The sequence below is a fragment of the Heteronotia binoei genome, chromosome 4, assembly GCF_032191835.1.
Source record: "Heteronotia binoei isolate CCM8104 ecotype False Entrance Well chromosome 4, APGP_CSIRO_Hbin_v1, whole genome shotgun sequence".
Taxonomy (NCBI): domain Eukaryota; kingdom Metazoa; phylum Chordata; class Lepidosauria; order Squamata; family Gekkonidae; genus Heteronotia; species Heteronotia binoei.
This window is the reverse complement of record NC_083226.1, coordinates 8,526,744-8,751,007: the sequence shown is the minus strand read 5'-3', so window position 1 is coordinate 8,751,007 and position 224,264 is coordinate 8,526,744. Positions and strand designations below refer to the sequence as shown.

General features: G+C 47.1%; 3 protein-coding genes and 3 non-coding genes across 6 annotated transcripts; 4 read left to right on the top strand and 2 right to left on the bottom strand.

Annotated features, from left to right (window-relative positions):
* The first annotated feature begins 20,536 nt into the window (after positions 1-20,536).
* NSD2 (nuclear receptor binding SET domain protein 2) lies at positions 20,537-139,416 on the top strand. The gene is made up of 23 exons (XM_060236754.1): positions 20,537-20,646; positions 45,298-45,918; positions 62,461-62,626; positions 69,534-69,700; positions 70,000-70,476; positions 77,382-77,526; positions 78,493-78,570; positions 80,814-80,932; positions 94,404-94,485; positions 96,103-96,218; positions 100,472-100,603; positions 105,723-105,846; positions 108,827-109,027; positions 119,110-119,289; positions 122,715-122,871; positions 123,917-124,122; positions 127,748-127,851; positions 129,119-129,388; positions 130,287-130,403; positions 133,548-133,689; positions 134,449-134,555; positions 137,347-137,551; positions 138,420-139,416. Exons 2-23 carry the CDS (start codon positions 45,325-45,327, stop codon positions 138,680-138,682), a joined length of 4,152 nt encoding a protein of 1,383 aa, XP_060092737.1. The 5' UTR covers positions 20,537-20,646; positions 45,298-45,324; the 3' UTR covers positions 138,683-139,416.
* TRNAT-GGU (transfer RNA threonine (anticodon GGU)) lies at positions 106,474-106,548 on the top strand. The gene has a single exon. It is a non-coding gene; the product is annotated as a tRNA-Thr (tRNA).
* A 7,268-nt stretch (positions 139,417-146,684) lies between the features above and the next one.
* Positions 146,685-200,471, bottom strand: NELFA (negative elongation factor complex member A). Its single transcript, XM_060236753.1, has 11 exons — positions 200,170-200,471; positions 181,877-182,048; positions 176,791-176,952; positions 175,689-175,778; positions 169,741-169,871; positions 163,389-163,458; positions 162,535-162,623; positions 159,764-159,875; positions 157,797-158,029; positions 152,624-152,723; positions 146,685-150,741 (listed from the first exon to the last, which is right to left on the bottom strand). The coding sequence occupies exons 1-11, from the start codon at positions 200,419-200,421 to the stop codon at positions 150,557-150,559; spliced, it is 1,596 nt and encodes a 531-aa protein (XP_060092736.1). The 5' UTR covers positions 200,422-200,471; the 3' UTR covers positions 146,685-150,556.
* TRNAN-GUU (transfer RNA asparagine (anticodon GUU)) lies at positions 182,725-182,799 on the bottom strand. The gene has a single exon. It is a non-coding gene; the product is annotated as a tRNA-Asn (tRNA).
* TRNAN-GUU (transfer RNA asparagine (anticodon GUU)) lies at positions 194,714-194,780 on the top strand. Its single transcript has one exon. It is a non-coding gene; the product is annotated as a tRNA-Asn (tRNA).
* An 11,149-nt stretch (positions 200,472-211,620) lies between the features above and the next one.
* NICOL1 (NELL2 interacting cell ontogeny regulator 1) lies at positions 211,621-223,954 on the top strand. The gene is made up of 4 exons (XM_060236751.1): positions 211,621-211,808; positions 212,872-213,013; positions 220,605-220,693; positions 223,613-223,954. The coding sequence occupies exons 2-4, from the start codon at positions 212,893-212,895 to the stop codon at positions 223,682-223,684; spliced, it is 282 nt and encodes a 93-aa protein (XP_060092734.1). The 5' UTR covers positions 211,621-211,808; positions 212,872-212,892; the 3' UTR covers positions 223,685-223,954.
* The last annotated feature ends 310 nt before the right edge of the window (positions 223,955-224,264 follow it).

The following is a 224,264-nucleotide window of genomic DNA, read 5'->3' as shown; positions in this document are numbered from 1 at the left end:
TCGAACACCCCTTCTCAATGCCTAATGTGCAAGTCATTATACATTCAATAGTCATTACTCATTATTCACTGTAACATTCACATCAACTAGATTCATCATTTCACATAAACGTTCAAATCTAGCACACGGTAATGGCTTTGCAAGTATATCAGCTACCAAAGCTTCTGTATAACAATATTCTATCTTAATCAGCCCCTTCTGGTGTAAATCTTTCACTAGCTCACATTTAATGCCAAAAGATCTACTTCTGGCTGTTCTACTTTCTCCTTTACATATAGCAATGCAAGCTTGATTATCTTCAAACATTACAATAGGTACAGGTTCTTTTATCTTGAAGTCTTTCAGCAGATGAAAAATCTATTCATGTTCACTGCAGGCACTGGCTGCTGACACACACTCAACTTCTGCTGTAGATTGTGCCACTATAGTCTGTTTTCTGCTAGTCCATTCTACAAGTCCGTTTCCATAGAAGAACAAGTATCCGCTGGTTGATCTGTAATTGCACGATTTTTCTGCATAGTTGGCATCCATGTATCCAACTGGTCTGGGATTCTCAGAAGGTTCAATGATCAGTCTTAAGTCCATAGTCCCTTTTAAGTATCTGGCAAGTTTCTCTACTGCATTCCAATCGTGGTGATTAGGTGAACTTACTTCTCTGCTCAGTATTCCAACAGCAGCTGTTATATCAGGTCTGGTAGTTTTACTCAGGTACAGGAGTTTTCCTATAGCTTCTCTGTACTCTTCAATGTCTTTGAGTGATTGACCACCCTGAGCTCTCAGGTATGCAGGTTCAAGAGTTATCTTAGATTCTTTACAGTCTCTCATGCCAAGAGATTCTATAAAGTCCATAATCTTTTATTTTGGCACAGTTGAAAGGTTCCATCCTCGAGTCTCTCAATCTGTATTCCTAGATAGCGTTTAATATCTCCAGGTCTTTTGACTTCAACCTCTTTGTTCGGCTTTTCAACAATGTCTTTAATGTCCTCTTTGTTCTTGCAGCTCACGACCAAATCGTCAACGTAAGCCAGAATGTATTGATATTCTCCATCTTTAATTCTAGTGTACATGCAGGGTTCAGCTTTCCCTTGCTCAAATCCTTGTTGCTGAAGTAGTCCACTTATTTTGTCATACCAGCTTTTTGCAGCCTGTTTCAAACCATACAGTCCTTTGTTGAGTTTGAAAACATCGTTCTCTTTGCCAGGGACTTGAAAACCTTCAGGTATTTCCATATAGATTTCCTCTGATAACTCACCATTAAGAAACGCTATCGTAATGTCTAGGTGCTTTACAAGCATTTCTCTAGATGCTGCCACACTCAGTAGCGTTTTAAGTGTAGCACTATTGATAACTTGTGCAAAAGTCTCTGAATAATCAGTTCCAAATTCTTGTGCATAGCCTTTGGCTACTAGCCTTGCTTTGTACAAGTCCATAGTTCCATCATCTTTGTGCTTTATTTTGTAGACCCATTTGCATCCAATTTGCTTTCTGCCTGCATGTAGCTTTGTAAGAGTCCATACATCTTTTTCATAAATGGATAGTATCTCTTGTCCCATTGCTTGAATCCATTTCTCCTTTTCTTCATTAGGAAAATCACACACTTGTTTCCAGTTCTTGGGTTCCTCTTTAGGTTTCACAGTCTCTATAGATCTCACAGTGTCACAGTATCCATATTTCTGTGGTGTTTGCCCTTTTGTGCTCCTTTCTGATTGTCTTAAAATGAGCGGAGGTTCTGTCACTCTCTGCGGTGCGGTCCCCGTTTCCCCTTCTAGTTCAGTAGAGTCTTCAGAAGGTAGACCTGCCGGTTCACTGATGGTCACTACAGGTAACCAACTATACCAATCTTCAGAAGCATCATCAGTAACCTCAGGATCAGATTCAGGTACACAGGGTGCTCTAGGCAAATCACTGTCATCCACAAACACAACATTACAATGTTTGGTCTTATTCAGCTTTGGATCATAGACTCTGTAGCCTTTTCCCACTGAGGGATATCCTACTATGAACCCAATCTCAGTCCTTGCATTAAGCTTCCCTCTATTTTCTCTAGGAACATATGCATAGGCTTTTGCTCCAAAAGTTTTGATAAGTTTAAGTCCTGGCTTTTTGCCAAACCAAGCCTAGAATGGAGTAATTCCTGTTACTTTTGAAGGTATTCTCTTGTGGATATACACTGCTGTATTTACAGCTTCAGCCCACAGACCTTTAGGTAATCCAGAATGCATGAGCATTGCTCTGGTCATTTCCTGTAACACACAATTAAGTCTCTCTGCACTCCCATTCTGCTGTGGAGTGTATGGGATAGTCACTTTGTGTTCCAAGAGATACTATCCCTTCTGCGTTCAGAAACTTCTTAAACTCAGTATTGCAATATTCACCACCTCCATCTGTCAGCAAGCTTTGAGGTGCACACCCAAATCTGCTTTTAACCATGGCAGCATATTCTTTAAATTTATCAAGAGTCTCATCCTTTGATTTGAGCATATAGACAGTCCTATATTTTGTCTTTGCCTCTGTGAATACTGAGAAAAAATTATTTCTCCCAATCGAAGCTTTTATAGACCCAACAACATCACTGAATATTGTTTCTCAGGATTTATGACAATGCACTACATCAAGTCCACAATCCTTTAGCAATTTCTCAACACTCTGCATGCTTCTGTGTGCTAACTTTACATGCCAAGCATATAGTCACACTTTCTGCCTTCAGTTTGGCAAACAGTCTTTTCCACAACATCAACAGCATCTGACCTTTCACTTAAGTCCATAATATAATGAGCTTCATTTCTTTTATCCAGTTTAAAACTAATTCCAGAATTTTTCTGAATAATTTCACCATCATCTCCTTTATCAAGATATGCAGCATAATTATTTCTTATAAGCACTTGGCTTGAAAGTAAATTCTCAATTGATTCAGGTGCATAAGCTACATTTTTCAGTCTTACTGGCATTAAATCTCCATCAGTGGTAAGCAATTTCATTTTGATCTCACCCACACCACAAACTTGTAAGGGTTTCTAGTTGGCACCTATCATTTCAGGTCTCTGACTTTCATCCAACTCTGAAAACATGCCCTTGTATCGACAAATATGCATAGACAATCCACTATCAATCAAAAATCTTCCTCTTTCACCAATAAAATTCACATTATTAACATGCATAGTACTTTCTCTGTTCTTTTCTTTGTTCCCACCTGGGCCTTGTGGCTTGGAAAATTTCCGCTTTAAACATTTCTAGCTGCTATTATTTCTATGGCCACAAGATGGCGCCCGTGTTCCCTCATTTGAAACATGTGCTTTAAAATTGCTATTCCTTTGTTCAGCAGCAGCATCACAATTATTGCAATATCTTGCGATATGGTTTTCCCCCCCACATCTATGGCATACTATAGCTCTTCTTGATTTATTCCTACGCTGTGGTTTCAGGCTTAAAGCAGACATAGAATCAGACAGTTCAGTGTCCTTGTCCCCAGATCTGGAGGCTGCTTCCTCCTTGATAGCATTTAACAGGCCTTCCAGACTCGAATCCTTTTGCAGTCTCAAAATCATTTTAATTGGCTTGTAATTGCTGGGTAGAGCTTTCAATATAGTTGAGATTAAGTCTCTTTCTGCAATAGCCTCACCAAACTCCTGTAGTCTGGATTGCACGCACATAAATTCCTTCAGACATTTAGTCACATTCTCCCCTTCTTGCACTTGAAAAGACAATATTTTGCCCTTTAAATCATGAATAGTGCTTATGGGAGTTTTGTTATATTAATCTTTAAGGCATTCAAGCATTTCTTTTGCAGTTTTAAGAGTGTGCAATTCAGGAATTTAATAAGCCTCAATAGACTCTAAATAAGAGTTTTTGCAAAACCATCTAGCCGTTTAAAATTTGATTTTTCTTGCTCATTCTCAGGGGGATTTTCACACAAAACTCTTTCAGCTCCATAAATCTCAACTCTTTGCATCAGGAGCAAGAGCCAGAATGAGAAATTATTCTTAGTTAACTTCAGGGTACTAAATCCTATTGCTGGTAGGTTACTCACGGTACCAAAACCAAGATTTGCAGTGGCTGTTCCTGAAGATGTGGAAACAGAAGATCCAGCGGCTCCTCTCTCTGGGTTCGACATTTTTCACAGCAATCAGACAGGGCAGGGTTAAAGATTCTTTCTTCTTCACTGGAGAGAAAAGGCGGCTGAATGTGCGTGCGTGGTTGCAGTAAGACTCTTCCAAGGTCTCCGACGTAATCTACAGAAAAAGGGTTAAAAAGCTCCAAAAATTTCCTTTCTAGCACATCTGAGGCTTTTAGACAAAAGTAGCAGCATTTCCTTTGGTAAGGTCGACAAAAGTCATATATAGACCCTTGTTCTGTTCCCTGCATTTCTCTTGGAGCTGCCTGAGAACAAATACCATGTCGGTGGTGCTCCTGTTAGCTCTGAAGCCGCACTGGCGAACTTTCCACCGGCCATCGAAATAGAGGGGCACCAAAGAAGAGGTACAAGGACTCCTTGAAGAAATCCCTTGGCACCTGTCGCATCAACCATCACCAGTGGTCTGACCTAGCCTCAGATCGCAAAGCATGGAGGCACATCATCCACCAGGCTGTCTCTTCCTTTGAGAACGCACGCATAGCTGGTCTTGAGGACAAAAGGAGATTGAGGAAGAATCGCACTGCTACAGCACCAACCCCAAATCAGACTTTTCCCTGCAGCCACTGTGGCCAGATCTGCCTGTCCCGCATTGGTCTTGTCAGCCACCAGCGAGCCTGCAGCAGACGTGGACTACTGCACCCTTCTTAAATCTTCATTCGCGAAGTCAAGCCGAGAGAGAGAGAGAGAGCAGCATTTCCAGATCGAGACAATCTGAATTCAAAGCTCATTTAAGTCAGAATACTCTCGGTAGTGGCCAGAGAAAAAAAAAGTCGTCTTAAAAAATAAGGCTTAACTGCACAGCATTGCAGCTTTTGCTTTCCAAATGCTTTTAAAGGCAATCCAGATTAAAATTATTTAGAGTTAAAAAAAAACCCGTCCATGCTACCAATTTTGTTAGGGAAATTCTGTTTGAAATTCTATTTCTTTATCTCAAACAGTGCGATGGATCACCTGGATCAAAAAATCATTGAGAGGCATTTAACATGAAAAAGCAAAAACATTTATTTCTACAGGGAAAGGGTACTCTGCCAACTCACACAAAGTGGCCACTACAGTTTTTGCTTTTTTTGTTTTGGTCGAGTTGCAGCCTCTGCCAACTCACACAAAGTGGCCACTACAGTTTTTGCTTTTTTTGTTTTGGTCGAGTTGCAGCTAACAAACACGAAACACTAATAACAAACATGCTTACACTAGAAGATCATGCTTAATGGAAGACCATTTCCTCCTTCTTCTTGACTTCTTTGCCTGAACAAAGGAAGTCACCCGACTAACTGACCAAACAAACAGAACAGGTTTTCCCGCTTCTAGACCTTAATTGACAACAGTCAGTATCTTCTTCCCAGGTCATGCAGACAATAGGGAATCAAGCACAGTGTTAACCCTATAATGACTGGAACTTTAGAACATTGAAAGGACATACAAAACAGATATATATTTTCAACAACCATAAGTCCATTATTATTATTAATAATAATAATAATAATTTATTTATTTATATTCCGCCCATTCCCCCATAGGGGCTCAGAGCGGAGTGCATCATAAATAATAAAATCACAACCAGCATCACAATAAAAACCAATTACAATATTTAGTACAACAGGATGGTCCAGCAAGACGGCATACTAAGATGGTATTGCAGGACAGCACAGCAGATCAGCGCAGTAGGATAGTACAGTAGGGAAGGCCAACCGATCTAATGGATAGAAACCCACCGCCTCACCCGAAAACCTGGTGGAACAGCTCTGTTTTACAGGCCCTACAAAAGGCTAACAAGCCAGGTAGGGCCCGGATCTCCATAGAGAGCTGATTCCACAAGGTTGGGGCCAGAACCAAAAAGGTCCTGGCCCTGGTAGAGGCAAGACAGGCATCCCTTGGGCTGGGGACAGGCAACCTATCTTGGGAGGCCGAATGAAGAGACCTCCAGGGCATATATGGGAAGAGACGATCCCACAGGTATGTTGGTCCCAGGCCGTGTAAGGCTTTAAAAGTCAAAACTAACACCTTGAATCGGATCCGGCACTCTATAGGCAGCCAGTGCAGGCCACGGAGCACCGGGCATATGCTCACCCATACAGGTGATGCAGTCAGCAGGTGAGCTGCTGCATTGCACCTGCTGAAGTTCCCGGATCAGTTTCAAGGGGAAGCCAGTGTAGAGTGAGTGTGCAATGTGCAATGGCTGGAGAGCCATTGCCTGCCAATACTGACCTCGATGGACCAAGGGTCTGAGTAAGCATAGGGCAGCTTCATATATTCAGTCAGCAGATGCCAAGATACCTCAAACAGGTGATCTGCAGGCACCACCTGGAGGCTGACAGTTCTAGGACTAGGGCAGACAGGAATTTGTCCCCCACATGAGTATTTGCCCCCCAAGACAATACATCTAGATATCCCAGTGCCTCTGCCAACTCACACAAAGTGGCCACTACAGTTTTTGCTTTTTTTGTTTTGGTCGAGTTGCAGCTGACATATGGCATTCTTGCAAGGTCTTCAAGTGCCCGTCTTTGTGTAGCAACCCTGGACTTCCCATCCAGATACTGACCAGCAGCAAACCTGCTTATCTTATGAGTTCATGAGATCAGGCTAGCCTGGGCCATCTGGGGAACTAGGTGCCCAGTAAACAAGCAGGATGTCTAACACAGGGTTAGTGGCCCCTCCTCCCCAGAATTTCCTTTGGTCCCTATGGAGCTTTTTAGGAAGTGGGTGAGGCCACTGAAAGGCAGGCCTCCTTCCTGCATACCCTCATTCCAACGAGTTGTCCACTGAAGCATCAGTATAACTGATAAGCAGGTGAACTTTTCTTAGCCATTGGATTGCCAGCTCCATATTGGGAAATACCTAGAGATCTGGAGGGTGGAGTCCAGAGATAGGGATGCCAGCCTCAAGGCATGGCCCCAAGAAGTACAGCTCATTGCCAGACTACAGAGATCAGTTTGCCTAGAGTAAATGGCTGCTTGAGAGGGTGGACTCTATGGCATTGTATCCCCCTAAGGCCCTTGTTGTCTCCAAATCTGCAGGAGTTCCTCAGCCTGGATCTAGCAAACCTACCCCACCCCCATCCTGGTGGCTGGGAAAGCATGGCAACCGTTAGCACCAGGAGAGTGGGGTTTGGGGAGGGATCTCATCAGGGTGTAAATGCCACAGAGCCCCCTCCCAAAAGCAGCCACTTTCTTCAGGGGAATTGATCTTTGTTGTCTGAAGATCAGTCGTCGTTCCAGATCAGGCCTAGTCAGCCTGTGGATGCATCCCCTGTTCAGGGTTTCTGTTCTTCCCAGAAGCCATTTTTGGGGTGGGACTCAGTCTCAAAACCCCCAATGCGCCCACAGGCTAAAAAGGGTTGGGGATCCATACCCCACTGTAATGAACACCCGTAAGCAACACCAGGGATCTTTTGCAGCGAGAGTCTGAGCAAACGCACCGCTCCTCCGCGTCTAGACTGGGTAGGGTTGCCAACCCCCAGGTGGGGGCAGGGGATCCCCCAGTTTGGAGGCCCTCCTACCGCTTCAGGGGGAGGGAAGGGAAATGTCTGCTGAGAATCCCATTATTCCGTATGGAGATTTATTCCCATAGAGAATAATGGAGAATTGATCTGCGGGTATCTGGGGCACTGGGAGAGCTGTTTTTTGAGGCAGAGGCACCGGATTTTCAGTATATCATCTAGTGCCTCTCCAAGTTTCAAAAAGATTGGACAAGGGGGTCCAATTCTATGAGCCCCCAAAGAAGGTGCCCCTATCCTTCATGATTTCCTATGGAAGGAAGGCATTCCAAAGGTGCGCGGTCCCCCTCAATGTGATGGCCAGAACTCCCTTTGGAGTTCAATTGTGGTTGTCTCAACCTTGCTCCTGGCTTCACCCCCAAAGTCCCCAGATATTTCTTGAATTGGACTTGGCAACCCTAAGACCAGGCTACACATAAGAACATAAGAGAAGCCCTGTTGGATCAGGCCAATGGCCCATCCAGTCCAACACTCTGTGTCACATAAGAACATAATAGAAGCCCTGTTGGATCAGGCCAATGGCCCATCCAGTCCAACACTCTGTGTCACATAAGAACATAAGAGAAGCCATGTTGGATCAGGCCAATGGCCCATCCAGTCCAACACTCTGTGTAACATAAGAACATAAGAGAAGCCATGTTGGATCAGGCCAGTGGCCCATCCAGTCCAACACTCTGTGTCACATAAGAACATAAGAAAAGCCATGTTGGACCAGGCCAATGGCCCATCAAGTCCAACACTCTGTGTCACATAAGAATATAAGAGAAGCCATGTTGGATCAGGCCAATGGCCCATCCAGTCCAACACTCTGTGTCACAGAAGAACATAAGAGAAGCCCTGTTGGATCAGGCCAGTGGCCCCTCCAGTGCAACACTCTGTGTCACATAAGAACATAAGAGAAGGCCTGTTGGATCAGGCCACTGGCCCATCCAGTCCAACACTCTGTGTCACAGAAGAACATAAGAGAAGCCCTGTTGGATCAGGCCAGTGGCCCCTCCAGTGCAACACTCTGTGTTTCACAGAAGAACATAACAGAAGCCCTGTTGGATCAGGCCAGTGGCCCATCCAGTCCAACACTCTGTGTCACATAAGAACATAAGAGAAGCCCTGTTGGATCAGGCCAGTGGCCCCTCCAGTGCAACACTCTGTGTCACAGAAGAACATAAGAGAAGCCCTGTTGGATCAGGCCAGTGGCCCCTCCAGTCCAACACTCTGTGTCACATAAGAACAGAAGAGAAGCCCTGTTGGATCAGGCCAATGGCCCATCCAGTCCAACACTCTGTGTCACAGAAGAACATAAGAGAAGCCCTGTTGGATCAGGCCAATGGCCCATCCATTTCAACACTCTGTGTCACAGAAGAACATAAGAGAAGCCCTATTGGATCAGGCCAGTGGCCCCTCCAGTCCAACACTCTGTGTCACATAAGAACATAAGAGAAGCCCTGTTGGATCAGGCCAATGGCCCATCCATTTCAACACTCTGTGTCACAGAAGAACATAAGAGAAGCCCTGTTGGATCAGGCCAGTGGCCCCTCCAGTGCAACACTCTGTGTCACAGAAGAACATAAGAGAAGCCCTGTTGGATCAGGCCAGTGGCCCCTCCAGTCCAACACTCTGTGTCACATAAGAACAGAAGAGAAGCCCTGTTGGATCAGGCCAATGGCCCATCCAGTCCAACACTCTGTGTCACAGAAGAACATAAGAGAAGCCATGCTGGATCAGGCCAATGGCCCATCCATTTCAACACTCTGTGTCACAGAAGAACATAAGAGAAGCCCTGTTGGATCAGGCCAGTGGCCCCTCCAGTGCAACACTCTGTGTCACAGAAGAACATAAGAGAAGCCCTGTTGGATCAGGCCAGTGGCCCCTCCAGTCCAACACTCTGTGTCACATAAGAACAGAAGAGAAGCCCTGTTGGATCAGGCCAATGGCCCATCCAGTCCAACACTCTGTGTCACAGAAGAACATAAGAGAAGCCCTGTTGGATCAGGCCAATGGCCCATCCATTTCAACACTCTGTGTCACAGAAGAACATAAGAGAAGCCCTGTTGGATCAGGCCAATGGCCCATCCATTTCAACACTCTGTGTCACAGAAGAACATAAGAGAAGCCCTGTTGGATCAGGCCAGTGGCCCATCCAGTCGAACACTCTGGGTCACATAAGAACATAAGAGAAGATTTGTTGGATCAGGCCAATGGCCCTCCCGTCCAGCACTCTGTGTCACATAACTAAATAAGTGAAGCCATGTTGGATCAGGCCAATGGCCCATCCAGTCCAACACTCTGTGTCACATAAGAGAAGCCATGTTGGATCAGGCCAATGGCTCATCCAGTCCAACGCTCTGTGACAGAAGAACATAAGAGAAGCCATGTTGGATCAGGCCAGTGGCCCATCCAGTCCAACACTCTGTGTCACAGAAGAACATAAGAGAAGCCCTGTTGGATCAGGCCAATGGCCCATCCAGTCCAACACTCTGCGTCACATAAGAACATAAGAGAAGCCATGTTGGATCAGGCCAATGGCCCCTCCAGTCCAACACTCTGTGTCACAGAAGAACATAAGAGAAGCCCTGTTGGATCAGGCCAATGGCCCATCCATTTCAACACTCTATGTCACAGAAGAACATAAGAGAAGCCATGTTGGATCAGGCCAATGGCCCATCCAGTCCAACACTCTGTGTCACATAAGAACATAAGAGAAGCCATGTTGGATCAGGCCAGTGGCCCATCCAGTCGAACACTCTGGGTCACATAAGAACATAAGAGAAGATTTGTTGGATCAGGCCAATGGCCCTCCAGTCCAGCACTCTGTGTCACATAACTACATAAGTGAAGCCATGTTGGATCAGGCCAATGGCCCATCCAGTCCAACACTCTGTGTCACATAAGAGAAGCCATGTTGGATCAGGCCAATGGCTCATCCAGTCCAACGCTCTGTGACAGAAGAACATAAGAGAAGCCATGTTGGATCAGGCCAGTGGCCCATCCAGTCCAACACTCTGTGTCACAGAAGAACATAAGAAAAGCCCTGTTGGATCAGGCCAATGGCCCATCCAGTCCAACACTCTGCGTCACATAAGAACATAAGAGAAGCCATGTTGGATCAGGCCAATGGCCCCTCCAGTCCAACACTCTGTGTCACAGAAGAACATAAGAGAAGCCCTGTTGGATCAGGCCAATGGCCCATCCATTTCAACACTCTGTGTCACAGAAGAACATAAGAGAAGCCATGTTGGATCAGGCCAATGGCCCATCCAGTCCAACACTCTGTGTCACAGAAGAACATAAGAGAAGCCCTGTTGGATCAGGCCAATGGCCCATCCAGTCCAACACTCTGTGTCACAGAAGAACATAAGAGAAGCCCTGTTGGATCAGGCCAATGGCCCATCCATTTCAACACTCTGTGTCACAGAAGAACATAAGAGAAGCCATGTTGGATCAGGCCAATGGCCCATCCAGTCCAACACTCTGTGTCACAGAAGAACATAAGAGAAGCCCTGTTGGATCAGGCCAATGGCCCATCCAGTCCAACACTCTGTGTCACAGAAGAACATAAGAGAAGCCCTGTTGGATCAGGCCAATGGCCCATCCATTTCAACACTCTGTGTCACAGAAGAACATAAGAGAAGCCCTGTTGGATCAGGCCAATGGCCCCTCCAGTCCAACACTCTGAGTCACATAAGAACATAAGAGAAGCCATGTTGGATCAGGCCAATGGCCCCTCCAGTCCAACACTCTGTGTCACATAAGAACAGAAGAGAAGCCCTGTTGGATCAGGCCAATAGCCCATCCAGTCCAACACTCTGTGTCACATAAGAACAGAAGAGAAGCCCTGTTGGATCAGGCCAATGGCCCATCCAGTCCAACACTCTGTGTCACAGAAGAACATAAGAGAAGCCCTGTTGGATCAGGCCAATGGCCCATCCAGTCCAACACTCTGTGTCACATAAGAACATAAGAGAAGCCCTGTTGGATCAGGCCACTGGCCCCTCCAGTGCAACACTCTGTGTCACAGAAGAACATAAGAGAAGCCCTGTTGGATCAGGCCAATGGCCCATCCATTTCAACACTCTGTGTCACAGAAGAACATAAGAGAAGCCCTGTTGGATCAGGCCAATGGCCCATCCATTTCAACACTCTGTGTCACAGAAGAACATAAGAGAAGCCCTGTTGGATCAGGCCAATGGCCCATCCAGTCCAACACTCTGTGTCACATAAGAACAGAAGAGAAGCCCTGTTGGATCAGGCCAATGGCCCATCCAGTCCAACACTCTGTGTCACAGAAGAACATAAGAGAAGCCCTGTTGGATCAGGCCAATGGCCCATCCAGTCCAACACTCTGTGTCACATAAGAACATAAGAGAAGCCATGTTGGATCAGGCCAATGGCCCATCCAGTCCAACACTCTGTGTCACAGAAGAACATAAGAGAAGCCCTGTTGGATCAGGCCAATGGCCCATCCAGTCCAACACTCTGTGTCACAGAAGAACATAAGAGAAGCCCTGTTGGATCAGGCCAATGGCCCATCCAGTCCAACACTCTGTGTCACAGAAGAACATAAGAGAAGCCCTGTTGGATCAGGCCAGTGGCCCATCCAGTCCAACACTCTGTGTCACATAAGAACATAAGAGAAGCCATGTTGGATCAGGCCAATGGCCCATCTAGTCCAACACTCTGTGTCACATAAGAACATAAGAGAAGCCCTGTTGGATCAGGCCAGTGGCCCATCCAGTCCAACACTCTGTGTCACATAAGAACATAAGAGAAGCCATGTTGGATCAGGCCAGTGGCCCCTCCAGTCCAACACTCTGTGTCACATAAGAACATAAGAGAAGCCCTGTTGGATCAGGCCAATGGCCCATCCAGTCGAACACTCTGTGTCACATAAGAACATAAGAGAAGCCCTGTTGGATCAGGCCAATGGCCCATCCAGTCCAACACTCTGTGTCACATAAGAACATAATAGAAGCCCTGTTGGATCAGGCCAATGGCCCATCCAGTCCAACACTCTGTGTCACATAAGAACATAAGAGAAGCCATGTTGGATCAGGCCAATGGCCCATCCAGTCCAACACTCTGTGTAACATAAGAACATAAGAGAAGCCATGTTGGATCAGGCCAGTGGCCCATCCAGTCCAACACTCTGTGTCACATAAGAACATAAGAAAAGCCATGTTGGATCAGGCCAATGGCCCATCAAGTCCAACACTCTGTGTCACATAAGAATATAAGAGAAGCCATGTTGGATCAGGCCAATGGCCCATCCAGTCCAACACTCTGTGTCACAGAAGAACATAAGAGAAGCCCTGTTGGATCAGGCCAGTGGCCCCTCCAGTGCAACACTCTGTGTCACATAAGAACATAAGAGAAGGCCTGTTGGATCAGGCCACTGGCCCATCCAGTCCAACACTCTGTGTCACAGAAGAACATAAGAGAAGCCCTGTTGGATCACGCCAGTGGCCCCTCCAGTGCAACACTCTGTGTCACAGAAGAACATAAAAGAAGCCCTGTTGGATCAGGCCAGTGGCCCATCCAGTCCAACACTCTGTGTCACATAAGAACATAAGAGAAGCCCTGTTGGATCAGGCCAGTGGCCCCTCCAGTGCAACACTCTGTGTCACAGAAGAACATAATAGAAGCCCTGTTGGATCAGGCCAGTGGCCCCTCCAGTCCAACACTCTGTGTCACATAAGAACAGAAGAGAAGCCCTGTTGGATCAGGCCAATGGCCCATCCAGTCCAACACTCTGTGTCACAGAAGAACATAAGAGAAGCCCTGTTGGATCAGGCCAATGGCCCATCCATTTCAACACTCTGTGTCACAGAAGAACATAAGAGAAGCCCTGTTGGATCAGGCCAGTGGCCCCTCCAGTGCAACACTCTGTGTCACAGAAGAACATAAGAGAAGCCCTGTTGGATCAGGCCAGTGGCCCCTCCAGTCCAACACTCTGTGTCACATAAGAACAGAAGAGAAGCCCTGTTGGATCAGGCCAGTGGCCCATCCAGTCCAACACTCTGTGTCACAGAAGAACATAAGAGAAGCCATGCTGGATCAGGCCAATGGCCCATCCATTTCAACACTCTGTGTCACAGAAGAACATAAGAGAAGCCCTGTTGGATCAGGCCAGTGGCCCCTCCAGTGCAACACTCTGTGTCACAGAAGAACATAAGAGAAGCCCTGTTGGATCAGGCCAGTGGCCCCTCCAGTCCAACACTCTGTGTCACATAAGAACAGAAGAGAAGCCCTGTTGGATCAGGCCAATGGCCCATCCAGTCCAACACTCTGTGTCACAGAAGAACATAAGAGAAGCCCTGTTGGATCAGGCCAATGGCCCATCCATTTCAACACTCTGCGTCACAGAAGAACATAAGAGAAGCCCTGTTGGATCAGGCCAATGGCCCATCCATTTCAACACTCTGTGTCACAGAAGAACATAAGAGAAGCCCTGTTGGATCAGGCCACTGGCCCATCCAGTCCAACACTCTGTGTCACATAAGAACATAAGAGAAGCCATGTTGGATCAGGTCAATGGCCCATCCAGTCCAACACTCTGTGTCACATAAGAACATAAGAGAAGCCCTGTTGGATCAGGCCACTGGCCCATCCAGTCCAACACTCTGTGTCACAGAAGAACATAAGAGAAGCCCTGTTGGATCAGGCCACTGGCCCATCCAGTCCAACACTCTGTGTCACATAAGAACATAAGAGAAGCCCTGTTGGATCAGGCCACTGGCCCATCCAGTCCAACACTCTGTGTCACATAAGAACATAAGAGAAGCCCTGTTGGATCAGGCCACTGGCCCATCCAGTCCAACACTCTGTGTCACATAAGCACATAAGAGAAGCCCTGTTGGATCAGGCCACTGGCCCATCCAGTCCAACACTCTGTGTCACATAAGAACATAAGAGAAGCCCTGTTGGATCAGGCCACTGGCCCATCCAGTCCAACACTCTGTGTCACATAAGAACATAAGAGAAGCCCTGTTGGATCAGGCCAGTGGCCCATCCAGTCCAACACTCTGTGTCACATAAGAACATAAGAGAAGCCCTGTTGGATCAGACCAGAGGCCCCTCCAGTCCAACACTCTGTGTCACATAAGAACAGAAGAGAAGCCCTGTTGGATCAGGCCAATGGCCCATCCAGTCCAACACTCTGTGTCACAGAAGAACATAAGAGAAGGCATGCTGGATCAGGCCACTGGCCCATCCAGTCCAACACTCTGTGTCACATAAGAACATAAGAGAAGCCCTGTTGGATCAGGCCACTGGCCCATCCAGTCCAACACTCTGTGTCACATAAGAACATAAGAGAAGCCCTGTTGGATCAGGCCAGAGGCCCCTCCAGTCCAACACTCTGTGTCACATAAGAACATAAGAGAAGCCCTGTTGGATCAGGCCACTGGCCCATCCAGTCCAACACTCTGTGTCACATAAGAACAGAAGAGAAGCCCTGTTGGATCAGGCCAATGGCCCATCCAGTCCAACACTCTGTGTCACAGAAGAACATAAGAGAAGCCCTGTTGGATCAGGCCAATGGCCCATCCATTTCAACACTCTGCGTCACAGAAGAACATAAGAGAAGCCCTGTTGGATCAGGCCAATGGCCCATCCATTTCAACACTCTGTGTCACAGAAGAACATAAGAGAAGCCCTGTTGGATCAGGCCACTGGCCCATCCAGTCCAACACTCTGTGTCACATAAGAACATAAGAGAAGCCATGTTGGATCAGGTCAATGGCCCATCCAGTCCAACACTCTGTGTCACATAAGAACATAAGAGAAGCCCTGTTGGATCAGGCCACTGGCCCATCCAGTCCAACACTCTGTGTCACAGAAGAACATAAGAGAAGCCCTGTTGGATCAGGCCACTGGCCCATCCAGTCCAACACTCTGTGTCACATAAGAACATAAGAGAAGCCCTGTTGGATCAGGCCACTGGCCCATCCAGTCCAACACTCTGTGTCACATAAGAACATAAGAGAAGCCCTGTTGGATCAGGCCACTGGCCCATCCAGTCCAACACTCTGTGTCACATAAGCACATAAGAGAAGCCCTGTTGGATCAGGCCACTGGCCCATCCAGTCCAACACTCTGTGTCACATAAGAACATAAGAGAAGCCCTGTTGGATCAGGCCACTGGCCCATCCAGTCCAACACTCTGTGTCACATAAGAACATAAGAGAAGCCCTGTTGGATCAGGCCAGAGGCCCCTCCAGTCCAACACTCTGTGTCACATAAGAACATAAGAGAAGCCCTGTTGGATCAGGCCACTGGCCCATCCAGTCCAACACTCTGTGTCACATAAGAACATAAGAGAAGCCCTGTTGGATCAGGCCAGAGGCCCCTCCAGTCCAACACTCTGTGTCACATAAGAACATAAGAGAAGCCCTGTTGGATCAGGCCACTGGCCCATCCAGTCCAACACTCTGTGTCACATAAGAACAGAAGAGAAGCCCTGTTGGATCAGGCCAATGGCCCATCCAGTCCAACACTCTGTGTCACAGAAGAACATAAGAGAAGGCATGCTGGATCAGGCCACTGGCCCATCCAGTCCAACACTCTGTGTCACATAAGAACATAAGAGAAGCCCTGTTGGATCAGGCCACTGGCCCATCCAGTCCAACACTCTGTGTCACATAAGAACATAAGAGAAGCCCTGTTGGATCAGGCCACTGGCCCATCCAGTCCAACACTCTGTGTCACATAAGAACATAAGAGAAGCCCTGTTGGATCAGGCCAGAGGCCCCTCCAGTCCAACACTCTGTGTCACATAAGAACATAAGAGAAGCCCTGTTGGATCAGGCCACTGGCCCATCCAGTCCAACACTCTGAGTCACATAAGAACATAAGAGAAGCCCTGTTGGATCAGGCCACTGGCCCATCCAGTCCAACACTCTGAGTCACATAAGAACATAAGAGAAGCCCTGTTGGATCAGGCCACTGGCCCATCCAGTCCAACACTCTGTGTCACATAAGAACATAAGAGAAGCCCTGTTGGATCAGGCCACTGGCCCATCCAGTCCAACACTCTGTGTCACATAAGAGCATAAGAGAAGCCCTGTTGGATCAGGCCAATGGCCCATCCAGTCCAACACTCTGTGTGACAGAAGAACATAAGAGAAGCCCTGTTGGATCAGGCCAGTGGCCCATCCAGTCCAACACTCTGTGTCACATAAGAACATAAGAGAAGCCCTGTTGGATCAGGCCAGTGGCCCCTCCAGTCCAACACTCTGTGTCACAGAAGAACATAAGAGAAGCCCTGTTGGATCAGGCCAATGGCCCATCCATTTCAACACTCTGTGTCACAGAAGAACATAAGAGAAGCCCTGTTGGATCAGGCCAATGGCCCATCCATTTCAACACTCTGTGTCACAGAAGAACATAAGAGAAGCCCTGTTGGATCAGGCCAATGGCCCATCCAGTCCAACACTCTGTGTCACATAAGAACAGAAGAGAAGCCCTGTTGGATCAGGCCAATGGCCCATCCAGTCCAACACTCTGTGTCACAGAAGAACATAAGAGAAGCCCTGTTGGATCAGGCCACTGGCCCATCCAGTCCAACACTCTGTGTCACAGAAGAACATAAGAGAAGCCGTGTTGGATCAGGCCAGTGGCCCATCCATTTCAACACTCTGTGTCACATAAGAACATAAGAGAAGCCCTGTTGGATCAGGCCAATGGCCCATCCAGTCCAACACTCTGTGTCACAGAAGAACATAAGAGAAGCCCTGTTGGATCAGGCCAGTGGCCCATCCAGTCCAACACTCTGTGTCACATAAGCACATAAGAGAAGCCCTGTTGGATCAGGCCACTGGCCCATCCAGTCCAACACTCTGTGTCACATAAGAACATAAGAGAAGCCCTGTTGGATCAGGCCACTGGCCCATCCAGTCCAACACTCTGTGTCACATAAGAACATAAGAGAAGCCCTGTTGGATCAGGCCACTGGCCCATCCAGTCCAACACTCTGTGTCACATAAGAACATAAGAGAAGCCCTGTTGGATCAGGCCAGAGGCCCCTCCAGTCCAACACTCTGTGTCACATAAGAACATAAGAGAAGCCCTGTTGGATCAGGCCACTGGCCCATCCAGTCCAACACTCTGTGTCACATAAGAACATAAGAGAAGCCCTGTTGGATCAGGCCAGAGGCCCCTCCAGTCCAACACTCTGTGTCACATAAGAACATAAGAGAAGCCCTGTTGGATCAGGCCACTGGCCCATCCAGTCCAACACTCTGTGTCACATAAGAACAGAAGAGAAGCCCTGTTGGATCAGGCCAATGGCCCATCCAGTCCAACACTCTGTGTCACAGAAGAACATAAGAGAAGGCATGCTGGATCAGGCCACTGGCCCATCCAGTCCAACACTCTGTGTCACATAAGAACATAAGAGAAGCCCTGTTGGATCAGGCCACTGGCCCATCCAGTCCAACACTCTGTGTCACATAAGAACATAAGAGAAGCCCTGTTGGATCAGGCCACTGGCCCATCCAGTCCAACACTCTGTGTCACATAAGAACATAAGAGAAGCCCTGTTGGATCAGGCCAGAGGCCCCTCCAGTCCAACACTCTGTGTCACATAAGAACATAAGAGAAGCCCTGTTGGATCAGGCCACTGGCCCATCCAGTCCAACACTCTGAGTCACATAAGAACATAAGAGAAGCCCTGTTGGATCAGGCCACTGGCCCATCCAGTCCAACACTCTGAGTCATATAAGAACATAAGAGAAGCCCTGTTGGATCAGGCCACTGGCCCATCCAGTCCAACACTCTGTGTCACATAAGAACATAAGAGAAGCCCTGTTGGATCAGGCCACTGGCCCATCCAGTCCAACACTCTGTGTCACATAAGAGCATAAGAGAAGCCCTGTTGGATCAGGCCAATGGCCCATCCAGTCCAACACTCTGTGTCACATAAGAGCATAAGAGAAGCCCTGTTGGATCAGGCCACTGGCCCATCCAGTCCAACACTCTGTGTCACATAAGAACATAAGAGAAGCCCTGTTGGATCAGGCCACTGGCCCATCCAGTCCAACACTCTGTGTCACATAAGAGCATAAGAGAAGCCCTGTTGGATCAGGCCAATGGCCCCTCCAGTCCAACACTCTGTGTCACAGAAGAACATAAGAGAAGCCCTGTTGGATCAGGCCAGTGGCCCCTCCAGTCCAACACTCTGTGTCACAGAAGAACATAAGAGAAGCCCTGTTGGATCAGGCCAATGGCCCCTCCAGTCCAACACTCTGTGTCACATAAGAACAGAAGAGAAGCCCTGTTGGATCAGGCCAGTGGCCCCTCCAGTCCAACACTCTGTGTGACAGAAGAACATAAGAGAAGCCCTGTTGGATCAGGCCACTGGCCCATCCAGTCCAACACTCTGTGTCACATAAGAGCATAAGAGAAGCCCTGTTGGATCAGGCCAATGGCCCCTCCAGTCCAACACTCTGTGTCACAGAAGAACATAAGAGAAGCCCTGTTGGATCAGGCCAGTGGCCCCTCCAGTCCAACACTCTGTGTCACAGAAGAACATAAGAGAAGCCCTGTTGGATCAGGCCAATGGCCCCTCCAGTCCAACACTCTGTGTCACATAAGAACAGAAGAGAAGCCCTGTTGGATCAGGCCAGTGGCCCCTCCAGTCCAACACTCTGTGTCACATAAGAACAGAAGAGAAGCCCTGTTGGATCAGGCCAGTGGCCCCTCCAGTCCAACACTCTGTGTCACATAAGAACAGAAGAGAAGCCCTGTTGGATCAGGCCAGTGGCCCCTCCAGTCCAACACTCTGTGTCACAGAAGAACATAAGAGAAGCCATGTTGGATCAGGCCAGTGGCCCCTCCAGTCCAACACTCTGTGTCACAGAAGAACATAAGAGAAGCCCTGTTGGATCAGGCCAATGGCCCCTCCAGTCCAACACTCTGTGTCACATAAGAACAGAAGAGAAGCCCTGTTGGATCAGGCCAGTGGCCCCTCCAGTCCAACACTCTGTGTCACAGAAGAACATAAGAGAAGCCATGTTGGATCAGGCCAGTGGCCCCTCCAGTCGAACATTCTGTGTCACATAAGAACATAAGAGAGGCCATGTTGGATCAGGCCAGTGGCCCCTCCAGTCCAACACTCTGTGTCACAGAAGAACATAAGAGAAGCCCTGTTGGATCAGGCCAGTGGCCCATCCAGTCCAACACTCTGTGTCACAGAAGAACATAAGAGAAGCCATGTTGGATCAGGCCAGTGGCCCCTCCAGTCGAACATTCTGTGTCACATAAGAACATAAGAGAGGCCATGTTGGATCAGGCCAGTGGCCCCTCCAGTCCAACACTCTGTGTCACAGAAGAACATAAGACAAGCCCTGTTGGATCAGGCCAGTGGCCCATCCAGTGCAACACTCTGGGTCACATAAGAACATAAGAGAAGCATGCTGGATGAGGCCAATGGCCCATCCAGTCCAACACTCTGTGTCACAGAAGAACATAAGAGAAGCCATGCTGGATCAGGCCAATGGCCCATCCAGTCCAACACTCTGTGTCACAGAAGAACATAAGAGAAGCCATGTTGGATCAGGGCAATGGCCCCTCCAGTATCACACAGAGGCCAATATATATATATATATGGGGGGGGGGGAGGGCAGCGCCTGGCCTCCCCCGTGTCGGAGCCTCGCTATTCCTGAGCGGGCCGGGCGGGAAGGTTGTGGGCCGCGTCCCCAGAGCGGTCCCTGCCCGCGGGCGGTTGGAGGCGGCGGCGGCCTCCTCCTTTTTCGCCTCAGCGCGGCTGGTTTGAATGAGCCGCTGGAGGGCCGGCGGCGGCAGCCAATCAGCGGGCGGGATTTTTCGCGCTGGTTTTGGCTGGCGGAGGAGGCGGAGACGGCGGCTGCGGCTGAGGCTGAGGCTGAGGGGCGGCGGGCCGGGCGGGAGGGAGCGGAGCTGAGGCGAGGGCGCCGAGGAAGGAAGGAACGAAGGGGGCGAGCGAGCGCGGGAGGCCGCGGCTGGGCTGAAGCCGGGGATGCGCCAGGGCGGCGGCGGAGCGCAGCAGGTCAGTGCCGGGGCGGGGTGTGCCGGGGCCCTTGGCGAGGCTCCCCCGGCGGAGCGGCCCGCAGGGGAGGGGAGGCGAGGGCCAGGCTTCCTCTCACGCGCGCTTCTCGCAGGCCGCCTCCCCGGAGGGCCCGGGCGGAGGGCGGCTGCCGGAGTTTGAATGGGCGGCTGGCGAGAGGCTCGGCGGGCGGCTGAGGGGAAGCCATGTTTGATTCATTCTCCGCCAGGTCCCCGACGGGGATGCCGCCGCCGCCTTCGGAAGCGTGGAGCGGGCGAGGGAGGCAGGCCCGCCTCCGAGAGGAGGAAGCCGCGGCACTGGCGCCGGGCCGCATCCTCCGGCGAGCACGCCGCCCGGGCAGAGAAAGGACCGCCGGCCTTCGCCCTTAGGCTATAGCCCCGCCGCGGAGCGGGAAGGGCTCGGTGCAGAGCCTTGCAGCCGGCCAGGCCCAAACCTTGCAGCCGTTCGGGAGAGCCGGAATGCTACTTTTGGTTGCTTTATTTTATTTTATTTTGATTTATTTTTTAAAAAAATAAGCATCGTTTTGCATATGTGCATTTCCAGAATGCACGCGGTAGGGGGAGTTGGGAACAGAGGGATGGGTTTCGAAACTTGGGTTCTGGATCTCTCTGGTTGGGAAGGCTTCGAGGGAGGGGGGGTAGGATAGTCCAGCCTGTGTTTGTGTATATCCTGATTCAACGTTTGCAGGATGCACGTGAAGACTTAACAAGGAATTTATCCCGGCAGATCTTGGTTCGATAAGCTGAATAAATCCGAATGAAGGCCAGGGGCGCTTTTAAAACCAACACAAAGTTTCATTCTGGGTATAAGCTTGGGTTCTGGATCTCTCTGGGTGGAAAGGCTTCGAGGAAGGGAGGGAGGGAGGGGGGTAAGATAGCCGAGCCTGTGTTTGTGTATACCCTGATTCAAGGTTTGTAGGATGCACGTGAAGACCTAACAACAAATTTATTCCAGCAGATCTTGGTTCGATAAGCTGAATAAATCCGAATGAAGGCCAGGGGCGCTTTTAAAACCGACAAAAAGTTTCATTCTGGGTGTAAGCTTCAGAAGGGCACATGCACTCCGGAGTTAAACTCCATTGGCCTTAAAGGGGGGGCTGGACTCAGCCTTTGTTCGGGCATCTGAAGAAGCGTGCATGCACACGAAAGCTTAGACCCAGGATGAAACTTCCTTGGCCTTCAAGGTGCCGCTGGATTCAAACTGTGTTCCGTTCTGATGCTTCAACACGGGTTACCCGCCTGAATCTGAATAAATGACGTTATATGGTCTTGCCAACTGCCCATAAAGTAAGTCATGAATCAGCGGGGTGGGGTGGTGGTGGTGGAAGAGCTATGACAAAAGGCGGGTCATGGAATGGGTTAAAATAAGGTGAAGAGGATAACAAGACCAGGACACACAATTTGATGCCCTGACCTGGATAGTCCAGTGTTGCACCTCTTGGAAGCTAAGCGGGATTGGACCTGGGTAATACTTGGATGGGAGACCACCAAAGACGTTGAGGGTTGCTGCGCAGAGGAAGGCAATGGCAAGCCATCTTTGTTCCTTTTCTGCCCTTAGAATTCTATGAGGTCGCCATAAGTCATGTCACTTTTCACCACCGACACATGACTTGCTGCTTTGTTAGACGCCATTGTTGCATAGTGGAATAACAGTAGTTAGGGAAACTTGTGAAGAATGGAGGGCACCTATATGAGTGTTTTTGCGGATGCCATTTTATTCTTTTTGTTTCTGAGGCATGCAGTTGGTATGCATGCAGTGAACTCCATGATCCTTGTATTATGAAATAAGGGGGGGGGGTCTCTAAAGTAAGGTGAAGCTTTTCCTTCTAAACCATACATCTGTTTGAAGACCTTTGCAGCTAAAGCATAACTTTGAGCACACAATGTGCACATTCCCTATGGTATGCTTTTGTTTTGTTTTTCCACAGTAAACTATTCGGTATTTGAGAACTGAGAATTCAAATTTTGCTAGTTAACAGACTGACCCTGAACTTGCTTTAGTCACAAATCCAGTTGATTTCAGTGGGCCTTACCTATAGTCAAGATTGGCGTGGTATTTACTGGGGAGGGTTTAATTTATTCCAGCTGAACTCCGTGGAATCAGAATGGTGAACAAAAGCAAGAAAAGATTTGCAAAAACCTGTGCAATATATAAAAGCTCACCTGCAAAATAAAAAAAACAAACACAATATACAGAATACAGCCAGATCTATCAGGACAGGTTACCTTCCATCAATTGCCCCATTTAATATGCTTTTCTAAATGTTGACAGCCACAAACAAGGCTTTGAGAGGGGTCAGATGGATTCATGGAAGATTCATCAGTGTTTACCAGACATAGTGACTAAAAAGGAATATCCATATTCAAAGGTAGTACATCTCTGAATAGCAGTGCCAGGAGAGCATTAGGTGAAGGATTTGGCTTTTATACCCTGTTCATTAGCTCTCCAGGGCAAACTGGTTGACTACTGTATAAAACAGGATGTTGGATTAGGCCACTGTTCTTATGCACAGCCCAACAAAGAACATGTTGCGGTAGTCCAGCCTGGAGGTTTCCATAGCATGGATCAGTCTGTTTCGGTTGATAGAGTTTAAGGAGTCAGCTTGTGAGCTAGAGTCAGTTGAAAGATGGTGAGCCTAGCAACAGCACTGACTTGTTCATCCACTGACACAGTCGTGTCTAAGGGGCACCCTTAAATTCTAAGTTGATCTAGGAGAAAGATTAAGCCCATCTAAGACAGCTTAACACTTGGTCTTCCCCACCTAGCATCACTTCTGTCTCACCTGAATTAAGTTTCAGTTTGTTTACCCCTCAGCCTAGCCACTTGGCTGTAAATAAAATGTTTTGTTTCCTATACAAAAATATAAATTTTAATTATTTAATATAAATTATTTTAATTAAAAATCTGTATCATAAAGGACACATCAACACATGGGTCCAAGTAGATAAAAATGGGTCCAAGTAGAGCTGTGATCCTTCCCAGTTTATAGTCTGCAGGCATTTTAAAGGGAAGAAACAATTACCTGGAGAGCCAGTTTGGTGTAGTGGTTAAGTGTGCGGACTCTTATCTGGGAGAACCGAGTTTGATTCCCCACTCCTCCACTTGCACCTGCTGGAATGGCCTTGGGTCAGCCATAGCCCTGGCAGAGGTTGTCCTTGAAAGGGCAGCTGCTGTGAGAGCCCTCTCAGCCTTACCCACCTCACAGGGTGTCTGTTGTGGGGGAGGAAGGGAAAGGAGATTGTAGGCTGCTCTGAGACTCTGTCCTTGAAAGGGCAGCTGCTGTGAGAGCCCTCTCAACCCCACCCACCTCACAGGGTGTCTGTTGTGGGGGAGGAAGGTAAAGGAGATTGTAGGCCATTCTGAGACTCTGTCCTTGAAAGAGCAGCTGCTGTGAGAGCCCTCTCAGCCCCACCCACCTCACAGGGTGTCTGTTGTGGGGGAGGAAGGGAAAGGAGATTGTAGGCCGCTTTGAGGCTCTGTCCTTGAAAGAGCAGCTGCTGTGAGAGCCCTCTCAGCCCCACCCACCTCACAGGGTGTCTGTTGTGGGGGAGGAAGGGAAAGGAGATTGTAGGCCGCTTTGAGGCTCTGTCCTTGAAGGGGCAGCTGCTGGGAGAGCCCTCTCAGCCCCACCCACCTCACAGGGTGTCTGTTGTGGGGGAGGAAGGGAAAGGAGATTGTGAGCCGCTCTGAGACTCTTCGGAGTGGAGGGCGGGATATAAATCCAATATCTTCTTCTTCTACCTGTATGCAGATATGCTCTGATGTGATGTATGGCAGTAATAGTCACTGGTTCTTCTGGCACCATTTCCCAGTGTTGCGTTCCCCTCATGTTCCAAGTGGGCAGGGTCACTGCCTGGTCGGGCTTGTGGTTGGCAGGGTGGTTTGCACCATGAGGCCTGGAGGACAGGTAAGCTGTGAACCTGCCTGAGTTTTATGCCATGTGCCACAGATCCTTTCAACAGCCTCACCCCCCCTCACCGTCTGTATCCTCAACTCAGCATGAAGATGGCTGCTGGAAGAAGAGAAAGCTAGCCACAGAGAACAGAGAGAAAAAACCCCACCACTACAACAGCCGTCCAGGAAAAGCTGGCTGCAGTGGCATGGGGGTAGGTTCTGCTCTTCTCCGCAGCAAGTAGGCCCTCATTCAGGAGCTTTGGTAATCTCATTCTCATACTGAGGAGAAAGCAGGCAGGTAGATAAAGAAGCCTCATGCCAGATACCCAAGGTTCAACAGTTGTGGGGATTAAAAAGGAAACACTTGTATTAATGCTTGTTGTATGCGTATTTGGTGGTGTGATGATTGTGGCATACAGTAGTCATGTGGCTCTTTTGGTTGATGATAATTGCAGCTGTGGCTCTGAGTTGTGGCAAGCTTGCAACACATATAATATCTTGTATGTTGGGGTGGTCAAACAGCGGTTTGGGAGCGACATGTTGCTCTTTCACACATGTCGTTTGGCTTTCAAAGCCTCCACTGCTCCGTTTGGCCGGCTAGGATAATTCATTTAAAGTTGCTTTCTTTCCACCTCTCCCATCTATTTGCCTCCCTCCCGCCAACATCTGACGTTTATTCTATGTAGCTCTTACATTAAGCAAGTTTGGCCACCCTTGGTGTATGTTTTGAGAGCTGGTATTATTAACTTATTTAAGATAGATCCAAGTGTTCGTCTGAAGCAGCATAATGAAATTTGAGTCCAGTGGCACTTTTAAAACCAACAAATTTAAAGCAGAGATTCTCTATTTATTTTATTCAACTTATAGCCCACCCTTCCCATAAAACAGACTTCATAAAATTAGACAGTCAAACAATTAAAACCAGATTAAAATTATATAAAGAGCTGAAATTACAGAAGCTAAAAGTAACAGATTCACCTTCAACAGGCACAGCCTATCAGTCCAGGTCTATCAGGTCCTACAGCACTAGAGGGGGAGGCCAATCACAGGTAATGTCTGCCGCCTCAATTGAAGGCCTGGTGGAAGAGCTCTGTTTGACGTGCCCTGTGGAATTGTAGTGGGCCCCACAGGGCCTCGCTCTCCAGTGGGAGCTCATTCCACCAGGCCATGCAGTGCTTGTGGGTACCATGGCACCTGCTAATACCTTCCTAGCACCTGTCAAGTGTTTTCAGAAAGTAGGTGGGGTTATTTCCCAGCAAAGCTTCTGATTTGCTATTGGAGATTTTATTGGTTCTGCAGATTTTTAAAAGTGAATTTGGCAGCAGCTTCTACCACAGTACAAGGATCTTCATAGTGTGCTAAAAGTAAACTGTGGTAGCTGTTTTATGGCTGTCTTCACCTTCTGTGTCGTCTCTCATGTAACAGTCATTTGATGGCTACACTCACCATGTTGTGTCATAATTCCAAAAGTGACCTGCAGTATCAGAGTGGTTAGGTACCCATGATCTAAGGCAGGGGAGTCAAATGTCTGGCCTGTGGGCCAGAACCAGTCTCCCTAGGGCTCCCCCCCTTCCTACCCATCCTGTCCTCACCATTTGAAGCTTCAAAACTGAGGAAGTTTAGTTACCTTTCAGTTCCCTGCCATTTCTGTCTTGTGTTTGCAGGCTGGAACAGGAAGCAAAGCTGCAAGGAAAACGTGGGATGGATTTTTCCATTAAGGTCTGTGCCCAAATAGATAAGGCCTAGAGACCTTAATGGTAAATCCATTCCACATTTTCCTTGCAACTTTTCTTTGCTGCAGTGTGTTTCAGTGTTCTTATACAGACTGAAGCTCATGCTTCCTGGAGTTGTGTACTTGTAGATATGGGGCTGAGGCTTTGAGCCAGCTTGTCTCTTTTCAGTGGACCTGACTTACGTACCGAGTACTCTAACCAGGGAACCCACAGCCAAAGGAGGCTATTACACTGGAGTGCCATTGCCAATCTGAGGGCAAGCTTACAATGCCATTTCATTGTTTTCCCAAACTCAGAGTATTTTATGTTTTTAGTTTCTGCTGTGATCTTTGTGCTTTTTCTTTAATATTTTTTTGAGATTTTATAGGATATAGAAAGAAAAAAGGGAAAAAGCGGGAATTAGGTAGACTCAAAGGAGACGGATATTAAAAACAGCTTATCCATAATCTCATTATCAAACAGCTCACAATTTAAAAGTATAAATATATTCAATATATTTCATTTCAACACCTATTTTCTAAAATTACACATATAATTGTTAAAGCCAAATTATTCCCATAATATAAAAAGCCAAATTATTCCCATCAAATTTTTCTTATCATATGCTCTTACCTTGTTCTCAATCAATAGCTATTAACCATTTACATAAAAAGAAAAAACATTAAAATTACACATAAAATAGTTAATAGTTATGTATAAACATAAAATAATTGAAATTACATTATCACGTTCAAGCAGAGTATTATAATACCCATTTTACATTTCCCCCCTTTTTACTTATAATTCTCAAAATAATTTGCCTATTTCCCCCCAAAGTCTTTAATTGACCTCTTATTTATTTTTGTTGTTCAGTCGCACAGTCGAGTCTGACTCTTTGCAACCCCATGGACAAAGTCACGCCAGGCCATCCTGTCTTCCACCATCCTCCGAAGTCTGCTCAAATTCATGTTTGTTACATCAGTAACACTGTCCAGCCATCTCATCTTTTGCCATCCCCTTCTTTTTTTGCCTTCTGTCTTTCCTGGCATCAGAATCTTCTCCAGGGAGTGCTCCCTTCTCCTTTGGTGGCCAAAGTATTGGAGCTTCAGCTTCAGCATCTGACCTTCCATTGAGTAGTCTAGGTTGATTTCCCTTAGGACTGACTGATTTGATCTTCTTGCAGTCCAAGGTACTCTCAAGATTCTTCTCTAGCACCACATCTCAATTTATACACCACATCTTATTTATATAATTAGTTAATTTGACTATAGTTTCATATTCTGTCATTCTTTCTTGCCATGTTCCTTTTCATTTGGCTTCCCATACTATTCTGGCAGCAGTAAACATATAACTGAATGCTTCCTGGAATGTTCATTCCATTGTGTATGGCAAAATTCCCAATAACATAGTCTCTGGCCTCATTTCAAAATTATCATTTAAAATTTTCTGCATCTCTTCATGGATTTCTTTTCAAAATTTCCTTGCTTTTGTGCAAGTCCACCACATATGATAGAAAGAACCTTTCATCTCTTTACGTTTTCAGCAAGTCCCTAAGTAATTCTTGCCGATCTTCATAATGTTTTTAGGCGTTATATTATAACAATGAAAAAACATTTTATACCAATTCTCTCTTAATGCCTGACAGGCAGTAAATTTAATGCCTTTCGTCCACAAATTTTCCTATTGAAATCTTATTTCTAGTCCTAGATTCTGGGACCAATTCAGCATACAGGATTTAACTTGCTGTTGTTTCTGTATCATACTGAAGTAAAAGTTTGTAAATTTTTCCCAGCAGATAATCTTTCCACTTGGTTATTATCGTTTTCACAATCAGTTAAAGCTCTCATTCTTCCTCTATAGCAAGGGTGTTAAACATGCGGCCCGGGGGCCAAATCAGACCCCCGGAGGACTCCTATCAGGCCCACAAGGAAATCTGCTTCCTTCTCCCTCTGTCTTGCTTCCTTCAGTTATCAGAAACTGTAAAATAAAATATTGTAAGACTGCTAATCCTTTAAGCATGCTTTAGAGATTTTTTTTTTTAAATTTAACTGTGTTTGTCACTGTCCTTTATAAAGTTTATGTCTCTGCTACCTGACATTACTATTTATGACACACATGGCCCAGTCTTATGTCAGATCCAGCCCTCGAAACAAATGAGTTCGACACTCCTGCTCTATAGTCTTGCATAGCTTCTTTGAGTCTTGAAGTTAGTTGTGTGTGTATATATATATCTATATCAGCCATTTAATTTTTTCCCGCTTTTTTATTTTAGCCACAATTTAATTTCCCCTTGATGTCAAGTCTGATGTTTCAATAACGAGTCCTTGTTGATAAAAGTAGCAAGTTTATTGTAACATATTGCAAGACTGGTCGACAGAGATTGAGAGAACTGGCGAGCATATACAGAGGGCAAACATTTAAGTTACAGATCAGAGGAATTCCTATGGGGGGGGGCCTCCTAAGCGAGCACATTCACACATCGTTGTTACTTTATCGTTCTCAGGCCTGGCTGGCCTTGGGCACTTCCTTGGTACCCATTATCTTTGAGAAGGCACAGTAATCTTTTTCTCATAGCTAGTTGCAGAGCTTGGCTACATAACAAAGGGGAAGGAGGGGGGGAAGGAGAGGTTGAGCTAGCAGCACTTGAATACAGTATGGCTTTTACCCAGGAGTCATTTCCTGAACCAAAGTTTGAACCAGAGTTGAAAATCTATGCTAGTAAAACATAACTCAGACTTGACATACTGCCCCCCCTAAGCCCCCTCCACGGCGAGGAGAGGGGTCCTAGCCTGGGGCAAGGGTTCCAGGGGTTCGGTAGTGGTGAGGCAGCGATCCGCCAGGGTGGAGAGGAGCTGCGAGGGGAGAGGATGCCAGCTGGACGGCCCCGGAACTCGCCGGATCAAGCTGCAATGAAACACAGGGTGGATTTTACCCAGGGCAGGTGGCAAGTCCAGTTCCACAGTCACTGCATTAATCACTCTTTTCACTTTGAAGGGCCCTAGGAACTTGTAAGCCAGCTTCTTAGAGGGCTGGGTTAAAGGAAAGTTTTTGGTTGATACAAACACCGAGTCCCCTACTTTAAACTCTTCCGCCGGGACATGGGATTTGTCATACTGCTTTTTGTAGGACTCTTTGGCCGCCTCCAGATTCTCTTTAATGATTGGCCAACTGTTGCTCGGCCCCTTCCACCACTGCTCGAAGGAGGTGGGCGTGTCTGTTACCCCCCCTTGCAACAGCGGAAGCAGCTTCCCCTTGTAGCCAAACACTGTGAAAAAGGGGGAGGCTTTGGTGGAACTTTGCATGGTGGTGTTGTAGCAGTATTCAGCGAAGGGGAGTAATTCTACCCAGTCTGATTGTCTTTGATTAATGAAGCACCTTAGGTATTGTTCAAGCACCCCGTTAACCCGCTCCGTCTGTCCGTCTGTGGGTGGTAGGCGGAGCTCAACCCCTGTTCCATTCCTATTAATTTACAGAACTCCCGCCAGAAGGTGGCAACGAACTGCGGCCCGCGGTCACTAATGACCTTATCGGGGAATGAGTGTAGTTTTATCACGTGATCGAAGAACAGGGCCGCCAGTTTCTTTGCAGTGGGCAGTTGTGCGCAGGGGATGAAGTGCGCTTGCTTAGAAAAAGTGTCCACCACCACCAAAATGACAGTCTTTCCCCGCGAGGGGGGGAGCTCCACTATGAAATCCATGGACACTATTGACCATGGCCGCTTGGCGGTCTCAAGTGGTTGTAGCAAGCCCGGCGGTTTCCCCCCCCTCTTTTTGGCCATTATACAAATGGGGCAGCTGGTGACAAAGTCAGATACGTCTTTGCGGAGGGAGGGCCACCAGAATTGTCTATTAATCAGGTGTAGTGTCTTGACATAGCCAAAGTGCCCAGCCAGTTTGGAAGAGTGGCAGAGCTGTAAGATTTCCCTTCTCAGGGGCTTGGGCACATATAGTTTTTCTCCTTTGTACCAGAGCCCGTCTTTGGCTTTCTGCACCCCCCCTGGCCTCTCGTTTCCCTCCCTCTCGGTCTCCAGGGCAATGAGCTCAGGGTTGATTCCCCCCAAATCCCTCTTCCTTTTCTGGGAGCGGGTAGTGACCATGGCGGCTATCTGGGAGGGAGAAATCAGTGAGTCCACTACCTCTTCCCTCTGGCTCTCGTGCTGCAGGAGCCGCGAGAGGGCGTCCGCCAGAAAGTTCTTTGCCCCCGGGATGTGCCTCAGAGTGAAGTCAAATTTCGAGAAAAACCCTGCCCACCGGATTTGTTTTTCACTCAGCTTTCTTTTACCCGTTAGAGCCTCTAAGTTCTTATGATCGGTCCATATTTCAAAGGGGAGTCTCGCCCCTTCCAGCCAAGACCTCCACGTTTTCAGGGCAAACATCACTGCGAACGCCTCCTTGTCCCAAACGGACCAGTTACGCTGGTCGGCTGAAAACTTTCGGGATATGTAGGCGCATGGTCTTAGCTTCCCCTCCCCGTCCCTCTGCATGAGAATGGCTCCTACGGCCACGTCGGAGGCGTCGCACTGGACCACGAAGGCCTTCTGCTCGTCCGGGTGGCTTAGGACCGGTTCACTTGTGAACAGGCGCTTCAGGTGCTCGAACGCGGATTGGCACTCTTCCGTCCAATTTAGCCTAGCTCCGGGCCGCTTGGCCTCGGGGCCCTTGCCCTTGGTCTTTAGGAGATCAGTCAGGGGCAGGGCTATCTGGGCGAACCCCTCAATGAATTGTCTGTAAAAATTTGCGAACCCGAGGAACGATTGGAGCTGTCTACGTGTCCTCGGGGGGGCCCATTCCAATACTGCCTGGACCTTTGCCGGGTCCATGGCCAGTCCGCGTTCTGACACTCGGAAGCCTAGGTAGTCTAGTTCCGTCCGATGGAACTCGCATTTAGACAATTTAGCATACAGTTGATTTTTCAGCAGGGTGCTGAGCACCTCTCGGACCAATTTCACATGTGATTTCTCGTCTTGCGAGTAAATAATGATGTCATCAAGGTACAGCACCACCCCCTTGTACAGGTAATCCCGCAGCACATCATTAATAAAGTTCATGAACACCCCCGGGGCCCCCTGCAGTCCGAACGGCATCACTAAGTATTCAAACTGTCCCATGGGAGTATTAAAGGCCGTTTTCCACTCGTCCCCCTCTTTAATGCGCACTCGGAAGTAGGCGTCTCGTAAGTCCAGTTTGGTGAATATTTCCCCCGCAACCGTGCTCAACAAGTCCCGGATGAGGGGGATGGGGTAAGCGTTGGACGTGGAAATCGCGTTTATCCCACGAAAATCAGTGCAAAGTCCCAACGAGTTGTCCTTCTTCTTCCTGAATAGGACTGGGGCCGCGTGGGGGGCCGTGGCCGGCCGGATGAACCCCCTTGCTAAGTTCTGATCTAGGAACTTGCGTAGCTCTTTCTTTTCTGCCCACCCCATCTGATAGAGTTTCGCCTTGGGTAAGGTTTCTCCCGGGATCAGTTCTATGGCACAGTCCGTGCTTCGGTGGGGGGGCAGTTGGTTGGCCTCCTTCTCGCTAAAGACTTCCATGAGGTCCCGGTAGGGCGCGGGGACCGAGTGTACTTCCTCCACGGTCACCCACGCCCTTTCCTTGGCCGCGGGAGCTTTTGGCCCCCACGCCTGGTCCCACCGATGGGATTCGCACCCCGGGTCCGGGAACCTGATGGTTTTGGCCCTCCACCTGATTAAGGGTTCATGCTTTTTCAGCCACCCCACCCCTAGCACTATCGGGTATGAGCACGAGGGAGCGATCACGAAAAGCTCTTGGTCCCAATGCTCCTCGATCCCTACCGGGCACGGTTGCGTCTCGTGCGTGCAAGGCTCTCCGCACATCACCGACCCATCCATTTGCTCGAATAGCATCGGGTGGGGTAGGAGTGAGCTTTCTAGTCCCAAGGCCTCCACCACCCTGGGGGACATCAGTTCCCTGTTACACCCCGAGTCTATTAGGGCCCTGATCTGCATGAACCTCCGTAGCTTGGGGTTCAGCAATTTCACAGTCACAAAGTACAGTTTCCCTGTCACGCTCACCGTCAGCGGCTCCCCGTCGCGATCGACCTGCTGTTGGGCAGCCTTCAGGGCAGCAGGTCGGCGTCGTTTCCTGCCGCTTCTTCGATCCAAGCCAGGTCCGCGAGCTCGGCGGAGAGGAGTACCTCCTCCTCCTGTAGCTCTTCTTGCACCGACGCTGCGCTGCTCCTCGCCGCCTCCTTAGGGCGGCCGGGTGGCTTCTTCGGGGTTTGGGCGACGACCTTCGGCGGGGTTGGGGCGGCCCTCGGCGGTGGGGGGTGCGGGCAGCTGGAGGCCATGTGATTGGGGTCGCCGCAGCGGAAGCACCTGCGCGGCCCCACCGGCACCGCCGGTTTCTTCCCCTTTTGCGGCTCCACTTTCGGGGTCCCCCCTTTCGTCTGGGTCTTCCCGGACTGGTGCTGCCGAAGCATGGCCACTCTCTTGAGGTTGTTCTCCACCTCTCCCGCTAACTGGATCCACCCCACCAGGGTGGCCGGACGGGCTTGGGTGAGGGCCCGGTCTAGGATGCTCGCATTCAGTCCATTCGTGAACTGCTCGATCTTCATTACTTCGTTCCAGCCCCGGACTCTGGCCACGTTGGCTTGGAAGTCGGCAGCGTATTCGCGAATGGGTCGGGGCCCCTGCTGCATGTCTCGTAAAGCCGCCAGCGCCCAGGTCTCTTGCAGTGGGTCCTCATATTGGGTCAGCAAGGCCTGCAGGAAAGTGTGCACGTCGTCCAGGATCGGGCTCCTGGTCTCACACAGGCCCACATACCATCGCTTGGCCGACCCCCTCAGCTTCGACCCCAGGTAGTCGACTCGGCTAAACTCATCCGGGAAGGAGTTCCCCCAGTAGTGCATGAAGCTGTTCGCTTGTATTGTGAAGTAGTTCACCTCCTCCGGGTCCCCATCGAAGGTGGCATCTAGTTCTCTCCCCACGTTCCGGAGGCCCACCGGAGCCCCGGCGGCTGGCGGCGCGGGCGCCGGTGCCTGGGGTGCCCCGACCCTCGCCGGGGGAGGGGTGGCCGCTGCCGCCGGTTGGCTGGGGCGGCCTCTGGCCGGGGCAGCTGGCCCCGCCGGGCGTCTGGAGGTCGCTCCCCCCATGGCTCTTCCGAGCTGGATCGTCAGGTCCCGGACCTCGTCCCGCAGTCCCCCGAGGGCGCCATCGATCTCCCTCCGGACCATAGAGCGGAACAATTGATAATCCTCCTCGTCTTGCCCCTTGAGTCGGGGTTCTTCACATTCGGCCTTCCTGGCCCCAGCTCCATCGTCCCCACTTTCGCCCACGTGGACGACGATGATGCTGTCTCCTTCTCCCGTCTCTCCGGAGCCCGGGTTGGCAGCCTCACCCATCTGGATCTGCCTAACGTGGCGGTTTAGGATGGCGTCTCTGCGCAGCGGGGCTTGGTCCATGATGGTGGTCGAGGTCCGCAGCTGATACTGCCTCGGGGACAGCACTAGTTGGAACTCGGGCGGAGACTCTGCGGCCCTCCTGGGGTCCAGTACGTGCCACGGGGTAGCCCCTTCCGAGCCCGCTTCGAGTGGGAGTTCTCCGTTGCCTGGAATCTGGTCAGCCATTTGGCTTTTCAAGTTGCCGGCACAGTCGAAACCCCCAAAAGGGAGTTCTCTCAAAATGTCAAGTCTGATGTTTCAATAACGAGTCGTTGATAAAAGTAGCAAGTTTATTGTAACATATTGCAAGACTGGTCGACAGAGATTGAGAGAACTGGCGAGCATATACAGAGGGCAAACATTTAAGGTACAGATCAGAGGAATTCCTACGGGGGGGGGCCTCCTAAGCGAGCACATTCACACATCGTTGTTACTTTATCGTTCTCAGGCCTGGCTGGCCTTGGGCACTTCCTTGGTACCCATTATCTTTGAGAAGGCACAGTAATCTTTTTCTCATAGCTAGTTGCAGAGCTTGGCTACATAACAAAGGGGAAGGAGGGGGGGAAGGAGAGATTGAGCTAGCAGCACTTGAATACAGTATGGCTTTTACCCAGGAGTCATTTCCTGAACCAAAGTTTGAACCAGAGTTGAAAATCTATGCTAGTAAAACATAACTCAGACTTGACACTTGAGTTCAGCATATCGTGATAAGTTAAAATCGTTAACTCTTCTCTTGTGCTTATCATAAAAGGCATTAATTGGTGACATCGTTGTTGAGGTCAATGGACTAATTCTTATTTTTTAAAGAGTTCCAAGTCCTGAGTAAACTGTCTGATAACATTGTCCTTAAGGACACATTTTCTCCTTTTAGTCCAAATGGCATTGTGTAACCGTTCTGTCAGATCTGTTGCTTCTAATTTAATAAATCTGTTCATTTGGGTTTTTAATCCAATCCACAATCCCAAGTCAGACATACTGCTTGATAATACAGCTTTAAATAAGGCCTCCTCTTTTCTTCTCATCTTGTAAAACTTTAAATCTAATTCTTCTTTTTTTGCCATTCCATATAAATATATTGATTTGCTTTTGCCAGTCTTTCAAAGTTTTCTCTTGCATATTAATTGGCATCATCTGGAATAAGAAGTTTATTTTTGGCAGTATATTCATCTTAAATGTAGAGATTCTTCCTAACCAGGATAGATTCCGTTTGGACCATCTTGCCGTGTCTCTTTGTATTTTCTTCCAAACTGTCTCATAATTGAGTTTAAATAATTTATCCTTTTGGCCAGTAGAGTTTATGCCCAAATATTTGACTGGAGTTGTTGTTACTTTACATCCTGTAATTTTCTTGATGTTGTCTTCTTGTTGCTTTGTTAAAAATCTAGAAATCATTCTAGTCTTATTAATTTTGAAAACGGCGAAGTGATTGAATTTCATTATTCTGTCACATGGTGAATCATTATTCGCAGGTTAATGATTGTCATAACAGCGTCAGCATAGCATTTCTGTTTGAATTTTTCTCCATCTGCTTTCAACCCTGTTATCAAAAAGTCTTGTCTCACTTTCGCGGCAAAAACTTCCATTGCGAAAATAAACAATAATGGAGATAATGGACAACCTTGTCTAGTTCCGTTTTCAATTGAATATCCATCTGTTTTAATATTCCATTAATTAGAATTTTTGCATTTTGTTTGGAATATATTCCAGGAATCCAATTTTTAAATTTGGGCCCAGAATCCAGGTATTGTAGAACTTTTTGTAAAAAATGGCAAGAAATGTTGTCAAATGCTTTTTCAGTGTCTAGGAAGATAAAAGTTGCTTTTTGACATTTCCATCAATTACAAAATGAATATTGTTTTTCATTAACTTTCTGCCATTATAGAGGTATAAAGTTTATATTCCACATTTAATAAAGAAATTGGTCTATAAGATTGAGGGTACAGTGGGTCATTTCCTTTGTAAATCAAAGTAATATGGGCTTCTTGCCAACTCTGTGTCAGTGTCTTGTCTTCAGATATATTCATTACCTTTTGCAGTGGTATTGCTATTTCTTCCAAGCACTTGTCCTTTTTCAATTTTGAAATTGCTTGAGAAATCTCTTGTACTGTAATGTTTTTATTTAAAATATCTTTGTCCTCTGAAGTGAATTTTGGCAAAGATGCATCTTTAATATGTTCTTTCAGTTCTTTTACAGTTAAGATTTCTGTCTTATAAAGTTGTGAGAAGAAAGAGAAACCGCTTTTGTATTTCACTTTCCATTGTGTAATGCCATGTTGGGTCTTAACACCTATTATGATTCTCCTTTCAGATTATTTTCTTAAGCAGTGTGCTGAAAAACGACCAGGTTTATTTGCACGGTCAAAGTACTTTAGTGTCATTAAGTTTAATTTCTTCTGCAAGTCTAGTCTGAAGCATATTTAATTGTGCTTTTAATTGCTTAATTTCTGTTAGACTCTGTTTTCTTGGAGTTTTTTTTTATGCTGAGCTTCTAGACCAGGGGCGTTGAGCTCATTTGTTATGAGGGCTGTATCTGACATAAATGAGAGACCTTGTTGGGCCGGGCCATGTCGGACTTGGCCATGTGTGTACCTATTTAAGATTAGGTAGCAGAGATAGAGACTTTATAAAGCACACAGACAAATATATATATATTTAAAAAAATAAAACATTAGCACTCGTTGGTTTCAAAGGTGCTTTCTTTGTATTTGTTGCCTCCCCCCTTCCTCCCCAAGGGAGGAGCCTCAGCCAATGGAGAAAATAGAGGTTTTGCAAAGCAAGCTGTTACGAAAAAGAAAACAAGATATAGGGAGAAGGAAGCAGATGACAGCCAGTTGCTCGAGGGCCTGATAGGAGCCTTCCGGGGACCTGATTCAGCCCCTGAACCGCATGTTTGACACCCTGTTCTAGACTTTGAATCCCCTTCCAATAATTTTGCTATTTTTTCTCCCTTCTCCTTTTTCTTCCTAGAGACAATAGCTTTAACGTTTCCTTTAATGAAAGCTTTACTTGCTTCCCAAACTGTCATTAAGTCTCAGTAAAATTCAGTTTATTGAATTCCCTCAAATCTTTCTTGCAGCAATATATTGAACATATGAAGCTGCCTTATACTGAATCAGACCCTCGGTTCATCAAAGTCAGTATTGTCTTCTCAGACTGGCAGCGGCTCTCCAGGGTCTCAAGCTGAGGTTTTTCACACCTATTTGGCCTGGACCCTTTTTTGGAGATGCCAGGGATCGAACCTGGGTCCTTCTGCTTCCCAAGCAGATGCTCTACCACTGAGCCACCGTCCCTCCCCCCCCCCCCTATTGTCATCCATTCTCCATCTTCTCTTGTTAGTTTTTCTCCATGCCAAACCATTAACAAAGGATTATGGTCAGCAAAAATCCTTGGTAATATTTCAGCCTTCTTTAGATGCATAACTTGGGTTTTGGAGGTCCAGCACATATCAATCCTAGAATATGTTTGATACCTGTCAGAGAAAAAGGTATAGCCTTCGATACTTGGATTTAGAACTCTCCAGACATCAATTAAACAAAATGTGTCCATCTTTGTGGTTTTCCTTGATGTTTTATTTTAAAAATTGCATTTCCAAATCCTATTTTTCTCCTGCCTTGCCATTTTAAAACAAAACATTGCAAGAATTTTAAGCATGTTTGTATTTTAATTTTTAAAAATAATATATTTAATTGTGTTTGTGTCTTTTAGTTTATATCACTGCTACCTCACGTTACATGACACACATGGCCCAGCCCCACAAAGTCCCATTTGTGTCAGATTCAGCCTTCCTAATAAATGAATTTGACACCCAAGATCTAAGGTGTCCCCAAGCGAGCAGCCCTTGGGCTCCTGGCCTGTCTGTATCACTGATACTTAACCTTTAAAATACAATATGCAGTCTGATCGCTGAATAACCTCCCACAGCCACAAGTTAAAAAATAGTAAATAACAGCTGCTCTTGAGGTGAGGCACCTCTATGTAGGCATATATATGATATAGGCATAATTGTGAGACCCGTATTCCTGATGCTAGGTTTCATTTCTGTTTGCTGTGTGAAGTGGCACCCCATCCACATTTGATTCGCTGCATTAAGAACAGCTTTGTGAACTCTCTAGCAATGGTAATGGATTGGGTAATGGATTGCAAGCAGGCTCAGGGCTGTTTACAACATATAGTCCAACACTAAGATCATACAGATTATAAAGCGATTCATTAAAACATCAATTTGAACAATTAAAATTTAGTCAACTCATTCCAATATCTACTAATAGCGCATGAATAATCTCTCTTTTCAGTGTCTGTTGGGCTTATGCCAGCAATGGCGGGATACATTCTGCATAAACAGATCACTGAATTCAGGTGCCCAAGATGTAAATTAGAGCTATAGATGCTTGAGCAACTAAGTACACTTATTAAATTCAGTTGACGAGGCTGACTTAGTCCAGCAATCTTAACAGATGGGGAACTTGCTTAGATTGGTGATCCCCGGTGTGACATTTGCTTCTTTGACAAAGTATTTCTTTCCCAAAGCAAATAACCAGCCCTACTTATTGAACCCAAGAAGCATTGCTGGGTTTTGGGGGTTTTGTTCTTCTTTTTTTTTTTTTTTGAGATGCCATTCAGAAACAGATGCCGATCATAGTAGGATTCTTGGGTAGCAACCTCCCATCGTTTTGTGATTGGCTCCAGCATCCTGTGGCAGCCATTTTGTGATGGCACCAACTCTTTGCTTCCAAAATGCTGAAAAGTCAATACAGGCTCAAACAAGACTGACCTAGAATGTTGGGCTTGTAGATTCAGTTGATAGTCTTTATTTTCTTGGTCACTCCTAAATTGCAAATTGTTTCCTTCCTTATCATTAGTAAGCTAACGCAGATTGTTTTTGCAATGAGTATTGGGGAAAATTTTGCATAGCCCAGTAATTACTAAGGCTAAGAAGTTGTACTGTTTCCTTAATTCTATTATAAATAATTACAAATATCTTGCATGATAACAAAAAATCTCTTAATTTCTAGATGCCTGATTTGGCACTTGGTATTATCTGTTTAATTTATATTTTCAGTTTATCTTCTTTCTCTCTATGTATAAATACTGTCTCCGCTTTGTCTTCTGCAGATTTCTTTGACCCGCCGTTTTCTTCCTTGGGTTTTCCAAATAAACAGGTGGTCCAAATGAACAGATCATCTTTGTATAAATGATGTTCTTGTCTCTCATTGGATCCATTTTGTATTCTGAACTAGTATTATTGAATGCTTTACTGAAGTCCAGTGTACACATAAAAATGTATACCCTAAATAAAACCTTGTTAGTCTTAAAGGTGCCATGGGACTTGAACTATGTTCTGCTCCTTCAGACCAATATATCCATCTGAATGTGATGATCTATTAGATTTCCTAGTGAAACAGTCTTTTAAAAATCTGATTAGCATAATATGATCAGCTTCAGTGAACCCATGCTGCTTTGTATCCTTTCTTTCAAATCTCTGCTAAAGTCTCATACATAAGAATAAATAAATTACCAGTCCCAACTTTTACTAACCCTGGCTGCCCTTTCATGCTACACGAATGCCTCAAACAACAGATCCAGTTCTTTGTTGGAGGGTCTCAGAACATTTCTTGCCACAGACTGCCACTCAAGTAGATGTTGATTCAAAACCGCTTCGAACAAATAGAAAACAAGGGTATAAATATATTTTAAAACATTTAGAGACACTCTTGACTTTAATTGTGGTTTTAGGTTTTGTTTTTTTAATAATCATTTTATTTATATTGTTAGCTGCCTTGAGTTCCTCAAGGTAATAAGATGACCAATAAATAATAAAATTTAACCAGTGGCCTATGTAAGTGTTATATCCGTACTAGCAATAGATATTGGAACTGAAAAATTTGATAGGGGAAAAAAATCAACTGTGGTTTAAATGTTCAAACAAATTTAAGCTTTTGTACGGAAAGAATTTTTGTTGGGATAATATGAACAAAGTGGGTTGGATTCCACCAACTTTTCCTATCAATTTTGCCTTGTTTGCTTCCTTTCTGCAGCCTCCGTGCCCCCCCCCCATCATAGCCTTTTTCATGCACATGCCATTATGATCACCAAGCTTAGTTTTTTTGTGGTCAGAGGACCTCTACTGCTTTTTTCATAAGCTGAAAGAGTGATTTGATCCAGCCTTAAGATGTGCACTTTTTTACATTGTATCACAGAGCAATCCTACTACTCAAGTCAGCTCAGTGGGACTTATTCCCAAGATTGTTCTGTAATTGTAAGGAAAAACTGTTGGCACACTAATTTTAGCACACTCAAAGAGCTGCACAGTGTGCTGAGAGTGTGAGTGTCCAGTAATGTGCTTTGAAAGATTTTAACCATTCCACAGAGTACCTCAGTTTTTACTGTCAGCTCTCTGTGGCATCACTTGCATTATTTATTATCAGACGGGTGATTACAATTTCCACTCCCGCCATGTGAGAAGAGGAATAGAAATAAGAATTTTAATTGAGGTTTTGATTTGAGCAACCTTGCTCCATCAGGTGAATTCATAACTTTTTTATTGTTGTATTCTTTGCAAGTCAGTAAAGCATGCATGTGTACTCCCACAATCCCCAGGGATAGTGACCGGCAAAACATCGCAGTTTTGAAACAGCTAAGCTTGTTTGATATTATATTAGTCGTAACAGCCCGTCACTGGGAGAAGCCATGTTGGATCAGGCCAATGGCCCATCCAGTCCAACACTCTGTGTAACATAAGACTATAAGAGAAGCCATGTTGGATCAGGCCTATGGCCCATCCAGTCCAACACTCTGTGTCACATAAGAACATAAGAGAAGCCATGTTGGATCAGGCCAGTGGCCCCTCCAGTCCAACACTCTGTGTCACATAAGAACATAAGAGAAGCCATGTTGGATCAGGCCAGTGGCCCATCCAGTCCAACACTCTGTGTCACATAAGAACATAAGAGAAGCCATGTTGGGTCAGGCCAATTGCCCATCCAGTCCAACACTCTGTGTCACAGAAAAACATAAGAGAAGCCATGTTGGATCATGCCAGTGGCCCATCCAGTCCAACACTCTGTGTCACAGAAAAACATAAGAGAAGCCATGTTGGATCAGGCCAGTGGCCCCTCCAGTCCAACACTCTGTGTCACATAAGAACATAAGAGAAGCCATGTTGGATCAGGCCAATGGCCCATCCAGTCCAACACTCGGTGTCACAGAAGAACATAAGAGAAGCCATGTTGGATCAGGCCAATGGCCCATCCAGTCCAACACTGTGTGTCACATAAGAACATAAGAGAAGCCCTGTTGGATCAGGCCACTGGCCCATCCAGTCCAACACTCTGTGTCACATAAGAACATAAGAGAAGCCCTGTTGGATCAGGCCAATGGCCCATCCAGTCCAACACTCTGTGTCACACAGTGGCAAAAAATTTTATACATACACACACACTGTGGCTAAGTTGCAGCTGACCTGCGACCACACTGTAGCATTTCAAGGCAAGAGAGGCCCAGAGGTGGGTTGCTGTCGCCTACGGCTGCATCCCAATCCTGGACCTCCTTGCTGGTCTCCCATTCAAACCCTGACCGGAGCTGATTCTGCTCAGCTTCTAAGATCTGATGAGATTGGACTAGCTCACTGTCAGTTTTATAAAATAACAAAGCTTCATAATGAATGTTTTTTGCACAAAAGTAGTATGTTGGGGAAAAAGTTCCTTTCAAATACTTTCTTTCCCATATCCATGGCGGAAACACGTGTAGCTGTTAATCCCTTTCTTGAATTTTGCTACCTTAGCTGTTCCTTGAGTGTCATCCTCCGTATTAACAGATATACTGTAAAACCATTGCTAGTGAGCACATTATTTCTTGGGCCAGCTGCTCTTTGAATGGAGAGTGCTGGCTTGCTTTGCCTTTTCATCTGAGATGTAAGTCTCTGAATTTTTAATCCTGTACCCATATACCTCTACCCTCCTCAGGAAGAAATTTCTAAATTGAGTATTAGTATGGACTTACAATAGTTGCTGCCTAAATTATTAGAATCCTGAACACAGTTACTGCCCTGGAATGGCTCAGTTAGCTGTCATCAGGCCTTCTCAGTTGTGGCCCCTACCCTGTGGGTTTCACTCTTGGATGACTCCTGTGCCCTGCCAGATGTGTTTAGTTTCTGCATGGCCTGAAAGGCTGAATCCCCTTTGGAGGGGAACTGCATGTTTGGGCTGTTTCAATAATGGTACGGTGATATTTTAATGTTAATATTTAATATTTGTTATTTGCTTTTATGCTGTTTTTACCTTGCTGGTTTTAATGCTGTAAGTTGCCACGAGACCCTTTAGGGCAAGCAGTGACTAAAAAAACCTAATAAAATAAAATTCAGGTTGGATGGTACAAAATTCAAATGGGCTGTGGGAGCAGATCTTTCGCGTCATGATGTTATGACCTGATCTTGTAGGTGTTCTTGTATGCAAGGTAAATAGCTTTACTTTAGTGTTATTGTTAGGTTCGAGGTTATTCCTTAGGAAGAAGCAATCAGCAGTGGAGCAAATACAAAAAGCTCAGGTCAAAGCTCTCTGAGATGGATCAAAAGAGGTCACCATGTTAGTCTCTCTAGCAGTAGAAAAGAGCAAGAGTCCAGAAGCAGATTAAACAAAATTTGTGGCTCAGTATGAGCTTTCATGAGGCACTGCTTACTTTTCGGATACAGCTAGAATGTAGAGTTACACCTGCTGCTGTCATTTGGCATCTGAAATCGCACCTCTCTCCAAGATATAAGGACAGATGGACTCACATTCTAGCTGTACCTGAAGACAGCCGTGACTCATGAAAGCTCACCCCCTGCCACCAACATTGTTGGTCTTTAAGGACTCTTTAAGAGCTGCTGGACTCTTGTTCTTTTCTAAAGCTCCCTTCATCAGATATGAGTTGGAGTAGAAATCTCTTGATTCCTTATAAGCCAGTCAGAATGTGGGAGATGCGTTGTGAAGGAGGACTTGAGGATGCGCAGGGGCAGTGTGCATTTGGTAGTCTTTATATTAACAGTGTTTGAGATAAATTCGAGGCTACACAGCAAGATGTGGAGTCAGCAAATACCAAACTGGGTTGCTTGGCCATTGGGAGAAAGGGGGGGGGGCAGCCTTTGAATAAACCCTTTAGTGCGGTTGCTGCTTCTCATCCCATTGTGGCTGCATTCCCCAGTACTCACTATAAGTTTTAGGCAAATGAATGTGCTGCTAGAGCAGTGGCAAAGCTCCTTAGTTTTTTGTAAACGCGAGGTGAATATTTATATACAAAAAGTTAATGTGAAAATTGATATTGTGTTGTGATCAAGGACTACTGGCACCTTGCAGACTATTACATTCCACAGCAATGCGGTATGCATAATTTAAAATAGGCAGGGGCAGTCCAATCCAGACATAAGTGGCGGCGTGGCTGCCGCGCCGCTAGTAGACTTCCTGAGGGCTTCGGCACGCTGGAGCGTGGGGAGGGGAGAGGCATAGCTTGCCGTGAGGGGGATGGTTGCCATGGCAACACCACTGGCGTAGACACAAGGGAGGTGGAGGCAGCCAGAGGGGAGAGCCAGCCCCCTCGCATTGACCAGTCTTGGCGCATGCGCCGCGGCTCATGACTGTCAGGGATGGGGAGAGGCGGCCCCAGAGAGGCTGATAGCCATCCCCAACCCGCCCCCAAACAGAGAATGGAGGCAATGATGGGCAGACCATCACAGGCAAAGGAGAGGCATCCCACCAACACGGGGAGGGAACAGGAGTGAGGCTGGGCGTGCACGCACGAGAAGCCTGGCTTGGTGGTGAGGTGGGGGTGGGGGCGAGACAGGGCCGCATGGGACCACAGAGGTGTCAATCCCCTCACACCCTCCCGCTGTCAGAGACTCTGCCAATGGCAGGCAGACAAGCAGGAAGTACCAAGTGCAGGAGTTCGCTGTCATAGACAGCGACTGGAATGTGTGTCTGGGAGTGAGCAGCCCAGCAGCAGACACCCCCCCCCAGAGACCCCCTGTGTTGTGCTGATGCCCCCTGCCATGTGCACGGAACACCTCCCCTGGGGGCCGCGGAACCCAGAGTGTGAGTGCAGCAGCTGCAGAATCCACTTCATCAGCCCCCCCCCCCTTAGTACCCTGTGCACAACAGCCCTGTGGGGCCGGGTAGGCTGTCATCCCGGGCAGGCTGAGGGGTGGCACTCTCCTCCCCTGTCCAGCCACACGGGGGGGGTTATTGTGGCAGCTCATAGACCATTCCCCCCCAAAAAAATCAAGTATGCCCACCCTCCCAGGCATTCCCTCAGAGAGACCACTGACCGGGGGGGAATTGCCCAGGGAACATGCAAGAGATGCCAAGCAGGAGAGACAGCAGAGGGCACGGCTTAGACTTTATTTTTCTGGAACAGAGTGCGATAGTCTCCCTGGCAAGTCAAAGATACTGTCAGCGCAACTGCGAGGTGCAGAAGCCGTCACCAACATGCCTGCCTGTCCCTCACTCTAAGTCTGCATGGCTGGGAGCTCGCCGGCAGAGCTTCCTACCATGCGCTACTCTTCCTAACAACTGAGTTGTACGAGGCCAGAGTGGAAGGATTTCTAGGAGGGGGGAGACCGGATTGGGTGCTGGGGAGGGGTCTCGTCAGCCTGAGGCACGAGGGGATTGGCGAGGCAATCACGCCGCTCCCTAAGGGTTTGCGAGCTTCCGCAGCGGCGGAGGCGATCTTTTTTTTTGTTTGTTTCAATGAGTGCCTATGGGACATGGTGCTATTTTTCCCGGCGTACAGTTGCACCTCTCGGGGGGGGGGCATGTCATGCTCAGGAAGCTGCCTAAGCCTGGCCTTGCCCCCAACTCCACTCCCTCTGCCTGAACGCCGCGCTCCACCTCACTTCTGCCCACTCTTGGGCGCAGCCCTCAGGCACCGCTGCCCTCGGGCAGAGCGGCTCTCTGCCAACCCCCTGCCCACGTAACTCCCCCCCACTGTGGTGGCGCCGGTCGTACGTTGGTGCAAACTCTCCCTGCGCCCACGTAGCGGCTTGTCTGCTCCCAAAAGCTTTCCGCTCCCCCCCCCCCTTTCTGGATTGTGCTGCTAGTGCCTTAAACTAGGTTTAACTAGCTTTTTTCTATAATAGTAAACAGTTTATAGGAGCCCCGTGGCACAGAGTGGTAAGTTGCAGTACTGCAGTCCAAGCTCTGCTCATGACCTGAGTTTGATCCCAGTGGCTAACTCAGCCTTCCATCCTTCTGACGTCAGTAAAATGAGTACCCAGCTTGCTGGGGGTAAAGTGTAGATGGCTGGGGAAGGCAGTGGCAAAACACCCCATAAAAGTCTGCCATGAAAACGTCCGGATGTGACATCACCCCATGGGTCGGTAACGACCTGGTGCTTGCATGGGGGCTATCTTTACTTTTAAACAGTTTATAGCTTGGCAAAAACCTAGCAAACTTCAGATGTGGGACTTCTTTTCCCCCTCTGACTGTAGTGGAAATATTGCATATAGCTGGCCTGATCAACACCAAATGTTATTAACCTCCCAACTACCCTATTTCTGACTGTATATCTTAATTAGTAATATATCTTAATTAATGAAAAAACTTCCAGGATCAATGTTTCAGTTCTTTGTTTTTTTCGCTTTTTTGTTTTAACCTTGCAGTATAAAACTGGAAATTCCTTTGCCTGAATGGATTTCAAAAGTAGCTCTCTGCTGTTAACCAAAAAGAGTGTCAATCACATAAAAATGAAGCAAGTACCAGAAATCCTTGGAAGCCCTACAGGGAAAACACAGAACTGTGAAGTGAATCGTGAATGTTCAGTCTACTTGGGCAAAGCGCATCTTTCTGCCACACTACAGGAGGATGTTGTGCCGAAATACAATGGGCACGATGCTCTCCCATTTATCCCATCAGACAAGCTGAAAGACCTAACTTCCCGTGTGTTTAATGGAGAATCGGGAGCACAAGATACCAAGCTGCGTTTTGAGTCACAGGATATAAAAGAAGCTGGGACGCCACCTAACACTACTCCTGCCAAAAACGGCTCTCCAGAGATTAAACTGAAAATCACTAAGACTTACATGAATGGAAAGCCTCTCTTTGAGTCTTCAATCTGTGGCGACAATGGAATAGATCTATCTCCAGCAGAGGAGAACCAGCAAAAACCAGGGAACAAGGAGAGGAGGAACAGAAAAAGGAGCATCAAGTATGACTCTGTGCTTGAACAGAGCTTTGGCGGAGCAGCATTAATCTCAAAGACAAGAAGTCCCTCTGGCAAGAAGGTACCGCGTTTTGGTTTTTTTTTTGTTATTTACTAACTCTGCTGATAGGCTGATTGTGGTTTATGTGAATTAATGTTAAGGACGATGTTTAAAAAAAAAAGCAAGTTGCCTTCAAATTGGTCCTTGCTCAGATGCTAGTTGACAGCTGTAAAAATAAATGGAAGTGTGAATGCTGTTGGGATCGCTGCCCTGGAAGTTACTCTGCTTTGGTGGTGGTGTTGTATTTATAAATTGCCCGATCCCTACTACTGCAGGGCTCTGGGCAATGTACAATATATATAAAACCACAACAAAATAAAAATCAGTTAAAATCAATTTACAGAACCATTGTAACAGTCCAATGACGACTAATAGCCCCAATTTCAATGGCCGGCTCCATTCATAGTCAGGGAGGAAGAGAGCAAAATAGGTGGAAATAATAGAGAAGGGTGCCAGGCAGATGGAAACTGTCACTGTCTTTAGCCTGGTGGAACATCTCTGTTTTGCAGGCCCTGAAAAATTGCATTAGATCATGCAGGGCCCAGATGGTACTTGACAGAGAGTTCCAACCACGTTGGGGCCAGAGCCGAGAACACCGTAGCCCTGGTCGAGGACAGCCAGATGTCTTTAGGGCTGGGGACCACCAGCAAGTTGTTGTCTAAAAAGCACAATGCTCTCCTTGGGACATAATAGAGGAGACAATCCCATGGGTACGTTGGTCCCTGACTGCTCAGGGCCTTATAGGTCAATAACAAAACCTTGAACTTGGCTTGGTGTTCAACCGGGAGCCAATGTAGCAGGTTAGTGACCATCACACCAAGTTCTCCTATTTCCTCAGACTCAGTGCTAGGAGTTGGCTCTGCCTGTGGGTTGGTGTCTTAAGAAGAGGGTTGCAGGGGCAGCTCTTCCCATTGCTGTGGGATCAGGCTTTTCCTAGTTTCTTAGAACTTGTGTATGGGGAGAGTGTAAATGTGCTTTGCATATTGGTAGTGAACTTGAGAATTGTGGTAGATTTTGTTTGACGGTTATTAAGAGAACAGGGTAAATGGTGTTTAAAAAGAAGGTTGTTTCTAAGTTCTAGGCTTGGCAAGCATAAGATTTCTGTCCAGGATAGGGGTCTGAGAGGAGCATTACAGAGAGGGCAACCAAAGCTATTACGGGGTTAAAACATCTTCCCTATGAGGAAAGTCTGAAAAGTCTGGGACTTTGGAGTTAAGAAAAGAGACAATAAAATTATGCGTAGGGGAGGGGGAAGTTGACAGAACTTTTTCTTTCCCCAAATACTTGAACTTGAGAGCATCCAATGAAGCTGAGAGCCAGTAGGTTCAGGACAAAAATGCTACTTTATATAGAGAGCGATTGAAATGTTGAATTTGCTGCCAGAGGATATGTAGTGACAGCCACAGGAGTAAACAGCTTTAAAAAGGAGATCAGTTCATGGAGGATAGGTCTACCATTGGCTGCTAGCCACGGTGACTGAGGGGAACCTCCACATTCAGAGGAAGTAAACCTCTGAATCCCAGAGCCAGGAAGGAACGTCAGGGGGAAGGCCTGGGCCTCTATGCCCTGTTGTTGGTTGTCCAAAGGAATTGGTTGACTGCTATGTGAGAAAGGTTGCTGGACTAGATGGCCAACCAGTCTGATCCAGCAAGGCTCTTTTTATGTTCTATCAGTAGTTCCTAGCCATAGTGACTGAGGGAAACCTCCACATTTAGAGGAAGTAAACCTCTGAATCCCAGAGCCAGGAAGGAACGTCAGGGGGAAGGCCTGGGCCTCTTGTGTCCTGTCGTTGGCTGTCCAGAGGAACTGGTTGGCCACTGTGTGAGATAGGATGCTGGACTAGATGGACTGTTAGTCTAATCCAGCAGGGCTCTTCTTATGTTCGCTGGACTTGACACCCGATAAAGTTTCTCATTCTTTTCCAGCTGCTTTCTGGATGGAGCAGGGACCGTGACTAATAAAAAAAAGGAGAAGGGTGGGTTTCAACTTTTCCCATCTGGGTAGGTCAAAGCCAGTAAGATTTTTATCACTATCAGGAGGTGATTGCATTTAGCATTCCATGATAGTGCAAGAGTCGTTTGTCCATATAGTTTAACATCCCAGTGGGCTGGTCATCACAGAGCACCCCCCCCCCCCCACTGGGGATGTGGGGAGAAGATCAAAGGCCCTTCAGAGCAGTTTGCCAGCTCCGGAGTTGTGCAGCCGGTGTGAATTCCTCCACATTCTTTCAGGTGAGGGATGTGTGGCAGTGGGAAAGGGTTAAGATCTTTTCCAGGGTTGTTTTGGCCTTCCACTCGATGCCTTGAGCTCTTTGGGGAAAAGTTTGAAAAGGCATTGTTTGGGAGAGTGGGATTTTAAACTGTTGGCATTTCCCTTATAATGCCGCCGACAGTAGGTCTGCCGTGTTTTAAACAGGGCTGTCTGCGATTTCAAGTTTTTAGTGGTTTTTTTCCTTCATTCCAAGACTGGAAGGAAGACTCCATGTATGTTCAAGAACTGCTGGAGGGGGATAGGCAACTTCACCCCAAGCACTGAACTCTGTTTCTTGCACCTGACTGAAAACTTTTAGAGTCTAGACAGAAGGCAAGTGAAAAAAACTCTTTATTTCTAGGTTTGGATTTAGGTGCAATGGAAGCTGGCTCTCTGTACAGGCAGTACCATGTCAGTTGGAGGAGATGTCCTGTTTTTCAGTGATCACCGTAGACAGAGCTCCCTGGAAATGCTAGCATATTGGGGTGAGGGCTTATAGTAGCCCCCCCCCCCCGATTGATTATTTATTTATTTATTTGGTTCAATTTGTTGGCCACCCTTCCCTGGAAACGAGTCTGGGCAGCTTACATCAGAGACGAATACAATAGATAATGCAATTCTCTCTCTCTTGGCTTGACTTCGCAAACGAAGATTTAAGAAGGGTGCAGTAGTCACGTCTGCTGCAGGCTCGCTGGTGGCTGACAAGACCAATGCGGGACAGGCAGATCCGGCCGCAGCGGCTGCAGGGAAAAGTCTGATTTGGGGTTGGTGCTGTAGCAGTGCGATTCTTCCTCAATCTCCTTTTGTCCTCAAGACCAGCTATGCGTGCGTTCTCAAAGGAAGAGACAGCCTGGTGGATGGTGTGCCTCCATGCTTTGCGATCTGAGGCTAGGTCAGACCACTGGTGATGGTTGATACGACAGGTGCCAAGGGATTTCTTCAATGCAATTAAAACAACATTAAAATACTAAAAACATCTGCACTAGAACAATATAATATCCAGATGACAAAAGAATTTCAGTATCCATCAGTCCCCTGGGTAGAGGGTATGTGGGGGAGGTGGGGGGGGGCTATGTTAGACTGTCACTGTTCTCAACCAAATGCCTGGTGGAACAACTCTGCCTTGCAAGCCCTATGGAAACATAGTAAATCCTGTAGGGCACAGCTATTTTCCAACAGAGAGTTCCACCAGGCTGGCGACCAGGGCTCCAAAAGTCCTAGCCCTCATCAAAGACAGCTGGATCTCTCTCAGGCCAAAGGAAGGAAAGGAAAGGTCCCCTGTGCAAGTACCAGTCGATTCCGACTCTGGGGTGACACTGTTTTCACGGCAGTCCTTTTTATGGGGTGGGTTGCCATTGCCTTCCCCGGTCATTACACTTCCCCCCCAGCAAGCTGGGCACTCATTTTACTGACCTCGGAAGGATGGAAGGCTGAGTCACTTTCCCCCCAGCAAGCTGGGTACTCATTTTACTGACCTCGGAAGGATGGAAGGCTGAGTCAACCTCGAGCCAGCTACCTGAACCAGCTTCCGCTGGAATCGAACTCAGGTCATGAGCAGAGGGCTCCGACTGCAGTATCGCAGCTTTACCACTCTGCGCCACGGGGCTCATTAAAGGAAGGGGAGGCATTAAAACATGGCAGTGTATACTTGGTACATCTGGAGTTCTGCTGCCTCATTGTGTAAATAATCAAAACAGACATATTGGCCATTGATTTCCATTGGCCTTTAAAAAGCATGACATGTGTATGATAAAAAGCATGTGAGGTGTATGAAGCCTTGATTCTAAGTGGAGCCACATGGGAGAGGGGGGCTAACTGTGCAGCACCCCTTCCCACCTGTTTGTATTTTAAAGGAGTAATTGTTTAAAGAAATATTTCCCCACACCCGCCTCAAATGTTAGTAATGCACGGGTTTTGCTTAACAAAATGAGTGGCTAAACCCTTCCTCCTCTCCCCTTATAGGAATGCTCAGCCCTTTTAAGTGCTGATGGAGGTATAATGTTCTTTGTTACATCTTGCCGCTAGACTTCATCTAGTAACGTAGGAGCTGCTGCGGTGTGGTGCCTTCATATGATTCTAGAGTTATTATTATTCATGTCCATGTCGACATTCATTGCCCCAGTTTGAGCTGCTGAACTGTCAGTGTTAATCAGAGGAGCAGGGCTTTTTTTGCAAAAAAAAGTCCGGCTGGTTCTCATTTGCATATTAGGCCACACCGCCTGTCCTGGGAGCACGTGGCTGCTGCATAGTGGGTTGGGCCAGCTGGAGCCCTGGCCAGTCCAGGCAGAATTCCGCTCCTGTGGGCTCTGGCAGAAAAGAAGCTCTGCAGAGGAGGATGCTGAAGAGATTTGAGTACAGTGTGGGCTGTCTCCTGCTGCAGGTCTTAGAGGTACTAGACTAACCTGTTGGTCTACTTCAGGGGGCATGAATAAAATGAAGAACTGTCTCCTTGCTGAACAGTTTGCTTGTTAGAGCAACTGAGAAAGCTTGTCTCTAAAGAATAGTTGGAAAAGACCACTTATTTAGAACACTTAAATGCAGCCTGTACATAGAATCATAGAGTTGGAAAGGACCTCCAGAGTCATCCAGTCCAACCCCCTGCACAATGCAGGAAACTCACAAACACCTCTCTCTAAATTCACAGGATCCTCATTGCTGTCAGATGGCCAGCTAGCCTCTGTTTAAAACCTAGGAAGGAGAGCCCACTACCTCCTGAGGACGTCTGTTCCACTGAGGAACCGCTCTAGCAGTCAGGAAGTTCTTCATTAGTTCTTCCTAATGTTTAGATGGAAACTCTTTTGATTTAATTTCAAGCCCACAAAATATGCTCATCCCTATTTTTTTGGTCTACATTACATTACCTTACCCAAAATCTTCACCCACCCACCTCCGTATGTACGATCTTACCAGCCCACATTATTGCAGAGCTTTTTTTGCATGGCTGAACATTATACTCACAATGGTTTTGCAAGGGAGATTTTTGAATAGGCCCTACACTGATAGAATCTGCCCTTACGGCCTTAACAGGATGGATACATCCTTTCATGGACATGCTGGAATACAGTTTTTTGGGGGTTATGAGGGATATTAAGCTTTTATTCAACCAGTCACCCCCCCCCCCCCCAGTACTCCGTTCAGTTATAAGGATCCTAACATCATGCTAACAATCGCGAAATTTGTCTTAGTCCTAGCATCAAAAAAAGAAATAAATGTTTTCTGCTGCTCAAGATTCATAAATCAGTGAACTTCTAAGGGTACAAAAGGAAAGGATGCTATCACTTGGTGTGATTGGGACACTGTACCTCTATTGATACAGCCCCAAAATCGCATTTTCTTTTATAGCTACTGCATCACATTGCTGATTCACATTCAGAGTATAGTCCACTAAGACCTCTTGATCAGGGGTGGCCAAACCGTGACTCGGGAGCCACATGTGGCTCTTTCACATATATTGTATGGCTCTTGAAGCCGTCACTGCCCTGTCAGCCAGCTTGTCCTAGTCAAGCCAGCTGGCAAGTTGGAGAATGCATTTCTTTCTTGTTGCTTTCTTTCTTTCTTCCTCTCCCTCCCCAATCTATTTGCTTTCCTCCCTCCCTCCCTTTGTTCCTTCCTGTCCTGCAGCTCTCAAACATCTGATGTTCGTGTCTTGCAGCTCTCAGACATCTAATATTCGTGTCTTATGGCTCTCAGACATCTGGCATTTATTCTATCTGGCTCTTACATTAAGCAATTTTGCCCACCCCTTGGAATCATATCAGAAGCCTTACTGAAATCAAGATAAACAGTCTCTACAGCATTCCCCTAATCAGGCAAGGTAGTAACTTTTTCAAAAAAAGGATCAGGTTAGTCTGACATGACTTGTTCTTGAGAAACCCATGCTGGCTGTTAGTAATCACAGCTGTCCTTTCTCAGTACAAACTGACATGGGCATTTGCTCCATGTAAGGTCATCGTGCTAATCTATTCCCCTTTGTGTGCCTACCTGCTCAGAGACTGTGAAGAATAAGAAACCTGTTGGAGCTGATTCTCTACCCTCTCTCAACTGGGGTGGGATGGGAGGCGCTTCACTTCTAGTTTGCAGCAGAATTAGCTGAAGGACAAAGAAAGCTTCCCTCTTGCTTTGTTTTGCACTTGTTTTCAATTTTTTGTATATAACCCTTTCAAGATTTAATTCTGTAGCAAAGGGGAAATTAGTGAAGGATTTCACGAATTACAAACTAAGTTAATGAAGAATGGAACCAAACATCAAATAGGAACATTAGCAGTGTAAGTGTTGTTGTTTGATGCTATGTTTCATGCAGTTAGCTGCCCTGTGACGCAGAGTGGTAAAGCAGCAGTACTGCAGTACAGTGGTCTGAACTCTCTGCTTGCGACCTGAGTTCGATTCCGGCGGAAGCTGGATTCAGGTAGCCGGCTCAAAGTTGACTCAGCCTTCCATCCTTCCGAGGTCAGTAAAATGAGTACCCAGCTTGCTGGGAGGGAAGTGTAAAAGACTGGAGAAGGCAATGGCAAACCACCCCGTCAAAAGTCTGCCATGAAAACGTTGTGAAAGCAACGTCACCCCAGAGTCGGAAACGACTGGTGCTTGCACAGGGGACCTTCCCTTCCCTTCATGCAGTTATAGCTGCTTCCTCAAGGAGGTGCCACGATGCCACATGAAACAAAGAGAAGAATGGATGTTAACTTTTTAAAAGGTGGTATCTTTCTGTGGTTCTTCTGTGAAAGCCTGTCATGTCTGCTCTTAACACCTCACTTGAATTCTGGAGTGGTACTTCCAAGCAAATTGGCTTTGTCTCTTGGGTTTTTATCCATTACCCTAGTTTAACCACATTCATTTGTTTAACACAAACCTTGCTCAGGCAGTCATTGTGTAGAAGCTTGGTAAGATCTGATCCTCTCATTGAGTCTAGTCTAGGGATGTGCACTAATGGAAATACAAAATGAATTTTTCCTTGAACCAGGTTGGTTTGTGTATCGTACTGACCTGGGTCAGCTGATCACACCGTTTTGGAAAGGAAACAGCCATTTTATTTCGGTGGGTGGTTTGCTGCATTCCAGCGGTCTGGTCGCCCAGCACAGCCTAGTTCTGATCAATCAGTCTCTAGGCAATGCTGGAGGTGGACTTGAGGAGAGTCTGGAAACGCCCATAGGAGTTGCCCACGGCTTGATTGGCAGCTTTAGTTAACCAAGCACTGAGCTCCCATTATGCTGCCTGGGAGCAGATAACCACACACCATGACCTTGCAGTTTCACTTTTGCAGCAGCTGCAGAGAGATATACAGCCTTCGTTGTGAGAGAATTAGGAGCCTGCTGTGAAGAAGATTTTAGAAATCAAATTGAAATTGCTTACTTGCTTGCTGCTGGCTCTTGAGCTGGCTTAAGGGAGTACTTCCTTTCCCCTCACACAGTGCGACAATTTTTTAAGCACCTTCCTGGCTGCGAAGGTTTTTCTGTAGTCTCAGGGACCTGAGCTACACATGCTATTCCGTAGTAGTGCTGGCCGCCGTCTGCTCCGCTACTGCAGGGTGTTTGACTTTTCTTTTCTTGTTTTTATTTAAACAACATTGCTGGGGTCTTTCTTTACTTTATGGGAAAAAACACATCTCTTTCCAGCCACTCTCTACCATTTTTTGGTGGGGCGGGTTGCTTTTTCCTTTTCAGAAGAACACATCTTGCACGTTCTGCAGCTTCCCAAACTTCCAAAGCAAATGAACCGCAAATGGGTTCGGGAAACAAAACATTCATGACAAATCACAAACCACAGTTCATCCAATCCATCGAACCACTATTTTCTAGTTCATGCACATCTCTGGTCTGTTCTCATTCACTGATTCCACACCAGGGTGTGTGCCACCGTTGACGACCTTCTCGCTTTCTGCTTACATGTGTAATTCCTGAGATGGCAGTCAATATTATTGACCCCACATTTGTTCGCATTGGTGTGCCTGATATTGGGTTTCTTTTCTAGCATGTTATGTGTATAGAAAGGAGAAGGGGAGCTTTCCTTTTTTTTGAAAATATGTGAAACCATTGTATATGCTCTATTAAAACTGCCATGGGTACAAATTGAGGAGAAACAAAAAGACAGAATATAAATGAAGTGAATCAACACCAACCTTTCTTTGCGGCGAGAACCCAATGTGGCTTACATCCATCTTGATTTTTATCCTCTTCTTTTTTGCATAAATTGTGAAAGAATGCTTAACATATCCAGGCCCCACGTTGATGTAACATTCTCCTGTGATCTTGAAGCTCCAATCTCCTCCCCCCCCCCCTCACCATTCCAAAATGTCTTCTCTGACAGCAGATGGGATGAGAGCCAATGAAGGAGGACCCCTCCCCCCTGAAAGATGTGACTTACCCTCCAGTGGCTGAGGGTGGACAGCTGGGAGAAGGGGGTGAAGTGTAAAATCCTTTCCTGACATTCTTTTAAAATTACTTCCTGAGGTGGGAACTTGGGGGTTAAGGCGGTAAAGCAATGGGATTCAAGCAAGAATACATTATGTAATTGACAGTTTAATCCCATGCAAGTTTAGTATGCATGTTTGAGAGCCAGTGTGTTTGACTCCTCTCTCTACCTTGGAAGCTTTCTTGGTGACACACTTGCAGCCTAACCCTACCTCATGGGGTTGTTGTGAGGATGAAATAAAGGAGCGGAGAATGATGTATAAGTCTCTAGGTCCCCACTGAGGAGAAAGGCAGGGTGTAAATGAAGCGGATATTTTCAATCATTTTAATCAATCATTTTATTTATATCCCGCCCTCCCCGCCGAAGCAGGCTTATTTTAGAGTAAGCCTTACTGGACTCAGAGGGACTAATTCCTGAGTAAAAATTGAACAGATGCTCAGGCTGCTTGGTTGCAGTTCTGAGTATATTTACTGGAAATAAACCCATCAGCTGAGATCAGCTGGGAAACTGGAATTCCACCCACCTATCCAATTCAGATTTACCAAAGGCTCTGGGGTAAATTGTCATAGACTTACCAGTTCATTCAAGATTTTAAAGGTTATTTTAAAGGTGCATCCATTTCTACTCATTTCAGTTTTTCTTCTTATAGGGTTTTCTGGAAGGGCAGGGAAATTGGTCGAAATTCAAACTGTGATTGACATATTTGAGTAATGGATCTTTTTGAGATGCTGCTACAAGTCTGCACTTCTGTCAGACGATAACTGTAATGACATATACACTTTCCAGACTTTGATTATGTGTTTTGAAAATTTTCATTGGCTGCTTGTTAGATTCAGGGTGGCCCCCTGAGTCAACATGGCTTAGTTTGGGACTGTTCTAAGAGCACTAGGTATGGCATAGTACATTTACACAGTGGCAGGTCACCTGCAAATTATCTACTGGAATAGAAGATTCTGGTTAGTACTACACTTACCTTACATGCAAAGTTTAACGCTATTTGTGTTAAGCACATGGTACCGGAAAACTTCCTAGCTTCCCTTACAGATAGCACACAGCTCCAAGCATTGGGGTCATGCTTGTGAAATGAATGATAGCAGGAGGCAAATTCTTTGTCTCCTGGCTAAATCCAGGATCGAGTTAAATGAAAAGACTGGAAATGAGTTTTGCTGCTGTTGGATTTAACAATAAAGAAGCACTTTTCCGCCCTGCGCTATGCAAAGTGAAGTTTGCAAATGGGGTCCTGCAGGAGTTTACAGAGAATGAGCTCTCCCTCTTCTGCCTTACTGCTCCCGTACATGAAACATATAGATGTCTGTTTCTGCTAAGAAATGGTCTGCAAGCATTCAAGTTCCACCATCTGCCTTGCAACGGATCTGCACAATCAAAAACCCAGAAAGTTCCTGCTTGACAGACAAATAGCTGGAAACTCTTTTGATTTAATTTCAACCCACTGGTTCTGCTCCTACCTTCTGGGGCCACAGAAAATAATTCCACACCATCCTCTATATGACAGCCCTTCAAGTACTTGAAGATGGTGATCATATTACCTCTCAGCCGCCTCCTCTCCAGGTTAAACATGCCCAGCGCCTTCAACCTTTCTTCATAGGACCAGCTGAGGTCTTACCAGAGCAGAGTAAAGTGATACCATCACTTCACGTGATCTGGACACTATACTTCTGTTGATACAGCCCAAAATTGCATTTGCCTTTTTAGCCACCACATCACACTGTTGATTTATGTTCAGCGTATGGTCCACTAAGACCCCTGCTTTTCGCACATAGTACTGCTAGGACAAGTCTCCCCCATCCTATAACTGCATTGGATTTTTCCTACCTAAATGCAGAACTTTATATTTATCCCTGTTAAAATACATTTTATTGGCTTTAGCCCAGTTTTCCTGCCTGTCAAGGTCATCCTGTATCCTGTTTGTTTTCTACTGTATTTGCAACCCCTCCCAATTCAGTATCATCTGCAAACTTAATAAGCGTTCCCTCTATTCCTTCATCCAAATCATTGATAAAGATGTTGAACAAAACAGGTCCCAGGACAGATCCTTGAGGCACTCCACTTGTCACTCCTCTCCAAGAGGATGAGGAACCATTCACAAGCACTCTTTGGGTGCGATCTGTCAACCAGTTACAGACCTACCTAAAGGTAACGGGATCCAAACCACATTTTACTAACTTGTCAACAAGGATAGTATGTGGAAATCAAGATAAACGACATCTACAGCATTCCCCTGATGCAGCAAGGTAGTCACTTTCTCAAAAAAAGAGATCAGGTTAGTTTGACATGACTTGTTCTTGAGAAACCCATGCTGGCTCTTAGTAATCACATCCATTCTTTCTAAATGTTCCAGGACCGACTGTTTGATGATTTGTTCTAAAACTTTTCCAGGTATAGACGTCAAGCTGATGGGTCAGTAGTTAACTGGATCCTCTTTTTTCCCCTTCTTGAAGATGGGGACAACATTCACCCGCCTTCCAGCATCTCTCCTGTTCTCCAAGAATTCTCAAAAATAGTAGCCAGAGGCTCAGAAATTACACCCGCAAGCTCTTTTAGAACCCTTGGATGAAGTTCATCTGGCCCTGACGACTTAGTTTCATTTAAAGAAACTAAGTGTTTTATGTACTACCCCTATGCTGATCCTAGGTTGGAACTTCATACCCTCCTTATATGTTCTGTTTTTGCCATGTTGAGCACCGTTACCTTCAGAAGAGAAGACTGAGGAAAAGTAGGAATTGAGCAGTTCCGCCCTCTCTTCATAACCTGTTACAATTTCACCATGTCCTGGCTCTTTTTCTTACTCTGAACATAAGAAAAGAACCCTTTTTGTTGTTTTTAGCATCTTTGGCCAGCCTAAGCTCATACTGAGCTTTAACTTTCTTAACTTTTTCTCTACAAGCACTGGTGATTTGTTTGTATTCATCCTTGGTTATAAGGCCCTCCTTCCAATTCCTAAAGGAGTCTTTTTTATTTCTCAAGTCTTTAGAGAGCTGTTTATGGAGCCACTTCGGCCTCTTTAGGCTTTTTCCATTTTTTCTTATAGGAATCGTCTGCGATTGCGCTTTTAGTATTTCGCTTTTAAGAAACTCCCACCCCTCCTGAACCCCCTTCCTCCTAAGTATTTCTGACCATGGGGTTTTACCCAGCATAGTTCTAAGTTTATCAAAGTTTGCCTTTCTGAAGTCCAACCTATAAGCCTGATTACGTATAACTTTTCCCTTCCCTAAGACTGTAAATTCCAAAATCACATAGCCACTACTGCCCAGGGTGCCCACTATTTCCACTTCTTCAGTCAATTCTTCCTTGTTGGTGAGAATCAAATCCAAGATAGCAGATCCCCTTGTTTCCTTCTTCACTTTCTGGAAAAGGAAGTTGTCATCAACTTCAGGAATCAGGAATCTGTTTAGGTCAGGAATCTATTTGACTTTTCATTTTTAGCAGAGTTGGACTTCCAACAGATGTCCGGGTAATTGAAATCTCCCATGATCACTGTATCCCTTCTCTTGGAGAACTTTGCAATCTGCTGTAGAAGTATCTCACCCAAGTCCTCTGCCTGACTTGGTGGTCTATAGCAGACCCCCACAATAATATCACTGTTATTTCTTCCTCCTTTTATTTTTACCCAGAGACTCTCAACTGAGAGTCCATGGCTGTCAGCAGCTTCTGGAGATAAATACAGAACGTGTTTTAATATTGTGCCACAAAACTTTTGAATGCAGTAATATTTATGTACTATATAATCCACCTTTCTCACTGAGGCCCAAGGTAGATTACACAGTGTAAGTCAAGGTAGTCTGAGCTGTCTAATAAGCAATGTAATAGGAATAGGGTTACAGAAATCTGAAACAAAACATAGAATCTTACATATTGGACATATCACGATGGGATTAGAACTGTAGTGGCTCGTGGACAAGGACCATTATATCAGAAAAACCTGAAAACTAAATTGAGTCAGCAGTCCGTTGTAATACATTTTGGTTTAAACCATGAACGAGTGGGTAGTAAAAGCACAGAGGAGGGAGAGGGAGTCTCTAGAAAACATGTTTGGGATGATGAAGAGTAAAGAACTGCCTGCCAGTACAAACCTATATGGTTGCCAACATAACCAAAGACTTTGGTAGGAAAGTGGTGTGCCTGTGATGATGATGTCATTTAACTCTTGAAACAACATCACGGAGTTGTTCAAGCAAATGTCCACAGCCAGTCAAGTAGCCCAGTGGTTTCATCTGCAATGTATGGTTGTAATTTTTGGCTCAGCACAATATTTCTGGTATTCTACTGAAAACAGTACCAAAGATTTGTTAGCTGTTTAAATGAAGCTTTGAATAAGGTGATTACAAAGCGTCAGATTTAGTTAGTGGTTCATTTTTTAATACTGTTTGCACACAGTTCCTGATCAACACTCCCTCTAAGTTGTGGAGTCTTGTGAGCAATAATTCTGCTTTGTGAGCTACTGCCATTAAAGTTGTGAGCGTGCTGTTTGGCTATTGCATAAATTAGTTTGTTCTGGGGCCATTTTTTGTGAGCTAAGACAAAAATATGTGAACCAGAGGCTTAAAAAGTGTGAGCTAGCTCACACTAACTCAGCTTAGAGGCGACACTTCCTGGAATGTGGTGTGGTTTTTGTTTTCAAACTGCTGCTTCTTCAGAAGTTTTGAGAAAGCATTTAAAATTTAAAACAACCACAAGTCTCTTTGGATGGGCCAATTATATATCACTTTTTGCTGGGGAGAAACCTGAAAGAAGAAATGAAAGCCAGCCCTGACTGGAATGGAGGAACATTTAGCATTCTCACTGTACATGAGTCTTTTACAACAGGAATGCATGCCCTGAAATGGGACGAGTCTTGTTCATCATGTATTATTTGTTCAAATAGTCAAATATTCCCCAGCTTTGTAGATATCGTATATTGCATGGGTGGCCAACAGTAGCTCTCCAGATGTTTTTTTGCCTACAACTCCCATCAGCCCCAGCCATTGGCCATGCTGGCTGGGGCTGACTTGAGTTGTAGGCAAAAAACATCTGGAGAGCTACCGTTGGCCACCCCTGATATATTGCTATGACAGGAAACACACAATTTCCCCAGAAGTTTTGCTCCATTAGGTCAGATAAGGTTATGTCAAGATAGATTATATTAAGTGATTATATTAAGTATTAAGCCTTGAGTGTTTTTGAGAACATCAAGAAGTACGTGGAAGAAGCAAAACTTCCTAACAGTAAAAACAGGTTCTCAAACAATTCAATTGCTAAAAACTGCTAATAAAGTTTTGCAGCAGTTTACTAGTGTTCTGATTAGCTAATTAAGCTCATCATACCAAAAGAAGTCAATGGTTTTTGGTTTGGAGACCTTTGCAGAAATGACTCACAATCTCCAGAAACTGTTTTCATGAAGGCCATTTTATAATTCAGAACTGTATCTTGCATTTCAACTTTGATGCAACTTGCACATTCTCTAGAATGTCAAAACATTGGTAGTAGCAGTTGTTGAAAAGTTGATTGAGATATGTCCTTTGAGGTTCAAGATAGTTTGTGGCTTATCATTGATTTTGCTATCATTTTACATAAACCAAATGTTGAAATCCCCAAAATAGGGATTGTGCTTGACCTACATGTTGCAAATCTAATCAGTGATACAACAGCTGAAAAATCAAAGCAACAGTACTCTACTTTAACTACAGATTTTTTTTCAGTATATTGCAGGAGTCAGCAAAAATTGGCCAGCAAAAATTTCTCAGACCTGCAGAATGTTGAACTTAGACAGATCATGAGAAGGAGAGCAGGAAGGGTTGCATCAGTACTTAGTTTTCATTGCTCATCCAGGAAATGCTGTTTGCGGTAGAATTTTTCCAGGCCAGTTTTGCCAGGAATCCTTAAGAAGCTTCCCCCCTCCTCTCTTTTTTGCCATCTTCTGGGCTTGGAACAGGGGTCACTGAGTGTGTATGGAAGGGGAGGTATTTGTGAGTTTCCTTCATTGTTGCAGGGAGTTAGATTAGATGACCCTGGAGATCCCTTCCAACTCTATGATTCTGTGCTGTCATGGAGATGGAGTGTTTTGAGGTCCATCCTTCCAAGGTTGGTAAAATGATTACGCAGCTTGCTGGGGGGAAAGTGTAGATGACTGGGGAAAGCAATGGCAAACCACCCCATGAAAACATTGTGAGAGCAACATCACCCCAGAGTTGGAAACAACTGGTGCTTGCACAGGGGACCTTTCCTTTCCTTAGTACAACTAGGAAGCCCACTGCATTTAACATCCTGTCAACTCCAAAGAGTTCATGCAAACAGTCCAGAAGTTATTTCATGATGAGCCAAAGTGGATGGCATAGTCCAATCTTAGGTTAATGTTGGATTCTCTTTGTCTCCCATGTTGGTGACACTTCTTCCTAGCCACAATGTGAACCCCTGGGCACCAGAGCAAAGAGCTCTTTGGCTGTCTCCAGAGGCTTGCACCTGAAAGCTTTCCTAAAAGCAGACTGTTAAACACACTGAGTGTGACTTCATAGCTCCAGCACTCTCTCAAAGGCAAAGCAATCCCTGCTCATACCTTCCTTCTAGCATTACTGGGCCAGTTAAAAATGGATAAGCCTCCAGGTCCAGATGGCATGCACCCAGTTTTCTTAAGAATTTCAAAGGTGAAATTGTTGATTCACTAACTAGTAGATGTACGCTGATGCTAAAGTTGACAAAAGGGGCCCAGCAGGAATTTAGGAACTTACAGGCCAGACAGCCTAATGTGTTCCAGGTAAATTAAAAGAATTGTTGTTAGATCATTACTCCCTTGAGAGGTCAGGTGAATATTCTTCTCTGTGTAACATTTAATCTGTACCTGAATATGAAATAAAACACAGCCACGAAGAAAAACATACCAGGGATGTGTATGGTAAAAAAAAGTTCCATTTCTAAAGATTCATGTTATTAAAATTAATGCCGGTGAACAAATTCCCCTGCCAGTATGTATCTATCTTGACAGTAAGAATTTGTATTTTTCAGATGATTATCCATAGAAATTGCCTGAGGGCATCTGCCTCTGTGTTGTTGATTTTTAAACGGGTAGGGTGGTAAAATCACAAATAATGCCTAATAGTATCTATATATTTTTAAAAGTTATGCGTTCACCTGATTGGGCTGTGCAGGTCAAATCAAAGGCAAGGCTAAAATCCTAATGTGTATGCCTTTACCTACAAGGTGAAAAAGACCTGATCCCCAGTGTTGCAGAGACTGAAACTGAGGTGCCCTAGTGACCTCCCTTGATAGTGGTTACAGCAGATGCAGGGACAAATTCATCCAGGGCACATTATGCAGTGTCCGTTGGGGGTGCTGGAGCTGGTGTGTTAGCAGTTTTTACTGCTGCTGATTCTTTTATTAAATTTAAATGTTGTAATAGAGTACATACTGTCTTGAAATTTTTAGCACATTCTGGTAATAAAATAATTCTATGTAAGGGCTTGAATATACATAATTTAAACCACTCTTGATTATTTTGGTGCAAGTATTTTTGTTGGGACAAAATTAATATGAGCTGTTTTTAAAATATGCTTACTAAACATAAGCCAATATAAGCAGGCTAGAGTTTTGGTCTATGAACAGTAGTATATTTTCCAGTTATGTTGTATAAAACATTTTTTTCACATGCAGTCTTAACAGTCGACAGAAGAACTGTTACCATACCAAACCTTTAATGGCATAATAGATTCAGATAAAAATACACAGAATATAAAAATTTAAACATTGGAGATAAAATCAAAATAAAACTGAGCTTACAGATGCATTCAAACATGGTCAGAATTAAATTTAAGGATGTCAGCCAGAAATTTCGCCACAGCCTCACTAACCAGAAAAACTGTTGTTTGGGTTGCTACCATTTGTTAAACTCTGTCTTGTTTGCTTTTTTAAAAAAAGATTCCATCCAAGGACGATTCTGCTACTGTCACTGAAAAAGACGACAGAATTCAGGTGCTGAAGTACAATGTGGGAACCTTGGTGTGGTCCAAAGTATCTGGTTATCCATGGTGGCCGTGTATGGTGACAACAGATCCTCTCCTTCATAACTTCACAAAAATAAATGGTATGCCTGGTTTTTGGAGGGGTGGGGGTGGGGAGGGAGTAGTTTGAAAATGTCATTTGCTGTGCTGGGTCCAGAGACTATCAAGACAAAAAAGAACAAGTAAGCTGATGCCTCTTGTTGGACTGGATTCCGTTAGCTGAAGCATATAAAAAGATTATGCAAATTGTTGAATTATATTCAAGCATAGAGAAAACTACACTATGTGATGAGCAGGGTTTATGCGAATATTGTAGTAATTTGAGTGTATTTTAAGTGTAATTTAACCCTTGTAGCATTTCAGTTAATGGTGTACAAGTCTGGTGACCTTTGGTCTCCCAGCGTGTGGCAGTAACTAGAGATGAGCACCGACTGAACCACAAAACAAAATTCATCACAGATTTTGCTGTTTGAGGTTTGTGAACAGAAGTTTGTGGCAGTTCCTGGTGATCTGTGGATGGAGCAGAAAGCAGGGGATTAAAGGGACTCTTGAGTTCCCTGTGAAAGCTGCAAAACAGCTGAGTGGTGGGGAGCTCGGCTGTTTTTTGGGCTTTCTACAAACACTTTAAAGGGGATGTGATCCCTTTCAGTAGGGTTTGCAGAACCTCAAACCGGTTCAGTCCAAAAACAAACCTGGTTCAGTTTGGTTTGTGGTTTGGCCAAGAACCCCAAACAGAACCATGTTTCTCCAGTTTGTGCCCATCCCTAGTAGTGACTTAAAGAATATATTTCTCACTGTGCTAGATGTATTGCTTTTGCTTTACTGACTCTGTTGCTACACCTGAACATAGTTCATGACACTAGGTTATTTTAGGTTCAGAGGGCAGTCGTGTTGGTCTGCAGTGGAACAGCTAAATGCAAGCCCAGTAGCATCTTAAGAGACCAATAAGATTTCCAAGGTATGAGCCTTCGAAAGTGTTCCTCAGATACTGGAATTTGATGATACAGGTATCTGACAAAAGAAGCTTTGTCTCTTGAAAGCTTATACCTCAAAAGTTTTGTTAGTCTCTAAGGTGCTACTGGACTTCAATCTAGGTTATTTTAGATAGCTAATTTAAACCTTCATGGTGTAGTATAGGTGTACAGGGCATTCAGAATCACTTCCTCAATAGTGTTATCTCTGCGCACACATGTCTTGACGGGGACTGAGGAGTGTCTTTCTGTTGAGTACTTTTCTGACTGTCATACAGTCATATTGATTTATTTACTTCATTTGTGCCCCTATTTTATTTTATTTGCCCAGTGGGGGACCCAAAGCAGCTTACCTTGTTCTCTTTTGTTCATTTTATCGTTGCTGTGAGGTAGGTTAGGCTGAGGAGTGCGTGACGGACCCACAGTCACCCAGCAAGCTTCCAAAAGAGAGTGGGGATTCAAATTGGGTCTCCCAGATCCTATTCCACACTTAACCACTATGAAAAAGTTAGAGTCCAATAACACTTTTAATACCAACAAAGTTTTATTCAGGATGTGTGCCTTTGTGTACACACATACTTTGTCAAACAGGATGGAATCAGAGTATCAGACTTGCCCATCCATATATATTTATATCTATATCTGTCTGGTCTGTCTTATCTAATCTATCTATCTCAGAGGCTGAACAGCAAATCAGCACAAAAGCGTACAATATGTTGAAATGTTTTAACAGATGCAAACAGAAATAACAAGTTCATAAAGTCGTTATAGTTTAGATTTAATTCTGGGGGGAAACAGGCAAGCAAATGTCTCAGTGTTAAGACTGTGAAGAGTGATTATTGACCCTGTTGTCCCGTCTCCTCTCATGTATGGAGTTAACTGATGGTTGAAAGGAGGCATGACAACAGGGTCATATAATCACAGTCTTACCACTCTGAGACATTTATTTGCCTGTTTTCTCCAGAATTGAATCTACACTATAATGACCTTATGAACTTGTTATTTCTGTTTGCATGTGTTACAACATTTCAGTATATTGTATGATGATTTGCAGTTCAATCTCTGCCTTACATATATATTAGGGATAAGGCCTGTTGTGAAGAAAAATACAACGGGCTCTAGAAAGAGGCTCTGGGTAAGTGCCCCTCCCATCCTTGCTGTCTTCCCATCCACCCAAATAAAGGCATTCACTCCCCCTCACCTCAAGGAGAGTTGATCTGTGCCATCTGGAGAGCAGTTGTAATTCTGAGTGATCTCCAGTCCTTACTTGGAGACTGGCAACAGTGGTTCCCCAGGGGGAAATGGCAGTGTACCTGACTGAGGTTCCACCCCTGCTCAAACCCCACCCTCTCCAGACTGCACCCCTTAAATCTCCAGGTTTCCTAACCTGGAGTTGGCAACCCTATCTCCTTCCCTTTATCTGCCTCTCTGACTTCAGATTTCCATCACCTCTCCCCTCCCTGCAGCCTCCACCTAGGTAAGAACAGTCTCCACTGTGGGGGTGGGGGGGGGACCAAAGCAGCTTACATCATTCTCCTCTGCCTCCTTTCATCAGAACAACAACCCTGTGAAGCAGGAAGTCTGTGACTGGTCAGAAATTACCCAGTCAGCTTCCACAGCAAGAACTTGAGTCTGGCAGACCCCACTCTAAAGCCCTAACTCCAGTGCTGGCAGCCGTACTCAGGACTGGCCCCAATGAGTTCTGCCTCAGAGGCCTGTAATGAGACCTTCCAGAACAACAGTCTCTCTCTGACAGTGTTGTTGATCTTCAGTGCAGGACTTCAATCTCTCTCTCTCTCTGTATCTGGTCTGTTGGCACAGGACACCATTTCCCCCCCTTTCCAGAGGAAGATAGGGAGGAGTCCTCAGCCTATCAAGGGAAGCCTTTCTCTGGCTGTCTCCGTCCTCCTTCCTCCCTCAGCCAATTGAAGGAATGGTTTCTTTCTTCCCTCTGTGAATTAGTGCAACAGGCGGCTCAGCCAATGGGAGAGTAGGGAGAGCCAATAACTGCCAGAACTAAGGTTGTTTGCCTTTCACTGACAGAACCAGCTTTGCTGGGTAGCAACAGCCACTCAGACGGGAGAGAGGAGTGGACTCAACCAATGGCACACAAGTACTCTTGATTGATGATTTGATGGGCCAAAGGTTGATGAAGTGCAATCTCACCCAGTCCCAACCAATCAGTGTGCTTGGATTTGCCAACATGAAACCAGTTTTATGTCTATAGTATATATGTATATACTCTGATTCCATCCTGTCTGACAAAGTGTGCATGCATACAAAAACTCCTGAATAAAACTTTGTTGGTCTTAAAGGTGCTGTTGGACTCTTAACTTTGTCACATTGCTTCAGACCAACACGACTACCTACCTGGATCTGTCTTAACCGCTATGTCACTCCTCAGAAGCTCTGTGATGGTACTCCAGATAATTTGTCCTTATTTATGTTTCTTCTCAGCTTCTGCCTGCTAAACTGTTTAATTTTTTTCTTCACTTAGCCAGTTTTGCCTTTACGTCTTTTTACCTGGGACCAACAATCCCCCCCACTCTTGCTTCCCACCCCAACCAGCGTATGGAAAATTGACCAGGGTTTAAGAACACAGCAGTCATCTTAGAAAATAGGTGGCTGCTGTTGCTCAGAGTGCATTTGCACAGCTTCCACTGATGTGTGTGGAGTTCCCTGGAGTAGTTCTTGCTGGGTAAGGAGACTGGGTGAGTCTCCTTACCTCGTGATGGAGCTCTTTCCATTATCTTACTTGCAAAACGCACAGTCCTCTCCAGACAGTGTTCCGTGTACAGCATCTAATTGGTTTCATGGCATTCGCTGCCTTGGGGGGGGGGTCATACTTGTTTGACTTCACACATTCTTTCTTCAACCTTGCTTCATTCCCATTTGAGAGCATAAACACCCCGTTTCTCCCAGCACTGACTATCGTATCTCTACAGACAGACTGCTGCAGTGTGCCACACGATGTACCCTCTATTTCCAGCTATTACAGTCATTACCATATATTAGTAACTACAGGCATTGCTATGAAGCTGGGGGGAGCCCATTATGCAACTCTTGTAAGACACTAATTCTCAGATGCGCCTAGAAACGGAATATATACCAGTTGACTTTTTGAAGTATGCAATGCAGTAATGTTAATTCCTTCCGTGACATTGCAGTTGCACTGTTATAGTAGTTACAGAGAATGTGGCGGCAACGTCTGGTATAAACAAGTAAAGAGGCACTGATGTCTTTTGCAGCATAGCATAACAGTTGGCCTTGATGTGTTTATCCTAACACTCTGTCTTCAGCAGGACTTCTTCCAGGTGTACACATTGTTAAGGCAGATGCTCTCAGCAGAAGGAGGCACAGTGGCACACAAATGATCACTGAACATTGGCTATTTTAGTGCAGTTTTCCTCCAGTTTTTCCAGAGTTGTCTTCTTCAGTGCAGAACTTTTGTGAGTGACTGCATTCAGGTGCCTTCTTGAAGAATGCAGGTTGTAGGAAAGCCACTCATTTTACTTCTGTGGTATTAAAAAAAAAACCCAAAACCTCCTTGAGCCATGAGGAAAGGTTGAGATGTAAATATTTTGATTAAAAAAAATATAAGGACCAGATGACCAATTTAAACCCTTTGCGGGGAGAGGTGTACTACAAAGCAGTCGACTGTTTTGGGGTTGCTTTGTTCATTTTTGAGTTTTAGCGTAAAGCACGTGGCCTTTCCCTGTTTTTTCTCAATCTGTTCATTTACTTCATTAGTATCCAGTTTTTCTCCTCTCAACTTGCAGAGTTGTTCCCCTCTCCTCCATTTTATCCTCACAACAATCTTGTGAGGTAAGTCCAGCTTTAAGGTCACCCAGCAAGCTTCCATGCCCCGAGCAGTGATTACAGCGTAAATCTTCCAGATCCACCACACTGGGCAGCCATATTGGCCTGAAGCAATAGAACAAATTTAGAGTCGGGTGGCACCTTTAAGACCAGCAAAGTTTTATTCGCTTAGTTGATCTTCAAGGTGCTGCTGGACTCTAACTTAGTTTTTGGGGTTGCTTTGTTCATTTTTGAGTTTTAGTGTAAAGCACGTGGCCTTTCCCTGTTTTTTCTCAATCTGTTCATTTACTTCATTAGTATCCAGTTTTTCTCCTCTCAAAAGCAGCTTGCAGAGTTGTTCCCCTCTCCTCCATTTTATCCTCACAACAATCTTGTGAGGTAAGTCCAGCTTTGAAGTCACCCAGCAAGCTTCCATGCCCCGAGCAGTGATTACAGCGTAAATCTTCCAGATCCACCACACTGGGCAGCCATATTGGCCTGAAGCAATAGAACAAATTTAGAGTCGGGTGGCACCTTTAAGACCAACAAAGTTTTATTCGCTTCGTTGATCTTCAAGGTGCTGCTGGACTCTAACTTAGTTCTACCACATTGGACCATAAGCTCTGCCTTTTGTCACCAGGTAATATTGTCGCTTCGTAAATTGTGGGTGGGACTTCTGCCAGCAGCATTGTAGCCCGTTGATGTCCATTTCTTGGGAAAAGGAGGTCAGGTGTTCTGAGGTTTATAACTTTGTGTTGGGGCCACAACAGGAAGTGCTTTGAGCCCTTTGACTACTCCATTTTCCTTTAGAAAATGTTTTCTCCCCTGCAAGGCTTCTATGAGGCCCCCAAGCAACTGGCTGCCATCTGCTTCCTTCCCCCTTTCTCTTGCTTTCTTCTGCATTGCAGATTGCTTTGCCAGGCTTGCTCAAAAGTACAAGAGCTACAGAGCAAAACCTCTATTTTCTCTATTGGCTGAGACTCCTCCCTTGGGGAGGAAGGGGGAAGGGAAAGCTTGCTTTGCCAGGCTCTCTCAATCGCACAAGACAGCTACTGAGCCAAGCCTCTCTGCCTTCTATTGGCTGAGGCTCCTCTCCCTCCTAGTCCCCCAGGGAAGGAAGGAAAGCGCCAGAGCTTCCTTTGCCCAGTTCCCTGCATCACACAAGAGAGATACAAAGAAAGCACCTTTAAGACCAATGAGTGGTAATGTTTTAATAAGTTTTTGAAAATCTTTATCTCCATCACCTGGTACTACATTTTGTGGTGCTCATCACCCAGCCTGACAAGGTGTCTTATTTATGTCAAATCCGGCACTCATTACAAATGAATTTGATACCCCAATGTAGTTTTTTTTAAAGCTTATTTTTAAAAGTAAAATATGCTACGGAGGGAGTAGCCAGTTAGTCTGTGATAGCAGCAGTCTAGTGACTCCTTAAATTCTGGTGGGATTTTATTTTGGCATAAATTTTTGTGGACTAGAACTCACTTTGGTACCTCTGACAAAAGAGTGTTGGTCCTTGGAAACCACTGGAATAAAATCTCAGTCATTAAGGTGCCACTAGACTCCTATATTCTGAGTCCGGTACAAGGTGCTGGTCATTACCTTTAAAGCCCTATATGGCCTAGGACCTGCCTACCTTAGGGACCGTCTCTCCCCACACGTTCCCCAGAGAGTACTGAGATCGGGTTCGCAAAACCTGCTAGTAATCCGCGGGCCAAAGGAGGCCCGTCTGAAATCCACCAGGGATCGGGCCTTCTCGGTAACGGCGCCTTACTGGTGGAACCAGCTGCCGGAAGAGGTGAGGGCACTGCGGGACCTAGGGCAGTTCCGCAGGGCCTACAAGACAGTCCTCTTCCGGCTGGCCTATAACTGACACTGAGAATTTTTGGATGGAGCTAGAGTGCATTCTGACAGACCGCTGGTTTTTATGTCCTATGTTTTATTAATTTATTGTTTTAACTGTTGCCATGTAATTGTTTTTAAGCCAAACCTATGTAAGCTTTATATGTTGTAAGCCGCCCTGAGCCACCTCGGTGGGAAGGGCGGGATATAAATCAAAATGTAAATAAATAAATACATGTTAAAGAGCAAAAAAGAATGTTAGCCAAGAGAAGGTTAGCAATAATATAGTGCTCACCTATTAGTCTGAAAGCCAAACAAGAGGTCATCATGCTTGGATTATCATTTAGTTGTTGTTATTCGTGTCTACCGCATTTTTCAGGTCAAAAGAAGAGTTTTCGCCAGTATCATGTGCAGTTCTTTGGAGATGCCCCAGAACGAGCTTGGGTGTTTGAGAAGAGCCTTGTGCCATTCAAAGGAGAAGAGCAATATGAGCAGCTGTGCCAGGAAAGTGCAAAACATTCCCTTACCAGAGCAGAGAAAATTAAGGTACATTGTATTTATATCTGCTTGAGTATTCCCAGCACTCAGTGTTAATTCTGCACAGAAGTTTGCCCTTCTTTGACTTCTCCCCTTTGGATTCAAGGGATATGTAATCTTAATTATTCTTTCAATAGTGCCATGTTTCTTTACAAATCTTCATTTCATGCCTAGTTTATCTCCTTTAAAATGTTTTCTTTCTTAGTATAATGAATTCATGTTAATGCAGTGGCATTCGCTGTAATAATGGTAGGATTTTCTTTAACTCTTGGTCCTGTGTAACTGATTGGCTTTGTGTTCCCCCACAGATGTTAAAACCCGTTTCAGGAAAACTGCGTCCTCAGTGGGAAATGGGTATTAAACAAGCAAAAGATGCGTTATCTTTGACTGCGGAAGAACGGAAAGCCAAGTATACCTTCTTTTATATTAGGGGCAGACCTGTTCTTAATCCTCAAGTGGCAAAGGAAGCAGGTCTTGTGGTGAAGTCACTGGAAGAAATGGATAAAATTTACACAGATGAAGATATTTCCCAGTCTTTGAAATCAAGGAAAGAATCCGATGTCCCTACCAAGAGAAGGAGAACCAAAATGGCTGCAACTGATGAATCTCAAGAAGACATTAAACCTGTTAATGCCAGCCCCGATAAAACCCTTGAAGAGAAAGAAGCCAAAAGAGGCCCAGGCTCACCTCTTGGTAGGAAAAAGGCGGTTACATACACTCCGCGAAACAGGAAGGGAGATGCTGTGTCTCAGTTCTTGGTTTTTTGCCAGAAGCACAGAGATGAGGTTGGTATCTCTTGAACTCTTACTGTGAACCTTTGATTTGTCATGCAGCTCCCTGTTTAACTTGTTATAATGTCTGAAGGAACTAGACTTAACGACTTCACCACTGTTGACGCCAGGACCCCGTGGGTAACAGACCAAGAAAGCAGGGATGGGGGTGGTAGAGGAAACTCAAGACAAGGACTGGAGATGCACTATAGAGAGGGACATTCTAGCGCAGGCAGTTTAGGGAACTTGCATGAACTTCCCTTGAGAAAGCTCTCTCTTGACTTTGCTCTCTCCCCCTTCCACCATGACACCTCTCCCATCCCACCAGCCCAGTGCTGCACACTCAAGATAGTCTTTGGCAGGGGGTGGGTGCTTTTTCTCCTTTATCTCTTTGGAGTCAAAATGGCAAACAACACAGTGACTATGTTGCTGTGTCATTAATTGTAATACCGGAATTAACAAATTGAAATACAGATTAAAGAACACAAGTTACAAATGTAAAAGCTTTTAAGAATTAAAACACACAGGATCAACAAACACAAAGAATAAAATGAGCGCTGCCAAATATGCAGACTGAACTTATCCTACACCAAATGCTCTCTGAAATAAGGCTGCCGTACATGCCTTCCTAAATGTAGAAAGTGCCCTCCTCACCCACTCTGACAGGCCATTCAAAAAAACTGGGTCTACCATAGAAAAGGCTTGTGATGTTGCTGTGGCCATGTGGGAGTGCGCCTTGAGGAGGAGGCTCTCTGCAGAGTGTAACCAGTGAAGAGAAACTTACTGGGAAATACTGTTCAATAATTGCTGTCAGATGAACTGGGGAAGACCTAATGATGGAGCTGGAAAAGGTAGTAGCTCATGTAGGCCAGCCCATGCATGAAGACTTGGCTGAAATATGCGCTGGGTGGTGCCAAGAGATGCAAGACTTTCAGGAATGCATTCAGCAGATGGTGCAGCAGGCTAGCTCAGAGCGTGGTCCACAGACTCCCGTTCAAAAAACATTGTCACGGCAGACCCATTTCAACGAGGCCACCTGTTTGGAGACATGGTGAACAAAATCCTAGTGGAGACCAGAGCCAAAAAGAAGGCAATGCCAGTTTTTACACCATCAGGAAAGAAGGCCTTCGACCACTACTGCCTTTCATTCACAGCATGCTCTACTGTGCTTTTGACAGGACTCCAAAAGAAGATGATGATGGTATTGGATTTATATCCCACCCTTTACTGTGAATCTCAGAGTGGTCACAGTCTTCTTTACCTTCCTCCCCCACATCAAACACCCTGTGAGGTAGGTGGGGCTGAGAGAGCTCTCCCAGAAGCTGCCCTTTCAAGGACAACCTCTGATAGAGCTATGGTTCCAGGAAAAAAGCTCACAGAAAAAACCCCACAGTCATAAATGCTCATAGGAAAAAAGCCCCCATCGAAAAATTGCCCCCATGGAAACATAACATCTAAAGCACCATAGATATTTATAATTGTGGATAAGCGTTCATCTCCAGTTACGAAAATGAACAGGTATTACCTATATTTTATGTTATTGTAAGATTAAAATGTCATATTCACATGCAACAATTTTTGTTGATCAAGTATAATTAAATAATTTTGCTATGTTATTAGTCATTAACATTATTAACACTATGTTATTAGTCATTAACATTATCATCACTATACAAAACTGGCCTGTATGAAGAGGGTTTCAATGCTCCTGAGTGTAAAGGTTTGGAAGGAAAAATACAGGAAATAAAAGCTACCATTTTGTTATCAATGAACTTTATTAAGAAGGAAAAACAATAACAACAGAAATTCAACTCTACACAGAAATATTGTAAAACAAAATTTCCATTCATTTGTACTTTAACAAGTACCCTGTGGTACACCCAGAAATTTGGCTTCATAGTGAACCTACAAAAGAGCTAACTGTTGCCCTCGCGTTGCCTGGAACACCCGGGAGTGATCATGGACTCCAGCACACAGTGACTATATCTCCACTTGGAAGGCACTAAAGATCAGAGGTAGCATTAGTGATCACTTCAGGGGCTGATGGTCTCCACCATAGAGAGAATCCAGTGGAGGAGATTCCACATCAGGCAGTTGCAGAGTTTTCTACGTCCATACCAATTTTATATCTCCAGAAAGTCCAGCGTCATGCTCAAGGTGCCACTGCAAGTCAGGGTCAGTCTCCGCTGGTGGGTCGAGCTATCCAACTCCAAGGGAAATATTTTTCGACCCAGGAATAGCACCAGATTTTCATATATGCCAGCCTTTCAGGCTGGGAAACTACCTTTCAACAGACCCCAATTCAGGGGAGGTGATCCAGAGGGGACTTGAAATTGCCTATCAGCATCTTGGAACTCCAAGCAATCAGACTGGCTGTCCTTCACTTTGCTCCCAAGATCTACGATTGCCATGTTCTGATCCGGATGGACAACATCTCAGTATATTTAGTTAATCCCAAATTGGGGACTCGTGAAGATGCTTGCAAAGTTGGATGCAGGGTGCGGCCATGATTTAATCACTCCTGCAGTAGTTACAAAGTTGAGTCTGAACTTGACAGGACTTCCAGAGCCCTTCAGGTTTGAGCAGATGGATGGGACTCCCATGAGAGGAGACCCTTGCACTCTAGAGACTTGTGTCAGTACCCGTGGCGATGGGCCACCACTGGGAAGAGAGAACTTTTATTGTTACCCCGTCGGCCACTTTCCTAGTAGTGCTGGGGGTGAGGTGGTTGGCAGACCATGACCCGTACATTCAGTGGAGTGATCAAAGGCTATGTTTTCCTAACAAACTGTGAGATTCGTGCTTAGAATACCGACTGGGCCCCACCCCTCCTCCCATACCAGAAGCTATTTAACCATGGAAGACTTGGGCCAGATCTCCTCAGAGTACCAAGACCTGAGCCAGGTGTTTGAGGAGAGGGAAGCAGATGAACTGCCCCCCCCCTTAGGGCCGCTAACTGTGCCATTGAATTAATATCAGAAGAGCCTCTACCGAGGGCTAAGCTGTATTCAATGAGCCCTGGGGAGAAGGCAGAGTTTTAAAAGTTTATTCACAAGAACTTAGAGGATTCATTCAACCAGCAAATTCCCCCTGTGCCCCTGCACTGTTCTGAAAAAAGAAAGGTGGAGGCTTAAGACTTTGCACTGATTACAGGAGCATTAATGCAGTCTCCTCTACCCCATTCCCCTTGTCTGAGACTTAATAATAATAATAATAAAATTTTATTTATACCCCGCCCTCCTCGCCGAAGCAGGCTCAGGGCGGCTTACAGAATGTGGCAAGAGCCATGTTAAACAATAAAACAGTTATACATTTCTATAACATTTAAAATTTACCATTAAATTTACATAATATAAAAGTCTAAAATCAATCTAAAATAATCTCATCATATTGCTATCTCGATTACTGATGTTAGTGATGGCATGGTGTTCATTTCAGGTTCCATCTTGGAAGGCTAGCCGGAAGAGGGCGGTTTTGCACGCCCTACGGAATTGGTTAATGTCCCGTAGGGCCCGCACCTCTTCTGGCAGGGGACCTCTTCCGGCAGTTGGTTCCACCATTGGGGTGCTTTTATAGAGAAGGCCTGTTCTCTAGTTATTTTTAGTTTGGCCTCCTTTGGCCCAGGTACTTCCAGAAGGTTTTGTGAGCTGGATCGCAGTGCTCTATGGGGAACATATGGAGAGAGGCGGTCCCTAAGGTAAACAGGTCCTCTGCCATATAGGGCTTTAAAGGTAATAACCAGCACCTTGTAAGGAACTCGGTAAATAACTGGCAGCCAATGCAGCTCCCGCAGCCCAGCCTGCACATGTTCCCACCGAGGTAGGCCCAATAGCAGTCTAGCTGCTGCATTCTGCACTAGCTGCAGCTTCCGGGTTCGGCACAGGGGCAGCCCCATGTAGAGGGCATTACAGTGGTCTAGCCTTGAGGTGACCGTTGCATGGATCACTGTTGCCAGGTCATTGCGCTCCAGGAAGGGAGCCAACTGCCTCGCCCGCCTAAGGTGGAAAAAGGCGGATTTGGCAGTGGCTGCTATCTGGGCCTCCATTGTCAAGGAAGACTCCAGTAACACTCCCAAGCTCCTGACCCTGCGTACTGGTACTAGTGACGCACCGTCAAAAGCTGGAAGGGAGATCCCTCCCTCTGGACCACCACGCCCTAGACAAAGGACCTCTGTCTTCGCTGGATTCAGTTTCAGCCCACTCGACCTGATCCAGTCTGCCACGGCTTGCAGCGCCCGGTCCAAGTTTATAGGAACATCGGCGGCCCGGCCGTCCATCAATAGATAGAGCTGGGTGTCATCCGCATACTGGTGATAATCCAGCCCATATCTCTGGGCAATCTGGGCAAGGGGGCGCATGTAGATGTTAAATAACATCGGGGAGAGAACTGCTCCCTGAGGAACCCCACAGTTAAGTGAGTGTCTCTGGGACAGCTCCCCCCCAATTGCCACCCTTTGTCCCCGACCCTCCAGGAAAGAGGAAAGCCATTGCAAGGCTAACCCCTGAATCCCTGCGTCGGCGAGGCGGCGGGCCAGCAGCCAGTGGTTCGACCATATCGAACGCGGCTGAAAGGTCTAACAACAGCAATACTGCCACACCGCCTCGGTCCAGGTGTCGCCGGAGATCATCCATGAGGGCGACCAGAACCGTCTCTGTCCCATGGCCCGGGCGGAAGCTGGGAGAGATGGCCAAGGGGAAATAGTGACCAAGCTAGACCTGCATGGTGCTTATTTTAGAGTTTGCATCAAAGAGAGAGGCAAATGGAAAAGAGCATTCAAAACTCTCCTGGGACAGTTTGAACATCTGGTGATGCCATTTGGGCTACAGGGAGCCCCCAGTCTGCTTGTGAACTTAATCAATGAAGTGTTGCACAAATTTTTATACAAGGGAGTTGTCATTTATACTGATGATGTGCTGATTCATTCAAATTTCCTCCCCTCCCACATTAAACTGGTCTGGGAGGTCCTAAAGATGTTATATAAGCACCGGAAGCTGGGAGCTAAACAAATCCAGTGGGCGCAGTTCTTCTGTAGACTTAATTTCACACCAAAGAACCTCCCCGGAAACTCAAACTTCCTGGAAGCCCCTCCCCAGAAACTCAAACTTCCTGGAAGCCCCTCCCCAGAAACTCAAACTTCCTGGCAGAATGCTACATCATGAAAGCAAGTGGGAGGAAATCATTGACTCATTGTTTACTGAAGCACAGCGGGGGCGGGCGGGGGCGTGACCTCTTGCCGCTAAACAAAGAAATCAGAAAACAGTCCCACTCCTTCCCTTTGGAGCAGGAAAATGAAGGAGGCACAGGATGCAGAGGGGGACTTGGACTTTACAGCACACCTCATAAAGGGGGAGGATGGTTGCCTATACAGGGGAGACCAGTTGTATATACCAGATTCATTACGAGGAGAAATACTGCGTCACTATCATGATAATCAGCTGGCTGGACTTTTTGGGTTTCTAAAAACATTGCATCTCGTCAAGAGACAGTTTTGGTGGCCGAGCATTCAAAAGGATATATCGCAATACGTATCTTCAAGCCCAGTGTGTATCATGGGAAAAAGAACGGGAGGACCCCTGGATTGCTGAAACTAGAGACTCCCTCCCACCCCTGGGTGGTGATATCTATGGACTTTATTACTGACTTACCCCATAGTAAAGGGAAAACGATCATCCTGGTGGAGATGGACTCTTTTTCCAAACAGGCTCATTTCATCCCTTACTCTCAGGTGCCTCCAGCCAAGAAACTAGCTAAATTATTCAGCAACTTCTTCTCTATTAAGTTCATGACAGAGACAAGGTGCAAAACCTTTCCTGACCTCTATAGTCTGGTCTACAAACTTTGAACCAAGTAACATATTATATAGTTTCCTACCATTCAATTGCAAAATAGTGAAATGTATGGTGTTTATAACTTCCTTGCCATCTTCTCTTTGTGTGTTCCATAAGATATAACCTTGGAAAGTTTCAGTGGACTGGAGTAAATGCATAGGATTACACAGTTAATCTAGCATAGGGATCCTCAACATGTTGCCCATAGCACCCACTTATACTTTTCCTTGTGCTCACCAAATACTTTCAGAAGGTAGGTAGGGCTAGGTGGCACCTTTTGGCCACTGTTGGACAGGATGGGCCATTGGCCTGATCCAACATGGCTTCTCTTATGTTCTTATGTGACACAGAGTGTTGGACTGGATGGGCCATTGGTCTGATCCAACAGGGCTTCTCTTATGTGACACAGAGTGTTGGACTGGATGGGCCATTGGCCTGATCCAACAGGGCTTCTCTTATGTTCTTATGTGACACAGAGTGTTGGACTGGAGGGGCCACTGGCCTGATCCAACATGGCTTCTCTTACGTTCTTATGTGACTCAGAGTGTTGGACTGGAGGGGCCATTGGCCTGATCCAACATGGCTTCTCTTATGTTCTTTTGCCCAGCAAGGCTTCTGATTGGCTCTGCATATTCCTGTTAAACAGAGCTTCTGCCTGAATTGTTGAAGATGTATTCTTAGAGTTATATAATAGCTTTGCTCCCTGGTGTTTTGTGGTTAGCTCCGCCTGCTATAGCAGCCATTTTGTGATTGTGAGAGCTCTGTGTCAGGCATCTGCAGTCTGAAAAAGGTTGGGGGGCTCTGATCTAGGACTTGCCATGGCTCAGTTGCAGAGTGTATGTTTTGAAACACTCTACCCAGTTTCATCCTCAGCATCTCCTGTTAAGGTTATGGGGTCGCAAAGGTTAGGAAACACCTTTCTCTGCCTCAGTCAGTCATGAATACTGAGCTAGATGAACCTGTGATGTGACTCAGTATAAGGCAGCTGTATTATGTCCCCGGGTGTTCAATTTTAGAGGTAAAATAGTAGTTTGAAATAGCTATGCGTCTCTTTTAATGCCTGCTTTGAACAAGTATGTTGTGTTTGTTCAGGTGATTGCTGAGCATCAGGATGCTTCCAGTGACGAAATTGAAGAGCTGCTGGAATCACAGTGGAATATGCTTAGTGAAAAACAGAAAGCGCGCTATAACACAAAATTTGCCATAGTGACCTCTCCCAAATCTGAAGAAGACACCGGTAAACGTAAAACTGTGCTAGTATACTCTAACTAAGTTTAAGATATGTAGCGGTGTTGAACTAAGCACACAGTTTGAGACTTGTAGGGAGAACAGCTCTTGCTGCTCTCTGGCTCCTATTTTTTGGTGTGTTGTGCTGATAGTAGTGAATGCAGTTTTTACAATGAAGTCAATAACGTCTGCATTTCTTGGTCATTGTTCTGCAGAACTGCTCTGTGTAAACCTACTGTCTAGATATTGCTGGTTTCTCATTCCCTTCCTGCCTATAAGCAGCTGTCATTAAGTATCATTGTCTATGAAATTAAGGTGATGGAAATCTAGCATTTAAATATAAATGTTCTCGGGGGTTTTTTTTTAAAAAAAATCACAGAATGACAAACTGCACTATCAGTCTTATTTTCCTTTGTTTAAAATACATGAGATTGTTGAGATGTATTAGCACAGGAAGTATATGTTTCCAAATGATAAATATCTAATTGCATACTGCTGAGCTTCTAGAATATTATTATAGACTGCAAGGTATTTGTTTAGTTAGGTTCTTGATGAATACTTTGCTTGACATCCTGATATGGTTATATGAATTGGGGCGGGTGGGGAATAGTTCATTTACGTGAAGTAAAAATGGAGTATTATTTATGATCTGTCTTGGTTAACAACAGTAACAATGTGTGTTTGTGTGTGCGTGTGGGTGTGCAATATTACATTTAATTTCTTTAGATTATAAATTAATACAGATTTTTTTTAAACCAAGAGGCCGCTGCTTTGGGCAATGAAAGGAGTGAGATTGTGTTTAACGGGTTTGTCGGATTTGGAAAAAAAAAATGTATAAAAAGTGCAGTCAGTTTTGTTACCTGTGTGTGAAATACCCTGTGGGAAAGTTAACAGCTCTGTCTTAAATGTGTAAAAATATTTGGATGTCCATTTAAAACAAAACAACAACACTACACCACGTTCTGTATTTCTCAAGGTTCATCACAGAAGAGTATGGGAGAGGCCAAACGTAAAGTGTTTCAAGAATCACCTAAAAGGAGATCAAGATCCAGAAGTAATTGAAATGTGCTGTGTACTATTGAATCGTTATAATTACTATTGTTCCATATGTAATTGCTTAAAAATCATACTATTTTTTCTCTCTCTAGTGTTGTGCATATATTTGGCTTTAGAATTTTTATGGATCTGAGTGCTGTGTAGTGCCGCATTTTGTTCAACTTCCTGATAGTTTCATTCTACAACATAATTAAAATGAAAATTGCTTATTCCAAATCTCTGCAGTCTATACAAGATGTCTTTAATATTTGGGCCCCTTTTTTAAGCAGTCTGCAAATGGGCAGTGTTGTCTCCTAGTCTAGATTCCTTCAGTTTGTGTGAAGAAAATGTTTGCGTGTGTAATAAATGCTGGCTGTGGTATGTTTACACATCCTAGATCAGGGGTCCCCAACCTTTTTGAGCCTGCAGGCGCCTCTGGAATTTTGACATGGGTTGTTGGGCGCAACTACAAAATGGCTGCTGCAGGAGGTGGAGCCAGCCACAGAATGTCAGGGAGAGGGGTTATGCACAACTCTGAACAAAGCAGGAGTCAAGTGGCACCTTTAAGACTAACCAAGTTTTATTCAGAATAGAAGTTTTCGTGTGCTCTCTAAGCACACTAAATCAGACGACGAGGGGATCAGGTATTGTAAGCTGAAATACAAGCAGTTTGTTGATTAAGTATGCAGACTGATCACATGGTAAACCGGTGTGGCTTGGCCATTTGGTCTGGATAGCCATAAAAGGTAATAAAGTCCTCTGCCAGTTGACTTTATTACCTTTTATGGCTATCCAGACCAAATGGCCAAGCCACACCGGTTTACCATGTGATCAGTCTGCATACTTAATCAACAAACTGCTTGTTTTTCAGCCCACAATACCTGATCCCCTCGTCTGATGAAGTGTGCTTAGAGAGCGCACGAAAGCTTACGTTCTGAATAAAACTTGGTTGGTCTTAAAGGTGCGACTTGACTCCTGCTTTGTTCAACCACTTCAGACTAACACGGCTGCCCGCTTGAATCTATCTGCATGGAATGCATAACTCTGAGAGTAACTCTTCAGTTTTTCAGGCAGAAGCTCTGTTTAACAGAATGCTTTTTTAAAACGAACATACTGTTTTAAAATCTTTTCTTGCATATACACATCTTACTTTCAGTCACTCAGTGAAGATCCTTGTGCAGTGGTTGCTGCTGCTCCCAAAGCAACATCTTTTTTAAAAAAAAATCTATTCAACCAATCAGAGCCATAATAGCCCTAATGGCAAAAGTGTCATCTGACCCCACCCACTTTCTAAAAACATTTGGCGGGTGCCAGGAAAATGTGGGTGGGTACTATGGTATCCATGGGCGCCATGTTGGGGACCCCTGTCTTAGATGATACCTGACACCCCTGGAAAGCGTTCCTTCGTTTTTAAACAGCCTCTGTTTATGTGTTGTTTAAAATGTGCCCTGAGGATCGATATTCTAACTCAAAAAAGCAGCTGGTCCTGAAAGCACTTGACACTGCCTTTTAGCTACATTATAAACATCCTTTGTAGGACTAGGAAATGTGGTTGCAGAAATATACTATTATCTTTCATATAGAACCAGGCTGCAAGGTTCTCCTTGTTTTGAAGTAGAAGATTTTATGCCAGAATAACAAAAACGGTGTAACTTGAAGTAGACTGTGGTGGCTGAGCTGATGATCTTGGAGTCGCACTTGTGTAAGATGGAACTCGACTGTTTTAAAATGATTTCTACGCCATATTTAAATCTGTGAGGTGCTCAAAACTCTTCTCGACCGTCTTTAGTTGTCTAGGCATTGAGTGACACAGAACCTTTTAAATGGGTTTTCCTGGCTTATGTACAAAATACGTTTATGTACTATATATCTGCCAAACCCTGAGAGAAACGGTCTGTTGCATTAGTGATCTCACAGGCAAAGGTAATGTAACTCACACTGTATATAATAAAAGCTTAATGTAATCTTTATTCTTGAAAGAAATTTCTTCAGAAGAAGAGTGAGGGAAGAACAGGTGGATTAACTGATAACTTGAAATTTGGAATAAATGGTGATTTAAGTATATCTTTGTTTTGATCAGCTGAACCTTAGCGACGAGGGCTTTTGTTCTGTAAAACTAACCTTAGTAATAGAAGCTGTTTGCCAGTTTTATTAAAATTTATTGGAGCAATGATGTAACTAGATGAATTCTTCACCTTAACTTCTAAGTGAGCTTTAGCACTTTCTCATGTAAGTTTCCCCCATCCCACCCCCTACTCCAAGGTAACTTACATGGAAATAAAAGGCATCCAGTAAAGAGGACAAAGGAACCTACTGAAGAATTTGAAGTTCAGGAAGCACCTAGGAAAAGACTCAGGATGGATAAAAAGAATAATCAGAAGGTAACTGTCGTTGGCTTGTTCGGGAATGATCTCTCCCCCCTCACACTTGATGGTACAGTTCTCACTAGAGGCAGATTGCTGGCCTTCGCTGCAGCAAGCTGTTTAATTGTCAAGTGGTAACCTGAAATGCATTTCTTAAGAAAGTTAAAGCGTACTGTTGAAAGTGCCTTCTGTATAAGATCACATTTGTCTGCAAGTCCATACGTCTGCTTTGCCAGTGGATGGGAGGGAGGGCTGTTCTAAGAAAGGTAGGGTGAGGGGAGCATAGCCAGCTTCAAGAGGGGATTGGATCATCATATGGAGCAGAGGTCCATCAGTGGCTATTAGCCACAGTGTATTGTTGGAACTCTCTGTCTGGGGCAGTGATGCTCTGTATGCTTGGTGCTTGGGGTGGGGGGCACAGTGGGAGGGCTTCTAGTGTCCTGGCCCCACTGATGGGCCTCCTGATGGTGCCTGGTTTTTTTGGCCACTGTGTGATGCAGAGTGTTGGACTGGAGGGGCCACTGGCCTGATCCAACAGGGCTTCTCTTATGTTCTTATATGACACAGAGTGTTGGACTGGATGGACCATTGGCCTGATCCAACAGGGCTTCTCTTATGTGACACAGAGTGTTGGACTGGATGGGCCATTGGCCTGATCCAACAGGGCTTCTCTTATGTGACACAGAGTGTTGGACTGGGTGGGCAATTGGCCTGATCCAACAGGGCTTTTCTTATGTTCTAGCATGTTTTTAATCATCATCAATGCCTCGCCCTGTCTTTGATGGGAATCCACAGCAGCATAAAGTGCTCTTCCCTCTCCATTTTATCCTCACAAAGAACAAAGTTTGAATCCAGTGGCACTTTTAAGACCGTCAAAGTTTAATTCTGTTTAAACAACTGTGTTGGTCTTAAAGGTGCCACTGGACTCAGAGTTTGCTTCAGACTAATAAAACAACCTACCTGAATCTAACTTGTGAGTTAGAGTTAGGTTACAGTGAGAATGTATAACTGGCCCAGAATCACCCAGTGAGCTTCCATGGCAGAGTGGGGATTCAGACCTGGGTCCCCCAAATCCCAATCCAGTGTTCTAATCACTACACCATGATGTGTTTGGGAAATCTACGGCTTTTACCTGGAAAAGAGAGCCTGAGTCATATTTGGAGTTCTGTATGATGGCTTTCCTGTGCTTCAGCAGTCATCAGTGCTAATGAGTGTGCCAAAAGTCGTCTTTACATTAATCCTGTTTCATCTGAGATACATTTGTCTAGGGAGCAACCTACATGCCATACATAAACTAAGGAAAGGGACAAAAGTGCAGTGCTGAAAACAAATAGATTAACAATGAATGTGTATATTCAGGATAGTAGGCCATCGCTGGAAAAAAAACATGAGCATGGATTCTTAAAGCTGACCCTTAAAAGTTGCTGTGGAATTATGATATAATCTTCTTCGTGGTCTCTGTGCATCACACCAATGGGAGAGGCACCGGCGCCGATCACGATCGGTAACTTCAAAGCCGCGGATTTCCGCGCCCCCGCCCCGGTGCGCATGCGCAGGCACCCCTCCCCTGCGCATGCCCAACGGGGCAGGAGCGGACATCCCGCCAGTTCTCTTCTGACCGCCGCTGAGATCAGTCGATCTTTCCTACGGTCGGTGGATTACCTACTTCAGCCTTGCTGTTTTTTCTTTCCAGTGCGGACTCTTCTAGCGTTGTCGCTTCCTTCGTTTCGTGAGTGGGGTGGAGTGTTAATTTTGTTATTTTTCCTTGACTCTAGTATCCCCTTCCCTTCCCTTCCCTTTTCCCCCCCTCACCCTCCCCACGCTTTCGCGTATGGAAAGGCGCTGGGGCTTCTTCAAGCGGTGCAGGCGGTGTGGCAGTAAGATCGCCCCTCCGGACGGCCATACCCTTTGTTTGTTGTGTTTAGGAGAAACACATAAACCGGACTCCTGCACCCATTGCGCGAGGTTTTCCAGACAAACCCGCAAAAACCGAGCGGCTCGTCTCGCTGCAGCCTTGGTCGAACAGGCGCTGTCTCCGAGGAATATGGCGTCATCAGAAAGCGCGCCAAAATCCTCGACGTCGGTGGTCGATACCGACAAAACCTCCCTCGATACCGATCGCCCCCTGAAAAGAGCGGGCTCGGCTTCACTATCGGAGACCTCTACACCAGCGAAGAGGTCTAAGGAGGATAAAGGAGCTTCTGCGGGGTCGAAGAAGAAGTCCGACAAGCAGAAGCATAAGAAGGTTCCTGCGACTTCCTCACCGACATCGCCGCCCGATCTAACAACTCCAGTGTTACCGCCTTTAAAATTGCTGGCCTCCCCGGCCCGGCATCGGCCGACAGTGCCGCTCGAATCGATGTCGACGCAGATAGCGATCTCTTCCGACTCCGACCGAGACTTGGAATCGGCGCAACGTCTGGTGAGCGATGACAGCCCTTCGGACCTCACTCAGGAGGAGAAGGACAGCTCTCGAGATCGATCGGAGACGACTCCTCGGGATCGATCCCGTAGTGCGCAGAGAGTCTCCCCTCTAACACTGAAACGGGTGCCACATCCGGACCAGCTTAAGACATCCCAACAGGACCGATCCTGGAGTCCTCGGTATCGACGGGATCGTCGGTCATCGAAGGAGAGATCTCCGGAGGATCGATCTCCTAGGAGGCACTGAGAAGTTTCCCCACGACTGCGAACACCGCCACCGCTCTCATGGGACCAAAGGCAATGGCAATACCTCTACGGGTCCTGCCCGATGCCGTCCATGTTTCCCTGGTTCCCCCCTCGTCAGTCTGAATGGGACCAACGTTCGGAAGCATCTTACCGTTCGACGACCTATATGGCCTAGGACCTGTCTACCTTAGGGACCGTCTTTCCCCACACGTTCCCCAGAGAGTACTACGCTCGGGTTCACAAAACCTGTTGGTAGTCCCCGGGCCAAAGGAGGCCCGTCTAAAATCCACCAGGGATCGGGCCTTCTCAGTAATGGCACCTTATTGGTGGAACCAGCTGCCGGAGGAGGTGCGGGCCCTGCGGGACCTAGGGCAGTTCCGCAGGGCCTGTAAGACAGCCCTCTTCCGGCAGGCCTATAATACTGACTGACAAGGAAATCTTTTGGATGGAACAAAATGCATCTGTAGACCGCCGGTTTTTATCTATCTTGCTTTTATTAATTTATGGTTTTAATTTTACTTGTAAGTGTTTTAAATTGTAGTATTTGAATTATCATGTTGTAAGCCGCCCTGAGACACTTCGGTGCGAAGGGCGGGGTATAAATCCCAATATAAATAAATAAATAAATAAATAGACATCGTACCGCCCTCCGAAGCGCAAAGCGTCGGCATCGATGTCGAAGCCTCCGGCCGAGGAACCGGCAAAGAGGAAGAAGTCTCCTCCCACCGAAGAGACTGTGGCCCCGGAACCGATTCGCGATCGACCCGCTCAGTCAGACCAGTCGGAGTCCCCGGACTCACCGAGATCCTCCGAGGGCTCTATCCAGGAGGAGCAGCTGTCCTCAGAGGAGCTATCCCCCCCGAACAAGGTCGGAGAAGACCAGCCCATCTCCCCTTCGGAGGACTTAAAATCCTATGGGGAACTGATAAAGAGGATGGCTCAGTCCATATCTTTGTCGACCATTCAGCCTGTGCCTGTCGTTACCGATAGTGTATTCGACATCGTTCAGATGGATACATCGACAGCTGTAGCGCTTCCATTGACAACGGTGATGTTACACACTGCGAAAGCTTCATGGGACAAGCCTGCTTCCACCCCTATTACATCGCGCAGGCTTGATCACATGTACCGTATTCAAGAATCCTCAGCGGATTTTCTCTTCAATCATCCCCGAACCAATTCAATCGTAGTGGCTTCATCCTCCAAGGCCAGGAAAACCCACGCCACCCCTCCAGACAAGGAGGGTAAGAAGCTAGATGGTCTGGGGCGAAGATTTTACACGGCAGGAGCATTGGGCCTCAAGGTCGCCAATTATGCTGCTTGCATGGGGCGTTATCAACACGCCCTATGGGATCGTGTGTCCACCCTACTCCCAGGGCTTCCAGAACATTCCAAAAATGCCCTTAGGAAAATCCAGAGCGAGGGCATGGCATTGGCCAAGTAGCAGCTAAATTCTGCTAAACATGCTGGGGACATAGGTGCCAAGACTCTTACTTCGGCTGTGACTCTTCGGAGACACTCATGGCTGAGATCCACAGCCTTACAGGCCGACACCCAGGCCTACGTCGAGGACTTACCTTTCGACGGAAAGGGGCTATTCAGCGCCACCACCGATACGGTGCTCCAAGACATGGATAAAAGCATCCGTACCTCCAGAAATCTGGGGGTACCGGCGTCATCCAGGCAGCAAACCAAGCGTCCATGGTCCAAGACATGGAACAAGAAACCCTTCCAGAAGCAATCTGGGGACCAACAATGGCGGCCCAAGACCTCGGGCTCCTTCAGCAAGTCCCAGTATGGGGCTAAGGCCAAATACTCGCCTACCTCCTCCCAGTCCTCCAGGCAAAAGGGGAACAGGCCGGCCAAACAGGGCCTTTGACTCCCCCCCTTCCTTTACCACACCCCCACCAATTCCTCAGACCACCCCCGCCTGTGGCCCTTTTTCCGAGCGTGGTCATCCATAACAACAGACCACTGGGTGCTGTCGATAGTCCGGCTGGGCTATCTAATCGAATTTCTACAGGAGCCAAAGGCTCCAACATTCGTCTACACCACCCCGTCTTCCACCCTCCGAGAGGAGGTGAGGACTTTGCTCGAGAAGAAGGCCATAGAACCCGTTCCACCAGACCAAGTCCGGATGGGGTTCTACTCCCACTATTTTACCGTTCCCAAACGGGATGGGGGCCTGCGGCCCATAATGGACTTTCGGGGACTCAACGACTTTATACCACACCAAAAGTTTCGTATGACGTCCCTGTCCAACATACTTCCTCTGCTAAACCCTGGAGACTGGATGGCTACATTGGACCTCCAGGATGCTTATTTTCATATAAGCATCCATCCAGCTCACAGAAAATTTCTAAGGTTCGCCATTGGGACTTCGCATTTCCAATACCGTGCCCTTCCCTTTGGATTGTCAACAGCCCCAAGGGTGTTCACAAAGACTATGGTAGTGGTGGCGGCTCACCTCAGATTGCAGGGCATAGCAATATACCCGTACATCGACGATTGGCTTCTGGTGGCCGGATCCGAACTCGACCTCCTGAAGCATATCTCCACCACCCTGAACCTCCTTCAACAGTTGGGGTTACGAGTGAATATGAAGAAGTCCTTCCTCCATCCATCCCAAAGGATCCAATTCATTGGGGCGATTTTGGACACGCAACAGTGCAAGGCGTTTCTGCCGGAGAAAAGAGCGAAGGACATTGTGGACTTAATACACATCTTCCAGTCAAGCCAAACGGTAACTGCACTTCAGATTCTGCGATTGCTGGGACTAATGGCAGCCACTACGGCGGTGCTGACGTTCGCAAGGCTGCACATGAGAAGTCTTCAGTTGTGGTTCCTGAGACGATTCCGTTGTGGGATAGACCCTCCACTACGCAGGTTTTCCATTCCACAGGAGATCCTGGCGTCTCTGACGTGGTGGTGTCACAAGCAAAACTTGCTTCAAGGGGCGCCGTTCCACAGGCCGCAGCCGACAGTGACTCTGACCTCAGACGCATCCCTATGGGGATGGGGGGCACATGTCAACGGTCTTTGTGTGGGCAGCAGATGGCCCAGGGACCACCTGCAATATCATATCAACTTCCTGGAACTTCTGGCGATTCATCACGCTATCCTCTCCTTCAGGCCACTGCTGGCAAACCGAACTGTAGCAATACTGACGGACAACACCACGGCGCTGGCCTATATAAACAGGCAGGGCGGCACGGTGTCTCGCAAGTTGTGTTTTCTAGCATTGCAGGTATGGCAGATTTGCATCGAGATGAACACTTACCTCTTCGCAGCTCATCTCCCGGGCGAGCAAAATGTATGTGCGGACTTCCTCAGCAGGGGAGGAGCATCCCTGCACGAGTGGGAATTGAACTGGACCTTCCTACAGCCGGTCTTCCAGGAGTGGGGGACTCTGGAGATAGACGTCTTCGCCACTCGGGACAACAAAGTGCGAGAACTTTTGTTGCCGGGGAGGGAAAGATCCCTTGTCGCTGGGGGACGGTCTTCTGCTTCGCTGGTACCGCCTCCACCTCTATCTGTTTCCCCCGATCCCGCTCATCACACGGGTGGTGCAGAAACTATACTCAGAGCGCCCGAGGGGCATCCTGATCACCCCCTGGTGGCCCAGGCAACACTGGTTCGCCCCTGTGCTACAGTTGTCCAAGGGCAGGTTTCACCACTTCCCAGGGGAGCCGGACCTACTTTCCTCCCAGCAGGGCAGGATAGTTCACCACGACGTCCCGCATCTGAAATTGACGGCATGGAAGCTCGGCTGAGCGAGCTGTCAGAGAGGGTGCAACACGTCATCCTTAATTGTAGAAAGGAGTCAACGAGGAAGTCCTATGCCTACAAATGGACTCAATTTGTTAAATTTGCCTCTCAAAGGGGCAGTGACGCAAGGAGGGCGGGCCTTCCTAGCATCCTTGACTTTTTGGTCTCCCTGTTAGACAGGGGACTGACGGTCTCTTCCATCAGAGTGTACTTGGCAGCCATCTCAGCCAATCATGAGCAGGTTGAGGGCCGGTCGGTGTTCACTCACCCTACCACTAAGAGTTTCTTGAAGGGGCTGGTGCGGCTGTACCCCTCTGTCAGGGCTCCTTTGCCTTCCTGGGACCTACCCAGGGTTTTGGAGGGTCTCATGGGGAAACCCTTTGAGCCTATGGCTACGTGTTCCCTGCAGCTTCTTTCATGGAAAGCGGCTTTCCTGGTGGCCATTACCTCAGCACGTCGGGTGGGAGAACTGGCAGCTTTGCGATGTGACCACCCTTACCTGCAATTCAGCACGGAAGGGGTACGTTTGCGACCAGATGTGACCTTCCTGCCGAAGGTAGTGTCTGCCTTCCATTTAAACAAAGAAATTTACTTGCCTGTCTATTTCCCGAACCCTACTTCGGCTTCGGAAAGACGTTTTCACGCTCTTGACGTGAAGCGTGCACTCTCCTTTTATTTGCATAGGATCAGACCTGTGCGCAAGGACTCCAGGGTCTTCGTCTCGTATGCCTCGGCCTCTATGGGGCAGAGAATCTCCTCACAGAGACTATCCAAGTGGTTGACAGAGACAATTAAGCTGTGCTACTTGCTACGTAAGCGACCTCTGCCAGGGCCTATCAGAGCTCACTCCACTAGGGCAATGGCTACCTCAGCTGCGTTCATGAAAGGGGTGCCTTTGCCAGACATTTGCAAAGCAGCTACTTGGTCCTCCCCGCATACGTTCATCAAACACTATGCGCTGGACCTTCAGTGGAGACAGAGTTCGTCGGTGGGCAGTGCAGTTCTGCAGTCGCTCGCCTATTGACGGACCACGCAACCCTCCTCCAGGTATGTGGTGAGCTTGCTATTCTCCCATTGGTGTGATGCACAGAGACCACGAAGAAGATAAACAGGTTTCCTACCTGTAACTGATGATCTTCGAGTGGTCATCTGTGCAGTCACACTACCCGCCCACCTTCCCCACTGCTGCGGGTCCGTCTCCAGGGCTCCTGCAGCGGTCAGAAGGAACTGGCGGGATGTCCGCTCCTGCCCCGTTGGGCAGGGGAGGGGTGCCTGCGCATGCGCACTGGGGCGGGGGCGCGGAAATCCGCGGCTTTGAAGTTACCGATCGTGATCGACGCCGGCGCCTCTCCCATTGGTGTGACTGCACAGATGACCACTCGAAGATCATCAGTTACAGGTAGGAAACCTGTTTTTATCCAGTCATCTCATCTGAAATGGCAGCGCTTCCAGATGTTCGTCTAGAACCCTACCTCATCACCTATTTCAACTGGGCCAGGAGGCGATTTGCCTTAGTTTAATGTTAAAAAATGAGATCTGGAATCATGTGACTATTGTAGGCATGCAATATAATATTCAAACACATTGTCCAGTTAATAAGTTCAGCAGATGGGATGGGAAATGCGCCCCCCCCCCCTGGTGCATCCAGTGCATGATTCTGCCTCTGTTGTGCTCAGGGAGAGGTTAGCTGGCCCTGCATCAGCAACAGAGTTCAAAATGCCAGCAGCACCAGCGAAACGACATAGCCCCTTTAAGGAGCCATGCTTGTTATCATCATATGGCTGGGGCAATTCCCCAGCTATTGATAAAGCCACAGCCTCATCTGAAGTTTTATGAATTCTAGGAGTTCCTGGGTAGATGGGGCTCTAGCAGTTCCTTCAAAGGTAGAGTCAGCACAGGGCCAAGGGGGACATTTCCATGCTCTCTCTACTAGGCTGTGGAGAGGCCCAGCTTCTCCTTTACTCTCTCTCTGTCTCTCATACACACTCACTAGTATTGAGGCCACAAAGACTTCCTACAGAGGGCACCTAGATCCAGGAGTTTAATCCAGCAGCGCCTGCCTCTGACACGGAGCAGACAAGAATAAGATAGTTTTTTCTTGAAATGGAGCTTTATTGTGCCCGTTTTATAAAATATGAATTATGTTGTGGCTTGTTTTGCTATAAGCAACAGCAGACGTCTTGAAGAGGATGAACAATATACAAACTACAGTTCTTGAGTTTGCTGTGAAATGACATAATCCTAACCCTAACCCTTATAGCACCCTATAATATTTTCCAAATATTGAATTATACATCAAGAGGGGGAGCTGCCCCACAGGTATTGGCACGCCTGTCTGTGACACTGCTGATTTCACAGCATGACTTCGGAAGACATTTTGGACGTCTACTCCTTTGTGAGTCTATGACTGCCGCTTGCTTTCCTTTCTGCTCTTTTTGGTAACCGTGCTGGGCTCTATTCTCTTTTTGTGCAAATGTTGCTGTTCTTTCCCAAAGCAGCCCAGAATTTGCAGAAACATTGGCTGTGAACCTGTTGATTTTCAAAGAAGTTTATTTCACATGAATTGGATAATTCGTAAGTGAATGTTCAGAAGTCAGGTGCTCACAGACCGTTCTTTAGATTGAGTGTATTTTAAGGCTTATTTCAAACCTCCAGGATATGGAAGGTGGTGATGGGGAGTCTTCTGCACATGTGGAGCTACTATTCACCAGTGTTCTGAATCCGTGGCAATGCCAGGGAAGCTACATGGGCTGGCTGATATTCCATGTTCTCTTTGACCTGGGAGAAATAACCACAGAAAACCACCGTGGCATTTCGACACCCTGCTGGTTATTTGTTTATTTGTGGCAGCAGTTTCAACTGCTTCTTTAAAAGTCTCTTTTTGCTTCATTCCAGCGGCTTCTTCCTCCCATTTCTCCTGCTGTATTAGAATGCAGGAAAATCCTAATAAAATTTTCCTAAGTAAGCCCCACCAAATAGACTTGAGTAGGACTGAGCACACATGAAGCTTCCTCAAGCTGAATCAGAACAATCATCCGTGTAGGGCAGTTGTGTCTGCTCGGGTTGGGAGAGGGTCTGTTCAGAGTTCCATGGTCTTGGACGGAAGTCTTTCACATCTACTGCCTGGTTCTTTTGACTAGGGAATCAAACTTCTGCGTGCCAAGTAGCTGCTCTATTATTGAACCATGACCTCTGCTTTAGTAGAATGCCTTAAGATTCCTCTCTTAGCCTGTCAGTCTGGATGACCTCTTCAGCCCTGCTAGCTCTTTGGAGTGTTGATGGGAAGCCTTTCCCTCTCTCCAGCATCTGACACAACCAGAGCACAACTCTGGCTTTTCCTAGCCCTCCTTTCTGTTGTAGAAGAGAGAGTTCTTTGGAGCTTGTTCTTCCTGAACAGTAAGAGGTGATGGTTTCCGACATTGTTTTGTAGTTGGCTGCTGTTCAGAAGCAACATGCAAAACACGGTGCTCTCCTTAGCAGTGCAGCACTTTGGCCAGTACTGAGACAGATACTGAAACTTCTATTAGGCATTTGTTGATAGACATCCAGATAATAGGGAGGCAATACAATTATATTATAAAAGAAAATGGCATTTAAAACTATAAACATCAAAATTTAGTATAAAATCAAGGATAGACTTTTAAAAAAAAAAGATGCTGTCAGTACTTCATTTCTTCCGTAAGCCAATAAACCCATCCTATTCAGTTTGATTATTGCCCGACAGCGAAAATAAGCAAGGAAATAATAATATTCGTTGAGATGTGCCTACAAGTAGAGTAAAGGCATATTTGTTTAAAGTTCGATGAAATTGCTGAGCGGTTGGGTTAAAACGGATAAAAGGAAGTACTTCTTCACCCAAAGGGTGATTAACATGTGGAATTCACTGCCACAGGAGGTGGTGGCGGCTACAAGCATAGCCAGCTTCAAGAGGGGGTTAGATAAAAATTGGAGCAGAGGTCCATCAGTGGCTATTAGCTACAGTGTGTGTGTGTGTATTTTATATATAAATTTTTGGCCACTGTGTGACACAGAGTGTTGGATTGCATGAGCCATTGGCCTGATCCAACATGGCTTCTCTTATGTGACACAGAGTGTTGGACTGGATGGGCCACTGGCCTGTTCCAGCAGGGCTTCACTTATGTTCTTATGTGACACAGAGTGTTGGACTGGATGGGCCACTGGCCTGATCCAACAGGGCTTCTCTTCTGTTCTTATGTGACACAGAGTGTTGGACTGGATGGGCCACTGGCCTGACCCAACATGGCTTCTCTTATGTTCTTATGTGACACAGAATGTTGGACTGGAGGGGCCACTGGCCTGATCCAACAGGGCTTCTCTTATGTTCTTCTGTGACACAGAGTGTTGGACTGGATGGGCCATTGGCCTGATCCAACATGGCTTCACTTATGTTCTTATGTGACACAGAGTGTTGGACTGGATGGGCCACTGGCCTGATCCAACATGGCTTCTCTTATGTTCTTATGTGGCACAGAGTGTTGGACTGGATGGGCCACTGGCCTGATCCAACATGGCTTCTCTTATGTTCTTATGTGACACAGAGTGTTGGACTGGATGGGCCATTGGCCTGATCCAACATGGCTTCTCTTATGTTCTTCTGTGACACAGAGAGTTGGACTGGATGAGCCATTGGCCTGATCCAACATGGCTTCTCTTATGTTCTTATGTGACACAGAATGTTGGACTGGAGGGGCCACTGGCCTGATCCAACAGGGCTTCTCTTATGTTCTTCTGTGACACAGAATGTTGGACTGGATGGGCCATTGGCCTGATCCAACATGGCTTCATTTATGTTCTTATGTGACACAGAGTGTTGGACTGGATGGGCCATTGGCCTGATCCAACATGGCTTCTCTTATGTTTAAACAGCACAGATCTTACTTTCTGACTTTTCTGAGAATTCTCAGCCTTGGTTGGGGGAGGGGAAAATAAACTGTAAGGGATAAGATGGGATGGGATTGAAAAAGTGATACTAGAGAGGGAGGAACAGGTAAGGCAAAAAATATAAAAGCAAGGTAGAGGAGGGAAGGGTGTATCAGGGAGGTGAGGAAGAAACAGAGACTGCCAACCAGTACTGCTGGATGCTCTTGGTCCTTCCTCAGCCTTTGTTGGAAACCACCAAATGCCTGCTTCAGCCTCTGTTAGTTTCACTTCAGTGCTGCTCATAGGGTTGCCAACCTCCAGGGGAAACGTGGAGATCTCCTGGCATTACAGCTAAACTTCAAATGATAGAGGTCTGTCCTCTTAGAAAAAATGGCCACTTTGGTGGACTCTATGGCACTGTATTCATCTGAGACCTCTCCCCGCCTGAGACTCCACCACAAAACCTCCAGGAAATCCCCATCCTGGAACTGGCAACCCTAGCTGCTCATAATGATGGAAGATCTGGACCTGTTTCTGGTGATGTAAGCCCTGCGCCATGCTCTTGGGCCTCAGAAAACCGTGCATGTTGCAAGCGAAAACTTAATACATTGCAGGATACACACAGCATTCATTTAATGCAGTACAGTTTCAAGTAGGAGTTAGATATGCATACCTTGAGCAAAAATGCAGTACCTGGCTGTCACAGTCATAATAGAAAAAAATGTACTATACATATGCTGTTGGGTTCTGTTCTAAGATGCTGGTGCTACAGTTTTCTCTCCCCTCCTTCCCCAGTAAAAATCACCGCAGAGTGAATATTATGCTCTTCAAAGTAGTACAAGGAAGTTCTGACCAAATAGCATCTTTTGGAACAAGAACAATTTGAAATAAATGTTCTGTCCAGCCAAACCACTGAAGTATTATCTCTGTAATTTTATCTTGCCTTTCCTCTGAAGAGGAAGGTGCTTCTTCATCTGGCTTTAGGTTCATGACCTCCACCACCACCACCCCCCCCCGGTTGATTTCCGCTCTTAAATAGCTGAATGGGGGTAGGTTTCGCTCTAATATACTTTTTCAACTAATGCTGAATAATAAGCAGTGAATTTGGGAACCAACATTCAAAATTAATATGCAGTTTTGAACTACAAACTTGCAGGTGACTTTATAAATGTTTACGTGTCTGGTTTTAAAATGAAAAAAAAAATACAGATAATGGGATAAGTCCAGCACGTTTCCACAGCTGCAATCGCTTACACTCCTGAAGCAGCCAGAAACGTCCCCAGAAATCCTATTCCTGGGAGAGAGGGGATTAAGAAGTTGGAGATCACCTTTCTTAAGAGGAAACTTTATGGAGATTCTGAGAGTTTTTAGTTTGGAGAAACATAATAGAGGTTTGTCGTATTATGCAATAGTTAAACAAACTGGATAGAGAACTTTTTCTCCTTTCCCCATATAGAACTGGGGTGGGGGGGTAACCCGAAATTGATGGGCAATAGATTCAGGGCAGACAAAATAAATATTTGTTTACTAAACAAGTAATTAAATTGTGGAATTCATGGTTAGTGGACGTAGCAATGGCCATGGGCATTGATGAGTGGGAAAAGGGATGAGACGTACATGGAGAAGAGGTCTATCAATGGCTGTTAGCCATGGCGAGTTAAGGGGACCTTCATGTACAGAAGCAGCAAGCCAGTGTAAGGAGGTAGTTTCAGGGGAAGACCCGTTTGCTGGCCCTCCAGGGCAACCGGTTGGCTGCCATGTGAGACAGAATGCTAGATTAAGTGGACTGCTGGTCTGATCCAGCAGGGCTCTTATTAGATTCTGCTGCAAGAGGAGGACTGGATGGGCCATTGGAAGTCCTTGTGGAAGTGGAAGCCATTGGAAGTCCTTGTGGAAGTCAAGTGGAAGTCCTTGACCATGCAGAATCATTGTATCTGTTCTTACAAACCTATTGAGCTGATCCATATAAATAAGATAACTGGTACAGACCTGTGGTGTTGTTGTTTTTTTCCATATTCCACTGTAACTATTGAATCTATATTTTTAAATGATCAGTGTGACTTAACCAAAGGCATTTGTCTGCTAGCAGAAAACCCTTGAATTTCCGTATTTATCCAAAGTAGGAGTTTTTAATTTTTTCCATTTTATTTATTTATTTATTTTGTGACAGAGGGAGACAAGCAATGACAAAACCGCAAAAACAAACTCCACTAAGGCCACAGAAATCTCTTCTTCCCAAAAGAAGCAGTCAGGTAATGTGGTTAGAATAAGCTTGATGTAACATTTCTTAAGTTGAAATGATTATCCATTCCATTTGTTCAAGAGGGCCAGCTATTTTTTTTTTAATGAAATAATTGTGGCATAATTTTCCCATTTGAGTTGCTTTTTCCCTCTGTTCCTGTTATTGGGCAACATCTCTTTCTAATATTTCTGAAAGCTGCCATTCCTGTGCTCAATCGCTGCTTGTCGGCAATGTTTGAAACCCTGCATGAGCGTAGCAGAAAGCAGTTGTAGTTGCTGGAATGTTAAACTTCATTGGTCGAGGCTGCGGGTCCCCAACCTTTTTGAGCCTGCAGCCACCTTTGGAATTCTGACGTTGGGCGATTTTCCCACACAGCTTACCGAGGAGCGAAGTCCCTCCTCACCGCGCAGCGTCTGCTCGGATTTCCCACCAACTGCTCCGCGGAATCAGGAAGTGCTGGACCTTTTGCGTCTCAAATGGAAATCGCTAAAACCCTAGTTTACGTTAGCGACGCAAAAGGTCCGGCACTTCCTGATTCCGCGGAGCAGCTGGTGGGAAATCCGAACAGACGCTGCGCGGTGAGGAGCGACTTCGCTCCTCGGTCAGCTGTGTGGGAAATCGCCCTCAGTGTTGTGGGCACAGCTGCAAAATGGCTGCCATGGCTTCAGTCATATAGTTGAAGATCCTTGTGTTGCGCTGGCAGCTTCTGCCAAAGCAATTTAAAAAAAAAATTTGCACAGCCAATAAAATCTTCAGTGGCCAATCTGGGCAAAAATCTTCTCCTGGCACCGCCCACTTTCTAAAATGGGCTGCTGCCAGGAAAGGTATAGGCAGGCACCCTGGTGCCTTTGGGCACTGCGTTGGAGACCTCTGATCTAGAAGAAAACCAGAAAAGTAGCTGAACAGTAGTTGTCCTTAAAGAGCAACAAATTATAGCCAGTTCCTATGCTTGCTGGCTTAGAAGGAGGTCTCACTGACCTTAGATTTACTCCCAAGGAAGTTATATATAGGATTGCAACAGTATTTGCAGCATGAAACTTTAATAAATGAGAGTTAAATTAATCAAATTCTTCTGAGGAAATAAGCTCTGGTTTAGGAAAGCTTTTTACAGTAAGATGCCACAAAACTATTATGGTTTTTCATGCAGTTTGTTCATTTCGACAAAGAGGGGAGAGGAAGTAGGCAGTAAGTTTTTGAAGTTGGACTGAATGAGTTTCTGTCAGCGGGGACAGGCCTTATATGGGACATCTTGTCTTAAGAACAAGTCTCAATTTGTATTTCAAATGCCACCCTCCAATTATTATAGCTTCAAAAATATTGGGAAATCCATTGCCTATCAAAATGTGCGGGGGTGGGGGAACCCACATAGGCCATTTCAGGCTCCATGGTGGAAGAGTGGGATGTGAAGGTAATAAATGACACTCTGCAGATTTGTTTACTTGCCTTATTTCTTCCTATTAAAAATGACGGTTTCTGATGTTTGCCTTACAACAATATTGCAGATGTCTAAAAGGCTGCATAAATGACTCCCTGTGCGTTTGAGGGAACGTTTTCTACTGGCTTCAAGGAGCTACATTAATGTTCCAGGTTCATTTGATAAACAGAAATTATTTTACCACAATGACAGGTCTGTCAGATGCATGTAAACCACTGAAGAAGCGGAATCGGGCTTCAGCCACAGAATCTTCACAACTGGCTTATAGCAAAAGCTCATCTCCATCAGCTTCCTTTACTGAGAATGAGGTAAAGACACCGATGAATCATGGCATTCAGATAAGATACTGTAATTTTAAAAAAGAAACACATTTGGGAATCACTTCAAAAAACAGGGCAAAATTTAAACTGAGCTCCTTTGGAATTTTGATGGAGGGGAGTAAACACCAGCTCAAAATCCCTGCCTTTGGAGGGAGGTGGGGTGTAAATCACAAAATGGCTGCCATGGAGGGTGGTGTGAAAACCCTTGCAAACTCTGTTTGGGAGGTTCCAAGACCTTTAATGGATGCAGCTGCTTCCAAATGCCTGCTTCCTTTAGATACAAAGATGATGCCTCTGCCTTCTTTTGAACCACATCCTGCTCCAAAGAAGCAGAAGAAAGCTGAGACAGCCTCTCTGATCCAACATGGCTTCTCTTATGTTCTTATGTGACTCAGAGTGTTGGACTGGAGGGGCCACTGGCCTGATCCAACATGGCTTCTCTTATGTGACACAGAGTGTTGGACTGGATGGACCACTGGCCTGATCCAACATGCCTTCACTTGTGTTCTTATGTGACACAGAGTGTTGGACTGGATGGGCCATTGGCCTGATCCAACAGGGCTTCTCTTATGTTCTTATGTGACTCAGAGTGTTGGACTGGATGGGCCATTGGCCTGATCCAACAGGGCTTCTCTTATGTTCTTATGTGACACAGAGTGTTGGACTGGATGGGCCATTGGCCTGATCCAGCATGGCTTCTCTTATGTTCTTATGTGACGCAGAGTGTTGGACTGGATGGGCCGTTGGCCTGATCCAGCGTGGCTTCTCTTATGTTCTTAACGCATAGCTTTAAAAGAGGCTCTTATGAGACTGTCAAGCTTGCCTGGAAGTGGCATCCAATTCACTGTTGTTAATCATTAGAAATAGAAGAATTTCCATGAGGAAACAAAAGTGTGAAGAAATTTTTTCCCCCTCTGTCTGCTGATGGCCAAACTTCACATTATACACAGATACATTTAATGGTTCGCCAGTGTGGCCCCCTTTGAGGTACAGAATGAGGAGGCACTTGGTCTTGGGGAAGGCACAGAGTTCTGTCCTGCTTGGAAGTCTTCATTTTTCCTGAATCCCAAGACATCATCCCGTGGCAAATCAAATGCACAACAAAAACCCTTTTGAACCCAAGTAGAAACTACAGTTTGGAGGGGTGAGAGCATCCTCTAGGCCCTGGGGTTTCCTAGCCGTATCACCGGCTCCTGTCCTTGCATCGTTTTGTTTCCTAAGGACATCACCATGTGATCTGCACCATTATCCTAGGACAAGGAAGGAGTACACAAAAGGGGGGGGGGGAGCATTTAATGGTAGCAGTTGGTGGGGGAGGGCATTTAGTGCTGTCCTGCTTCAGCCAGCTGCCCCTCCAGAATTCCTCTGGGTTTATTTAACAGGAATACTTTTAACCCTGAAAGGGTGCTGAGTAGTAGGATTTTGTCTGTAGCAAGTTCTTCTTGGTGCAAGGGGTCAGGCAGGCATGGCAAGATCCCAGTAATGCCTACCAGGATTCTTCTTGATACAAGACATGAAGCTGCCTTACACTAAACCGCACCCCTTATTTTTATAAGGTGTTTTTAAGGTTCTAGATGACTAAAATGTTCTGGTCAATGACTGTAATAATAAACGGAACTGAACTACTCACCCCTGATTGAACCTTTGCATGCCATCCTTGCAACTGCATAATACGACTTTCCTGTTGGGTTATTGCACATGCTAGTGTGTTGCATGGGGCCATGCGGTTTAAAAAAAAAAAAAAAGAATTATGTGCCCAAATCTGTGAAATATAAGCCAAACATTTCAATGCACAAAATAAAACTTATAGTATAGAACAACCGGAAATAAAATAAAACCCAAATCCTTCCCCTGTTCCCTCTTAAAAGACGCCTGCTGTTCAAGCCCCTCGTGCCTTGCAGGGTCTGCTAGAAGATCTCCAAGGAGGAGGTCCCTCTCGTGTCTCCAGGGAGCCACAGAGCCAGGGGCGTCAAACTCATTCGTTATGAGGGCCAGATCTGACATAAATGAGACCTTGCTGGGCTGGGCCATGCGTGTACCTACCATGCTAGGTAGCAGAGTTATAAACTTTATAAAGGACATAGACAAAAAGATTTTTTTAAAAAACTGAAAATAAAACATACTTAAAACATTAGCACTTTTGAGTCTTAATGGTGCTTTCTTTTTATCTCTCCCATGCAATCTCGGCTCTCTCAATTGCACAGCAGAGCTACTGAGCCAACCCTCTCTTCCTTCTTTTGGCTGAGGCTTCTCCCCCTTCTTCCCCAAGGGAGGAGCCTCAGCCAATGGAGAAAATGTAGCTCTTGTGTGATTGAGCAAGCTTGGGAAAGCAAGCTGTGGTGCAGAAGGAAACGAGAGAAGGAAAAGGAAGCAGATGACAGCCAAGTTACACAGGGGCCTGATAGGAGCCCTCCAGGGGCCTGATTCAGCCCCAAGGCCACATGTTTGACACCCCTGGCCACAGCCATGATGGAAAAGGCCTGGCCTTTGGTCTTGACTAGATGGCCCACCCTAAGTGGTGGGATAGCCAAAAGAATGCTGCCTGATGACCGTAGCACAGGGCCATATGGAAGAAAATAATCTTTCCGTTTCGTGAATTGGATATTTAATTAAAATTTTCTTACCAGATATTTGGAAATGCACATTTTTAAAGGAAGCTTTCTGTAGGTTTGAGTCCAGTAGCGCCTTAGAAACCAACAAGATTTGGGGGGCATAAGCTTAAGGGAGTTTTGACTCTTGAAAGCATATATCCCCCAAATCTTGTTGGTCTATAAGGTGCTCCTAGACTTGAATCTGGCTGTTCTACTGCAAACCAACACAGCTACTTCCTGAAACTTTGCTGTAGTTGTCAGAGCCTGGTCAGCAGGTGGTTGGGCTGGTGCTTTAATATTTGTAGTGACCTTTTGTCACCCATCAAATTCTGTGACCCATAATGCATCAGCAGTAAGGTTAGCAGATGGTGCTGTCACTTCCAGCCAGGGGTCATTTCGTAGAAACGGAGATGCTGGAGCTCATTAGCACAACTCATTTGCATGTGCTGCACACCCCTTGACATCACTGCACTAAATTGCATCAGCTCAGCGTCTACTTTGAAATGCTTCTTGAATTTTAATCGTCATAATAAAACCTTTTTCTCATCATACTTTTAAAATTATTTTCTCCTGTGTGGCCACAGTGGCATGAAGATTTGCATCTGTCTTCTTTATATGTTTTGGCTATTTTCCCTTTTTTTTGTGCAGGGGAAAAGCATTAGAAAGTTTATCAAATCTTAGAGTTCAGCGAAATTCTCACAGCGGGTTTGAAGAACAGAGCCCAGAAGCAGGGAGGGGAGGGGGAGAAAGAATGAGCACAATATACACACACACACACACACACACACATATATATTGGCCACTGTGTGACAGAGTGTTGGGCTAGATGGGCCATTGGCCTGATCCAACAGGGCTTCTCTTATGTTCTTATGTGACACAGAGTGTTGGACTGGATGGGCCACTGGCCTGATCCAAGATGGCTTCTCTTATGTGACAGAGTGTTGGACTGGATGGGCCATTGGCCTGATCCAAGATGGCTTCTCTTATGTTCTTATGTGACACAGAGTGTTGGACTGGATGGGCCACTGGCCTGATCCAACATGGCTTCTCTTATGTGACAGAGTGTTGGACTGGATGGGCCATTGGCCTGATCCAAGATGGCTTCTCTTATGTTCTTATGTGACAAGGAGTGTTGGACTGGATGGGCCATTGGCCTGATCCAAGATGGCTTCTCTTATGTTCTTATGTGACACAGAGTGTTGGACTGGATGGGCCATTGGCCTGATCCAACATGGCTTCTCTTATGTTCTTCTGTGACACAGAATGTTGGACTGGATGGGCCACTGGCCTGATCCAACATGGCTTCTCTTATGTTCTTAAAATTTAGAGGTTCTGGAGCTCCGTTCCTGTGAGCTCCTGCCTAAAATGAGGCCTGCTTCCAGGGAAGACTCAAAAGTGAAATCAAGTTGAGTGATGCTGTCAGAATTCCTACAATCTGACCGCAGAAATTGGGGGAGTTCCTCTTGAAATGCTCAACATGGTGATGTCTCTTCTGCAAAATCATGTGTGAGTGACATCACTGTGTAGCATGATGTGACCCCCGTTTTCACATGCTGCTCCACTGAGTACAGGCTGGGGAGGGCAGGGATGGGCGTTTGCTAAGGACAGGTAATTGGTCAGTCTCTGTGTCAGGGACTTTGATGTGCTCAGATTTCAGATGGTCAAGGGGATGAGCGGCCAGAATCTCCCTACGAAAGTGCAGATGAGGTGCAAGCAGAACTGTCTCTGTTATCGAAAAAGGCTGACCGAGGATCTGCTGCAAGGAAGGAATACGTCTGCCAGGTAAGAGTAGGTTCCTGGTTCTAAGTTTGGAGACAGCAAAAGAAAATGTAAGAATGGACCAGCTTGTCTGAGGAATCTTTTAAAAATTCTCAGCTAAATGCTATTACTAGAGCATCAGGTGACACACCTTAGAATTAATTTTTGGCTCATTTCCTTTAAGCAGTTTTGTTCAGACGCTGTATCTTCCTGACATGTTAAGCGCACAGAATATCTGTTCATCTTTGGCCTTCTGTGCAGGCCAGCCACTGGAGAATTTTTCCAGCTTTTACATCTCTCTTTAGAAGCTAAGGGGGAGCACCGCCCCTTTTTCCCGCTCACCTAATCACATGCTGGGGGGCGGGGCTCTCTCTCAGTTCATTTCTTGCCATTGCTGTGCAAGGACGTGTTCCAGTGATCTCCAGTATTTTTCTCAATGGTTTCTACAAACTTCATTGCCCTTCCTGCCCTTTTGCAGAAGGTGCTATTTAAAAAATGATCGTAGTGTGGAACAAAAAGAGTGTGTTACTTAAAGGCTAGTCTTCGGGGGAAAGCCTTAACTTGCTCTGTCAGCCCGGCAGTAGAATCTTCTGCCTCATCAGAATGGCTGCAAAAAATTCCAGGTAAGTTGGATCAGCCATCAGGTCTCCCTTCAGTATTGCTGGGTCCAGGCTTGCTTCCAACTAGACGCCAATCTGAATCTCCTGGTGTGCCTCAGTTCCTCCCCACAAGAAGGCTAGCGGGACTTGAAGGGGATACAGTTCTGTAGAACAAGGCAGGTTTATCTTTCTGGTTGCTCCCTTTCTCACAATAGAAGAACTCGTGGGCATTCGATGAAATTGCTGAGCAGACAGGTTAAAACGGATAAGAGGAAGTACTTCTTCACCCAAAGGGTGATTAACATGTGGAATTCACTGCCACAGGAGGTGTTGGCGGCCACAAGCATAGCCACCTTCAAGAGGGGTTTAGATAAAAATATGGAGCAGAGGTCCATCATGGCTATTAGCCACAGTGTGTGTGTATGTATAAAAATTTTTGCCACTATGTGACACAGAGTGTTGGACTGGATGGGCCGTTGGCCTGATCCAACATGGCTTCTCTTCTGTTCTTATGTTCTCTATCATTGAATCATGCATCATGATGACTTTTCCATGGAGTGATGCACCTTTCATCAAGTAGTGCTGAATACCTTGTTTCAATGAAGCACACCTGCTCCCACCTTTAGCTAGGTTGCTTACCCGTAAGTGGTGTTCTTTTGAACAGTCTCACAACCCATTCACGTTACCCATAAATGCTGCTTTCTCCCCTGGATATGCCTTGGGAAGAATGGGTGGGGAGCCAGTACTACAAAGTCTTAGCTTACCTGTAGAAGTTTCTGTGGTTGGGCTCTGCACATACTCCAGTTCATGTTAGTGTGTGACCGTACAGATGATCCCTCAAAGAACACTGGTTGCTGGTAAGCAGCCTGTCCTTCCGTATGGTCATGCTCTCACAGCTGTATGTTTTTTTATAGGGTTAGCATGCAGCAATTTCCTGCCATTCATAGGTGTGAGGTTCTGCCAAGTAACGCTTATATAGACATCGTCTGTGAAGGAAAGTCTTATTGATGTGTTACAAGTGCGTACTTCTTCCTTAGGAGGATTTGCCTGAAGTGAGAGCAATAAGCATGGATAGCGTTAAGTAATTCTGAAACGTGCAGGCTTCCTACCCACCCCCCCCCAGCCCTTCCTTTGAAGGTCTAACTAATTACAACACAGTTTACAGATTACAGCCTGAGAAATGAAAGTCATTCTCAGCCAGAAGTTACAAAGAAGGCCCCCTGCATTTCCAGGCAGTCAGTAATGTCTCTACAGGCAAACCCTTGCACAAATTCTTCCTGTACTAAGAATTGTTGGATGGCAACCATTGACCTCCAAGATGCATACTCCCATGTGAGCATTCCATCTGACCACAGGCATTTTCTTTGTTTCACAGTAGGGGATCACCACTACCAATACACTGCTCTGCCCTTTGGAATCTCCACTGTCCCAAGTGTATTCAAAAAACGATGGTGGGTAGTGGCTGCCTACCTTCAACTTCGAGGCATAATTTTGTTCCCCTACATCGATGACTGGCTTTTGGTGGCCAACTCACAAACGCGGCTGACCTCAAACATACAGGAGACATTGACTCTGTTAAACCAGGGACAGTGGCTCAGTGGTAGAGCATGTGCTTGGGAAGCAGAAGGTCCCAGGTTCAATCCCTGGCATCTCCAAAAAGGGGTCCAGGCAAATAGGTGTGAGAAACCTCAGCTTGAGACCCTGGAGAGCCGCTGCCAGTCTGAGAAGACAATACTGACTTTGATGGACCAAGGGTCTGATTCATTATAAGGCAGCTTCATATGTTCATATGTTCAGTTGGGACTTTGTATCAACCTCAAAAAGTCAAACCTGCTGCCATCCCAAAGAGTGCAGTTCATAGGAGCAATCCTAGACCCTATGGTGGCCAGAGTGTTCCTCCCACTGGACCAAGCCAAGACAATCAAACTTCTCATCCAGGAGATACAGTTCAGGCATTTGGCATCTGCATTCCCCATCCAGCTTCTGCGCCTAATAGCAGCAATGATAGGAGTGATAGTATTTGCAAAATTCATGATGAGACCTTTACAACTTTGGTTCCTGAAGCACTACAACCACCAAAGCATGGTCCTCTCTCTACCACCCCAAATCCTTCTCTCCCTGGACTGGTGGACTGCAGAAAGCAACCTCATGGAAGGAGCCCTTTCAACATCCCATCCTGACAGAATCCATAACCACGGATGCTTCTCTGTGGTCCTCACCTCGGGCACTTCAGTGGGAGCAGCGTGGGAGGCTTACCACCACACCAACTTGAATTGCTTGCCATTCAGTTTGCCTTACAATCCTTTCTTCCCATCCTATAGGGCAGGGTAGTGACAGTTTTGACAAACGACACCGCAGTCCTCAGCTATATCAGTAGTTGGGGGCATGGTCTCCAGGACTCTGTGTCATTTTACTATTTCCCTGTGGCAATGGTGTATCCAGAACAGTATCACCCTTGTGACCACTCACCTCCTGGAGAAGCTAAAACGCTCAAGAAGACTTTTGAAGTTGAGGGGGAACAGTGTTACATGAGTGGGAACTCGGCAGCCGTTATCAGAACCCTGCCTTCCAAACTGGAGGCTCCCCATTCATAGATGTCTTTGCAAACAGGGTGAAAAAGAAATGTCACCTCTTCTGCTCCTGGAGTGGCAGGGGCCCAATGTCCCTACGGGACGAGCTGCTAATCCCCTGGTCGAATGCTTTCCTTTACATGTTCCTGCCAATACCTCTCATTACATAAGTGCTTCACAAAATCATGAGGGACAAACCTTCTTACATCCTAGGGCCCCAATCCTGCCTCCTCCCAGCCCTTTCCTCTTGCACTAAACCACAGAGGCACTGTCCTCTATCGCAATGTCCCCTGCCTGAAACTAACAGCATGGTGAATCCACTGAGGTTTTTCTCCCCAAGAGTGAGGGCAGTCATGGAGAACAGTAGAAAGCCTTCCACTAGGAAATCGTATGCACTCAATTGGAAGATGTTTCAGAACTTTATGGTGAGCTCAGGCATACTCGCTGAGAAAGCGCCGCTATCAGTGATTTTCAGCTTCTTGCTATCCTTACTTGACCAGGGGTTGAACCACTCTTCTCTCGAGAGTTTACCTCTCTACAGTTTCAGCTTACCATTGTGGAGTAGACAATGCAACAGTTTTCTCCCACCCTAACAGTAAGGGTCTACTCCATTTGTACCCTACTTCAAAAGGTCCTGTTCCAGCTTGGGACCTACCTATAGTCCTCAATATGCTCACATGGTGGTGCTTCGAACCATTGGCTAAGACTGACCTTAGACTCTTGTCATGGAAGACAGCTTTCCTCATTGCCGTCGCCTCAGCAGGGTGGGTCAGCGAACTGATAGCTCTTTGTTGCAGTCCCCCATTTCTTTAGTTTCGTGAGGGAGCAGTGGTCCTGACTCTAGCCATTCATTTTCTTCCCAAGATCATCTCTGAATTTCACTCTCACTCTGAGGTGGTTCTTCCCACGTTCTTTCCGAACCCATCTACGGAAGAGGAGCAGAGGTGGCACTCAGTGGATGTCCATAGGACACTCTTGTTCTACCTTGACAGAATATGTGTGCTCCGAAAAACATCTCATCTGTTCATCACTTAGGCAGACCAGAGACAAGGACATAAGTTACCTGAACGGAGACTCTCCAAATGGCTTGTGGAAACCACTAAACTATGTTACCTGGAAGCCAGAAGCCCTCTTCCACGACCTCTGAAGGCCCATTCTACACAGGCGATGGCCATGTCCACAGCTTTTCTGAAGGCGGTCCCTCTACATAAGATTTACCGAGCAGCTACCTGGGTCATGCCAAACACATTTGTGCAGCACCATGCACTTGATGTTCATGAGAGGCGGAGAGTGATGGTTGGGAGCTTAATTTTGCAGTCTACATGCAACTGATCTTGTAAGCACCCTCCACCAGGTACACCTAAGCTTGCTATTCTCCCATGGGAGTGAAGCACAGAGACCATGACAAAGATAAACAGGTTGCTTACCTGTAACCGATGGTCTTCGAGTGGTCATCTGTGCATTCACCTTTCCCCTCTGTTGTCAGCCTAGTTGCTTTTTCTCTGTATTGCTCAGTGGTCAGAAGGAACTGGCAGGATTCTAGCATCCTCCTCTGGACATGTGCAATGGAGTTCCCAAGCATGCCTAAAAGCAGGGCAAAAAAATTCTTGTATTGGAGCTTGCAGAGCACTATCAAAGTCAGTGCACATGCCGTGAATCTCATGGGCATAAATGCACAGATGGCCACTTGAAGATCATCAGTTACAGGTAAGCAACCTGTTTTTCCGGAAGGATGGATGTTCCCAAGTGCCCTCCAATCCACTTGGAAGACAAGAATTTGTGGTAAGGACTTCCCTGTTTTCTAATGCATTTCCAGGATAAACAGCCTACTTTTGGGTTATATTATGAGTTAACGCGGAATCGAAATGTAGTCTTTAGAGTGTCATAAAGAAAAAAAGACATTAAAGGTAACTGAGAAGCAGAAAGTAAACCACTGGCATTCTGTATTTCTAACTCTGAATTTTTCTCTTAAAGCGCTGTGAAAAACCTGGAGATTTGCTGTTGTGTGAAGGACGCTGTTGTGGTGCTTTCCATGCAAATTGCACTGGGCTCCCTGGGAAGTCCTCAGGACGCTTTGTTTGTAGCGAATGCTCTTCAGGCAAGTTGTCTTCAAGCTGACCAGCGGTATTTGTATGGTTTTTGTTTGCACACTTTTATCATTCAAGCACCACTTGAGTGTTCTCAGATTTACGTTAATTTTAGGAAAATTTAAAACTCAGGATTGGTTAGTGATACTGAGAAGCTTTATTCTTCTGCTATCGGCCTAGTTGCTTTTTTCTCTGTATTGCTCAGTGGTCAGAAGGAGCTGGCAGGATTCTAGCATCCTCCTCTGGACATGTGTAATGGAGTTCCCAAGCATGGCCAGAAGCAGGACAGTGTCATGAAGACAGAGTTGCATGACTTCATGACTAACCTGGAATTATCTGTGAACATATACTTGCCTTGCACCCATGGCTAGCTGCTATGGATTCTGTAAAAGTTTGTGGGGTGTGTGGATAAAATTGTCCTGTCTTTGGTCTTTCGATCCTGTTCTCTGTAGATATGAAGGACGATTGCCTGTGGGTTGAGGCTAGCTCAAAGTATAGTCCCATCTTAGGGTATATCACAAAGCATCAAGGCACTCCATATATCCAACTGTGGCACTCCAAAGGGAAAAAACGTGCACTTGATGGTTCACTTCGGTGTCATGATGACTGTTATCATCAAGGAACATCTCTTAAAACGGGGAGGGACTGTGGCTCAGTGGTAGAGCATCTGCTTGGTAAGCAGAAGGTCCCAGGTTCAATCCCTGGCATCTCCAAAAAAGGGTCCAGGCAAATAGGTGTGGAAAACCTCAGCTTGAGACCCTGGAGAGCCACTGCCAGTCAGGGGAGAGGTGGTGGCTCAGTGGTAGAGCATCTGCTTGGTAAGCAGAAGGTCCCAGGTTCAGTCCCCGGCATCTCCAACTAAAAAGGGTTCAGGCAAATAGGAGTGAGAAACGTCAGCTTGAGACCCTGGAGAGCCACTGCCAGTCAAGGGAGGGATGGTGGCTCAGTGGTAGAGCATCTGCTTGGGAAGCAGAAGGTCCCAGGTTCAATCCCCGGCATCTCCAACTAAAAATGGCCCAGGCAAATAGGCGTGAAAAACCTCCGCTTGAGACCTTGGAGAGCAGGGGAGGGACGGTGGCTCAGTGGCAGAGCATCTGCTTGGGAAGCAGAAGGTCCCAGGTTCAATCCCTGGCATCTCCAACTAAAAAGGGTCCAGGCAAATAGGCGTGAAAAACCTCAGCTTGAGACCCTGGAGAGCCGCTGCCAGTCTGAGAAGATAATACTGACTTTGATGGACCGAGGGTCAGATTCAGTATAAGGCAGCTTCATATGTTCATATGCTAATTTCTTGTTCATTAAAAAAAATAACTGATTTCTAGTTCATTAAAAAAGAAGATTTTCCTACACTATTTGGAAGGGCTTTTTCCCTCCCTTTTGCTGTTTGCTTTAGGAGAGGAAGAGAATGCTGATCTGGCAGCGTCTGATGATTAGGTCTGGCTCTGCTGGCCGGACTATAGTGCAGCCCAGATTTTAAGGGGTTATCTTTAACCTCCTGACTCTGTGCTGAAGATTCCCTGTGACTGATAGAGGCTGGGTGCCGCCAGGTGCATCCATCTCTTCCGCGGTTGCAGGAGGGGGTGTTCAGAAGTGCAAAGTCATCATGGAACTAGAGAAACAGCTTCTTCGTAGGTCTCTTACCATCCAGGGCTTTTAGTCTCTACAGGAAAAGTGGTTCCGCACAGATGAATTGGCTCTGAGGTCCAGGATCTTTGGCTCATTGCAGATTCTTAGATTTCGTCAAGTAGAAAATTTGACAGCATGGTTTAAGTTCATTGTGCAAATCAGCGAGGGACTAGGATAACTGATCAACTGTTCAAGTGGACGATCTGCTGTCATTTGACCTCAAGGACTTTTAAGATGAGAGGGTGCGCAACAATGAAGCAAACTGTTCCATTGTCAAGAGGTGGACGAGGTAGAGTTCAGTATAACTCTACACACTGGCCCAGATGCACATTGGCTAGTTGCATGGCATCCACCACAATAGCTTGGCTTTACAGAAACTTGATAATATTGTTGTGGTTGCTTCGCAACCTCCAAAAGGGCTCTTGAGAGTTCAGTGAGCATTCTTTAAGTTATAGGAGTTACTTCTGTTATTTTGGGGAGTTCTGACTCCCAGTTTCATTTGTTTTAAGATTTCGGATTTTTCTGCAAACTGTAGACTTCAAGACCCAAGTGTCCGAGGACTGGAATGCAATAAAGCCACAAGGCTTTGTCCAGTTCTGCATGATAAAAGGACTGGATAGGGGTAGGGCACACAGATGACCTCCCAAAATGTCAGGCTGCTGAGATTTGTAAGCTGTGCAAAAGAGCATATCCCAGTCTTCCTTTGAGTCATGCATGAATTTAAAAAGCTTGTGCTTCTAGTCCAGAAGGGTTACTTGGGCAGGTTTCAGTTGACCACTTTCCACTTCCATCTTGATGGCCAGAATGAGTCGTTGTCCTGGCTTGTTTAAGTCAGGAACTTCCTCTCCTTTCTAGCGCTGACTGCGTCTGCTCCCTCCTGCGTGTGGTGATTTCTGGTCCACGTTAGTCCCTTTCCAGCCTTGCTCAGTGCTCTGTGAACTCCCAGCTGAGCTGGAACCCGAAACTGCCCAGCAACATCCAACCAGTATGAATTAGAAACCTGTGTGCTAAGTATTTTGTACATTAGATGGTCCAAAAAAAAAAGTTAAGTCAATAGGGGTGGGGGTGAGTTGAAGAAGACAAGCCCCAGATCATTAGAGCGACCTTCTTGGGATAATTAAAATGGTAGCAACATTTATTACAGCGTGTTTGTGGGCTCTAGAATTCATAAGGTTCAAGAAATGAATCCTCAGGCAAAGGAGGGGAGAATGGACATAGAATGCACCATGAGGATGAAAGGTCTTGGAATGAACACCGTCGTCTAATTCCTGATAAGTGATTGTGTATCAGAAATCGCGTCGACTTTGTTCTAAGCTTTATAGAGAACAACATTCAACTTGGAGTTTTAATTTTTTTTTTTAAAACTAGGCATTCACAAGTGTTTTGTGTGTAAAGAAAAAAAATCGGAAGTAAAGCGCTGCATCGTATCCCACTGTGGGAAATTTTACCACGAAACCTGCGTGAAGAAATTCTGCCTGACGGTGTTCGAGAACAGAGGCTTCCGCTGCCCTCTCCATAGCTGTGCTAGTTGCCACGTTACTAATCCTTCAAATCCCAAAGTATTCAAAGGTATTTAGTTTGCTTCTTTAAAGTGCTTTCTTACAGGTATGCTTATTTTCTGCGGGGGCTTTTTCACTCCACCTAACAGGGAGGCTGCGTGTGTCATCTGTGGAGGCGCCTAGTGACATGGAGAGTTTACATCAGGGGTCCTCAACCTACGGCCCGCGGGACAGATGCGGCCCGCTGAGGACGTTTATGCGGCCCGCCAGGTCCCTCCCCTGGATTTGGCAGCGCCTCCCTCCTGCTCTGGCAAGTCCCAGGAACTTGAATCAAACTTTTATTTTTAACCTTGCGGATGCTCATTCCTTAACCCTCTGGGGAGCCGCGAGAGCCACCGCGGGCTCGGAAAGTACCAGCCCGCGGCTTTGGGCTGGGCTCTGACTGGAAACCGCCTCCTCCTTCTCCTCCCTGTGGCCCCGACCGAGAAGCCCAGCAGCCACAGCCGCCAGACCCTTCTACTCCACTCCTCCGGCGGCAGTTGGCGGAGGGGAGGTGGCAGGTCAAAGGCACCACGCCTCCCCGGGCGCCCTCCCTCCCCTCGCTCTCTCTGCCCCGCCTTTCTCCTCTCGCTGCTGCCTGGCGTGGTGCGGCGCGCACGGTCGGGGGAAGTTAGCGAGCCGCTGGAGGGACAGCACAGCATCACTGCGAGCCGGAGGCTCGGGCTGGAGCTCCCAGCGGCGGCGCTGGGCACGAAACTGCGCGGGGAGAGAGGCGGCGGCAGCAGCAGGCGAGGTGAGCGGAGGGGCTCGCACGAGGCAGGAGCCGTTGGGGCGAGGAGGAGGGCGAGGGAGGCGGGCAGGGCATGCGCTGACGGGCGAAGTGAAGTTGCAGGTGCTGAGGGAAGGAGAGAGGGAGGAAGGAAGCTGCCGCACTTGCCCCTGTATTGTTTCGGACCCGCAGCGTTAGGTGGCGGTCGGCTCAGGCGGAGCAGTCCAAGGTCAGAGGCTCCAGAGAGAGAGACGCGAGCAGGCGCGTCCGCACTGACCTGGAAAGGGGGAGGGGTTCTGCCTCGGCTCTCTTTCCCTCACTTTGGGAGAAGTTGTGCGGAGTCTGGGGCTGGGGGTGCGCAGGGAAGCAAGCGTCTCGGGCGCACACGCGGGCGAAGTGGGAGGGGGGCGTGCTCAGGCACTGCCCCCTTCGGAGCACGAGTGGCGCCACATGGAAGGGCCACTGAGGAAGCTCTGCGGGGTGGGGGGATATAGTTGTGTGTGGTGAAGAGTTGTTGAGAAAACAGGCATGCAGACAGGGATACCTCTATTGTGGCTGCCCCCAGCCTGGCTGGAAGCACACACAAGTGTAGGAGAACAACACCTGGGGGGAAAAAAAACCTTGGCCTGTGTTCCAGACTTTTGGTGGCATCGGCGGTGCCCATCCGTCAAAGTAAGCGGCGTGCCTGGAGCTCGCCTCCCCCTCCCCCAGCCCTTGGCTGACAGACAGTGACTTCTCCAAAGTGACTCCCATTGAAATACTGGCAAGTTTGTTGATTTAACTTTACTTCATTTTAAATATTGTATTTGTTCCCGTTTTGTTTCTTCACTTCAAAATAAGATATACGCAGCATGCATAGGAATTTGTTCATAGTTTTTGTTTTTACTATAGTCCGGCCCTCCAACAATCTGAGGGACAGTGAACTGGCCCCCTATTTAAAAAGGTTGAGGACCCCTGGTTTACATGTTAGTATTAGAAGCCTCCAAGAACATCTGGTCCAAGTAGGCATGCATTCACCACGTTATTGGGAGTTTCAGGATAATGGTGTAGAAAAAGAAGAAGAAGATATTGGATTTATATCCCGCCCTCCACTCCGAAGAGTCTCAGAGCGGCTCACAATCTCCTTTACCTTCCTCCCCCACAACAGACACCCTGTGAGGTGGGTGGGGCTGGAAAGGGCTCTTACAGCAGCTGCCCTTTCAAGGATGGAGTCTCAGCGGCTCACAATCTCCTTTCCCTTCCTCCCCCACAACAGACACCCTGTGAGGTGGGTGGGGCTGAGAGGGCTCTCACAGCAGCTGCCCTTTCAAGGACAACCTCTGCCAGAGCTATGGCTGACCCAAGGCCATTCCAGCAGGTGCAAGTGGAGGAGTGGAGAATCAAACCCGGTTCTCCCAGATAAGAGTCCACACACTTAACCACTACACCAAACTGGCTGTAGAGCAGGGGTGTCTCATTTGTTATGAGGTCTAGATCTGACATAAATGATATAAACTTTATAACGGACACAAACACAATTAAAGGGGTTTTTTTTTTAAACCACCTTAAAATAAAACATGCTGAAAATATTAGCACCCATTGATCTTAAAGGTGCTTTCTTTGTATTTCTCCCATAGGATCCAGGGAAGTGGGCAAAGGAAGCTATGGCTCTTCCTTACTCAGGGGACCAGGAGGGGGAGGAGCCTCAGCCAATAGAAGGGGGAGAGGCTTGGCTCTGTAGCTCTGCTGTGCGATTGAGCCAGCTTTCCATCTCCCCCCCCCCCTGCCAAAGGGAGGATCCTCAGCCAATGAAGAAAATAGAGATTTTGCTCTGTAGCTCCTGTGCGATTAAGCAGGCCTTGCAAAACAAGCTGTTATGCAGAAGAAAGAGAGAGAAGGAAGCAGATGACAGCCTTGCTTGGGGGCCTAATAGGAGCCCTTTGGGGTGTTTTGACACCCCTGAATAGAGGCAGTTAGCATCCTTTAATCTGCACTTCCCGGAAGATTGTTGGGAGTTGCTTCCCTTCCTTATTGGAAGTCTCTTTCTACATCATACTGCTTCTTAACTTATTATGTTCAAGTAGATTTCTAAAATATATGAAAAGCTAGAATCCATTTGAATGGCTGCGAAAATCTATCATAGATGCATAAAATTTTGCAGCTAAAAGAATGATAGGTCTGCTGTTATCTTCGTATTATCTATATGTCTGCTATTATCTTCATATGATCTATACGTTATAGCAGAGGAAGTATTGGAAGTTTGGTGTAGTGGTTATGTGTGCAGATTCTTATTTGGGAGAACCGGGTTTGATTCCCCACTTCTCCACTTGCACCTGCTGGAATGGCCTTGAGTCAGCCAGAGCTCTGGCAGAGGTTGTCCTTGAAAGGGCAGCTGCTGTGAGAGCCGTCTCAGCCCCGCCCACCTCCCAGAGTGTCTGTTGTGGGGGAGGAAGGTAAAGGAGATTGTAGGCCGTTCTGAGACTCTGTTCTTGAAAGGGCAGTTGCTGTGAGAGTCCTCTCCAGGCCCACCCACCTCACAGGGTGTCTGTTGTGGGGGAGGAAGGGAAAAGAGATTGTACGCCGCTCTGAGACTCTGTCCTTGAAAGGGCAGCTGCTGTGAAAGCCCTCTCAGCCCCACCCACCTCACAGGGTGTCTGTTGTGGGGGAGGAAGGGAAAAGAGATTGTACGCCGCTCTGAGACTCTGTCCTTGAAAGGGCAGCTGCTGTGAAAGCCCTCTCAGCCCCACCCACCTCACAGGGTGTCTGTTGTGCGGGAGGAAGGTAAAGGAGATTGTAGGCCGCTCTGAGACTCTGTCCTTGAAAGGGCAGCTGCTGTTAGAGCCCTCTCCAGCCCCACCCACCTCACAGGATGTCTGTTATTGAGGGAGGAAGGGAAAGGAGATTGTGAGCCACTTTGAGACTCTGAGATTCGGAGTGGAGGGTGGGGTATAAATCCAATATCATAATCATTTTAAAACTTCTGCCTGCCTTGGTGGAAACCTTCCCCCCCATCCAGAGTTAGGAATTGAATCCTCTCCCCTCTGCCTTGGGAGACACTCTAAGCTATGCCAATCCGGCCCTTTCAGCTTCTGCAAGAAAGGCAGACTGTAAGTCAAGACATTTATCTTCTCATTCCCATCTAGCTTGTTTTCACTTCAGGCAGAAACAATGGGTGACTGAGGCAGAAGGTGCAGGGGCAAGCAACTCAGCCCACCGTCCATGTTGCCCAAGAAAATCCCTTCCAAGCGGGCTCACCTGGCCTGTGTGCTCCTTTTCAATGTTGCTGTGCTCTCCACTCCGATATTCATGAAATGAGGAAGATAAAGGAGATTATGAGCCGCTCTGAGACTCTTCGGAGTGGAGGGCGGGATATAAATCCAATATCTTCATCTACCTCACAGGGTGTCTGTTGTGGGGGAGGAAGGGAAAGGAGATTGTGAGCCGCTCTGAGACTCTGTCCTTGAAAGGGCAGCTGCTGTGAGAGCCCTCTCAGCCCCACCCACCTCACAGGGTGTCTGTTGTGGGGGAGGAAGGGAAAGGAGATTATGAGCCGCTCTGAGACTCTTCGGAGTGGAGGGCGGGATATAAATCCAATATCTTCATCTACCTCACAGGGTGTCTGTTGTGGGGGAGGAAGGGAAAGGAGATTGTGAGCCACTCTGAGACTCTGTCCTTGAAAGGGCAGCTGCTGTGAGAGCCCTCTCAGCCCCACCCACCTCACAGGGTGTCTGTTGTGGGGGGGAAGGGAAAGGAGATTGTGAGCCGCTCTGAGACTCTTGAGTGGTGGGCGGAATATAAATCCAATATCTTCATCTACCTCACAGGGTGTCTGTTGTGGGGGGGGGGGAAGGGAACGGAGATTGTGAGCCGCTCTGAGACTCTGTTCTTGAAAGGGCAGCTGCTGTGAGAGCCCTCTCAGCCTCACCCACCTCACAGGGTGTCTGTTGTGGGGGAGGAGGGGAAAGGAGATTGTAGGCCGCTCTGAGACTCTGTTCTTGAAAGGGCAGCTGCTGTGAGAGCCCTCTGCAGCCCCACCCACCTCACAGGGTGTTTGTTGTGGGGGAGGAAGGGAAAGGAGATTGCGAGCCGCTCTGAGACTCTGAAATTCGGAGTGGAGGGCGGGATATAAATCCAATATCTTCTTCTTTAAAAAGTAGCATCTAATGGTGATTTGCAGTCGCCTCCTTCCATTTATCAGCACTTAAGTGTGGTAAAAAAGTCTTATATGTATTGTTCCTCTGTAGCGTTTAGGGTACTCCTGGGCTGTGTCCTTTGTTTTATTCCTTGAGTAAATACCATGACACCCTTTTATCCATTCTTCCTCCCCCACCCCCTTCTCCCTGAAGCCAGCTTGCCAGCATTATCCCTTGTTACAGGAATATTCACTACAACACTCTGAAAGGACGTGAGTCAAAACAGAGCAGGATGTGAGCTGAAGAGACTAATTTAACATAAAATGGCAGTGATTAAAATGCAAAAGCGGAGTTATCAAGTGTATTCAAGAAAAGCGAGACAGACGTTTAAAGCTGTGGAGTCCGGTAGCGCCTTTAAAGACCAACAAAATTATAATCTTTCGGCCCTGACCTGGATAGGCCCGGCAAGCCCAATCTCATTAGATTTCAGAAGCTAAGCAGGGTTGGCTGTGGTTATGCGTGGATGGAAGACTGTCCTTGAAATACCCAGTCAAGAGGACAGAGGCAGGGTTTCACCATCTCTCTGAATATCCTCCAGGAGGGGTCAATCAGCAGCGGTCAACATGACTTCCAGGTGCAGATACAACCCCCCCCCCTTAAAATACACAAAAATACAAAAAAAAAAATCTAAGCTTTCAGAGTCAAAACTCTCATTGTGTCAGATACAAATAGGATGGTGTTTCGTCAACCCAGGTCAGAAGGCAGGAGGCGTGTTTCAAAGGAGAGCCCCTTCGAGACGGGATGCAAATATATAATGTGAAATGCAATCGGCTTGATCAGAGCTGGGAGATAAGCATAGAGGCCGAAAATGTAGGGAATTAGCATCCAAAATGAGATGAGAATCCTTTGTCCTTATTGAGCCTTGATGGGGGTGGGACATTGTCCTGAATTTGTTAATGAATTCTGGTGTTGTAATCTCCCTCTGAAACTTCTCTGTAGGAGAACTGCCGCTCTTAGCAGGGCCGGTGCTAGGGTTTTTGGTGCCCTAGATGAGCTGCCCACTAGCCCCCCCTCCCCCCACCCCGAAATTTTAAAAACAGAGAATTGTAGGAGAAATGAAGAAACTATTTACATTTTTTATTTTAAATTTTAATTTTTTTTAAAAAAAATTGTGAGATTAAGCAATGAAAACTGTGAGAATACTAGTTGATCCTTTTAGCTGGAGGTGCATGTGAGAAGGATGCTCTACCACTGAGCTGCGGCTCCCACCCCATGGCTCTGTGAAAGCAGAGTAGGAGCCAAGTTTTATAAACTGTAATTGGCTCTCCTTCAGCTTTTATAATTGATCCCTGAATTAATAATTAATCAATTATCCCCGAATGGTACGTCAGCACATGACTCATTCCAGTCTGGGATGGAGATGGTGCTGGTCACCCTTAATTAATTATTTATAATTAATTTATCCCTCCTGGGCTCCAAGGAGCACACTGAGCAGGTGCTTTCCGTTTTCACATTTCCCGGGTCTGTAACCCGTGGCCAAATTTTGCAGGGTGGTGCTTGGCGGGGGGGGGGGGGGGGCAGGGGTGTCATCCAGTAATAGATATAGCTGGGTGTTGTCAGTATACTGATGACACCCCAGCCCAAAACACTGCACTAGCTGGGCAAGAGGACACATTTAGGTATTAAGTAACATTGGGGAGAGGATTGCCGCCTTGGGGACATCTGCTTGACACCCTACCTTCTAACGTGTACCTTCGGAGACACCCCCCTGTCTCCGAGCAAGGAGAAATGAGGAAAGCCATTTCAGGTCTACTCCCTGAACTCCCACGTCAGTGAGGCAGTGGGTCAGAAGACCATATATGACCATGTTGAATGCTGCTGTGAGATTGATCCAGCTGTCTGCGGAGATTGTCTGTAAGGGTGACCAGCACCATCTCCATCCCATGACTGAGGCAAAAACCAGACTGGAATGGGTCCAGTGCTGAGGTATCATTCAGAAAACTCTGAAGGTGTTCGACTATCACTCTCTCAATTCCAGAAAAGATAAGCTAAAAACCGGGCAGTAACTGTCTGGATCAAGAGTGGTACTACCACAGTCTCTTTCAGACCCTCTGACTAGACCCCTGTCTCCAGGGACAGATTGGTAATGTCTGTCAGTGGGCCCTGTGTCCTCCAATCACCTGCTTTCACCAGCCATGAGGGACACGGATCCAAGAGGCATGTGGTTGGCCTAACAGTACCCAGGATTCTGTTAACATCAGCAGAGGAGAGCAGGCTAAAGTTGTCAAAAACTGAAGCCATAGGCAGCCTGGCAGCCTCCACAAAGAAGCTCGCAAATGCCTTGCAACTAATGGCCAAATTACTAATTTTTTATTCCTCTCTGTGAAGAATGTCAGAAATCTAATTAGCCTAAACAATTGTGCTGGGTGTGAGCTAGTGGATGTGATGGAGGCTGAGTAGAATTTCTTCTTTGCAGCCTTCACCGCCACCTCATCGACCTTCATAAGCGCCCTATAAGATGCTTTCGTAGCCTCATCATGAGCATGCCGCCAAACTTGCTCAAGTTATCTGAGTTCATATGTCATCCCCCAGAGTTACATCGTATACCAGGGGGATGACCGTTGATAGGAACAGAGAGGACATCAGGGAGTGACTTCGACGGCGTCAAAAAGATGGGAATTCCAGTCTTCCATCAGCTCATTCAATGAGTTACCGGAAGGTACTGTATCCCGCAGAGAATTCTGGAACCCAATTGGGTCCATTAGTCTCCACGGGTGAACATAAATTAACTCCTTCCTGTCATATCGAAACATCCAACTGCACCTTCAAGACCATGTAATGTGACCATGACACTTCCACCTTTCAAGTCAGGTCCACCTCCATCCCCATACCAAAGATCAGATTCAGTGTGTGATACGTATAATGTATAACGTCAGAAGATGACCAAATGAATGAACCTACAATGGATGGCAGGTGTTGTTGGGTCCAATGATTGTGTTATTGAGAGTGTATAAGGGGACAAAGTTCACTGATGTTCCATATTTTAAAAAAATAAATCCAACTTCTACCTGGGAACAGTTTTTGAGCACAGTGCCCACGGAAAGGAAATGTCCCCAGATAGGAAGTACTAGGAAGTTCTCAAGTATAGGTCATTCAGCAACAGGTAAAGCTGCCTTCCAAGGACCAGGAAGGCATAAGAAGCCATTTGGGGAGGGACGGTGGCTCAGTGGTAGAGCATCTGCTTGGGAAGCAGAAGGTCCCAGGTTCAATCCCTGGCATCTCCAAGAAAGGGTCCAGGCAAATAGGTGTGAAAAACCTCAGCTTGAGACCCTGGAGAGCCACTGCCAGTCTGAGAAGACGATACTGACTTGGATGGACCAAGGGTCTGATTCAGTAGAAGACAGCTTCATATGTTCATAATCTTGGGGGAGGGACAGTGGCTCAGTGGCAGAGCATCTGCTTGGGAAGCAGAAGGCCCCAGGTTCAATCCCCGGCATCTCCAAAAAGGGGTCCAGGCAAATAGGTGTGAGAAACCTCAGCTTGAGACCCTGGAGAGCCGCTGCCAGTCTGAGAAGACGATACTGACTTGGATGGACCAAGGGTCTGATGCAGTATAAGGCAGCTTCATACGTTCATTTTCTAAGAGGCAGGATCTTCCACTAATTCCGGATTGTCTTCTTGCTTGGTCCTATAGAGCTTTTCAGGTGCTCCAAAGAAAATGACAAAAATGTCATGCAAGCGCACACACAACCACCTCCAGAGAACTGAACAAAGAAAAGCCGGGGGAGGGGGGGGCTGCAATAAGAACTTGGCACCAAGGAGGGGCTGTTGCTTAGTGATAGAGCATCTGGCCTGCAGAAGGCCCCAGGTTCACTCTGGCATCTCCAGTTAAAAAGGACGAGGTCCTTGGTGCTTTTGCATGTTTTACCTCCCGGTTTCAGAGAGGAGTCACAACTAGTTTTCAAAAAAGCGCTCTGCTGTTGTTAAAGCAATGCTGCAAGCTGAGAGCCCCCGTTGCCACCTCTTGTAGAGGATTTGGAAGCCCCTGTGGCTGCTGCAGGGCCGAACAGTGGGGTTGAAAGCTGTCACTTGGTTGGCTGGCGTCTGCCCTCTGTCATTTACAGCATCCAGGCAGTAGACCTATTGGCTGGAAAGGTTGAACATATGAACATATGGAGCTGCCTTATACTGAATCAGACCTTTGGTCCATCAAAGTCAGTATTGTCTTCTCAGACTGGCAGCGGCTCTCCAGGGTCTCAAGCTGAGGTTTTTCACACCTATTTGCCTGCACCCTTTTTTGGAGATGCCAGGGATTGAACCTGGGACCTTCTGCTTCCCAAGCAGATGCTCTACCACTGAGCCACCGTCCCTCCCCTAGTTACTTAGTCTGTCTGGAGTCTCTAATCCTGTGAGGGGGAGGAGTCTCTGGTCTGCCTCGCTGAGTAAGGTGTTGTTATTCTGCCACAGCAACAAGTTAATCTCAACACCCAGAGCTGTTGGAGCATCTGTTGCTAAGGAGGCCAAAACGGTAATTCTTCTCTGTACTAAAGTAGGATTAAGCTGTGTAGAACTGAAAAAAAAAATAAAATTTAAATATCAAATTCAGGTATTCATCAAGTAACAGATTCACAGCTGAATTTTTACGACTAAGATTTCACTTGTGTATTTCATATTGCAACTTATTGCTACTCAGTAGAACTGTAACAATAATTCAAACTTGTGATTCCCACTTCTGTTCCTTGAATAATCTTGCTGGTCTCAGTAGATGAGGAGTGGCCAACGGTAGCTCTCCAGATGTTTTTTTGCCTACAACTCCCATCAGCCCTCGCCAGCATGGCCACGCTGGCGGGGGCTGATGGGAGTTGTAGGCAAAAAACATCTGGAGAGCTACCATTGGCCACCTCTGCTGTAGATGAAAAGTAAGCACAGCATTATCCTAGGATGTGACCGTTTTCAAATTACCCAGCATGATAAATCAAGAGACCCATTAATAGATAATGCCTATCATGTTCTCAACGCTGAAGTGGTGAAGACAGGGACACGTCTGTCAGGACTGAATTGTTTCCAAATGCTTTCAACAGGAGACAGGATATAGAACATAGAACTGGGCAAGGCGAGCTCGTAGAACCCTTCTGCCTCCCCTGCTTTCCCCTCCAAACGGCCTTTTGGGGGGTCTTTAGCCATTTTTCTACAGCTATGACTTTGTGGCTTGCAGTTTTTCTGTCAGCATTCCTTAAAATAATCACACACGTTTTTTAAAATATCTGCCAGGCAAAATGATGCGCTGCATTCGCTGCCCAGTTGCCTACCACTCCGGAGACAACTGCATTGCTGCGGGATGTGAGGTGATCAATTCAAGCAACGTTATTTGCACCAACCACTTCACTGCCACCAAAGGGAAAAGCCACCATGCTCATGTGAATGTAAGCTGGTGTTTTGTGTGCTCAAAAGGTAAATAATTGGGAAGACTCTTTAAATTTCTTATTCTAAATACAGCTTTATTTTAATGGCATTTTGCTCTTAGGTTCAAGCTGCTATTCTGGGAGAGCCAGTGTGGTGTAGTGGTTAAGTGTGCGGACTCTTATCTGGGAGAACCGGGTTTGATTCCACACTCCTCCACTGCTAGCATGGCCTTGAGTCAGCCACAGCTCTGGCAGAGGTTGTCCTTGAAAGGGCAGCTGCTGTGAGAGCCCTCTCCAGCCCCACCCACCTCACAGGGTGTCTGTTGTGGGGGAGGAAGGGAAAGGAGATTGTAGGCCATTCTGAGACTCTGTCCTTGAAAGGGCAGCTGCTGTGAGAGCCCTCTCAGCCCCACCCACCTCACAGGGTGTCTGTTGTGGGGGAGGAAGGGAAAGGAGATTGTAGGCTGCTCTGAGACTCTGTCCTTGAAAGGGCAGCTGCTGTGAGAGCCCTCTCCAGCCCCACCCACCTCACAGGGTGTCTGTTGTGGGGGAGGAAGGTAAAGGAGATTGCAGGCCATTTTGAGACTCTGTCCTTGAAAGGGCAGCTGCTGTGAGAGCCCTCTCAGCCCCACCCATCTCACTGGGTGTCTGTTGTGGGGGAGGAAGGTAAAGGAGATTGTGAGCCGCTCTGAGACTCTTCGGAGTGGAGGGCGGGATATAAATCCAATATCTTCATCTACCTCACAGGGCGTCTGTTGTGGGGGAGGAAGGGAAAGGAGATTGTGAGCCGCTCTGAGACTCTTCGGAGTGGAGGGCGGCATATAAATCCAATATCATATTCTATTCTGAAAGCGGTACATTTCTTTCCTTGAGCATTCTTTCGTTATACTGAAATGCTTTTGATTTTCCACTTACGATTAAGAGGAGAGGAGAAGAATAGTATATTTAGAATCAAAGATTTCCATTTCTAACCCAATGAATGTGTTTATTTTTTTCTCTGTTTTACCAGTGTGCTATACTTTGTAGTTACTGTCCCAGTTTGAGCAATCAAAAACAAGGGAGTACAAAGCAAGCAGAATTGTGTCTTGTACTCTTTCCAGCCAGCGTAGTACAGTGGTTCAGGTGCTGGAGTCAAACCTGGGACAACCAGGTTCGAAGCCCCACTCTGCCAAAAAGGCTAGCTGGGTGACCTTGGAGATATTACAGTCTCTCAGCATAGCCTACCTCACAGGGGTGTGTTATCCCAAACGGGACCAACCCACACGCAAGCCAATACCAGGAGAGCCAGTTTGGTGTAGTGGTTAAGTGTGCGGACTCTTATCTGGGAGAACCGGGTTTGATTCCCCACTCCTCCACTTTCACCTGCTAGCATGGCCTTGGGTCAGCCAGAGCTCTGGCAGAGGTTGTTCTTGAAAGGGCAGCTGCTGTGAGAGCCCTCTCCAGCCCCACCCACCTCACAGGGTGTCTGTTGTGGGGGAGGAAGGGAAAGGAGATTGTGAGCCGCTCTGAGACTCTTCAGAGTGGAGGGCAGGATATAAATCCAATATCTTCATCTACCTCACAGGGTGTCTATTGTGGGGGAGAAAGGTAAAGGAGATTGTAGGCCGCTCTGAGACTCTGTCCTTGAAAGGGCAGCTGGTATGAGAGCCCTCTCAGCCCCACCCACCTCACATGGTGTCTGTTGTGGGGGAGGAAGGTAAAGGAGATTGTGAGCCGCTCTGAGACTCTTCGGAGTGGAGGGCGGGATATAAATCCAATATCTTCTTCATCTTCTACCATACATTGAGGAGACCAATCCTGTAATGAATCAAACTTTTAATGCATTAAGAAGGGGAAGGATTCAAACCATCCTTCCCAGATTAGTGGAACAAGCAGCAAATTTGTACAAATCACAATCAAAGAAACCCCTACTGATAAACTGAAATTACATGTCTTAGCTCATTTTCCAGTTACCATATTAGTACAAACATATGAAGCTGCCTTATACTGAATCAGACCCTTGGTCCATCAAAGTCAGTATTGTCTTCTCAGACTGGCAGTGGCTCTCCAGGGTCTCAAGCTGAGGATTTCCACGCCTACTTGCCTGGACCCTTTTGGGAGATGCCAGGGATTGAACCTGGGACCTTCTGCTTCCCAAGCAGATGCTCTACCACTGAGCCACCATCCCTCCCCAAAGGATTACAACATTGCAGGTGCGCACAAGTGACCTTTTGAAGGGTCCAAGCATACATCAAAGAGCTTCTTAGTAGTTCAAAGAATACATTATTTGGTTCAAAGAGCAAGCATCCCACTAACCTCTTCAGTGTACAGACTGATATAGAACACAGATAATCTTTGCTAAATTAAGTAAATACCAGTTCTTCCACCTCCCACTCCTTTTGCCAGCCAGCCAGGTAAACCAAAGGTCACTCATTTACTAAGAATACCGTGTTGTCTAAAATCTATAGGCAGAGAACTAAATCCTGCCCCCAAATCCTTTCTATATCATGGACATTTTATTAAATCCCCAAACTAAATCTGGGTCCATCAATTGTTGTTTGAGGATATTGTGGGGAAAAGAAGAATGATGTGATAAGCCATGTTGGGTCCCAATTAAGGTGGAAAGTGGGCTTATAGATAAAATAAATAAAAAGTATTCCTTAAGTATAATAGGAATTTTTGACCCTTACTGTGAATCTCTTACTGATTAAGCTGTTGTATACGCCCTAGGATTTGCATGGCAGTAGTGATTCTTTTCTGAGGCAGTTTCAACGAGTAGTCGTGTTGGACTGCCATAGAACAGCTGGATTTGAGTCCAGTAGTACCTTAAGAGACCAGCAAGATTCTCAGGAGATGAGCTTTCAAGAGTCAGCTTTTCCCTTTATCAGACACTTCATCTGAGAAAGGGGAAAAACTGACTTTCAAAAGCTCACCTCCTGAGAATATCCTCTGTCAGATGACGTGCCTGACAAGGGGAGCTTTGACTTTTAACCCTGTTGGTCTCTAAATTGTTCCTGCACTTTCCTGAGGCGCTCTCATACAAAAAAGCAAATTGATTTATTGCAGATCAGTGGCTCCTAGCCAGCTACAGGATAAAACGTAAGTGCATCGTGTCTGCAGAAGTACAGCCTCGTAGCTAAAACCATCAAGAGCAATCTCTATGCAGAGGCAGACTTTTGTCCACAAGTTTCTTTCTCTTGTTAGGTTCCCTACACACCAGAAGGTGCATGCTGTGTTCCCCTTCCTGCGACAGCGCCGATAATCTGTTCTTACTGTGAGCCCACTAGTGAGCAGAGGGATCTGTAGAAGGGGATCTAGTGCAGTTCCCTTTCTTCTCCTAAAGGATTATCCGGAGCAGCCGACTGCAAGAATTGTACGCATCTCGTACAGACCCCCGGCCTGTTGCTGTGCTCCTGGATTTGAACTGGTTTAGCAGGGTTTTGGCCTGTTTTCCTTTCTGTTAAAATGCTGACTGTCGTACTGCTTTTTGTGCAGGTGGAAGCCTTTTATGCTGTGAGTCATGTCCAGCAGCATTTCACCCGGATTGCTTAAACATCGAAATGCCAGACGGAAGCTGGTATTGCAACGACTGTAAAGCAGGGAAGAAAATCCACTTTCAGGATATTATTTGGGTCAAACTAGGAAATTACAGGTTATGACTTTTTTAAGATGAACTATTTAATGTGAATCTGCAGGGTTAATAGTCGCTGTTAAAAACACAGAAAGAACCCTGCTGGATCAGACCAGTAGTCCGTCTAGTCCAGCATTCTGTCTCAGTGGCCAGCCAGTTCCTCTGGAGGACCAACGACTGGGCATAGAGACTGAGGCCTAGAAGCCAAGGCCCTCCCTCTGATGTTGCCTCCTGGCTCTAGGATTCCGAGGTTGAGTGCCACTGAATGTGGAGGTTCCCCTCAGTCATCTTGGCTTCTAGCCATTGACAGACTTAACCTCCGTGAACTGATCTAATCCCCTTTTAAAACAGTTCGTTCCTGTTGCCATCGCAATATTCTCTGCCAGCAAATTCCACATTTTACTCACTCTCTGTGTAAAGTAGTATTTCCTTTTGTCCATCCTGAACCTCCTGCCCGTTAGTTTCATTGGATGCCCTCGAGTTCTAGTATTTGGGGAGAGGGAGAAAAATTTTCTCTTTGTCAACTTTTTCCACTCCAGGCATAATTTTATAGTTTTTGTAGTCTTTTTTTCTAAATTGAAAAAGACTCCTTAGCCTTTTCTAAGAGGGAAGGGACTCCCATCATCTTCGTTTCCCTCCTCTGTACTTTTTTCCAGCTCTACAATGTCCTTTTGGAGATACGGTGACCGGAACTGAACACCATATTACAATATTGGACGTTTTGTTCTCAGCCCCATTCCTAATAATCGCTAACATAGAGTTTCCCTTTTTCACTGCCGCAGCCCAGTTGGGTGGACGCTTTCGTTGAGCTGTGACCCCCAAGATCTCTCAATCTCAGCAAGTTCAAACCCCAGTAGCCTGAAGTTGGGGGGCGGGTTGTCCCTTATTATTTGCATTTTGTCTCCTTCCCTTCTAAAAAGGGATCATGGGGTGGGTGGGAGTTGGTTGGTCATAGCTCATTCGGTTCACTGAATTTGTATAATGGGATTAAGATGAAACTTCTCTCACCAGCATTTATTTGTCTTGGAAACAAAATTCTCAAAGGCTTCCTTTTCCTCTCTGGTAGGTGGTGGCCGGCAGAAGTCTGCCACCCAAAAAATGTCCCCCCAAATATCCAGAAGATGAAGCATGAGATTGGAGAGTTTCCTGTGTTTTTCTTTGGCTCCAAAGATTATTACTGGACACACCAGGCTCGTGTGTTTCCCTATATGGAAGGAGACCGGGGAAGTCGATACCAGGGAATTAAAGGGATTGGAAAAGTCTTCAAGAATGGTATGAGTATGTAACTTTACAATAATAAGAACGTAAGAGAAGCCATGTTGGATCAGGCCAGTGGCCCATCCAGTCCAACACTCTGTATCACACAGTGGCAAATATATATATATTTGTGTGTGTGTGTGTGTATACTGTGGCTAATAGCCACTGATGGACCTCTGCTCCATATTTTTATCCAATCCCCTCTTGAAGCTGGCTATGCTTGTAGCTGCCACCACCTCCTGTGGCAGTGAATTCCACATGTTAATCACCCTTTGGGTGAAGAAGGACTTCCTTTTATCCATTCTAACCTGACTGCTCAGCACTTTCATTGAATGCCCACAAGTTCTTGTATTGTGAGAAAGAGAGAAAAGGACTTCTTTCTCTACTTTCTCCATCCCATGCATAATCTTGTAAACCTCTATCATGTCACCCTGCAGTCGACGTTTCTCCAAGCTAAAGAGCCCCAAGCGTTTTAACCTTTCTTCATAGGGAAAGTGTTCCAAACCTTTAATCATTCTAGTTGCCCTTTTCTGGACTTTTTCCAATGCTATAATATCCTTTTTGAGGTGCGGTGACCAGAATTGTACACAGTATTCCAAATGAGACCGCACCATCGATTTATACAGAGGCATTATGATACTGGCTGATTTGTTTTCAATTCCCTTCCTAATAATTCCCAGCATGGCGTTGGCCTTTTTTATTGCAATCGCACTGTAGTGTTTACTTCATCACCATACACTTGTTTAAGAGATGAAAACAGCAGTCCTAAACTGGTCTACTCAGAATCCTGCTCGGGTCCATTCGATCAGGCTTACTCTCAGGAATGTGTTTTTTACTCTCAGGAATGTGTCGCCAAAGACACAGCAAGACCCCTCCCTCCTGTGGAACGTCCTTCCCCTTGAGATTTGCCTGGCTCCCATTTTACTTTCTTATAGGCAACAGGTTAAAATGCTACATCTTTTTATCCAAGCTTTTAATTACCCAAGGTTTTATCTTATCAGCCTTTTAATGATTAGCTTCTGTTTTACAATATTTTATGCTGTTTGCGTTTTTAATTGTAAGATGCCTTGAGCGGGATCTGAAGAGGCAGCATAGTAGTAATATTCAAAATAAGTAAATAAAACAAATAAATCCCTTTGATCTAGCCAGCCCTGTCAGACACAAGATCTACAATTCACACCATTGCCTACACAACTCTTACATTTGACAGGATTATCATCCAGATTAACAACATTTGAGCACTGATGAACTGATGCCTTCTCACTGTAAATGCTTCTAAAATAGCACCAGTCAAGCATGATATTTCTGATTATTGAATCAATATGTATTCTATGCTCATCCTTCCCCCCTTTCTCCCTTTTCTTCTCCTTTTCTGCATAAAGTCTTCTCTTCAAAGCCCCCCCCCCAAACCTGGTAACTCTCAATGGTTCAGGATATGCAAGTAATCTTGTCATTTTAAAGCACAATGCCTCTCCCCCGAGTTCCCATCCATATGCCTTATCAGTAAACTAGGAATGTTTGGGAACCAGGAGATGTTGTAGTACCCAAATGAATAGTTGCAATTCACATCTGTATGTTATGCTTTTGAAGTTATCTGAAACTTTGCCTTTGAAGTAGCCTTTAAGATTCTATGCTGTGTGACACTCTATCACTTCCAAGGTTTTGTTCCTTGGAGCAAGTATTGGATTATCAATAAAACGAGTCTTTGATTCAGACAAAAGCTTGATTATTCAAAATATCGATGCTTGACAGCCCTGTCCAGATCTAAGGGACTTAATTGGCAACAATTCAAACTTTGTTTCAGTTTGTTTATTTTTTAAAAGATGAAGGTAGTCCCCTGTGCAAGCACCAATCGTTTCCAACTCTGGGGTGACGTCGCATCACGACGTTTTCATGGCAGACTTTTTTGCCATTGCCTTCCCCAGTCATCTACCGTTTCCCCCCAGCAGCTGGCTACTCATGGAAGGCTGAGTCAACCTTGAGCTGGCTACCTGAACCCAGCTTCCACTGGGATCGAACTCAGGTCGTGAGCAGAGAGTTCAGACTGCAGTACGGCAGCTTTACCACTCTGCACTACGAGGCTCCCTTGTTCCAGTTACCACCTACAAAAGCTGAGCTGCTTATGATTCAGCTGATACAGAAGCACTGGAGAAGAATGGGCCTGTTTGCTCTCTTGTAGGCCTGCAAAGGGCCTCTAGGGGGCATAGGGAGTCAAATTCAGTGTAGATCATCCAGTACTTGACCAAGCAATCTTTCAGCCTAGCTCAGATCCCTCAACTCGTGGATAAACCACACAGATGACTTTCTGCAAGGCTGGAAAATGATGCTGTCCGTTGCCCCTAGCTTAATTTATTGCCTTTGACTGCTAGTCTACTACCACTGGGCAGGAAACGGTGGAACATGAAAGGAAATGGAAGCAGAGGAGTTTTATTTGTATCGCTTTCAACTCCTGCTTGGGATTAGTAAAATGTGCTGGAACGCTGGCGTTGCAAGGGCACGTTAACTCTTTCTCTCCCTGCCCTCTAAGTCGTAAGTGAAGGCTTCTTTCCCCCGTTCCTTGGTATCCACTCTCAGCAGGGTGTTCCATTCACGGTTGTCTCTTTTTTTGTGGAACCCAAAGGATCAAACTTCCCTTACAGCGAGCACAAGAACTATTTATGGGGTTTTGCCAGAATGCAACAACGCTGGTGTTTTGAGGCAAGGCAGCTTCTGTTTGGAGAGAAGAGGTGGCTGCTATGAAATCCATAATGTATCTCGTGGGACCCGTACGGCTTGAGTGCTGTCCTATATAAGCTGGTACTGCAGGAGGGGACCAAAGAGAAATGCCTGTCTTTTTTTTTTTAAACTCCTGTACGGAATTTCCGGGAGCCAGAATCCATCTTTTGTGTTTAGAACGCATCATTAAAAAGTCAGGATATAGTAGATCTCATTTGAATTCTGATGATTAACATAGAACACTACATAGATTTCAGTTGCCTCATTTATTTTTTTCTGAATCAGCCAACCTAGAGAGGATGCAAATGATACACCAGGGGTGGCCAAACTGTGGCTTGATAGCTGCACGTGGCTTTTTCACACATTTGTGTGGCTCTTGAAACCCCCACCGCCCTGTCAGCTGGCTTGGAGAAGGCATTTGTCTCTTTAAATCACTTCTCCAAGCCAAGCCAGCTGGCAGCTTGAAGGAGACATTTAAAATTGCTTTCTTTCCACCTCTCTCTCCCTCCTGTTTTCCTTCCTCCCTCCCTCCCTCCTTCCTTCCTTCCTTCCTTCCTTCCTTCCTTCCTTCCTTCCTTCCTTCCTTCCTTCCTTCCTTCCTTCCTTCCTTCCTTCCTTCCTTCCTTCCTTCCTTCCTTCCTTCCTTCCTTCCTCCCTCCCTCCCTCCCTCCCTCCCTCCCTCCCTCCCCCAAACATCTGACATTTATTCTATGTGGCTCCTACATTAAGCAAGTTTGGCCACCCCTGTGATACACTGATAAAATGCTCCAGGCATTTTGCCAGCAGATCTTGTTTGCTGTGTGTGTCTGTATGTGCTTGCGCAAATGCATACCATCTGTGCCTTCTGGATTATATGTTGCGGTACGTTTATACGGATGCAATAATTTGTCCCCACCATTTCTGGTTTTTTGTTTTTTTTTTAAAGCTTTGCAAGATGCTGAAGCACGTTTTCGGGAAATTAAACTTTGTCGGGAAGCCAAAGAAACTCAAGAAAGTGAACGCAAACCTCCTCCTTACAAACACATAAAGGTAAGACGTTTGGTCTCAAGTGTACTTTTTTTTTCTTCCGTCCTCTTCATTGTGTCCATTATTAATTACATTGGGCAAGATTGGTGGACTTGTGATAGAGCAAAAAGATATTGACAGATGATTCAACAAGAAATTTCTAAGATCTTGGGATATGACTCAAAAAAGATGCAGGGATTTTTCTGTTGGGATTACAAATGGAAAAATTTCCAAAAGAAGATAGAACTATAATTTGGTACTTGCTCTCAGCTGCTAGAACATTGTATGCGCAGTTGTGGAAGCAAGAAAAAATGCCAGAGAAATGGGATTGGATTACAAAAGTTATGACATGGAGTGAAATGGACAAATTAACAAGAACTTTAAGAGACTATGATCTGGAAGTTTTTAAGACGGAATGGAAAAAATTTAGAAGATATGTAGAAAAAGAGTGGAAGATAAAAGGTTATTGGACAATTTTTGATAATGATTAAGTTTTAGAGGAAAGGAGAATGTTATTTTTTTTGTTTTCTTGTTTATTAGTTAAGGTTACCTTTAAATATTAGTAAATTGAGTTAATAACACCGGCGGGGGTCAAGTATCGGGGGGAGGGGTGGATAGAAGGTAATATATGGGATAGATTAAAAAAGGAAGTTATTAATGTTACAAAAATTGAGATTGATACTACATGTTACCAAATAAAATTGTTTTAAACAAAAAAAAATTACATTGGGCAAGATTCTCAATATACAGACCACTATAATATATAAGAATCTGTAGAATGGAAACCCTAGAAGAACAGATGCATCTTGGGAGGGGGGGGAAACCCTGCCAAGTGTTTTCAGAGCATGTGCATGCCTGGGTAGGGCTGTGGGCCATTAGAGGTTTGATTGCCTATGCAGATTTTTACAAAGGACGCCTTGGCCACGGCTGCCACCACAACAGTCTTCATGGTGTAACGGAAGGTAAGCAGTGGCAGCCATTTTGTGGCTCGCTCTGCCACTTGCAGCAGCCATTTTGTGTCTGCGCCCGCCATTCTGTGTCAAAATGGGGAAAATGCCCACAGGCTCAAAAAGGTTGGGGGCGGGGCCTGCTTCAGTAGTCAAGCCACTAATGGGCACGTGCAGTGCTGATAACCAGCAAAGAACAGGAGATGGATTTATGGGAGAGGAAAGAAAGGGGTGGGGTGGGGGGTGGAGCTTAAAGGATAATGAGTTTGTTGCGTTATAGTTTGCTTTTGGGGAGGAATCATTCAATGACTGTTCCAAATCTTTTATTTGTATGTATTGTTTAGGTAAACAAGGCTTTTGGGAAGGTTCAGATTTACACTGCTGACATTTCTGAGATTCCCAAATGTAACTGCAAACCCTGCGATGAAAACCCCTGTGGCCTTGATTCGGAATGTCTGAACCGGATGCTGATGTATGAATGTCACCCACAAGTATGTCCAGCGGGAGAGCGCTGCCAGAATCAGTGCTTTACCAAACGCCAGTATCCTGAGACAAAGATTATCAAGACGGACGGCAAAGGATGGGGCTTGGTTGCCAAGAGCGATATTAAAAAGGTATGCCTTAAGAGAGCTGAGTCAGTTCACAGAAATCAGGACAAGACACTTCAGTTTGTTGGTAGGGAAGTCCTCCCGACTTGCCTGCTTTTTGGATTTCCCAGTTTTCTTTTCACAAGAGTATCAAAGGCTACAAGGATTAGGTAGAAGAAGCAGGGGACTTGAACTGTCATCCCTCCCCCCCACCCCGCACAAGTTCTTCTTTCCCTCCCTGTAGCAGCCCCCACAGCCTCCCCGCTCCCTTTCCCAGCTTTCCTCTTCTCCTTCCAGTCACCTTCTTTTGTCTTTAGAGATGAGAGGAATTTCACTGTCCCTGCAGGTTCAGGGTTTTGATTCTTGGCATGGCCTGCTTAACTAAACTCAAATGGAACTGTTGCCTGCATTTTTAGTGCTCTGTTCTGTCTTTGTGGCATGCTAAAGCCTGGACCACATCGGTTGTCAAATGGGAGGGGGGAAACAAACGTTGGAGTTTGATTTTCCCATTGGGCTAGCCGTTGAGTCCAAAGGGCTAGTCGTTGAGTCCAAAAGATGCTGCTTAATAGAATGGGTTTTGATTGCTGAAGGATTTAGTCAAGGAGCTTTAAGATTAGCACAAACACTAATCTGGGATGGCCAGGTTTGATTCCCCACTCCTCCGCATGCAGCTGCTGAGTGACCTTGGGTCAGTTCACAGTTCTTGAAAGAGCTGCAATTCTTGAAAGAGCTCTTCTCAGATTATAAATCTAATCTCTGCTTCTTGGTAAAGAATATTGGAAAATGAGCCAGATAGTGATACTGGACATGAAACAAATGTTCCGAAGCTTAAGGTCAATGTTTTGTCCAACCTACCTTAGCACTGGTAGAACTTCCTTTGGCTGGTTTTCTGTATTTTTAGCAGCTGATACTCTCTGTTCTTCAGGGTGAGTTTGTCAACGAATACGTCGGTGAGCTAATTGACGAAGAGGAGTGCATGGCCAGGATCAAATATGCTCATGAAAATGATATCACATACTTCTATATGCTCACTATTGATAAGGTATGTATGGTATGTTTAAATGTCTTGATCCAGTATATCATAAGCATCAGTCACTGCCTAAAAAAACACGGTCCAGGGTGTTAATTAGTATACAGTTTTACAGTGATGTTTTAAAGAAAAATATTTATGTTGGATAATTTAAAAAGAAACATTGAGATTGTTCGATACATTCACATTTTTAAAATACCCCAGTAACACCTCTAGATCATAGAATCCTAGAGTTGGAAGGGACCTCCAGGGTCATCTAGTCCAACCTCCTGCACAATGCAGGAAACTCACAAGTACCTCCCCCTAAATTCACAGGATCTTCATTGCTGTCAGATGGCCATCTAGCCTCTGTTTAAAAACCTCCAAGGAAGGAGAGCCCACCACCTCCTGAGGAAGCCTGTTCCACTGAGGAACTACTCTTGTCAGGAAGTTCTTAATGTTGAGCCGGAAACTCTTGATTTCAATAAACAAAACTTCCCCTTGTCCTTTGAAAAATTTGCTGACATTTATAGTACCAGATATTATTGTGGGCCATTGACATGTAACTGTCTTCGTGGTGTATGATACCACTGAAAAAGAGCTTTATCACCCCATTTAAAATATTGTTGCCTCTACTTGACATGTAATTACATTGTCCCCAATTGTAAGTCCCATTTCCTTTGATGTACATCTTTGCTTTTCAACAGAAATTTCCAACTTGAATGTATGCAAAATTGATGCTTTGATGCATTTTATTGGCGTGCCCTCTTTATATTAGAAATGGGTTTTTAACAGTTTTGCGAGCTAATTTTGCATCTTTTGTCTCACCACAAGCTGGTTTTACTCCTTTTATCTGACAGATTCCCTAGCTGTGTTGCAAGACTTTTCCGTTGGGCTAGTGTTGAGTCCAGATGATGTTACTTAATAGAATGCTTTTTTGATCGCTGAAGGTTTTTAGTCAAGGAGCTTTAATCAGATAAAAGGGAAGGGGTAGATGCTGATGGAGTTTGAACTTACTTGCTGAGACTAAGTGGGAAAGAGATCTTTGGGATGTACTTAGAAGGCTCAGTGAGAATGTCAAGCCAGTGTGCCACAATAGTGAAAAAAGGCAAACTTTACATTGGGGGTTATTAAGAAAAAGGATTGAAAATAAAACAGCTAATATATAGATTAGACAGATTCCTGGAGGATAGGTCTAGTAAAGGATAGGTCTATTAGAGCCGCGATGACGAAAGGAAACCTTCCCAATAACCTCTGAAGCAACATCAGAGGAATATCTGGTCCTCTATGCCTTGCAAGGATGTGAAGGCAATCTGTCTGCAACATGCGACACCTCATTGCTCTGTAATACATCTCTGCCCTGTTGTTGACCCTCTGGAGGAATTGGTTGGCCACTGTGTGAGACGGGATGCTGGACTGGGTGGACTATTGGTCTGATCCAGCAGGGCTCTTTATGGGTTTTCTGTAGAGCTGCAGTAATTTCACCTGCAGTCAAATGAAGTCCTCTTTACAGCTTTTGCCTCAAAATCCCTGATTTGTCAATAATCCTAAAGACAAAACACAGAATAACTTGCCACAGCTACTAAAAATGTCAGTGACGCTTAACAGAATTTTTGAGCTAACTGTTCTGGGTTTTTCCCCCCACTTAGTCTGTGTATATACTATGACATTTTATGAGAGATTATGTTGAATTGCTCCTCAGTTTGTCTGACAAAATTCTGTCTTTTATTGCAATGAGGAGTAATAAGAATAATAATGTTTTGCATTTATGCGGCACTCTCCATGTTCGTGTGCATTGGATTGGGTCCAAAAGCCCATGAGCGGAGTTCCTGTCTTCCCACAGCACTCCCTCCCCCTGCTATCACCCAGTGCGTTCCTCAGTGTGCTGCTCTTGGCAAACCCCTAGGAATAGCAAGCGCTCTGACTGTAGTAATTTTTAAATATTTATAAATATTTATCTCTCGCCTTTCTGCCTTGCAAGGGCCACCAAGGTGGCTAACAGGAGACGGGGGAATTGTCAGGAGTTCCCTCTCCTACAGCAGTGCTTTTCCATGTGCCAAAACCATTCACCCCATGATTCTGTTAAACGGCCCTTTAAGTAGGTCTGAACTATCATCAGCTGACAGATGAGTATAAACAGAATGAATGCATGGATGCTTATTAATAGCCAAAGGCCATCACTTTCTTAGTAACAATCCAGAATGATAACAATATGAACAACAGCCAGGCACAGGCAACATTGAGCCCTCTAAATATTACAGAACAATTATGTACTTTTAAAATTTAGTAGAGAAATCAGTCGTAAAAAGGCATAGTTATTCAGTCAACAGACCTCAGTATATAAATATATAAAAACAATATATAAAAACAATCGATAAAATTATAATTCTCTATATTTAGACATTATATAAAGTACATAAAATTCAAATTACCATAAATTATTGGATCCCCTGTGCAAGCACCGGTCATTTCCGACTCTGGGGTGACGTTGCATCACGACGTTTCCATGGCATACTTTTTTTATGGGGTGGTTTGCCCTTGCCTTCCCCAGTCATCTACACTCCCCCCCCCCCCCCCAGCAAGCTGGGTACCTGTTTTAACGACCTCGGAATGATGGAAGGCTGAGTCAACCTTGAGCCAGCTACCTGAACCCAGCTTCCACTGGGATCGAACGCAGGTCGTGAGCAGAGAGCTCGGACTGCAATACTGCAGCTTGGCACCCTGCCCCACAGTACTACTTGCCTATAAACAGTAATGTTCTTGTAAAGTTGAATGTTTGGTGAACGATGACCTATATTTGGTGATATACATGAAGCTGCCTTATACTGAAACAGACTATCAGTCCATCAAAGTCAGTATTGTCTGCACAGGCTGGCAGCAGCTCCGCAGGGTCTCAGGCAGAGGAGGGTCTTCCCCATCACCTACTGCCTGGTCTGTTTTAACTGGAGATGACAGAGATTGAACCTGGGACCTTCTGTGCCAAGCATACTGAATTACAATTCCACACTTCTGTGGAAAGGTGCATCAAGTCACGCTTTGCTCATTTCTCTTTCTGAATGCTTGATCCGGAGGCATTTTCGGCGTGTTGACGAGCCTCACGTGGGCTGCCTGCCTGCCTCTGTGGTTTGACCTGCTGCCATTAATCGCACGGTGTCCTTTCGCCTTTTCCACTTGCAGGATCGCATCATTGATGCCGGCCCAAAAGGAAACTATTCCCGTTTTATGAATCACAGCTGCCAACCGAACTGCGAGACTTTAAAGTGGACAGTACACGGTGACACACGCGTGGGACTGTTTGCTGTGTGTGATATTCCTGCAGGTAACGCTGCAGTGTTAAAGGTGCAAAATCATACCTACACCTCCTGGTGTAGAATACCAGAGCACTGACACAAAGTATGAATCCATTTCTTGAGGTTCATGTTTTTTTCTTACTGATGAAAGGTGCATAGCAGTGTTTTTTCTCTTCTTCCGTTAGGAAAGAATTCTAATACAGCTGCTGATGCAGCTTAGTAGGGGGTGCTTAAATGAAGAATGAGGGGGCGGGCAGGCACAGGGGTAGGGGGTCTGTGGCATTTTGTAAGAACTGCCCTTGTCTGGCTTTTTTTCTGCATCAGAGTCCTTTGGCACTGAATGAGCACAGAATGCATTTGGCACAACACCCCTGTGTGTACATCAGAATACAAATCAAGCTTCAGTTTGGAGCAAAAAATTGACAAGGTTTTCGTGCCTTTCTTTCTTCCCTCTTCTAAACAAACATTGTTCCCTGCACGTCAACAAAGTAGAGAATTTTCTTTTTAAAAATTGTTTCATTTTTAGGTGTATATATCATTCTTTCAGTGGAGTCTCCAAAGGAGTTCACAACGTACACAGCTGTACAGTTTCAGTAATAAAGCTTTTAAGATTAAAGCCATGAAACACAAGGGAGAGATAGAGGAAGGGAACGAGTTAAAAGCAGAGTTTTAAAAAAAATTGAACTCAGCAAATCCTGTATTAGGATCAGCCGTATTGGCCGCAATGGACTCTTGTGTCTCTGGGACAAAGCAATCTTAATAAAGGTCTTCTGTTTTCCTCAATTCAGGGACTGAACTGACATTTAATTACAATCTGGACTGCCTGGGCAATGAAAAAACAGTCTGTAAATGTGGTGCTCCAAACTGTAGCGGCTTCCTCGGGGACAGGCCAAAGGTACGTAGAGAGCCTAAGAAGTCAATAGTGGTCGCTTGTTTCCTTAACTATTTCCAGCATTGGTCTGTCTGGTTCATGACTGTCTGCTCTGGGAACAGCTCACCAGAGACCGAAAGGGAAGTCTGCTGAGCCCCCTTTGTTTTCACACCGGCCTCTCTTTGTAATGATGCCCTCCCCACGCATACACAGACCTGCGCACAGTATATAAAATAAAGCCCACTGGTGTACACCAGGGGTGGCCAACGATTGCTCTCCAGATGTTTTTTTTTTCCTACAACTCCCATCAGCCTCAGCCAGCATGGCCAATGACTGGGGCTGATGGGAGTTGTAGGCAAAAAAAAAAATCTGGAGAGCTACCGTTGGCCACCCCCGGTGTACACCATTCATCTGAAGAAGTGAGCTCTGACTTGCAGAAACTTGTGCTGGAAAAAATGTTAGCCTTTACGGTGCTGCTTGGGTGTAAGCAGTAAGAATGCTTCATTGGCCTTTCCTGAGATTACTTGGTGACACTTGGAGGAAATGCTGTGAAGGTATTCCCAGCTAGTCTATTAAGTGCATGAACAGCAGCAAGCATTTCCTGATAGGGCTTAACATCCTTAAGCAAAGGTTTCATAGGTCAGCATAGCCTGGTGCTGTGCCCGAAAGTGACTAGGTAGCCAGTGCATTTGCTTGAAAGACGAGTCTTCCCCCAATCCACCCTCATTAGAACATAAGAGAAGCCATTTGGATCAGGCCAGTGGCCCATCCAGTCCAACACTCTGCGTCACATAAGAACATAAGAGAAGCCAGGTTGGATCAGGCCAATGGCCCATCCAGTCCAACACTCTGTGTCACAGAAGAACATAAGAGAAGCCAAGTTGGATCAGGCCAATGGCCCCTCCAGTCCAACACTCTGTGTCACAGAAGAACATAAGAGAAGCCCTGTTGGATCAGGCCAATGGCCCCTCCAGTCGAACACTCTGTGTCACAGAAGAACATAAGAGAAGCCAGGTTGGATCAGGCCAGTGGCCCATCCAGTCCAACACACTGTGTCACAGAAGAACATAAGAGAAGCCAGGTTGGATCAGGCCAGTGGCCCATCCAGTCCAACACTCTGTGTGACAGAAGAACATAAGAGAAGCCATGTTGGATCAGGCCAGTGGCCCATCCAGTCCAACACTCTGTGTGACAGAAGAACATAAGAGAAGCCATGCTGGATCAGGCCAGTGGCCCCTCCAGTCCAACACTCTGTGTCACATAAGAACATAAGAGAAGTCATGCTGGATCAGGCCAGTGGCCCCTCCAGTCCAACACTCTGTGTCACATAAGAACATAAGAGAAGCCATGTTGGATCAGGCCAATGGCCCATCCAGTCCAACACTCTGTGTCACATAAGAACATAAGAGAAGCCATGCTGGATCAGGCCAGTGGCCCCTCCAGTCCAACACTCTGTGTCACATAAGAACATAAGAGAAGCCATGCTGGATCAGGCCAGTGGCCCCTCCAGTCCAACACTCTGTGTGACAGAAGAACATAAGAGAAGCCATGTTGGATCAGGCCAGTGGCCCCTCCAGTCCAACACTCTGTGTCACATAAGAACATAAGAGAAGCCATGTTGGATCAGGCCAGTGGCCCATCCAGTCCAACACTCTGTGTGACAGAAGAACATAAGAGAAGCCATGCTGGATCAGGCCAGTGGCCCCTCCAGTCCAACACTCTGTGTCACATAAGAACATAAGAGAAGCCATGCTGGATCAGGCCAGTGGCCCCTCCAGTCCAACACTCTGTGTCACATAAGAACATAAGAGAAGCCATGCTGGATCAGGCCAGTGGCCCCTCCAGTCCAACACTCTGTGTCACATAAGAACATAAGAGGAGCCATGCTGGATCAGGCCAGTGGCCCCTCCAGTCCAGCACTCTGTGTCACATAAGAACATAAGAGAAGCCATGTTGGATCAGGCCAGTGGCCCCTCCAGTCCAACACCCTGTGTCACACAGTGGCCAAAAAACCAGGTGTAATCAGGAGGTCCACCAGTGGGGCCAGGACACTAGAAGCCCCCCTGCCAAGCACCCAAAATATAGAGCATTAGTGCCCGACAGAGTTCCATCAATACCCTGTGGCTAATAGCCACTGCTGGACCTCTGCTCCATATGTTTATCCAATCCCTTCTTGAAGCTGGCTATGCTGGCAGCCGTCACCACCTCCTGCGGCAGTGAATTTGGGTGAAGAAGGTTCGATGTCAAGGTTGCAAAGGTGGGGGGGGGGGAACCAGGGAAACCTTTTCCCATCGGCAGCATCCCAGTCAAAGGCCGCAGCAGCCAGCTGCCAAGCTTTGGATTCAGTCTCAGGTCTGCAAAACACTGGCTAGAAACAGGAAATGCTTAAGTCAAGTATTCTGATGCTCAGCAGCTGACAGTGGAGAGCTGGAGATGCGTCCCTCAAGGACCTGGCAGGGGTCCTGCTGGCTGCTGCCTTCTTTGGGCCGTTTCAGAGGGTGGCTGTGTTTGGCTGGAGTAGAAGAGCTGTGTTCAAGTCCAGTGCCACCTTAAGAGACTAACAAGATTTTCAGAGTGTGAGTTTTCAAGAGCCAAAGCTCCCTTCATCAGATCTGACTCTGGAGAGCTCATACCCCAAAAATCCTGTTGGTCTCTTAGGTGGTGCCACTGGACTTGAGCCCAGGACTTTTTTGGCTTGACCCCCTTGGCAAAGGATTTTTGACTGCGATTCTTCTCGATGTGCAACGTTGTTCGTTTGTTTAAAAAAAAAAACTATACAAAACTGGAATGTTGTCATTTTGCAAACCACTTTTAGACTTCGTCCTCTAATGCTTCAGAGGAGAAAGGGAAGAAGACCAAAAGAAGAGCAAGGCGGCGCAAAACAAAGAGCGAAGCAAGGAAGAAGTCGGAGGACTACTGTTTCCGCTGCAATGACGGAGGCCAGCTGGTGTTGTGCGACAGGAAGTCCTGCACCAAAGCCTACCACCTGTCTTGCCTGGGTCTGGTGAAACGCCCCTTTGGTGAGTCAACGCGGCAAAAGGGTTTCAAACGGTGACCCTTGGTCCTGTGGATACGCGGTTTCTTTAAGACGGCTGTTTTTGTAGATTGCTTGTCCTTTGTTTTCCTTGGATGGCAGCATCTGGCTAGCGATGTTTAAAATACGGATTTATAGAGGACTGACTAGAGAGAGAAAAGGGAAGCAGCATTATCCCCACGCACGATGGGTGGAGAGCCTTGACCTAGATGGCCCAGGCTGGCCCCATTTTGGAAGCTAAGCAGGGAGGTGGGAGGACCACCAAGGGGACTCAGGGTCACTACACAGAGGTGGAAAGAAAGCAACTTTAATGTTGAATGCATTTTCTAAGCCGTCAGCCAGCTCGTCTTTAAGAGATTTAAAGAGATAAAAGTTTTCTCCCAGTCGGCCAATGGGGTGTTGGGGGCCTTGAGAGCCACGTAATATGCGTGAAAGAGTCACACGTGGTTCCCGAGCCACACTTTGGCCACTCCTGCTCTAGAGAAACTGATCTCTGTAGTCTGGAGATGACCTGTAATCCTGGGGGATCCCCTAGTTCTGGGGTGGGGAACAGTGGCTCTCCAGATGTTTTTTGCCTACAACTCCCATCAGCCCCAGCCAACACCATTGGGGAACCACCATTGTCAGAAAACCCCACGACTGGATTCCCTACTCCAGTCTCATGACCGACTTGGAAGATTTCTCTTTCTTCTTCCCCTCCTTCTCTCCCCCAACTCCATTTAAAGATAAAATCTGAAGAATTTAAAGATAGAATCCCATTTCTTGAACCTGAAAAATCTGATACTGTTTAGAGCAGACTCGGCTTAACTCAGCTATTTCCGCGTGAGCTCTGTTTCCTTTTGTCTCCCCGGCAGGGAAATGGGAATGCCCTTGGCACCACTGCGATGTCTGTGGGAAGCCTTCCGCTTCCTTTTGCCACTTCTGCCCTAACTCTTTCTGCAAGGATCATCACGATGAGATGCCGCTTCGCTCTAACTTAAGTGGACAGTTGTTCTGCTCGGACCACACCGGAGAGAATTTCACTGCCAAGAAGACCAAGAGAGCCCCTCGGAAACTGACCCCAGTGAAGAGTAAGAAAAGGCAAAGAAACAAATGGAAGAGGATGGAGTGTAAATAGCAACGGACCACAGTTCCCAGTGCCAACGTTGTCTTGTAGATAAGTTGTGAATAGGGTCAGAGAAGGACACACGCACTCTGCAAAATCATTTTTTTAAGAAATCCACTGAGCCAGCCATGGCAGGGCATTCTGCTGCGTCTGCACTGATCATGATCGCTGCGGCAAACACTTCCAGGACAAAAACCAGGTTACTTCTCAGCAATAATGGCAACACTTGAACTGAAACGATAATTTTTTTTTTTAAATTTCTTGGAAGAATGCTTATATCCAGCCAATTAAGGTTTATATGAGTAGCTTTGGAATTTGTAGCCACCACTTGACAAATGTTTAACCTAGTACTTGAGATGGACACGATTTGTTTTTCAGGGTGGTGAGCAGAACAGCCTAGGCCGTCTTGCTGGGTCACGGAGCAGGGCACACGGGAATGCCTTCCAGCCCACAGCTACTCTTCCTACTGGGTCTTCTTTCATATGACGGGATGTCCAAATTGCATTGTGTTTTTTATCCTTCGTTTTTGTTGTAGTGATGGTCTACCAAGGAGCGAGAGGACCAGAAAACTGTGATATTCTGTGTGTTAGCCCAATAAGGAGTTCTCAAAGAAAGAACCCTGATCTTCTGTTGAATTTCAATTAAGTAAAATTATAAACGACCTAAGTCCATGTTTAAATTGATATTAAAATCCATGTCCAATTTTTAGATTGTATTTGCATAATAAAAAGTCTTTTGAAACCAAACCAAAACGAGCACAATAATTTTCTTTGAAAAGAAATAAAAGTATTCGATAGGCTAATCTCTTGTTCTTATACAACACTAGTGCAGGAGAACAGGAAGTGAGCATAACCGTTTCAAAAGGTGTAAATTCGTTCCTGGGGAATTCGGGACAGCTTTTCATTCCATGTAGAGTCGCAAGAAGGCCTTGTCGAGTGTTTCCTGGCTATGTGTCTAACTTTTTTCAGTTGGCCATTTGTACAATTCTTCCTTGCCACTTTTTTCTCACTCGATGAAGACTAAAGACCTGTCCTTTTGTGCATTCTCCGTGCAGGCATTTTGTGGACTTTGGAAAGCGTGAGAGTCCACTAGCACCTTAAAAACTAACAATTTATGGCAGGGTGTGAGCTTTCATGAATCACTGTGTCAGGTTTAGCTAGGTGTCAGCTTCAATAAAGTTCTCAGATGGATTCACTGATAAAGGCTTTATTAAAACTGAAGATGAAAGCTAATGCATGGACAACTCTTGTCAGGACTAACTATAACGGTCACACCTCTTATTTTTATATTCAAGCAATTAACGGCTAATGTGAGTGCCAAACTATCCTGCTAGAATATTTCCTGTGGCCTTGAAAGTACTGAAAATAGTTTACTGGATGATAACGTTGATGGGGAAAAGTGAACGGACTTTGAGCGGGGATATTCTGGCTGTTTGTGTCTTTTAGGAAGTCTGCTTTGGGACAGAGCGTCCACTTAGCAGGTGGACCAGGAGACTCATACAAGGCCGGAGGGTTGGAGCCACCTCAAGGCATCACAGCACATTCACCGGGGCGGGTGGTGGTGGGGGGACATCTGCAGCCTACAGATCCTTCTGGTATTTGGAGATAATTTGTAAAGCAGCCACATGGAAATCAGTGCATTCCTTCACAAGCACTATGGGGAATAGATAAGATGGCCAAGGCAGCCTTTGGCTGCAGGGTGCTGTCAGGGATAATTGGGTCAGAATGGTTCTGCTGTAGTTGTGAATTTTCACGCATTCAGTCGTGTTCATTTCTTGCATTCCATACCAGTATAATCTGAACTGTAGTCATTTTACACTTTGCTCAAACGTGTCTTAAGTGTGCACGCTTTGGCATTTCGCTTGCTATAACTTTCTCAAGATGTGCACGTGGAAGACGTTGGCAGTGGAACTGTTATCTGGTTGCCATGGCAGCATCTGACTTTGTCCAGACAACCTTGAGCATCCAGTGAAGACTCTCTCTGCTGTACACCTAACCCTAGGAACCTAACTGACAGGGGCTGGCTTAAATTTGTGTGCCTTTTTGCTTGGTATATTATTGGTTCTGTTTGTGAGTTACCCTGTTTTTGGCAATGGCTTCATAGCACCAAGGTCCATTGCTCTGCATTGATCTCTAATAAACTTCTGACCGTTTCTTTATGCACTGAGTTGACTGGGAGAGATAACTGGCAAAACCTCCCAGGTGCTACAGCACACCTGGCTCTGGAGGCTGGGTAAGCCACCCCAGTGCAACACTGCTTTTATATATTCCAGAGGTGAGGACTGCCGCACTCCCAAGACCACCAGAGAATGGAAGACTTGTGTTCACTTACCATGAAGCTTCATAAGAACATAAGAGAAGCCATGTTGGATCAGGCCAACGGCCCATCCAGTCCAACACTCTGTGTCACACAGTGGCAAAAAATTTTATATAAACACATACACACTGTGGCTAATAGCCACTGATGGACCTGTGTTCCATATTTTTATCTAAACCCCTCTTGAAGGTGGCTATACTTGTGGCCGCCACCACCTCCTGTGGCAATGAATTCCACATGTTAATCACCCTTTGGGTGAAGAAGTACTTCCTTTTTGGTGGTCTGGGAGTGGAGCAGTCCTACCCACTTGAGGTATTTTTTTGTGGGGGGGCAGCTTCTAGGGTGTTCTGGGGTCTTCTGTAGAGAAAGGATGGGTTGGAGTCCCTCCAACTAGCAAGACAGAGGGGGTCTTCAGTTTTTCAGGTTTCAAAGCAATGAGGGTCGATGCCATTCTCTTAATAAGCTCCCCATATGACAAGATCTTCCAAGGGTGAGATGGGAAGGTCTTCTCCAATTGCACTCAAAGAGGCAGGGTCGCCCTGTGTCGGGTCCAATGGCTCTGAGATGGATTCTGAGGGGCTAGGAGCATTGTCCGGTTCTGAATGGCCCAGTACCGATGGCGAAGGTCTCAGGGCCGGTAGTTTCGGTGCCGGAGCTGAGGATTTCCGTGCAGGCTTGCATTTAATGAGAATGGCGCTTTGGGGTGGCTCCCTCCGCCTCCAACCCCAGAAGGTGTGCCGTAGCACCTGTGAGGTTTTGCCAGGTAGAGAAAGAAGTACTTTTCTCCCTTTCTCACAATACAAGAACTATAAAATTGCTGAGCAGTCGGGTTAAAATGGATAAAAAGAAGTACTTCCTTTACCCAACAGGTGATTAACACGTGGAATTCACTGCCACAGGAAGTGGTGGCGGCTACATGCAAGATGGCTTCAAGAGTGGACTGGATAAACATGGAGCAGAGGTCCATAAGTGGCAGTGATGCTCTGTATTCTTGGTGCTTTGGAGGGCTTCTAGTGTCCTGGTCCCACTAGTGGACCTCCTGAGGGCACCTGTTGTTGTTTTTGCCACTCTGTGACAAAGTGTTGGACTGGATGGGCCACTGGCCTGATCCAACAGGGCTTCTCTTAGGTTCTTACGTGATACAGAGTGTTGGACTGGATGAGCCACTGGCCTGATCCAACATGGCTTCTCTTATGTTCTTATGTGATACAGTGTGTTGGACTGGATGGGCCATTGGCCTGATCCAACATGGCTTCTCTTACGTTCTTCCGTGACACAGAGTGTTGGACTGGATGGGCCATTGGCCTGATCCAACATGGCTTCTCTTATGTTCTTATGTGACACAGAGTGTTGGACTGGAGGGGCCACTGGCCTGATCCAACAGGGCTTCTCTTCTGTTCTTATGTGACACAGAGTGTTGGACTGGATGGGCCACTGGCCTGATTCAACAGGGTTTCTCTTATGTTCTTATGTGACACAGAGTGTTGGACTGGATGGGCCACTGGCCTGATCCAACATGGCTTCTCTTCTGTTCTTATGTGACACAGAGTGTTGGACTGGATGGGCCACTGGCCTGATTCAACAGGGCTTCTCTTATGTTCTTATGTGACACAGAGTGTTGGACTGGAGGGGGCACTGGCCTGATCCAACAGGGCTTCTCTTAGGTTCTTATGTTTTTCTTTCCAGTAGTCCCTAGATACGCTACTAACTCAGTGTACTAATGCACCAAAAATTGTCATGTCTGTGTTATGGCCAAAGAAAACTGGCATGATTGTTATTGGGGCAAGGTTTTTTTCCACTTGAAGTAGGTATTTCTATTTATTACAGAGCTTGGACTGAGGTAGGCAGCTAATTTGAGTCTGCTTGCACATCCCAACAGCATGCCTCAGTTGCCTTTTAATATTCAGGCATTCATCAGTAGTTCTTAAATTGCCCTCTTCCATTTGATATTCCAACATTCTTAATCAAGAAGAGCCGCAGGGATTTCATTAACGCACCATATAGCCTCAGTGTCTTGTGCTTATAGGAATTCCCACCCCCTAGGCTCAGGGAATGGATCACGTTCCAGCAGCTGTTGCATTTCGTGTCGGAGTGTATAGATTAATATCAGCTGTAATTTCAGATGAATATCAGCTGTAACTTTGGCGTTGGTTCTTGATGTTCCGTGGTGCTTCAAAAATGCAAATACAGAATATAAGCGGCTTCCCAGAAGTTACCCTACTTCAAAATACAATATATCACAAAGAGACAGTGATATTAATACGTAGTAAATCATACTTGCACCCTCCTCGTTATAATTGAACTCCCCATATTTATCTACCTCTCTGCTCCTATTAAATACAACAAAATAGCTTGTTGAATCGATTGTTTGACAATTACTTCCAGTTCATTAACCAAGGGGCCTTTTGTATCCCTACCATGATAGAGGTTAGTGTCACAGTAATTTGCCCGAACCCTTAAACTACCATTCCCAGTGCAAACGTTGAGGTCACCCATGCTGTGAGGTATTTAACCTCAAGTTCATAGACATAATTTTCCAAACCAGGTCAACAATGTTCCTAATAAAAGGGTGAAGAATAAAGACTGCGTGTGTGTGTACACACATGCACATTTACAGCCAAAATTACCCAATCTTTTAGAGTCAAAACACAGGCCATTGCTAAGCATCTTAAAGAAGAAGATAGAAGATATTGGATTTATATCCCGCCCTCCACTCCGAAGAGTCTCAGAGCGGCTCACAATCTCCTTTATCTTCCCCACAACAGACACCCTGTGAGGTGGGTGGGGCTGAGAGGGCTCTCACAGCAGCTGCCCTTTCAAGGACAGAGTCTCAGAACGGCCTACAATCTCCTTTCCCTTCCTCCCCAACAGACACCCTGTGAGGTGTGTGGGGCTGAGAGGGCTCACAGCAGCTGCCCTTTCAAGGACAACCTCTGCCAGAGCTATGGCTGACCCAAGGCCATTCCAGCAGGTGCAAGTGGAGGAGTGGGGAATCAAACCCGGTTCTCCCAGATAAGAGTCCGCACACTTAACCACTACACCAAATTGGCTCTCCTAAAGGGGGAAGATAGCATCCTCAGTCACCCTGAAGCTATGCCACCGCTTGCATCATGTTTTAAGATATTTATTCTGTCCTGGAAAGTAAGTCTTGACAAGTACAGCTGTCTTAAAACTGTTGGGAGTGACAGGGAGAGAATTGCTACGCTTTCCAGTTTGTGAAAATCTAGGAGTCTCTTGATTCAACAGCTGCAAGACCGGCTTCCTACGCTGCAGTGACGGTTCTCTTCACAAACGAAGGGCTGAAGGCGAGTGAAAAACCCTGCGTTAACTAGGAGAAGTTATGAATAGCTCTGAACTCCCATCAATCAGCGTCTTGGTTCTGACTGATTTGAGATGGAATCGGGATAGGAGTCAAGTTGCACCTTTAAGACCAGCTTAGTTTTGTTGTGAAGAGATGGGAGAATGGCATAGAGAACGCTCTGCAAACCCCATTCATGACCAGCAGATTTGGTGGCGGATTCGTATTGCTTCGGTCCTTGGGTGCTGCCATTATTGCCCCTGCTTTTTGTTGTATCGATTTTTGCTGGGAATATATAGATTTATCAGAAGCTTGAGAGGGGGAAATAAGAGTGGGCATTGAAGCTGTGTTGGCTAGCCACGTTGATCTGAAGCAAACAGTACAACGCTTTGCATCCGGTGGCATCTTTTAAGACCAACCGATATTAATTCTGGGTGTAAGCTTTCGTGTGCACGCACAGGTCTTTTAAGAAATGTAGCCTTATCCCCAAATTACAGGAGTTTGTGATTCCAGTCATTTTCACCCCCTTTATTCATGTAACAAGACTACGGGCCTTTTCACACTTACCGGGAGTCGGTATTGTGCCGCCTTGCAGTAATCTGAGACAGGGATGGGAGTTTTCAGACACGTTTTTTTTCCCGGTAGGGTTCCGTGATTGAAGTGAGCCATTTCACCAGCACCAGCCGTTTTCGCCTGCCAGCGCACGGTCGCCGGCTTTTTTTGTTTTTTGGAACGTCGGGCAAAGATCGCTATAGCGACGTATCACAACAGCACCACCATAGAGACGGCTAGGCTCCATTGAGATGCCAGAGATCGCCGCCGCTGAAACTTGGTAACAGGTGCCCCACTGGATACACAGTTCAAGCGGGAGATCAGGGCACTAGGTGTTGGTCTGTCACCTGTTGCTATCACTTCCGTGCCCACACGGGAGTCGGGAATGCGATTGGTTTGTAGGTGACTCTGAGGCACATTTTTTTTGGGGGGGGGGGGCTGTTGCCACCTGGAGAGGGGTTGCCCATAGGGCAGCAGGTTTCGGCAGGAGAACAGACCAACAGTGATTGGCGAGACAGATGCTAACCCAGCCTGATGTGCAGCCATCCATGCCCACAGGCTATTGGCTGGAAAGTGACTTGTGCCAAGCTGCAGCAGCTATAAATGTCAGGGGGAAGCCACAGAGACAATCCGCTCACCAACTACAACCCACAGAAATCTGTGTGCATTCCCGACTCCCGTGTGGGCATGGAAGTGATAGCAACAGGTGACAGACCAACACCTAGTGCCCTGATCTCCCGCTTGAACTGTGTATCCAAGGGGCACCTGTTACCACGTTTCAGCGGCGACAATCTCTGGCATCTCAATGGAACCCAGGCATCCCTATGGTGATGCTGTTGTGATACGTCGCTATAGCGATCTTACCCCAACGTTAAAAAAAAAACCGGAGATCGCGTCCCGGCGGGCGAAAAAGGGCGCGAAAACTGCTCCCGGATTAGATACTGGACATTTCACACAGCGCCCCATACCCATTTCAACCCGGAAGGAGGGGTTGAAAACCGGAAGAAGCTGCTCTTTGTTAGTAACGCCTCAGGCAGGCCTCACTACCGGGACATAAGAACATAAGGGAAGCCATGTTGGATCAGGCCAACGGCCCATCAAGTCCAATACTCTGTGTCACACAGTGTCAAAAAATTTTATATACACACATACACTGTGGCTAATAGCCACTGATGGACCTCTGCTCCATATTTTTATCTAAACCCCTCTTGAAGGTGGCTATGCTTGTGGCCGCCACCACCTCCTGTGGCAGTGAATTCCACATGTTAATCACCCTTTGGGTGAAGTACTTCCTTTTATCCGTTTTAACCTGTCTGCTCAGCAATTTCATCGAATGCCCACAAGTTCTTGTATTGTGAGAAAGGGAGAAAAGTACTTCTTTCTCTACTTTCTCCATCCCATGCATTATCTTGTAAACCTCTATCATGTCACCCCGCAGTCGACGTTTCTCCAAGCTAAAGAGCCCCAAGCGTTTCAACCTTTATTCATAGGGAAAGTGCTCCAGCCCCTTAATCATTCTAGTTGCCCTTCTCTGGACTTTCTCCAATGCTATAATATCCTTTTTGAGGTGCGGCTACCAGAACTGCACACAGTACTCCAAATGAGACCGCACCATCGATTTATACAGGGACAGCCGCGGGAGTGTGTGGAAAGGTGAGAGTATTCCGGTAGCAGCCAGTTACTGAGTCGGGTCTGTCTGAAATGCCAGCAGAAACCCATTACTGTTCAGTAACTGACCAGCTTCCATACCAGAATACATAGGCTGTGAGAAGAAGTTCTATGCTAGTCAGGCCAGCCAGGTAAGGCCTTGGCAGCACATGAAAGGTGCTCCTGAAGAAGAAACCCTGCTTCTTTACAAAAATCAGAACTTTATTATACAGACTGTTATTACACTGAAAATATGTACCCAAGGGACATGAGGTTTTAAATTTACATCTGTACAAAAACAAAGATAGAAAAAAATACAGATTGTTAATAGGAGGATACGCAACATTTTACAAAACGACACCGCCTTTTAGAAGGAACGAGACTCCTCGAGAGATCTGGCTTAGGTATTTATCTGGTCTTTGCCCTCCGTCAAATCTTGCTACGAAAGCACAAGTGAAGCTCTTACGGCGCTTAAAGTAGCTTTGATGAATTTGGCAAGTGGCACTTAAACATGATTCATGGGGGCAATTGCAGGACTGCCCAGGGCGCTTCTGCCCGTGGCTTCCAATACCCCACTAAACTCCGAAAGCTGCATTGCAGTCTCAGGGTCGGGTGAGTGCCGATTCCCTTGCAATGCCCATCGGTATTCTTAAACGGGTGGGATATCATCAATTGCTTGTTACAGCTGGGCAAAAGGGAATTTGAACACATTTAGAAATAGGTTGCAAAGTAGACCTATGCGCCACAGCTACTGAATTCTCAACCTGTCTCATCCTGGCAAAAATTAATGTCTGTTATGGTCACACACCTCTGAGGTTTTCCAAGAGATTCTGATCAGCGATCCAGGATGAAGGAGCAGGAAATGTCTTTGCCATTTGATCAGTCACATCCTTGCTGCAGAGCTCTCGTCTACAAGCTCTATTCAGTGGTTGGTTGGATAGCTTAAGATTACACGCCGCACAAATTGAATGCTCTATGACCTAGTCCCCACTCGCTCTCGCTGCAAAGAATTCTCTGCTTAGATTCCCTGCAACTTTGTAAATGTTAAGTAAAGCCTACCATAGCCAAAAGTGTGGGTACAGTGCTACATAAAAGCGCACCCTCTAAAGAAAGCTTGGAAGGTTCATGTACCTTACCTTAAAATATGGTATTTTACTGGTGTCCTGCCACCACAAAATGCATTTTGCACACCTTGATACGTCACAAGACAAGGAAGTTCTATAATAAAACTCTTCTGACAAGGGTAGATCGTTTTCAGCTCCCACTCTTGGCTCTCAATTTGAGATGTGTTCCGATTTCCACTTCCACTTAGCTTTAAAACCATCCGATATCATTTTATACGGACTGGATAGAGGGACCAGAAAAGGGAACAGGGATTGTGCTATTATGAAGGTGTAGAAAACTGATGGAACTTGTGGATACGTCAAGAGTGTCCTAGCAAGTGAAAACAAGGTCTTCCTTTATGCTTATTGGTGGAGACAACACATCTGAATGAGCCTTTCAAAACTCAGGACGCACCGACTTATGGGAAATTAGGCAGTAAGCTGTTCTCTTACAGTAAACCTAAATTGTTCCAGCACAAACGCAGTACATGCAGATGCTTTGCAAACTATTCACACTGGCGCTTAGAGGTTGTGCCGCCTGCTCATGCCCCCGACAGCCGAGGACTGCGAGATGCAGAACTTCCGTGCCACCAGCTTATTCCCTTCTACTCTCACAAGTATGCGAAAGGAAAACGACATCATCATTTGATGAAATGTTAACCCTTCTTTATAGCAGTAACTGCTCTTACTCTGAACTGGTCAAGACAAGGGATAAACTCGTTAGAATACTGCTATTCAGCAAGTTTACAACCACCCCCCCTCTAGTGACAGCTACTAAACAGGTTTTAAGAGTCATGTCCACTAAACTTTTGCTCTTTATTCGTAATAGGGCAGATTTAGATGCTAGAGAGTTAGTGGAGATCTTCTACAAACAAAGCTATTTTGGCCAGCTTCCATTATTAGCCGGCAAAGTCGTTTCGGTGTTTAATTTTTAAATGGCTTTGACATATTTGATGTATTTCAAACTTATTGCTTAGCAGCCAGTCTGGCAGATTTTCTTGCATGGCCCTGCTGAAACATCAGATGACTCCAAACTCTGTTTTAATATTTTATACCCAAGGACTAAAGAAGTCACCTTCCAGCAAGTTAATATTGAAGCTGTAATTTGTTCATTTTTTAAAAAATGTTTTGTAGAAATTCAGAAACAAAAATGACAGCCCAGAACTGGCAAAACAGGTAGAAATATTTCTCTTGTTGATTACGATGCGCATGTAATTGAGGCAACAGCATACCAGCCGAGTGACATCCAAGGACACTTTGGAGGAAGAGTTCTATCCTGTTACACACCTTCGTTACATCAGAAAGGGAGGGGGGATGAGACCTGTTTCTTGCTTTCTGGTTTGAAATCCTCAGATGAGAAGAGAGGTTTGATGATGAGGCATGCCAGGTCAGAAGATCAAATGGACTAAAACCTGGGCAGACCTCAGGATAATGTTGCCGCCTTCCCCTTGCTGTTTACGTCAGGCTTAAAACCAGCCCAGCACAAAGCCCTTGCGCTTTCCGCAACTGCTACAGGATCAGCATCCGCTTCATTTTACTTTCACTTTTTGACTTTTATCCCACCCTATTGCATGCAATGCCTGGAAACGAGCAAAAGAAAACGCTACCTCATCTACTTGCAGGTGGTACCTGTCAGGAGCTTCAGAGTGAAGCTCCCAGAGAAAGAACGACCATTTCAGGGCACAGACCCCTAAATGCCTCCCACTGAGATGGGCCAGAAAGAGGACAAAACCTGTCTTGAAGTGGGCCAGGCAGCCAGACACTCCCCGGTTAAATCCAGTTCACAGAACCATTTTTCAACAAGCGGTGACTAACAGAACTGGAAAAATCTGGGAAGGACCATCCAGATAACCCATAATCTAAACATTCCATCGTGGACAGAGAAATTTGGACAGATACTAAGCTGGATCCTACGATGCTCTGCTGCTAAGTCTTCCTCCAGTGGGGGCGAACGACTTTTTCTGACGAAGAAAGCCCCTGGTGGAGAAAGGCCTTTCTTTCTTGGTGGAAGAGAAGCCCAAGGCTCTGCATTTGAAGGCCTACTTGTCTGGTTTGGCCGAACGCTCACTCTCCATGTAAAAGAAATTGCAGCCGGCCCTGGAAATCTGAAGCACGTTAACTGAGGTGACGCCTGGAAAAAGCTGAGAAGTAACCAGTTTAAGCAGCATTTAGTGCCGTCCATTTCAACACGGAACACGGACTGAAAAGTTAACCCTTGTGCTCTCCGGCATGCTTTGCAAGCTGCCTTTTCGATATGCCCATGTCAAGATGTAACCCACCTACTCCCATATGACGTGAGCACACAGGCCAGGGAAGAGGCAGCTGGCTGAACCACTGTGGAATCTGGTAGGAAAGAAGTGTTTCTCACTGAGCATGGTAGAAAGTGTGCCCCCCCCCCCCCCCCGTCTTGAAGTTGGCCAGGCAGTCAAACTCCCGTTAAACCCAGTTCTTCCTCTATTCAAATGAGAGGGACCCTGGGCCTTCCCGGTCACTGGTAGAATCACTGCCCAGGTTGGGGGTGGGAGAGATCCAACCATACATTTGTCACCTCCAGTCAGCTACAGAAGACTATGCAATTAGGTGGCAGTGGCCGTTTTTTAAAACCAAGGCTAGAGCACGGAGCTACTGCGAAAAACCTGCCCTTCCCTCCGTTCGCTTCTTCCCAAAGGTTCCGGAGGGGAGCTTCTTGCAGAGGCGCTGGACGCACTGAATCTCTGCTCATTCAGCCACCTTGAATGACTCCTGCAGCCCCCCACAACACACGCACCCCCCCCACACACACACACCCTCAAACAAAAAAAGCAAGCACGGTCGTTTTGATCTTCGTTCTGCTATTTGAGCCGACCGCGGGTAGTCCTTGACGGTTAAAAGGAAGCCTTCATAGGAATGTCGGTCTGCCAAGTCGACACGCGATGGAGGCGCTGGCTTGATCTCTGGTCCGTCGGGTCAACGTCCGGCTGCGGCAGCCGCTTAAGAGACGTTGGTGATGGGTTTGTACTTCTTCAGTCTGGTCCACTGGCCGGTGGCGTAGTTCATTTCGAAAACGGTATCCACCAGCATGGTGGTGCTCCCCGTGCCGTCCGCTTTGGGCACCAATTCGGTGTGCTCGCTCAGCTTGATCTGGATGACGTCCCCCTGATCCTGACAAGGGTTCTCTGCGGAGGCAGAAGGCCAACAGAAACAGTTTAGTCCCCGGTAGGACGGGAAGGCCCCACCCTGCTAGAACCCCCTGGGGCTGGGGGCAAAGGGCTTTTCCACAGCTGAAAACACCAAGGTGGTTTTTGAGGGGAACTGGAATCAATTCTTGCAGACACATGTCACTTCCAAATATGTGAAGGCCCAGAAAAGGGCAGGTATTCTCCCCAAAGACTTTTCCTTTGGAAAACCTGAACATCTGAGGTAAAAAGGTAAAGGTAGTCCCCTGTGCAAGCACCGGTCGTTTCCGACTCTGGGGTGACGTTGCATCACGACGTTTTCACGGCAGACTTTTTTAATGGCGTGGTTTGCCTTCCCCAGTCATCTACACTTCCCCCCCCAGCAAGCTGGGTCCTCAGTTGACCGACCTCAGAAGGATGGAAGTCTGAGTCAACCTTGAACCAGCTACCTGAACCCAGCTTCCGCCGGGATCGAACTCAGGTCATGAGCAGAGAGCTGGGACTGCAGTACTGCAGCTTTACCACTCTGTGGCCATGGGGCTCCTTAACATTTGAGGCAGTGCCGACAAAAACCGTGAAGTATTTTCTCAAGCTTTGCAAGAGAAGGCTGTACTCTGCTCCCACAAAAGAAGCATGCAGAGGAGGCAAAGCAAAACTTGGCCAACCCACATCACGCATGGGGTGCCCCACTGCTGCATCCTTTCTGGAGGGCCTACACAACGGATGAGCAGCCTAGAGACATCAAGGGAACAGGTGGCCCCCTCCACCAGAAGCAGAACACTGGAAAGAAACCCACAGAACTGGGCCTCAGCATGGCACTAACTTTGGAAGAAAATTCACCCCTGGACATAAGACGACTGTAGGATGGAACTGCAAATAAGGTGGATCTGACTGAACATCATGGATATGTGTCAAGCATGATATTTCTAAGTACTTTTCCCCTTCTTCCCCCCTCCTCCTTTTCCTTCTCTCTTTCTTCCTCCTGGGAATGCATAATAAATCTCTCTGTCTTTAGGATATGTAGAGTAACCTTGTGGTCTTCATGTAAAGTGCCTCTCCCCCACATTCTCACAGCCATGTCCTATCAGTTAGTAGAGAATGTGTGAGAAGTGGAGATGTGAACATTCCTTAGCCAACAAAGAGGTAATAGTGAGTAGCCTTTGAACCTTCAACTCAATTTGCATCTTTATGTTATGCTTTTGAAGTTATCTGTAACCCTGTCTTTTGAAGCAGCCTATAAGATACCATGTAACGCTGGGGTCATTATTACTTCCAAGGTACCTGTCCTTGTAGCAAGTCATGAAGCTTCAATAAAACAAGTCTTTGATTTAAAACAAAAGCTTGATTATTTGGAAATATCGATGCTTGACAATATGCCTCCCTCTCCTAGCCAAAGTGACAGCAACCACAAAAATAATTTTAAGAAACAGCAATCACAAGTCACCACAGGGTCAAACATTTCCCTTATAAGCCAAGTGAGAACCTACTGAAGGTCTTAAGAGTTTAGAGAAGGATGAAACTGTACCAGACCACTGAAAAACTAAAGCATGGGTACGAATGTACCGCACAACCTACAATCTGATGGCAGCGACCCAATATGGCCATGAGACGGAGGAAGCCAAACCCTGGGACTGTTTGTTACCAAGATGGCTGCAACAGGACATTCATCTGGGCCTCCTCACAGAGACATGCTTTGCTGAAATAAATGCACTGAATCCAGGACACAGGCAAGGAGACCCTCCTCTCAGGATGATTTCCAGCACAGCCCTTGAATTTTCTGACAACACTCTTTATCCTTCCTTCTGCTTCAATTGGCCTGCCCATTTCGCTCATTTGGCTTTGAGAGTCGAGACAAAAGAAGCAGGATTATGCATATACGTGCCTCTCGATCCGGCCATGAATCCCAGGATCAGGGCCTTCTCTGGCCTTGTGACTTTGTTTGCTGTCTTGAACATTTCGTGCACGGCATAGGTTTGTTTCTTCTGTGAAAGAGAACATCCGAGGGGGGGGGGGGGGAGAAACAGTAAGTCAGCAAACAAACTTGGTAGAAATTACTTTAAGCATCGGAACAATCTGGTTTTTAGATCAGAAAAATTCAATTTTCCTAGGTCATTCCCTAGGCCTCCACAGAGTTTTAATTCTAATCACACGGTCATACACTGAAGGTTAATTCTTCAGTCCCTTTAGGGCCTCACTGGTGTGAAAGGTGGGATGTCAATAAAGCAAATAAATAAAACATAGAATGCTTCATTTAACTTTAAAAGGGGTAACTTCCCTGAGATGAGGCATGTGAAGAGGAAACGGAAAGCAAAGGTAAAAAAGGGTCAAAACCCCTTGGGGAAGCTTGGAGACTATTTAAAACTACAATCCTTGAAGCTCAGATAAAATATATAGCACAGGTTATAGGAAAGGCACAAATAGGTAACAAACAAAGTAATGGAAGCTGTAAAAGGTAAGAAGGATTCCTTTAAGCGGTGGAAAGCTAGTCTGAGCGAGGTTAATAAAAGGGAACACAGGCTGTGGCAAATAAAATGCAAGTCTGTGATCAGGCAGGCAAAAAGGGACTATGAGGAGCCTATTGCAAAAAACATAAAGACCAACAATAAATTTTTTTTCAAATACATCAGAAGTAGGAAACCAGCCAGGGAGGCAGTGGGGCCCTTGGATGATGAAGGGGTAAAAGAATCACAGAAGGGCAATAGGGAAAAGGCTGAGAAGCTGAATGCATTTTCGGCCTCTGTCTTCACTGTGGAAGACGAGAAGTGCCTGTCCACTCCAGAACTGCTGATTTCGGGAGGGGTGTTGAAAGACCTGAGTCAAATTGAGGTGATGAGAGAGGAGGTCCTACAACCGACAGACAATTTAAAAACTGATAAATCATCAGGCCCGAATGGCATATATCCAAGAGTTCTGAAAGATCTCAAATGTGAACTTGTGGATCTCCTGACAAAAATATGTAATCTTTCCTTAAAATATGCCTCCATTCCTGAGGACTGGAAGGTAGCTAATGTCACCCCCACCTTTAAAAAGGGTTCCAGATGAGATCAGGGAAATTACAGGCCAGTCAGTCTGACAGCAATACCAGGGAAGTTGATGGAAACTGTTATTAAAGGGAGAATTAGTAAGCACACTGATGAAAAAAGCTATCAAGGAAGACTGCATGGGTTCTGTTATGAGTTCTTTGAAGGGGTGAACAAACATGTAGACAGGGGGACCCAACAGATGTTGTTTACCTTGACTTCCAGAAAGCTTTTGATAAAGTTCCTCATCAAAGATTCCTAAGTAAGCTCGAGTCATGGGGTAAAAGGACAAGTCCTCTTGTGGATCAAAAACTAGCCAACTAATAGGAAACAGAGTGTGTATAAATGGGCAATTTTCACAGTGGATGGTGGTAAGCAGTAGGGTGCTGCAGGGCTCAGTACTGGGTCCAATGCTTTTTAACGTGTTCATTTATTCAGCCAACACATCTTTTAAATTCCCCAATGTTGTTAGCAGCTAAATTACGTCCTAAAACGGACTTTGAAAGATTGGTGATGAATTTTAACCAATACAGTAAACATACTATCTCTAAATTGTATCACATGTGTATTGTTAGATCATTTTAGACAGCCGCCTTCCTATGTTGTACGTTGGCAGAGATGGTGATATGATTCTTGATGCAGACCATTGGGATTCTGTATGGTCATCAGAAGCTTTTAACACCGATTCACTTAATACTCTGCAGTTAAATTATAAAAAACTTTTAAGGTGGTATTATACTCCTACACGTTTAGCACGTATTTTACCAGACTATTCCCCTTGGTGTTGGAGAGGGTGTGGCCAGAAAGCTTCTTTTTCCCATTGTTGGCGGGAATGTGAGAAAGTCGTAAGCTTCTGGAAATGTATTATCCAAAAGGTGTCAGAAATTACGGGCGTTCGCATTCCATATTCTCCAGATTCCATATTATTGTATAACTGGTTAGATTCGAAAATTCCATCTAGGCATCGCTCATTGCTGGTAACTCTGTTGACAGCAGCGAAATCTGTCATAGCTACCACATGGGAAAGCCTTAAATTATTAAGTGTTGATCAATGGTTTTCCAAAATTTGGGACCATATGGCCATGGAAAAAATAGCATCGGTTCTTAATTCTATAGATCCCTACGTGGCCCATGAAAAGTTTACTGCAAAATGGTTTCCGATAATTGAAAAGTTAGACAACGATCCTTGCGATGTAAATTTGCTCTTGAAATGTGAGAGTTATAAATTTCTGTTACTATTGTAAATATGGTTAGCTTTGGGCAGGCCTTTTGGTTTTAATTTGAAATATCTGGTTATAATTTGTCTATCGGTTTCTGAGGATATATGTACACATATATTTAAGAATGATTTTTTTTTTTACTATTTTGTATGTATACAATTCTGTTTTATGTTCGCCTTTCTGTGGTGTTGAATAAAAAAAAATTTAATTAAAAAAAACGTGTTCATTAATGATTTAGAATTGGGAGTAAGCAGCAAAGTGGCTAAGTTTGCGGATGACACTCAATTGTTCAGGCTGGTGAGAACCAGGGAGGACTGTGAGGCACTCCAAAAGGATCTGTCGAGGCTGGGTGAGCGGGCGTCAATATGGCAAATGAGGTTCAACATGGCCAAGCGCAAAGTAATGCACATTGGGGCAAAAAATCCTAAATATATACACGTTGATGGGGTCCGAATTGGCAGAGACTGACCAAGAGATCTTGGGATTGTGGTAGATAACTCATTGAAAATGTTGAGATAGTGTGTGACTGCAATTAAAAAAGGTCACAGCTATGCTGGGGATTATTAGGAAGGGAACTGAAAATAAATCAGCCAGTATCCTAATGCCCTTGTGTAAATCGATGGTGCGGCCTCATTTGGAGTACAGTGTACAATTCTCGTCACCACACCTCAAAAAGATATTATGGCACAGGGAAAAGTCCAGAAAAAGGCAAGTAGAATGATTAAAGGGTTTGGAACACTTTCCTTATGAAGAAAGGTTAAGACGCTTGAGGCCCTTCAGCTTGGAGAAACATCAGCTGAGGGGTGACATGATAGAGGTTTACAATGCAAGACAGGTAGAAGTATTTTTTCTCCCTTTCTCATAATACAAGAACTTGTGGACATTCTATGAAATTGCTGAGTAGTTGGGTTAAAATGGATAAAAAGAAGTACTTCTTCACCCAAAGGGTGATTAATACATGGAATTCACTGCCACAGGAGGTGGTGACAGAAAAGATACTCTTCGTGTTACAAAACAATATCAAAATATAATTGTGATACTTTCCATTCACAACATAGTATTACAATGTAAATTTCAGTGACAAATACCATCCAAAGAACACAACTTCACTACTGTCCATAAGATGGTATCAGGTTCTTTCTAAACAATACAGTCCAACGATGCAAAACTGGTCTGTTCTCATTTTGGATCCTTTTGATCCTTCCTCTGGGACAGTCTTATTGATTTTGAATGCAGTAGTCTGATGGTGCCGTATTTCTTTACTATACACTGTTTTCCAGGCTTTCTCTAATTTATTTCATTACTAAAACGCTACTGTTCTTTCTCCATTTTCAGCATTTCGTTACATTCCTATGCTGAAAGATGGAGAAAGAACAAGAGCGTCTCACAATCTCCTTTCCCTTCCTCCCCCACAACAGACACCCTGTGAGGTGGGTAAGGCTGAGAGGGTTCTCACAGCAGCTGCCCTTTCAAGGACAGAGTCTCAGAATGGCTGACAATCTCCTTTCCCTTCCTCCCCCACAACAGACACCCTGTGAGGTGGGTGGGGCTGAGAGGGCTCTCACAGCAGCTGCCCTTTCAAGGACAGAGTCTCAGAGCGGCCTACAATCTCCTTTCCCTTCCTCCCCGACAACAGACACCCTGTGAGGTGAGTGGGGCTGAGAGGGCTCTCACAGCAGCTGCCCTTTCAAGGACAGAGTCTCAGAGAGGCCTACAGTCTCCTTTCCCTTCCTCCCCCACAACAGACACCCTGTGAGGTGGGTAAGGCTGAGAGGGTTCTCACAGTAGCTGCCCTTTCAAGGACAACCTCTGCCAGGGCTATGGCTGACCCAAGACCATGCTAGCAGGTGCAAGTGGAGGAATGGGGAATCAAACCCGGTTCTCCCAGATGAGAGTCCGCACACTTAACCTCTACACCAAACTGGCTCTCCTAAGCAAAGATGGCCAGACAGCTTCTTTATACAGAAAGTAATTAAAATGTGGAATTTGCTGCCAAAGGATGTAGTGATGGCCCCAGGCATAGACAGCGTTAAAAAGAGATTAGACAGATTCATGGAGGAGAATTGTGTCAATGGTTACTAGCCATGCTAAGGGGAATCTCCACATTCAGAAGCACTCATGCTCTGAATCCCAGAGCCAGGAGGCCACATCAGGGGAAGGCCTCAGCTTCTCTGCCCTGTTGTTGGCCCTCCAGAGGAACTGGTCAGTCCCTGTGTGAGACAGGAGGCTGGACTAGATGGACCTCCCTGGTCTGACCCAGCAGGGCTCTTGTGATGTTCTTCTCAAGGGAAGGCCTCAGCCTCTCTGCCCTGTTGTTGGCCCTCCAGAAAAACTGGTCGACCACTGTGTGAGACTGAAGGCTGGACTAGATGGACCCTCCCTGGTCTGACCCAGCAGGGCTCTTGTGATGTTCTTCTCAGGGGAAGGCCTCAGCCTCTCTGCCCTGTTGTTGGCCCTCCAGAGGAACTGGTCAGTCCCTGTGTGAGACAGGAGGCTGGACTAGATGGACCATAAGTCTGATCCAGCGGGGCTCTTCTGATGTTCTTATCAAGGGAAGGTCTCAGCCTCTCTGCCCTGTTGTTGGTCCTCCAGAGGAACTGGTTAGTCACTCTGTGAGACAGGAGGCTGGACTAGATGTACCATAAGTCTGATCCAGTGGGGCTCTTCTGATGTTCTTATCAAGGGAAGGTCTCAGCCTCTCTGCCTGTTGTTGGTCCTCCAGAGGAACTGGATGGGCAGAGATGCTGGACTCAATGAACCACTGGACTGATCCATCAGGGCTCTTTAATTGCCCAGGGAGACATCATGTGCTTACACTTAGAGAGAGCTTTTTCTTGGGTGCTGCCTGCTGAGTCTGTGGAGCCGCCTGGGGTGCCGGCACTGCTGGAGCTGTGGTCGCAGGCGTCACAGGAGAGGAGGGTGTAGACACAGCTGCATTGGTGTTACTGTTGTACATGGGCGTCCTCTGCTTGAACTGAGTGGGGACAGCACTGGGAGGAGGCGGGGCAGGCTCTTCTTTAGCTGGCAAGGCTTCTCGGACTGATCCAGCTATGGGGAGCAACAAGCTGTTAAGGAAGTGACCTCAGGCTCACCTGCTCAACGCCCATCCCTGCATCCTCCCCACAAATACTGAATAAGTGAAGAAGAAGAAGAATGGCAGATTTATACCCCGCCCTTCTCTCTGAATCAGAGACTCAGAGCGGCTCACAATCTCCTTTCCCTTCCTCCCCCACAACAGACACCCTGTGAGGTAGATGAAGATATTGGATTTATATCCCGCCCTCCACTCCGAAGAGTCTCAGAATGGCTCACAATCTCCCTTACCTTCCCCCCCACCACAACAGACACCCTGCGAGGTAGATGAAGATATTGGATTTATATCCCGCCCTCCACTCCGAAGAGTCTCAGAATGGCCAACAATCTCCTTTCCCTTCCTCCCCCACAACAGACACCCTGTGAGGTGGGTGGGGCTGGAGAGAGCGCTCACAGCAGCTGCCCTTTCAAGGACAACCTCTGCCAGAGCTATGGCTGACCCAAGGCCATGCCACCAGGTGCAAGTGGAGGAGTGGGGAATCAACCCCGGTTCTCCCAGATAAGAGTCCATGCAAGTGAGCAAAAGGTCCTCATGACAACAGTCTGGCCTTCTTGCCTTCGTCTCTTATTTTATTTCAACCACTTATAAGCTGCCTTTCAGCCCAATGGGTTCTCAAGACAAGCAAACAAGTGAAACAGAAAAAAAAAGTAGTTGTAAAACCATCATGATAGCATTTCAGTACTTTAATAATAACCCTCCAGGTTTATAAACATGAAGCAGAGTCTCAGATTTTAAGCCAGTTTAAAAGCCTCCTGGAAACGTTTTTAGTAAGCAACCGAATGGCACTGAAATGGAAGGGGGGCTACTGTTTGGTGTAAACTCCTGAGCTTTTTTAGTGTTTAGATCAGAGGTCCCCAGCCTTTTCGAGTCTGCGGGCACCTTGGAAGTTCAGCCACAGCCCCAAAATGGCTGCTGTGGTTTACCTCATACTCTCCAAGATGGCCACTCACTCTGGCCCAAGAGCAGTCTCTTGCAAGCTCCAACCAACCACTGCCTTGAACAGAACTGTTCCTGCCCAAAAACACTAATATAAAGTGAAGTTCCCACCCAGAACTGGCTCATCCTCCTGCAGCATTCTGGGATAGACCTATGATGGACTTCCTGTCCTCTCTTGGGGGCTGCCCACAGATTACTGGTTACACACAGGAAAGGATGGGGGGAATAAGGAGGAGACTAGGCCAAGGCCAAACTCAAGTTTGATAGCTCTTCCCCATCCCACTCAGTCAAACGCAAACAAAACGGTGTTTTCTCCACAGAGGGAAATATAAAACCAATTGGCTCTACCTGGGAAAGTGGATAAAATTGGAGTGATAGAAATATTTTGATCCCGGTGGGTAGCCGTGTTGGTCTGAAGCAACAGAATAAAGGTAGAGCCCAGGGGCACGTTTAAGACCAACCAAGTTTTATTCAAGGTACGAGCACGAAAGCTTATACCATGACTAAAACTTCGTTGGCCTTAAATGCGTCACTGGGCTCTTCACTTTACAAATATTCCAAACATTCTGGAAAAATCAACAGTGTAATACTTCTAATACAGGTTTGCTTCACAGACTTAAGCTCGGGGTGTGTCAGCACAGCACGGGTAGCGGCTTAACACGATGCTGACTTTGACTTCGGCGGATATAGACAGGTGGCAGTCTGCCAAGGATGGCACTGGAGATGCATTAATAGGCGAAGGTGGAGCTTACCTGTTTGCGTCTCCGTACTCGGAACGTAAGAGGAAGACGGCATGACGCTGGGTGCTGCAGGGAGGTAGCTTGTGGAAGCCAGGGCAGGCTCATTATTCAACGCGCCAAGTTTCTGCAAAAACAGCACGGAGGGCCTTAGGACAACTTCGAGGAAATAGGTTTGCTTTTCAGACTAATGGTCCAAATCATCTCAAATGTCAAAGGTCATTGTGCCAGCCTGGGTCCCCAAGGAACCCAGAAACACCTTTTCCGGCACCCACCGGGTGTTTTACAAAATGGATGGAGTCAGTGGATGTCTCTGACCAGCTGTGCAGGTTAGAGCAACACTGTTTCAGCAGTAATTGCCACCAGAGTGCCGGTTTCAGTCTCTCTCACTCCATTACCCCTCTACTCCCACGTCTTGGGCTTCCTCTGTGTGGCTGGCTCCGTCTACTGTGGCAGCCATCTTATAATTGCCCACCCCTCCATGCGTTAGAAAAGACATCCAGAGGTATCCCAGGGCTCAGAAGGGTTGGGGACTCTTGACGGAAACTCACGGGGCTGCAAACAACCGCAGCACCTGAACTGGTACTGCCATTTCAGGCCAGGTTTCCCAGACTCAACCGTCAAGACAGTGTGCGATTGCAATAAAAAAGGCCAATGCCATGCTGGGAATTATTAGGAAGGGAACTGAAAACAAATCAGCCAGTATCATAATGCCCCTGTATAAACGGACGGTGCGGTCTCATTTGGAGTACTGTCTACAATTCTGGTCACCACACCTCAAAAAAGGATATTATAGCACTGGGAAAAGTCCAGAAAAGGGCAACTAGAATGATTAAAGGTTTGGAACACTTTCCCTATAAAGAAAGGTAAAAACACTTGGGGCTCTTTAGCTTGGAGAAACGTCGACTGCGGGGTGACATGACAGAGGTTTACAAGATTATGCATGGGATGGAGAAAGTAGAGAAAGAAGTCCTTTTCTCCCTTTCTCATAATACAAGAACTTGTGGGCATTCAATGAAATTGCTGAGCAGTCAGGTTAGAACGGATAAAAGGAAGTTCTTCTTCACCCAAAGGCTGATTAACATGTGGAATTCACTGCCACAGGAAGTGGTGGCAGCTACAAGCATAGCCAGCTTCAAGAGGGGATTGGATAAAAATATGGAGCAGAGGTCCATCAGTGGCTATTAGCCACAGTGAGTGAGTGTGTGTGTATATATATATATATATATATATATATATTGGCCACTGTGTGACACAGAGTGCTGGACTGGATGGGCTACTGACCTGATCCAACATGGCTTCTCTTATTTTTTTATGTGACACAGAGTGTTGGACTGGATGGGCCATTGGCCTGATCCAACATGGCTTCATTTATGTTCTTATGTGACACAGAGTGTTGGACTGGAGGGGCCATTGGCCTGATCCAACAGGGCTTCTCTTATGTTCTTATGTGACTCAGAGTGTTGGACTGGATGGGCCACTGGCCTGATCCAACATGGCTTCATTTATGTTCTTAGGTGACACAGAGTATTGGACTGGATGGGCCATTGGCCTGATCCGACATGGCTTCTCTTATGTTCTTATCCAAGTAGCGCCGAGGAGATTCGACTGACAAAATATTGCAGTTGTTGGGGCCAAGGCAAAGCAGAAAAAGGTGCATACAAAAACAAAAAGTCAGTCTACAAAACCCTTCTTGCAGATCTAATTCTCGTTTATGGAAAGCCATGGCGCATTTTTAAACGCATGATCAAGAATATGAAAAAGCAGGGATGCAGTTGTGGCAGAATCTCTTTCGGGGTTGGTGCCCTTGTGAAAACGGCCATAAGAGGTTCAAGCCATCCAGCACTTAGGCTTTGAGAGAGCTACTAGCAAAGTAGGTTAAAGGTCAAAGTTATCTGAGGGCCATCTTAGCCTTCAATAGATCTATTTGGCAGCATAACCGTTGATGTTAAGAAGTATGAGAAGAATCAGATACAGAGTAAAGATAACTGGTCCACTGGCGGATGTGTGAGACCATCTGTCGATGCAGTTGATAGTTCTGCAACGTAGATGACACAAGGAAACAGATAAGATAAAGAGAGTGCTACCAGTTTCTGGAGGGTGGTGGGGGGGGACTCTTTATAAGCCTTGAAATTTTGAGCAGAAGTTGCTGATCTGCACTAAAGACAGGAGACAAAAGATCTGCACTCGAGACAGGAAAGGAAAAGTCCCCTGTGCAAGCACCAGTCGTTTCACGTTGCTTTCACAACTTTTTCACCGCAGACTTTTTTACGGGGTGGTTTGCCATTGCCTTCCCCAGTCATTTACACTTCCCCCCCAGCAAGCTGGGTCCTCATTTTACCGACCTCGGAAGGATGGAAGGCCGAGTCAACCTGAGCTGGCTACCTGAAACCAGCTTCCGCTGGGATCGAACTCAGGTCGTGAGCACTGGAACAATATGGCTCAGAATGAAGCGTGGGGTAAAGGGTTAGGGACTGTAGAGGATACCACTGGGTTATTGTAACCTGTCTCCTACAATGCAATTTTGGCTTAAGTTTAAGGTGTCATATTAATACTTCTGCTCTCTGGTCTGTTGAGTGTACTGATTTATACACGATATGTAATTCACCTTCAGTCCCAGTGAGAAAGGTGGACTATAAATAATGCAAAAAAAAAAAAAGGTGTATTATAACTAAATAGCGTGGGAGTAGAGGCATGTTTACTGTGTTCATACAGACAAATTCTGTTTCACTAGAAACATCAAGAGTGACGAGCGTGCTAGATGTTAACGCGAGTTAAAATCCCACCTGCGTAGACACAAGCCCGGCAGCGTAATCTGGAGTGGCATTTTCAAAAACAGTTTCCTCTTTTGCTGGCTTCTCCACCACTTCGGTATCTATTCAGACAACAGAAATATGCCGTTATCGTCACTGTGTTTTAAGATTTCATTTTGTCAGCAGCAAAGAACCCATCATCTGCTACCTGGTCTGCAAACAGGCAAACTTGCATGCGGTCCTTTTGTTCTTAACAGGTCATTTCTATACTCCCACGGAGAACAAGTAAGTACTTTTTTTCTCCTGCTAGGCATGTCCAAATATAAAGCTTTTATCAGACCTTTTTTTCTTTATTAATTAAAATTATATTCCGGTCCTGTTAAGAAGGATTCAACGGTTTTTTTTGTCCATTTCTCTTGTTATGCAATAATGAAGCATAACAAAAAGCCACAGCTGTCCCCCTTCTCGTCATGTGTGACTCTGCACCACACAAACACACGAAGCAGTCTTCTACTGACTCAGACCCTCCCCTCCCCCCCTCCAAGGTCAGGGCTGGATACTCAGACTGGCAGCAGCTCTCCAGGGTCTCAGGGAGAGAGACCTTTCATACATCACCTGCTGCCTGATACTTTTAGCTGGAGATACCGGGGGATTGAACCTGGGACCTTTTGCATGCCAAGCAGAGGCTCTGCCACTGAGCCCTCCACCAAAAGCGTTATCTGCTCAAGCTTATCAAAAGGGAAAACACCAACTCCTCACACTTCTTAAGAGCCTCATCCCCTCCTTCGCTCTGATTTTAGTGAGCAGAGGCATACACGAAGGGACGGACGTGCCCAAACACGCCTTTAGTTATTCAGTATTTTAAGTTGCTTATGCCGTATACAAACCTAAAGTCTTCCGTCGTCTTTTTGCTTCCCAGCCAGCCCCGACCTTTTTCAACTCGTCGATATCTAGGAACTGTAAATACACAGAAGTCATTGGCTGCATCACTCCTCTGCCCCACTGCGCCAAAGCAAAGGAGATTAGCAGGGAAGAAAGAATACTTGTTTTAACATAAGGGTTATGCGACAACCAAGAAGATGATGAAGAAGAAGATACTGGATTTATATCCCGCCCTCCACTCCGAAGAGTCTCAGAGCGGCTCACAATCTCCTTTCCCTTCCCCCACCCCCACAACAGACACCCTGTGAGGTAGATAAAGATATTGGATTTATATCCCGCCCTCCGCTCCGAAGAGTCTCAGAGCAGCTTACAATCTCCTTTATCTTCCTCCCCCACAACAGACACCCTGTGAGGTGGGCGGGGCTGAGAGGGCTCTCACAGCAGCTGCGCTTTCAAGGACAGAGTCTCAGAGCAGCTCACAATCTCCTTTCCCTTCCTCCCCCACAACAGACACCCTGTGAGGTAGATGAAGATATTGGATTTATATCCCGCCCTCCACTCCGAAGAGTCTCAGAGCGGATCACAATCTCCTTTCCCTTCCTCCCCCACAACAGACACCCTGTGAGGTAGATGAAGATATTGGATTTATATCCCGCCCTCCACTCCGAAGAATCTCAGAGCAGCCTACAATCTCCTTTACCTTCCTCTCCCACAACAGGTACTCTGTGAGGTTGGTGGGGCTGAGAGGACTCTCACAGCAACTGCCCTTTCAAGGAGAGAGTCTCAGAGCGGCCTACAATCTCCTTTCCCTTCCTCCCCCACAACAGACACCCTGTGAGGTGGGTGGGGCTGAGAGGGCTCTCACAGCAGCTGCCCCTTCAAGGACAGAGTCTCAGAACGGCCTACAATCTCCTTTCCCTTCCTCCCCCACAACAGACACCCTGTGAGGTGGGTGGGGCTGGAGAGGGCTCTCACAGCAGCTGCCCTTTCAAGGACAGAGTCTCAGAGCGGCTCACAATCTCCTTTCCCTTCCTCCCCCACAACAGACACCCTGTGAGGTGGGTGGGGCTGAGAGGGCTCTCACAGCAGCTGCCCTTTCAAGGACAGAGTCTGAGAGCAGCTCACAATCTCCTTTCCCTTCCTTCCTCACAACAGACACCCTGTGAGGTGGGTGGGGCTGGAGAGGGCTCTCACAGCAGCTGCCCTTTCAAGGACAGAGTCTCAGAGCGGCTCACAATCTCCCTTCCTCCCCCACAACAGACACCCTGTGAGGTGGGTGGGGCTGAGAGGGCTCTCACAGCAGCTGCCCTTTCAAGGACAGAGTCTCAGAGCGGCCTACAATCTCCTTTACCTTCCTCCCCCACAACAGACACTCTGTGAGGTGGGTGGGGCTGGAGAGGGGTCTCACAGCAGCTGCCTTTTCAAGGACAACCTCTGCCAGAGCTATTTTTTTCATTTTTTTTTCATTTTATTCGATTTATATCCCGCCCTCCCACCGAGGCGGCTCAGGGTGGCTAGCAAGGCCATGCTAGCAGGTGCAAGTGGAGGAGTGGGGAATCGAACCCGGTTCTCCCAGATAAGAGTCTGCACACTTCACCACTACACCAAACTTGGCCCCAGGGATATAGAGTTATTCATCCCTATGAGAGTCAATGTAGCCAGTTTACTAACATCCAAAGTTTTGTTTCTAAAGATGGCAGCTTTCGTTGGAGAACTGCATTTTTCATAAATGAAGAAACTGGCGCATGCTACAGACCAGGGATGCCAACCATGCGGCCCAGGCCCCCGAGGAACTGGCTGCCATCTGCTTCCTTCTCTCTCTTGCCCCCTTCCGAATCACAGCTTGCTTTGCCTGGCTTGCTCAACTGCACAGGAACTACATAGCAAAGCCTCTATTTTCTCCATTGGCTGAGGATCCTCAGGAAGGAGGGGGGAGGGATAGCTTGCTTTGCCAGACTCTCTCAATCACACAGCAGAGCTACTGAGCCAAGCCCCTCCTCCTTCTATTGGATGAGGCTCCTCCCCCTCCTGGTCCCCTGGGGAAGGAAGGAAAGAGCCAGAACTTCCTTTGCCCAATTTCCTGGATCCCATGGGAGAAATACAAAGAAAGCACCTTGAAGAGCAACGATTGCTAATGTTTTAAGTTAAAAAAAAAAAAAATCTTTAATTGTGTTTGTCTTTGTCCTTTGTAAAGTTTATATCTCTGCTACCTAATCTTAAGAAGAAGAAGATGAAGAAGATATTGGCTTTATATCCCGCCCTCCACTCCGAAGAGTCTCAGAGCGGCTCACAATCTCCTTTATCTTCCTCCCCCACAACAGACACCCTGTGAGGTGGGTGGGGCTGGAGAGGGCTCTCACAGCAGCTGCCCTTTCAAGGACAGAGTCTCAGAGCGGCTCACAATCTCCTTTCCCTTCCTCCCCCACAACAGACACCCTGTGAGGTGGGTGGGGCTGAGAGGGCTCTCACAGCAGCTGCCCTTTCAAGGACAACCTCTGCCAGAGCTCTGGCTGACTCAAGGCCATTCCAGCAGGTGCAAGTGGAGGAGTGGGGAATCAAACCCAGTTCTCCCAGATAAGAGTCCGCACACTTAACCACTACAACCAAACTGGCTCTCCTTAAATAGGAACACACATGGCCCAGCCCAACAAAGTCTCATTTATGTCAGATCCGGCCCTCATAACAAATGAGTTTGACGCCCCTGTCAAGACGGTGTGGTGGAAGACTGGCACTTGGGAGTGGCCATTTTTATTACCCTATCCAGGGAACTCCTCCTCCTTAGTGCTTTGATGGATTGATTTATATCCCGCCTTTCTCCCTAACAGGGACTCAAAGCAGCTTACGCTACTCTCCCCTCATAATGATCCCACAAGGTAGGCTAGCCAGAGGGGTGTGACTGGCCCCAGATCACCCAGCCAGCTGGCAAGGCAGAGTGGGGATTTACGGCCTGGGCCTCCTGGATCATAGTCCAACATTTTAACCATTACACCATGCTGGCACCCAAGCTTTCAGCACTTTCGCTTACTGCACACATTTTCCAGGTCCCGCAAAAGGAATTCTCCCACTACGACCCCCTTGTGATGCATGAGTTCCACTTCACATGGACTTCTGGTTCTGACTGACCCTAGGGTAGCTCGATTAACCTCAATCAGAACAAGGGCTTTTTCAGTCGTGGCCCTAAGCTGGTGGAATGCCCGCCTGAGGAGACTCATGGCCTGGTGGAATGCCCGCCTGAGGAGACTCGTGGCCTGGTGGAATGCCCGCCTGAGGAGACTCGTGGCCTGGTGGAATGCCCGCCTGAGGAGAATCGTGGCCTGGTGGAATGCCCGCCTGAGGAGACTCGTGGCCTGTGGGACTTGGCAAGGTTCCACAGGGCCTGCAAGATGGAGCCCCAATTGCTGGTGGAAGGGCAGGATAAAAATCCAACGAAATAAATAAATAAATTCCAGTTCTGGAATTCAAAACAAAGTGTGCAAAATGACCAACGATAAGAAAAAGACTAATCAGGCCGGTTACGTTAAGTGTCATTTGTGACGTTGCTATGAACACTTGGCTGCCAAAAGCCGGTATGTAGTATTTGTAAGACCGGCTCTCCCTGAGACCACTGGTCACTGGATCGTTAAAGAAAGGTAAGTGTCGCTTGCATGATTTATTATGGCAGCACTTTCTCTTTGGTCGGACACTTTCCGAGTGAAACTGAGCTGCCCAGAGCTGTTATCCTGAAAACAGAGAGACTTGCTTTCTCCCTGCGAGACCTACTAACCATTCCCACATGCCAGGTCTCAGAACCAGCCTCCCATCATGGGCGGTTATGGAATAAGAACAAGAGGCCTCAGAGGTCCCTCAGAGGCACCCCTGACCTCACCCAATATTTTTGGAAAAGCTGCTGGAGCTAGGTGGGGCTTTTGACCAGCCAGGCTTCTGATTGGCTGTGCAATTTTTTTTTTTAAGTGTTGCTTTGCTGCTACTACAGCGGCCATTGTACAGCTGCCTCCGCCTACTGTGGCAGCATCCACCACGCTGTGCTAGAATTCCAAAGGTGCCCACAGGCTCAAAAAGGTTGGGGCCCCCCGTACTAAGAGAGTGTTAGACTCCCCTGACCATGTAAAGACATAAATTGTGAAATAAGTGAACCAATTTTAATTTTCCCCGCAACACACCCCTGTTCTAAATGATTTAACTTCTAATGAATTGTGCCAAAGGAGGCCCGTCTGAAATCCACCAGGGACAGGGCCTTTTCTGTAACGGCTCCTTACTGGTGGAACCAGCTGCCGGAAGAGGTGAGGGCCCTGCGGGACCTTGGCCAGTTCCGCAGGGCCTGTAAGACAGCCCTCTTCCGGCTGGCCTATAACTAACTGTCATTGGAAACTCTATAGTGGTTTGGTGTAGTGGTTAAGTGTGCGGACACTTATCTGGGAGAACCGGGTTTGATTCCCCACTCCTCCACTTGCACCTGCTAGCATGGCCTTGGGTCAGCCATAGCTCTGGCAGAGATTGTCCTTGAAAGGGCAGCTGCTGTGAGAGCCCTCTCCAGCCCCACCCACCTCACAGGGTGTCTGTTGTGGGGGAGGAAGGTAAAGGAGATTGTAAGCCGCTCTGGGACTCTGTCTTTGAAAAAGCAGCTGCTGTGAGAGCCCTCTCCAGCCCCACCCACCTCACAGGGTGTCTGTTGTGGGGGAGGAAGGGAAAGGAGATTGTAGGCCGCTCTGAGACTCTGTCCTTGAAAGGGCAGCTGCTGTGAGAGCCCTCTCAGCCCCACCCACCTCACAGGGTGTCTGTTGTGGGGGAGGAAGGGAAAGGAGATTGTAGGCCGCTCTGAGACTCTGTCCTTGAAAGGGCAGCTGCTGTGAGAGCCCTCTCAGCCCCACCCACCTCACAGGGTGTCTGTTGTGGGGGAGGAAGGGAAAGGAGATTGTAGGCCGCTCTGAGACTCTGTCCTTGAAAGGGCAGCTGCTGTGAGAGCCCTCTCAGCCGCACGCACCTCACAGGGTGTCTGTTGTGGGGGAGGAAGGGAAAGGAGATTGTAGGCCGCTCTGAGACTCTGTCCTTGAAAGGGCAGCTGCTGTGAGAGCCCTCTCCAGCCCCACCCACCTCACAGGGTGTCTGTTGTGGGGGAGGAAGGGAAAGGAGATTGTAGGCCGCTCTGAGACTCTGTCCTTGAAAGGGCAGCTGCTGTGAGAGCCCTCTCAGCCCCACCCACCTCACAGGGTGTCTGTTGTGGGGGAGGAAGGGAAAGGAGATTGTAGGCCGCTCTGAGACTCTGTCCTTGAAAGGGCAGCTGCTGTGAGAGCCCTCTCAGCCCCACCCACCTCACAGGGTGTCTGTTGTGGGGGAGGAAGGGAAAGGAGATTGTAGGCCGCTCTGAGACTCTGTCCTTGAAAGGGCAGCTGCTGTGAGAGCCCTCTCAGCCGCACGCACCTCACAGGGTGTCTGTTGTGGGGGAGGAAGGGAAAGGAGATTGTAGGCCGCTCTGAGACTCTGTCCTTGAAAGGGCAGCTGCTGTGAGAGCCCTCTCCAGCCCCACCCACCTCACAGGGTGTCTGTTGTGGGGGAGGAAGGGAAAGGAGATTGTAGGCCGCTCTGAGACTCTGTCCTTGAAAGGGCAGCTGCTGTAAGAGCCCTCTCAGCCCCACCCACCTCATAGGGTGTCTGTTGTGGGGGAGGAAGGTAAAGGAGATTGTAGGCCATTCTGAGACTCTGTCCTTGAAAGGGCAGCTGCTGTGAGAGCCCTCTCCAGCCCCATCCACCTCACAGGGTGTCTGTTGTGGGGGAGGAAGGAGAAGGAGATTGTAGGCCGCTCTGAGACTCTGTCCTTGAAAGGGCAGCTGCTGTGAGAGCCCTCTCCAGCCCCACCCACCTCACAGGGTGTCTGTTGTGGGGGAGGAAGGGAAAGGAGATTGTGAGCCGCTCTGAGACTCTTCGGAGTGGAGGGCGGGATATAAATCCAATATCATCATCTTCTTCTTCTTCTATAGAAGGTTGTAGTGTAGTATTCTGATAGATCGCTTGTTTCATATGTTTTATTATTTTACTGTCTTAACTGCTGTAACTTGATGTATTTTAAATCTAAAATTTATGTTAGATCTTCTAGGTTGTGAGCCACCCTGAGCCGCTTCGGTGGGAAGGGCGGGATATAAATTGAAATAAACTGAAACTGAAAGAAAAGTGGTCTCCCATGACATCAACAAGGCCTCTTCTTCCAAAGCTTCCAACACAGGACATGGCCAAAGAGCAGATGCTTAGGTTAGGTAGGTACCCATTTTCCAAATATGTAACATACTTGCTCACATCAAGCCACAAAGTCTAAACATGTGTCTAATTTTGGCAGAGAGCACACACTCTTTTAAGTTCATTTACCTTGACCCCTCTTTCTTTGCGCAGCGGAGTTCTTGAAGGAGGAATGGGTGTTCTGTTTCCAGCAGGGCTAAACACACTTGGGGCGGTGGGATTCCTGAATGGGGCTTGTTTCGGGATTCCTTTGAGTGGTGCTAAAAAGCGAATAAACACATACACGCAACAGTCATCGTGGTTCACTGAACTGAAAACAGGATTAAAACCCCCACTACTGGAAAACACCCCATGGCTGATAGCTGTGGCCACAGAGCAGGAGGGGGGATACATTATACATAAGACTGAAAACCAAAATAGCCAAAGAGAAACCAAGCAAGCATGGTTACATTACAATTGCAGGAGCACAAAACACATTTGCATTGCTATTTTCTCCCTTGATTTATTAGACGGCATATGTTGTCTACATAAGAGATGCCATGTTGAATCAGGCCAATGGCCCATCCAGTCCAACACTCTGTGTCACATAAGAATATCAGAGAAGCCATGTTGGATCAGGCCAGTGGCCCATCCAGTCCAACACTCTGTGCCACATAAGAACATAAGAGAAGCCCTGTTGGATCAGGCCAATGGCTCATCCAGTCCAACGCTCTGTGTCACAGAAGAACATAAGAGAAGCCCTGTTGGATCAGGCCAATGGCCCATCCAGTCCAACACTCTGTGTCACAGAAGAACATGAGAAGCCCTGTTGGATCAAGCCAATGGCCCCTCCAGTCCAACACTCTGTGTCACATAAGAACATAAGAGAAACCATGTTGGATTAGGCCAATGGCCCCTCCAGTCCAACACTCTGTGTCACATAAAAACATGAGAAGCCCTGTTGGATCAGGCCAATGGCCCATCCAGTCCAACACTATGTGTCACATAAGAGAAGAAACCATGTTGGATCAGGCCAATGGCCCATCCAGTCCAACACTCTGGGTCACACAGTGGCCAATATATGTGTGTGTGTAAACACACATACACACACATATATATAGCCACTGATGGACCTCTGCTCCATATTTTTATCCAATCCCCTCTTAAAGCTGGCTATGCTTGTAGCCGCCACCACCTCCTGTGGCAGTTAATTCCTCATGTTAATCACCCTTTGGGTGAAGAAGGACTTCCTTTTCTCTGTCTAGATTTTCTACAGTCAAGGTTTAAGGCTTGGTTAGGGGACTGAACAGCCCCGGTTGCCCTGACGGATGACTTGCACCAGGAGATGGGACAGGGGAATATAACAGTGTTCTGGACCGAGCGGCAGCTTTCGATACCACAGATCCCAGTATCAGGAGGTAGGCACAGCATTGTTTTGCTCCCATTCTGCATTGGCTGCCCACGAGGTAGCGGTTATCACATACATGGCTTTGGATGCTCATGCCTGCAGCACCGCCTCTTCCCCTACACTCCATCACGACATCTTTGCAGGGCCTTCTGTGAGTCCCACCCTACAAACGGGCAAGATCAACCACTGCCCATACACATGCATTCTCTGCTGGGGCTCCCATCTCATAGAATAGCATGCCTGAAGAGGTTAGGCAAAAACCGCCTGCCGAACTAAAGTTCATCACAAATTTGAGACAGCTGGTGGTCCGTGAAGCAATGTTCGCAAACTGATTGTCAAGCATGGTTGAATGTGTTGGTAATTGATCGCTTTGGGGTCCTGTTTAAAACTGGTCCGTGAATTGCCATGGAGGATCCAAGTTTATTTGTTTGTTATTCTTCCCTTTCCCTTTCTCTCGCAGAGAGCCAGTTTGGTGTAATGGTTAAGTGTGCGGACTCTTATCTGGGAGAACAGGGTTTGATTCCGCACTCCTCCACTTGCACCTGCTAGCATGGCCTTGGGTCAGCCATAGCTCTGGCAGAGGTTGTCCTTGAAAGGGCAGCTGCTGTGAGAGCCCTCTCCAGCCCCACCCACCTCACAGAGCGTCTGTTGTGGGGGAGGAAGGTAAAGGAGATTGTGAGCCACTCTGAGACTCTTCAGAGTGGAGGGTGGGATATAAATCCAATATCATCATCTTCTTCTTCTTCTTCTTCATGGCTGTTAATGCAGAGTAGTGTGAAGGGAACAAAGTAATCAGCACCTTCCCATATATCCTCCGGAGGGAGGATGAGACATCTGGCGAAAGCAAGGACAAATTTCTGATAACCGTCCTGGGAAAGTAGACAGTCTGATAGCTTAGGTGTGAACGCTTCCCCACAGCCCCCTCCCTTGGAATCCCTTTGAAGTATGCTTTAAAAGTTTTGTATCAATGTATCAGTTTCATTACTCTCAAGAAATGGCTTCGGCTAAAGTATCGGTCTATCAATAAACGTAGTCTTTGTATCAACTTCGACTCGTCATTGAACCCGCATGCTTGACACAGATGACCCACCACAAACCTTCATGAATTCTGATGCAGTTTCTGGTGGTTCAAAAAACAACTGAACTGTTTGGTTTAAACGGCTCCAAGCATGGAGCCAGCTGCCCCAAGAAAGGCCCCTGAAACAGCTGAGCCGCAGGGAGCCCAAAACAACTGAGCGGTAGGAGCAAGCTGCCCCTAAGGTTCAGCTGTTTGGGGCACAAAGCTCACAAGCCCAGTTCAGTTCATAGGTGAGCCAAATAGATTCATGGTTCAGTTTGTGCTTTGGAAATGAACCACATTTTTATGGTTCGTGCCCATCCCTGTTCAGGAAGGCTCTCACACTCCAGGCATTCCGCAAACTATGCAAACTGAATTATTCAGGAGGGTGTTTTTACAAAGGTGACAGAACTAAATTAGAAAACGATGCTTTAATAAAGGGAAAGGGACAAGGGCCTTAGACTACGGCATATAGTACATACTGTTGCTTTATGTTTCATTCTGCTATGACGTTTCAGCACGGCTTAATATGTCATGTCAATACTTATGCTTCATTTCATATTTCCACAATCCTATTATCCTATAAAAAAGCCCCGTGGCGCAGAGTGGTAAAGCTTCAGTACTGCAGTCGGAGCCCTCTGCTCACGACCTGAGTTCAATTCCAGCAAAAGCTGGATTCAGGTAGCCGGCTCCAGGTTGACTCAGCCTTCCATCCTTCCGAGGTCGGTCAAATGAGTGCCCAGCTTGCTGGGGGGAAAGTGTAGATGACTGGGGAAGGCAATGGCAAACCACCCTGTAAAAATGTCTGCCATGAAAACGTTGTGAAAGCAACATCACCCCAGAGTCGAAAACTACTGGTGCTTGCACCGGGGACTCTCTCTCTCTCGGCTTGACTTCGCAAACGAAGATTTAAGAAGGGTGCAATAGTCCACGTCTGCTGCAGGCTCGCTGGTGGCTGACAAGACCAATGCGGGACAGGCAGATCCGGCCACAGTGGCTGCAGGGAAAAGTCTGATTTGGGGTTGGTGCTGTAGCAGTGCGATTCTTCCTCAATCTCCTTTTGTCCTCAAGACCAGCTATGCGTGCGTTCTCAAAGGAAGAGACAGCCTGGTGGATGGTGTGCCTCCATGCTTTGCGATCTGAGGCTAGGTCAGACCACTGGTGATGGTTGATGTGACAGGTGCCAAGGGATTTCTTCAAGGAGTCCTTGTACCTCTTCTTTGGTGCCCCTCTATTTCGATGGCCGGTGGAAAGTTCGCCATACAGAGCAATCTTGGGAAGGCGGTGGTTTTCCATCCTAGAAATATGCCCTGCCCAGCGCAGCTGCGTCTTCAACAGCAGTGCCTCGATGCTTGTAACCTCCGCCCTCTTGAGGACTTCAGTGTTGGTCACAAAGTCACTCCAGTGGATGTTGAGGATGGTGCGAAGGCAGCGCTGATGAAAGCGCTCAAGGAGTCGCAGGTGATGACGGTATAAAACCCACGATTCGGAGCCGTAGATGAGGGTTGTCATCACAACCGCTTTGTAAACATTGACCTTTGTGCCTTTTTTCAGATGCTTGTTGCTCCACACTCTTTTGTGCAGTCGGCCAAATGCACGGTTTGCCTTTGCCAGCCTTTGCCAACCGGGGACTACCTTTACCTTTATTATCCTATTACATGGCTTATTGGACACCCCATCCTGTTGACCCACTCTGGGCCATCTGCCTTGAAACTCAATGAGAAAGGAAGACTACAGATCATGTAAATAAACAGAAAGCCACTTCTTCTAAGAAAGAGCCTGAAGCATATGAAGAAGTCATTACGACTCTGCATGCCAAAAAAACAAGGGATATGGAATCATAGAGTTGGAAGGGACCTCCAGGGTCCTCTAGTTCAACCCCTTGCACAATGCAGGAAACTTACAAACACTTCCCCCTAAATTCACAGGATCTTCATTACTGTCAGATGGCCATCTAGCCTCTGCTTGAAAACCTCCAAGGAAGGAGAGCCCACCACCTCCCAAGGAAGCCTGTTCCACTGAGGAATCGCTCTAACGGTCAGGAAGTTCTTCCTAATCTTGAGTCGGAAACTCTTTTGATTTAATTTCAACCCATTGGTTCTGTTCCTACCTTCTGGGGCCACAGAAAACAATTCCACACCCTCCTCTATTTGACAGCCCTTCAAGGACTTGAAGATGGTGATCATATCACTTTACATTTATCCTACTCTTCCTTAGAGGAGATCAGAATGGCATTTGTGGTCATCCTCTCCTCTGTGTTGCCTTCCAAACAACCCTGCGAAGGTTGAGCTGAGAGAGCAACGGAGCCAAGCTCACCCGCGGAGTTTCGTGGCCAAGTGAGGGGTCTGGACCTGGATCTCCCAAGTTCTAGTCTAACACTTCAGCCATGAATGACCTTGGGCCAGTTATCATCAGTGCATTGGGAACCATGTAACCATGCTCCTTAGGGGAAGAGCGGAATTATTTTGTGGGGGGGTTTAAAAGAAAAAAAAAATCAGTATTTTGTATTCAAATTGTTTCCTCCCGTCCCAGGAAACTACAGGTAAAAAGAAGGAAGATTTTCCTCATTCACAGCCATACCCTGAAGGAGGCTTGGCCAAACTGTGATTCAGGAACCACACGTGGCTCTTTCACACATGTTGTGTGGCCCCACCAGCTTGGAGACGGCATTTCAAATTGCCTTCTTTTCACTTCTCCCTTCCCCCACATCTATTTGCCTGCCTGCCTGCCTTTCCTTCCTTGTGGCTGTCAAAACATCTGACGTTCATGTCTTGCAGCTCTCAAACATCTGACATTTATTCTACGTGGCTCTGATGTGAAGCAAGTTTGACCACCCCTGCCCTGGAAGTAAACATTTGACCGCAACAACTTGTAATATTATCAAAGATTTCAGGTTTTCACGGCCGGCAACATCATTGGGGTTTGTAGAATCTTTCGGGCTCAAGTGCCGTGTTCTACTGGAGAAAGTTTTCCTTCCAGACGTTTCGTTCTCAGCTGCGGAGAACATCCTCAGTGGCGTTGCAGCCGGAGCAGGCGCTCTGACCTTCTTGGCTGCCGTGCATTGAGTGGGGCCAGGGCTGCTGGAGAGCTGCTATTTCTAGGCTGGAGGGGGTGTGGTGAGAGGGCAATTGGTTTGGGGATGTGCCCATTGTTTGGTGGGGCTTCCCGGAAGGGAAGTGATAAGTGATAACTTGTAATATTACCTACGAAGTCTGGAAACTGTCACTGGCGGTGCTGTTTGCCATCAAGTTACAGCTGACTTATGGTGACCCTTTCAAGGCAAGAGACAGCCAAAGGTGGATTTGCCACTGCTTGCCTCCACCTCGCAACCCCGGCATTCCTTGGAGATCTCCCATCCAAACACAGGCCAGGGCTAACCCCGCTTTGCTTCCAAGATCTGAGGGGATCAGGGCTATTCAGGCCAAGACAAGGTTGGAAAATAGATGTTTTAAATTTAAAAAAAAAAACAGGCTACTCACTACTAAAGGTAATATAAGTGGTTATAAGCATACTGGGGGCTACAGGATTCAGCACGCCTCTTGGAAACACATTCCCCAAAACAACGGTTTTATGCATGAATTGTGCCTGCGCGTAAGAGGTCCCCTTAGTAGCAACAAAACAAATATATCTTACTTGTGGTGTCTATTTTTTTGACCAGCCCCCTTCCTTTGGCATGAAAAGGCACCCCAGCCGTCTTCTTGAACTGTTGAGCCGTTTCAGTTGCTAGAAGAAACATAACCCTGATCAGTACTCCTCTGGAAAGGTAACCTACAATCAACTATGAACAGTACTTTTTAACACACCGGTTCTGTGAAAACTGAAACCTATCCAGAATGGCCACAATACTCAAGAACTCAGTAAATCCACACTCAGAGCCAGCATGTATGCTGAGTATAACCTAGTCCCAGGGAGTCTTCAGATACATTTGTAGGGGGGGGGGGGGCTTGGGAAGGTGGGGTGTGAAGGGAGCTCACCCTCCAAAGCAGCCATTTTCTCCGGGAGAACTGGTCAGTGTTGTCCGAGGAGCAGTTAAAATTCCGGATCTCCAGGGCCCACCTAGGAGTCTGACGTGGTTTTTTGTAGCCACTAGGCCTTAACTACTGACACAATTTCACATTTTCACAGTGCGCATGACAGATGCAACAGAAGACAGGTGAACAGAAGAGGGTGAAGGGAGCTCACCCTCCAAAGCAGCCATTTTCTCCAGGAGAACTGGTCAGTGTTGTCCGAGGAGCAGTTAAAATTCCGGATCTCCAGGGCCCACCTAGGAGTCTGACGTGGTTTTTTTGTAGCCACTAGGCCTTAACTACTGACACAATTTCACATTTTCACAGTGCGCATGACAGATGCAACAGAAGACAGAGCTCCTGATGAAGAAGTGGAAATCTCAGTGCCCATTGGAATGCCCTCTTCTACGCATCTAATGGAAAATGAACTTCTCTGGCCCATCTTCCCCAATTATTTTTAAGGACTCTCCCCCAAATACTGTACTGCTTGCTACCGCTATAACCAACTGGGGTTGCACAAGACCATGCGATTCCCTCTTCAATATTTCTGAGTCAATATTCCAACCTACAGAAGTTAATCCTGAATGATCAACACCCTTCTCTAAATTTAACAGCCATGTTTATGTTTTTTTTAATTATGCAAATACGTAAGAAACATATTCAGAATCCGCACCCCCCCCCCCCCCACATGCTTTTGTGCTCACAGATATACCCGACCCAAGACTTACACTTCTGTAGGAGCTCAGCTCGCAGAGTAGCGCTTTTTGGTTTCCGTTTCAGCTGGAAATGTTTCACCGGGGGAGTAAGTGGTCCGGCCAATGTGGTCAAGGCATTTTTATTTAAGTACTGGCATTCTAACGGCAACATTGCAGAAGCTTCACATTCACTCACTGCGCACAAATTAAGACACACAGGAAATGAGTTCTCGTATCAGCTCATCACAAGAAAAAAAAGGGCTTCACATTTTCATCAACTCAACCTTTCTTCCAAAAAAAAAAAAAATTAAGACACAAAGATAACGTGCATTATGTGCCATTTCTATGTCTTCAAGGTCTTCTATGTCACGGTTGGGGTCATGATTGGAAAAGCCCTTCCACTTTACTATTTGAATTAAACCAGTATGGAGAGCCAGTTTGGTGTAGTGGTTATGTGCGGGGACTCTTTATCTGGGAGAACCAGGTTTGATTCCCCACTCCTCCACTTGCACCTGCTGAGATGGCCTTGGGTTAGCCGAAGTGGATAAGTGCGGGGACTCTTTATCTGGGAGAACCGGGTTTGATTCCCCACTCCTCCACTTGCACCTGCTAGCATGGCTTTGCATCGGCCATAGCTCTGGCAGAGGTTGTCCTTGAAAGGGCAGCTGCTGTGAGAGCTCTCTCAGCCCCACCCACCTCACAGGGTGTCTGTTGTGGGGGAGGAAGGTAAAGGAGATTGTAGGCCATTCTGAGACTCTTTGGAGTGGAGGGCGGGATATAAATCCAATATCTTCATCTACCTCACAGGGTGTCTGTTGTGGGGGAGGAAGGGAAAGGAGATTGTAGGCTGCTCTGAGACTCTGTCCTTGAAAGGGCAGCTGCTGTGAGAGCCCTCTCCAGCCCCACCCACCTCACAGGGTGTCTGTTGTTGGGGGGGGGGAGGTAAAGGAGATTGTAGGCCATTCTGAGACTCTGTCCTTGAAAAGGCAGCTGCTATGAGAGCCCTCTCAGCCCCACCCACCTCACAGGGTGTCTGTTGTGGGGGAGGAAGGGAAAGGAGATTGTAGGCCGCTCTGAGACTCTGTCCTTGAAAGGGCAGCTGCTGTGAGAGCCCTCTCCAGCCCCACCCACTTCACAGGGTGTCTGTTGTGGGGGAGGAAGGGAAAGGAGATTGTAAGCCCCTCTGAGACTCTTCGGAGTGGAGGGCGGGATATAAATCCAATATCTTCTTCTTCTGTGTTTGATTTCTCCAGGCCTACTACCCCTGTGCATACCTAAGCCAATCATGCCTCCTATTGCCATTCAGCATTGTCACCTGCTATTGCCATTTGGCATCCAAAAACCACTCCGCTTCCCACGATATAAGGTGCAGCTAGTGCAAAATGCAGCAGTCAGAATGCTAGTGGGACTACCTCGGTGGGAGCATGTGCGGCCTAGGCTGCGGAAGCTGCACTGGCTGCCAATTGTTTACCGAGTTCGCTACAAGGTGCTGGTTATTACCTTTAAAGCCCTATATGGCCAAGGACCTGCCTACCTTAGGGACCGTCTCTCTCCATATGTTCCCCAGAGGGCACTGAGATCTAGTTCACAAAACCTTCTGAAAATCCTTGGGCCAAAGGAGGCCAAGCTAAAAACAACGAGGGAGCAGGCATTCTCGATAACGGCACCCCTATGGTGGAACCAGCTGCCAGAGGAGGTGCGGGCCCTGCGGGATCTTAATCAGTTCCGTAGGGCTTGTAGAACCGCCCTCTTTCAACTTGCTTTTTAAGGTGGAACCTTGGCAATAATATTAAGCCGCTTTATATCTACTGAGACTGTAGCATCATTAAATTGTACTGCTGGGGACTCAACCTGGGACTTTCTGCATGCCAAGCAGATGCTCTTGTACTGGTTTTTAGATAATTATTTAATTTAAATTAACTTAATTGCATTTTAATGGTTATTATTCTGACTTTATTGTTATATCGTGGCATATGTACCATGTCTTGAAAGCCGTCCTGAGCCTGCCTTGGCGGGGAGGGCAGGGTATAAATAAAAATTTATTATTATTATTATTATTATTACATTTGAGCAGTTATCTACAGAAGTGAGCCGTGACTCTTGAAAGCTCATCCCCTGCCACAAATGCGTTTAGTCTTCAAGGTGTTTACTAGATGCTGACTCATCCAGTCCAACTCATGCATCATTGGCCAGTATTTTGGAAGTTGTTTCCCATCCTCCTGAACTGCTGCGGCCAAGACATGTGCCGCGCATGCAGTTTTACCAGGCCTTTGTCCAAGCCACCCACACGGTGTTTCCGCATGCCCTTCACACTAGACACAGCTCTGTTTCTCCCCTCAGGAACTTCAAAACGGTAAACTGCACTGGCTTGCAGCCTCAGGAGAAGACACAAAGTGACTTGTAGACAGCCAGAAACTCCAGATGACTGATGCTTGGAAGAGTGGGCGGACCAAAATGTACAATGTACAACAGGAACAAAATGGCTCAAAACAAGACCGGGAATAATCAGAGCTGGAACATGCATCGCCTTTGTTGTTACAGCTGGTGGGGCCAAATGAGCTGTGCTCTTGGGTCATATGAACGCATGAAGCTTCCTTCTAGTGAATCCCTGAATTCTCTCCCCCACCCCTGTCCACCAAAATCAGTGTTGTCTATACAGACTGGCGGTTGCTCTCCAGGGTCCCAGATCAGAGGCCTTCCACATTCCCTATTCCCTGATCCTTTTAAGTGGAGATGCTGCTGGGGACTCAACCTGGGACTTTCTGCATGCCGAGCAGATGCTCTTGCACTGAGCCACAGCCTCTCCCTCTCCAGCACTTCAGGATTTCCTTATGCTTTTAGGTGCTGAGTTGCTTTCTGTTCCTTCTACGTCAGAAGGAATGATTCCAACACCACCAGAGAAAGGTCTGCTGAGATCCAAGGGGGAGTCGTCCATCTACTGAGATGGAAAGACAGGCAACAATTCTCACAGAGCAACAATTCTCTTTAGCCTGTTTCATAAGCTTAAGCAGCGCTTCCGGGTTTCAGCATGACTGTCTTCACTTGGGCTCGCAAGCAAGGCCCTGATGGTGCTCTTCCGTCGACAGCAATTTCCCGCCCAGAAGACCAGTAGATCAATTTCCCAACGAAAGAGGTGGTTTTCACCACAGGTGGCTCATGCCCGGCACCCAGCAGGACTAGAGAAAGATCTCTGAAAGGGCACAACCATCAACCATAACAATCTAACTAGAGTATAGATTCAGGTGGGCAGCTGTCTGAAGCGGCAGAACAAAGTTGGGAGTCCAGGGGCACGTTTCAAACCAATACAGTTTTAATCTGGGTACAACCTTATTCCCGGAATAAAACTCTGTTAGTCTGAAAGGTGCCACTGAACTCAAACTGTGTTCTAACTGTAAGAGACAGTATTTGTTGACGTCCAACAGACAAGTCATACCGACGAGAAACTTGTCTCCGTTACGGTAAGACGGTCTTTCTTACGTTTAAAAAAAAAGGAGTGAGAACGAATTAGCACAATATTTTTAGTGTTTTAAAACCGTATCTGAGTACCGATAACTTTGTATGGCATTCGACGTTTAAGATAATTAGTTAACTAATTATTGGGGGAGGGACGGTGGCTCAGTGGTGGAGCATCTGCTTGGGAAGCAGAAGGTCCCAGGTTCAATCCCTGGCATCTCCAAAAAAGGGTCCAGGCAAATAGGTGTGAAAAAACCTCAGCTTGAGACCCTGGAGAGCCGCTGCCAGTCTGAGTAGACAATACTGACTTTGATGGACCAAAGGTCTGATTCAGTATAAGGCAGCTTCATATGTTCATATGTTCAACTAAGAATGTGAGCACTATCAAGGGGGCTGAAAGGTGATTCGGAAAACCTACAAATACGGGCATCTGTATTGATTGTCGGCTCTTTCTTAGAAGGGACTCCTTGCCTGTATGCTGCTTGGTTTTGGTAAAAAAAATAGCAAATGTGCTCATAATTACTTTTGTGTAATGGTCTACGTAAAATCATAGATGATGTTATCATATTATTTTAACTTACATCCCCCCAAGAGGAGTGGCTCACCATGTAATGTGATTACATTAATCACATCCAAGTAATTACATCCCTTTCACCTGAGAACCCCATACAGTTCTCCAAGGGTGACTTCCTGTTCGCTGCCAAACCGGTATTTATTTATGAGACTTCACTCTGATACTCCCTCTTTCTCCCCAGTAGGGGACCTTTGGACTCCTACAGGCTGGGAGCTGAGAACAAATGCCGTTGGTGTCCAAAGCTTGTCACACCTTGCAAACGGGTAAAATCATCAGCTGCCCCTACCCAGCCCGTATCTGTTCCAACTTCCACTGGGTGGAATAGCCTGCCTGAAGAGGTCAGGAAGACTGCCATGCGTTTACTATTCTGCAGAACGTGAAACGGAATTATTCAAAATTGCATTCTTGTAAAGCAAACAAGGCTGTGGTTAATGTCAGAGGAATTGTATTTATTGTGCATGTTATGTTGTTTTTTATTGCATCATCTTCTAATTTTGTAATCCAGCCGAGTTACGTTATTGTATATAATGCAATCTTTTGCCCCAATCTTGTAGCTCCTGCCTTATTGTACTGCATTTTTAATCCAATGTGCTGTAATTCAGTCTACAAATGCAACAGAATAATTCCTGGTAGTATGTATTCTATTGCTGTTCCCAGACTGTTTTTAGCTGTAATCCATGAGTCTCGGTGAAAAAGGCAGACTGTAAGTCAGAGGTCCCCAACCCTTTTTGAGCCTGCGAGCAAAAACCTTTGGGATTCTGATACAGCGTGGTGGGCATGACCACAAAATGGCTGCCGGGGGAGGCAGACCCAGACATGCAACAGCTGCTGGACCTCTCTTTTTTAAAATATGCACAACCAATCAAATGGCCAATCGGAAACCTTGTCAGGCAAAAGCCCCACCTGGCACCGCCCACTTTTTAAAAACATCTGACAGATGCAATAAAAGGTGTCTGTGGGTGTCCTAATGCCCATGAGCACCATAGGGGGAGGGTCCCTGCTATAAATGAAATTCCCACTCATAGGACTGCATCCCAACCCATTATTTACAAAGCAAATGAAAGACAGCACTTTATCTGAAAGGCCGCTTACCTTTATCTCGCAGTTCACCTAAAATATCCTGAACGTTGGGATTCTGCTCTTCCAAATCAAGGTTAAGGGAGCCAGTATCTGGAAAGGATTTTAAAATATCAGCTACCATTAAGACCCAGGGGTCTGAATCCAAGGTAGCGAGCTGGATGATGTCACTCAGTGCACCTTTCATCTAACGAGAAAGAGGGGAAGAAAAAAAAAATATATCAAGAGTGGCAGGTTCAAAGCAAAAGAGAGCTGGTTTCTGAAAACTTTACTCAAAAGTATTTCGTTGGTAATAGTTTCATTTCCAACACACTTGAAGGTTTGCATCATATAAATATATCGTTATAAAATCATTGTTTCTTTTTTTAATTGTACCCGAGCACTCCACTGGAGCTCTGAGCATTCCAGACCGGATCAAAGAAGATCCAGGGGCAAAGGAAATATTTCCCATCTTGACGAGTTGCCCATCTCGCATCTCAAGAACAGCTGGCACCACTTACTCCACAGATGAACACCTCCGTGTAAGATCTATTCGGTGTATGATCAGCTTTATGTCTTTTGTCTTTGTTAATGGAGTGCTCAGTTTGAATTACACCTATGAGGAAGGCTTAGTGCCAAAACATATATGGAGACAATATGTACCTCTGAACCTGTATTTATATGAATGTCTTTATATTGCGATCAGGTACCGATATGCTGAACCACATGACTGTTGTTTAACATATGAAAATATGAAGCTGCCTTCTACTGAATCAGACCCCCCTGGGTCCATCAAAGTCAGTATTGTCTACTCAGACTGGCAGCGGCTCTCCAGGTTCTCAAGCTGAGGCTTTTCACACCTATTTTCCTGGACCCTTTGTAGTTGGAGATGCCGGGGATTGAACCTGGGACCTTCTGCTTAACAGGCAGATGCTCTACCACTGAGCCACCATCCCTCCCTAACATATGAAGCTGCCTTCTACTGAATCAGACCCCCCTGGGTCCATCAAAGTCAGTATTGTCTACTCAGACTGGCAGCGGCTCTCCAGGGTCTCAAGCTGAGGTTTTCCACGCCTATTTGCCTGGGCCCTTTTTAGTTGGAGATGCCGGGGATTGAACCTGGGACCTTCTGCTTACCAGGCAGCTGCTCTACCACTGAGCCACCGTCCCTCCCTAACATATGAAGCTGCCTTCTACTGAATCAGACCCCCCTGGGTCCATCAAAGTCAGTATTGTCTACTCAGACTGGCAGCGGCTCTCCAGGGTCTCAAGCTGAGGTTTTTCACACCTATTTGCCTGGACCCTTTTTTGGAGATGCCAGGGATTGAACCTGGGACCTTCTGCTTCCCAAGCAGATGCTCTACCACTGAGCCACCGTCCCTCCCCTCATTGTTTCAAATGATATTTTAGCACTTTTGTTTGTATTATTATTAAATTATATTTGATATTTTGTATATTTGCACTACACGCATAGATATATTTTTCTTTCTTTCTGTTGTTTAAACCCTTTGGTCATCCCCGTGCATCATATAAAAACATCATTACAAAAAAAAGCTAGGTAACAGGCTACAATAGTGAAGGTATACCCTAAATCTGTTTGCAAGAGAAAGAAGAAGAAGAAGAAGATATTGGATTTATATCCCACCCTCCACTCCGAAGAGTCTCAGAGCAGCTCACAATCTCCTTTACCTTCCTTCCCCACAACAGACACCCTGTGAGGTGGGTGGGGCTGGAGAGGGCTCTCACAGCAGCTGCCCTTTCAGGGTCAGAGTCTCAGAGCGGCTCACAATCTCCTTTCCCTTCCTCCCCCACAACAGACACCCTGTGAGGTAGATGAAGATATTGGATTTATATCCCACCCTCCACTCCGAAGAGTCTCAGAGCGGCTCACAATCTCCTTTCCCTTCCTCCCCCACAACAGACACCCTGTGAGGTGGGTGGGGCTGGAGAGGGCTCTCACAGCAGCTGCCCTTTCAAGGACAACTCTGCCAGAGCTATGGCTGACCCAAGGCCATTCCAGCAGCTGCAAGTGGAGGAGTGGGGAATCAAACCCGGTTCTCCCAGATAAAGAGTCCGCGCACTTAACCACTACACCAAACTGGCTCTCCAGAAAGAATAGGAAGTGCCGCATTGTTTTAGAACAGCGAAGATTTGCTTTAGAGAAATCACATCAGAACTTCCAGCTAGTAACACACCCTACCCCGACCATTTATATATTCTGCTTCAGAGTATATTGTACTAAACCAAATACAGCAAACAAACCCAGAAGCGGTCGCCGCCAGACTGAACGGACAAGAACATTTACTTTTTCTATAGCTCATTCTCTTTCGTGAACATGTCTGATCTGGCAGACCAGGCCCATAACTCAGAGCTGTTTGGAAATGTCTTATTTTCACCCAAATTGTATGGTGGAGGGGAAAGAGACAAGGACTCTACAAGCTACCCAAAGCTGAGTGAGAGGCCATCCGTGCCGAACGGCTGGAACTAATTTGCATTTACAGCATATTATACATTGCAGCTGAGGGGAAGCACAAATATTTCGCATCAAACTTGAGAGCACGTACAGGCATCTTCAAAGGGCAACAAGCGGCTGAGATATGAGGTGCAAGACCTGGACGGTACAAGTTTATTTGATTTGAAAGGCTGGAGGAGAGATGACAGAGTTCTGGGCAGAGGCCGGCCTTTTCCCCCCCATTATCTCATAAAACTCTACTGATGGTCCCATATTAATATGAAATATAATGCACACCGAAAATTTCTCATAAATATATAACTAGAGACAACCTGTTTGAAATAACAATCCTAAAATACATGCGGGGACCATCATGGGATGCTGAATATGAGCATGACAATACGAACTGGGGGAGGTTTGGAAAGAGCCAATGTCATTTTGGGAAACGGGGAATACTTGGACTACCGTAGTCTTGAGCACTGAGTTGAGGATGTTTTCTGGAGCCAGCTGCCATTTCCAGATTGACTCCAAAGGCAGCCCCATGTAAGGCATCTTACAGCAATCTACATTGAAGGTCTACACTGATGCCCCCCCAGCAAGCTGGGGACTCATTTTACCGACCTTGGAAGGATGGAAGGCTGAGTCAGCCTTGGGCCGGCTACCTGAACCCAGCTTCCACCGGAATCGAACTCAGGTTGTGAGCAGAGAGTTCACACCACAGTACTGCTGCTTTACCACTCTGCGCCACGGGGCCGCTTTCCTAACTAAATGTAGTTAGAAAAAAGGCATTTTGCATGGACATCTGCTCTCCACTAGGAGTCCAGGAACCAGCATTAAGCCTCTGAATCCCAGAGCCAGGAGGCCACATCCGGGGAAGGTCTGGACCTTCATGCCTGTTGTTGGTTGTCCAGAGGAACTGGTTAGCCACTGTGTGAAACAGGATGCTGGACTAGATGGACCACTCATCTGATCCAGCAAGGCTCTTCTCATGTTCTTATGAAGGCCTCAGCCTCTCTCCCCTGTTGCTGGCACTCCAGAGGAACTGGTTGGCCACTGTGTGAGACAGGAGGCTGGACTAGATGGACCACTCATCTGATCCAGCAAGGCTCTTCTCATGTTCTTATGAAGGCCTCAGCCTCTCTGCTCTGGTGCTGGCTGTTCAGAAGAACTGGTTGGGCACTTTGTGAGACAGGAGGCTGGACTAGATGGACCATTGCTCAAAACTGTTTTGGCAAGTGCAAAAGAGGGAATATTTATTAAGAGTGGGATGGGGGTGGGGAATCTACAGTTGCTGGGCTGGTGTGCCACAGTCTTGCTGCTGCTACTTTAAAACATGGCTTTAGGTGCCATCCTTACATCTGATTTGGCAGTTAAATCCATCAACCTACGGCACAGGCAATATTCCCTCATATGTCCTACTTGTTCGGTTTTGCCCAGAATCTATCTCTGGAGTAATTGCAGAAGAAGCTTTAGTGAAGAAACATATAGAAAACACTTGTAGCATGTATACGCAAGGCTACTGAACTGCCAGACGGATACGATATTCTCTCACTTAAAAGTCTTTGAATTATTTCTCAGGTTCCAAGGTCACATTCCAACTTACAGACATCTTCTGTTGGTACCTATCTTCCGTTACCAGGGAGATGAGGTTAGGCCCTGGCTACCTACAGGGGCTTACCCTCCACAGTGGCCTCCCTTGTTACCAATACTATTCTACATCAAACCTTAAAAGAATACAAGGAACATAACTAAGGGTTAGTGAATACTATTCTTCTAATACACGGGTTATGGCTACGTGTATAGCTACATGTATAACTACAAATAATACAGTTGTGGATACATGAATATATTTTGGATGACTGGCTCTTCATCAGCAATGACAAAGCTATTACGACAACCAGCAGCCCACAAGCTTGAAATAAATCCTTGTCGGGAAATTGTACCTGACACTACCGAGTGGAATGTAACTGCTGTAATCTTAAAATGGGCAATGGAAGACCCTGCACGGCTCCAGAGGGCTGCTAAGGGGGCTTCGTGTGTTAGCAAGCAACTGCTCACCCACACCACCTAGAACAGCGGTGTCAATCAAGCAACTTCGCCCTCCTGCTTCCTTTCCAGGGCTGCTGCTCCAGCTCCATCAGAGGCTGTGTTGCTTCCTGCCTCTTGCCTCCCTCCCCCCCACCTCTCTCTCTCTCACACACACACACACTCACACGCATAAAAGTTCTGTAGCCTCTTCCTGCTTCATGCAGGAGAGAGACAAAGGCAAGCCTCCCTCTTTGACAAACACACACAGCTTCTCCTCCTTCTCCAGGGCTGCTCATCCTCTTTTAGGGAGGAGGGGAGGGGGAGAAAGAGTTCCGTGAGCAAGACCAACAGCATTTTATTCCAGGTATAAGGTTTTGTGTGCAAGCACACTTCTGCTTGGGTGGCTGCGTAGGTGGGTGGACAGATTCTTCTGACAAGCACAATGTACATTGAGGAAAACACTTTGGCTTATTCTGAAAAGTTCCTGCCTGTATTTATTTTCTTTCAAAAAGACCCTGATTAGGAATGAGAATTGGTCTGATATAACAGGGGCGGCCAACGGTAGCTCTCCAGATGTTTTTCCCCCTACAACTCCCATCAGCCCCAGCCATTGGCCATGCTGGCTGGGGCTGATGGGAGTTGTAGGGGGGAAAACATCTGGAGAGCTACCGTTGGCCACCCCTGTGATATAAGATTGGTCCTTGTATCTTGGAGAGTGATTTCAGAAGCCAAATGATCAAAGCACACATTGGTAATGAGACAGGAAAACTAACTCTCGGTTCAGTCCAGGAGGAAGCAGCGTCTTGAGCTTCATTATCAGTTGCAATTCAGCAGTCTCTCTTTCTAATCTCCCTTTGAGATTCCTTTGGAAGAGCACTGCTACCCTAGCAAGTGAATGTTGTGGTTTCTAATGTCAGACTTATGTCCATTTATTTGTGTCCTCCTGGTCTGAATCCTCCTGGATGGAATTGAGATGTAGGTTCCTGTCTTATTGCCAATGCTGGCATCTCAAGATAGTACCGTATATTTCGCTCCATAAGACGCACCTGAACATAAGATGCACCCCATTTTTCCCGCTGGCGCGCGATCTCCGGCTTTTTTTTGGGGGGGGGACGTTGGGCTATAGCGTTATAGCATTACAGCGCTATAGCGACATTTCACAACAGCACCACCATAGGGATGCATTGGTGGTGCTGTTGTGAGACATTGCTAGAGCGCTATAATGCTATAACACTATAGCCCGACGTTCCAAACAAAAAACAAAAAACCTGGAGATCACGCGCCAGCAGGCGAAAACTGCTGGCGCTGATGGAAGCGAGATAACGTGCACTCTTTTTTGCAGTACTCACTCCATAAGACGCACACACTTCCCCCCCACACTTTTTTTGGGGGGGAAGTGCATCTTATGGAGCAAAAAATACGGTATTTATATATATATATTTATTGTATTTATATATATATATATATATATATATATATATATATATATATATATATATATATATATATATAAACAATACAAACATTGAAGAAACATTCCTTCAGAAGCCACTGACTAATTTGCTAGATAATAACTTGAGGCGTCAGAACCCTCCTAACTTCACTGCCCTGCTCCAGTCATTCAGTTCCAAGCCTGGGAAAAGGTCTTCGAGAGCCTTCTCAGCTTTTCTCAGACCAACCTAAGCCCCATTAGGTCAAGAAAGCCACCTCAATCGTGCCCTTGTCCACGTAGATGAGCCCTTTCCCACACCTCATCCTTCCAAACCCATAAACAAACTGGGCATATCCATCCCCTCAAATTTTGCAGCTGGTCTTGCACCCAAGCTTTGTTCCCCAACATAATGGGTGGCTTATTTTCCCGATGTACCTCTGCTTTGCTACAATCAATGAATTCCCCTTCTCTGGTTCTTGGATCTTCATCCTTTACCTTGGAGCCTCAATTTCATAGTTGTTTTCTGTTTCGGATGTTTTTTTCACCCCAGAAATTCCCGGCCCTGCACCAGCTTTTCCATCTTTTGGCTTGGGCCGCACCATAACAGACGCTTCTTTTTCAAAGCAGGAGTCAAGTGGCACCTTTAAGACCAACTTCGTTTTATTTCGAACGTAAGCTTTCGTGTGCTCTCCAAGCACACTTCATCAGACGAGGAGTCCGGCACAGTGAGCAGAGCCACACACAGCTGGTAGGCAATGGCTCAGAATGTAAAACGGTGCAGATTTAAGATCCAATGACAGAATAGTAAAATTATCTGGTAGGGAGTGGATTAGAATGTAAAATGGTACAAATATAAGATTGGATTTGTACCATTCTACCCCACAGGGTGTCTGTTGTGGGGGAGGAAGGTAAAGGAGATTGTGAGCCGCTCTGAGACTCTTCGGAGTGGAAGGCGGGATATAAATCCAGTATCTTCATCTACCTCACAGGATGTCTGTTGTGGGGGAGGAAGGGAAAGGAGATTGTGAGCCGGTCTGAGACTCTTTGGAGTGGAGGGCGGGATATAAATCCAATATCTTCATCTACCTCTCCAGCCCCACCCTCTCCAGCCCCACAGGGTGTCTGTTGTGGAGGAGGAAGGAAAAGGAGATTGTGAGCCGCTCTGAGACTCTTTGGAGTGGAGGGCGGGATATAAATCCAATATCATCTTCTTCTTCTTCTTCCCTGCCGAAGCAGGCTCAGGGCGGCTTACAGGACATGGAGGGTCACACCATGATGTAACAATAAATGCAACATAACCATTAAAATACATTTCTTAAACCAGCGATTAGATTAAAATTTAAAATTTAAATTACAGTATAAATTAATGGTGCTACATTCTTAATATACACGTAAACATAGCTTATTGATGCCATGGTTCCATCTTAATAGGCCAGCTGCAAAAGGACGGTTTTGCAAGCCCTACGGAACTGATTAAGGTCCCGCACCTCCTCTGGCAGCTGGTTCCACCATTGGGGTGTTTTATCGAGAAGGCCCGCTCCCTTGTTACTTTCAGTTCGGCCTCCTTTGGCCCGGGGAGTTTCAGTAGATTTTGTGAACTAGATCTCAGTGCTCTCTGGGGAACGCATCGATCTGCATACACAATACACTGTGCGCACGACCATGATACACTATTGAATTCCAGCTTTTTCAATGTGGCTCTATAAGGCTGTTCATTTTTACTGTAAGAACTGTTTTCTATTTCAACTTTTATTTTTTTCCAAATGAAAACAACCGAGATAAACGCGCAACGGTAGTAAGCGGTGAAGCAGCTTGCAGCCTTCGCCCCCTTTCCCTCTCTCTTACACCCGCTGGACATATTCCAATCCATTTTATAGAAAAGGTGTTATTGTCTAAATTTTATCATACCGCCTGCAGCCAGCTGAACCCTCATCCATGAAGCCGCCTTACACTGAAATCAGACCCTCTTGGGTCCATCCAAGTCAGTCTTGTCTACTCAGACTGGCAGCGGCTCTCCGGGGTCTCAGGTTGGGGCCTTTTCCATCACCTACTACCTGGATTTTTTTTAGCTGGAGATGCTGGGGACTGAACCTAGAACCGTCTGCGTGCCAAGCAGAGGCTCTTCCACCGAGCCCCAGCTCCACCCCGTTAATCAATATATCAAGTAGTATATGGCTGCATATACTAAGTGACGAATGATGCATATTAAATTTAGATTTAAGAAGAATGTCAGTACTGCATATATTTTAATTGTCAGCCAGGGGTGGGGTGGGCTGGGGAATAATGGTTCCTATGCCTTCAGTATTTCCAGGAATGTTCCATCTCTAGGTGTACGGTCTGTGCTCCTGCCGTAAGCCAGTTGTGTTTCCCCAGCATTTATACTATAAATGGGAAACTGTGCTGCTCTTCCCAGCAGGTGCAATCCCCGCTGCTGTGCTGCGACTGCATGACATTCACCGGCAGCAGAGTGGCAAAGACACTACTGTTGATTAGCAACACAATCCCAGCCAGTCCCCACCCAACTGTACGTGTGACGAGTTTTGAGTTGTAGAGCTTTTATCCCCAATGTGGTGAATAGAGGTGCCCTGTAGTTGGCACCTGCCTGCTTCTTGAGTCGTGGGGATAAAGCCCCAGACATCTTGAATGGCATTAAAAACAAGAAATTTGCTTCCTGCCAGCTTACAAACTAACAGCATCCTAAACTTTGCTCAGACAGTCTCCTCATAAGATCATAAGAACATAAGAGAAGCCCTGTTGGATCAGGCCAGTGGCCCATCCAGTCCAACACTCTGTGTCACATAAGAACATAAAAGAAGCCTTGTTGGATCAGGCCAGTGGCCCATCCAGTCCAACACTCTGTGTCACATAAGAACATAAGAGAAGCCCTGTTGGATCAGGCCAATGGCCCCTCCAGTCCAACACTCTGTGTCACATAAGAACATAAGAGAAGCCTTGTTGGATCAGGCCAATGGCCCATCCAGTCCAACACTCTGTGTCACATAAGAACATAAGAGAAGCCCTGTTGGATCAGGCCAATGGCCCATCCAGTCCAACACTCTGTGTCACATAAGAGAAGCCATGTTGGATCAGGCCAATGGCCCATCCAGTCCAACACTCTGCATCACACGGTGGTCAAAATGTATATATGTATGTGTATATATATATATATATATATATATATATATATATATATATATATATATATACACACACACACACACACACATACACACATATACACACACACACACACAGAGTGGCAGAAAAGCGCAACTAGAATGATTAAAGGTTTGGAACACTTTCCCTATGAAGAAAGGTTAAAACGCTTGGGGCTCTTTAGCTTGGAGAAACATCGACTGCGGGGTGACAGGATAGAGGTTTACAAGATTATGCATGGGATGGAGAAAGTAGAGAAAGAAGTCCTTTTCTCCCTTTCTCACAATACAAGAACTCGTGGGCATTCAATGAAATTGCTGAGCTGTCAGGTTAAAATGGATAAAAGGTAGTACTTCTTCACCTAAAGGGTGATTAACATATGGAATTCACTGCCACAGGAGGTGGCGGCGGCCACAAGCATAGTCAGCTTTAAGAGGGGATTGGATAAAAATATGGAGCAGAGGTCCATCAGTGCCTATTAGCCACAGTGTGTGTGTGTATATATACATATACATGTGTGTGTGTGTGTGTATAAATATGTGTATATATGTATGTATGTATATGTGTGTGTGTGTGTGTGTATACAGAACAATGCTGACCTGCGGTTTAATTTCTGCAAAGCTTTCTCAAAGTTCTTTAAAAGCACTGGTCAGACTGGGCCATCTTGTATTTAACGGCAGAAGGGAATGAAACAATATCCAAAGAATCAGGGAAACACCAGAATAAGGACTTTATGAGTTCTTCAAAAGCAAGAAGGACATAAATCCATCGGACTCAAAGACACAAGGAGCAGCCATGACCTGCGCTGTTAGAGAAAGAACTGCTTCCAAGCACATCCAGCTGCCCAAGCACAGTCCATGTCTGGTTGAAGGGCACCGACATGCTCTGCTGCCACAGAACTTATCTAGGGAAGTAGCAAGATGACCGTCTAGTCAAATCTCTGTGCAGCACTGAAACACCAAGGTGGTGGGACACTCCGACCTGGGCCTTTACTTACAATCATTTACTTACAAAATTTACTTACAATCATTCCATCCATCAAGCCAGAGATATGGGAAGACCAGACAGAAGTTCCGTTAATTGCACCTTAGAGACCAATGTGACTTTCAGATGAAGAAGAAGATATTGGATTTATATCCTGCCCTCCACTCCGAAAAGTCTCAGAGCGGCTCACAATCTCCTTTCCCTTCCTCCCCCACAACAGACACCCTGTGAGGTAAATGAAGATATTGGATTTATATCCCGCCCTCCACTCCGAAAAGTCTCAGAGCGGCTCACAATCTCCTTTCCCTTCCTCCCCCACAACAGACACCCTGTGAGGTGGATGAAGATACTGGATTTATATCCCGCCCTCCACTCCGAAGAGTCTCAGAGCGGCTCACAATCTCCTTTCCCTTCCTCCCCCACAACAGACACCCTGTGAGGTGGATAAAGATATTGGATTTATATCCCGCCCTCCACTCCGAAAAGTCTCAGAGCGGCTCACAATCTCCTTTCCCTTCCTCCCCCACAACAGACACCCTGTGAGGTGGATGAAGACAGTGGATTTATATCCCGCCCTCCACTCCGAAGAGTCTCAGAGCGGCTCACAATCTCCTTTCCCTTCCCCCCCCCCACAACAGACACCCTGTGAGGTGGGTGAGGCTGAGAGGGCTCTCACAGCAGCTGCCCCTTCAAGGACAGAGTCTCAGAGCGGCTCACAATCTCCATTCCCTTCCTCCCTCACAACAGACACCCTCTGAGGTGGGTGGGGCTGAGAGGGCTCTCCCAGCAGCTGCCCTTTCAAGGACAGAGTCTCAGAGCGGCTCACAATCTCCATTCCCTTCCTCCCCCACAATAGACACCCTGTGAGGTGGGTGGGGCTGAGAGGGCTCTCCCAGCAGCTGCCCTTTCAAGGACAGAGTCTCAGAGCGGCCTACAATCTCCTTTCCCTTCCTCCCACACAACAGTCACCCTGTGAGGTGGGTGGGGCTGGAGAGGGCTCTCACAGCAGCTGCCCTTTCAAGGACAGAGTCTCAGAGCGGCCTAGAATCTCCTTTCCCTTCCTCCCCCACAACAGACACCCTGTGAGGTGGGTGGGGCTGGAGAGGGCTCTCACAGCAGCTGCCCTTTCAAGGACAGAGTCTCAGAGCGGCTCACAATCTCCTTTCCCTTCCTCCCCCACAACAGACACCCTGTGAGGTGGGTGGGGCTGGAGAGGGCTCTCCCAGCAGCTGCCCTTTCAAGGACAGAGTCTCAGAGCGGCTCACAATCTCCTTTCCCTTCCTCCCGCACAACAGACACCCTGTGAGGTGGGTGGGGCTGGAGAGGGCTCTCCCAGCAGCTGCCCTTTCAAGGACAGAGTCTCAGAGCGGCTCACAATCTCCTTTCCCTTCCTCCCGCACAACAGACACCCTGTGAGGTGGATGGGGCTGGAGAGGGCTCTCCCAGCAGCTGCCCTTTCAAGGACAGAGTCTCAGAGCGGCCTACAATCTCCTTTCCCTTCCTCCCCCACAACAGACACCCTGTGAGGTGGGTGGGGCTGAGAGGGCTCTCACAGCAGCTGCCCTTTCAAGGACAGAGTCTCAGAGCGGCCTACAATCTCCTTTCCCTTCTTCCCCCACAACAGACACCCTGTGAGGTGGGTGGGGCTGGAGAGGGCTTTCACAGCAGCTGCCCTTTCAAGGACAGAGTCTCAGAGTGGCCTACAGTCTCCTTTACCTTCCTCCCCCACAACAGGCACCCTGTGAGGTAGGTGGGGCTGAGAGGGCTCTCACAGCAGCTGCCCTTTCAAGGACAACCTCTGCCAGAGCTCTGGCTGACCCAAGGCCATTCCAGCAGGTGCAAGTGGAGGAGTGGGGAATCAAACCCGGTTCTCCCAGATAAGAGTCCGCACACTTCACCACTACACCAAACTAGCTTTCGAGTGTCAAAGCTCCTTTCCATCAAACGCAAGTAGGAATGGAGATCCCCGAGTCCTTATATCCCACTCTGAAGGTGGAAAGGGCGTGTGCAAAGGAAGGAACCAGAATACACAAAAACAGAGTGTTCGGTATCTCCGCCTGGCTCTATCTGCATCTTCTGGGGTCAGCCATGCACAATCCATGCACTTGGCATAATCATAATACAGTCATAATGTCGCCTACTCACTGTGACTGGGAGCTACAGAGCTGGGGCAAAGGTCAAGTTTCAGTCAAAAAGAAGGGCCACCCACGATCGCATTTGGCAATACAGCCGCAACCCATGCCACAGTTCCCTTAGGGAGTTAGCGCTCCGTGCTTTTGTCATTATTGCTGCCATAATCATTACTACCTAAGCGTGAGTACATTTTGAAATAGCCTGTTCAAAACAAGACAAGCTACCTAGCAGGACCCTCTTTCATCCTCTACTTGGCAGCAAACAGATCCAAACAAAACTCTGTACAAAGAGATCCAGCGCAGTCACTCTCATCACAGGAAGCTGCCATTGGGGAGGGACGGTGGTTCAGTGGCAGAGCATCTGCTTGGGAAGCAGAAGGTCCCAGGTTCAATCCCTGGCATCTCCAGCTAAAAAGGGTCCAGGCAAATAGGCATGAAAAACCTCCGCTTGAGACCATGGAGAGCAGGGGAGGGACGGTGGCTCAGTGGTAGAGCATCTGCTTGGGAAGCAGAAGGTCCCAGGTTCAATCCCTGGCATCTTTAAAAAAGGGTTCCGGGCAAATAGGTGTGAAAAACCTCAGCTTGAGACCCTGGAGAGCCGCTGCCAGTCTGAGTAGACAATACTGACTTTGATGGACCCAGGGGGGGTCTGATTCAGTAGAAGGCAGCTTCATATGTTAGGGAGGGACGGTGGCTCAGTGGTAGAGCATCTGCCTGTTAAGCAGAAGGTCCCAGGTTCAATCCCCGGCATCTCCACTAAAAAAGGGCCCAGGCAAACAGGCGTGAAAAACCTCTGCATGAGACCCTGGAGAGCCGCTGCCAGTCTGAGTAGACAATACTGACTTGGATGGACTGAGGGTCTGTTTCAGTAGAAGGCACCTTCTTATGTACATATCAGTGTTGGTACTGACGACACTGACTGGCCTTAGCAGAACTATTTCCCAGCATCCTTTCCCAGGGTCTCAGGCAGAACTATTTCCCAGCATCCTTTTTATGGGAGGTTCCAGGTATCAAACCTGGGAACCTCCGCGTCTTCTTCCCCTGTAGCACTCCCCTCAGCATTCCACTCATTGGAACAAGGCGGCAATGGGCTGACCATATCTGTTGTGGATCTATCGGGACAGCTACTCAAATTTGCACCATTCATGGAAGCGGCTTGAGCTACACTAGCGGTCAGCTCTCTCAGCCATCTTAGAGGAGCGTCGCTCCAAAATCCCATTAGTCTCTTCTAGCAGGTACATACCTAAAAGAGCAATCCTATCTGGAATTAGCCTAAGTGCACTCAAAAGGGAACTTCAAACACACCACAGGGCAGTACAATTTCTCTTCCCTTGAGGAAGAATCGCACTGCTACAGCACCAACCCCAAATCAGACTTCTCCCTGCAGCCACTGTGGCCGGATCTGCCTGTCCCGCATTGGTCTTGTCAGCCACCAGCGAGCCTGCAGCAGACGTGGACTACTGCACCCTTCTTAAATCTTCACTCGCGAAGTCAAGCCGAGAGAGAGAGAGGGGTATCGACAGTATTCCAGACCAACTACACTTACAACTGCAGTAGCAGATGTCTGCGGAGCAGTCCACGTAACGCATTAGAATTTGATCCAGCACCTACAACTGGACCTGCAACGCACCCCAAGACGAAGGAGGAGGCGAGGGAGCACCGAGAGATGCATGCAAGAAATTAAAGTCCCTTGGAAGCTTACCACAATAGCCTGAACACACAAGGACGCAGCAGGGAAAACTACCTAGACCTTGGTGGTTGCCAAGCATCTCACAACGATCCAGAAGAAGGTAGTTAAATTTTGTCTCAAGTATAGCTCAAACAGCTTTTTGCAAAAGTCTACAAGTTTTACCGCTTAGATTTTGCTGCTGAAATCCGACATCCAAGCACAGGGGTTGTTTGCTTTGAGCAGTTAACAGAAGGTCTATCAACAGCATTTGTTGCTGCAGCTCAAGCACTGGTTCCTGCTATCTTTGGATCGCAGTTGGCCATGCAAATTATTCAAGATCAACATCCATACCGAGGCCCAAGAAGTCCAACTGCAGTTGGGAACATTCCTCCAGTCCAGGGGTCCCCAACCCCCAGCCTGTGGACCGGTACCAGTCCGTGGCCTGTTAGCAACCGGGCCGTGAGTTGTATAATTATTTCATTGTATATTACAATGTAGTAGTAATAAGACGACGACGACGGATTTATATCCTGCCCTCCACTCTGAATTTCAGAGTCTCAGAGCGGCTCACAATCTCCTTTCCCTTCCTCCCCCACAACAGGCACCCTGTGAGGTGGGTGGGGCTGAGAGGGCTCTCACAGCAGCTGCCCTTTCAAGGACAGAGTCTCAGAGCAGCTCACAATCTCCTTTGCCTTCCTCCCCACAACAGACACCCTGTGAGGTGGGTGGGACTGAGAGGGCTCTCACAGCAGCTGCCCTTTCAAGGTCAGAGTCTCAGAACAGCCTACAATCTCCTTTCCCTTCCTCCCCCACAACAGACACCATGTGAGGTGGGTGGGGCTGAGAGGGCTCTCACAGCAGCTGCCCTTTCAAGGACAGAGTCTCGGAGTGGCTCACAATCTCCTTTCCCTTCCTCCCCACAACAGACACCCTGTGTGGTGGGTGGGGCTGAGAGGGCTCTCACAGCAGCTGCCCTTTCAAGGACAACTCCTGCAATAGCTATGGCTAACCCAAGGCCATTCTAGCAGCTGCAAGTGGAGGTGGGGGGGGGGAACAAACTCAGTTCTCTCAGATAAGAGTCCGCACACTTAACCACCACACCAAACTAATAGAAATAAAGTGCACAATTGTATCATCCTGAAACCATACCCCCACCCCGGTCCCAGGAAAAATTGTCTTCCACAAAAACCAGTCCCTGGTGCCAAAAATGTTGGAGACCACTTAGGCAAGAGATGCCAACGAGCCCTCCACAAAGGGATCCCTAGGTGGGCAGAAGGCCTAGATTTCTGCTAGCTTGCGCTGGATCAGCATTCTGATGTGATCCAGTATGGACACCACCTCTCAGCCTTGCTAAACATAGGGCAAATACCCCATAAGAGAGCGGTCCCCCACCTCCTGGGCTTCACACATCCGAGTGTGAGGATCCTGACTAAGCCAATAAGAATGCCACACTGAAGACCCCACAAGTCTCCAGTACGGAAGGAAGACCCCAACCAGGAAGCTGAAGTCCAGACTGCATCTCTTCACAGATGAACATTCCCACCCATAAAGATACTTGCAGAGGGTAGCTGTGAGTCCACAAGAGAAGAGCTAGATTCCAGTCCAGTAGCATCTTAGAAACAGGGGAGGGACGGTGGCTCAGTGGTAGAGCATCTGCTCGGTAAGCAGAAGGTCCCAGGTTCAATCCCCAGCATCTCCAACTAAAAAGGGTCCAGGCAAACAGGTGTGAAAAACCTCAGCTTGAGACCTGGAGAGCCGCTGCCAGTCTGAGTAGACAAGACTGACTTTGATGGACCAAGGGTCTGATTCAGTCGAAGGCAGCTTCATATGTTCTTCTTCATGTTCTTCAAACCAACAAGATTCCACGCTTGAGAGGAGACGGACGGATGGAGCTTGACAGCAAGGCCTCACTTAACAGCATCCCACAATTAAGAAGGGTACATCTGCCCAGCTATCTCTAATTTTGATATACTTCCTTCCTTCACTTTGTATTCCCCTCAGAATTAAACCCAAACAAATGGTGACCATATAAACTAAGCTTGTTATTTCAATTTGGCCTTTGCATCTGTTAACTAGCTGTACGCTAATCTGCTGCTCATCCTCTATCTATGTGTACGCAGGACCGGTAGTTTCCATTTCACTGTATCTGAAGAAGTCTGCAGGCTCATGAAAGCTTACACCTTGAATCAAACTTTGTAGGTCTTAAAGGTGCCAAGGGGCTCGAGCTTTGCTCTTCAGATTCTTAGCGTATGAGCTCCCAAGAGTCAAATGCTCCCTTCCTGAGGCACAGGTTGGACTGGAGATCTCTGATATCCCAGCCAACACCCCTCCCACCTTCTAACTTGGATCTAAGGACTCGGAGATCTCCAGTCTCACTTGTATCTGATCAAAGGAGTTTTGGTTAATTTCACTGGTGCTGGATAATGCACTTCAAATGTGTTTTTGCTGCTGGATTTTCCTGTGTGAATCAAACAACAAAAAACCTACTTTCAAATAATTCCTAAAGTGCACTGAAAGCGCATTATCCAACGTGTGCGAAACTAGCCATCAACTCTGGCAAGTGGTACCTTTGTAATTTCGAGGGTCTGGAAGGGGTTCCTAGACTCAAATCTTAACATTTCCTTCCATCTGAGCTCTGACTCCAAAACTGGAGTAGAAGCAAAAGGCTGCCACAGGCTTTGCTTTCTTTCCCCTCCAAAAGGCTGCCAACCTCTAGGCAGGCGACATAAAGCAGGATTTCAGCATTAAAGCGAAACTAACAGACCAACCACTGAAATCCTCGGATCACAACAGGGTCCCCAAATACCCATTCAAGACATTTCTACGCTTCTTAAATCCTTCCAAATATAACAACAGTACTGTTCAGTTTCTTCAGGGGGAGGAAAAAGTTATGCCTATGGGACTGAGTTTTCTTTCCCCTCCAAAAGGCTGCCAACCTCTAGGCAGGCGACATAAAGCAGGATTTCAGCATTAAAGTGAAACTAACAGACCAACCACTGAAATCCTCGGATCACAACAGGGTCCCCAAATACTCATTCGAGACGTTATACGCTTCTTAAACCCTTCCAAATATAACAACATTACTGTTCAGTTTCTTCAGGGGGAGGGAAAAGTTATGCCTATGGGACTGAGTGTATTGATTATTATACATGCATATTTGACTGATTAAGATTGCTATATTTGGAAGGATTTAAGAATCACATAGTCTTGAATGAGTCCCTGGGGACCCTGTTGGGATCCTAGTATTCCAGCGGTTTGTCTGTTAGTTTAACCTCCGGTAGAGTCTGGGGACTTCCCGGCATCACAGCTGGAGATCTCCCGGCATCCCAGGGATCCGGAGTCTGGGGATCTCCCAGCATCACAGCTGGAGATCTCCCGGCATCCCAGGGATCCGGAGTCTGGGAAACTCCCGGCATCAGAGCTAGGGATCTCCCGGCATCCCAGGGATCTGGAGTCTGGGGATCTCCCGGCATCACAGCTGGAGATCTCCCGGCATCCCAGGGATCCGGAGTCTGGGAAACTCCCGGCATCAGAGCTAGGGATCTCCCGGGATCCCAGGGATCCAGCGTCTGGGGACTTCCCAGCATCACAGCTGGAGATCTCCTGGGATCTGGAGTCTGGGGAACTCCTGGCATCAGAGCTAGGGATCTCCCGGCATCCCAGGGATCCGGCATCTGGGGATCTCCTGGCATCCCAGCTGGAGATCTCCCGGGATCCGGAGTCTGGGGAACTCCTGGCATCAGAGCTAGGGATCTCCCGGCATCCAAGGGATCCGGCGTCTGGGGATCTCCCGGCATCAGAGCTGGGGATCTCCCGGCATCCCAGGGATCTGGAGTCTGGGGACTTCCTAGCATCCCAGCTGGAGATCTCCCGGGATCCGGAGTCTGGGGAACTCCCGGCATCAGAGCTAGGGATCTCCCGGGATCCCAGGGATCCGGCGTCTGGGGATCTCCCGGCATCCCAGCTGGAGATCTCCTGGCATCCCAGGGATCCGGAGTCGGGGGATCTCCCGGCATCAGAGCTGGGGATCTCCCGGCATCCCAGGGATCCGGCGTCTGGGGACTTCCTAGCATCCCAGCTGGAGATCTCCCGGGATCCGGAGTCTGGGGAACTCCCGGCATCAGAGCTAGGGATCTCCCGGGATCCCAGGGATCCGGCGTCTGGGGATCTCCCGGCATCCCAGCTGGAGATCTCCTGGCATCCCAGGGATCCGGAGTCGGGGGATCTCCCGGCATCAGAGCTGGGGATCTCCCGGCATCCCAGCTGGAGATCTCCCGGGATCCGGCGTCTGGGGACCTCCCGGCATGCCAGCTGCTCTGCAGGCGTTGCAGGGAGCGTTCCCCGGAGGAGGCGGCCGCTTTGGGGTCTGGCATGGTGTCCTTCGCGGCTCCCGAGCTCTGCCGCCCGGGAGATGGCAACGCAGCCCCGAGGGCCGGGCCGGTCTCGCTTCCCTCCCCTCCCCTCCCCTGGGCTCACCTCGTCGACGGCGCGGCGGGGCAGGTGCAGCATGCCGAGCAGCAGCTTGAGCTTGACGGGCGAGGAGAGGCCGTGGAAGCAGAGGCGGATGTTGTCGATGACGGCGGCGGTGAGCAGCGAGGCGATGCTCGGCGGCGCCCACAGCTCGTCGGTGGAGCCCAGCTTGTTGTGCAGCCACAGGCCAGTGTCGCTCTCGCGCATCGACGCCATCTTGGAGCGGAGCGGGAAAAAAGGGGGACTGTCGGCGGGCATTTTATGAAGACACCTAAGGGGAAGGGAGGGGCGGAGGGAGGCCGAGGCCCCAGCCCCTGGGCCGCCCGCCCCTCCCTCTCGCGCCGTAACGCACGATGGCGCCGCCCCGGCTGCGCAGATGAGCGCTGAGCTGTACAACGCTCGAAATGGCGCCGCCCTGGTGAGCCGTACACAAGGATGGCGCCTCTCCGCCGCAAAGGACGGCGGGAGCTGCAGGGGCCTCTCGGCTGGGGGGGGGGCCGGAAGTCGCCCGCTCGCGCGCGCCGAAACCGGAAAAGGAGCCTCTGAGGGCCTCGCGGGCCGCCCGGCTGCGCTTCTTGCCGCTGCTCCCTGAGGGAAGGAACCCAAACCTTGCCCGGGGGATGCCTGCCTGGAAGAGGGCGGCCGGGCTTTGCTTCAGCAGCGGCCTGGAGTCAGTCGTGGCGGGCGGGGCTCCACAAGTTCCGTGCAAGGGGCGCGCTCCGTTGCATCCTCCCTGGAAAAAAACCTTTCAGGGGTTTGGGGTAGGAGGGCAACGCACTTTTCATAAGAACAAAAGAGGAGCCATGCTGGATCAGGCCAGCGGCCCATCATGTCAAACAGTGGCCAAAACCAAGGTGCCCTCAGGAGGTTTATCAGCAGGGCCAGGAATCCAGAAGCCCTCCCACTGTTGCCCCCAAGCACCAAGAAGACAGAGCACCACTGCCCCCCCGACAGAAGAACAAAAGAGGAGCCATGTAGGATCAGGCCAGGGGTCCATCCAGTCCCAGTGCTGTGTCACAGGGGCTAAAACCCAGGTGCCCTCAGGAGGTCCACCAGAGGGGCCAGGACTCCAGAAGCTCTTCCACTCTTGCCTTCCAAGCGCCAAGAAGACAGAGCACCACTGCCTCCTCCAACAGAAGAGCATAAGAGAAGCCATTTGGGGAGGGACGGTGGCTCAGTGGTAGAGCATCTGCTTGGGAAGCAGAAGGTCCCAGGTTCAATCCCTGGCATCTCCAAAAAAGGGTCCAGGCAAATAGGTGTGAAAAACCTCAGCTTGAGATCCTGGAGAGCCGCTGCCAGTCTGAGTAGACAAGACTGACTTTGATGGACCAAGGGTCTGATTCAGTATAAGGCAGCTTCATATGTTCATATATGTTCATGTTGGATCAGGTCAATGGCCCATCATGTCAAACAGTGGCCAAAACCAAGGTGCCCTCAGGAGGTTTATCAACAGGGCCAGGACTACAGAAGCCCTCCCACTGTTGCCCCCCCAAGCACCAAGAAGACAGAGCATCACTGCCCCCCCCGACAGAAAAACAAAAGAGGAGCCATGTAGGATCAGGCCAGTGACCCATCCAGTCCCAGTGCTGTGTCACAGTGACTAAAACCCAGGTGCCCACAGGAGGTCCACCAGTGGGGCCAGGACTCCAGAAGCTCTTCCACTCTTGCCTTCCAAGCACCAAGAAGACAGAGCACCACTGCCCCCCCCCCCCCCAAGAAGAACACAAGAGAAGCCATGTTGGATCAGGTCAATGGCCCATCATGTCAAACAGTGGCCAAAACCAAGGTGCCCTCAGGAGGTTTATCAGCAGGGCCAGGACTACAGAAGCTCTCCCACTGTTGCCCCCCCCCAAGCACGAAGAAGACAGAGCATCGCTGCCCCCCAGACAGAAGAACAAAAGAGAAGCCATGTTGGATCAGGCTAGTGGCCCATCCAGTCACAACACTCTGTGGCCAAAACCCAGGGGCTATCCGGAGGTTTACCAGCAAGGCCTGAACTCCAGAAGCCCTCCCACTGTTGTTCCCCTTCCCAAATACCCAGAAGACAGAGCGTCAAAAGCCCAGATAGAGTGTTCCCTATACCTCGTGGCTAAGAGCCTAGTGATGGACCTCTGCTCCGTATAAGACCAGAAGAAAAGCCAAAAGTTGGGTAAGGTCCATGGCCCATCCAGTCCAACACACAGTGGCCAAAACCCCATCAGAAGGCCCATAAGCAGGACCAAAACTCCAGAAGCCTTCCCACTGTGGTCCCCAGGCACCAAGAATAATACACTGCCCCAGAGATAGATTCAGATCGCCATGTCGGTCTGAAGAAACAGAACAAAGTTGGAGTCCAGTGGCAACTTTGAGACCCAACAGAGTTTAATTCTAAGTTTTTATCTGCATGCACGCAAAGGTTTATACCCAGAATTAAACTGTGCTGGTCTTAAAGGTGCCGCTGGCTTCAAACTTTGTTCTGTTGCCCAGACATAATGTTGCATCTATACCAGGGGTGGGGAACCTCTGTCCTAAGGGCCATATACAGCCCTTAAGGTCACTTGATGTGGCCCTTGGGGATTGCTGGGCTGAACCGAGCCATGTGGCAGCCTCTCTGAGGCCTGGCTGGCCAGCGAGGATCGTGGGTCCCAGCTGTGCTGTGCAGCAGCCTCCCCGGGGCCAGGCAGGGATCACAGGGCCCAGTTGTACTGTGCGGCAGCCTCCCTGGGGCCTGGCTGGCTGGCCAGAATTGCTGCAGGGCCTGGAAAAATTACTGTCACAGTTCAGTTTGCACTTGATTATCCCAGATGGTGTGACCTAATATGCTAATTTTAGGGGATGTGGTCTAATATGCTACTGAGTTCCTGCTGGGCTTTTTCTACAAAAAGCTCTGGACCTATGCACTTGCCTATGGTGGTGGGCCGTGTGTGCGCGCGCATGCCAGATTAGGCTCTCCCTACATGACTTCAAACAGAAAAACAATTATTTGCATTCATTTTGCTGGGCTGAATTATTCTCCCTTGGCGTTTTTAAACTGTTTTTTTAAGTTGATAATTTTTTATGGCCCGCAAATGATGTTATAAATATCCATATGGCCCTTGGCAGAGAAAAGGTTCCTCACCCCTGATCTATATCTTCCTGAGATGCAAGCAGAAATGGAGGTCCTTGAATCCTGCTGCCAGATCCAACTTTCAGGGCAGGATAGGAACATACGGTTCTAATCTTACTGCAGATTTTCTGTCCCTAAGCATTTCTCCTCTACTCTAATCAAGCTGCTTGCAATGTGAATTGCACCTCCTCCTTTGCAAGACCTCTCCCACCTTCAGACTGGGGTATAAGGACTTAGGGATCTCCACTCTGGTTTGTAACTTACAAAGGGCTTTGACTCTTGAAAGCTCATACCCACCCCCCACCCCCAAATCTTACTGGCCTCTAAGGTACTTTTGGACTCAAATGCAGCTCATCTACTGCAGATCCATGGCCACTCCCAAAATATGAAAACTGAACAGGAGCCCAGTAGCATCTTAGAGACAGCCAACTGTCCAGGGCTTGACCAGAAAGGCACAGACTTTGGGACCCAGAAGAAAAGAAGGATAGCAATAGAGACAAACACGCTGGAGACCAGGTCCTAATAGGACAAAGATCGGCAGGTTAGAGATCAGATTGAGGGCTCAGGGAACACCTGCAGGAGTTTGTGGGTAACAATACACCCTGGGGTTGAGTCTCTTGAGGAACTGGAATCACCAGCAAAGGAGGAAAAGCTGGCCTCCACCCCACCCTAGGATAAACCAGGAGATACCTGTAGAGCGTCTCCTGGGAAGAGTGGGAACAACTGGTGCACCCTCACTTTGACCCCAGCCTAGATGGTCTAGGGCGCCAACTCCCAGCAGGGGTGGGCACCCCCTCCCCACTCACGCCTTCCCTGAGCCTCGGACTGGCTTCCCATCCACAGCACCCTCTGAGTTTGGCAAGGGCTACGGAGTGAACATATGAAGCTGCCTTATACTGAATCAGACCTTTGGTCCATCAAAGTCAGTATTGTCTTCTCAGACTGGCAGCGGCTCTCCAGGGTCTCAAGCTGAGGTTCTTCACACCTATTTGCCTGGACCCTTTTTTGGAGATGCCAGGGATTGAACCTGGGACTTTCTGCTTCCCAAGCAGATGCTCTACCACTGAGCCACCGGGAGTGTTTTTCTTGGCTTTAAGGGGTTAGGAGCACTCCCCCCAACCCCTTAAAGCCAAGAAAGAACGGCACTTCCACTCTGCAGCGCCCGCCAAACGCGCTGAATCTCTGTGATGTCATCACGCCATGCACGTGCAAAGCGTGCACACCTAAAATTTACTCGCAGGGGTGCACGTGTTGGGGTTCTGCCTCGGGCAGCAGAATCCCACACGCCAGGCCTGGCCAGAACATGAACATATGAAGCTGCCTTCTACTGAATCAGACCCTCCTGGGTCCATCAAAGTCAGTATTGTCTTCTCAGACTGGCAGCGGCTCTCCAGGGTCTCAAGCGGAGGTTTTTCACACCTATTTGCCTGGACCCTTTTTTGGAGATGCCAGGGATTGAACCTGGGACCTCCTGCTTCCCAAGCAGATGCTCTACCACTGAGCCACCGTCCCTGGATATCTGAATCCAGAGGGTGGGACCGCTTGGGGGAGCAGGAAAGAGATGAAAGGTATAAACGGTGACTTAACGGCATTGGCTGGAGAGGAAGGGCATGCCTCTCACGGCGAGGGCAGCGGGGTGAACTGAGCCGAGCCAGAGAGAACTGAGGCCTCCTTGCATCAACCAGGGGAAGACTGGTGTCAGAACCCTCCCGAAGTCTGTTGCCAAAAGCGCAACACTTTCTCGCCTCACGTGTGTTCTACTATTTTCTAATGGGGACTGATCTCCGTAGTCTTGAAATGAGCTGGAAATCCATGGGATCCCTAGGTCCCACCTGGAGGCTGGCATCCCTACTTCTCCCCCAAAAAATCTTGGGGAATTTCCCAACCTAAAGTGGAACATGCAGCAAACTCCACTTAGGCCCTGGGAAGCCCTTCCCTGTGGAAAGCTTTTTCCTCAGCCCTATTCATAGATCTTCTCCCAGTTGCCACCTGTCAGCGAAGGTTCATTGAAGTTCCCAAATGAGCAGACTTGTTATTTGAAACAAAGTTGCATTTATTGTATACGCCAAAGTTACTCCAACATGACAGGGATTGGAACTGATGGTGAGCAGTTCACATCAGTGATATTTAGCATTCTACATCAAAGCAATCACATCTACACCCCAATTCCCCAAACAAAGGCTGCCTTTGCATGTGTGACTCTTCACACAGCTTTCCCCTTATCTTTTTCCGTTGGTGGTTACGGCGGCAATGTCCTTGCTGCCTCTAGGGGGGGAGGTGAGAATCTAGCAGGCATTCTCCACTTCAAAGACTGCCCAACCACCTTTGATATTCTTGGGAACCTGCTCCTTGGCTATTCCCTACTTGGCCCCCTCCCTACCGAGAGCTAGTTTGGTGTAGTGGTTAAGTGTGCGGACTCTTATCTGGGAGAACCGGGTTTGATTCCCCACTCCTCCACTTGCACCTGCTGGAATGGCCTTGGGTCAGCCATAGCTCTGGCAGAGGTTGTCCTTGAAAGGGCAGCTGCTGGGAGAGCCCTCTCCAGCCCCACCCACCTCACAGGGTGTCTGTTGTGGGGGAGGAAGGGAGAGGAGATTGTAGGCCGTTCTGAGACTCTGTCCTTGAAAGGGCAGCTGCTTGAGAGCCCTCTCAGCCCCACCCACCTCACAGGGTGTCTGCTGTGGGGGAGGAAGGGAGAGGAGATTGTAGGCCGTTCTGAGACTCTGTCCTTGAAAGGGCAGCTGCTTGAGAGCCCTCTCAGCCCCACCCACCTCACAGGGTGTCTGCTGTGTGGGAGGAAGGGAGAGGAGATTGTAGGCCGTTCTGAGACTCTGTCCTTGAAAGGGCAGCTGCTGTGAGAGCCCTCTCAGCCCCACCCTCCTCATAGAATGTCTGTTGTGGGGGAGGAAGGGAAAGGAGATTGTGAGCCGCTCTGAGACTCTCCGGAGTGGAGGGCGGGATATAAATCCAATATCTTCATCTACCTCACAGGGTGTCTGTTGTGGGGAGAGGAAGGGAAAGGAGATTGTGAGCCGCTCTGAGACTCTTCAGAGTGGAGGGCAGGATATAAATCCAATATCTTCTTCATCTTCTTCTTCTTCTACTGTTCTACTATCATGGGTTATTTAGCATATCGGTGCATTAAACAACATGGTTAGTGATCAGCATTCAGCAATAGTATCCATGAACAGAGTCTGACACCACCACTGCCTCCTCCTGCACATTGCCTTTCCAGAGGTGCCTCCCTAGAGCTACGGGGGTTGGGGGAATGAGCCAAATTAACCACCTCCCTTTCCCCATCTCTGGCCCTTCCCCCCCCCCCACCCCAGAAAAGCAAAAAGACCAAGCAGTAAATAGCCCATAAATCTCCCTTGCCCGACACTTGCAGCCAATATTGGAAGCTGCAGCCGAGGAATGGTCAGTCCCAGGATTGTCCCAAAGTGCCCCGAGAGCAGCTTTTGCTTGGGCCCAAGAACAGGCGTTCCCTCCCTGTGCCAGCTGAGCCCTGATCGATGCACCCCAGACAGTCCCGAATACCATGCCAGAGGCGTGGAAGCCAGCTGTGGGAATGGATGGGGGGGTGGGGGTCTCAGACCGGTAACGCATTGAAGGTTGGGTAGACTTTAGACTTTCTGAAGGGGGGAGTCTTGGAAGAGAGGGGCTTGAAGGAAGGGGAGAAGCAACCCAAGGAATCAGGAGAGGGGGGTCGTGCCAGAATGTGGGGCGGGGGGATTGGATCTTAGTGGTGGTGGACAGTGTCCTCAAATCGCAGCCAGCTTGCAGCGAGCAACCCCGCAGGGTTTTCAAGGCAAGAGGAGACGAGAGATGGACTTGCCATGGCCTGCCTCTGCCTGGCAAGTCTGGACTTCCTTGGTGCTGGTAGTCTCTCCGCTTCCAGTGCTAAGGAGGGGCGACCCTGCTTAGCTTCCAAGTTTGGATGAGATGAGGGTAGTCTTGGTTGCTGAGGTCAAGGCAAGAGAGGAACAGAGGTGGTTTACCGTTGCCTGCCTCTGTACAGCAGCCATGAGCTTCCTTGGTGGCCTGCCTTCCAAGTGTTAACTAGGGCTGGCCTTTAACTTCCCAAACAGGATGAGATATCTAGCCTGGGCCATCAGGGTCAGGGCCAAATGGGGTAGAGAGAAGAAAAATGGGGACGTTAACCCTCTCCGCTCCCTTCTTTCAGCCTCACTGACTTCCTGTGTCAGAGCATGGTCAAAAGAAAGGGCTGCTATGAAATTCCATTACGATATCTAATTTCTTAAAAAGCACAGCAGGAAGGAAGCCAGGATAGAACCCCCCCCCCCCCCACATACACACATATATTTGTGGCATTTTTTTCACTTGCAAAAAATATTTGTCTTTAATGAGAAAACATTCAAAATGGCACCTGCGCCTTGTGCTATAGTCCTAGGCACTAGCCAGTCTGTGCTGTGCACAGTCTGCTTCTTCTGCAGATTAGCAGCTCTGGGTCTCTCCGAACTCATGGCTTTTCTGCTTGCTCCTTACTCCTGATTTTCTTGGGACTCGGTCCAAAAACACTGAAACTGAGATCTACCATAGGCTCTGACACAAAGATTCCCCAGCACCACCAAAGAGGAACTTCAGAAGGTCACTATGAGTCAGTTGCAACTTGCACCATGAGTCAGTTGCGCGTAAAATGGGATTTCTGAAGGACTGCATTTCCTAACAGCCTGAAACTGGCCGAGGAGCACTTGGTGGCTGTGCTGGGGGGGAGTGTCACTAGGTAGCCTCACCTAGGGTACCAAAAAGCCTGGCCCCAGACCTGGCTGTTGATAAATAGACAGTGGAATATATAGCCCACCTTTTCCCCCAGCAGAGATCCAAAATGGTTTACGGTACATCATTATTTCCCCCTCCATTTTCCCCTGTGAGGTAGGTTAGGCTAAGAGTGTGAATGGCCCAAGGTCACCCCAAGGAAGCTTCCATGGCAGGGTGAAGATTCAAACCCGAGTCCAACATTCTGACCGCTATGGCTCTCATAATTAAGTTGAAGTTCCAGTTTTCACCCCCAAAGTCTTCCAAGGCCTAGAGTCTACTTGCCTTAAAATCATCTATATCAAGAAAAGACTTTGAAAAAAGCACTTTGGTGCATTACTTAAACTTCTCTGCATCTGTGTATATTGACTTACCTTCTGGTGGATTGTATTATATAAGTTGATTCTTTTGTACTCATTTGTTATAAGGGCTGGATTTGACATAAATGAGACTTTGTTGGGTTGGGTCATGTCGGAATGGGCCATGTGCGTACAGATTTAAGATTAAGTAGATATATAAATTTTATAAAGGACTCAGACAAACAAAATTAAAGATTTTTTAAAACCCTTCAAACGTGCTTAAAACATTAGCACTTGTTGGTCTTAAAGATGCTTCCTTTGTATTTCTTCCATGGGATCCAGGGAACTGGGCAAAGGAAGCTCTGGCTCTTTCCCTCCCTCCCCAGGAGACCAAGAGGGGGAGGAGCCTCAACCAATGGAGAAAATTGAAGTTTTGCTCTGTAGCTCCTGAGTGATTGAGCAAGCCTTGTAAAGCAAGCTGAGATGCAGAAGGAAGCAAGAGAGAGGGAGAAGGAAGCGGACAAGAGCCAGTTGCTCGGGGGCCTGATAGGGCTTCTGGGCTGCATGTTTGACGCGCCTGTTTAGAGTACTGCAGAATGGAACTGCACTGTTTTCACGGTGTGTCTTGTCTTTAATTTGTATCATTCCCACTGTGGTCCCGTATTTTTCCCTCTTACTGAATACCTACAGGACTGCTTCTGTGTTCTTCCTGCGTGACAGGTTCACTCAGATGAGCCAAGCTTCCTGAAGAAGGTGCTCCCTTCCAAATGGGTAAGATCAGCAGCTGCCTGAATATGTTCATCCTCTGTGGAGGCTCCCATATTAGGTTATGGCCTGTCTGAGGAAGTCAAGATGGAGGGTGTTGTGTATGTGGACTAATGATACTATTACCTGCATTCATGCCTGGCTCATTGGAGCCTTTGGGACCGAGCTTGGGGGACTCGGGAACTAGGGGCGGTAGGATCCAATTCCCTGCTGCCCTGCTCCAATCACAGGCCCCTTGCAGGTTTAAATGATCCAATGGTGTCCTAGCGTGAGAACCTTGAACTGTATATAGTTTCCCAGTTGACCCAATGCACCAGTCTCAGAGTTCAGCTGTTACTATGCTGTACTGAATATAGAGAGTTATGTTCACTAAATCACGTCTCCTTCATGCATTGAACCCACTATATTATAGAAGGCCTCCACAATTCTGTCATTCTGCAGAATGTGCCAAACAGGAATGTCCAGAAAAGCATTTTTATAAAGCGATTGGAACTGCAGTATAATGGAACTGTAGTATAATGGAAAGGAGGGTGCTTTTATAACTGGATACAGTTGTAGTCTATTGTGCATATCGCATGGCTGACTTAGGGGAGGGACAGTGGCTCAGTGGTAGAGCATCTGCTTGGGAAGCAGAAGGTCCCAGGTTCAATCCCTGGCATCTCCAAAAAAGGGTCCAGGCAAATAGGTGTGAAAAACCTCAGCTTGAGACCCTGGAGAGCCGCTGCCAGTCTGAGAAGACAATACTGACTTTGATGGACCAAGGGTCTGATGCAGTATAAGGCAGCTTCATATGTTCATCGCCTTGCTTTTATTGCATCATCTAACTCTGCATTGTTATTGTGATTACTTTAGGCAGTTTTTTGTTTGTTTGCATTGTTTTCAAATTCTGTAATCCTCATCCTATTGCATCGCTTATTGGATGTCTTACGCTGTCTGACTGTATTTTTTAAAAAAATATTTTATATTCCTTGAGTCTCAGAGAGAAAGTCAGGCTATAGACACAGTAAAATAGAATCAATAAGCCTTCTTAAGAATGGATTTTTTTTTTAAATGTCGTCTTTACCATTCATGATGGCAAGTAGTAAAAAGAAAAGATAGTCCCCTTTGCAAGCACCGGTCGTTTCCGACTCTGCGGTGACTTCACATCACGACATTTTCACAGCAGACTTTTGATGCGGTTGGTTTGCCACTGCCTTCTCCAGTCATCTACACTTTATTTATTTATTAGTCATTTATTTTATTCTATTTTTAGCCCGCCCTTGTAAGGCTCAGGGCGGGTTTCCCCCCAGCAAGCTGGGTACTCATTTTACCGACCTTGGAAGGATGAAAGGCTGAGTGAATCTTGAGCCGGCTACCCGAACACATCTTCAGCTGGGATCGAACTCAGGTCGTGAGCAGAGAGTTTCGACTGCACTACTGCAGCTTTACCACTCTGCGCCATGGGGCTGCTTTGGCAAAGTGGAAACCCAGAGTAAAAAAAAAATTAAAAACAGGTTACAATTTAAAGACTAACAAGATCTGTGGCAGGGGAGGAACTTCCGTAAGCCACTGCTCGACATTTGTGGCCAGGTTTGAGCTTTCATGAGTCACTCCTCATTTCTTTAGAATTTTGCCAGTCTTTCAGGCGCTCTTGGACTCTTGCTCTATTGTCTACTGCTGCAAACAGGCTAACATGGCTACTCATCTTGACCTAGGTCACAATTTATTTGTAAAATTTAAAATTAGGATGCTTTTGTAAGGAGAATGCTGGGGAGAAATATGTTGATGGGACCCCATAGTTTCAACAAAGCCGATTTAAAAGCAGTTACTTATTTCACACTGTGTAATCCTGTCAAGCGCAGAAGAATAGATGCTTTTGAGATGTGGTGCTGGAGAAGACTCTTGAGAGTCCCTTGGACTCCAAGAAGATCAAACCAGTCAGTCCTAAGGGAAATCAACCCTGACTGTTCACTGGAAAGTCAGATGCTGAAGCTGAAGCTAAAATACTTTGGCCACCCAATGAGAAGGGAGCACTCCCTGGAGAAGATCCTGATGCTGGGAAAGACAGAAGGCAAAAGAAGACGGGGACGGCAAAAGATGAGGTGGCTGGACAGTGTTACTGATGTAACAAACACAAATTTGAGCAGACTTCGAAGGATGGTGGAAGACAGGAGGGCCTGGCATGACTTTGTCCATGGGGTCACAAAGAGTCAGAGTCGACTGTGCGACTGACCAACAAAAAATCCTGTTGATCAGGGTAAATATCCCTGTCTCTGTAGGGAATGGCTGTTATCTATTGGAGAATGGGATTCGATCAGAATGTGGAGGCTGCATGGAAATCATTGTTAATTTGTTTTGAATGAAGCTGATTCACAGTTCCTTTGATCATTTACCATTGGAATGGTCGTAGTTTTGTAATATGTATGTACAAGGCTTGGCCAATTAAAAGACTTCTGAATGGGACAATGGCTAAGCTGACAAAGACATGAGCGGGTTGAAAGCCACTGGCAGGCATTTCAGCGGGGACGCGGATTCCGTCTTTAAGCAGGGAAGCCAAGCCCATTGTTCCTTAACTCTCTCCTCTAACGGAGGCCTCTGCGTGTTGCCATGGCAGATTCTCTTCCAGGGAAGGACCCAGGGAGTCCAGCGCACATGCTCAGAAATATGCAGACGCACAGGTGCCATTAGCTGGTTGCAGCGGCCATTCAAAGAGAGCGTCACAAAGGCAAGCAAGAGATCAGGTACTTCTCTTTTGAAATGTTCTGTTTTGTTGGGGTGGGATTCCTCCCCCTATTTTTTCCCACAAACATTATGTAGAGTGCTGCAGTCCTGTTTACTGACAGTCATGCTTTGGTGCTGAATTATGCTACACAGACTGCTATTGCTTGCTGTGCGGGGAGGGGAATAACTGCAAGGTACCTGTTCTGAAGCAGGTGATTTCCTTTCACCACCTTGCCTTCCTTGGAGCTCTTGTGATGAAAGCTGGAGGTTGAGGCTGCAACAGGAGAAGTGAGGGCTTCCTTGGGAAAACATAGAGGGCAGTTGCTTCGCTGGGTGTCCTGGAATGGGGTCCCTTCATTGGAAAGCACAAAGAGTTCCCTGAAGTACTACGATGCCTCAATCCGAGGGAGACATTCTGCTTTCGCAAACGACTTCGAACCAAAATGTCATGTACCAGACTATTGCTAATGATTTAGAATGAAGTATCCGCAGTTAAAACAGCGTTTGCGGTAAAAAGAGGATGGTGTGAAATGAATAAATGCGAGAACTTGGATTTGAAGATTCTGGGTAGCAAAATGGGTGTCTCTCCTCGTTTTGTCCGCAAATTAGGATCTGCGGAGGCAGCAGTCCTCTGCAGATGAAAGGCTTCGGCACAGCAGCACTGGCTCAGGTAACAAGGACAAGCGGCCTGTGTGCGTAATTGTTTAACCGAGGAGGCTTTAGAATCATAGAGTTGGGATTGCTTTCATTGGCTTTCGAAATGGGGGAAATCCCAGTATAGCCTCCCTGTGCATATTGAAGTGTCCTCCTTATATAATATCTTTATTCCCTGCCTGCGGAAAGATCTGGAGCCCGTTTCAAAACACAAAAGGACAGTGAAAGGGACAGAATATTTCTCTGTAGGCCTGTTGACAGCCCCGATGGAGACAGAGATGAGGACTTGGGTAAAATGGGTCAGCTGGCAGGGAATTTTGGCAGGTTTCGCGTCTCCCGTCACCCATCCCAATAATATGCTCCAAAGTGTTGCTGTCGTCTATCCTGTTCATCTTTGAATACCTGCTTCCCCCCCCCCCCTCAGGGAAGGAGGACAACTCAACCGACAAGATGCTGAAACTCTGGCTTAGCAAAGGGGTCGTTCTTGTGCCTTTAATTCTGGTCGTTGGGCTTCTTTCTACAAAGCCAGCTACAGGTGAAGAAGAACCTGGAACAACGATCCCTGCAGAAAGTACGTATATCTGTTTTACCTGGCGTTTCATACCAAAGCGCAGTTAATTAGGGGAACTGGGGATCGCCCGGAATTAAGCTCGTCCCCAGATGACAGAGATGAATTCCCCTGGAGAAAAGGCAAGCTTTGGAAGGTAGACTCTCTGGCATTGGACCCCACTGAGGCCCCGGTCCTCCCCAAGCTCCACCCCCAAATCTCCAGGAGTTTCCCAGCCTGTATCTGGCAACCTTTCTCCTCCATCTCATGTCGGTCGCCGGGGGGACCTGGCAATCCTGCATTTCACACATTACTCAGAGAGAAACCCTACTTGTGTGTGCGTGCGCATAAATCGCTATCAAATCACAGTTGGCTCATGACAACACCATAGCTCTTTCAAGGTAGGGTCGCCAACCTCCAGGGGGAAATTTTAAAAACCACTAAGACACCATACATTTTAAACAACCATACAGTGTAATGTAGAGGTCAGTGGCGTTCTGACCAAGCTTGCAAATGGAACTTCAAATAGACGAGCATATAGCAAAAAGACATTCATAGAAGGCAGTTCAAAAGCAGTCTTTCCAATCACAAAGGGGTAACAATATTCCAGTATTTAGTTCATAGAACTAACGGAAGCCCTTCCAAAGACGTCTGTTCTAGATATCAAGACGTTTCATCTGTCTTTCTTCAGCTTGGAGGTTTATTTATCACTGGATCCCAATCTTTACAATACATTCACAGAAGACCAACGAGGTTCAGAACGTGTCTGTTAGATTCTCAGGTTCTAATCTAACAGACGTTAAAACCTCCCCAGACATTAAAACCTTCAGATGCTGTCCTGCACACGGTGTCTGGCTTGGATTACTGTGAAGTTGGCATCCGGTAAAAACAGGTCATTCCGGATAGTGGCCCCCTGCTTATGGGACGCTGCCTTTTCCTCTGGCGTAGGTAGTTTCTAAGATCTACGATTTGGCTTTCAGATTCTTGAAGCTGATTTTGATGGAGCATTAATACAGTTGCCACATAGGCCCGGAAGACAAAACAGTGGGACAAAAAAAAACGTTGGGCAGATAACGAACAATGTAATGCAGGGTGACCCTCGGAGTTTAAGCAGCAGATTCAGCCATGTAAACATTGTATGCATTTTAAGACTTATCATTAAGTACAGGCTGTCTTCAGATTCACTATGGATTTCCCAGTGTACATCATTTCCCCCCTGATGTAGTGAAGGGTTTCTGCAGAAACTATCCCGTCATTCTTGCCATGTTTTGCAAGTATCATCCTTTCAGTCATGAAAAGGTTGAGTTGAAGTTTCTGTAAGCTAATAATAGCAAGTTGCCTCCTGGGTCTGAGACTCAAGAGGTTTTAGTGCCTCTGAAGGTGGAAGTTCCCTCCAGTCACCATGGCCAGTAGCTACTGATACTCTCCTACATGAACCTGTCAAACACCCTTTAGAGCCACCTATTCCTGTGGCCATCACAATGTACTCCGGCGGCAAATCCCACATATCACTCAGTCACTGTGTCAACAAGAATTTCCTTTTGTCCGTCCTGAATCTACTGCCCGTCAGCTTCATCAGATGCCCACAAGTTCTTGTAGTTTGGAAGAGGAAAAAAAGTTCTCTTTGTCAACTCCACTCTGTGCGTAGTTGTATAAACCTCTGTTGTGTCCCCTGTAGGAGAGCCAGTTTGGTGTAGTGGTTAAGTGTGCTGACTCTTTTCTGGGAGAACCAGGTTTGATTCCCCACTTCTCCACTTGCAGCTGCTGGAATGGCCTTGGGTCAGCCATAGCTCTCTTATCTGGGAGAACCAGGTTTGATTTCCCCCCTCCTCCACTTGCAGCTGCTGAAATGGCCTTGGGTCAGCCATAGTTCTGGCAGAGTTGTCTTTGAAAGGACAGCTGCTGTGAGAGCCCTCTCAGCCCCACCCACCTCACAAGGTGTCTGTTGTGGGGGAGGAAGGGAAAGGTGATTGTAGGCCATTCTGAGACTCTGTCCTTGAAAGGGCAGCTGCTGTGAGAGCCATCTCCAGCCCCACCCACCTCACAGGGTGTCTGTTGTGGGGGGGGGGAGGTAAAGGAGATTGTGAGCCACTCTGAGACTCTTCGGAGTGAAGGGCGGGATATAAATCCAATATCTTCATCTACCTCACAGGGTGTCTGTTGTGGGGGAGGAAGGTAAAGGAGATTGTAGGCTGCTCTGAGCCTCTGTCCTTGAAAGGGCAGCTGCTGTGAGAGCCCTCTCCAGCCCCACCCACCTCACAGGGTGTCTGTTGTGAGGGAAGAAGGGAAAGGAGATTGTAGGCCGCTCTGAGACTCTGTCCTTGAAAGGGCAGTTGCTGTGAGAGCCCTCTCAGCCCCACCCACCTCACAGGTGTCTGTTGTGGGGCAGGGGAAGGTAAAGGAGATTGTGAGCCGCTCTGAGACTCTGTCCTTGAAAGGGAGCTGCTGTGAGAGCCCTCTCAGCCCCACCCACCTCACAGGTGTCTGTTGTGTGGGGGGGGAAGGTAAAGGAGATTGTGAGCCGCTGTGAGACTCTTCGGAGTGGAGGGTGGGATATAAATCCAATATCTTCATCTACCTCACAGGGTGTCTGTTGTGGGGGAGGAAGGGAAAGGAGATTGTAGGCCGCTCTGAGACTCTGTCCTTGAAAGGGCAGCTGCAGTGAGAGCCCTCTCCAGCCCCACCCACCTCACAGGGTGTCTGCTGTGGGGGAGGAAGGGAAAGGAGATTGTAGGCCGCTCTGAGACTCTGTCCTTGAAAGGGCAGCTGCTGTGAGAGCCCTCTCAGCCCCACCCACCTCACAGGTGTCTGTTGTGGGGGGGGAAGGGAAAGGAGATTGTGAGCCGCTGTGGGACTCTTCGGAGTGGAGGGTGGGATATAAATCCAATATCTTCTTCTCTTAGTTGTCTCTTTTCGAACCTGAAACTGTTTTCTTATGGCCGGCTTTAATTAGAACGATCAAGTTTCAGATTGACTCAGAGAGTCGACATATGTGGTGTTTCAGAGTTTTAGCCTCAACAACATTTGGCAACTGTATAGGAAGGAAGTTGAATGGCCTAGAATAGAGGTGCAGTTGCAGGCCACTGCTGCTGTTGCTGTTAGATTTGACAGCAGCTTCAACACGGTTGACTATGATCTTTTGACCCACCACTTTGCTGACGTTGGGATGGGGGGGGGTACTTTACCGTGGCTTCCTCCCTCCCTCCGTGGTTGGGAACAGAGGGCGGCACTCAGAGAGGATGTTACTCCCCTGAATGTGGGGTTCCACAGGAGGCAATCCTCTCTCAATATTATTTAACATCCACCTGTGCCCCCTCACCGATTAGTCCAGGGGTTTGGGCTGGGTTACCGCCAATATGCAGGTGACATCCAGCTTTATCTGTTGACGGACAGCCAAGCGGATTGCACCCCAAACGTTTTGGACAGGACACTTGAAGCTGTGGCTGGATGGTTACGGAAGAGCTGGCTGAAGCTAAATCCAGTGAAGATGGAGGCCCTGTGCCTGAGCCATGGGGGACTGTGGTTGGGGATCAGGCTCCCACTTTTCAGTGGGGCACCGTTGGTGCCGGCAGTGCTGATGGTAAAGAGTCTTAGGGTGATGCTGGACCAGCTCTCCACGTATGCGCCCTGGAGAGCTTTATGCTCTTCTGACAACACCTCCTGGTGATCCTTGGCCCGAGTGATGTCTGCTTAGCCTCACCCAGGGCAAAGGCGTTTTTGCCCCAACCTGGTGGAGCACGCTCCCAGCTGAGATCAGGGGCCTGCGGGACTTTTTACAGTTCCACAGGGCCTGAAAGCGGAGCTGTTTTGCCAAGCCTTTGGGTGAGGTGGAAGACATCCAGTATCGTGGCCTTTCCTGTTCTTGGCCCCTTCCCCGGTGCCCTGCTGCTCTCGATATTATTTTGGGCACTGATGTTTCTGGGATTACCCATCTGTAGGGTTGCCAATCCCCAGGTGGGGGCAGGGGATCCCCCGGTTTGGAGGCCCTCCCCCCGCTTCAGGGTCGTCAGAAAGCGGGGGGAGGGGAGGGAAATGTCTGCTGGGAACCCCAGTATTCCTGTCAGAACTTGGATGAACTTCAGACGAGTCCGATACTTGTTACAAGTTAGGATCTTTATTGAAGAACTACAGTACTAGAGCAACGAAATAACAGCAATGCCAATTCCTGGCAGTTGGTTACATTTTATGCCAGCAGCAAAGCACAATAAAACAATCATTCACACGGTCTCAGACAAGAGTCTCTTCTTCCCAGCCTTCGTTATCAGAAGGGAGGATGCTCCCCTGTTGTGAAGGCCAAACGGCCTGTCTTCAAAGGGCACCTGGGGATGTTAAGCAGAGACTATCTGCCGCCTGCCCTACTGCCCTAAATATTTGGCATAGCACAGGGGCCAGGGTTAATGGCTGTGGTCAAGCACTCTATGTTAGTACTAAGTTACAGCATGGAGTCAGTTTGGTCAAGCCAAGGAAAGCAAAAGTTACAAGTTCTGACAATTCCCTATGGAGATTTATTCCCATAGAAAATCGTGGAGAATTGATCCGTGAGTATCTGGGGCTCTGGGGGGTCTGTTTTTTGGGGTAGAGGCACCAAATTTTCAGTATAGCATCTAGTGCCTCTCCCCAAAATACCCTCCAAGTTTCAAAAAGATTGGACCAGGGGGTCCAATTCTATGAGCCCCAAAAGAAGGTGCCCCTATCCTTCATGATTTCCTATGGAAGGAAGGCATTGAAAAGGTGTGCTGTCCCTTTAAATGTGATGGCCAGAACTCCCTTTGGAGTTCAATGATGCTTCTCACAGCCCTGATCTTGGCTCCACTCCTAATGCCTCCTGGCTCCACCCCCAAAGTCCCCAGATATTTCTTGAATTGGACTTGGCAACCCTATTCCCATATGAAATAATGGAGAATTGATCTGCAGGTATCTGGAGCTCTGGGGGGATGTTATGTGAGGTAGAGGCACCAGATTTTCGATATAGCATCCACTGCCTCTCCTCAAAATGCCCCCCAAGTTTCAAAAAGATTGGACTAGGGGGTCCAATTCTATGAGCTCCAAAAGAAGGTGCCCCTATCCTTCATTGTTTCCTATGGAAGGAAAACATTTAAAGGGTGTGCGGGCCCTTTAAATATGATGGCCAGAACTCCCTTCGGAGTTCAATGATGCTTGTCACAGCCCTGCTCCTGGCTCCACCCCCAATGTCTCCTGGCTCCACCCCCAAAGTACCCAGATATTTTTTGAATTGGACTTGGCAACCCTGCCCATCTGAAAGGAGGCATGGGTTTTCTGTTCATATTTATTGCTTCCATCCATTATTTTATTGCTTTTAGTGTTGTATGGATTTATGCTTTAGGGAGTTTATGTTGTAAGCCACCCTGAGCCCACCCATGGGTTGTGCCGAACCCGGAAGTCGCAGCTAGTGCAGAATGCGGCCGCCCGGCTGTTATTGGGGCTTCCCAGGTGGGAGCACATACAGCCGGGACTCTGGGAACTGCACTGGCTGCCAATAGTATACCGAGTTTGTTACAAGGTGCTGGTTATTACCTTTAAAGCCCTATATGGCCTACGACCTGCCTACCTTAGGGACCGTCTCTCCCCACATGTTCCCCAGAGAGTACTTAGATCGGGATCTCAAAACCTGTTAGTAATCCCCGAGCCAAATGAGGCCCGATTGAAATCAACTAAAGACAGGGCCTTCTCAATCATAGCCCCCTGCTGGTGGAACCAATTACCAGATGAAGTGAGGGCCTTGCGGAACCTTGCGCAGTTCCACAAGGCCTGCAAGACTGCCCTCTTCCGACTGGCATACAATTGACTGCCACCGGTATTTAAGAGCCATGGAAGAAGGCCGCCGCCATCAGAATAGCACCAATTTAATAACCTGTTTTCTGTTTAAACTGTTTTAATGATTGTTGTTTATTATTGAATGTGTATTTTAATACTATTAATCTATTGTTCTTGGGATTTTGTACTGTAAACCACCCTGAGCCTGCTTCGGCGGGGAGGGCAGGATATAAATCGAATAAAAGAAATAAAGAAATAGGATGGGATATAGAATAACAGCAGCGGCAGCAGCAATTGCTGACTGTGAAAGACCAAGAAGATCTCCAAAGAGCAGCTTGCTGGGCAATCTGGAAGCACCAAAATTGTGATCCTTTCACAGGCATTGAGCACTTGAAGAATTTCTGCTGTGGCCACTAGGCTCATAAAACGAAATCTGAAACGGCAGGGTTGTCAACGTTGCTTTGAGAAATACTTGGAGATGGAGGGGGAGGGGGAGGTGGCGTCTGAGCAGGGCCGGGTTTGGGGAGGGTCGGGACTGCAGTTGGGCGTAAGACCTCAGATTCCGCCTTCCAAAGCAGCCATTACTCCAGGGGACCTGATCTCTGTTGCTTGCAAAGTTCTAATCCCAGAAGATCACCAGGCCCCACTGTAGCCCTATCTCTCACCCCCTGATCAGCTTGCCAGCGGGGAGGGGGAATTACCCCCAAAATGAAGGAGGGCGTGCCTACATGACTTCAGCATGACCTGGAAGTGACACACGTTTCTTCAGCATGACCTGGAAGTGACATACGTTTCTTCAGCAATGACCTCACCTGACTTCCAGTGTGACCCAGAAGTAATGTAAGCATGTCTGGGATATCAGGATGATGTTCTGGTTTTGGGGCAAAAACTCTATGGTAGATAGGGTTGGCAGGACCTAGCGGGGGGTTCCCCCGCTTTTGGGGACTTCAATCTGTCACTGGCCAGCTGGCCAGGAGAAACCCCACCCCAACAGGCATGTGATGACATCACTTCTGGTGACATCATCACGCCATGGACATCACATGAGGGCAAAAAAAAAATAAGAGTTTCACCCAAAGCACCCCCATATGATGTCCCCAGCATGATGATATCACTTCTGGGTGACGTCATTGTGTCAAGGATATCCCCACCCACCCCCGGAACACCTCCCAAATCTCCCCACCAGATAGGTGAGGGGACCTGTGGCAACCCTAAAGGTAGAAGCGAATTCTACCATAGAGTTTTTGCCCCAACGCCAGAGCATCGCCCCGACATCCTCAACGCACCTATTACCTTTTGGGTCATTGAAGTCATATGAACATATGAAGCTGCCTTATACTGAATCAGACCTTTGGTCCATCAAAGTCAGTATTGTCTTCTCAGACTGGCAGTGGCTCTCCAGGGTCTCAAGCTGAGGCTTCTCACACCTATTTGCCTGGACCCTTTTTTGGAGATGCCGGGGATTGAACCTGGAACCTTCTGCTTCCCAAGCAGATGCTCTACCACTGAGCCACCGTCCCTCACCATCATGTGGGTACATTGCAGAGATGTGTGAAGAAACTCCCAGACGCCAGCAAACTCACCCCCCCCACACACACACACACATCCTGCCAGCTGCCCAGGGAGACCTGGGAACCCTACCCCACTGGGAGGCTGGCAACCTTGGGAAATGGCCATGGTTCTGAAGTCACTCGGTTCATGGTGTGATCCCAGTTGGGCGGACAGATTATCCTGCTTGTGGATATTTTGGGTGCATTCCCTGGTCATCATTTCATCCACTGAAGACCTTTCAATTACTTTCCGTTAAGATTTGACGTTAGCTGACCAACGTCTCTCCTAGGTCGTCCGTGTGTTGACTGCCATGCGTTTGAATTCATGCAGAGAGCCCTGCAAGATTTAAAGAAGACAGCTTATAATTTAGATACACGGGTAAGGCTTTAAAAATATTAATATAAAAGAAAATTGGATGAAATTGCCTCTCTCCTAGAACAAGCAAACAAGGAGGAGCAGCTCCCTTCTCCATCTCCCTTCTTAGTCCACGATTTGCAATCTTGTCTGCTTGTACTTCTAGGTGTGTATTTCTCCTGTGTGCAAGTTTATGTGCCCTCTGCCATTGGGCTCTTTCACACACACGTTCAGTCTGCTTTCTGCACGCTTTGCGAGTGAATTTTACTGTGGGCGTTTTCGCACTTACCTTAATCGGCAGCGACGCCCCTCTTCACCGCGCAGGGTCTGCACGGTTTTCGCACTAATTGCTGCGGAGCACCCGGAAGAGCCGCAAAGTCCCGCGGCTTTTGCGTCACAAATGTAAACCGGGTTTTGGCGGTTTACATTTGCGACGCAAAAGCCGCAGGACTTTGCGGCTCCTCCGGGTGCTCCGCAGCAATTAGTGCGAAAACCGTGCAGACCCTGCGCGGTGAAGAGGGGCGTCGCTGCCGATTAAGGTAAGTGCGAAAACGCCCTGTGTGAAATGGCAAAACCCTTTTGCAAATGGACACTGGATTTGAAGTTGCATTATTTAGCATGTGTGAAAGCGCCCATCATGTGTTCGCAGTTTTCCCTCTTCCTTATACAGCTCCAGCTCCAGAACAACACAATATTTTAAAATCTGGTTTGAATTTAAAATGAGAGCAAAAACTGAGCTAGCAAAGAGGCCTCAGAAGGCCAAATTCCAGCCGCAGCCTCCCTTTCACCATGAAGGAAGCTGAAGAAATGTGTTCTGAAACATGGACAGGTTGCAAGTAGAAATATGTCAAACAAATATAAGATGCTTTTAAAACGAGCTTCAAGCAAATTATACAGTCTTCGAGGGATCCTGGGAATAATTCTATTGTGAGGAAGCTAAGGATTTTTGGTTAGGCATCCTTATGCTCTTCACAGAACTAGAATCCCTACTTATCTGTGTGCTGGATATGTAAGAGTTAAACTTCATTCACCAGAAGCGCCCACCTCTGAATCTGGGGACCATAGGAACTAAGGAAGGATAGGGGCACCTTCTTTTGGGGCTCATAGAATTGGACCCTCTGGTCCAATCTTTTTGAAACTTGGGGGGTATTTTAGGGAGAGGCACTAGATGCTATACTGAAAATTTGGTGCCTCTACCCCAAAAAACAGCCCCCCCAAATTGATCCTAGATACCCGTGGATCAATTCTCCATGATTTTCTATGGGAATAAATCTCCATAGGGAATAATAGAGTTTCCAGCAGACATTTCCCTCCCCTCCCCCCGCTTTCTGAGGATCCTGAAGCGAGGGGAGGGCCTCCAAACCGGGGGATCCCCTGCCCCCACCTGGGGATTGGCAACCCTACTTCCCTGCCAGCCAGCTAGCTGTGACTGATTGAAGCCCCTGAAATGGAGAGAAGCCATGTTGGATCAGGCCAGTGGCCCATCCAGTCCAACACTCTGTGTCACAGAAGAACATAAGAGAAGCCATGTTGGATCAGGCCAATGGCCCATCCAGTCCAACACTCTGTGTCACAGAGGAACATAAGAGAAGCCATGTTGGATCAGGCCAATGGTCCATCCAGTCCAACACTCTGTGTCACATAAGAACATAAGAGAAGCCATGTTGGATCAGGCCAGTGGTCCATCCAGTCCAACACTCTGTGTCACAGAAGAACATAAGAGAAGCCATGTTGGATCAGGTCAATGGCCCATCCAGTCCAACACTCTGTGTCACAGAAGAACATAAGAGAAGCCATGTTGGATCAGGCCAATGGCCCATCCAGTCCAACACTCTGTGTCACAGAAGAACATAAGAGAAGCCATGTTGGATCAGGCCAGTGGCCCATCCAGTCCAACACTCTGTGTCACAGCAGAACATAAGAGAAGCCATGTTGGATCAGGCCAATGGCCCATCCAGTCCAACACTCTGTGTCACATAAGAACATAAGAGAAGCCATGTTGGATCAGGCCAATGGCCCATCCAGTCCAACACTCTGTGTCACATAAGAACATAAGAGAAGCCCTGTTGGATCAGGCCAATGGCCCATCCATTCCAACACTCTGTGTCACAGAAGAACATAAGAGAAGCCATGTTGGATCAGGCCAATTGCCCCTCCAGTCCAACACTCTGTGTCACATAAGAACAGAAGAGAAGCCCTGTTGGATCAGGCCAATGGCCCCTCCAGTCCAACACTCTGTGTCACATAAGAACATAAGAGAAGCCCTGTTGGATCAGGCCAATGGCCCATCCATTCCAACACTCTGTGTCACAGAAGAACATAAGAGAAGCCATGTTGGATCAGGCCAATTGCCCCTCCAGTCCAACACTCTGTGTCACATAAGAACAGAAGAGAAGCCCTGTTGGATCAGGCCAATGGCCCATCCAGTCCAACACTCTGTGTCACAATTCTATGGGGTCACAATAAGTCAGTTGCAGCTTGATGTCATTTTTCCACCAAGAAGGATTTGCTTACTGCAGCTCACAAAAACAACACTATATTTGAAGGCGCGTTGGTGCTCAGATGCATAAGCAAAATCTCTTCTCAAACCTCACAATGCAGGCTGGCATAGGGTTGCCAGCCCCCGCCCTCGGCCACCAGTGGGGGATGGGGGGAGGGTTGCCATACTGTGGTAGGGAAAGTCCTGCAGATTTGGGGGTGGAGCCTGGGGAGGGCGGAGACCTCAGTGGGTTGCAATGCCAGAGAGTCCAACCTCCAAAGCATCCCTTTTTTCCAGGGGAACAGATCTCTGTAGTGTAGAGATGAGCTGTAATTCCAGGGGATTCCCAGGTCCCACCTGGAAGCTGGCATCCATCACTTTTGACAAAGGGGGGGGGAGGGTTGCGAGCTAATTAGAGGAGGCTTTCCCCCTAACACAGCCTTTCCCCTTCCTTCTTCATGCAGACAGAAACCTTGCTGTTCAAAGTGGAGAAGCGAACCCTGTGTGACTGCTTAACTGCAAACGCCTTAAACTGAGCGCCGGATGGCCGCCTAGGAGCTGCCCATTCTTCAGTTTCAAAACACAGGCAGAGCTAGAAGCCTGTCAGCTGCAGGACACTCATAAGACTAGGTAGAGGGATTTGGGCATGAGATGGCCGTGTTTCCACTTCCTGACGGTTTGTACGTGTCTCTGTTTTGTTCCATATTACTATTAGCATGAGTGGCAAGATATTTTCAAAGGGAAGGCGAGAGCCGGAAGGGACACAGTTATGAATTGTTGTAAAATAAATCCAGATGATATTTTGAGATGCTCTCCTTTTTTAACTTTACGTTTTTCTCGCGGGGTGAGGGTGGGGGCAATATCTATGCTCAAAATACCTCCCTAAGCATTCACACTTCATTTCTTCATTATATAGTGACATAGCAGCTAGATTTGAGTCCAGTAGCTCCTTGGCGACCAACGAGATTTCCCCTTTGCTAGATAGCTGATGAAATGAGCTTTTTTGGTGTTAAATTAAATCATTTGCCTTGGAAGCACTGAAGCTTTTTCAAGTCTCCCCACTCCTCCACATTTCTCAGTCAAGGGGGAAATGCCATTCAAACAAATTACAAAGAT

Coding starts and splice junctions, on each gene's coding strand:
- NSD2 (XM_060236754.1), top strand. CDS start 45,325: ATGGATTTCAAAAGTAGCTCTCTGCTGTTAACCAAAAAGAGTGTCAAT. Junction 96,219..100,471: donor CTTCCTTTACTGAGAATGAG/GTAAAGACACCG, acceptor TGATGTGCTCAG/ATTTCAGATGGTCAAGGGGA. Junction 100,604..105,722: donor GGAAGGAATACGTCTGCCAG/GTAAGAGTAGGT, acceptor TTTCTCTTAAAG/CGCTGTGAAAAACCTGGAGA.
- NELFA (XM_060236753.1), bottom strand. CDS start 200,421: ATGCCCGCCGACAGTCCCCCTTTTTTCCCGCTCCGCTCCAAGATGGCG. Junction 176,953..181,876: donor AGGTGAACTGCGAGATAAAG/GTAAGCGGCCTT, acceptor ATTTGTGCGCAG/TGAGTGAATGTGAAGCTTCT. Junction 158,030..159,763: donor GAGTACGGAGACGCAAACAG/GTAAGCTCCACC, acceptor TGCTCCCCATAG/CTGGATCAGTCCGAGAAGCC.
- NICOL1 (XM_060236751.1), top strand. CDS start 212,893: ATGCTGAAACTCTGGCTTAGCAAAGGGGTCGTTCTTGTGCCTTTAATT. Junction 213,014..220,604: donor AACAACGATCCCTGCAGAAA/GTACGTATATCT, acceptor CGTCTCTCCTAG/GTCGTCCGTGTGTTGACTGC. Junction 220,694..223,612: donor CTTATAATTTAGATACACGG/GTAAGGCTTTAA, acceptor TTCTTCATGCAG/ACAGAAACCTTGCTGTTCAA.